This window comes from Pelobates fuscus, chromosome 7, assembly GCF_036172605.1.
Source record: "Pelobates fuscus isolate aPelFus1 chromosome 7, aPelFus1.pri, whole genome shotgun sequence".
Classification (NCBI taxonomy): domain Eukaryota; kingdom Metazoa; phylum Chordata; class Amphibia; order Anura; family Pelobatidae; genus Pelobates; species Pelobates fuscus.
The window spans coordinates 153,606,171-153,849,963 of record NC_086323.1 but is presented as its reverse complement, the minus strand read 5'-3'; the positions used below and the strand labels follow the sequence as shown (position 1 = coordinate 153,849,963).

At 38.6% G+C, this 243,793-nt stretch overlaps 1 protein-coding gene across 1 annotated transcript; it reads right to left on the bottom strand.

Annotated features, from left to right (window-relative positions):
* Positions 1-4,483: 4,483 nt before the first annotated feature.
* On the bottom strand, positions 4,484-225,293 carry ADAMTS9 (ADAM metallopeptidase with thrombospondin type 1 motif 9). The gene is made up of 40 exons (XM_063426827.1): positions 225,113-225,293; positions 224,274-224,647; positions 211,982-212,144; positions 167,964-168,244; positions 166,715-166,798; positions 166,498-166,622; positions 164,619-164,659; positions 163,296-163,401; positions 162,381-162,527; positions 155,843-155,984; positions 151,251-151,358; positions 141,813-141,958; positions 141,409-141,590; positions 141,191-141,327; positions 136,826-136,943; positions 136,197-136,292; positions 109,295-109,461; positions 109,086-109,215; positions 108,382-108,508; positions 106,902-107,112; positions 105,937-106,101; positions 103,488-103,652; positions 98,177-98,296; positions 97,767-97,856; positions 94,028-94,195; positions 91,629-91,916; positions 90,959-91,120; positions 89,068-89,244; positions 61,672-61,839; positions 44,198-44,371; positions 19,813-19,983; positions 18,882-19,076; positions 12,739-12,871; positions 11,030-11,124; positions 10,838-10,929; positions 10,324-10,457; positions 9,537-9,628; positions 8,014-8,118; positions 6,309-6,403; positions 4,484-5,603 (listed from the first exon to the last, which is right to left on the bottom strand). Exons 1-39 carry the CDS (start codon positions 225,216-225,218, stop codon positions 6,314-6,316), a joined length of 5,775 nt encoding a protein of 1,924 aa, XP_063282897.1. The 5' UTR covers positions 225,219-225,293; the 3' UTR covers positions 4,484-5,603; positions 6,309-6,313.
* Positions 225,294-243,793: the final 18,500 nt, after the last annotated feature.

Sequence of the window (243,793 nt, the reverse complement as noted above, 5' to 3'; positions counted from 1 at the left end):
TTATTTATGTTTGGACTTTTGCTGGCCAAAATATTACTTATACCTACATGGCAAACTTTGATCTTGCAAAGAAACTAAAGTTCTTTATGAGATAACTTAAACAAATCAAGATTTCCAGTACCGTAACATTTTAAACAAACTATTAAACTATGGTCTAGTATTGTACTTTGCTGATATTTTTAAGCTGTGCGAGTTAGATCCTTAAGTCGAAAAGGGTAGCACCACTGGACACAGAAAATGTTAATTGCAATGTCACTATGAAGTTAATTATACTAAAAAGTGAAATATCAGAAAAGCCTATAAACATTGGATAATGTCTATTTACCATCAACTTACCAAGAAGATATTTTACTTTAACATCTCAATTCTTAGTAATGCCAGTAATGAATATCATTCCCTGTCAAAAAGTTTTTGTCAAGGATGGGAAATATAAATTAATCATCAGTTATTAAATCTCCAAAAATTATTCCTTGTTAGTATTAACAGTAAGTCTATTTTTGATTTACAAGAGAACAAGCAGTTTTAGTTTAGAATTAATATTAGCATTGGTGTCTGATCTGGACTTGAGTTGGCTGTTTGGCTGAACTTACGGTATGTAAGTATCTATATTAGATGCCACAAGGTCCTTTCTCCTGGAAATCACACCGTGTTAAGTTAGAATGCTCTGTTCATTTACAAGATTATTTACTAACCCTGAACATTGTCATTAGTTCAAATTGAATTTTAACTTTCGGCCATAGTAAATGACCTGGATGTGTAGCTGACTTGTTTGGCTATATTTTACATTTTAATACACTTTAAATCCCATTACAATTCTTACTTTACTAACTAACCCTGCCAGATCTAAACACAACATTATGGAATGCAGATGGAATGATTGTGATTTTAATATGTAGATTTACAGGCAATTGCATTGTTTGTGGATAGGCTTCTCTGGCCTTTGGTTGAGGGACTCAATGTCCACAATTTATGGATTTGCAAAGGATGTCTGCACTTGTTATGTCTGCAATCTACCGATTCGATAGGAGTATTCTATATTTTTTTTTACAATTGAATGTGTTAATATGCAATTGCCAGTGCACATGTTGAAAAAGTCTGAAAACCTGTGTAGAATTAGCAAAACTATGCTAAATGAATGATGTTTAAAAGATAAAATGAGGAGAGTCCAAGGTGATTGCTATTAATGGCTCACCATAATAGCCTGGGTCCATATAAGTTATATATGTATATATAAATGTTGATATTTAACTAGTGAACAATACTTCTTTTTCACTGTATTTTCATTTATTCTATGTGACCTTCCTGTCATTCTGCAGCTATTTGCAATAGAAATTAAAAATCAAAACAGGCGTACCGTTAACCTGGAAACAAACATGATTGCTAATTCTATTGATCTCTTTCTTTTTACATACTGTTTCCTATAGTAATACTTTTCTGACTTTTCTTCTTATAACCTTTTACTTTTGAAGCTGTATAGATGTTCCAAATGTCAGGTTTCTAAGAGAGGAATTGACTGTTTACAATTTGGAACACAGCATTTCCTTAGATGGCATTATGTTCAAAACACAGCAGCAGCGATCTTCAATGTCAAAGTTAACCTTGAATGGCAAGTACACATTGATCCAGTGTTATGTACAGATCAAAATTAATTTTGAATCAAAGAGTGTGAGTGTGTGTATAAAATACACACACACACACACACACACATTAGGCACCTAGCTCTGATATTTCCAATTTGTTTTGAATGTGTGTGAGTATTATACATATAAATACGTACATGCACACTCACTGGCAAAAAGAACTGGGAATTTTTTAAGATGTACCACCGTGTTTCCCCGAAAATAAGACCAGGTCTTTTATTAATTTTTCCCCCGAATGATGCACAAGGGCTTATTTTCGAGGTGTGTCTTATTTTCGGGGGAAAACGGTAACAAGCATGCGTTCGGGGGAATTTCTTCTAAATATACACCAGTTGAATAGTGCATGGAATCTCGCGAATCTATGTTTGGGGAAACTTTCCCGAGCATAGATTTGTTTACTCGCAAATGGAATCCCGCAAATCTATGTTCCCGCTTAACTTCCCGCTAAGCTAGGGCTTTTTCGGGGGATGTCTTATTTTCGGAGAAACACAGTATAACTTAGTTTGATCTTTTGCATTGTTTCTTTTAAATGTGTATAACACATTTCTCAAATTCAGGGCACACAATGTAAATGAGGAGTAGAGTTAGAAACATTGTTTCATTTCTTTTCCTTTCTGTTTGCTTTATCTACTGCATAGCATATTACCAGATGCAAAGGGTATAGAGCAATGACTGACGGGGAGCTAAGATGGAAATTCCAATAAAGTATTAAAATCCTGGGAACGGACAGTTACTTTTTAATCGATTTAATGTATTTGGCAGTCAATTACCATCATTATTATGGTTACCCTGTTTTTTTCTTTACTGATACTTTGATCCATCTTAAAGAAATATTGAACTTGGTAGACAAATTAACAATTTTCTTTTTCAAAGTAATTGAAAAGAGAATCATGTGTAAAAATGAGCTCCTAAAAGGAATAAAAAAATAAAATAAAGGATCTGACTTTTTTTTTTTTTAGATGTAGTTTGATTTTAACACTTATTTTCATAACACCTGATCTAATGACACTGGTACATAGGTACAACATGTAAACCCTTCATTATTACTTTAGACACATCTGTGGGGCTGTTGTGACCTCTTGGGATTAAGTGCTGCATTTTTAGAAATACCCTTCCTATTTACATGTTCTAATTATAGTGTGTTGTGGAATCTAGCCATCAGGGTTGGACAAAAGTTAGATCCCTTGGTGTTGAGAGCAACACTTCCCATAAGGCTTTGCAAAGCCTTAAAGCTGACAGTACGTTCTAGGAACAACTTTTGAGTATCTACCTTTGGCTTTTCCTTTCATGCAATTTAACTTTTCTTTCCATGTTACAGGCACAGTACACTGTCAAAATCATCATAGAACCCTCCTCCATTTTATTTAAGATAACACATAAACCTGTGGAGCCTGTGATAAACCTGCAATGGTTCACATTTCTAGCTGACACATACCTGGATAATAATATGAAATATAGATGTTGGCACACACAAAATAATCCAAGTCAGACATCTGAAAGGAAGAATATCATTCTCTACCTCTTACAGTGAAAAACTATTTACAAAGCACTATGTAATAGCAAACACATAGTAACATGATGGTGCAGCCCACACAAATATATATGTGGGTAACTGTTCTGCTCTAGTTTCCCACAGCCCTTTTACAAACTTCCTGGGAGGGACTGAAAGAGGTCCACACATGCCGTCTCTGGGTCTTATGATAAATCAGAATATCTACATTCACAGTGACATATATGTTTCATGTGACTCTGCTCTAGAACAGACTGAAGGTGCCAAGATACAATGTTACATCATGGTACCCTCCTGTACCCAAGAGATCGCAGAGAAGAGACAACTCTGGCAACTGGGAAACACAACTCCTACACTCATGAAAGGAAACCAGAAGATGGGTGTTTGAGAGCTGCAATTGATACACTAAATTAAGAAGTGTAAGCATATTTTGTAATGCCCAATTTATCACACACCTTTGTACACCTCTCTCTCATTTAGGCTTAGACGTCTCTCAATAAAGGCTTCACCTCATGTAAAAGAGCACATGTTCTTCAAGAAATGCTAAAAATGATCTACATCACCATGACCTTTTAAGTACTGCATATTTCTGAATGTCACTTAAAAAAAATAGTTAAATCTCATGTAATAAATCATTCAATAAATACCCCTAGAAATATCTTGGTTTTTTTTTTTCTTTGATATAAAAAGGCACCATTGTTCACTTTCAGCGTGTAGTGCAATTGATTCCCTTTTTTCTGTATAAAATATTGCATTAAATTATACATACAGATTTCACACTGCTATATAAAAAGTAGCCTGACTGTTGTGCACGAAGTTTGAAAAAAATAATCAAAGAATGTTTGGCATCTTTATAAAACATTCAAAATACATATTAAATATGTCCTAGTTAGTCTCTATTATGCATTGTGAGGTTGTTTGAAATGGGTCTGCAAAATCTATATAAATAAAAAGGCTTGTGGACGTAAAAACCTGGGTCTTACGATAGTTAGCACTGACATGCCCTGAAGAGATAATAGCTTCTCAAAGAAGACAATATAGGCATCAAGTAATCGCCCTATATCAATTCAAATTTGTGGGCATGTGCAAGGGATTTGCCAGCTTTGTCAAGGTCTCTCTGTGCGGTTGGATAAGCTTGTTATGTTTTCAAAGAAATGTTTGTTTTTTGTTCCTTGGTTTTTACATAAGTAAAAGTTTGATGTCAATTTTATCTTGTGCACATCCTAATGCAGTGTGCTGTACATACATATTTTCACATTAGATAATCAACTGTATTCCAGCTGTTAGCCAAGTTTCAGAACTAACTATGCTCCATATATGGGTTATGGTGCAAAGTGCTTTCTTTGCATTTGAATAAGCATAACGGCTGTTAAAATAAATATAAAATGTAAGCTCGGACCCCAGCACAATGACATACATAATGGCTCCTTTGGGAACTTGATTTATGTAGCTAGAAACTGTGGTTCCTTAAAATGTCTGTTTTGGTAGACAAAAATGTCTAAGTGGACGGATTTTAGACAGTGGCCATTTGTTACAAAAGAAAAAGGATGGATTTCTTATTTTCACTTATACCTGTTGATGTAGAGCTTTCATTAAGGATAATTCAGTAGAATAGACATGGCAGGTATCAATAAATTCCCCCTTTATTTTAAAACTAATACAACACACACATGGGACCGCATGGAAGCCTTCATTGTCACTGAGGGCCTGTGTTAAGATATTGTCAAAGTTCTCATTAGAATCACCCTCCCATTCAAAATAACTTTGAATTTTATTTACTATACAGTTGTGGGGAGTTGGTAACTGAATTGCAAAATGTAGGTTAAAATATTGAGTTAAGAGTAAATTTTGCAATTCATTCACTAGTATCTGGACCCCAAAACAATATATAAAAGTATTTATGAGCATGAGTCTCTCCTGTACACTTGTTAATGGTCAACACCAACCAAATGTAGAATTATCAACAATTCAATAATTTCACATTTTGTAGAAATGCCAAACATTTTCGGATACAACAACTAGCATAGCACCAAACCAAGCTAATCAGCTAGTTACAATTGTATACATGATTGGTTAACAGTAAACAAAACAAAACACTTGATAACGAAGTATCACTCGTGTCAACATGCTACATAGGATGTATGGCATGTAAAAGGCAGTGGACGGACTGTAGCGTTTAAAAACATGAAAAGCAGCCAATGGCACTTTGCTGGAGAACGTTCCAGCAATGTAATACACAAACAAAAAAAAAAAAATTAAAACAAATTCAACAGGAGGGCACCATAGACACATTTTACGCACAGAAATATTAAGCAAAAAATAAATAATTACAACCATAAATATTATATTATACAACATTTGGTATTATGTACACATGTACAAATGTTGAAGGTAGAGGTATTGCAACACTGTTCTTCATCCATGTGATCTTTTGATCTTTTTGTTAAAAGCACCTGAAAAAATAAACAATACATAAATATGCCTGTAGTGTAATCATGCAAACAGGTGGTGTCCCTCACGAGGGTTATGGATTGTTGAGGCTAGAATACGAGATGAGTTGAAGATCTTTTTTAATCATTGATTTTTTTTGCCAGTACTGCATTGCTATCTATTAATAATAACTAAGAACCATGATTACTTCAGTTATTTGAAGTGGCCATGGTGCCTGGAGTCTGTGTGTGCATTGTTTCACAATGAAAATGCTGCACATATGGCGTTTAACTTCTTTGCTGCCATAGATGTTACTCCACCTCCGGTATCGTATCCTATCGAGTATGGCACTATTCGCCAGCCCAGGAACAAGAGGCTGGCTAATGTAATTTCTGTGCATATTTCTACACACAAAAGGGGCATTCATTGACTAAGAGTAATCAGTTGATGCTCTCAGCCAAAGAATGAACAGAGGGATCAGCATCCAGCTTCTGCAGTTCTGTAAAAACTGAATGTCATAAACATGTCTATAGAAGAGGTCCACTGTCCAGCCGAATGGCGCCAGGGTATTCCTACCATAATAAACCTGACGGTGGCTGTACTCATTATGATAGTTGGAGTAATTCTTTAAACTGGTCTGGAAACTTTGTAGAACTGGTAGGAGCATATTCTTAACTAACAATACTTATGGCTACACTCAAGACTTATGGATAAGGAAATTGTCTTACCAGTTCTATAAAAGTCGAACACTGAAGCCAGTTGCAGAAGATGGGATACATTTTCCACAGTAGCCACCACATTTTCCGATAACTTTGGTTCCATCCTATAAAAAAAACAAAAACAAAAAAAAACAGTTTTATTGTGATGATGGACCAAAACCACATCCTAAATGATGTGAACATGTAAAATGGCATACCTCATTAACTATTTTTATTCTGAGAAAATAAGTCTTCAGTAATACTTGACCATTATCATGGTTTTGCCCATTTTCAGTGTGTTTGTGTTACAATTAGTTTTTGGCTTACTTTGAAATAACAGCTCCTAAATCATTCTAGCTAGAGATTTATGAAACATGTTATGTACAATTTTATCGTCAGATTTGTTTAAATTTTTGGACAGAAAAATAGATATATAATTCAGGTTTTTTGTTTTAGTTTTTTTTTTAAATATCTGTCTCTCTTAAAAAGTAATACAAAACAAGTGGTAGATCCCCTTAAACCATTTTTCTGATTTTGTTTCAGATCTTCACACATGTATCATTAAAAATATGTAGTTTATATTTATCGTGGTAAAAGTAAAACTATCGTACTGCTAAACTTAATCTTTTCAGTTAGAGCTATATTTTGTCACGTCATCAGCTAACATTTCTTTTATTCTGGCAATGAATAGCATAAACTCAATGTAATTATTCACTCAAAACATTCTATGTTAGTCTAACCTAAAAGGTCGCATTTATAAAGAATTTTCTCAGTGCCTTAAAGAGTATAATGACATTCGGAAAGCTTGAATTGGCCATATACAGTAAAGAGTTTTATCAAACTGGAAACTAATTTCATATGCCAAAATATTTGAAAGAGCTAGCAGGCTGACATTGAAAGTAAATATTGGCTGTAAAATAAGTTGTAGGTACAAACAATCTCATGAAATATCTAAGGACACTTGGGAAAGGAGGTCTGCAGAATGTAGGTCAGTGAATGGGTCTGATTGGGCTAAGGGCTGATTGAAGGGGTTTAACGTGAAAAAAAGTTGACTGCAGGCCAGAAATCTCAGTGAGAGGCAACCTAAAGATGTAAATAGGTGTGCCCTGTGTAAGAAGGGTAATAGGCAATTTTAAGAGAAGGTGTTGTGGTAGGATCTGGAGTTAAGATGAGAAAACAGGAGACTACTTGCAACTCCCATGGGGTATTTGGTAGATGGCAAATAGAAAGATTAAACGGCTAATATCGGAAAGGAAGGTGGATTCTGCATGCAAAAACAATGACTTTGCTTAAAACTGAATGTGGCTGGTTTTCAATAGCAGAGTGGAGGACAGAGTGAAGAATTATATGACCGGTTAACCCAATTCTGGGAGCTATCAAGCTCAGAGGGTTGCTCATAATATAGCTCTGAAATATGTATTTTAAAGGGACACTATATGCCCTTCAGTTTCATTGCTCAGTTCTCTGTCATTCATTTTGTTTACACAGCCCTAGTCGCACCTGCCTACCTGTGATCCTTCCTAAACACTTCCTGCAAAGAGAGATGTAAACTTCCTTTATAGCACATTCTGTTTAATCTAGAGTTTCTTATTTTTTGCTCTGTAAATAGCCTTCTGGACCCCGCAGAGTAGTAGTAACCCTAGGTAGATACTAACCGAGATCATACATGTTATGTCCAGGAATGTATTGCAGATCATTGTAACACAGTATTGAGGAAATTCAATACATTTCTTACTTGTGATTTTATTATTTCAGTCACAGCATAGTTCCCTTGTGATATCCATTTTGTTGCTTCAGAGACTGAGAGACCAGTACCCATTAGATTTATGCTAAACTGACCCTAAAACAAAACAAAAACCAAATAATATTTCTTGTAAAGAAAAAGACAAGTGACAATAGATGTTGACTTCAATAAATAATGTCATTACATAATCCAAATCCCCGTGCATCTCTTCTTCTTAGTTTTTTTTTTAGTTTAAAATATTGTCATTTAAAAGGTTTCTGCACACTTGATGCCATAATAGCAATCTGGTCCTAAACTCTCTAGGCTGTCATTAAGCATCATCCGAGCTGCTAAGGTAAGGCTAGAGAAATTGACCTTTGCTCTGAGCTCTTATGTGTTTTACTCAGAACCTGCGTGCTCACCACTCTGCTTTGTTATTTACAGTTTGATGAGTGATTGGGCCACAAGGGCAGAAGAAAGTCATCAGTTTGTCATATATCCATGAGAAACTGATGACACACTGACACACACTGACTGACAAACACTCACACTGACAGACACACTGTCAGACACACTCGCACACTCTCACAAATATTATTTTTTGAGGCCTACCCAGCCTCCCTACCTATTGTAGTGCTGGAGCGCTGGTGTGGGTCCTCTCCCTAAGGGTCCCATGTGGGGCTGTGCTGCAATCTGTCATTTCCTTACTCCTCACGCGTGTCATATTCTGACTCCCGGCATCACAGAGGGCGCAGAAGGGAGGAGAGAGGAAATGACAGAGGAGCCTCCCTCCCCACCGCCGAATGCCGCCTGCCTCCTCTCCTCCCACCCCCTTGCAGGATCTATCAGCAGAGTAGGCACCCGCCATCCAGGTAAGCAGGTGCCTACTCTGCCTCATTGGGTAGGAGATGATTCGGGGGTGCCCTAAGGTGGTCAGATGGCCACCTCCTTGGCCCCCTGTGAGAGGGCTTTTCTCAGTCCCCGCACCTTCAGCGGCTTACAGTCGCAGGGGTCAGCAGGGCGACCAGGCCCCCTGGAGTGACAAGCCCGGTCGCAGCTGTGACCCCTGCGACCATGGTAGTTCAGCAACTGGTGATAACCCCTACAATAAGCTTCAGTTATTGTAGTGCTTAGACTGCCCCTTTAAGAGGTCTTTTTTACACTAAGTAAATTTGGCTTGATGGACAACCTGTGATTGCACCAGTAATTGTCAGGCATAGTACCCATTTCATATAAGTTATAGTTTATATTGTACTTGGATTATCCCTTTGAAGTTCAACTGGCTGAATAAAAGTTTAGAAGCATGATTAGAGGCAAAATCAAATAAGAAACAAATTGAACAGTGTTAAACAAATAAACTAGTCCTATTATTATCATGGTGTAACGTTAACACACCGAGGTATGATTTCAATCTGCAAGTACATTAACTGTCTTTACAGCAACTATTTCCTCAATTCTATTCCTTGTATTGTAAAAATAATCTAGGCTAACTGGAAACGCATGCATCGTCTACAGAAGAGCTATGCTTTTTTTACCTGTGGGCACTTGGCTGCACTGTAACAGTCCCCAGCTGTGGCAAAGGGTACGGGTCGTCCATCGTGTGTGTGTGCAAACTGCAAATCAGTGGCTGTGTAGAAAAACACACAGGGTAAAAAAGTCAGTATGTTCCATTCTGCTGGAGAAGCTTTAATGGACAACGCAACCATTGTTTCGACCTGTACCCAGGTCTTTATCAAGCTTCATATTTTTTCCTTGATACATGTTCTATGGGGTATGCTGACCAATACTCGGTCAGCAGCATGTGATTTTTATGATTGAGTGCAACCCACTTTTCGCTTTCCGTTCTGCTAGTACAGTTGCAAGAAAAAGTATGTGAACCCTTTGGGATGATATGGATTTCTGCACAAATTGGTCATAAAATGTGATCTGATCATCATCTAAGTCACAACAATAGACAATCACAGTCTGCTTAAACTAATAACACACAAAGAATGAAATGTTGCCATGTTTTTATTGAACACACCATGTAAACATTCACAGTGCAGGTGGAAAAAGTATGTGAACCCTTGGATTTCATAACTGGTTGAACCTCTAAATTGCTAATATCTTTTTTTATTATTTCATTAGTCTTTATGTTTTACTTTGCTTATACAAAATTGAATATTATGTAGAAGAAATGTTTTATTTAAAATAAAATATACACTATTTAACATTAGGCCAATGACCAGTGGATGTATGCTAAAGTGCATAATAAGACACTGTGTAATGTTTTTCAAGGTGACTTAGCTTGACTTCATGCGCCCCAGTATGGTTGCTACTTACTTATAAGTTGCAAAGTCTCCAGATCCAGCCTCACTTTACTGAATGTAGATAACCCAGCTGCCGTATAATCTTTCCTACACTGGCAGTCTTCCCTTCTGCTTCCATTGTAAGGGCATTCAGTAGGATTCTGTAATCTGAAGAAAAAAAAAATATGAATATCACACTAATACTAATTAATGGCTTAAGTTTATCCTTCGCTGATATTTAATCAATTTAATAAATAAATGTCATGACTCCAAAAACTTATTCTGACCATGATTGTTTTCTGTTCTTGGTAGTACCGTAAATATATTTAGAATTTTGGTAAATACATTTGCTAGTTTAAAAATTAATAGTAAATTAAGAACCATTGTTCGGTAGAGGATGCATGGAAAGAGGTGGAATTGGCAAGAGTGGCCAAACCGGGATGATATGTAACGGAGCTATCACATAGTTAGAGATTGTGGTCCTGGTTAAATCTCAGATTTCTATGCATTAAAACATGATTAAATGGTCAGAGTAATTTGAATTCTACCTGTATCCAAATACTTCAGAAAAATTCTCAGCTTCATCCATCAGAGTCACATATTCCTGCGGGTGTTCGGATTTCATTCCAGAGCAAAAAACCTGAAAACGTCGAATGATTATTTGTATTGACAGTCAAGACATGAACACACAGTACAACGAAACATGTCCTTGAGATCCTGTATCACAACTGAACTGTTACCTTTAATATTTTATCTTCAATCATAATATGTTGTTCTCCATCTTCGCTGATACCCTTTAGCCTTTTCGCATCTTGGCAACTCCTTGGTAAGTCACCTACAAATGTGATTAAATAAATTAAAGGCTCAGGTTTTCTTTTTCTAAATAATGGTTTTCTTTTTTTTTTTTATATAATGTATCTCACACCAGGAGGAAGTCTTTTGGATGAAACGTGATATTAAATTATAGAATATATTCTACAAAAGTCAACAGCGAGTCATTAAAATAGATGGTTACCTTATGTATAAGGGGTTTATTAATATTACAGGGGGTACACAGTATGCAGAACAGACATTACGCTAGATGGGTAGTGGCATGTATGTTATCAATTGGCAGACTAGGTGACATGAAATATGCAGAACAAGGAAACACATGAATGAGGTACTGTAAATAATAGACATTTGCATTCAATTTCTCAATTTCATATGAATTGTGATTTGGCTGAATTTTTGGCTATTGGTGATTCATCCAAAACTTAGAACTCCAAAATGCTATATGGTCGAAACAATCTAAACAGACAATGAATTAACGGTTTCACTTGTTTTGTGATTCAGAGTATAATCCATAATGCCAAAAAAATAAAAATAGAATTTTTTTTTTTAACCATGCCTCCTTTTTTTTCCCTCTGTTGGTTATAGTTTCTTACTTGATCTGCGAATGAAATGGCACGTAAATGCACATAAATGCTACGTATATATTTTGCAGTAAATCAGCCAATTTTTCATGACCTGTTGGTTCATCTAAATAGTTCTTACGGGAATTATTAGACTGATTAAATTTATTTCAACTGAAACACAACTTGGATGAAACCTGAATTGCCTGAACACTTTTTTTGAACATACCAAAATTTTCTAACGTGCACAAGTCTAATAAATTATGACACAAGAACAGCAGACTACAGTATGTATGTAAAAGGGAGGTTTATGTTATCTTCAGTTAATAAAAAATAATTTATTAGATTATTTGATTTGATTTATCCATTGACCTTGAAAGGATGAAACACTAGACTGACCATGCCAGGAATTGGAACCTGCAGTTTCAACAACTGCTAGAGATACTGGAGTCCTTGAATTCCTGAATGAGAGAGCATTTACTAGTACTGATCTCATACATTTTGCCTAACTTCTGAAGGGGTTAACAATTAAGGTTTCAGTGTTACCTTAACGTACCAAGTCATCTAATTGAATTATAAGTAAAATCCACTTCTTTTGGAACTCCACCCATAAATGCTTCTTCCAAAAAAGTGCCTATAAATAGGGAAAGGGGTTCATTCTCTATTTATCCTTTCTAGATTATACCTCTTGAGAGATAGAAAAAAATATAAAGGTGTAATTATAATAGTTCCTATTATGACACAGTGTGTCAAATACCCAGGGAATCATGAAGAACCTTGTTTGCCACTTAAACAAATGATAATCATTACATGATGGACATTTAATTCAATATGTACTATTCAGTGTTACTGTGCATAGGCTGAAATTGGCAGCATTTGTGTTGAACCACTATTTCTTAATACATTTGAGAATTCAGGACCAAAATACCAATTGAAGGAGAAAATCTGTTACTGATTATTTTAATAATTGTAAACATCATCTTAGCTTTAATTCAATGGTGCAAAAAAAAGGAAAACTTTTTTTTTACAGGACTACTTTTTTTAAATGTAAAACTTACAGTCATGCGGATTATAACAAGGTCTTCTCTCATCAGGCTTCATGCCCATTGGGCAGAAGCTGCTTGGCATGTCATCGTTGGTTAAACACTGCACAGAACGTTGCATAAATCCTGTTCCACAGGTAACGGAGCACTGGAAAATAAACACTATTGAGTCATTACACATTGCATCTCAATCAAATCAGTTGATATTAGAAAGTCAAAAGGTCATAAATACTGCAAAAATACATTATGACATTTTTAAAATATTCTAGACCACCATATTGACAACCACGTTATCCCGAGACATTTTGGAGACCTAGACAACTTTCACTTTCATGTCTCCACTCACATCTCCTTCTATAAAATGTTACCTGCATGTTGATGACCTAGGCAGCCTCCTGCTTTGTGGTTACAGTCAAGCATGTCCAAGAACTGTCAAGTTACCCAACTATCAAATCTTGCAGCTAAAAGTCAAGCTGAGTGATGTAAAAATATACAAAATCAGTGATCAATAAGAAAAAAGGGTTGGGTGCGTTCTGGCTAGTGCTCAACAATGTTCTTGAGAGTGTACAGGCAGAGTGAAAATGTTTCAAGAACATTGGCATTTTTTGTGCAGGGTTATAGGCTCTCGTCCTAGATGTAAAATACTTTGTCCCTACGTGCAATAATCCAGAAGTATATTAATACCCTCCTTTTTAAAAACTGATACCATTACATGCTTTATACTGTATCTGCTGCTGCAAAGTAAGTTTGCGCCTGAAATGTGACAAAGGGTAGAAATGGTTTGAAACACAATTTGATTATATAGCTGCAAACCCATCTGATATGCTCTTTGAAGTACCATTGGATCTGGTATGGTTTGTCTTGTGGCAGCCTAGTTGGTGCCAAGTACTCTCCTTATATAATATTTCATTTTTTGTGAATGTTTTAAGTACACAGGAAAACAATTAAACAAATGAAAAATTCAAACAATATAGTCAAATTAAGAATTCAACAAATATAATGTATAGCAGGAACACTGGGAATTACAATGTCCTTGGAGGAATGCATGTTTGCAAAGAGTAAATGGGGTAACAAAAAGGAAAAAAAAAGCATTATGAACAATATATAGTATATACAAAGGTAAGAGTAAAAATTGTAATGGAGTGAGAGGGCATAAATAAGTATGGAGTATTTTTCAAAACGCAACAAGGGAACTTTTCTTTTATATATATGTGTTGTATTGCCCCATGATCTGATAAAATGTTTTACTTTGTCCGTCTTGGTTATATCTCACATAGTACTATGGCTAAGTTACGGCATTTTAATGTGATCATCATTGTTGGTTTCTAGTTTGGAGCTTTTTTGTTGTTGATGTTAATAATCTTATTGAGGTCATGTGGTCATTGATAATTTATTTTTCTTTTTTTTTGTTGTCAATCTTTATTTTTCCAAAGCTTTGGTTTACAAAGGTGCTTGAAGTGCCACAACAGCAGGAACAAGCAGATGTGTATATCTCAAAATGAACATTGTCACTTCATTCAATAAAACAGCTCCATTTTTGGTATAATCATATGACAAATAAAGACAAGCTAGGTTAACATATTTGACCATTTTATTTTTTATGTGTATTATTTGGGTTCTTTTTTACAGAGCTAGTTTAAGTGAACCACATTAAATCTTCCCGTGGGTGAGTTATATTCATTTTACTTGCAGGACAAGTCTCATTCAGCCCATTTCTACCCACCACCCCAAAGGAGCACCTAACCATCTTGCTTGCAAGTCGCCCATAAAGATGATGACTTGTACTGATCGCCTGTGGTAGATGGCAGTGATACATCTGCTTTATTGTAAAAAAAAAGTGACCTGCAGCACAACCTTCTGATATGGCAGAGGACGTTCGGATGAGGGTGAGGAATCATCAAACTCTCTTGGACCGGTGCCCCTGTCACAGCCTAGCAAACAAGGCATCAATGTGCTCCTCGCTTCTTGCTTTTCTGACCAATAGTCATCTGTGATTTTGCAAGGTACGATTGGCACTGTTTCAGTGAGAGGGGCTCCCTCTAAACACTTGTTTGCATAGTGTAAATGCTGCTGTAGGGAAATGCAGCCATTCACCCCGACCGCTGGCGCCATACATTACATTTTTACAAGCTGTCAGTATGCAATGTTTCAGTCTTATGCAATATCATCTGGTCTACTGATGCTTAAAACCTTTTATGTTCATTGCCTAACAGCAGGAACTATACAACTAATGGAATATGTTTTTAACAGGTGGCAATGTATTGCTCTGCTGACTTTATAATTTCTTTTTTGGCAGACGCTTCAAATGAGAGCATTAACAAGGTCATCATTTCCATGATGTAAACTTGTTCAGTAAAATATTTTGATTGATGGTGTTAATAAAATGAATTGTGAGGGCAGGGCTGGATTAAAATTGCACAGGGTCCAAGGCAAGGTGTCAGATTGAGGCCTCCAATTAGGGCCCTGGGTTTTGTGTGTGTGTATAGTGGCCCTGTGTTGCATGTGGTGTGTGTTTTTCCCTCCTCCTGTTTACCTTTCCATTGTGGTCCAGTGAAGGGTGTGCAAGATCCTTGGTGGTTTAGAGGAGGAGCATTGTGGTCTGCACCAGTATTGGGTGCTTGAAGTGCCACCATCTCTAATTTATTGACTCTTAAAGTAGTATGCACCCAATTGAGGTGCAGCCCACAATGCAACCTCAATGAAGTGAAGGGTCTCCTCACAACCTGTCATGCCGCCACTTGCCCGTACCCGATCGGCGCAGTAACGAACCCATGCCTGGTTGGCATGACAGCGTGTCCGCGCCGATCAGCACAGACACGCGAAAAATAAAAATAAGCTTACCTCTTGCTGGGTCTCCCTCCACTCTACACGCTACATGGCCAGGAATTGCGCTGGAGTTCCCACGAACGCTGGCCGCTTCCAAAGGCCAAAATTTAAAGGCACTACATCCATTTTTGACACTGGTGACTCAGACGTGCGTCATCATGTCATCGACGTGCACACACATTTTGGCGTCACCAGGTCCCAATAAATTAGAATCTTTCCTAGGCTATTTAAACTCTCTAATCCTTTTGTTTGATGCCCTGTCATGGTTTCCATTTGTTTGGTTTATCCAAGAGCGCGTTCGTATTTCTGGCATTTTGACCTTGGCTTATCCTTGACTATTCTCTTCTCGATTGTCCTTGACCTTTGGCTATTCCTAATGTCTATTCTGTGTTCTGTATCCCTGACCTCGACCTGTCTTGTAACATTCTAGTGGCGTTTAATCCGGCCATTCTAAGGTCCGGTATTACGCTTTAGTATTTGCTGTGTTTGTATTTGCTTGTTGGATCCTATTTGTCTGTGACACAACCTGAGCTGAATGAGAGAATAATGCAGCGCACTCAGACTACAAAAAAATACAAAAAACAAAGAAGGCTACTAAAATGCCTAACTCAGTATAAATATGGGGATTTGGTTCCACCATATGGCCATATGTTGTTAAGCCCACCACTACTTTCAAAGTACCCCATTATCGGTGGGTCCTACACTACACTGTGGGAGACAAAATAATAGTAATCGTGTTATAAATAATATAGTGTTAAATACTAGTAAGAGCATAGTGAGTATACAAACAAAAGTGATGAAAGCAATTAAAAGCAGTGTTAAAGCTAAATAATGAATGTGTTAGTGCTGAAAATGAGTATACTCACTAATGCAGATGACTGTGCTCACTGGAAAAAATAATAAAGGTGACTTGACTACTGATAAACTCCTCCTTAATATACACACCTGTGGCCACCTCTAAAGGAGACTCTGAAGCTGGGTGGGGCCTGGGCGGGGTGCTTAACCCCTAAGGAATCTGGTCTGGACTCCAAATATAGTATAAACAGAGAAAGGATAGGGGGCACTCCCGAGACCTGAATTTTGCATGAAAAGTGCTGCCGAGACTCTGAAGCTGGGGGGGGGCCGCCCAGGCCCTATCCTTTCTCTGTTTATACTATATTTGGAGTCCAGACCAGATTCCTTAGGGGTTAAGCACCCCGCCCAGGCCCCCCCCAGCTTCAGAGTCTCCTTTAGAGGTGGCCACAGGTGTGTATATTAAGGAGGAGTTTATCAGTAGTCAAGTCACCTTTATTATTTTTTCCAGTGAGCACAGTCATCTGCATTAGTGAGTATACTCATTTTCAGCACTAACACATTCATTATTTAGCTTTAACACTGCTTTTAATTGCTTTCATCACTTTTGTTTGTATACTCACTATGCTCTTACTAGTATTTAACACTATATTATTTATAACACGATTACTATTATTTTGTCTCCCACAGTGTAGTGTAGGACCCACCGATAATGGGGTACTTTGAAAGTAGTGGTGGGCTTAACAACATATGGCCATATGGTGGAACCAAATCCCCATATTTATACTGAGTTAGGCATTTTAGTAGCCTTCTTTGTTTTTTGTATTTTTTTGTAGTCTGAGTGCGCTGCATTATTCTCTCATTCATGAAATCTTGGTCACAACCTGAGCTGAGGCACAAGGCAGCCACATAATGAGTAATCCATCTCTTCTGTTGAAGAGAATTTTTCTTATCACCTTGTGAGTTTCCAGGGTTCAGGAAAAGGCTGTGCTAATAAGTCAATATTGCCACCCAAGACTGCTCCTCCTTTTTCCTATGTTAATACTTGAATAAAATTCCCATCTAGCGACTGTCCTGTAGCCAACAATCATTTTGTTCCCCGTTATCTCTTTTTTGGAACCAGTTGCAGCATTCGTTATCATGAATCAAAGCAAACATGCTCACCAATTGAGTGTTTCGGTTTTTGGTTGTGATTCTGCTACAGTCTAGCTCAGGGTTTTGGGAATTTGATTGATCATTCAATTGGCTCAAATTCAGGTGAACTGCACTTTGGAATTAAACTAATCTCCAAGTCTAGAAGCAAACAACTCTCCCAGTTAAGTTATCAAGTGGGTTAGTATAATTCTAGTGACGTCATTACATGTTGTATCTCCTTATGCCTCATCTTCTTCTGTTACTTTTTATAATGGGTTGTTAGGCAACTCCACGTTCTGTGGCCATATCATCCTCTTATCTTGTTTTATTTAGGTATGCTACTGCTTTAATTAAGCTGACTAATTCCACCTGTTGCTAATATGTATAACAAAGCTACTACCATAACTACACTTCTTACATGATTTTACAACCAGGTAAATAAAACATTCTTTGCTCAAGCATTGGAGCTAAGGTGCTGTTTGTTTTGAACTAACTCCTCTTATCCAACGCTTGCTGGATTACTGGGTTTGAGCCTTTACTTGTTACGGTCACTGCTGTTGCTTTATCCTGTCCTCTTGACTCACTATAGTCTTTTACAAAACCTTTGTTTGCTGACTTAGAAATATTTTTCTAGTTTTAGATTGCCATAGTTAACATTTATCTTTTCCTGGAAGCTAACTCCTCGAATGCTGGTTCTGTAAAGCTCATCTGTTCAACATTGCCAAAGTTTACCCCTCTCTTCTCCTGAGAACTAACTCCTTTTAGGGTTTGGAAACCTCTGCTAATCAGGAATGCCATAATCGACCTCTATGTCTCATGGATAACTAACTTCTTGATTGCTGAATTGAATACCTAGTGTTTTAGACTACTACAATTACCCTCGACCGTCTCCTGGGGTTACAAACCTGAAAGCTAAATGTGCTGCCAACAGTAACTGCTTGCTGCTTACAGAAGAGCTGTCATGTTTCTGGAAATTATACTACTGAATAAAATATTGAAAATCGTTTTTTGTTCATGTGATGCTTAAAGTGAACCTGTAATGAAATATTTTAACTTACCTTAAATCGCCCACATATACAATTGAATACATCATATATGAAAAAGATACATGATGTAGTCGTGTGTACATTTTTGAGATACAGTCACCTCACCTTCGTTCCAGGGCTGCCATCATTAGTGGTTTGTAGGTGTTACACTTCATGTAACACCCACCTTCTTCTGCTCTACCTCTGGTCTCATTTAGTTTGCACAGAGCCCCTTTGTTACGTATTAAGTCCAGGACCTACAGTTGGGTTGCCCTTGTCATCAAGATCATTACATGAATTTACATAATTTGTAAGAGTTTTACATTTCGTGTGTATCCTAGAAAAAGATTAGGTATTTTCTTCTTTTAATGTAATACTTACTTTGCCCCAGTTTCCAACTCTCCAAGAAGACGACACAGGACATTCTCCCAGGTAGCAGCTCTGGACATTGAGCGGCTGAGTTCCTGGACAGTTTGCTGCAGCCTGGAATCCATACTCATAATGGTCCTTTGCTGAGTAGACTTCACTGCAGGTTACTAGTCTCTGCTTGTAGCCTTTACCACAGGTGACGGAGCACTGGTAAAAAGAAATTATAAAATGTAAAAACCAGTGTAGAAACAGAAAGTAAGCATGAAAATACAACCTATAAACATAAAAAAGTGTTGCAAGAAAGCTTTTTTTTATTTTTAATTTGACAATTTTTATTGAGTTTTACATGGTAACAGCAAGAAGACTTTTTTTAATTACGTTATATGGAAGAATGAAAACTAGTTAAAATAAAATTGTAAAGGCAAATTATAGCAGAGCTCTGCATTTTTGTATTGAGGAAGTGTCTGATGGAAGATTAAGGGAGATGTAGCCAATGATGAATCTTTTTACAACAGATTTTTTAAAACAAAAGATAGGAAAATCTAATAACACTCTTTAATGATCTGTTGACATTCTGGTACAAACTCTGCCATCCTGGAAGTATGATTGGTAAGTGACATCAATGATCACAGGGTTATCCACTAAAGTGAAAATTTTAAGTGAATTTATATCATGCATTAAGTCCAACCCTAAACACCAATGTGTTCTAGAAATCATATTGTGACTTTAAATATTTGTTTGAATTCAGAGTATTACACAAACCTATATTTATAAACTGGACACTTGCTGTATGAAATAATGCTATATTAACCGTTCATCCACCTGCATTAAACTCCCGCACCCACAGCAATACCTCCATACTGTGCTGTACAATTATAAATATAGCACATGAAAATGGCGCTGTCTCAAATAATAGAATTGAAGATATTTTTCTCTCTCTTACCTCTGACCACTCTCCTGTTATCCAGATATATTCACATGAGTGTAAATTGCAGTTCTCCACATCTGATGGTCTTTTATGTTCATTGCAATGAAAGCTCGGCACTTCTTTTTTCTCATAAGTTAGGCAAACCACTTTTCGATATCTGAACCCACCATCACAACTTTTGCTACACTGTAATTGGGAAAGAGTTAGCTGTTAGCAACCAAATATTTCTCAATTTAATGTCATGGTTTGTGACAGATAGATAGATAGATAGATAGATAGATAGATAGATAGATAGACAGATAGACACATAGTTACATAGGCTGAAAAAAGACATGCGTCCATCAAGTTAAGCCTTTCTCACATCTGCTTTTGCTGTTGATCCATAAGAAGGTAAAAAAAAGTTTGAAACACTCCATTTTTGTAATAAACTAGTAAAACATTCCTTCTTGACCCTAGAATGGCAGTCAGATTGCTCCTTTGATCAATAAGCTATAACCCCACATATTAAAATGTATAGCTCTGAATATTACATTTTTGCAAGTATTTATCCAATTTCTGTTTAAATATCTATATTGACTCTGATGAAACCACCTCTTCAGGCAGATATTTCCACATCCTTATATTTCTTACGGTAAAAAAAAACTTTTTTTTTTTACCTTAGACTAAATCCTCCAGTCTAAATGTGTCACTTAGTTTTCTATGTATACACCTGTTTTTGAAAAGGTTTCCAGACAATGGTTTGTATTGTCCCCGGATATATTTGTTTAATGCCGTCATTTCCCTTCTGAAACGCTGTTTTTCTAAACTAAACAGAATTACCTTTGTTAACCTTTATTCACTACTAAAATGTTCGATTGCTTTTATTAAGTGTTCTGCACTTTTTCTAGTGCCACAATATCCTTCTATAGAACAGGTGCCTAAGATTGCACAGCATATTCAAGGTGTGCTCTTATTTATAAAGAGTCAAAATGATTTGCCCCTTTTTATACATGATACTATCTTACTGGCCTTAGCAACTGCTGATTGACATTGAACATTGTTGCCTAGTTTGTTGGCTATAACAATTTCCAAATCCTTCTTGTGTGTGGTGATCCCTAATTCACTAACTTTTAGAGTATAAATTGCCTGTGCATTCTTTGCCTCGAACTGCATTTATCTCCATTAAATGTCATCTGCCATTTGAATGTGTCTAAATCCCTCGGCAATGAAGTAATATGCAGTGAGGTAAACACTGAAACATGACTTTCAATGCTTATTTTAAGATCATTTATAAACATGTGGAATAGAAGTGGTCCCAGAACAGAACCCCGATGGACACCACTTACCACTTTTATCCAGCTTAAAAATTTGCCATTAATGACAACTCTCTGTACTCTGTCTTTCCGACTATGTTCAACGCAAGAAAAACAATTTTCATCTAGACAGTTTTTATTAGTTTGAACACTATCTATTGTGAGGAACTGTATCAAACGTCTTGGCAACAGCCAAGGAGCTCAAATCCACTACAACACCCTGATTTCTTCTTCTCTCTACTTCTTTGTAGGAGACACCTACTTATAGATTAAACCTTAGAAGAGCTGCCATCCTGTGCCTAAATACCTATTGGTCAAATAATCTCTTCCTTGACAATTTATCATACAGTAGATTTCATTTTGCAATACACAATTAATAGCATCTACCAGTGTTAGGAAAGCAGAAGATTGGCCAGCTAAATACAAGTCTGTACCAATATCAAATAATGTAAAATTTTAACTTTAATAGCACACGTGATATCTGATATCATCGACCCCTTATCATCGCTCGGAATCTAGTCCCTAAAGACCTTCTGCTAGTGTAGAATGTCCTACTTATTTTGAATATGCAGCTCTATACAGTCATGTATATTTTAAATGAGGGAGGTATTCCATTTTGATATGGGATCTGTAAACTTGTATAGAGTGAATACAAAAATAGCAAAAGGAAGGTAAAGCACAGGAAGTTGTAGTGCAGATAGACCCAAAGGGAGCAAACTCTGAAACGGAGGAAGGCCCAACATGATGTTAACAAATAGTACAAACTTGTGGCGCAACACATTGTTTGTACTGTATATGTGTTGCACATTTTAATGGATTTAAAGGATTACACCACCATAAACACATAGTGGTTATGGTGCCAGGAGTGCACTGACGTCCCTCTGTTGTAAGTAGTCAAACCATTTTTGAATGGTTTAACCTTTTACCTGGAACATCACTGAGTGTCGCTTCCCACCTCTACTACTAACATTAGAGAACCAGAAGCTCCCAAGTAGGAATTACTGTTAGCTCTCCTGAGCTAAAGGCTGCTCTTTGCTTATAGCTTAAAAGTCAGCTGTTTGCTCTCAGCCAATGAGCTAAGCCTTGCACTTACTTCAGAAAAGGTCATTGGAGTGCTGGCTTATGAGCTTCTGGCTGTCTGGAGTTAGTAGTGAAGGCAGAGTATAGCACCCAGAGAACCCCAGGCTGGGCACTAAGGCACCCCATGCCTACTACAGCAAACTGTAATTTTGATGCATTAACTGAAAACACGAGTGCAATCTGGGAGTTGTCGATAAAGTATTAGCTATCTACTATTGAAGGTAACAGTTGCTCCTACAAACCTAATAACATCCTTTACATCTGTATAACTGGATCAAAAATGAAAGCACTGCAGATTGGAGGGCGGAGGGGAACAGGGGGGGAATTTGTGAACAAAAGAACATAACTAAAAAAAATGGTTAATATAAAAATAATAAATGTAAAGTATATGCTCTTTGCATGCCTTGTGTGTCATTTCAAAATATATATTTACTTGAAAATTGCTCCCCCCCCCCATGGATGTAGTGACGGTGTACATAAATCATTTTTATGACAGGTGAACTTTAAGTGGTAACTTAACTACAGTGTGTGCAGTGCTGCCATGGGATATAATGCTGTTATTACCATGTAATGAAATAATCACTGACACAGAATATCCCAATGCAAAAAAAAAAGTTCAGATTTAAAAAAAGGCAAGCATGACCTGCGCAGCATTAAAACAATTGTGTAAACGTACTCCTGTGTGGGAGAAGGATTACAATAAGGCTGGACTGATGACAACGGATTTAAACACCCTTCTCCCCAGATCAGTAGATTTGATAGCAATTCAACTGTTAATTACATGCATAGATGTTCTTTAAAGTGTTAAAATAAATCAAACCTCTACAATGTTTCAGATTGAGAGCCAATGCAACAATTCAAATGAATTATAGTCTAAGTAAATTAGTTATTAATTAATATTTCCAACCACCAAGTTGATTTGCATTGCATTTAAACATACATTTTTCCCATAAGCCTGTGCACCTATTACTTTGCCTCAGTGCTGGTTTCACTCTACAGAAAAACAAATTGATTTGCCATTGTGTCACTCTGTAGTGTAAGTAGCAGCACACTCACTGTACTGTGACCTGAGTGAAGGAGGGAGTGTAAGGGTCAGTTGCAAGTTGCAAATTAGTTTGTTTTCCAAATCATACCAACTGCCTGTTTTTGTCAAATGTGTTAATACAGGAGTACTGCTTATCTGATAACATTTCCAATCTGCCTGAAGTATTGTGTGGTAAGGGAGACCATAAAACATTTAAACTATTTTGTCATCCCATTATTTACATAAAAGGTGAACGAGTGAGTAGTTAAAATTATGCAAATGTAAATAATCTTAATTTTTAGATATATCGGGAGAGCAGTTTACACACAACACTGGTGTTTTGTCTTGTGTTTTTTTTAACTGAATTTGTCAAATTTAAGCAAAATAAAAATTATATTTCTCCAAATTATCTATATTCCCAAAACACTTCTATACACAGTATGCACACATAGTTATACACAGTATACATATGACACAATACCACACACAATCAGACACAGTATGCCCACACTGCAACAAACACAGTATACATGCTGACACATACTGCTATAGACACAGACATTCACCTACCGGATACACGCACAGTGCTACACAAAAACAAAGCTGCACGTATAGATAGACATATTCCATACATCACAAGTAGTTTTCTAGTGAATGCTATATAATTAAGTATAAAAATTAGCGTGGCCGGTATTTTTTTTTCCCAGGAAAGGTGGCAACCTCAATGACTAAAGCAAGAAAATCCATTATTTTGCTAGTTATACTGACATCCTCATAGTTAACAGTATCTTTAAAAAATAAGAATTTAGAATGTAATTACATTACAAGTTGAAATGTACTGGTTTATTTAATTTTGTTTTTGTTTCAGCAATTCCAAGATGGCTATTCTACATTTTAGAAATAGACAGAGGTGCAGATATTACTGACAGGTATATCTGCAAAATTATTTATTTGGGAAAAAAATAGTGACTGTGATGTTTTAAAAACCAAAACGTGTATATAATCACATTGATTTAAAAGAGCAGGAATGCGTTTTTGGAATATAAGAAAGAACATCTGTGAATAAACAATGAATTGGCTTTTTTGTAGCACTAGACTACCACGAACAGCAAAAGGTTTGGGGTAAAACAATCCAATGCTTATTGAAGAAAAAACAACCAGGAGGGTTATTCTAGCACCATGTCTAACAGCACAGATGTTCCATTTATCAACTTTTTTTGCAGTATGAAAGACCAGATTAGTCCTATTTGATTCTGTCACTCCATACCTCCCAAGTGTCCCTATTTAGGAGGGACACTTACTCTTTAAAGCCCAAAGCCACCTGTCTCTCTTTTCCAACTAATGTCCCTCTTTTCTAGGAGCTCCATATTGTTGGTGTGTGTGAGTTTATAACAGAGCTCCACAGCAATATTACTCACAGTAATGCATCTTTAAAGGTACACTATAGTAACGAAAGAAAATTTAGCTTACTGAAGCAGTTTTGGTGTATAGATCATGCCCCTGCAGTTTCACAGTTCAATTCTCTGACATTTAGGAGTTAAATCAATTTGATTATACAGCCCTAATCCCACCTCCCTGCATGTGACTTACACAGCCTTCCTAAATACTTCCTGTAAAGAGTCATCTAATGTTAAAACTTCCTTTATTGTACAGTCTGTTCAATGTAGAATCTCCTGCTATGTTAATAGCTTGATAGACCCTGCAGGAGCCTCATGTGTGTGATTAAAGTTCAATTTACAGAGCAGGAGATTCAAGCTTCTCATGCAGGTTTACACCTGATTGTAAATTAAACCGTTTTGTTTTTTTCATGCAGGCTGTCTGAGTAACAGCCAGGAGAGGTGTGGCTAGTTCTGCATGGACACAAACAAAAGTAATTCAACTCCTAAATGGCAGAGGATTCAGCAGTGAGGGTGTAGGGGCATGATCTATACACAAAAACAGTTTAATTAAGCTAACGTTATTTTGGTGACTACAGTGTCCTCATAAACAGCCCTGCCCCTGACCACACTTCCACTCACACCCCTTAAATTAAAGTGTCCCTCTTTGTCAATTTAAAAAGTTGGGAGGTATGCCACCCTGTAAACTACATTGTATAAATGTGTGTGTCTGCAGCATTTTCCATGCATTAATATAAACTACATTATTTAAATCACCAATAAGCACAGAGTGAGTCCAATGGATAAAAAAAATCCTTAATCATTTTCTAGCAAAATGCCAGTGCTTCCGAAGTGATCAATTCCTAGGCAACCCTGAGCTCCTCCTGTAGGCCAATACAGCTGCCAATCAGCTCAGTGAATATTTTTTCCTGCAATAACCTTTTCTGTTATATTTATTTTTTTAATTTGCTTTGTATAAAGATGTTTACACCATTTCTGCAGTGAACACAGAGTGCTTCTCTATAGGACTTTTTATGTAGAGTAATACCCACTAATGACCACTTGAGGTCAGTGTTGCACCTAATTCGGTGATTTAACAGACCTGTTAATAATATTGTAGTAAATGAGCTGCACAGTAAAATAGAATTTACTTACTAATCTTATAGACTAATTGCCAATGCTGACATTTCCCTATTACATTACTGAAATCGCTTCCCATCTAAAAATTCTTATTCACAGTGTAAGGCATGGTGTGTATGATTGCTTTAAACAGATTTTTTTTAAAAAAAGCACTGTGAGCATCAACTACCCTGAACAAGGGCTGTTGGACAGCCTGGAATGCATGTACACAAGGCCAATGTCTCTTTTTAGGAGACTTTCCCATGTCTGAAAGCGGTATCCCCTGAAACGTCACCTGGGATGTGTATGACATCTTGACATGAACCTTGCTATATTCATTTCTCCTAATCACTCTCAGCCATACCTAACCCACTTCTTACCAAGTCTCCAACCTCAATGCACAGTCAACTAATTCAAAATCTCTTAATTCTAAACCACCTCTTATCCACTCTAGTGACAATCTCATAATGTCAAATCGCCTCAATTTAACTGTAATTTTCCTATCCTGAATTGCCAAACCCCACAGTATCCCCACTTAGCAGAGGGATTATATATAATAAATTATATTTTCATAATGTTATCAATATGAAGCTTCTTCAAAGTTTACGTTGTTTTTGTATATGCACACACTTTATTCATGATTGCAAGGTCGCACAGTACAGAGTGCTCTGTCTGTGCTGTATGGCCACACTGTGTGATCACAGAATAAGAGGACATGCCCTTATCTGTATCATATCATGACAGGCTGGTTAAAGCACTGCAAAGCATGATGGCATGGTGGGTCATGTGATCTTTAAGGGGTTAAATGAATACCCTAAACGGGAATGGACGATTGTGTTTGTTTTATTGTATATAAAGTGCACTAAAAAAAAAAATACATTACATAATAACCTAAAAATGAAAAAAAATCCGTATTATGTGCCCACCTCCGACTTTTCTGCTTTTGCTGCAAATTTGAAGTACGTTTTTTATTTACTTTTTTTTTTTTTTTTTGCTGTGTTCTCTCATTCCTTGTCATTCCATTATTTTCACGAAGCTCTGAACTATATATAGATCAGAACTCACTATCTTATATTCATCAGAAAATATGAATGAAACTGTAGCTATAACTAAGAGCAGTGACAAACTTATAAAATACAGGGACTTTGAAACTGTTGCATTTATAAATATCTCAGAGAAGAGTTAAAGGACCACTATAGTGCCAGGAAAACATACTCGTTTTCCTGGCACTATAGTGCCCTGAGGGTGCCCCCACCCTCAGGGACCCACTCACGCCGTGCTCTGGGAGGAGGAAAGGGTTAAACTTACCTCTTTCTCCAGCGCCGGGTGGGGAGCTTTCCTCATCCTCTCCTTCTTCCTTGCGACGTCATCGGCTGAATGCGCATGCGCGTCAGGAGCCGCGCTCGCATTCAGCCGGTCTCATAGGAAAGCATTTACAATGCTTTCCTATGGACGCTTGCGTGCTCTCACTGTGATTTTCACAGTGAGAAGCACGCAAGCGCCTCTAGCGGCTGTCAATGAAACAGCCACTAGAGGTTTTGGAGGCTGGATTAACCCTCAGTATAAACATAGCAGTTTCTCTGAAACTGCTATGTTTATAATAAAAAGGGTTAATCCTAGAGGGACCTGGCACCCAGACCACCTCATTAAGCTGAAGTGGTCGGGGGCCTAGAGTGGTCCTTTAAAGTGACAAGGGAACTCCTTACACCATAACCTAGGACACAAACCATACATTGTGATTTTTGAGGTGTCTCAGTAGCATATCCCTCAGCAGATGACTCTTCCCCTTCATGACCAATGACATTTCAGGACTGTGTAGAGTTGTAGACATTACCTAGTCCTTGTCCTTAAAGGAGCACTATAGGGTCAGGAACATAAACATGTATTCCTGACCCTATAGGGTTAAAACCACCATCTAGCCACCCTGGTCCCCTCATGTATCCCTAAATATAGTAAATCTTATTGGTATTCAAGTCTGCAGCTGCATTCCTTTAGACCTGCATGCTGACATCAGCAGAAGTGGTAGCCTGGTCCAATCACAATGCTTCCCCATAGGATTAGCTGAGACTGATAAAAAGGTAGATCAGGGGCAGAGCCAGCACAATTCAAATACAGCCCTGGCCAATCAGCATCTCCTTATAGAGATGAATTGAATCAGTGAATCTCTATGAGGAAAGTTCTGTGTCTGCATGCAGAGGGAGGAGATACTGAATGTTTGAAAGCATTTTAGGCAGCCATGACTCAGGAATGATCTCTAACAGCCATCTGAGGAGTGGCCAGTGAAGTTATCACTAGGCTGTAATGTAAACACTGCTTTTTCTCTGAAAAGACAGTGTTTACAGCAAAAAGCCTGAAGGTAATGATTCTACTAACCAGAACAAATTCAATAAGCTGTAGTTGTTCTGGTGACTATAGTGTCCCTTTAAGGTGTTAAGTTAAAATTTTCCTAGATTTTAATTTCAGCCATGTTTATTGTATTGATCAATGTGACATAAATAGATTGTGCTTCACTTTTTCTACAGATCAATCAGATAGTCCTTACTAGTTTATCATTAAAATAGTGATTGTTAGAAAATGAGTTACAAAAGATAAAAATATTTCATTGTATGTATTATTTCCAATATCTGTGTCAAAACACTAAGCCTTAAGTGAATACTACTCTAGCAACCTACTTTTCTACCCTACCCTTACCTTTTGTGTCACTTTACCCCAATCACTTTAGCATGTAAGCTCATTGAGCAGTGCAATCAGCCCTCTCTGTTCCTGAGTGTACAACTCAGCTGGTTACAATCACATGTCTGTTAGTCCACTCAGTCTACAGTGCTGCGGAATTTGTTGGCGCTTTATAAATAATAATAATCAAAAGGTTTATTTCCCCCCCCCAAGAGTGGAAGTAATTTTTTACAGGTATGTAGTTCTTGTGTTTGTCCACTTGATGGCATATGCTGTCTTCTAATCAACGTAAAGAAAAAAAAATAAAAGAGTTAAAGGGACACTCCAAGCACCATGACAGCCAATGTTCAATGCATAGGTTATAGTGGTAGGAGTTACTCCTTTCCTGTATCCTTGCAAATAATTGCTTATAGCTAAGTTATAGGCCTGCTTGTTTCCTTCTCATGTCAATGTCAATCATGTCAATAGGCTGTGCTGATTCTCTTAGCCTGTGACTGTTGCCCTGCGTGGTCCTGCTAGGCTGAACAAAGCTTCTACAAATTTTAACCCTTTTAGTGTCGGGATTCGATAGGAAATAACAAGCATTATAGTCCTAAGTACAGCAAAATAAGCCAACAAGATTTTGCTTAAAGGATCACTATAGAGTCAGGAACACAAACATGTATTCCTGACCCCATAGTGTTTAACCCACCATTTAGGTGGCTTGCCTCCTCCTTAGTCCTGCTATAAAAGTTTAAAACTCACCTTCTTTCCAGCGCCGTGCGGGGCCAAATGCCGTTTTGGCCAATCAGGACCTCCTCATAGAGATGCGTTGAATCAATGCACCTCTATGAGGAAAATTCAACGTCTTCAAGCAGAGCGTGGGGACGCTGAACGACAGGGCTGCTTACTGTGCAGCACTGAGCCAGGAAGCCCCTCCAGTGGCCATCTAAGGAATGGCCACTTGGAGATGTCCCTAGGGGCAATGGAAACACTGCCTTTTCTTTGAAACTTGAAAATGCCTGAAGGCAATGATTATACTCACCAGAACAACTACATTAAGCTGTAGTTGTTCTGGTGACTATATCGTGACTTGTATATCTTGCATGACATTCTTAAATGTCACCAGAGCTATTATAGAGGGCTTTAAAAACAAGCATTTCTGTGTTTTTGTAAATATTCACCATTGTTTCTATGAAAACTCTAAACCAGCTCTGGTGTAACCAATTGCCTTCTTACAGGGCTGACTCTCCAGGAAGTTTCTGGGGTACTTGAGTGCCCTTACCTGTTTATAATGAATCTCTTCTCTTATTTGCATTGGGTGAAGTAAGAAGGAATACTCACAGATATCTACAGTTAATACTATACTAGTATTATAGGCAAAAAGCAAATAGAAGGATCAGTGCTGTACAACCAAATAGAAAAGAATAAGTGGCAGCAAACCTAAAAAATGGGGCTCCCTCAAAGACCCAACAGAAATAGAATAATGCAGCAAAACAGGAAAAGGTTTGCGCCAATTATGAAAAAAGATAAATCTACAATACAATAATAACAGAAAAAAACATAGCGTAATACTGTTAAATTAAAAAAGGGGATTCACAATCACAAACCAAAAGAGAGGCTTGAGCCGCATTTCCGGTTGCGTCATAGGGACGCACCCGGAAACATTACGGATGGGAGAACCCGGAAGTGAGCTGCTAATTGGAGGACAGCTTCTGCGCGCCAAAACCGGACCGATTTAATGGACACCAGAATCATATGGACGGTCATGCCTGCACATAGAAGGACTTTTATGCCCCTGAGGAAGTTCAAGGACGTTTGAACGAAACGCGTAGGGCTGACATATAGTGTTTAGAGTTTTTTATTATTTGTTGATAAGGTTTTTATTTTCTGGTTCTGTTGATCCTGTGACCGGTTGATTTTACATGCCTGCTTTCCACTACAACATTGTAAGTGTGCCTTATTATTAAAGTGTTTTTTTATCAAGATACTCTGCACTATTATGCCTTTTTGTTCTCTTCTATGTATACCATGATGTTCCACCGATTCTGAGATATCCATCGCTTTATAAGATATGCCTACAATCAATTTTGGTTTGTGAGTGTGAATATCTACATTTCCACTCCCCTTTTTTAATTTAACAGTATTACGCTATGTTTTTTTCTGTTATTATTGTATTGTAGATTTATCTTTTTTCATATCGTTTTGAGGACCTGGAGGAGTCCTTATCTGCAATACATATAGTTCAAGGGTAATTGTTTAGATTTATAACTATTACCCACTAACAGTGTGTCTTATCCACCAGTGGGTGTATCTGTACTTTCACATTTGGTTATTTGCGCCAATTATGAGCAAATGTGCTTAAAATATTAAAACACTAAAACAAAGAACAAGTACCAAATCTAAAAGTCCAAAGTCAGTGTGTAAACTTGCAAAGGTAGCAGCCAAATCCCACAGAGGAATCTATTCGTCCTTTTCTATAGGGATACTAGATATACAAAATAAAACAAAGAAGAAAGCCAATAGTGCAATATGTTCCAATATTTTGTGGTACGTTAAAAGTGGAAGTCGTATATGGTACTACTCACATTTTATAGAGCTAAGATTAGCTCTAGAATGATGGGCGTACAGCAGTATAATCCCCACTTCTTTGTTTTATTAAGTATATCTATACGGTTCCCAAGAAACTTTGGGAAAATATAGAAAAGGACAAAAAGACTCCTTTATGGGATTTGGCTGCTACCTTTGCAAGTTTGCACGCTGACTTTGGACTTTTATATTTGCTACTTGTTCTTTGTTTATTTGTTTTAGTGTTTTAACAATGTAGCGGAGAGCTGATATTCCACAGCTATCCTCCACTTAAGATCCCAGTGATGCTCAGGAACAAGTATTATAGATCCATAGAGTAGTAATTCCAGCAGGCAAAATAATCCAACAATATCCCAACAGCACTCCCAATAACTGGACGACACACAGCATCAGGAGCAGAACTAACGTTTATTCCCACAGCTTCCTTTTAAGACATTCTCCCATGCAAGGGAGGGATTTGCAATCATTAAGACATTAACCAATACAGCAATAGTTAACTCCCACACATCTCCTCCCCTCAGAGTGACTCATAATCCCCTTAACTGTACTGTACATTTACCCCAAACCTGGATGTACCCCTAAACCAGTAGATAGCATAAATCTTAGGGTACCGCCAGGTAGCCCTGATCTGGGTAAAGAATATATCCAAAATTCACCCAGATCGGACCAGGGGTTCGGGAGTTAGATGGAGGGTGAAGTTTGACCGACCGCACACGAGGTAGTATCCGAAAAGGGTTCCATTTGTTTGGGCCCTGCGGTCGGTCTCCGTTCGGCAGTAAAAACACATAGCCATCCTTGCCATCCATACTTAATTTTACATGCATTAGAGTTCCCTTGTTCGGTACTCTGTTTCTACCGAACGGGAGGTCATTTGGTCCCTCCGTTCGGTAGTTACGGAACTCTGGAGGTCTCAGCGGTGTTCGGTTGTTTGAGTGTCTGATTTGAGTTCCAGACACTCAACGACCAAACACCGCTGAGATATTTATGCGTAAGATGGCCGCCGCGCGTGGTTCGTATACAGAACAGCGGCCACCCAGCCATTAACAATTACACATTAGCTGCGGTTTGTGAGAAGTGTGAACGCTTAACGAGGCGCACACTTCTCACTGGGGTGGTCTGATGGTTCGGTAGTTTCATTCCTATGAGACTAACGAACCCACATACGAAATTATACAGATATACACGAATATAATAAAATGAATGCAGTCTTATATGAAGGTTACAGGACAGGCTTAAAACAATCCGCTTCAAACATTATAACATTTAGCATATTTAGCAAATGTAATTAGTTTTGTTTAATTTAATGTAATTTTATTTTGTTTCATTAGTAGGGAGCTCTTGGTCTTTGAAAGCTGTTGTTGCTCTCTATCATGCTAGCTAGCACAGCAAGGAGGAACCACAAAGGAACAAAATATTGACTGCGCCAAATATAGAACCAGTTATTCTAAAAAGAGGGGAAATACGTTTTAATGTCTAGGTCACTTTTAAACAGGGTATAACAGACCAACATTAATGCAGGCCATCAAATTGCTAAGAAAAGCTACTAGTGATCTTTTCCACGGATTGTTCTTCAAACAAAAAATAAGACAACTTGCTCAATTGCTCTTCCAACACCCTTCATTTCACATCTGATTTTTTTTTAAATAAAGTACATGACAAAGAAAAATAAATAAAATAATAATAATAATAACTAGGCATCATAGATATGCCATATATATTAAAAAAATAAATCTTATAAGCAATGTATGTATTGATGTATAAAGAGAAAAATTTGAAAAATAAAATATTTATAAATGCAAAAACAATTGAAAAAATAAATAAATAAATCTTATATTACATGGACCCGATACTCACCGGGGTTCCCTAAACTGTATGGTTAATTGGAGGCCCAGGAACAGCTTAATTCCAGTGTCCACTCAGAAAGCCATCTATTGGTCGTCGGGCTGAGGAGAGAGGGGACACTGGAATTAGTGCATTTTGCACTGTATTCTGGGACCTCAGTTTTAATCAGTTTATTGTAATTGCAATTAGAATCGCATTTGATACCACAATAAAATGTCAGTGATGGATATGTATATATAATTTCTCAGATAGTAGAAGATTCCTTATATATGGTGTATGGTTTCAAGATAATAGGACATTACTTTTGTATGGTTCTAAGATAATATATTATATAATACAACAATTGTTATGTATGGTACACTTGGAGACTCATTTCAGGCTGAAATGCAATATGGCCAAATATTTAACCAATTGGAGAATTGGCAGACATTTTTATTTCAGAACCACCAAAATCTTGGGGGAGCTGACACATTCAAGCCTGAACATGCTTGTTTCGGTTCTTGATTCACAGTGCCAGTCCTGGCACCAGAGAAAAGAGTGATGGAACAGAGAAAAGGCCGTTTTCATATTTTTTGGGTGGAGGCAAATGCGCAGCTTAGTTTGTCATGATAGAGGTCCGTCCAGAGGTCTGCTGGATATCCTGTCCAATCAAAGGGTACCAAAAATAGAATAAAAATAAATTATGGATTGTGAAAGGACAGCCAGTAGATGTTGATTTTATTCACAGATCAAGTGGCAAATGACCAATAGAGGGGGAAAAAAGGAGAAGTGAATTTTGTATCCTAGGGTCATTGACCCTAATGTGAGACTGTTTGGAGAAAGAAACGTACCACGCACTAGATTTATTCTATTTCATAAATGTTGTGTTTCAAAATGGGTGCTTTTTACTGTCTAGGTTGGAAAACTGCATCTTTTGCCTAAATGGGACTTGCTTGAAGGGTGCAGATTTTCAATTTTTGTTGGCGCATGCAGACTTGGAGAAATGCAACTCTCACTGCTATGCACAAAGCAAATTCAATATTAATATGTCCACACAAAAATGCACAGGTGTTGTTCTGACCATTCATTTGTGAACTTTTGGCACAAAAAAAATATATTACCGTATTTTTCGCTCCATAAGACGCACCTCACCATAAGACGCACCTAGTTTTTAGAGGAAGAAACCCAGAAAAAAAATATTCTGAACAAACTGTCCCATAGTGTTTCTTACTATGGGACAGTTTGTACAGAATATTTTTTTTCTCCCCTGTCCCATAGTGTCCCCCCCTTCCATAGTCTTCACCCACCCCCTCCCCATAGACTTCACCCACCCCCTCCCCATAGACTTCACCCACCCCCTCCCCATAGACTTCATCCACCCCCTCCCCATAGACTTCATCCACCCCCTCCCCATAGACTTCATCCACCCCCTCCCCATAGACTTCATCCACCCCCTCCCCATAGACTTCATCCACCCCCTCCCCATAGACTTCATCCACCCCCTCCCCATAGACTTCATCCACCCCCTCCCCATAGACTTCATCCACCCCCTCCCCATAGTCTTCATCCACCCCCTCCCCATAGTCTTCATCCACCCCCTCCCCATAGTCTTCATCCACCCCCTCCCCATAGACTTCATCCACCCCCTCCCCATAGACTTCATCCACCCCCTCCCCATAGACTTCATCCACCTCCTCCCCATAGTCTTCACCCACCCCTTCCCATAGTCTTCACCCACCCCCTCCCCATAGTCTTCACCCACCCCCTCCCCATAGTCTTCACCCACCCCCTCCCCATAGTCTTCACCCACCCCCTCCCCATAGACTTCATCCCCCCCTCCCCATAGACTTCACCCCCCTCCCCATAGACTTCATCCCCCCCTCCCCATAGACTTCATCCCCCTCCCTCCCCATAGACTTCATCCCCCTCCCTCCCCATAGACTTCATCCCCCTCCCTCCCCATAGACTTCATCCCCCTCCCTCCCCATAGACTTCATCCCCCTCCCTCCCCATAGACTTCATCCCCCTCCCTCCCCATAGACTTCATCCCCCTCCCTCCCCATAGACTTCATCCCCCTCCCTCCCCATAGACTTCATCCCCCTCCCTCCCCATAGACTTCATCCCCCTCCCTCCCCATAGACTTCATCCCTCTCCCTCCCCATAGACTTCATCCCCCTCCCTCCCCATAGACTTCATCCCCCTCCCATACTGTCCCCCTCCCCTTGTCCCATAATTACTTACCTGTCTTGTAGCGTTGGCCGGCAGCACAGGGCGCACCGCGGTAGTGGAACTTGAATTTCATGTGAATTTCATGCACTCAGCTTGTGCACACTTCCTTTCAGTCCCGCCGGAAACCGGAACATGAAATTCAAGTTCCACTACCGCGGTGCGCCCTGTGCTGCCGGCCAACGCGGCAAGACAGGTAAGTAAAGCTTCATATTCGCTCCATAAGACACACAAACATTTCCCCTCACTTTTGAGGGGAAAAAAAGTGCGTCTTATGGAGCGAAAAATACGGTAATTACATTTTCGTGATCACAAGATTTTCTCAATTTGAAAAACCTCATAAAACCTTTCCCCCAACTGTATTTGGACACCATCTTTGGCCCCTTTTGATTGCTCTCCCATGATAATTGCGGTCATTTAGTGCTTTGTGTAGTTCTTGACAGAGGCAATTGTTTTTATGTCTCAATGTCAGTTCACATCCACTTTTATTTTTCTGTTGGATCTTTATAAATGAATGCCTAGTGCAGGCATAGGCAACCTTCGGCACTGCAGATGTTTTGGATTACACCTCCCATGATTCTTTGCCAGCATTATAGGTGTAAGAGCATTATGGGGGATGTAGTCCACAACATCTGGAATGCCCAAGGTTCTGGGCAAAACATTATTAACATTTCTGAATTATGCTAAATATTGTCAACTTTCTGTTAACAATGACCATCTCACCGTTGGCAAAATACACTTTGCCATAATAATTACACACTATAACGTGTCTTGTCGCACCTAATCCATTCTGATTAATCTTCTGTCCTGTACTCTGTTTGAAATCTATGCTGTCAAAAAAGAATGGAATGACATAAACACCGACAGCAAAATGTATGTTCATTTAGAAAGTCACTCGTTTGCTGTTCATGTATCCTGTCTAGAGAATAAAACAAAGCCTTTTTAAAATGGGCACAAATTGAAACAGTATTAAGATGATGAATTATAAAACTGTGATTTATTAGCAAGGATCAAGACACCGTCAAACAAACTGTACCGTTCTTCATTTGCAACTGCTAACAACAAAGAGTAATGTTTGAAATAATATGGCAACCCTTAGTCTTAACTAATTTAGAAATACGTACGCAAGAAATACTTAATAATAATAGGTCCGGAAGTGGTGTTAAAAAATGTATGATATCCATTTGCTGACTAGCGGCCTGGGAGCTGCAATTGTATTGTTTGTTTTGGCATGAGAGTATGTTCTTTATCGATCACAATCATACAGTATTTACCTTGGCATATGTATAAGTACAGAACCGAATATTTGTCTCAAAATACTGTTCTTAAAGGGATACTCCAGACCCCCAAAGAACTTTAGCTTGGAGAAATGCTTTATATGTGAAGAGTGTGTCCTCTTTATTCATTTTACAAAAAGTGCAGATTTCAATAGAAATTGACACCTTCATAAATTAACCTTGTTATAATCCCCCTGGCTGACAGACGATTAGTCCTGTTAATTCCTGGTTGGTTTAGCTCAGTGGAGCTAAACTCAAGAGGCAGGAATTTGAGCACAGCACCTCCCTTGCAAAGACTTCTCATTGAGCTGTTTTGGGAATTCTGTGATTGGACAGCCACAGAAAGTCTGGATGAGGTTAGAAGGGGAGGGCTTGCAAAGGTTTTAGACAAGATAGCTGTAGCTTTTGCAAGCCGATTTTTTTTTTTTTTTTTTTGGTAAAGCAGCTTTTTTCCCCCCATGAGGGACTCCAAACAGGTTTTTGGTTTTAGCTAAAGGTGATTAATATGTCTGATAATAAGTCAAATTCAGAGGTAACAAAATTGTTATAGCTAGACAAAAATGTGCATTTATACAATAATATTTGTTGGCTTTACTGGGTGTTGTTTCTATTGGTGGGCTTGATAGGGAAATTAATCACTAATAAATTAGTAAATGTAGCTTCAAGCATTAATACTTGTAAGTGACCATTCTCATTTCAGAATGTCCAACTCATTCCTGGGGACAGTCATCCTTTGATACATGCATGTAACTCTTTAAAATGTCTCTAAACTTGATGATCCTGGATGCCTAAGTATATTTTACAGAGTTTGCACCAAAAAGGAGAAAAAGAACATTCTTATCGAGCAGTCTTGTTGAGCATTCTTATAGGACTATGCAAGCCTTCTGAAAGTCACCATAGTCACACGAGTGCATGTCATGTCATGTCTGATTAATTTAGTTAGATGTTTTGTGCCTTTAGTTCTGGATAGAGGTATTTGACCACACACTGTTAGTAGTCTTGACTTGTTCTCTTCTTATAAGGAAATACCATTGTCTTGACTTTAACTGTCCCTTTAATTGTCTTCTGCTGTGCACATACTATTAAGTATGTGGAGCATAACATAACCCAAAACTGCCTGGGTCTGTGTCATCCAGTCCAAAATTCCAGATACTTTAACAAATCCCTTTGAGATAAGACACATAAATTCCCTCTCTGTTAAAGTTTAACTACAGTACACTTATGGGTAATGACTTTGAGCCAAGAAACATTAATTTGTCCCTATGTTAAATGCAAACCACTGCTAAGACTTTATCTGGATTCTAGGATATTTAACACAGAACAGTTTGGGGGGAGGTATGTTCTACTGGTAGACAATTTGGCATGAAAGTTCCTTGGCCTTTTGTGGTCCAGATATTCTATTCATGGTAATGAGAATTGCGCCTGGAACAAACTCTACATCATACCTTAAAGCATCTCAAGTGGGTAAACAGTCACACTTACATTCACGATAGCAAATGACCTTTAGCTTAACTTATTTTAGGCAAACTGCCTGGGCTTTATCACTGCACACACACACTGTTAAATATATATGTATGTATGTCTATACACCAATAAATCCTACTGACAGTGATTTATGCTAATACTTATGTGCATATGTAGACCTCAGCTTACTTTAAGACGCCAGTGATGACAACATCCCAGCTAGAAAGGAAAGGGAATAGAAAGGAACCAAATAAAACAAAAATGTGTGAAACAGATCGCTTTGTATGTATGAATATGTACGTTAACCCTTTAGTGTTAAATTTGTGTTTAGTACAATGGAAAGCAATCTATTGCTCAACCCTCATGGACTGAATGAGTTAAATATATGGCTCGAAAAATGTATACAAAAGCACTAAACATGCAAACAGCTACAACATAATAAAGTTAATGTGTTTTGATTTGAAACACCTGCTTATTTTTTTATTTCAAGGCAATGCCTTGGGCTCTTATTTTTGTTAATGATGCCCCTTGCTAAGCTAAATTGCTAAATCTATGTGGATTATTTACTAAGCAGTGAATTGAACAAGCCATCTTTTATTTCAGTTCAGCCCCTTCTTGGTGCTGATTGGCTGCTCTTATTACTTTATATCCATGCAATTCCAAAAACTATGATAAAAAGGTTTCGTCAGCATCACCTGCAAGCACTTTGGATGCATTTCCTACAGTCATTTTTTTTTTTCCACTGTGTAATTTTCATTTTATATCTGCAGCTCAATTTAATGGTTGCAGTCTGTCATAGTATCTATTAACAGGCCTAGTTCTCGCCACGCTCCACGTCATTCAAAGTATCTTAGAAGCAGAAACGGTGCCAGGTGCTACATCACAGTGTCTTTTATTGATATCAGATGCGGACTGCACACATCTCAAATAGCGATAATAGTTACGTACTGGTGCTCCAGACCCACGGGATGACAACTTCAACATGCAAAAAGAGTCCGGGCACGCAGCTTTCTTCGCACACTTTAATTAGGACCAGCATGCCATGACAACCTTTTGGCCAAGTCAAGAGAAAGGCCATTCTTATCAACGTAAACGTTATGACGTGCTTTTTCCAATTAAAGTCTGCATTGTGAAGAAATCTGTGTGCCCGGACTCTTTTTGCATGGTGAAGTTTCTATTATTGATTCAGAACTACTATCCTCACTATCGCTGTGTGCCAGCACGCACGTACATTCTGATAAACTTGTTTTGACGCAATTGATGGCATAATTTTTGTGACCTATTTAAACTCATTATGTGACATTACTGACTCTCGTCCAAGGATTTTGCTCCTGATAGCACATTTTGTTTTTCACCAAATATTCTTTTTTTTTTTCCTGTTCCAATTAATTCTGATTTATTGTGGTTTTGCTTTCAGTTATCCTGAAGAGGCTAGTTAATTAGAGTTCTTGCTCTTCTGGTTGCCCTGCCATAGGATTGCTACAAACTATGCTATTCTCTTAGGACCAGTAATAAGCCTGCTATCATTCAATCCATTTCTTATTTGGTAAAAAAAGAACTGCTTTCTGTGTTCCATACGTATCCTGACATTTTTAAAGTGACTACAGATCCAGCAAGGTGGTAATACAGATACAATTGACTACAGATCCAGCAAGGAGGTAAGCAAGGTAATCATACAGTCTTTTGTAAGGCTCACATGGAAGAGGAAGTATAATTTCCCACAAGCGCTCCTTGAAGTTAGTAACCCAAATGTCTCCTTTACCGGTTTCTGTTTCATTTGAACTCTGGTACTCTAGTGAGTGTTGGTAAAGTTCACTCGGTTTGCTATACATACAGTCACAGACATGTCAAGTGTTCTTGAACAAGGTAACCGTTTATTTCATGTTATCACCACACACATTGCCTGATGGCAGAGCCAAAGTAGGTGACATTATTATCCTACTTGTTGGCAACGCTTTGACAAATCCGCAATAAGAAAAAAAGCCTATCATTTTCAGCTAAAATCAGTTTATGGAAACCTTCGGCAGAGTGTTTTACCCTCTGTGTCATTCCATTTCTGCAGAAACAATTCTCATACTTTAAGCTAGGTACCTATTCTTTAGGAGAGTATGCCACTGAGCGTGAAACCTATCCCTCTGAGAGCTGTTACAATAATGATGCCCTGGTTGCTACCTTCATGAATGGTGACTCTGACAGGATAAGAATATGAAGTAGCAATTTGGCATCTACTTCATAATCTTGAAGAACTATTTCCTCTTTTGATGCCCCAACACCATGTAGAAATTTAAGAAAGCACAATGAGTCCAGAATAATTTCTAACAGAAAACTAAGAAGGTCCAGAAGAAATTCTGATTAGAACTAAGCCCTAAGCATCTAGCCATCTACAATAAACATATTATAGGGTGTATAGGTCAGAGAAAAAGTTTTTTTTAGTAAGTTTAATGTATAAATTAGTCTTAAAAATATATGATATGAATAGTGATGTCCCGAACAGTTCGCCAGGAACCGTTCGCCGGCGAACACGTGTGATGTTCGGTCCGCCCCCTATTGGTCATCATTGAGTAAACTTTGACCCTGTACCTCACAGTCAGCAGACACATTCCAGCCAATCAGCAGCAGACCCTCCCTCCCAGACCCTCCCACCTCCATGATGAATAGGGGGCGGACCGAACATTGCGCGTGTTCGCGACCGCGAACAAGCTATGTTCGCCGGCAAACGGTTCCCGGCGAACTGTTCGGGACATCACTAGATATGAAATGAAAACTGGTTAGAATATCTTGAGATATTCTCTTATTTGTCATGTCTGTCCTAGGACTGTTATTATCATCCAATCTTAGAACCTCGGAAGGTGGAAAAGCTGACCTGAAGCTACTGGGAATAAAACATGTAGAGGTTTTGAAAAAGCGCTGTAGTGTATTACAGTACTTTAACCAAATAATTGAATACACAATGCTTTCTTTCTCTTACTGCCCTCCTGCTCCCTATAGACAGCGAGCACATTGTGCTGCCGTTTTTTTTACCTCTACCGAGTACTTTCTGCAAACATCGGAGGACACTTCATAAACTCCAAGGGTAATATTGCTGGAAGTAATAACAAATAAACCGTGCTTTTAGGCGCTTCGAATATAATGTGGTGAAGAACCTGTTTCTGTTGAGCAGCTCACACACGTGTAGGTACCTCCAAACCTTAACACAATAGCATGCAAAACAGTGGGGTAATGAAAATGAGACAGAAAGGTCACAACAAACAGAACCCAGTGGAGCGCTAATTAAATGAACTAAACTCACCCTTAAATAAAGGGATATGCCAATTGAGAGAATCTAAAAGGAAAAATATAAAATGGGAACAATGGTGCAGTATATCTGGACTGGATGATCTTAACAAAGAGCTGTGTATATAACAAACTCACATGGTATAGAGCCAGGCAAAGATAGGCTCAGGTCATAAAAGCTGGGGTATTTTAAAGCAAATACCAGGCTTCTTCAATAGCTGAATGGTGGTCCTCAGAGAAAAGGAGAGAAAGGGAACAGTGGACCAGAGTCCTAGTGTATTATCCTCACCCAATATGTCAGAAAAACAAATACAAGTACTTGCTCACCTTTCAGAGAGCCAATGTAAACTGGGCTCTCAGTGTGATGTATATTGTGCCTTTAAGAGGGCACTACTCTTCTTTGTTAAGCAGGAAATTAGATGCAGGACGTAGGCTCAGGTAGACAGCATAAAATTTATTGTAGTAAAACACTTACATAAATATAAAATAAAAAGTCCCATAAAATATGGTGAGTCCTCGTCCGAGACGCGTTTCGCCTTATAGAAAGGCTTTTTCAATCGGATTGAAAAAGCCTTTCTATAAGGCGAAACGCGTCTCGGACGAGGACTCACCATATTTTATGGGACTTTTTATTTTATATTTATGTAAGTGTTTTACTACAATAAATTTTATGCTGTCTACCTGAGCCTACGTCCTGCATCTAATTTCCTGCTTAACAAAGAAGAGTAGTGCCCTCTTAAAGGCACAATATACATCACACTGAGAGCCCAGTTTACATTGGCTCTCTGAAAGGTGAGCAAGTACTTGTATTTGTTTTTCTGACATATTGGGTGAGGATAATACACTAGGACTCTGGTCCACTGTTCCCTTTCTCTCCTTTTCTCTGAGGACCACCATTCAGCTATTGAAGAAGCCTGGTATTTGCTTTAAAATACCCCAGCTTTTATGACCTGAGCCTATCTTTGCCTGGCTCTATACCATGTGAGTTTGTTATATACACAGCTCTTTGTTAAGATCATCCAGTCCAGATATACTGCACCATTGTTCCCATTTTATATTTTTCCTTTTAGATTCTCTCAATTGGCATATCCCTTTATTTAAGGGTGAGTTTAGTTCATTTAATTAGCGCTCCACTGGGTTCTGTTTGTTGTGACCTTTCTGTCTCATTTTCATTACCCCACTTTTTTGCATAATATTGCTGGAAACCCATTAAATAACCCGTGTAGTGAAGGTGTTTAATTAATGCCAAGACTGAAAAAATAAATATATGGTGATCGCAATTACATTTAATTGTTATTCTCATATGGAATCCCTATAAATAAATAAATAAAAATCTAGCAAGACTCCCGCCACAGATTTCTGTGAGGCTCTCTTGACAGCAAAAGTGAGAGAAATATGAAAGTGATTCCTAGTCAACTGCTTTGCCAGCTGGCTTGGATGGCATCATGCGATTGGCCAAGGAACCCAACACCTACTATATAGCCTGCCGCTGGATGGCTGCGAATGATTGGCTTAGGCACTCGCTCAGCACTGAGAGTATACTGGCATGTATCTATGTGCATACACGTTCATTCTGCATGGTTCAAACTGTGGCAAACCTAGCCACTGTTGAACTATAATATGGGAAGGTTGTCTGTAGGCTGTAATATGTGCCATGTATATTTGCTGTGTGTTATGTTATGTTGATTCGCATGCTGGCAGCCGTAAGCTACCAGCATACAGGTACTTCGTTCAGCGAACAGCGGCGATCTAAGCCGTTCGCCGAACGAATAAGGGCCCCCCTGGTAGATCACCCACTTATGGTCGTGTGGCACTTGTTAACCGATTGCAACAATGTTGCAATCGGTAATTATAGACTATTCTGGGTGGCCGTCGTTCGACTACCGACCATGCGGCGGTCGGCCATCTTGGATTCGTCTATTTGGCAGCGGTGTTTGGTCGTCGAGTGCCTGGAACTAAAAACGGCTACTCGATGATGCGAACACCGCTGCACTTCCAAGCCATTCGGGAGCCCGGTTTTCGGTAGAATCGTTCCCCTAGATATGTTCGACAGATTGAGGGGAACTTCTATGTGAAGCTATATTTGTGCGGCGTTCGGTCAATTCAGCTGGTATCAGAGCGGTATTCTCACGAAAGGTGCGCTCCGACCCCAGCTATCTACCGAACGTTCGGTCATCTCAAAGTACCGAATATTGTGGAAAATATGTATTTTAAAGTAAATTGTCAGTTCTGCTGCACGAGGGGATAATCCACTTAATCGTCCATTTTAGTGGGAGTATCCTTCTCGTGCAGCAATGCCTGTTGGGAAAAGAACAATGCATGTTGGGAGAAATCCCTGAATTATCTGTAAGGAAACCCCTTGCATGGGGAACTGCTTAAATATGCCAGCTTGTGAATAAACTGAGTTAGTTGACTCCCAAACTGTGTTTCGTCCGGTTATTGGGAGGATTTGGGGACTTGCCTTACTTTTCAGCGCTGACTGTGGATTTACTCGTGGAACCAGCGGAGATCGTGGTCTTTAATACCTGCCCTCCTGCTACACAAACTATATTATTATTTGACCAGTTTGTTATTCGCTAAACAGGAATTGGAAATTATACAACATAGCAGAGCTGAAAATTATCCGAACTTTAATCTTTTTCCAATTCAATTATTCAGGCCTAAACTTTTGAAATTCTTTTGTCAATTCTCCGTCAGATTACTGGGTAACTCCATTTATGAACCATTGTTTCCAGATTCGAAATGCTGAAAATGTTATTGTCGACGATACCCTTTTGATAATCGTCTTTCAAGTTAATGCAAAAGACGGCAAAACTGTTATTGTGAGTATTCACTAAAACATGTATCACTAAAATAACTGCACTTTTAAAACATAACGAAATACAGACACTCAAACGAGAACATACTTTACTTGATTCAGTTACAAATCCTTATTTATCAGCATAACTAGTGTCTTTTTTTTTCTTTTTGGCATGCATGCTAGTGGACTTAAAAAATTACCATCAGTCATCTGATTTGTATCAGGAGCAGACTGAATCCCTGCAGAGTGTAAACTCTGGCCATGTGACAAAAATCTATGAACGTAGTGAAGCCTGTAGCTAACACCTCACAGGAGTAACGTGATCCTTACCATCGTCAGCATGAGCGTCTTACTTGTATGTTTTGAATATTATGGGATCTGCCCGCCCCAAATGTCTTTTACTTACGTCTTGCCATTCTTCTGCTTTCCAAGTGTAAACTGGACAATCTGTTGTTTGGCAGGGCTGCTCGGATGCAGGTCTCCTGGAAAGATTACACACTGATTCTCTGGATGTCTTGTGAGTACCAATTTGGCAGTAGACATTTCTCTGTTGAGTTCCTCTTCCACATGTAACTGAGCACTAACGAGAAGAAGAGATTTGTAAGTTCATTACTTTTCTTAATGAATGGCTATAACCTACTTCTCCGAATATACTTTAGTAATTATTCCTTTATCTTTTGCTTTTTTTTTTTCTACTGGAGTCAATAGAAAATTAATAAATTACACGAGAAGCGATTGTTTCTTTTGCAGAAGAATTCAGTCATTACTGTTGAATTAGAATTAACTATTTGCCAGCTAAACTTAGAAATAAATAAAAAATAAAATCAACTCATCTTCAAATCTGGCATTTAAAATGTTAATATCTGTTCGTCCAAATATATATCATTTTATTAAATACAGAAAGAGTCTAATTTATATTTCATTTATTTAATAGTCATCTTTATAGTAAGACTCCATTCTCGCTAAAGTGTTAAACTTTCAAATATTTAATTCTATTCCAATATTTAGATATTTTGTTTTCTGCCTTCGAATAATCTTTACATTTAAATAAAGACCTTGGCTATTTAATATTATTAGATACTGCATTAAAAATATTGGAAGACATCAAAAAGGCAGCTAAAGAGTTAACCCCCCTGAAATCATTAGGATGCGCGGGAAGCAAAAAATGTTGTTATAAATTACACACATTAATATATACAGAAATAATAAGATATGGTAGAACTCTATAATACTGAATGTTCTTGTTCAAATACTTGAGTCGTTTTTAAAAAAAAGTTTTATTTGACTTTAACAAATCAACATGCTTAACAATTTAGTGTTCAATGACTGATTTGGGCTTTTTTACAGATGTTCTATAATCAGATTTCATGCTTTTTAGTATTTATGTGAGCTAAGCCTATTTTTGCTTGACAAAGAACACATGTTGGAGTGGAGCACGTTGTTTTATAAACTTTACAAAATAGTATTGTGAAATATTTTTTCACCGGAGCTATGATGTGTTTGTAAATCAGAGTTTTCATGAACTTTTCCTAAAGTATTTCAGTGAAAATCCCAAATTTAGAAGTAACTGCTCTCGACAGTAATAATTTTGTTAAGAGAATAATTGAATTGAAGGCTGGAGCTCAGCCCATTGGCACGTAAAGGGTTACCTTCATTCAACCACGTTTCTACTGTTCCAACAAGGAAAAACGTATTTTGATCAGCCTAGAGTAGATGTAGACGTCATTTAAACTGTATAAATTGTAAGGACATAATTTAAAGCCAGAACTTATTACACACTATTAATGTAAGTATTAAATAAAACTCTGTAATTAAAAAAGGAGCATTTTTTTACATAGATATTTTTAAAAATTACTACAGCAAAAACATTTTTTCAACATTAGATACATATAATGAAAAACAACTTTGTGTGGGCATCTATCAAACTGTTAATTTTGGAATTGTGTGATTAAAAAAAATCTAGATAAATCATTTTTTGTAATGGTCTGCCAAGTGGCACACTGATCAGAATATCATCTCGGTCTACTGTCTAGTCTATGTGTTTTCAACATGTTTATTTTAGTTGTGCCACAGGGCCATGCCATCTTTTGTTAGACATATTTTGTAATGTACACACTCAAGTCACGTGGAGCTAGTTGGCATCGATCAAGGGAAAGCTTCATGATACATTAGGAACAAGTGGCACTCAGTACCCTTTATACCATGGGACACGTTATTCCATAGACAATATACAATAAAACATGACAGCTATTAGACCACTGTATAAGACTGAAGACATAACACCATGAAACCAGTTTATACCAGAGAATACCCTTTATCACATACAATGCGTCTGCCATATAAACCACTTTATACAATAGAGGACATTATACAATAAAACTACATTATATCATATAGCACTCTCTATTGTAATATGCATACTATTGAACATGTTATACTATGCAGAGCACTTTATACGATAAGACTACATTATATGTTTGTATTCATTATACAATGGAATATGTTTATATTTAGAACACACACTGTGACATATACTCGGTCTGTGCTATTGGTCACTTTATATCATGGAATACATTAGATAACAGAATTCTTTACACACAATATTTAGGTTTATATTTCTTAAGGGAAAATGAGTGCTATTCTTAGGCAACGTAGTCAATGATGAGAGACAGGTTATTGGTTTCCATGGTGTGTGTTCCTTTTTTTTTTTTTTTTTAGCAATTTGCTCTAGAACAACACTTAATTTTGCCTAAATAAATATGACCCATAATCCACTAGAATACAGTCTAATCAAAACAACATGCTATACAACACTTCAGCCTCGATTCATTCTATCAGCCAAAATCAGTTGATAATGATATATTTTTACTTTTTTTGCCAGCCAAAACTCAAGCAGCCACCCCAAATAAATGAAGCACATTTAACAGCATTTTATCTGACTAATCCTATCTGCCTATTAGGAGTATTACCTCACTTATGCCCCAACCCACTATGGCGCGGGTGGGGGCATGTCAAAAAAATAGTTAACAGCCGGTAGCTTATCAATGGTGAACTGGTGAATGGGAAGCTATTGCTTTATAACATTATACATTTTCAACCATAATGAGTATTGGAGGCAGCAAAGCCTTTATAAGTCCTTTTCACACTTTGCAAGCTCAGTGAGAGCACTCTGATTAGTTAGCTTGTAAGCAAACCAATCAGAGCATTCTGACAGGCAAATCTCAATTTTCTCAAGAGGGGCCTATCAGATGAGCTGAAAAACCAAGATGAAAGAAGACACCTAAATATAAGAATTATTTTTCATTAGTGTATTTTAGATTTATTTGGCACACTCACTATTATTAAGGTGAAGGGGTAAGTATAATTTTTTCAAAATTGGGTATAGCCAAGGGCTTGCTTACACCTAGTCATTAAGTGTGGTAGGGGAGACCAGGCTATAATTTGTCGATGGGTTGTGAACAATAGTATATCCACTCTCCTTTTATATTTTTCAATAGTACCCAACCACCACGCTGAGGGGCTGAGGGGACTTTAGGTGTCATACTTTATTTAATTAATAACCAACGTGTGCGCATGTGTTGACAATAAACACCCCCTGTTTAATTATAACCACCACCTTTTGCCTATTTGTGGGAATTAGGTGGGGCACTAGGTACCCCCTGTTTATTAAACCAATTTACCCCACCTAAACCTGTGAGGCGGAAAGAGGGTCTACAGTACCCCCACCATTCTTGGGAAGCACCCTAGAGGCTGTTTGTAAATTTAAAGCACACAATACCATCTGTAATTGTGTTACACTATATTGTGTTTTATTCTGATACAAGTCTAGCCGGTTCCCCATATATTTGAGATATACAGCCCACCCCACCTGTATTTCGCGGGGAACCACATTAGAATCTCCCCAGTTTTTATTTTTTTATTTTTATTAAATAGTCAGGTTACTTAATGTGCCAGGTCATCAGCTTTGTATTTTATTAGCTGCCCAGTCGTTTACAATGACATTAATTATATTACCTTATCTGATATTTTGAATTTAAAATATAGGTATCATTTTCGGCATGTAAACTGTATCCGCTTCCAGTAAGTCTTTACGTACAGTAATTTAATTAATCCAAACAAAAAAAAAAGGCTTATCTGGGGCACATAACCCTATAAAACGTATCAGTTCTAATTAAATTAATGACTTTATACCTTATATTTTAATTATTTTTCACATCTTTACCCTCTAAATGTGATGTAAGTTTTTTTCCCCCAAAATGCAGGCATGCAGATTTGTCTAAATAAGTCTATGAATTTCCAAATTGATGGATCATTTGGAGTTTGATAAGTGTAAAAATTTCTATTATTTCAATAGATTCTTTTGTTTGGAGACACATTTCAGCTGACACGTCTCTGAAATTCCCTTGAGTTTTAATCTGGAGCTAATCTTGACATGTGCCCCGGAAATTCCTTCAGAGAATAACTAAATCTAAATTGTTATATATTACATCATTCAGACATCAACTAAAAGTGTTATGCAAAACAACATAGTATACAACAGAATGTGTTGCAGAAATACCATATGTAACTCTTTATACCAAATAATCTACAACATGTACTGCATTCAATCAGAAAACACCTTTTTTTTGTCCTTTGCCAGAGAGTGGCATGCCATAGAACATGTAATATGATATAAAATATTATAACTTAAGACAATTTTTACCATTAACCCCATAACGTCAGGAAACTTACACTATACTATGCACACATTAGACGTTTGAACATAATTTAAACCAAACTGTATTTTAAACACGTATCACCTTGTACAATAAAAGATAACATAACATATTATAACACTTCATACCATTTTATAACACAAGCGACACAAACAGAGGATGTTCTCAAAACATCCTATACATTGGCAATTTTGAACCAATTGTTCTATAGAAGACTTTTTAAAATTTAACATGAAGAAATGATGTCAAAGATTATGAGTAGATTGCGCAAAATTTTAATATGAATAAAAAATAAGCAAATTTATATTTATCACTTGAAAAAGCCTATGGGTGAAACATGTTGTGATTGTATAGAAGGACTCTTTTATCATTTTTATCTAGTTTGTGTGGTATATCACAATAATGTGAAAAACATATTTTATGTTGTCCTGCATTTATCCTGATACTTCTACAGAAACCTGTACAGATACTGCTACACTTCTCTCATCTACCTACATATATCCTTGGTGGGGATTATACCACCCATGGTGATATGATTGAGCATATGTTGCTCTTAAAAATATAAGTAGATTTTATTCTGAATTTACAAAACAGTTACCATTTTAAGCGTAGAGTTTTATTCATTTCATATGCCGGTTGCACTGTGAATATCAAAAAGGGACGTCTTCAGACATATGCACGAATGGGGATTATTCGTCTCAAAGACTTATCTGAGAGCTGATTGGAGGCTCTCTCTTTGTGAGTGCATCCTATCTTTATATAATCTAAGACGTTTTATATATTGGATTGCACTATTGGTGTTTTTTTGTGCTTAAATATCATATGAAACATCAATAACAGAACCAGAACCGATTGCCCCCTCATCTTTGTCAAAGATCTGATTGCTCATTCATCAAGGAGGACAACAGATTGACCTCCAAAACACTGTTTGCAGCAGGTTTTATTTTGTTACTATAAAGACTTTCTTTTCGGGACATTTATTAACTATTGATTTGTGTATAAATTGGCAATACTGTATGTCTATGTATACATATCTATAGTTGCTTATTTTGTATTCATATTAATATTTGGTGCAGTCTGTTCCCTTTCTTTCTTGTAGAAAGCTTTATATCACAGAACAATTCATATGCAAAACTCACTGTATCATTGAATACCTGTTTATGCAATAAAAAAACAAGAGAAATAGGCGCTCACTAAATACACTTTTAGGGGGCAGCAGTGAACCGAGCAGGAATTCCCAATGCCTACTCAGAATAGTGAAACAAACAAACAAGAAAAAATAGTGGTAAACCGCGCCCAAACAGTACAAGTAATAATAAAATCGTATACATACAAATAGTCCTATAATAAGGAATGTATGGAACCTTCAATAAAAAATACAAAATAGTAATGGTGCAGTATATCAGGCAAGTAAAAAGTGGTTAAAACTTTATAAAAGACTAACTCACACTTTGCAGAGCTACTCAGAGCTCTGCCGTATAGCGCCTAGACGGTACAATCCCCGTCTCGGGATGTCAAGTGCTGGTGCAGTGCGTGATCCAATCCTCAGTAGTATATGGAAGAAAATATAGAGATAGGATCCAATAGTACAGCATGTATTGCAAACAGTGTTGGTAAAAAAGGAAAAATATCCTACTTACAAATTTTGGAGCAAATATCTTGCTCTGGTATGTACAGCATACGGTGGTATAATCCCCACCAACGGATATAAATCAGGATGCAGGAAAATCAGGAACAGCAGATAAAATAGTAAAAACTATAGCTTTATTTAAAGTATAAAATATAACAAATATATATAAAATCAATAACTTAACGCGTTTCGCCCGGTCTGGGGCTTCTTCAGAAGTATAAAGTCCAAGTTTGGATAAAATCCGCTTATATAGGGGTTCCTGATTGGTAAAATTAAGTCCTGATGTGTTTTGGCTTCCTACTTCCGGGTCGCGCACGTCGCCCGGAAGTGACGTCATCATGTCGTTCCGTGGCATGCTGGGACATGTAGTCTCCCGCCGTTTGTGTTATATGTAACACAGGAAGTGATGCTAGTGTGGCTCCTGGTGCCTTATGGGGCATGTAGTTCACAGTGTCCTCTTTCACAGAAGTGTAGTTTCGTTACCCGGAAGTGACGTATCGCATTGCATGGTATCATGGGATATGCAGTTCGGCAAAATGCCGATATTGAATTGGAATACACAAAGGGAATAATAAGTAAAAAAAGCCAAATGATGTCTCAAAAAACACTTCCATATACTACTGAGGATTGGATCACGCACTGCACCAGCACTTGACATCCCGAGACGGGGATTGTACCGTCTAGGCGCTATACGGCAGAGCTCTGAGTAGCTCTGCAAAGTGTGAGTTAGTCTTTTATAAAGTTTTAACCACTTTTTACTTGCCTGATATACTGCACCATTACTATTTTGTATTTTTTATTGAAGGTTCCATACATTCCTTATTATAGGACTATTTGTATGTATACGATTTTATTATTACTTGTACTGTTTGGGCGCGGTTTACCACTATTTTTTCTTGTCTGTTTATGCAATAGCATGGGCCAGACAGAAGAGGGCCACCAGAGGGCTGACTGATATTAGGAGGTGTGAGGAGCGACAGCAGCCACTTGCTTCCCACAGTGCCACAGATTAGGGGAAGGGAAAGACAGCATAGGTGCTGAGAATAAGATAATATTGCCGGCCAGCCACCTGAAGATTCAAAACTAATTGTTGAAAGTTTGGATGAAGGTGGTCTATTTGAAGGAGCTGGTCTGTACCTGCCACCTCATACACGCTGCAATACTTCAGTGGATGTGTGTATATTTGCCTGTGCGGGGCGGTGTATGTACATGTATGTATGGTTGTCAATGTGTCTAGCAGTGAATCACTGTGCGGGGCTGTGTATGTACATGTATGTATGGTTGTCAATGTGTCTAGCAGTGAATCACTGTGCGGGGCTGTGTATGTACATGCATGTATGGTTGTCAATGTGTCTAGCAGTGAATCACTGTGCGGGGCTGTGTATGTACATGTATGTATGGTTGTCAATGTGTCTAGCAGTGAATCACTGTGCGGGGCTGTGTATGTACATGCATGTATGGTTGTCAATGTGTCTAGCAGTGAATCACTGTGCGTGGCTGTGTATGTACATGTATGTATGGTTGTCAATGTGTCTAGCAGTGAATCACTGTGCGTGGCTGTGTATGTACATGTATGTATGGTTGTCAATGTACAGTAAAGAAAAAGGTTGCGCCACAGATAAAATAAATAAAAAAAATAAAAAATAAAAGTAGGAATAACAATACAAATATAAAAATATAAAAATGAATAAAAATACAAATAGGTATAGTCCAGAATGGTTGGTTAGTTCCAATAGGTGTCTTGAGGTAAAGTAGGTATAGTCACTAATTCCGCTGTGGGGGTAGGTTCTCTTGTTGTAGTAGTTTCTACCGTCTCGTAGTATGGAAGACACAAGGTGAAAGGACTAATCGTGCGGAGTGTATACACTTAATGTGACAGTATAAATAATATATGTTGCACTCACATTTAGTTGAGCTATAGCCAGCTCAGGGTTTGTAGGCATACAGCGGTATAATCCCCGCTTATGGGATATATTGTTGCTTGTCCTCCAAGGGGTACGTCCAACTCTCAGGAGAAGAGGGAAATAAAAACAGCAGATAGTGCTCTCCGATTAAATTAAAAGATGGTGAGTAAAATAAGATAAAATATACTCACAGGTAAAGTGCAGAATCCACTGCACTTTAGAAATAGCGTTAGTGGTATAATCCCCACTTCAGGATATGTAGAATAAAAAATGCCAGGAAAAAATAAAATAATAATGATAATTGTGTATATAAAATGATAGTGGTACAATAGTCTGACCAAAAAATCATTTATTATAAAATAACACAATATAAATAACCATTTAACGCGTTTCACCGCTGGGGCTTTATCAAAAATGGAATAACATATTACCTGGCACATAAAGAATTTATATAGGTACTGGTACTTTAAAAAATGGCGCCAAGATGACATCATTGTTCGGCAGCCAGTTAAAATCATACAATTTGCATTTCACGTAAAATAAATAAAAGCTTTAAATGAGAATATGTATCTTATTCCTTAGTATACCCTATCCTTGTGAGTTAAATTTTGTTCAAAAACGAGGTCTTAAAACATAGATTTTAATAATATTAAAAATTGCGCGTCACGTGACCCGCACAGTATCTTGGGAAATGTAGTGTGCGAGTCACGTGATCGGCGTGAGGTAGCTGTTGAGATAGTGCAGCCGTCCTATTGGTGGGCGGCATGCACTCCTCTGAAGGTGGGGCAAGGATCATCACGTGACCCGCGGCCAATGGGGAAGCCGTGTGCGGGTCACGTGGTCGGCAGATCGGCGAAAGGGCGCTTGGGAAATGTAGTTTAAAGCGCCCTTTCGTCTAAAAATCGGATTTTGTGAAAAGGGATTCTTAATTTCTATACATATAAATAAGCATAAGAATAGACATGATGTTTATATTATTTGGAACACTCTGGTTGGACATATTTTGTATTTCTATATAAGTTAAATTGATTGTGGTGATATAAATTGGGGGGGGAATTAATTAGAGGCATGTGTATGGGAAATCTAATAAATATTTAACAAATATTATTAATATAATTATTAAAATACATATAACAATTTAAAATCTGATAGCACATTTTATGAACCATTTTAAAAGAAATATTTTAAATAAATATTTTTAAAATTAACTTAGGTATAATAAAGCATTTAGAGAGCCATTATATGATAAAATGGTGATAAGTAAAAACATAGGAATGCCACATAAAAAAGTGATTATAGTGGGGATCATATGTACATACTGCAACTGTAATGCATACATTGAATGTGTTTTGACATATATATATATGCTGCAAATAGCAGTGGGGAATGCTGTCAGGTTGGGGGTATCCTAGACCATAATGCCGTAGTGGACAACTATGAATAGGATAGCCCCAAACTATCCTGGCTATCCTATTCATAGTTGTCCACTACGGCATTATTATTATTATTATTATTACACACACACACAGACATACTTGCACACACACACAGACATACTTGCACACACACACAGACATACTTGCACACACACACAGACATACTTGCACACACACACAGACCTACTGACACACACACACAGACCTACTGACACACACACACACAGACCTACTGACACACACACACACAGACCTAATGACACACACACACAGACCTACTGACACACACACACACACACACACAGACACACTGACACACACACACTTTACACTTTTAAAAACAAACAGTTTCCTACCTTTGCTGGTACCTTTCCCGAGGTCCAGTGTGCTGGCTAGGGTGCTTGGGAGTTGGGGTCTAGCTCTTCTTGCTGTGTATGGGCCACCCGGTGGTCCCCCTTAGTGTGTGGGCCCCAGTTCAACCACAGTACCAGTACCGCGGGCCCATGGGGGGCAACAAGGGGCATAACTGGGGACCACTGGGCCCCTGTGCAAGAATTAAAGTAGGGCCCCCTTGTCACTCTACCTGGTGCATATTTTCACTCCTCGTCACTCCCCACTAAGCAATACACATGGTTGACATGTGTGTGGTTTCTTTGTGTGATTGTACTGTTGCTGGGTGAGTGTTACATGTATGTGTGTAGTTGGATGAGTGAGATTGTGTGGGTGTGAGAGCTGGCTGAGTGTGATTGTATTTGTGGCTGTTTGAGAGAGAGACAAAGAAACAGAGAGGGAGATAGGGAGGGAGAGACCGAGACAGAGAGCCAAAGGGAGACAGAGCTACACATGTAAAGAGATGGAGAGACAGAGAGTGACACAAGGAAAGGAGAGCCAGAGACAGCTAGAGAGAGACAAAGAGTGACACAAGGAAAGGAGAGATGGCTAGAAAACCATAGAGAGACAGAGAGTGACACAAGGAAAGGAGAGACTGAGACAGCTAGAAAACCATAGAGAGACAGAGAGTGACACAAGGAAAGGAGAGCCAGAGACAGCTAGAAAACCATAGAGAGACAGAGAGTGACACAAGGAAAGGAGAGCCAGAGACAGCTAGAGAGAGACAAAGAGTGACACAAGGAAAGGAGAGATGGCTAGAAAACCATAGAGAGACAGAGAGTGACACAAGGAAAGGAGAGCCTAAGACAGTTAAAAAAACGAAAGACAGAAAGGAAGTGAGACACACAGAAAGAAGTAGAGCCAGGAAGAGACAGCCTCCTATGTGTGCAGGGAGAGGTGAGGTTGAGTATGTCACTCACCTTGATCCTGTGTGCCACGGCTGCCAACTGGGACAGGGAATCCTGGGGGCCTTAGGTCTGCTGGGCTTGCACTGTGCTCCCCTGTGCTGTCTAAGTGCTGGCATCCTGGGAACTGAGCGAGGAGCCCTGCAGGCAGGATATGGAGGCAGCTCTGCCAGAACTCCGCCCAGGAAGAGGTGAGGGTAGGCATTGAGTTCCAGTGTGCCTCCGCGGCACACACAAACAATGAATGCAGCGGGACCTCCATCTGCACCTCACTCTGCCCCTTACTGAGGTTACTGGCCGATCGGCCAATCAGTGAGGTAAGATAATTTCTATTTAGTATATTGCCGAATTAGCAATATACTAAATAGCAGTTTTGCAAGGGGAGGCAGTCCTGCCAGCAGGGGTCTACAGAGCAGCCAGGCCCCCTGGTGTGATGGGCCTGGACGCAGGTCCGACCCGGTAGTTCAGCCACTGGGGGGAACTTTTTTTTTTATTTCGGATGTGGGCAGCCCGTGATTTAGGGCGGCCTGGGGGGCAATTGCCACCCTGCCCCCCGGCCCAGCCCGCCCCTGTATGTATGGTTGTCAATGTGTCTAGCAGTGAATCACTGTGCGGGGCTGTGTATGCACATGTATGTATGGTTGTCAATGTGTCTTGCAGTGAATCACTGTGTGAGTAAATGTCTGTCTGGCAGTTTGTGTATCACCATAAGTGTCTCTGCAATGTATATATATATGTGTTAGTGTGTATCTATGTGTCTGGAAGCATGTGTGTCAGTATGTGTGAGTTGGTGTGGGTCAGTGACTGTGTTTGTAAGGGGCCATAAGTGTTATGATGGTAGCCCTGCAGGATGGACTGAAAGTCAGGGCAGCAGGTGCTAAGTGATATGCCAGCACCCACTGGCAGCAAACTATGCCACGTGCAGAGGGAAAACAGGAAGATGGCCCCACCACTAGACACCAGGGGCCCTGGCCAGTTTATTATCACATCACTTGCATTTGTTTTTCAGTATGGGTTTCAATGGGGGGGAGAGGGAAGGGGGGGCCGGGGGGCTGGGAGGGGGTCTAAGGCCCTGCAAAGTCTAGAGCTGCCACTGAATGTGGAACACTTGAAACTGTAGAATATGTTTATCCTAGAACATTTCATGTATGGAGTTTATTATACATGTTATATGCAATAGAATACTTTATACCTATAATGCATTACCTTCTATTTACGGAGCTATTAAGAGCATTTTATACCATAAAATACTCCATATCATAGAACATTTTTTTTTTATCATCGGGTAACACTTATATCAAGGAAAATATGGGATAATATGTCATACAAAGAACATTATGCATTAGAAAATGTTATACATGGAAAACTGTAAAGTAGAATATTTTATAGGAGATACTCTTTATATACAGATCATTTTATACCACTGAGCATTTCAAACTTTTGAATCGTTTATACCATATGCTAAATAATAATTCAGTTTTAAAATAGAATGTGATGTCTGTTAATCACTGTGAGTTCAATAATGCATATGGAGACCACTGAAACTACAGATTTGAAGCAAAAAAACTCTGATTTATTCTTGAACTTTAATTTCAGAATTTATACAAAGCTCATTCATAAGGAATAAAACAGAGAGCAGGTCCTACACAGAACATTTACACCATAGTGCCATTTAAATGTAGAACACTGTATAACAAACCCCTTTTCTGTATTACTACATAACACACTTTATAATGGAACGCATTATTGCACAGAATACACATAACCATCAATTTATTGGACTTCGGAATTCAGTTTCACAAAAGATTTGCAATTCAGGTGAAATCCTGAATTCTGAAAAGCTATATAGATGAATAACAACATATAATTGTTTTCATTATATTTTTTACTGCTTTACCACTGCACTAACTATTGTTATTTATTCTCGATTCATCTGTGAATCAAATGGTGTGAAAATGCACTGTACATGCATAACAAATAATGATAATGCAGTGTTTATTGTCTGCATTTTTTTGCACTAACATTAATTTTTTTAATGTATGACATGCTACCTAAAGGGGAGAATCCGCCCAGAATGGGGTAGGTTTTGCCAAGGAAATGAAAGGTCAGCCTGGCATGAATGCTTGACAGCCAGGCTGCTTGCCAATCACCCAGGCCAACCCACTGTTTTGGCACTCTCTACAGGGTCCTAAAGCCTTTGCATAGTGTCGGCATGCCTAGCGATGCACTTGTGCTGTGCTTTTTGGGGACAGTTCCCTGAACTCACTAAAAGCAGGACACCAGGGAACAAAATTGTGACAGGACCCTAAAAACGGGACTGTACAACCAAAGGCAGGGCAATTGGGAGGTCTGCAACTGATTTATCAATCTTCCCATCGCTTCTCTTTTTCAAATTATACATTAAACCACATTTTCCACACATCACAACAAATAAAACATTTGAAAAGCAGGCCATTTTGTATTTGTGCTTTAAGCAAAGTTGAGGTAATTAATTAGTATATAATAACTAGTGTAAAATTCCTTAGGGAATGAATTACTTTAAAATACAAAGTCCTAAATGGCTTCCTGGGAAATCCGAATACTTACAAAATTGTTACACTGTATTTTTTAAATTATTCATTTCATAAAATCTTTAGAAGTCAATGGGCAATCTTGAGCTTGGGTGGGTCATAATAAATCAAGATCCCAAGTTATAGCATCAAAGACATCACGTTATTTCTCCTTCTAGACAAAAAGGGAGAATGACTTCTCTCCAAGCAAAGATACCAAACCAGATGGTGTATCGGAAGATTTAAAAAAGAAAGGGAAAATGGATTCAAAGGTGTATTGGAAATAAATAGTCGAGAAGGCATCTGAGTTGCGTGCACTTTCTTTTCTATATGCAGGGATGATATCAAGTATAACAAAATGAAAAAGTAACAGACATCTAAGTATATTTTAAGGATGCTAGTTACGCCACCCTTAACCCAAATCTCTGCCTCTAATAATGGGGACGATTTATGAAATTGATCTGAAACTTGGCTTTTTTTAAGAGGTTCAAAATATTACTTTCAGATTATGAAACTGTTTTAAAAGTGGTCTTAGAAGTGGAACCTTTTTTCTTTTCACATGGAGATGGGGAAAAGATCCAAAAGGGGCAGATTATTTAGTGGGCATGTTTCTCCAACTAATCCATGGGAGTGGGCTTAACCTGGCCCCTCCCTCTTAATGCTGATCAGCCAGTGGTCCCAACCCTGTCTCAAGACCAATTCCCCCTTCACTAGTCTGCAGCCCCAACCTACAGATCCAAGTACATTAGCAGTCTCTATCCACCCAACATACACAAAGTGAGGTTAGTGCTGAGGGTTGGGGTGAGGGGAAGTTATACCAAACAGTGATTGAACTAGCATAAACCTTCAAACCTTAAAAAGATATATACATCTATATTTAAATACTTGGTGGTAGGGTCTCCAGTAATCAGCAGCAGCCACAAGTTCTATTTTACGTGTTTGTTTTCCTATATGCTGGAAAACAATGAGAGACTCTTGATTTAATAGTTAAGCTTTAGAGAATAATTAGGGTCATTGTTCACATGCAAAACAACCATCTCCATATGGGGGAGGGGGAAGGAGGGTAGTATATCAGCAGAAGATTGGTTGGGTTTAGATATGATAGGGTGCAAGACTCTACCTATGCCCCGGAATGTGACTCTACTTCCTGATTTGATTGGCTCTAGCCCACGTATCTTCATATACTCAACAGCATGCCCTGGTCAATACTATAAACCTGGTAATACATGGAATTGACAAACAACCACCACTAGAGGGGTCTCACTCTATACCCTGATAACCCAATGGTAACTCTAGAAAACTGAACATCACACAGGTGATTTAGGACATTCAGGATCTTTTTAGGACATGCAGGATCTGATGGCCCAAATCAGGGAGGATTGGTGATGTTAGAGCAGACAAAGGGTTTTATACCTACAAGAAGGGGCATTATTAAAAAATGCCTCAAACTTGACACACATGTTACTGGGTCTTTCGTCTGCTTCCCCAGCCATCAAAAAAGTGAGAGGAAATGAAACTACAGAACTAATCATGACATACACAACATTTTTTTTTTTTTTTGCTAATGTAGGTTGAAGAAGATGTCCAAGGAGATTTTAAATTGCCATTGTTTCCCCTGTTTGTGGTACAATTGGAAATAGTTTCAAACTGGTTCTTTTTGCTTCATTTGGATCAATAATGCATCAAACAATCTCTATGTCCCTATACATCAGCCTTCATTGTGGTATATATCTTAAGAAAACAAAGGATTTGTATTCACTTACATGTGATGTGCATAGATTTAAAGACTCTTACTGCATAAAAGGCTTTTACCACACTCCAATGCATCTTCATAGTGGTCATTATAATTGAATACATAAAACGTATATTTAAGGTACGATTTGCCTCCAAATATTAAGCACATATGTCATAAAAAGTCATTTATGATCATTCTTACAGAATACAAAAAAAGTGCATTATCCTTTCTCTCTCATATGTTTTCATTAACTGAGCCCCATCTGTAGCAGTAATCTCTGATTCAATAATTGGCAACAAATGTAATGCCATGATATACTAAATATTTAAATACTTTGGACTCTATATTGGCAAACACATGTGTCTCCTCTTTCCTCTGTGTTTATTATATAAACTGTGAATTAACTAGTAAAACATTCCTCCGTTTATTTCAGCTATCGACTTTTCACCCTCTGACATTTTCTTATAAACTGCTTAATTTTTAAAACTTTAAAGGGTGGGAAGAATCCCCAAAGGGGTATTTAAATCAATTTCCAGCACTTCACTCTGCTAGTGATGAAGTGATTTAGTCAAACAAAGAAGCACATCATGCTATAGCATGAAGAAAGGGCTCTGCAGCGTAATATATAGCCTGAGAATACTTTTTTACGATTGTTAAAAGAAAAAGGATAAGAAAAAGAACAAAAAAAAAAACAAGAAGATTAAACCGAGCCAGATGCAGAGATCTTCTCAGTGATGCTAGGTTTAGTAGCCTTTAAGTGCTAATTTTACTGGAAGTCCTAAGTAATGTATGTCCGGTAACGCATGAATCGGACATACAAGAACTGTGTCAATAGGTAGTCTTAAATTATAGGCTCTTGCATTTAGGTGACAGCTTAAAGCTTCTAGTTATGGGGCCTGTGAAAAACTCCTGTCACAGTTAATTTTCCAGGTCACGTCAAATTAACAACCTCTACTCTTTCACAGCCTTTACCCAAAATATGGGTGCTGAATCAGTTGAGGACTCGCCTCCCAGCTATGTTTAAAACCAAAAAATTTGTAAAACACTTTAACCCCTTAAGGACAAAACTTCTGGAATAAAAGGGAATCATGACATGATGTCACACATGTCATGTGTCCTTAAGGGGTAAAAACTATTTTCATTCGACGGTTCTGTGAGTTTTGTTCTTCTGAACCGTATTACCCTGAATAATGGTTTATGTATATAATTACAGACACACAGATTAAATGGGGTATTTGGTCACAATTTGAGAAATAAGCAGGATCTGTTCTAGGCTATTTGAACACTGAAAATGCATCCGATTCTTTGCACAAAAAATGCTTCGATATCATATGAAATAGCAGTGCACTAATCATGGATTAGAAAAAGGAGCATAAGACCTGTTGACTATACGATCACACCTCTGTTGCTGAGATAATGCGGCAATTTCACTAGAGCATGAGTTGTATAAATTCATCCCTTGCTTTTCCCACAGATTAGTGGTGATTTTTTACTAAAGAAACTCAAAAGGTCCTGGCGTCACATTAAAAAACATCACTCCTGAAAAGCTGATCATTACAACCATTACATTGAATGGGAGAGGTGTGAAAGATGTTCTGACACCTTCCACTCTAAAGATGTCTCATGCAGCTTTACAATGCCATGATAATAATCAGATATTGTATGATGTTTATCAGTAAGAGCCCCTGAAAAAAAATGATGTCCTGGACTGTCTTCAGTCCTATGATTAATGCACTTATGTGTGCCATAGTAAGGTAGATAAAGAGGACAATTTCATTAAAAAGGTTAAGACTACTCCTTAAGTAGACAGAGTAAATGAGCAAGTCTGAAGTTAGAGTCTAGTGGATAACGAAAATTTACTCCTCACACCTAGGGATTGATGCAAAGTTTCCCTTAAAGGGTATTGTATTCTGCAATGCAAACCCTTAGTCAAAAGCCAAGAAGATCTGTACGTATAGGCATGGCCATTCATTTTATGTAGACCCAGACCACAATTTAAGATTAGATAGGTGTCTTGAAATGGTACTCTACTCAAGAACCATGTATGGAAAGTACAACATAGAAACATAGAATGTGACGGCAGATAAGAACCATTTGGCCCATCTAGTCTGCCCAATATTCTAAATACTTTCATTAGTCCCTGGCATTATCTTATAGTTAGTATAGCCTTGTGCCTATCCCATGCATGCTTAAACTCCTTTATTGTGTTAACCTCTACCACTTCAGCTGGAAGGCTATTGCATGCATCCACTACCCTCTCAGTAAAGTAATACTTCCTGATATTATTTTTAAACCTTTGCCCCTCTAATTTAAGACTATGTCCTTAAGCCACAGAAACATGATGTACCATTTCAATCTAATTTCAAAGAGGCTTATTTACTAGAGGGTAAATTGTGAATTCAAAAATAATTTCAAAGTTGAACTGAAATGAAAACATAGTTAACTTGGTGAAGTTTTTGACTACTTTGGTCAAAAAGTTGAAATTGACTTTGAATTTACAACCATTCACACTTTGAAAAACAATCTTATCAAAGTCAACATGAGTCATTTTGTTAAGGAATAATATAAAACATGATTATTTATGTTCAAAGCAACATACAAAATGATTGATCTTACCTTCCCCCACTCGCCACTTTTCCACTTGGGGCACCTCCCCCCTCGACATTTCTTCTGTATGTTTGGCTTGGCAAGATGTTTACAATACTCTTGATCAATTTTAGTTCCATCCTTCATTGAGCAATACACTTCTCTTGTTTTAACACCACGTCCGCAAGAGACAGAACACTGTAATACAATATTGTTATTATTTGATATTTAAAGTGGATTGGTCACATTAAACAAAAAAGTAACACTAATCAGCAAAGCACATAAAAAATCTAAAAGTCTCCATGTGGTGTTTGTGTATTTTTACACACATTTCAGTGGTCCGTCTATCATTTTAATAATAAATTTAAATTTGCACATCTCTTACTAAGAATGTTTTCCTTTCCCAAAGTCTAAGCACCATTAGCACCTTGCATTACTCCAAATTGCATTATGCTTTCAGGACCCTGAGCCCACTATGATCTCTGAAAATGGCTTCTAGTGGCAGCAGGAGGTCCTTCGCTATAGAGCAGTGGTTCCCAAACCAGTCCTCACGACCTACCAACAGCCCAGGTTTTGTCAGTATCTTCATTGGAATAAAAAAGGAAAATACATAAATCCTGGATTGTTGCTGGGCCACGAGGACTGGTTTGCAAACCACTGCTCTAGCGAAAGGTGAACTGTGGACTGAATATGCATGGTCCATGATTCTCCTATTAGCAAACTACAATCTGGTTCACTAAACAGTGAACCAAGATGAGTAGAAAACTGATAGCAGTCATGGTATGACTGCTATAGTTTTATAATGCAGTCCCTATCCTCCTATGTAATAAGTGGTATTAAATGTATGGAATAATTGCATCCAATAAACTTAAGTGTATGAGATAAAAAATATTGGTGCATCTCACCCTGGTGTGGAAGGTGTCTGGCTGCTACTGTAGACAGAATCATTAAACTTTACACTAAGTGACACTTAAGAGGTGACATTTAACTTTTTTTTTTTTCTTTTTTCCCCCCCAAAAAATAAAATACATTATTTATTTATTATGTATTTATTTAACCCATTATAACCCATCATTTAACCCATTATAACCCATTATTTATGGGTTAATTTTTACATAACCAAGCCCTTTAATATTTACCAGCATGAATTCAACTTTTGTTTTCCTGGCTGACAGTATACTACATCTACTAACTTGTATTCAATTGGTGCTGGAATCAGCGGAGGTGGAGACAACTCAAAGTAAATTGGCCCATAGATATCTTCCAAGTCTTTGGGCCAACTAAGTATTCTTAAAGGGACCCTATAGGCACAAAAACCACTTGATCTCATTGAAGTGGTCTGGGTGCACTGTCCCTGTTCCCTTACCCTGCAATGTAAAACATTCCCTAAATAGAGAAACTGAAATATTTATCTTGCAGAGTTAAGACTGCATCTGTATCAAGCTCAACTATTTTAATTCTTCAAAACTAGTACTGATAATAATAGAAACCAATAAAATCTAATTATAAACATTTAAAATAATATGATTTCTTTGGTTGTCTTTCCTCCTTTCAGACACTTATACAGAATTTAAAAAAATGTTTTATATATATATATAGATATCTATATATATATATATATATATATATATATATATAGATATCTATATATATATATAGATATCTATATATATATATATATATATATATATATATAGATAGATAGATAGAGATATATATATATATATATATATATATATATATATATATATATATATACACACACACACATACATACATTCATACACACCACAAATTACGGTCATAGGCTTAGGAGCAAAGTAATATAATTCAACCTTTCAAAACAGGTTCAATGAACATTTTCAATTCTGACCAATTCTGGCATGCAGACATTGAACAAATTTACTTTGATTTCTGATTAGTCTCCTCTAGAAGATTTTGGAATCAAAAGAGTTTTGTATCGTGACAGATATTAAATATGACAGCTTACTTGTAGAAAAGACCTCTTGCTCAGCGTGATACATAACGTTTCAACATAAATTTACAAATTATTACATGAATATATTAAGTAGTGGTTTTTGAAAAATGCATTAGCGACTGCAAATAAAGTCATTATAATAAGATTGCACTAACTTTTTTTCTTTTGTAGTATAAAAAAAAACAAAAAAAAAACACACACCATCAAAGAGAAGAGGTGATAAGGAATTCCCAAAAACCTGCTCCATGCCCTCCCTTCAAGATTGCAAGATAGTTTTACTGATGTGCCTTTATCACTACAAGAATGTAATTTGTTATGGTCAGCAAAGCACATCATTAGATAGGCAAATACAATGTTCCCAAAGATCAAAACTAATTACATATGTCAGAGCAGTCATAGGAACACTGTGCCTGGCCTTTCTAAGTATTCATTAAAAATATTGGCAAGTGACGCGAAAGGGCCAATTAAAAATCGAACCTAATAAGATTTTTTAAAAATTTTTTTTACATTTACTGAAAGTCAGTGGTCACAGCAAGCAGTCCACATTTGTAGTTCGTATGCCATTTTAAAGCAAATCAAAATGATAGAGTGATTTAAATATATGTTACATATGGCAGCTTGCTATAAGTATAACTCCCACCAATCTTGGTAGGATATGCTTGTCCAATATGGTCATACGGTTAAAGGAACCCTAATCTTAACACCAATCATAATTAAAAAAATAAATAAAAAAGTAGAGCATAGGGAAAATAAAGGTATTTTTACATTCTGGAGACATTCATAATATTGTGATGTTTCCATGAACCCTTTATGGTACTAGAATCACATCTAACAGTGGTATCTGTTATTTTTTACATGGTATGGCATGATTTGTGGGACTGGGTCTCCAAATCTCTACTTCTGAAAGATATGTAATGGAGATTAACAAGATTTATCTTCTTCTGTCCATTCTTTGAGTTTCAGGGATAAGTTGAATACCTAGAATTCCTCTTGAAATTAAATAAACTGAAATTGTTTAATGTTTGATTGAGAATAGAAATTCATTTGACCACTGTTAGTCCGCAAAAATATAGCATGTCTCTGTTGATTTTTATTTTATGATATATATGCATATATAGTGACAATGATGCCTACTCATTTTTGGAAACATAAAATATATTTAGTTGTCTCTCCCATTGCAAATTGAACATTTTTAACATAGTTCAGTTTTATGTCATATCTAGAGAGGTTGCCTTTTCCTTCCGCTGCGACAAATATTTAGTAGCACATTTTTTAGTGCATTGGTCCACATTTATTCTTTCGATTAACCCAATCTGTTTCTGCTTTTTACTAATCTGTTACTTCCTTTCTCATCTAGAGCCTGAGCAAATATAAACAGGAATGGAAGTGGACAAGAGTCAGCAGGGGTGCAAATGCCATTCCACACTTTAAATCCAGTAAAGGAAGGAGGCCCGCTGGAGGCATGTTAATGATTTTAAACAGATGGTAAAAGGATAAAGCATGGTACCCTGTCTGTAAGGATGGGAAGAAGGTTCAATCACATGTGAGTCCAAATTATCTCAAATCTCATTGATGAAAAAAAAAAGTTTTATTAAATAAATAAATCAATAACTCAATACAATAATACAGGATATTTAAATAATAAATAATAAATAAATAAAACAATATATGATTTGCAGGCCAACAGAAATATTCTACTATTCTTCAAATGATATACAGAATTGTGAGAGTGCTGACTTTATAACAATAGTTTTATTTCCCTATACTATGACATCACCACATCTTGACCAGAAGTACAGGCAGTTATATACAAAAACAAGTAGATGGCTACATCTTTTTCAAATTGATGTTTTCTGATAATTCTCTATATTTGGGAATGTTGTCTATGGGCACATTTCAAGATGTCTTTTTGTTAATTATTGTCTGTTGCACAGAATGCCAAAAAACACTCATTACATTTTCAACTATATATTATTGGTAAGGGGGTAAAGTTGGTGGAACAGTAAGGTTATTGCCTCACTTACTCTGCCCAAAGGGGGCGGACCCATTTGAAAAGTAGGTAGGTCCATCACTGGAAATTTAGGGAAATTCAGACATTCGGGTACTTCAAAATGTCCGAATAGATGAATTGCCGAATTGTCGAAGTCCCGAAGTTCCGAAATTACCGAATTTCCAAAGTGCCGAAGTTCCAAAGTGCTGAAGTGCCGAAGTTGCCCCAACTAAAGGGGGGACCTATTGCCCCCCCGACCCCCACCCCTGAGCGGTGAGTGGGTGCCCTAAAGTAAAATAATGGGGGAACCTATTGTCCTCCCCCCGACCCCCACCCCTGAGCGGCAGGTGGGGCCCTAAATCATAATAAGGGGGGGGACCTAATGTCCTCCCCCCTGGCCCCCACCCCTCTGCAGCACGGGGGGGACCTATTGTCGTCCCCCCGGCCCCCACCCCTGAGTGGTGGATGGGGGCCCTAAATACTAACAAGGGGGACCTAATGTCCTCCCCCCTGGCCCCCACCCCTGAGCGGTGGATGGGGGCCCTAAATACTAATAAGGGGGGACCTAATGTCCTCCCCCCTGGCCCCCACCCCTGAGCAGTGGGTGGGGCCCTAAATACTAATAAGGGGGGGACCTAATGTCCTCCCCCCGGCCCCCACTCCTGAGCGGTGGGTGGGGGACCTAAATACTAATAAGGGGGGGACTTTATGCCCTCCCCCTGGCCCCCACCCCTGAACGGTGTGTGGGGGCCCTAAATTAGAATAGGGGGGACCTAATGTCCTCCCCCCTGGCCCCCACCCCTGAGCGGTGGGTTGGGTCCCTAAATTAGGACATTAGGTCACCCCCTTTATTATAATTTAGGGCCCCCACCCACCATGCAGGGGTGGGGGCCAGTGGGGAGGGCATTAGGTGTTCACCCTTATTATAATTTAGGGCCCCCACCCACCGCTCAGAGGTGGAGGCCAGGGGGGAGGACAATAGGTCCCCCCCATTATTTTACATTAGGGCTCCCAACCGCCACTCAGGGGTGGGGGCTGGGGGAGGGCAATAGGTCCCCCCTTAGTGTAAAAGCCCCCACTCACGTGTCGTTTTTTTTTTTTTTTTTTTTAACAGTGAGCAGCCACAGGCGGTATAGCGAGTAGGGGCAAAATTTACTAATACTAAGTAATTTTTACTTAGTATTAGTAAATTTGGCTGAAAGACCAATTTAGGTCTTTCAGCCTTTTGGTAGATAACTCCCTAATTCCGTGGGAAGTCCTGAATTTAGGAATGCAGAACCGAACCGAAAATTTTCCCCATGCATATGCCTACTAATCAAGCCACTGAGGGCAGCACTTGCTTGGAGCACTGTTTCAGTGCTCCCTGCAGGCTCCTAGAGTCCTGTGTATAAGGCAAGCATGTATTATGATGTTCTCTTGCTACACGTTTTGGGGACAGTTCCTTGGTGTCCCAAAAAGCAGGATTTCAGGGAACAAAGTCATGACAGGGAGACAGAGCACAAGTCTGGACTGACCCGCTGAATTGAGGATGGTTAGGAGGCATGCTACATGGACTATGATATGATCCATGCTATTATTTCATGTAATAAATGGGTAATAATACATGGATCACCTTCATGCAGTTTGTTGAACAAACTGAGGTATACTTGGAGTTACGCTCCTGAGGATACCAGCCAACCTTTTAATGAAATGCTGACGCCAATGACTAACAAGTTTGTCACTACACATATGAATCCCTGCACTACCTCAGTATGTATACTAACACAAACTTTAACCTTAAAATGCCAAGTAATAAAAAAGATATACTTCCATCATGTGGTTCTCAGCTGTAACATTTATAAACCACTTGACCCTTGATGGTATCAATGCATGGTTCAGTATCTTGTATCCTCTCTCTCTCTGGGACTGGAAATATCCGTTTTCAACAATGTGACAATCAAACACACACCCATGATACAAGTAAATAAATATATTGTAGTGCGACATCGGTATATATAAAGCAACGAAAACAACTTTATTTTTGACCACCTTGTACAGAGCTCTTCACAAAACATAGCAGTTATTCACAGGCTAGGTTGCAAACAGGGTCTATTCAGTTAGACATATTGAAACATGCTAAATGTGTCATGGTCGCTTGTTGACCATCTACAGTACTTGCCTCATAATAACATGGTACATGTAGATGCAATTTATAAAAAAAGAAGAAGAAAAAAGTTTAAGAGTTTATGAGAACACAGACAGGGTTATTGAATATTGTACTTTCTAGTAAATAGCAATTCATTCACTAAACAAATGATTGTGGAGAACTCACAAGACCACTGCAAATTTTAGGCTCCAAAAAAAGGCAACTTTGAAAAATAGTTGATCTTATTTTTTTCATTTTGACTAATTTTCCATAAAAACTACAAATCTTTTCTCACTTCCCCATAATTTCCAGTTTACTGGATATATCTATAGTTAACTATGCCTGTCACAGTACACAGATAGGTTGAGACTGATATTGCTGTCTTATCATGCATAATAACCGGTTATCTGGAGGCTTTGAACTAAAATACACTGTACTGTGTTATATCAGAAGACATGCTAGCAGTTCCCTCTACTTCCTGATTACAATATCTTAAACATCCAACCAGTCAACCCAACAAAATAAACAACCTGACAAAAAAACAGCATTAGCAACACACAATAATATGGGTTTATCGTTTAGTTTCACATTTCCTTTTTTATATTTTTTCCTTTGCTTTTTTTATATGTTTTGAATACAATTTTACCATGATCATAATTATAACAAGTGTGGCTTTGATGATATTATGTTGTATACATTTTGTAAAGTATTGTATACATGCCAATGTGTGGTTTTGGTACACAGTTTCGGTCCCTTTCCTTGGACAATGTCAAATATTTCTATTTTTCTGAAAACACAACTAGAGTAGTCGGTCGGTAGAGGCACTCTTCTCTTAGGATCTTCAGATTTTGAAGGTCTACAAGATCAGTCAAGCACAGCAAGATAACAGTAAATGTGGTTAATGCTTCTCAAAGAGAAGCACTATATTGAGTATTACTTTATAGGAAGTAGACTTGCACATTTCGTTTTGGAAGATTTGCGATTCCTCCAAATATGGGCGATTGTCGATTCATCTAAAATCCCAAGCTCTAAAATGCCATATGGATTTATTATGAAACAGCCAATGGACGTTTCAATTGTTTCATGATTTAGATTTTATAAATATCAACTATTTGCTATTAGTTAAAAAAACAAAACAAAAAAAAAAAGATACACATTGGTGGCGTGGGGTTCACTATGTAACTAGGTCACATAAAAAAAAAAAACTATGGTGGTCAATATGACCCTCACTTTAGTAAGAGGGAGGTAAAAAAACCTAACTAATGGGTAAAAACGTTTTGTTTTTTGGAAGGGGATATCGTAGGGGGGTGGGTAAGGGCTTGGTAACTCTTAGCATTCTGGAAAAGTTTAGGGACACCAAAATTAGCCCTAAGGTTTGAAGAGTGAACAATGACAATTCCCCCATTGTCATTAATGCCACCTGATCTGAAGCCCATAGGTGGAGGGGGTGAGATTGAACTACCGTCCATCCCCTTTGTTTTAATACCCCCATCTAAAGCACAATATCATGTCGACACCTTATCAATGTTTGCATAACTTCCACCCACAGCCATACCCAGCATCAGTTATACCACCTTTATTGTGTAACTATTCAAATCATTCACAACACACATCATATAAGTTAACTATATGTTTACACTAGAAAAATGAATCATACCACATTGATTGACAATATTTTTACGAAGAACAATGAGTCATGTCTAGTACAAATGGCACAGGTGGTGAAGAAACAAAGGTCAGACAATGCAAGGTATGATAAAGTGCAATTAGGTAGTGCACTTTAAAGTGCAAACAGTGATAAAACCAATAATAGAGAAAATATACAGTGCACTATATAATAACAATAACAGTGCACTATAAAGTGTAGAAGTTACAAGTAATGAAGCAAAAAGTGCATAAGTGGAAACAAATGGAATAACAAAGGCTTACAATAATCCTTAATCAATGGAGTTTCTCACTGCCAAAGATGTAAAATCAAGAACTTCTGCACATCTGCATTTATAAACATTTGTGAAAACAATGGGTCATTCTGAAGAGCTCAGTGAATGAAAGCATGGTACAGTGATAGGATGTCACCTCTGTAAAAAGTTAGTTCGAGAAATTTCATCCCGGTTAGATATTCCATGGTTAACTGTAAGTGTATTAGTGGAAAGTGTAAGCATTTAGGAACAGCAGTAACTCAGTCATGGATTGTAAGACCATGTAAAGTTACAGAGCTGCCGAGTCGCATGGTGCAATGCTCAGCTGATTCCATAGCTTAAGAGTTCCAAACTTTAATTAATATCAGCACAAAAACTGTGAGAGAGGAGCTTTGTGGAATGGGTTTCCATGGTCGAGCAGCTGCATGCAAGGCTTACATTACCAAGTACAATGCCAAGCATTGGATCGAGTGGTGAAAAGGACTTGATCCGAACACATTTCCACTGGACTCTGGAGCAGTGGAAATGTGTTCTGCGGAGTGACGAATCATGCTTCTATGTCTGATGGGAGAGTCATGGTTTGGTGGATGCCAGGAGAACATTATCTGCCAGACTGCATTGTGCCAAATGTAAAGTTTGGTGGGGGGTTGATGATGGCATGGAGCTGTTTTCAGGGGCTGGGCTAGGCCCTTCACTTCCAGTGAAGGTAAATATTAATGCTTCAGCATACCAAGACATTCTGGACAATGTTATGCTTCCAACTTTATGGGAAAAGTTTGGGGAAGGTCCTTTTCTATTCCAGCATGATGGTGCCCCGGTGCACAAAGCAATGTCCATATATGGTTGGATGAGTTTGGTGTGGAAGAACTTGACTGGCCCACACAGAGCCCTGGCCTCAACCCACTGAACACCCTTGGCATGAACTGAAAGGAAAATTGCGAGTCAAATTGCGAGTCAGGGCTTCTCATCCAATATCAGTGCCCTGATTTCACAAATGCCCTAGTGGATGAATGGACATAAAAGCCCACAGAAACACTCCATAATCTTGTGGAAAGCCTTCCAGAAGAGTGGAAGCTGGTAGAGCTGCAATGGAGGGAAGGGGGAGGGGGGGCAACATGTCTATATATTTAGAATGTGATTAAAGGCCCTGTTGGTGCAATGATCAGATTCCCTTAATACTTTTGTCCATATAGTGTATTTGTATATTATACATTATATTATCTATTGTAGAATGTATATATACAGTTAGGTCTGGAAATATTTGGACACTGACACATGTTTTGTTATTTAGTCTGTTTATCAGTATAAATTCAAGTTACAGTTAAATAATGAATATGGGCTTAGTGTACATTATTTGAGCTTTAGTTTGAGGGTATTCACATGCAAATTGGAAGGGTTTAGAAATTACAGATAAATAGTCCCCTCTTTTTCAAGGGATCAAAAGTAATTGGACAACTGACTCAAAAGCTGTTTCATGAAAAGGTGCGTGCTATTCCTTTATTATATTATATAGATTTATTTATCAATTAAACAGGTAAATTGTCTGGAGGTGATTCCATGTGTGTAATTCACATTTGGAAGCTGTTGCAGTGAACCCACAGCATGTGGACAATGTTTTTAATGCAAGTGAAAGAGGCCATCTTTAGGCTGCAGAGAGATAGCAGGAACTTTAGGAGTGGCAAAAACAACAGGTTGATACATTTGAGAAGAAAAGAATGCACTAGTTAGCTCTGTAACACAAAAATGTCTGGATGTCCACAGAAGACAACCGTGCTGTATGATCATAGGATCATTTCCATGGTAAAGAAAAACCCCTTCACAACATCCACCCAAGTGAAGAACACTCTCCAGGAGGAAGGCATATCATTATCTATGTCTACCATAAAGAGAAGACTTCACAAGAGAAAATACAGAGGGTTCATCAGAAGGTGCAAACCATTTATAAGCCTCAAGAATAGAAAGGCCAAAAAACATCTAGAAAAGCCAGCCCAGTTCTGGAATAGCATTCTTTGGACAGATAGAACTAATATCAACCTGAATGATGGATAGAAAAAAGTATAGAGATGGCTTGGACCAGCTAATAATTCGAAGCATACCACATCATCAGTAAAACACAGTCGAGGCAGTGTGATGACATGGACATGAATGGCTTCCAATGGCACTGAGTTACTAGTGTTTATTGAGGATGTGACAGAAGACAGAAGGATGGGTGTATTCTGAAGTGTATAAAGATATAAAGCCAAAGACAAATTCATCAAAGTCGATTGGATGGAGCTTCACTTTACAGATGGACAATGACCCCAAATATACTGCAAATGCAAACTAGGAGTTTTTTTAAGGTAAATAAGTTAATTTCAATTGCTGAAGACAACACTTAAGGCAGAATGACCCACGAACAAACGACGACTGAAGACAGCTGCAGTAAAGGCCTGGAAAAGCATTATAAAGGACGAAACCCAGCGTTTGGTGATGTGCATGCATTCCAGACTTAAAGCAGTTATGGCCTGCAAAGGATTCTCGACAAAGTATTACAAATTAACATTTTATTTATGATCGTGTTAATTTTTCAAATTACATTTAAGCCCCTGAAATAAGGGAACTGTGTATGAAAATGGTTACAATTCCTAATGTTTCATACAATATTTTTGTTCAACCCGTTTGACGTTGTGGCAGGCTTATGCAATGTCTGATCGTATACTGTAAGTAAACACCCATTATTTTTTGCCTAGGTGAGTGTTTTTAAATAAAACTAGTACATTATGTGAGATTTTAAATTGCTGTTTAGTGAATAAGTGAGTGCGCTGGATCATATATATATATATATATATATATATATATATATATAATCTGCCAAATGAAGCCAGCATTCAAGGACTTGTAAAAAACAAAAAGGGTTTTAATCCATAGATCTTGCCAACGTTTCAGTTTACATCAGCAAACTTTCATCAGGACATCAATCTATATATATATATCTATATATGTATTTAATATATATATATATATATATATATATATATATATATATATATATATATATATATATATAAATAAATAAACACACACACACACACACACACACCTTTATTTTAACTGTGTTTCCTGCAGTTACTAGACTGTGCTAAAAGGTACCTTCTAGGGCATAATGATTAATTACATAATTTAATGTATAGCAATTCATCTTAGTGGGGAAAAAATAGCATGAAGGGATTTTCTGTGAAAGCTTAAGAACTGCCTGACTTAATAAAATGTCTGCCTGCTATCCAGAATGCCTGCCTCTCTTAAAAAGGAAAATAAAGTGTTTGCATGTGGAATAATAAAAATGCAGCAGTATATCCTTTACATTTTATGCATAAAAGAGTTTATTAAATCTTGATGTTTCAACAAACTGTTAAAGTGAAGCCTGTCAGAAAAAAACAACAAGATTTTGTATCCAACGTGGTGGCTTCTTAAAGAGGAAATTTCAGATCCCAGCATTTTTTTTTTCTATTATGTTTACTTATCCCTATATTTAACATACATATGTTAAAAAAAAACAAAATGTCATTAAAAAAATATATATAAAAATCCACACTGCCAGATTAAGCACTGGTCCTGTAACTGTGTGCTTCCATCGTGGCTCCCTGTGCTAAGTGGCTGCACACAAGAAAAAACAACCAATACCATGGATGATGTTAGGAAAGGCTAGCTGGCAATTAGCTAAATATAAATACATAAATAAATTAAACAAATTACTAAGGTTTCCCCAGGACTCTTATTGAACCAGAGGCAATTCTGTCTGTCTACCAATATCACCCAATCATGTGTAGGAGTCTGATTTCCATTCATTAAACTAGTGTGAGACCCTTCTATTAATCACATCTAGACTTTTTTTAGTCCATCCTGACTATACCTGACCAGGCAGTGTAATTAATTGCAATAGATGGCTTAATGCATAGCATGCTTTCATGTCTTTGTGAACAGACAGTGATTTTTGACAGGTTTACTGCACTTCAACCTGCAAATGACTTACATTTTTCATGCATTACACACACACACACATATATATATATATATATATATATATATATATATATATATATATATATATATATATTTATTTGCTTTAGTCTACAAGTGTATAAGTGTAGCACTGAGTGTGACAGCACATGTATGCGTGAAAGTGAAATTAAATTCTGCTGATTTTATCTCTCCCCCCAAAAAAATATGGATATCAAACAAGGTAAGTACAAATTAAATATGCATATTAGCAAGCAAGTGTTCTATGGAGTAAAATTACCCCCTATATATTTTAACTTATTACGTAGATATGGCATTTAAAAAAAATAATACGAAAATAAATAACAATTCTTAAAAATAATCTACATATGTTGTGTAGGATGAGTGTAACTGCTCTGTAAAGTGACATCAACCATTTCATGCCTGCGATCAGTTAACACACAACCAAGGTGACTGTTTATGCCTGCGAGAAGTGAGAGCTGTACACACCATGTGCAAAAGTTGTACACAATTAATATCAGGCTGCCACAAAAGAGAATTGTGACTGCTTGATTGACAGCTCTGAGGGGCTTTCTTAGCACTGCAGCAATATTTACAAATTGGTACAGGTCTAAGTCACAGCTGAGAGCAATTTCAAGGTGCTGTTTGCACCATCAGTACAGTAAAATTAATTTGATGCTTTGAAGTTTAAGCATTACTATCTAAGGTATTCAGATTCCTTGAGTGCTCATTTGAAGTAAGCTTGTCATAACAGGCTCACTTTAACTCAAACCCTTCATAGGTAATGAACATATAATTTATTATATAGATAAGTACTCTTTTCAGTTGAAACATCATAGATAAAGTACTTACCTTCACACCAGAACTGCCCCTTTAACCCCTTAAGGACCAAACTTCTGGAATAAAAGGGAATCATGACATGTCACACATGGCATGTGTCCTTAAGGGGCTAAAGATATTGTTGTTTTCTAAATGAGACCCCTATCTCTCTGTGCACAAAATCTTACTGAACCAAATCATGGTTTACTTCACTAATTTTAAGAAAAACCAAAACAAAATCTGACTACACTACGCTGTCCCTTTAAATCCTGTAAAGTCATTTTAGGTCACAAGACCCCTTTAAAGGTGAAATCCGGTCACCGACGTTTGAACAGTGATTTTTTTGCTAAATTTTTCCACGAGAAAGAAAATGCAAATATCCCTTTGCTAAGTTCCCACATCATATTTACACAAGCAAATTTGTTCTAACAACAATGTAACAATTACAAATCTCACAGAAGATTGCACAGACTACAGACTGGTGTTTTTGACACAATGAGCTACACACCATTCAGATGTCTCTGGTTTGTCAGGCATTTTTTATAAACTATGAAAATGGATACAATGCAGAGGTGAAATGTTGCCGTTCACACAGTTTATAGTTATGCTGCTAAAACATTTTGCAAGACTTCGAAACTTTGAAGTGAGCAAACTGTACTCATTTGATGTAAAGATGTAAGGCTCGATGATGTAAAGAGGTAACGTCTGCACCTCCAACTATTTCTTTGATCACTCTAACAGATTTTATTTTATTTTTCAGGAAAAATAAGAATAAATGATAAGGCAAATCAGTAAGCCTGTGTAAAAAAAAACGCATTTCGAGGATAATTTAAAAAATGACAGTATGTACATTTAAAATTGTTAATCCATTGCAACTAAAATGCGTGGAGATATGTTATACAGTTTATGTATCTCAATATTTCCATAAGCATCAGGAAAATGAATGAAGATGGGCAACAATACACCTGAGTCCATGCAGTAGGTGTAATTTTTTTTTTAAATTAAAAATAATAATACAGTCAAATTCCTTAATTATGGACATTCTAAATAATCTGCTGTCATCTGTGGGAGTGCAGATTGATAAAATACCAAGAGACTTTAAATTTATATGGACAATGTGGTCTTTAATGTCCACATTGATAAATAACTGGACAATGTGAACTTTAATGTCCACATTGATTAAATACTATCACTTGGCTAAAGGCAGTCATCTGTACATATGGGATTGCAGCCTACACTTAGCTACAAACTGGCTAATGTATTTTGCATACAACTTGTACATAAGTTTTTTAATGTATCAGCATATATATATTATAAATGAAAAGCAAAAAACAAAAAAAAGCAATAAAACAAAAATCAAACCTACAAAGAAACATAGTTGGATCAGTTTAGTCTTTTAAATAATCAAGGGTCTTTCTGTCACTATGAAGGGCTGATCAGTGGAACACGGATCTCTTACAGCAGGTCTCGAAAATGTCACTTGCCTGCAGTGATGGCACACCAAATGGCTATGAACTACATTTCCTCTGATGCTAATAAAATGTAAATTTGACTGAGGGCTAGCCAAAAAGGATTATTATAGGAGTTTACGGGATAAGAAAAAATAAACATAGATAAAAGCCTACTGATTGGTGGAGGCAATTTCTGTTATGGGAGTATTTTGAGAGCTGTTTCACTTTGCAGAATATTAGCACTAAACTTGGGAGGCAAGTATGGTTTTTTACTAATCATTTTTAAAAAAAAAATTAAATATTTTAAAGTACTATTTATACAATGCAAAATTAGGAGGTATCAAATTGAGTTATAGAATTTTTACGTTTTAACGTCAGCTTTTCATGATCTATGTGTAATATGTAATGTAAACAAAAGAAGAACTAAACTAATTTTTTTTAATACAAAGATTCTAAAATGATTAATGTATTTTTTAATCGTCTAGCAGTGTTCTCTTATGTTCTCTAAAGGTGGTGTAGAAGAAAAGACACGCTCTTGTGTCACATGATTTTGTTTTGATGAGACACACTCATCAAAAAAAATTACATTTGGCGATGGGATTTAGGACAATTTATATAAACTGGTGAAACAAAAAGGAGAGTTCAATAAACTGTATCTTTAAGAAATGTAACTACTGTTATAAAATCTATTTTCTTATCAGTGCATCTTCTCATAGGAAAAGTTGTCCCTTTTAGCTACATTTCCCAGCAGTGGAAAAATAAATCTGTGATCATGGTGGAGATGTCCTGAAAGCCTGCACTGTTGGGGGTCCTGAGGATCGACTTTGAAAATTTTTTCTTTAATCAACAGACAGAGAAGAAAACAGAATGCCCCTGTATTCTTTTACATATGTATTGGTCAATCTAGTGAAATGAGGACGACAGGGTGAGTGAATCAAAATGAAGAGAGACAGGACAAGAAAAGAGATGGAGGGCCCAGAAAGGGACAAGCTGAAAAACATCTGAGGGGCTAAAATGATGAGAATGTGAAAATGTCAAGTTGAAAAGAGTGAAATCTTTTGTGACCCTTTTTCCCCTTAATCAGGGGTCTTTCAATAGATCACAATGGTTGGGCTTTATGAAACAGCAATTCTCTCCATGGTGTGATCACCATTCAATGTTATGGGTCATTGCTTGTGAGGCCCAGCAGCAAGTGCAAGTAATTGGTGATGCTACAAATGCACGTAAGGGGTCCACAACTTCCAAAAGCAACTGTACTAATGGTGTTTAATCTAGCAACTAAAACTGAATGAGTCTTGTGCAATTAAATCTCATGCATTTGTTCCCAGAACAGGTAGATAAATCACCTTGTTTATTGTAAGCCGTCAAAGACACCTATATGTTTCACAGTGGCATTGAATGGTAGAACCATGTATTCATCTCTTAGGGTAAAAAATACATTCTGCTGTCCTCTGTTGTTTAACCCTATTCAGAGAGCTATGAAAGTCGACATAATTGTTCATTTCATAGTGCAACTAGCAGTTTAAGGCAGAGTTGTCCAAATTTAAGAGTTGTAGACATAGCCATCTTTTTTTAGTCTGAGGGCCCTCGTTATAATTTCTAACAATCTGAACAAAATATCCAGAGTATTGTCACTCTGCCAAAATAAATCATTTGTAACAAATTGAAACTGCAGAGTACTCTAAAGGATATTATAACACTGAAGGTCAGAGAGATATAATCTATCTTTGAATTAGATGACTTTGCAAGCCAATAAAAAAATAATGAAATTAGAGAACTCTATTTCTGCTTCTGAAGACCAAAAAAAAAATCAAGGTAGGTGCATAATGTGTTTCTTCTACTTATCACTATATGGAACCACACAAAGTCAAAGTACTAAGACATACAGGTGTAAACATGCCAGGACCTTGCATCATTATGTCCTGATCGAGAACACTGCACATTTTCAAAATGTTGATGTACATAATCAGATTGCTCTACTTTTTTAAATTATCATCTGATAGTTGCAAAAAACAATAGTTCTAATGCCAGGACTTCAAAAGAACTACATTTGGCAACAATATTTTTTTGGATGTTATATATTTATAACAGTTTAAAAAAATAAGGATAACGATATAAGTAAATTAGATTTTGTAATGTACATTTGACAGATTTTCCAAATTAACCAGATGGAATGTTCAGTACAGCAAATTAGGACTCGTAATTTTGTATGTCTCAAGATGGACACATCTTTTAAATTGAATTATAATCTAATTTAGTGTAGATTTGAATACATTTTACATATTTATAATACATTTTATAGCAAACAAAACAGACTATTTTTATTTTCTATTTAATGGTGAACAAATTTAGACAAGCAAGCTAAATCAAATGTTGAGTGCATTTTGTACTGACTTGTCAGAAGTGGATATTTGTTCTGTGGCTAAATCATATAACTAGCTCTTACAAAAATATGAGAGGACATATTGAACCTGCTTAATGAAGGTAAGAATTTTGCCCTTATTCTATTATATCTCCCCATATCTTTCAACACAAGTGACCATGGAATTATCATAGGTCATGTAAAAGAAATAGCAGGTATACAAGTTTTAATATGGATCACCTTCGATCTTCCTGACCAACCACATCCAAGTGGTGAACATGGCTGAAGAAACTTTACCAGCCACTAAAGAGAAATTGCTGAAGAGGTTTACATTTTCAACTATACAGTCACAAAAGACGGTACCTTCAATTATCATCAATTAGCCATAAACATGCATAGCCACATGATATGATGACATAAGAACGACAACATTCCTTAGATTCAAGAGATGGAAAAATTGGACACATTTTTATTGAATCATAATAAAAAGCAACATCAACAAACAGTATCACAATATTCAGAAATCAGATAACCAGAGGATGGGATCAGATTAACAGTTTAACTTAAAGGGACACTATAGGCACCTGAACAACGTTAGCTTAATTAAGCAGTTTTGGTGTATAGAACATGCCCCTGCAGCCTCACTGCTCAATCCTCTGCCATTTAGGAGTTAAATCCATTTGTTTATGAACCCTAGTCACACCTCCCTGCATGTGACTTGCACAGCCTTCCATAAACACTTCCTGTAAAGAGAGCCCTATTTAGGCTTTCTTTATTGCAAGTTCTGTTTAATTAAGATTTTCTTATCCCCTACTATGTTAATAGCTTGCTAGACACTGCAAGAGCCTCCTGTATGTGATTAAAGTTCAATTTAGAGATTGAGATACAATTATGTAAGGTAAATTACATCTGTTTGAAAGTGAAACCAGATTTTTTTTCATGCAGGCTCTGTCAATCATAGCCAGGGGAGGTGTGGCTAGGGCTGCATAAACAGAAACAAAGTGATTTAACTCCTAAATGACAGTGAATTGAGCAGTGAAATCGCAGGGGTATGATCTATACACTAAAACTGCTTTATTTGGCTAAAGTAATTTAGGTGACTATAGAGTTCCTTTAATTCCTCACTTATTAGCCCACACACATTTAACACCTTAATGTGACAGCTTACATGGACTTCTCACTAACAAGCAGAAAGACACAAATAGAAGTAATAATAAAATCAGCACTGAGAACTCGGTACACCATAAACTTCATAGATTAGATGCTGACGTTTTTCTATCATTGCTCATAATGTTGGGACAATGCAACATTATGTATGTAAGTGTTTGCCAAACAAACTATCATCATCTGTAATAAACATGCACACATTGTTATAGGTAAATTCATGTTTAAACACCGTCAATTTAATAAAACTACAGCAAACACAGCACATCCATAAAATCTCTCACCATGTTCCACCAAGCAGTCCATCTCATGGGACAATAACACCTAAAGTATTTATTCTGTCTAAACACCTTATGAAAATGCATTAAGATGATGTAGTTCATCATTGGTGATGGCAGAACATGTGTGGAGCTTTCTGCCCAAATAGAGCGGGGAAAAAATGAGGGCAAGCATATCAGTTTAATCATGAGATTGTCATGGTCATGGTCAGACACTTTCTATTATAATTCTATCACTGCCTATAATGTGTGTTGACAATTTTTAAAACTATTTCAGCATTCATCATTATCAAAGAGTTTACACACCCACTTCCTGTTCCATCCACAATGAATGGTTGGATCTACTCGGCAAATCACTGATTCTGATTGGCTGCAGACACTGCATGCTATCAGCATCTATTTTTTTTATTTTTTGTTATCAATAACTTTCAAGGAGGGTTTTAAAATTTAAGATGCAAATATAAGAATTACTTATAGACTTAAAAAATATCATGTCTTCAAGTTGTAAATACACAGGATCGTAAGCCTGGTCATATAAAGTTAATCATAATCATTAGTTAGGAATGTTGTTTTTATGTTTATTCATGTAAAGAGAAACCTGTGACTATTTTATTTTTTCCCCAAATAAGATGTTATCTGAAACAACAAAAAATGGTTCATATGATACCTCTTTAACGCTATGCCAAAATATTTCTCATCTAGTCAGGCGGCAAAAATTAAACATTTTTATGCTTGATAAAATGAATTCGACAAGGTCCGTACCATGGAGAGACTAGCATTATGAACTGTCCATATATGTACACAAATTAGCAGAGGCAGAGGCATTACAATATAATCTGAACTGCTAAATTCTAGCATCATTGTCTGGATCTGATGTCTACTAAGTGGACAGAAGACCTGTAAACTAGTGTAGACCCCTTTCGTGCAACACGGTACAGGCAGAGAGGGAGTCCTAGTGAAACATATCCGATGTTTAGCCCTGGTGACCAGTACTTATGCTTTAGTTGTCACCTGGCCACTAATTTCAAGAAAATTCAAATTTGTAGGAGTGTATTTTACCTATAATGCATTTCTTCACATTTGCAGATCTGTATTGATGTTTACGTCATGTAATCAGTGTTCCAGTACAAAATTATTATGTGTTTGAGACAGCTTGTGACTAGTTCTATATATTTGTGTCAAAGTAAGGCACACATCTGTGAGAGATAGTTCTGCAGTTAAGCATGTGTTTGTCTGAGTGTGGCTGATTTGTTATGTATATGTGAGAGGGTATAGGTAATTTGGGATGACAGAAAGTGTCTTTTTGGGTATGACAGCATGACAGGTAAAGTAAGTTTGTCCTTGTGTGTTATTAATTAGGTAAATTAATGTGTGGCTAAAGTGAATGTGGAGATCTAATTAATTGTGTGTGAGGGAGATCGTGGCTTATTACATGGACAAAACACAATTTTAACAAATTGTAAGTGCAGGTAATTTAGTGTGTGCACAATTACACATGTGTGAATATCGGTAAATAAGTTATCTGTGTGAGGATAGAGTGGGGCTAATTAAACATCAGAGATATCCAACATATGCCCTTGTAGCAATCTTGTGAGGGATATTTTATTTGGTATTTTACAGTTTGTGTGATAATGTGTGGTATATTTCAATAGCAATTCATCAATACTTTGTGGTCAGAAAAAAAGTAAAAAAAAAAAAAAAAAACAGTAGACTTGGATATTTCAGTTATGAATTTTCCATTTTTTTTTTTTTTAATATAACATGGTTTGGATACTTTGAGAATTCTTTGTTTCAGATGTTTTAATAAAAACATAATACATTAAACTGTAACAGTACAAGAAAGAAGATAAAAGGGATACACAAAGTGGAAGCTTATTCAGATAGTGATACATATACAAAACAAGGGCGAGGTCACTGCACCCATAATGTTCCGAATCATTATTATATGAATGGTGTATCAAATAAATGGTGGACACAAGGATTAAAAAATGTGAGGGAACCTTCCAAAGAGGGAGGCCTATGATCTTCTTAGGGAATTGCTAATGAAGAAAGACCCTATATTCATTATAAATTTAATGTAGGCAATGAAAAAAAGGGGAAGTAAAAGGTTTGAACGAGAGGGCGGCTAAGAGCTTATGCAGTCTTAATTACAGGGAAAAAATAAGAAGGTTGAAGAGGAAAACTGAAACGAATGAGTGGTTATTTACGAATTTAAACACAAAACAGCAATTTGCTAAATGACTAAAAAAAAAAATGCAGGGCACAACAACCAAACTGAAAAAAATGCCAAGTCTACTGAACTGATTTACAAAACTGAACCTTGGCTAACAAAGGTTACTCATTCATGTCAAGTACTTTCTAAACTTGTTGGTAATTCAGGAGTTAGCTGAATGTGATTCATTCTAACAATCAGCATAAATTAACAGATTCTAGTTAATTTTTAGTTTGTCTGCCAGGCAAACTGTTAAGTTAATAGTGTGTACACTAACACAACACAGTATGTATCTGAGGATACTAATAATACGAGAGCTCCTATAATTACCCTGACATACAGAAACACGACATAGGAAGCTCTATGTATCATGCAGATGCAGAACCTTTCCTGTAAGTACAAGCATTTGAGAATATTGTGTATAGCTGGTCCCTGGGCCAAACCGAAGACCTATTGAGATAGTTGGCCTGTCAATTTGTACACCTGTAGTACATGTATGATATATTGGCAAGGTGCATTCCACACTGCATTTTGAGATGATTCCTGGTTTGATTTACTGCACATGTGTAAAATGCTATGAAGACATGATTGTTGGCGTCGTCAAAGAATTTGGACAAGACTACTGAAACTGTGATGGTTTGTGAACAACTTACAAAGACAAGCTATAGAGATCATGGATACAGTGTGACAGATTAACAAAGACAGCAATAGGGTATTAAACATTATCAGTGTGGTCAGAAAAGTGGTGCAAAGTTCTAAAAATTAAGACAATCACCATGGAAACCAATGATTCATTAGCTATAATTCATTGAGGATTGCTCCCCATCGCAAAATTACCTCTTTAACAATATATAAGCATGTTCACTGCAAAACATATTTAAAGAAATATTTATTTAACAGCCAAAGAAAAGTTTTCCAGATTAACTCTAGATTTCTTTTTAAATATGGGGAATATAGGGGTTATATAGCACTCAACCTGGTGAACGCAAATAATCTACCCCTGGTAAATATGTAGTGTTCAGCAAATATAAGATTCAACTCTACCAGATGTCTAAATCTATTCTAATTTTTCAACTGTTAATGTAACTTCCATAAGGGTTTACTGTACACTTGACTGTTAGAGATATGTAAGAAAAAAGTGAAAATGGTTATTATGATTATAAATAAGTATATGCCCTAATGTTGTAGGTAAGTACCAGCTATAACAGTTTTTAATTGTTTTAATATGTGTTTCTAAATTGAATTAACTTGTTTTGACCTTAAAGTACTACATTTACAATTGACAACATCATTTTTCTGAAACAAAGAGCGTTTTTATTTCCATTTTTAAAAACATATATATATATATATATATATAAAAAAAATACCCTCAAACACCACTAATGCCTTTCGATAAGACACAGGAAGAACAATTCTTGTAGATTTGCTTATATTTTTCAGGATTTAACTCTTAAAGTGTCAATGCACACAATATTCTTGTAATTACAAGTTTCCACCTAAATTGATCCAAGTTTAGTTTGGAAACTATTATACTAATGGGCCAAAACTGGTCCCTTCAAACTGAGGCTTCCATTGAATATTTGCTAATTAGATTTTCTAATGATCAACTTTTCAAATGATTTACCCACAAAAATCACCATTAAAGTTGATGGAAATATTGGTAGATAAGTATTTAAAAAGCTTTCCAAACATATTTTGATAATCTGAAAAATGTATCCAAAAATAATTAAATTAAGGCCTAAATCCCTGACGAAGTAGATAGATAAGGCCTTGATACTAGTAAACCCACCGGAACACTGATTCTAGTAAACATAGGACTTGTTTAATAGGAAAATAAAAAATATTGGTGAACAATGGAAAAAGCAAAGACTATTCTACTTTGAAAAGGTTAACCCACGTCACAAGCATGTGCTAACTAATGAGATACCTTTCTCTATGTAGTTTTTCTGAAAAATAAAATAAAAAATTCAAAACTATCAATTCACTGATCATATTGATAAGATATTTGAAATTAAAAAGAGAGTAGGTATGGAAGGCAGAATGAAAAATGCTAAGAATTATATTGAAATTAATAAAACATAAGTGGGGGTTTGGCATTTGTAGGCTTCTATTTTTTATTGTATGTGCAACTCTGAATATCACTGGTATTAGATCAAATATAACCAGCACAACACTTTAATAGTGACTCATAGTATGCAAGGAAAAATATAACACATGTTGTAACATTCTACATTTATTTAATGTTTACATGGACATAGAACACTGTAAAAGGTATGAATATTAATATAAACTTAAATTACAATACTGGAAAAATAAATACATTTTATTACATAAATACATACATAAATCTGAGGGACTGAGATGTTTCAGTCTATATTATGCTCTTCTGTGAACAACAAACTGGTCAGTTCAACGTTCTACATCAAATGAACGTGCGAACAGCTGCACTAGCAAAAGGAGAGCAAGTTCCGAAATGTGTGATATATCTGATGTAAGTGTGATCAGACGCATGTCTGTCTTTGAAATCATCAGATAAAAAAAAAAAAATCGAAATCGCCCTGAAAGGCATTTTTGGCTCCCATGATGCTCTGCTAGCCTTCCAGCAGAAAGAGCATCATGGGAGATAAATAGTGATGTCCCGAACAGTTCACTGGGAACCGTTTGCCGGCGAACATAGCGTGTTCGCGCGCGATGTTCGGTCCGCCCCCTATTCGTCATCATTGAGTAAACTTTGACCATGTACCTCACAGTCAGCAGACACATTCCAGCCAATCAGCAGCAGACCCTCCCTCCCAGATCCTCCCACCTCCATGACGAATAGGGGGCGGACCGAAAATCGTGCGTGTTCGCGACCACGAACACGCTATGTTCGCCGGCGAATGGTTCCCGGCGAACTGTTCGGGACATCACTAGAGATAAACAAACAAGCGTATAAAAAAGGCTATATTTCCCTGACCCTGTTTTACAAATTTTCACCAAACGTGTTTTATTTTCTCACTGTCACAACTTGTAGCACGTAGTACAACAAAATGAGGTAGAAACACGCGCATATTTTAAAGTTGCAGCCACTCAAAACTAAGGTTTTGAAAAAAAGCCAATTTAAGTTACGATAAACCTGTTGCATGAAAAAAAAATAATATTAAGCATAAAAACGTGTAATGTTTGTTTTTTCTGAGGATGCTGATAAAAACACTAGTGGTATACTGTCTTGGTTCAGACAGTTAATTACAACATGTACATTGTATCATGATTATTATTTGGCTGCTTGCAAAATCAATAAATTGTTACAGAATAAAAACAAGACATGGTATGTGTGTATTTTTTTAAGTGTACATTAGATTAGAATATCCTTCGATATATCTGTTACTAGGTGACACTACGTAGTTACAGTACAATTGTACAAACTATCTTACTCTAGTTACTGTAGAATTACATTACTGTATTTGTTAGATTGTAGCTCTGTTGATTACTGGCCGATGTTTAACATGAGAGAGTTATCTCCTGTACAAGATAAGGGAGAAACTATTCATGTGACAGCAATGAACATGTATTGTGATTGAGTTATCGTGGCAGATTAGAGTTGGAATGGTGAAGACGTATTCATTTTCATTTCTTTTTAATTCTCTTTTACTTTTCAAATTAGTTTATGGTATGACCCTAGGAATCCTTTGGTTAAATGACATGATATGTGGACAACAAATGTAATAAGACCGTATAAAGAATGCTTGTTATATGTATGGGGAAAAAAAATCATCGACCCCATGCTTTATTTTCATTATCAAAACAAGGGTGATAAGTATATAGATCCCCAGCTGTTCCATGACTGAAGATTTTTAGTCTTGTCTATTGGGAATCTACATTTGTCCAACCCCGATATACAAAAAGCACATAGAATTTATTTTCATCAAGTCTTTTTCCATTTAGTAATTAGCGGCTTTTTTACAATCTTTATTTAAAAAGTATATAAAATCCATCAAATACATTGAAATAAAATATTTACATAGTAGAAAAAGAAAATTTGCAGAGAACAAGAAAATGGGAAATTAAAATTAAAATTAAAATTAGGGGGAGAACCAAGTGAGGTAAAAATGGGAGAGAGAATTGGAGACCTTGGAGGCATGGGAATTGACACTAACCATATATGACTAGAACAGGACAATATGCCTAATCCAACAAGGAGAGTGGCTTATTTTGTGCTTTAGTTTTTATTCATTGTTGGAATGGGAAAATGTATATTATTTAAAACTGTCCATTAGAACCTTTTAATTGTGTATTATTTCCTTCCTCTAGATAAACTTTAGTTTTATTTTAGAGGATAGACAAAATTATAAAAAAAAAAAATGAAATAAAAATAACTACAAGAGCAAGCAAACTGATTTTAGAAAAATCTTGTATAAGGAAGTACATCTTAAAGTACTGCTTCTCCACTGGATTAAGGTAATTGCTTGTGTTGCTGTTCAGAAATCTGGCTACAGTATCCTAGACATTGCACTGTTCTATTTATATAGCAAACTATGTTCCTAATTTATTTGTGTGGAATTCATTCCCTTTTTTTAAAAAAAATTACATAATACTAAAGCAGAATGATCTTTCTCTGCCTAGAGCAGGTCACGAATACATGCTACCACATGACATTTATTTCAACTTGTAAAATATTATAAGCCGTTGATGAAAATAATAAAACGGTTTGTGGATTTAACTTTTTATTCTCCTTCCCTGACTGTAAGAATGCTATCACCCAGTGAAACTTCCTCTACTGTGTGAAAGCTGGGGACGAGCTGACATTTTCAGAGACTACTAGCTTCTGTTTTTCTCTAGAGCAGGGGTTCTCAACCCAGTCCTCAGGACCCAAAACCAGTCCAGGATTTGGGGATTACCTGGGTGTGTCTAAGGTGTTTAGAAAAAGGGGAAAAAAAACACCTTAGACTCTAAGGTGCTTTTTTTTCTTTTTCTAAACACCTTAGACACAACCAGGTAATCCCTAAACCCTGGACTGGTAGGGGGTCCTTGAGGACAAGGTTTAGAACCCCTGCTCTAGAGGCTTGTAATCATAACTATTGAATAAATGAAAGTGAGTAAGGCTTTATGGACTAAATTTTATACTGCAAAAAACATAAAACGTTAATGCTTGTTTTTGGTATTGAAGATGCTAAAGGTGAATTCTGAAAATGTTATTAAATATTAATTCATTTGAAAAGCTTAGCCAAAAATATTAAATTGAAGGGTAAATTGAACACGAACTAATAGATGTTGAGCTATGTTACGCTTATGACTCAAAGATTGTCCAAATGATCATTCACACAAAAGTTGCTTGTACATACTGTGAATTTGTATGATACAAGGTCTTTTTTTTTATTTTATAAAAGTCATCTTTTGGTGCAGTGCCTTCTGGTTCTTGACACATTGAGTGGTTTAGCAAATAAAACTCCTTGCAACATAACCACTACAATAATCTGTGGTGGAAATGGTGAATACAATATTTTTTTTTTTAACATAAAGTAGGACAGAAATGTGCTACAAACACAGCACAACAAAACCAAACGCGTGATTCAAAAATATTTAGTTTGCTTCTACAAAATGGATGCATCAACGTTTACATTTTTTTGTTTTTTTCAGAATTCTGAATTCCATGCGTAAGCAAATGGTAAAGCTTGTTATTAAGTATTCATAAATTGTCAAGAAGCTTATGAAATAACACAATAGCCCCCAACAATTTTGTTCGGAAAAACAACTGCCTTTAAAAAAATAATATACTTACAAATTGATTTAGCACCCATGTTTTCAGGAAGAAAAAAAGAAAAACCTTTACTTAAATGCACAAATAGACCTAGACATCTTGCGATGGTATAGCGCCATGTAACTACAATTGAAATTCATTTCTTTCACAATTAAATATGCACATTAATATTTGAGGTACAATGACAGTAGATACATTACTTAGGGATGTCATCTGAAGCATCTGCAATATAATTTTTTACACCATGCCTAAACAGGAGTCCATTATAATACAAATATTTTTTTATAAAGTGCATCAAAAGGAAACAGTATATATATCTACATATGTATAGATACATAAAAATATATACTATATATGAAAATGGTATATACAGCGATGTTTGCCACAGAACTCTGAGTTAATCAAATTTACATATACTGACATTTATGTACAATCCCAAATCCTACGTAAGCCAATATACCTGCTTATAATTGTATTATAAAAATAGTTGTATACAAATGAAAGTAATTTAGCACCAACATGAAATTGTGAATGCATTGCAATGTATACAGTAAACACACAGAATGGTTAACTGACATACTTAGTCTAGAAGAAAAAAAGTCTATAAAATAAAGGTTGGACATAAGCAACCTAATACTATATTTTCATTAAACTGCTCCTTTTCAATTCAAAGACAAAGAAAAAGCAAAGCTGTAATCATGCAAAAAACAAAACAAAAAAAACAAATAAATCCAAAATCAAACTTAACGTAAAAAAATGCTAGTCTGACATCCTGAAAAACACTGAATTAACAAAAACAGCACCAATTAAAAAAATGAAATATCTAATGTGAAATCCTCATTGTTTTAGCTGATATATATATATATATATATATATATATACATATATATATATATATATATATATATATATAATACTAAAATTGTTTTGTGTACAAATAAGAGGGCAAACAACACATGGTCATTGTTCTATCATACTTTGATAGAATTTAAATTCTGAATATAACCTACAGGTTGAACAAATGAACCCTTGAACCTTGAGTTCCATTACTAAGAGCAAATAATTGCTTTGCCATGATCTGAGCTCTATTATAGCTGTAAAACCACATAGTTTCCTTCATTCAAGTAATACACACAATTAAGTTACTACTATCTACCAAAAACTACTTTTCACCTCAATACATTATTCATAAATTTGAATGGTATTCTATTATGTGTTTTAGAAAAATGGCTTTATATGGACAATATAAAAATAGAGCTTAAACCATTGCTAAGTGCAGTGAACAAAAAAGAGAAAAACTAAAAAACAAAAAAACAAAAACATTTAACACCTTGGTCCTTTTAAAAAAACATTAGTTATTATTATAATAATAGTTAGAATAATTTATGGTCGTACCGAGCTCCAAGGACCAGAGTTCCATCCAGAATCTGGAGGACAGCTATGTACATTGCACTGTTCACGATCCGGAGGTTTTTCAAGTACTTCACAGCTCAGATCATTAAATCTTTCTCCATTTGGCCTCTGACAGACTACTAGTCTAGTCCTGATCCCAGCACCACATTTTTTAGAACACTGAAAAAAAAGCAAAAATTGAGTGATAAATTCAAATACCTAAATAACTAATATCTAATACCACTCAAATACCAATAAGAGATGGATCCAGCTTTATCAACCAATTAATAATGTTTTTTCTGACTTTCAGCTAGTATCAAAACAATCAGAATCAAGATTACACAAGAAACCTTTCTTTCCGCTACGTATGCCACCAAAGTCGAGCTCGGCCTAAACTGTGATTTGATTGTCAATATCGCTAATGGTTTTTAGGCAGTAATTAACATGTCTATAAATATTGACTGTGAGATTGTAATATCCTTTTTAATGTTAGATGGAACATTACTATTACGTAAAAAGATCAGTGGGTGTACCAATGGCATATTTTATTAGTTTTTACTAACAGATTGATTCACTAAACACAGTATTTTGTTTGGGTGGACAAAATCTATTGAAAAATAACAGAATTGCGACGGCAATATCAATTCTCATTTTAACTAAAGCCAATTCTGGTTGGAATTCAGTCGGGTCGAGCACATTTACAGCAATCGTCCGGATGTGTTCAGTGACCAGATTAGAATTGGTAATTCTCACAACAGAATTCTTTACAAAATATAGGATTCGGGAACTTTAAAAGCACTAGTTTAAAGCCAAACAATGACCAGCAGAATGCATATTAACACATTATAATTCACTTCCTTTTTGCAAACGAATGATAATTTTAAATATTATTTGCCCGCTGGCTGCTAGCCACTTGGCAGTGCAAGGCCACATTGTAAAAGTAAAAACAATATTTTATTCAAGTCGGGAGGAGCTAGTGTGGGCTATTAGCCTCAACCATTGGTGGCAGGTGGGGGGCCATAAATATAATATAGGACACTAGATCACTAGGCCCTCCATACTTGAATATTATAATTAGGGCCCCCATGAGCCATGAGCCAGGTTTAATATTAGGTTCCCCTCCTTATGTTATAATAGCTGACCAGAGGAGGTGGACATTAGGGTGCCCTCTTTGCTTTTATTAAATAATAATCTGCCGATCACAGGTAGGGGAAGAAGGGTGGAAAGTGATCTGATCACTCCCCATTATTTATATTAAACACAGCCACCCAAGGGTATTCCCCTGTAATTTAACAGACTCCATGCCCATGTGATGGGGCCTTTATTGTGACTGGTACAGCAATGGTTGTCCAGTTGCATGCTTTAAACATATGATGGATAAGTTCCTACCAGTTACATGCCAGGTGGGGGCATAGTGAGGTTTCAAGCCTCCCATATAGTAATATATGGGTCTTATTTTTATTCTTTTAAACTATTGGCAGCTGGCTAATTGCCCCATAATGAAACCTTGCACTACTGAGGGTGTTTTAACTATTCGTCTGTTTGCTGCAAGCACAGTCAGTGGGCAAATAGTTCATATTTCTTTTTTAAATATTGGCTCAAATTTGAAGCATGCGGATCCGGATTTGAAGCATTAAGTCTGGATTTTAGCTGTGTGGCTGAAATCCAGCAGAAATTTAGGTCCAATCGCAGGGTGAATTGCAAAATCTGGATAGTGCAAGTAATGTCCAGATTTGCAGTTTGAATGGCTTTGTCCCATTTGGTACAGGCCATTTGGACTTTAGTGAATAACCCCATATATGTTTGCTGAATGGACTCTTGTTTTGCGGAGAAGCATTTTAATGATGGTAATATACAGGACTGATTTAATGGAAGGTGTCTGAGAGATACTCACTTCTCCCCACTGACCAAAGGCCCATTGAGGACATGGCCCAGATTCACAGGATTGCTGTTCCATAGGTTTACTTCTCTCTTCACAATTACCAGCTGGAAAACCATTTTGATCCTGGCACACAACAACACGCCGTTGAAATCCTCCAGCACACGTGCTAGAACACTGCAAAACAATACCCAATAAACCTATGTATTAGCCTAAAATTGCAAAGTTCCCCACTTGATATATAATAACTGCAAGGTCAGTTAATTACGAACCAGTGGGAAGTGTAACACTGGTAAACCAATCACACCTCTGTATGGAACTATACAGTTTAATAACAACGAGGCACTGGCTGACACTATGCAGAGAAACTAATGTAAAAAAGTGGTATGTTAGAAGCCTTCTCTTTACTTCCCTTTTGTATATGAAAAAATATCTTAAAACTTTACTATGTCTTTTCTTTACAATACTGCTTATAATAATTATATTTTATTTTGTAAACAGCTTAGTTAACAAAAAATGTCCACAGTTTTTCTTTAGCGAAAACTAACATTTTATTTTAATAGAGGCTGGCTCGCCAATAGAAAATTATCGTATTTCTTAGTACAAGAAATAATTGAGCATATCAATGGCAACGTACAATTTTGTAACTAATTATTTACATAAATAAACAATAAGATGTCCTTACTGCTCCCCAAGGTCCAGATCTCCATTGGTTTCCACCTTGTGAAGGACCATTGTTCCTGTTTAAAATTACAGGGGTAGGATTGGATCGTATTCTTGGGTCCAGGTTTTGGAATGGATGAAGGGGCTTGCTGTAATCATGGTTTACATAATGACATGGGGACATTGAGCATTCTTGGTCAGTTGTAGGAATGTCTTCAGGATCACATTCATTTCGGTCAAGTGCCTGACCATGGAAATCCATGCAAACAACTTGCCGCATAGCCTTTCCTTGTCCGCACGTCACCGAACACTGAAGGGAACATTAGAGCACACAATGTTTTGTTTTGCAACAAAAATGAAAAATTTGAAGCAGAGGCAACTGAAATCAACTACAGAGTTTAACCTACTCAGCACAAGAGAAGTAATGTATTTTATGCAATGTTTTAGTATATTGCATTGCTCATACATCTGGCCCTAAAGCAGTTAAAAAATCTTTAAACATACAAGTACATCTGATAATAAATGTGTTGGTAATCAAAAATACAAAATAGTGCTAAAAATCAAGTAAGTTTTAAACACTTCAAAACCTATTTAAAATAGGTATGGAAACTCAACATGTCTTCTGTACCAAAAGGGGTATTGACTTTCATGGGTGCCTTTTTGTGACTTAGTAGAGTTTAACAATAGACCAAGTCAATAAGTGAATTGAAATTAAATTTGAAATTTTAGGGAAAATGACAAAATAGTTTTTGTATTTTGCCCCCCCAAAAATTTAGATTCACTTTGAATTCCTGACAATAGGCGCTTCAGTGAATAGCTCAGTTGGGACTTTTAAAAAGTCTAACAAACTCCTTGGATTTCTAAAATAAGCAATGTTTTTGCTTTTTTCTAAAACATCTTATTCTAAGCAGATTTCTGCTCAGCAGTAGGTGGTATGCCAGAGCATAAGCCTTGGCTTGCAAAATATTGAATTGCTGTGTCACCTTAGAGTGTTGAACACAGACAGTTACAAACATCACATCAAGAAAAGAGTCAGTGGTACTAATTTAATGGGTAAATGTCAATTTTCTCAAAATTACACCATTAAATCACACATTGAACATCTTCTATAGCTAGTGTTAACCTTCTTTTCATGTGATCCTAAATTTTGTTTTAAATGTAAATTAATAATCTAGCAAATGACATCACAATTCAGTAGAGTTCTGTGAAATTATCCTTTTCTACTTGCTATATAAAAGAAAAGGAACTGAGAGGGAGCCATGATGGTTCGAGTACAGAGCAGAATGGATTGCAACAAAAAAAAGAGATATAAGAACTTTGAGAATGGGCAAAAGATCAGAAACCTCAATAGTTTGCCCTTCAAATAGTGCCTGCTCAGGTTTCGAAAATGGTTTTGCTATTACAGAGAGAATGCATATATTATTTGCATATCAGACTCATCCTACCCACAAGGGAAGCTGAGATCTGAAATGCTGGCAAGTTTAATCTGCACAAAAGACACAGCAACCATGGACAATCATTTTGGCTTTCTATAGCGCTCATCAGTGAGGTGTACCAGAGCATTATTCATTTCTACAATTATTTGAGGATACAACTAGGGATACATAATCATTATTGTAATAAGCATTGGAAGCAAGAGTCCTCCTTTAAATGTATTACATTTAGGAACACTGGGATGCATTTAACAACTCTTGGCAAAAAGCATTCCTAGAAAGAAGGTTCTGGTCTAGAAACTACAGGGGACCTAAATGTTCCAATTGAATGCCTGGAATATGGTCATGTCAGTACAGACAATGGAAAAAGTTACTCTGTGTTTTCCAGAAAAATTGTAGACGAACAAAGTTCAAATCTCATATCAGATTTTTGTTTTCAAGCTTCATGGAATAACATAATTAGAGTTTATTTTGCATAAAGATGACAATTCTTTTGAAAAATCTGTTATTTTGCCCTATATTTCTCCATTATCTTGTATTCACTGTTTAGCGAGTAGACCACATAGTGCATTTCTCCCATTTTCTTTTACTCAATTTTTTCTTTTGATATTTCTATATTTTCTATGATTCTTTATTTAGAATGTATAGACATGTACTTTTACAAAAAGGCTGAAACATTACCCTATTGTTATGCTTTAAGATGCACCTCTATTATTGTAAAACTATTTTACCATATTCAAAGCAATGAACAAGAACATTAGCTCTAATTGTATGTGTTATGTGACTATGTACTTTTTCTACCATTGTTTTTTTGTTTTATACTGAACTGGTTTGTGCTTGTACATTACTTTACGTCAACATTTGACAAAAAAAAACTGACAAAGAAAATATGTTATTTTCAATATTTTCTGACCCTTTCAAAGATAAAATATTTATAAAATGTTATGTTGTTCTGTCTATGAATGGTTTAAACCAATTTTATACTTACAATACTCCACTCAAGAGCTTTCCATTGTCCGCAAGGCCTGACAGTGCACATTTCAGTTGCTGATGGCTTTGGAAGGTGAGAACAGGCAGACTCATCAGCCACCGAGCCTTGCTCGTCACGGCAGCTGACATATCTCATCCTTGTTCCTTTACCACAAGTTGCTGAGCACTGGAAAATATTTATAAAATTTACGATTAGGAAAAAGCTATATCATTTCCCAAGGTACACAAAGCTAACTTTTAAACTTTATAAAGTGGAGATTTTCTCCTATAAAAAGCAAATCTCACTAACAGTTATAAAGACAGCAGTGAAATAAAAACTTGGATTTGCAAATCTATAAAATGATTTTTCTCACATATTATTTGAAGACATTACTGGCCAAATTTATTAAGGTGAAAACAGAGTAATCTGGCGTAAATGGGTAAATATGCAGCAATTACCATAACAATGCTATTTGTTTTCTGCTTTTTTTCTCATAGGGTTTTATCTAAATTCAGCCTTTCCTACATTACATTAGATTACAACAGCAGATCTAAAAGAAGGTTAAAATTGGGGGCATGGTTTCTGTTGGGGTGGAGAAGTGGCATGGCATAGGAGTTCAGAGCTTACACAACCCAAAGCAACAGAATTAAATGCGAATTAGGCACTTCTCTGCCTGAAAAAGTATTGCCTGTGCCGAGAGAGAGATACAGTACAGCATGACCCCCGCAAAAACTCTGAAAAGCCACCATTTTTAAAAGAGGCAAAAAAAGAACGAGTGAAGTCCTCACTGGATGGCAGATTGGCATGCTCACCTGCACGCTCATCTGATGCAGACTCGGAGTTGGAGCAATCTTCCACTCTGGCTGATGACCTGACAGTATTGGAATAATTTTGGAGATGCTACAGTCCCTGTGTATTTGTGGCAAATAACTGAAGATATAGATCGATAGTTAATTGTACTGGACTCCAGGATGGATGTCTTGGAAGCGCATAATGCCAAATTGTGCACCTCACATAATGAAATTGTAATGAAGGTCAAGAAAATGGACGAGGACCAGAAGATTATGGTGACCAAAGTCACTGACCTAAAAGACCGCTATTGGTAGAATAACATTCAAGTAAGAGGTATTCCAAAATCATTGTTGCAGGAGGCCTTGCCGACTTTTAAAAAGCTGTTCCTTGCAATTTTTCTGTCTTTATGGTTGATAGAGTGCATGGGTTCACAAAACCCACAAAGTTCACAGCTGAAGTGCCAAGAGATGTAGTAACATGTTTGCATTGCTATAATGCTAAGGAAGCTATTATGACTGTGACAAGAGAGGTCACAACCATGCCTGAAGCCTTCTTACATATATATTCTTTTGCTGATCTATCCACCAAGAAGAAGAAGAGAGTTCATCAACATGACGAAGATGTTATGAAACCACAGAATCACATATAAATGGGGCTTCCCCACTAAATTATAGATTGGAAAGAGACAGCACTTTGTAACTGGTTTCTTCACTAGAAGAGGGTATACTCAGGGCCATCTTTAACGCGGGGCAAGCGGGGCACCTGCCCCAGGCCCAGTTTCTCTTGAGGGGCCCAAAGCAGTTGCCCCGTGGCCCCCGCTTCCCTCAACTATTTTTTTCCCCCATGGCCCCGCCGAAGCAACCTGCGGCCCGCACACTACGGAGGCCCATCATCTAAGGGTCACCCGGTTGACATTTGCTAGCAGGGGCCCGGTCACATGAGGCACTGTAAGCGCGACTGGGCCCCTTGCTTTTCGGCAGTGCTGGGAGGAAGTGACGGCCGCGAGTCACTTCCTCGCACTAAGAAAAGGAGCCGCGCGGGAGACGGAGGAGGCAGAGAGGAGGAGGGCTGTGCCGGGAGAGGCTGACCCCAACTTCCAACAGGCTCAGCCACCGGACTGGATACCGGGGAAACCACCCTCCAAGGTAGGAAACTGGAGGGTGGATTTAACAAGTGTAAATGTATGTCAGTATGTCTGTGTGTGTATGTCACTATGTCTGTGCCAGTATGTCTGTCAGTGTATGTGTCAGTGTCTGTATGTCTGTCAGTGTATGTGTCTGTCTGTGTCAGTATGTCTGTATGTATCTGTATCGGTATGTCTGTCAGTATGTTTGTCAGTGTGTCTGTCTGTGTCAGTGTGTATTGTATTTATTTATTATTTATTACTAGCATTTATAAAGCACCAACATATTCCGCAGCGCTGGAATGTATGTCAGTGTATGTCAGTATGTCTGTGTAAGTCAGTATTTCTGTCAGTGCATGTGTATGTCAGCATGTCTGTCAGTGTGTGTCAGTATATCTGTTAGGGTGTGTATCAGTATGTCTGTCAGGGTGTGTGTCATTATGTCTGGCAGTGTATATTTCTGTATGTGTCAGCATGTCTGTCAGTGTATGTCTCTGTGTAAGTATCAGTATGTCTGTCAATGTGTGACTATGTCAGTATGTCTGACATTGTATGTGTCTGCATGTGTGTCAGTATGTTGTCAGTTTATGTGTATCAGTATGTCTGTCAGTGTATGTGTGTGTGTGTGTTTGTCAGTATGTCTGTCAGTATATGTCAGTATGTTTGTTAGTGTATGTGTCTGTCTGTGTCAGTATGTCTGTCAGTGTATGTGTCTGTGTGTGTCAGTATGTCTGTCAGTGTATGTGTCTGTGTGTGTCAGTATGTCTGTCAGTGTATGTCTCTTTGTATGTGTGTTAGTATATCTGGCAGGGGCAGGGTCCCGGGGGCCAAGCAAATGGTTGCCCAGGGTCCGGTCATTATTAAAGACGCCCCTGGATATACTGTTATATTCATGGGGCTTGGCTAAACTCACAGGACAGGATCCTCTCATGCTTCTCCTCACAGATGTGACCAAGTATGGACCAAAGCGGGAGAGAAGAAATAAGGATGCAATCGAGTAATGTGACCAAGAGGTCTTTACCAAGACCCTAAGAAAACCCGAATAGTCATTACAATTCCTGAACTTAATCTAGTTTGGCCATGTGTCCAGCACACAACATTTAAGTTGTCAAGCCATTCTTTGACAACTTGGAGCACACATGGCACCATAACGACTACAGTGGGTGCTTGGAATGTTTTTTTTAAATTATGTGCAAATCCATTCTTGATTTTAAATGTTCACATGTCTGATCTATAGCCTGCATCTCCCCAGTCGGCCTGGGCACATGCTTGTGGGGCCCCGGGCAACTGCCCAGCGTGCCTATGGGGAAAGATGGCCCTGAGTATATGCATATTGAGGAAATCAGAACATAAACAGTTATAATAGTTATAACAGAGTTATTCACTAAAGTGAAAATTCGAAGTGAATTAAAATTTTTAGACCAAAGTAGCTGAACTGAAAGCGTAGCTAGCTTAGAGAACATTTCCAATTCAGTTACTTTGTCTAACATTTGAAACACACTTTGAATTCTCACTTTAGTGAATAGCCCTGTAAGAGTGATAGGTTAGCTACTTGATCCAAGGTGAAACCCAATAACAAAAAAAAGTTGGTCATTGTATAAATAATGGTCTGATTTTTAATACATTTTCAGTTGCTCCAGAATTGAAGATTGCATGAATAATGGTCTTATTTTCGATCAATTGCAGTTGCTGATCCAGTACAATCATATATTTATTTGCTTTTTTTTTTTTTTTCGGAGTATAGTAATTTAATAATTCAGTATAGTAATTTTATAAGGATAGAGAAAATATTAGGAATTAGTGAATTGTTAAGTAAGTAGTATGTTACTGAAATAAACGTACAGTTGTCCAAGATCCAAATCTCCACTGGGTCCTGCTGTGCACAATTTGTTTTGTTTCAATAATACCCGGGCAAGCAGCTGTTTCACAGTCCTGTTAAAAAAAAAAGAAAAAAAAAGTGATTTTTAAGCAGTTTCCTTTTCATAAACTTTTTAGACTTGAAGCACGATAGCGTTTACTCCAACAGAATTAGTTGCTCACCTTCTACTTTAATGACAAAAAGCATGTCTTTTTGTTTCTTTTTTATTGAGAAATCAAGATATTTTGAAACGATTATTGCAAAGTTACAATATATATATATATATATATATATATATATATCTAGAAAGACATTATAGCAGGAGTAGTTTCCAGATTTGTATTATATTTACAAGAATTTTGAAAAAAATAATATTAAAAAATCAGATACTTGCCTGGGTATCTGTTGGTCGAGTTGCTGCATTGCATTCACTGTCATCAACCACTGCCCTGTAAGTGCCTACGACGCATTTTACCGCTCGCATTTGATAGCCCGCTCCACATGGTGTCGTACACTAAAGTAGGAAGAAAAACTTGTGTTTAAATATGTTGTGAAAAGCATGCTGGTTACACTTATAAAACAAAAAGTTGCATAATTTAAGTCTTGTATTAGTGAAATTAATATATCTTTCTAAACACTTGACATGTTTACCACATTTGTTGATCTGAAGAACCTGATTGGCTGAAAGCACTAAGCAGCCAATCAGAATACAGTTTGGATGCAAGTCGGGTTCAGAAACTAGAAAATCTAGGCTGCCATCTCTCTGCTGTAATACACATACCGTACTTTATAGGTCAAACAAATGTGAAAACATGCCATGATTGTCACATATATTTTTGAACTATATTACCGTATATACTCGAGTATAAGCCGAGTTTTTCAGCACATTTTTTGTGCTGAAAAAACGGAAATCGGCTTATACTCGAGTCAATAGTCTGTATTATGGCAATTTGCATTGCCATAATACCGACTGGGGGGAGAGGGGGCTGGCAGAGCTGTAACTTACCTGTCCTGCAGCTCCTGTCAGCTCCCTCCTCCTCCGCGCCGTCCGTTCAGCACCTCGGTCAGCTACCAGTGTAAGTCTCGCGAGAGCCGCGGCTCTCGCGAGACTTACAGTGTGAGCTGACAGAAGAGCTGCACGGACGGCGCGGAGGAGGAGGAAGCTGACAGGAGCTGCAGGACAGGTAAGTTACAGCTCTGCCAGCCCCCTCTCCCCCCACTGAACTGCCAATGCTGGACCACCAGGGAAGGAGAGACCCCCTCCCTAGCCAGCTAGCAAGCAGGGGGGGGGGACGAAAATAATACTACAAATATTAATAATAATAATAAAAAAAATTATAAAAGTATTACTAATAATAATAATGAAAAATTATTAAAAAAATAATAAAAAAATAATAATAATTAAAAAAAGTTAATATAACAAAAAAACTATTAGTATTAAAATAATAAAAATGCCCACCCCCACCAAGCCTCTGCATCACACACACACTGCACTCATACACACACACTGCACTCATACACACACACTGCATTCATACACACACACTGCACTCATACACACACACTGCACTCATACACACACACACTGCACTCATACACACACTGCATTCATACACACACACTGCATTCATACACACACACTGCATTCACACACACACTGCATTCACACACACACTGCATTCACACACACTGCACTCATACACACACACTGCACTCATACACACACACTGCACTCACACACACACACTGCATTCACTCATACACACACACACACACACTGCATTCATACACACACACACTGCACTCATACACACACACACACTGCATTCATACACACACACTGCATTCACTCATACACACACACTGTAAATAAATATTCAATTAATATAATTTTTTTAGGATCTAATTTTATTTAGAGATTTACCAGTAGCTGCTGCATTTACCACCCTAGTAAATAAGTTTTCCCATTTTTTGGGGGTAAAATTAGGGGCCTCGGCTTATATTCGGGTCGGCTTATACTCGAGTATATACGGTATATATTCTATTTTATATGAAATGGTTGAAATCGAAACATCAAGGCTTATTAAAGTGGACTTCTGGGTCAACATGTTACATTTCTGAAAAAGATTCTGTGCAAATAATTTTTTTTAGTATGATCAGGATTATCTATTTCTTCATGTATATTTTTTCAACACAGAAAACACAAACAATTTATATGGTTAAATAGAAAGCAGAAGTATATATGAAATCATCTTACCCCAGCTAGAGGAATTTAAAGGAACTCTACAAACACCACAACTTATCTGTTGTCTTTTGCACAACTATAATCTGATTGGAGATTCTGTTAGCTCCACTGAGCAAAACCCTGACATGCAGAGTCAGTTCATTGGCTGGTAACGTTAGAAGAGTGCCCTTAGCCAACAAGTGCAGTGCAGTACCACTGGGTATTGCTCAGAGCAGGAACTTACAATTGGATAGAAGGCATGGCCATGTGTCCAACACACAACATTTAAGTTGTCAAGCCATTCTTTGACAACTTGGAGCACACATGGCACCATAGCCACTACAGTGGGTGCTTGGAATGTTTTTTTTTTTTTTTTAATTATGTGCAAATCCATTCTTGATTTTAAATGTTCACATGTCTGCGCCCCCCCCCCCCCCCCCCCACTCTCTCTGCAATTATACTTGTAGCTATTTTTATAAATTTTCTCCTGATTGTGTAGTTGTTTTACAACATTAAATTCAATAGTGGCTCATCACGTTGTGCAGCACTGACCCAGTAAGCATCTCTGCGTGACAGCCACTAGAGGTTTCCTTAGGGAGTAATGTAAACACTGCTTTTTCTCTCAAAAGGCAGTGTTTACATGAAAATGCCTGCAGGGACATGCTATACACACCAGAACAACTGCAGTAAGCTGTAATTGTTCTGGTGATTATAGTGCCCCTCTAAGAGTTTGTTTAGTTCTTTTGTATGAGATGAGCCTATGCCAACATCAACTGACTCATTCAAGGAGTTTTTATGTGTTTTTTTTTTTTTTAAATGTAGTTCTTTAGTTTAGAGACAAGAAGAAAGTTCACAGTGGACATGCATACGTAGGAGTAAAAAAAGAAAAGAAAATAAATTAAAGGGACACTATGGGCACCTCACGCTTTGCATGAGGACATCCAGCGTCAGCTAAAACCCCATTGGTCACTTCTCATGTTAGCTGTGAATGAAATCAAAATTTAGTTACTTTCCTCCAGTTATCAATAATCTCTTTATTCAAAATGACGAATCAAAACAAACATGCCCGGCCACTGCGTGTTTAGTTTGTTTCATGATTCAGCTACATTTGGGCTCGTAGATTGGGAATTTGAACAATCACATGATCGGTCCAAATTCAGACGACTCCAAATCTAATAGCTACATTCAGCTACAGTTGCAAGAAAAAGTATGTGAACCCTTTGGAATGATATGGATTTCTGCTCAAATTGGTCATAAAATGTTATCTGATCATCATCTACGTCACAACAATAGACAATCACAGTCTGCTTAAACTAATAACACACAAAGAATGAAATGTTGCCATGTTTTTATTGAACACACCATGTAAACATTCCCAGTGCAGGTGGAAAAAGTATGTGAACCCTTGGATTTAATAACTGGTTGAACCTCCTGTGGCAGCAATAACTTCAACCGATCTGTAGTTGCAGATCAGACGTGCACACCGATCAGGAGTAATTCTTGACCGTTCCTCTTTACAGAACTGTTTCAGTTCAGCAATATTCTTGGGATGTCTGGTGTGAATCGCTTTCTTGAGGTCATGCCACAGCATCTCAATCGGGTTGAGGTCAGGACTCTGACTGGGCCACTTCAGAAGGCGTATTTTCTTCTGTTTAAGCCATTCTGTTGTTGATTTACTTCTATGCTTTGGATCATTGTCCTGTTGCAACACACATCTTCTGTTGAGCTTCAGCTGGTAGACAGATGGCCTTAAGCTCTCCTGCAAAATGTCTTGATAAACTTGGGAATTCATTTTTCCTTCGATGATAGCAATCCGTCCAGGCCCTGACGCAGCAAAGCAGCCCCAAACCATGATGCCCTCACCACCATACTTCACAGTTGGAATGAGGTTTTGATGTTGGTGTGCTGTGCCTCTTTTTCACCACACATAGTGTTATGTGTTTCTTCCAAACAACTCAACTTTGGTTTAATCTGTCCACAGAATATTTTGCCAGTACTACTGTGGAACATCCAGGTGCTCTTGGCAAACTGTAAACGTGCAGCAATGTCTTGTTTGGACAGCAGTGGCTTCCTCTGTGGTATCCTCCCATGAAATCCATTCTTGTTTAGTGTTTTACGTATTGTAGATTCACTAACAGGGATGCTAGCATTTGCCAGTGACTTTTGTAAGTCTTTAGCTGACACTCTAGGATTCTTCTTCACCTCATTGAGCAGTCTGCGCTGTGCTCTTGCAGTCATCTTTACAGGACGGCCACTCCTAGGGAGAGTAGCAGCAGTGCTGAACGTTCTCCATTTATAGACAATTTGTCTTACCATGTACTGATGAACAGCAAGGCTTTTGGAGATACTTTTATAACCCTTTCCAGCTTTATGCAAGTCAACAATTCTTAATCGTAGGTCTTCTGAGAGCTCTTTTGTGCGAGGCATCATTCACATCAGGCAATGCTTCTTGTGAAAAGCAAACCCAGAACTGGTGTGTGTTTTTATAGGGCAGGGCAGCAGTAACCAACACCTCCAATCTCATCGATTGGACTCCAGTTGGCTGACATCTCACTCCAATTAGCTCTTGGAGATGTCATTAGTCTAGGGGTTCACATACTTTTTCCACCTGCACTGTGAATGTTTACATGGTGTGTTCAATAAAAACATGGCAACATTTCATTCTTTGTGTGTTATTAGTTTAAGCAGACTGTGATTGTCTATTGTTGTGACTTAGATGATGATCAGATCACATTTATGACCAATTTGTGCAGAAATCCATATCATTCCAAAGGGTTCACATACTTTTTCTTGCAACTGTATATTCTAAATAATTTTAGCACATATGTCAAAAAATTATCTTATATTTTGTCTCTTGATGTGTGACAGGGGGCCTACCTGAAGACAGTATTGCTCTTCTACAATACTGTGCACCACTCGTGGGTCAATATTGGCTTAGGGGTTCCTAACTAGCTGCATCCTAACAATGCCACTCTCCATTCAAGCGTCAATATTGACACAGGATTACCCAGTCACCAACATTATAGTGAGGCCACATGCCCTGAAGTTGTCAATATTGATGAAAGATGTTCACTACTGAACCCACATTTCCATATGGACGAAATATCGAAAGTGTGCTACAGGGTGTTATTGGTTTATCTATTTTTTTTACCTTGACTTTACTTATCTCTACTGTTCTGACCTTGGCTTGTTCTCTTGTGCTGCCATTACACTTTCCTCCTTTGACCTCGGCATGTTATTTGATCATTTTGGATCTGTCCTATACACTAAGCCCAGCTACCTCTAAGAACCAGTTACAGGTGCCTTTTTACCAATGCAGTTAGATTTGCGTGCTGGGACTCTGTACATTCCTGACAATGTGTTCTCATGTGAATTCAGAGCAGGAGCAGGAGCAATCATATTAGCAGTCATTGTTAAATTTACGGAACAAATACTGAAAAAAGAATGTAGCAATTTAGCAACATAGTTACAGTCAATATACCTGCCCCCAAGCACCAACTTCCCACGATGCACACTCCTGCTGCTGACATGTCTGTACTGATACAGGTTTGGTCTCTGCATCACAAAACCTGTCACTTAATCGCTCCTCTCCAAACTGACACCATGTCTGTCGATGCTTGTGTCCCTTTCCACAAGTAACAAGGCACTAAAATAAAAAGTATATAAAAAGATGATTTCATTTCTGAAAGAACAAGATATAAATAACAAGGTGACAGTGAGTTGGAGGACATCGTGAAGGACCAGCTCTCAAAGGATGCTGAGGGTGGTTAGTTAGTTTTACAATTGATAGTCCCAGTGATTTTGTCAGATGCCTAGATATCTAAAGTCCTCAGTACTCTCCACATCAATAATTTCACTGATTGAAATATTTCATATATTTGGCATATAACGTTAAGTAAAATGTAGGTCTTCTATTGTTAAAAATGATTATGATTTTCTATACAGTTTACACATTTACAAAATGTGCTGATTATAAGTATAGGTGATCCATTTGCAATCAATGCTGTGTCCTGATTGGTTAAAAGCAGATAATTAGAATATAGTTGGAATGTAGATCATGGTAAGTGACTAGAAAATCCACAGACTGAAATAAATTATTGCCTGCTATTTTTTATATTATTACTATTATTATTATTATTATTATTATATCAAATAATACTGTTAAATTCCTAAACTATTAAACTAAATATGAATGAATTAAATATTTAACATAAAGGGATGTACACCATTTAAAACAAAGAATGTGACATTACAGATAAGGTCACAACCTATCAATTGATAATTATCAAAATGTTAATGGTTGATAAAAAGTTGTTACGGAGTGCAACTCAATTACATTACCAGGACTCAAAATTTCCGCACTAGCCATTGGCGAGTGAAAGTTTAGCAATGGCAAGTAGTGAGTGTGCCATCTACCCTCCAGGCTTGCAGAGACAAGTAACTTTTAAGGCCTCACCATGGACATTATCAATTTACACTAAAGAGCCATATAGAGTAACCAATCGATCGTAAGCAATCAAAATCTGGCCAAAGATGTGTCATCCTATTAAGAGAACCATTTTATCCAATACACTTGACAGCAAAAGGAATAAGTTAATAGTTTTGCGCATGTCAGATCAAATACCTCCACTGGGTAAACAACGTGTGGAAGCAACATCAGAAACCTTTACAAATGATTCAAAATTAAAACACCACAAATAAATATAAAGGTTAAAGACAAACATCACCTATAATAATCAGTAGTGATCCATTTGGTTTAACCGTGGGATCTTTGAGCAATCTTAAGATAGTGTAAGATTTAGTAAACATTGAAGGTAAAGCCCAGTTTAAATTAATACCAGTTTTAACTTTACTGAAAGAAAATGATTGTGACTCGCAATTCCAAACTACGTTTAGAAAACATTACTGATTGAATGCCAGTGCTGGACTGTGATGATAGCCTAAATTTTGAATTTTTCATCAACCGGAAAAACATCTAAATTCCAAAATAATTAAAACAGCAAAAATTTTGTTTTCCATTCACTGATTATTTCACCACTAGAATAACCGCAAAGTGAAAACGGGAGTTGGAGAAATAAACATTTATTTAAAGGGAGGAAGGGAGGATGGAAGGGAGGATGAGGAAGGGGGGAGAGATATGGAAGTGGGATAGATATGGAAGGGGGGATATGGAAGGGAGAGAGAGATGTGGGGTAGAGATATTAATGGGAGCGAGAGATATCGGGGAGAGATATGGAAGGGAGGGAGAGATGGATGGAAGGCGGGAGAGAGACATGGGGGAGAGACATGGAGGGAAAAAGACATGGATGGAAGGAGGAAGAGAGACATGGAAGGGAGGGGAACTGAGACATGGAGGAAGGGGGAAAGAAGAGACATGGATGAAAGGGGGAAGAAGAGAGTGGAGTGGAGTGTGAAGCCACACATTACTCTGCCTGGAGATTGCAGAGGGACTAGGGAGCGAGCAGAGAGGACAGTGCGGCTACCTACCTGGCTGAGACTGCAGTTTGCAGAGGGACTGAGGGAGCGAGTGGAGTGGACACTTCAGACAGTGGCATTACTACTGAGATAGTAAGTAACTTGAGGTGAAGCTTTTGAGTGAATTATATATATATGTACCTAGGATTATATATTGTCTGCATGAGAATGATACGAGTAATATTAGTTTGTGTTGGTCTACGTCGAACTCTTAAACTGCCACATAAACTTATGCCTTGTATATTTGGCCTGAGTTAGCCTTTAAGTTTGACTTGCTTGTTATAGACTAATGTTCCCTATAAATTATACATGGAAAAAAAAGTGAATATCTACATTACTGATCAAAACAACTCTGTCCATCTTTAATATTTTGTATAGTTTCTAATAATAATAATAAAAAAAAAAAAATATATATATATATATATATATATATGTGTGTGTAGCAAAGAACTTACATCTGACCAATCACCTGTCTTCCATTGGGGACACAGGAAATCACTGCATTTCTGTTCCGTTAACTTTTCATGCTGGCTACATTTGCTGTCGTCCAAGACGTCATGCAGAGAATTTACACAAATCGCTCTTCGGCTTCTGGTACCAGTGCCACAGCTTTTAGAACACTAAAACCGGCAAAAACATAGATTTTCCCCAAAAGAATATGGATTGTTACAGTTTTACACATTGTATTCATATTTATTAACTATAAATAGGCAAAAGTGAATTTTCCCCTGGCAATGTATAAAGTGGACAGTGTTTAGCAATGAAACAATTGCCCAACTGTCTCAATAACCAGGACGCCTTGTCTGGTTTTAAAGTAGATCTGTCCTGTGGTAGTTAGCTTCAGTGCAAATCTTTAAACCTGTCTGTCTATTGATTGATTTGGTTTGTGTTCCAGTTTAAAGCAATGTTTATAGAAATGTAGGGTCTACTCCCCATTACTGTTTTACTGGTATCTCTTCCTGGAATGTTAATAGGCATCTCCTGTTGAGCAACTTGATTGATGGCTGAGGTCACATACAGTGAGTTGTTAGTAAAAGGAGCAGGCCTTAAGTAATTAACACATGGACTGACCCTACATAGCTACATAAAAAGTCCATTAGATAAACTAATCCTTTGCATATACTATATTATCTTGACAACAAATGGAAACATGACAGTGTTACTTTAAGCCTAACCTTAAAATGAAGTCAAAGCACACCAACAAACCAAAAACAGATACGTGACATTCAACACAACATTAATATAAAGGTTAATCTATTACAGTGACTACTACATTCCTATATTTGATAGAAGATAAAAGCCCTTTCACTTGCAGAAATTTGTGTTGATTTTTATTTTCAGTTTGTGTTAGTTTTCAAATGTATCTATAAATGAAACAAATTTATGATTGCGTAAATGTAACTTGTTAGTTAACACTAACCTCCGACCACGCAGAGTATCGCCAGCCACCTGTATTACAGTCCCCCACGCATTTTTCTTTATTGTTTGGCTTTTGTAGTCCAGAGCAGAATCTGTCATCCACTTTCTCAGTTTTTCCTTCGGACCTTAGATATTTGGTACAGTAGATGTCTAAGGTGCGGTACCCGAGTCCACACTGGGCAGTACATTCGCTCTTTCTAGCGATATGCCACCTATATGATAAATTAAAATTATATTGGTCTCCTGGCGGATGGAGCATCTTTATAAACAATAATAAAAACAGGGTCTCACTTCAGCCTTTGGAAATCTGAAAGTGGTGATTCCTAATATTTCTTCCCAACTTTTTCTTTTTTATTATGATAATGTATTTAACAAGCATTTGAATAATAATGAATATAATAACAAGCATAATGAAAGACTAACAAGTATAGTGCATCACTAACAATATGTCAATGCAGTAAGGGGGTCATGCATGACAAGAACAAGATATGAAAAGATATTTCTTATTTACACAAAATTACTCCTGTCCATCAAAGGCAAGCACACATACTCCCAGTTAAAGGACAAATTTGAAACCAACAAAACCTTGAATCCTGATAGGCTGACAGTAAGTTTTATTTTTTCTAGGCAATGGGGGATGGTGGGATAGAAAGAATGGTTAGATAGACAGAATGGTTAGATAGCCCTGGTCACAAACTGGTGTACATATAGTAATATATTATGAGATGCCACACACCACAATGAATGGATCATATCAAAGGTGCCTCTAGACTGGAGATGTGAAACTCTGACAAACCTAAAGGAACATTCCAATGAAAATAGTTGTATTCATTTTTTTCCAACAATTAAGTAGATATACCCCATTGTATTTATTCTATATGTTTTGTTTGGGGTGCCTTTTCAAGCCCTTCACTCTTTCTATAGGAATACACCAGAGGCTTCTCAATGAGAAAACGGTGCTGCAGCTGTGAGCGTGCATGCGCACAATTGTGGCTTTCCTAATCTTTCCAATGAGATGGAGTACATGGAAAAGGAGGCCAGACAGTTATGCTCTAGTTTAGCATGCATTCCACTTCCATTAGGTCTTTGTAGCTAAAGGAACAGGAAGAAAACCTCGCTGACTGTCTGACTGACATCTAGAGAGGTGTTTCTTCCACCAATTATAAAAGTGCCAATTTCTCTTAAAATTGACTCTTTTATAAGCTACCACAAATATGACACTCCGGACATATAAAGCATGTCAGCAAGCTGAAGTGCTTTATGTCCCTGGAGCATTACTTTAACCAAAACCAGCAAAATGTTTGCCTACACAAATACTGTAAAGCAGCAGACCTAATAAGGCTCAAATCAAGCGTTTTGGCTTAACAATAGAAGCCATTAAAGGCCTAAACAAACTGGTGTACAGTCTCAAAGGTCATAGGCCAAAGGTCAGAGATTTAAAATACATGCATAACTCAATAAGTAGTCTTAATATCAATTACCTTAGCTCGCACTCCGTGTTACATGGCTCAGTTATTGGCTCAGGTTGAGGAATTCTATCACATCTTTGGTCAGAGACAACCAACTGGTCAGAGTCCCGAGTACATACAGGTTTTTTCTTTCTTTCCCCTATACAAAAAGAGAAACTTCATACATTTGTTGCTAAAAATAATAGTCTAAAAAGTTTATAAAACATTTGGAGTTGATGAAGCTAACAAAAAGTAAGTTGGCTTTCTTCACCTGAAGTTCAGTCTATCAGCTGTCACTGAGACAATGTGGAATTCAATATTGGTGGACACTTAGCCCATCTCTCTCAGCATATCATCGCCTCGTGGTTTGAGCATGCTCCTCAATAACTTCTTGTTTTATGTTAACGCATGTAATAGTTTGTTTCTAAGGTCTTAACATCTGTACAATTACACTTGTGTACAATTATAGATGCCATACAAATTGAGATGGATAAAGTTGAATATATGCAAGCAAATACATACATAATAAACCAATTTAAAGCAAAATCAAGATGTTTTCACAAGTAATTATTTGTAATTATGGAGCAATAAATGAATTAATGATCCCATTGTGGATATATGCTGCAGCTGAAAACACAGAATATTTTATGTCAATTCCAATAATGACATAAATTGTGAAGAACTACTTTGGTTAAATCAATATTAATTTTAATAATAGAGCCATCATAAATTCCTACCTTGGCAAAGTTTACTGCATGGCTGGAAGGGTCCATAGGGATTCCAGTAGTACTGTTGAGGTTTGTCTTCAATTGGAATATTAAATGTGTATCGTACATCAGGGTTATATAAGTTACCAACTGATAAAATCTGAAAGACAATAGTGAACGATAAGTGATTATCTTTACACTGAAGCAATGAGAATCTTACTGTGTGATATTTCCGGTACCTGAATTACAAGTTCTTGATCGATCCGATCTGTACAATTAATTCTTTCGATAGCGTGGGATGACCCACTGTATTCAATGATTGCGTTTCCAACTCTGATTTCCCTTTTGAACATATTGACAATATAATCGCCGTTTAGAAGGAACTCGCCGCGACTGTTTGACAAAGCTGCAAAACAAGAAACACGAGTAAATGATAAATTGTAATTATTTTATGACAGATGCCAATGTCAGGACGGTCATTTTAAAGAATTTGTGTTGCCCCGAAAAAGTTAATGAGGTACAAAATACAGTACAAAAAAATTAATGTAACTTTCTTTAAAAAAAAAAAAAAAAAAATCTTTAACTTTCCTCCCCCTCAAAAATCTAACTAAAAGAAATAGTAATAATGTGGGTTTTATATATTTATTTAAATTTTCATACATTAGAGTTTGCCTATCATAAGCAATAATGTGAACAGTGGAAAATCACCATGGAAACCAGAGGAATACATTTCCACATCACTCCTCTTTTGGAATTGTTATAACAAAAGTTTCATTAGAGACAACATATTTGTGTAGTAGAATTGCAGAGAAGGCATGTTAAATCTAAACTTCTAAGAAATTACATTTAATACTTTTGCCTTTGAACTAATTAAAGTGTGAGTATGGCATTACAATATCAAGTATAATATGGCTAGGTTATGGCTGGCCACAAGGTAGATATCTAGTTTTACAGAACTACAAATCCCTGGATGCATTGCCAACCTATCTAGGGCAATGAGGTACACATTTAGGGCATTTATACCATTTCTTTTACATTACAAGATCACATTTTACCACAAGCTTCTTCAAAAAATTATTAAAAAACAAATGTTTCATAAAAGCGTAAGGAATTCTAGACAGGTTGTGGTGGTAGGGGACTCTATTATTAAGAGAGTAGATAGGGTAATCTGTCACTCTGATCGACTCAACCGGACAGTTTGCTGTCTCCCGGGTGCTCGGGTCCGGCATGTTGCCGACAGAGTGGAGGGATTATTGGGAGGGGCTGGGGGATGACCCAGCTGTCATGGTCCATATTGGTACCAATGACAAAGTCAGAGGAAAATGGAAGGTTCTAAAGAGTGAGTTCAGGGATCTAGGAAGTAAGCTAAAGAAAAGGACCTCCAAGGTAATTTTTTTAGAAATATTACCTGTGCCGCACACTTGTCAGGGTACCTGAGGCCTCTACCTCTAAGGGAGGTAGAGACTTGGTGGTGTATCCGTCCAGGCGAGCTGTTTCCTCCGTTCCTCGCGGTTCATCCAGTCACTTAAACACCGGCCGCGAGGAATCCACGTCCTTTTCTAGCACGACGCTCAATACGTGACGTCATGACGCTAGCACGAGCAATCTGTCACTCAAGTGTCCGATATCCAATCGGTACTTGTCAGAGGCGTGATTTCCATCCAGAGCCAGGGTATTTAAGCTTACTCCTTACTTCAGCTCATTGCCCTGTCGTGGTTCTAGCTTGTCTAGTCACTCAGTGCTCTGGTATTCTAGTTTGCTCTATTGGTTTTGACTCGGCTCGTTGTACTACCCTGTTTCTCTGTTATCCCTTGACCCGGCTTGTCTCTCGCTTATCTGTCTTCTCGTTCCCTCGACCTCGGCTTGCCTCTGACTATTCTTTACTCTCGGTACGTTAGTCCGGCCATTCTAAGGCCCGGTATACGTACCTTTCCACTCTTTGTACTCTGCGTGTTGGATCCCTGTCCCGATCCTGACATTACGACAGGGCCAATGGATCCTGCAGGTACAAACAGTCAGCTTGGTTCTTCGGATCCCAGGTTTGACGCCATGGAACATAGGATGGATCAGATGGCTTTGGCACTACAGGCACTTTTGTCTCGTGCTAGTAATCCACCTGAGGAGACACGTACTCCTTCTATCTCTCCTGCAGTCTCAGGTCTAGAGGTAGCCACTGTAGGTGCTTCTTCCCGTATTACCCCACCAGTACGTTATGGCGGGTCACCGGAGAAGTGTCGTGGCTTTCTAAACCAAATTAGCATCCATTTCGAACTACAACCCCGCTCTTATCCTACAGATAGAGCAAAGGTTGGATTTATTATTACTCTGCTCATTGAAAAAGCTTTGAGATGGGCCAATCCTTTATGGGAGAATGATAATCCACTCGTCTATAATTATAATGCCTTTGTAGCTGCGTTTAGAAGAACTTTTGACCCTCCTGGCAGAAAGGTCAATGCAGCTAGATTAATGTTGCGCCTTAAACAGGATAATCGAACACTTGTGGATTATGCACTAGAGTTCAGATCCTTGGCGGCAGAAGTTAAGTGGAACGAACAGGCTTATATAGATGTGTTTCTGAATGGGTTATCAGATGTAATTCTTGACGAGGTCGCTACTAGAGAACTCCCTGAAAATTTGGAGGATTTAATTTCTTTTATATCTCGTATTGATGAACGCTTAAGAGAGAGGCAGAACACTCGAGATAGGACCCGTAGACCCTCCTTTAAACTAGCGCCTACCTTTCAAATCTCTGAGTTCGAAGACTTACGTATTCCTGAACCTATGCAGATAGGCAGTACTCATCTCACTGAAAGGGAGAGACAGTACAGGAGAAGGGAGGGTTTATGTATGTATTGTGGAGTCAGGGGTCATTTACGCCTAAATTGTCCCAATCGTTCGGGAAACGCTCGCACCTAAGTTCCTCTAGAGGACAGGCCTTGGGTGTTTCTACTTTGTCCTCTATTCACAACTACAAGGAGCTCAGGCTTGTGTTACCCGTTTCTTTAAAGTGGGAGAAGGGAGTAGTTAAGACTATGGCACTAATCGATTCTGGAGCTGCTGAGAGCTTTATAGATCAGGGTTTTGCTGCCAAGCATGCTATTCCATCCCAGTTAAAAGAGACACCTCTGGCTGTTGAGGCCATCGATGGTAGACCGTTACTTGAGCCTGTTATTTTTCATGAGACCATACCGATTAACTTGACTGTTGGCATCCTGCATAAAGAGGATATATCCTTGATGCTCATTTCTTCTCCGTCTATTCCCATAGTTCTGGGGTACTCCTGGCTGAGGAGACACAACCCTATTATTAATTGGGAATTAGGGGAGATAGTTTCATGGGGAGAGAATTGTCAAGAAAAATGCTTGCGGAAGGTCTTACCTCTTGGATTAACTAATACATCGAATACCTCTGACAATCCTACAGAGACACAAATCCCGCCTCAGTATCTAGATTTAAAGGCAGTATTTGACAAAAAGAAAGCCGATACCTTACCCCCACACAGGTCCTTTGATTGCAAAATTAACCTACTCCCTGGTACCATGCCTCCCAGAGGTCATGTATACCCATTATCTATAAAGGAGAACTCAGTCCTAGAGGAATATATTCACGAGAATTTAGACAAGGGATTCATCAGGAGGTCCTCCTCCCCTGCCGGGGCTGGATTTTTTTTTGTTAAAAAGAAAGATGGTTCTTTAAGACCTTGTATTGATTATCGAGGCTTGAATAAGATAACCATTAAAAATGCCTACCCGATTCCCTTGATCACCGAACTCTTCGATCGTTTGAAGGGCTCTACTATTTTCACCAAGTTAGACCTCAGAGGGGCATATAACTTGGTGAGAATCCAGCAGGGACATGAGTGGATGACGGCATTCAATACTCGATATGGCCACTATGAATATACTGTCATGCCTTTTGGATTATGCAATGCGCCAGCAGTATTCCAAGATCTGATTAATGAGGTTCTTAGGGAATTTCAGCAAGAGTGCGTCATTGTATACCTAGATGATATACTCATTCATTCTAGTGACATTGAGATTCATCACAAACAAGTCAGGAGGGTTTTGCACAAGCTTCTCCAGCATGGCTTGTACTGCAAGTTGGAGAAATGTAGCTTTGATCAAACCCAGGTAACCTTTCTCGGCTATGTGATCTCTGGGGAGGGATTTAAGATGGATCCGGATAAGCTCCAATCCATTCTAGAGTGGCCTTTACCCACAGGTCTTAAAGCCATACAGAGATTTATTGGTTTTTCCAATTATTATAGGCGCTTTATTAAGGGCTATTCTTCCATTATCGCACCTATCACTAACATGACCAAACAGGGGGCTGACACTAAGAATTGGACTACTGAAGCTCTCCTTGCGTTCAAGACTCTCAAGGAGCTTTTCGCTTCCGCTCCAATTTTAGTTCACCCTGACACTTCTCTGCCATTTTTGCTCGAGGTAGACGCATCAGAGACTGGTTTAGGTGCTGTTCTATCTCAAAGGTTGGGTGTTGATAAGCCATTACATCCATGTGGATTTTTCTCTAAAAAATTGACCGGTACTGAAAGCAGGTATGACATTGGTGACAGAGAATTACTAGCGGTTATCAAGGCTTTGAAAGAATGGAGACATTTATTGGAAGGTACATTACATCCTGTTACCATCCTGACAGACCACAAAAACTTGTCCTATATCGGAGAGGCCAAGCGTCTGTCCTCCAGGCAGGCTCGTTGGTCGTTGTTTCTTACCCATTTCAATTACGTTCTGACTTACAGACCTGGATCAAAGAATTCTAAAGCCGATGCGCTATCTCGCCAATATGAACCCTCTGCTTCAGTTGAACCACTTTTGTCTTCCATTGTACCCAAATGCAATATTATTGCTAATACCAGTCTCAAAATTCATTCCCCGCTACTTGACCAGATCTTGAAGTCACAACATCTAGCTCCCGGAAACACTCCTGAGGGAAGAAACTTTGTTCCTCCTGAACTTCAACTGGAGCTCTTACAGTGTTTTCATGAAAGTAAAATAGCTGGTCATCCTGGTATTCGCAAGACGTACTCTCTGATATCCAAGGATTTCTGGTGGCCTTCACTTCGTAAGGATATTGAGGAGTTCGTCGCAGCTTGTGAGACTTGTGCCAAGACTAAACTATCTCATGCATCCCCATGTGGTCTGTTACATCCCTTGGACATTCCTGAGAAACCTTGGTCCTGTTTGTCCATTGACTTTATCGTTGATTTGCCTGCTTCCAAAAGACAGACTGTTATCCTCACGGTGGTGGATAGATTTACTAAGATGGCCCATTTCGTGCCTTTACCTAAACTTCCGACTTCTCCTGAATTGGCGGAGATTTTTGCGAGAGAAGTTTTTCGCCTACATGGGATTCCTTCAGAGATTGTTTCTGATAGAGGTTCTCAATTTGTCTCACGTTTCTGGAGATCCTTTTGTTCTCAAATGGGCATCAAATTGAACTTTTCCTCTGCCTATCACCCTCAGTCTAACGGAGCTGCTGAACGTACTAATCAAAAGATCGAACAGTATCTGCGTTGCTTTGTTTCCGAACACCAGGACGATTGGGTCGGTCTGATTCCTTGGGCGGAGTTCGCACACAATAACCTTGTTTGCGATTCAACTCGCTCTAGCCCTTTCTTCATGAACTATGGCTTTCATCCTTCGATTTTTCCTTCGGTTTCCTCTTCTCAGGGGATACCGTCGGTTGATGATCATGTCGCCAACCTGAAGAAACTATGGGATCAGACTCGACAAATTCTATTACATAGTTCCTCGCTGTTCAAGAAACACGCTGACAAACATAGAAGAGCGGCTCCTGTTTTTGTTCCTGGGGATAGGGTATGGTTAAGTACTAAGAATATTCGCCTGAAAGTTCCGTCCATGAAATTTGCTCCTCGCTACATAGGCCCTTACAGGGTTCTCACTCGTATCAATCCGGTTGCGTATCGCCTTGCTCTGCCACCTGCCTTACGCATTCCTAACTCTTTTCATGTCTCCTTGTTGAAACCCCTCATTTGCAACAAATTCTCCTCTAAGGTCTCCTCGCCTCGTCCTGTTCAGGTGGAGGGTCGGGAGGAGTACGAGGTCAGCTCCATCATTGACTCCAGAATTTCTAGGGGAAAGTTGCAATATCTGGTCAACTGGAAGGGATATGGTCCTGAGGAGAGGAGTTGGGTACCTCAGGAGGACGTCCATGCTTCTCGCCTTCGCAGAGCATTTCACCTTCGCTTCCCATCTCGCCCCGGTTCTTTCCGCCCGGTGGGCGTATCTGAGAGGGGGGGTACTGTCAGGGTACCTGAGGCCTCTACCTCTAAGGGAGGTAGAGACTTGGTGGTGTATCCGTCCAGGCGAGCTGTTTCCTCCGTTCCTCGCGGTTCATCCAGTCACTTAAACACCGGCCGCGAGGAATCCACGTCCTTTTCTAGCACGACGCTCAATACGTGACGTCATGACGCTAGCACGAGCAATCTGTCACTCAAGTGTCCGATATCCAATCGGTACTTGTCAGAGGCGTGATTTCCATCCAGAGCCAGGGTATTTAAGCTTACTCCTTACTTCAGCTCATTGCCCTGTCGTGGTTCTAGCTTGTCTAGTCACTCAGTGCTCTGGTATTCTAGTTTGCTCTATTGGTTTTGACTCGGCTCGTTGTACTACCCTGTTTCTCTGTTATCCCTTGACCCGGCTTGTCTCTCGCTTATCTGTCTTCTCGTTCCCTCGACCTCGGCTTGCCTCTGACTATTCTTTACTCTCGGTACGTTAGTCCGGCCATTCTAAGGCCCGGTATACGTACCTTTCCACTCTTTGTACTCTGCGTGTTGGATCCCTGTCCCGATCCTGACAACACTACAGCAGAAAGGCAGCGGGAGATTAGAGAGGTCAATGCGTGGTTGAAGTCTTGGTGCAGGAAAGAGGGTTTTGGGTTTTTAGAGCACTGGGCCGATTTTGCGCTTGAGTACAACCTGTATAGTCGTGATGGATTGCACCTAAACGGTAGAGGGTCTGCTGTGCTGGGGGATAGGATGGCTAGAAGGTTGGAGGAGATTTTAAACTAGTAGTAGGGGGGAGGGTCAAAGCAATCTAGAATATGGAGATAGGATAGAAATGAGATGGGCTTTAGCTCAGAACAAAGGGGGTGGAGATGGGGGGAGGGGGAAGCTCAGAACAGAGGAGGTATGTAATATTGATAATTCACAAAAAGTACAAATGACTCATGGTAATATTAAATGTATGCTTACTAATGCAAGGAGCCTATATAACAAAATGGGGGAAGTAGAGGCAATAGCATACACTAAACAATACGATATAATAGGCATAACAGAAACATGGTGGGATGAGACACATGACTGGGCAGTTAACTTAAATGGGTACACATTATTTAGGAGGGATAGGATAAACAAGAAGGGTGGTGGGGTATGTTTGTATGTCAGCCATGTCAGAGCGAGCACGGGTGCTGGGGCAGCCCGATCGGGTGCTCCCAGTCTGCCTCTAATACAGAGGCAGACCGGAGCACCATTAACCCCGCGATCGCGGCGATCTGGGGTTAACTTTAGTAAATGACGGAAATTTTCCGTCAACGGTCCTTAACTGAAGGACAAGGTTGACGGAAAATTTCCGTCCGCGGTCGGGAAGGGGTTAATCAACATTCAAGTAGGGGAGCATTTGGGAAATAGTGATCACAATATGGTAACTTTTGAAATAAACTCCAAAAAGCAAAAGCATGTGGGGTATATTAAAACGTATAATTTAAAAAAAGCCAATTTTAATAAGATTAGGGCTGCTCTACAACATATCGACTGGCATAAACTCCTTAGTGATAAAAACACTGAGGAAAAATGGAAACTATTCAAACAAATATTAGAAAGGTACATTTCACAGTATGTACCATTGGGTAATAAATATAAAAGAAACAAGTTAAAACCAATGTGGCTACGTAGAGAAGTAAAACAAGAGTTAAAAAATAAGAAAAGGGCTTTTAAAGCATTTAAATTGAACAAATCAGAGACATCCTATATAAGATATAAGGAAGCCAATAATACTTGCAAAAAAGCAATTAAAGTGGCTAAACTAGAAAATTATAAATTGAAAGCCAAAGAATTCAAAACCAACCCCAAAAAGTTTTTCAAGTACATTCATTCTAAAAAAACAAAAAATGAAAGTGTAGGTACACTGAAAACAGAGATGGGTCTGTTAGTCAATGAAGACCAGGAAAAGGCAGAAATTTTAAATAACTATTTTTCTTCAGTATATATTAATGAGGATCCTATGCCAAGAGATATGCATATGATTGCTGCAACAAACTTGCAGAGAACTTGTGATTGGATAACTCGAGACAAGGTGCTACAGCTATTAAAGAAAATTAATGTAAATAAAGCTCCGGGGCCTGACGGTATCCACCCACGAGTACTTAAGGAGCTAAGTGGGGAGATAAGTGAACCTCTGTATTTAATTTTTCAAGATTCTTTTGTTTCAGGTATTGTATTGGAGGAAGGCAGATGTAGTTCCTATATTTAAAAAGGGTTCAAAATCCTTGCCTGGAAATTATAGACCTGTGAGCCTAACTTCTGTGACTGGGAAATTATTTGAACGGCTATTAAGGGATAATATTCAGGAATTCATTGGGAAGAACTGTGTTATTAGCAATAATCAGCATGGTTTTATGAAATATAGGTCATGTCAAACTAACCTAATTGCATTCTACGAAGAAGTAAGTAGAAATATAGATCAGGGTGTTGCCAAGGCATTTCATACGGTTCCTCACAATAGGTTAGTCTTCAAACTAAAAGAAATTGGTCTAGATGAATACTCTTGTTCTTGGTTAGAACATTGGCTTAAGGATAGAGTACAGCGAGTTGTCATAAATGGTAAATTTTCAAGCTGGACAAAAGTGGTAAGTGGTGCCCCTTAGGGTTCTGTTTTGGGACCGCTTCTATTTAACATATTTATAAATGATCTTGAAATGGGCATTGAAAGCCATGTATCAGTGTTTGCAGATTACACAAAACTTTGTAAAGTAATACAATGTGAGCAGGATATTGCCTTGCTGCAGAGGGATTTGGATAGATTGGGGGACTGGGCACTAAAATGGCAGATGAAATTTAACGTAGCAAAATGCAAAGTTATGCACTTCGGGGTTAAGAATGCACAAGCAATTTACACCCTAAATGGTAGTGAACTAGGGATAACCACACATGAGAAGGATTTGGGAATTGTTATAGACAACAAATTGGGTAGCAATATGCAATGTCAATCTGTCGTTGCTAAGGCCAGTAAGGTTTTGTCATGTATAAATAGGGGCATAAATTCTCGAGATGAAAATATAATTTTGCCTCTTTATAAATCGCTGGTAAGACCACACCTTGAATATGCTGTGCAATTTTGGGCACCTGTTCTAAAGAAAGATATCATGGCACTAGGAAAAGTGCAGAGACGAGCTACAACATTGATAAAAGGAATAGAACATTTTAGTTATGAAGAAATGTTAAAAAATTTAAATCTCTTCAGTTTGGAAAAACGGCGCCTGAGAGGGGATTTGATAACATTATACAAATATATTCGGGGCCAGTACAAACCATTATCTGTAAATCTATTCATAAACAGGGCTATACATAGGACACAAGGTCACACATTTAGGCTTGAAGAAAGGAGATTTCATCTAAGGCAAAGAAAATGTTTTTTTACAGTAAGAGCAATAAGGATATGGAATTCATTGCCTGAAGAGGTGGTTTTGTCAGAGTCTATACAGATGTTTAAACTGCAATTGGATAAATACTTGCAAAAACATAACATACAGGGATATAATTTCTAATTAGTGGGGTAATAGCTGCTTGATCCAAGGAGACATCTGACTGCTATTTTGGGGTCAAGAAGGACTTTTTTCCTAGTTTGTTGCAAAATTGGAAGCGCTTCAGACTGGGTTTTTTTGCCTTCTTTTGGATGAACAGCAAAAGCATATGTGAGGAAGGCTGAACTTGATGGACGCAAGTCTCTTTTCAGCTATGTAACTATGTAACTATTTAATTGAACTGTTAATAGCTCCCGACTGAATCCTCTCTTGCAACTGTCATTAGTCTAATACTATCCTTACCTTTTGTGTCACTTTACCCCACTCCCTCTAGCCCTTAAACCCTCTGTTCCTGTGTGTCCAACTTGTCTGGTTACAACTACGTTTGTTTGTCCACCCACTGTAAAGCACTGCGGAATTTGTTGGCGCTATATAATAAATAACATAATAATAATATATCCTCTACAAATACCATTATGCCTCTAGATGTGAATTAACCCCTTAAGGACCAAACTTCTGGAATAAAAGGGAATCATGACATGTCACACACGTCATGTGTCCTTAAGGGGTTAATTCAATCACACGTAAAAAAAATCGATTTGCAAGCATGGAAAATTGTGTAAATATGGTCACCTTTTCCTTCCTGTGTCATCTTTCCATTAAACACTTAAAATCCAAACATCAATGATTTAGTTTTTTTCAAGTGCATTAAGAAAACCCACAAAACCATCGAAAAACAGGTACAAAATGTAATTTTAAAAAATACTCTTTCAAAGTACATTTGATCTGCTTGTAGCTGTGATCAATTTATATTTTATATATCAACATATACACTTTATGACAAAGTTGCTGCAGCAACTGAAAATTGTCAAAAATATATTTTCTACATTGAAAACAGTTGCTGTTGCTTTCTTACACAATGAAAATTTAGGTTTTCTGAAAATATTACAGAACAATAAAAAAGAGACGATTTGGAATCTGTTGCAGAAGGTATGTGACTGGACTTCAGTTGTTGAAATTATCTTTTCATATCAAATACTTGTGTGTTTTTCTAAAACCGTGTTTGAAGAATAAAGCTTTGTGTATCAAGTCATGGGTCTTAAAGTAGATCTGAAAGAAATGTGGCTGTGTGCTTAACCTTTCCAGTAAACCATGAAGAGCAGAAAAATTAGAGAACAAGATGGGAGAAGAGTTCATTTTCCAAACATGAGAGGACTCTGGGGCACAATCCGGATGTCACAGCGTGCCATGTTCTGCGGAGATGTCTGGCTTTGGCTTCTGTAAAAAGAGTAAAAAGTACTCTTTTTACAATTCTTGTTTAGTTTTCTTGTTTTTTTGGTTTTCTATTATAGGTCTGGTTTTCTTTATGCTGGGATTTCTGGGTTCATTCCTATAATCCATCCCTGGGATTCCCAGTCTCCAGGTGCAGGCAGCTCCTCAAGGCTTCTGCCCTTTCTTGCAGGTAAGTGCTATATAATGTATTTTGGTTGTTTTAGTATACATTAGGCAGTGTAGGACCTGCCAGATATGGGGTACATTGGCGTTGTTGGCAGGCTTATGCAATGTATGATCATATAGTCTGACTAAATCCCCATGATTTCCATATGTAGTGCTTAGTTATTTCTCCTCTTGTTTTGCCTTTGTTATCTTGTCTTGTTTTAGTTTGTATACCCAGTCCATGTACAGTCCTGTCCAGTCATGCCTATGTTATGTTCATGTTTTCCGCATGTCTTGTGTATATGTTCTGGGTTTAGCTTGCTATCTTTCTCTGGTTCTGGGTTCTACTAGTTCTGTCTTGTTTTCATGTTTGGTGCCTGTTCTAGTCATGTCTGCTGCAGAGCCTCCCTATTCAGCTCCTGGGAGGTCTGCTTATTTCCAAGCTCCTGGTTACTGCTGCAGAGCCTCCCTATCCAGTTCCTGTGAGGTCTGCATATTTCCTAGTTCCTGAGATCCGCTGTAGCTGCATCAGGGTTCTGGTATGTGGCCGCGCAAATGCTGGTGCTCAACACCAGAGGGCGTGTGGTTACCCTGCACCAGGCCCTGATAGTCCATTTCCACGCTGAAGACTCCCACTTATAATCAGGCACTCAGGGGTCCCGGTTTCCGTACCACCACCCGTGACACCGGATTAATGTAACTGTTACCTGTGACTCATTGTCACTCTTTCTTTCGTATGATGGTAATAAATGAATAATATAAACCCTTTTAGAAAACATTTTATGCTGTCTTTATTAATGTAAAGTGATACTTAATGAAGGGCACTCAACATCGGGAATAAATGCATTCCGGACATGATGCATTTAAAATATATACACAAAATATATACACAAAATTCAAAAAATGTAAACCATTAAAAAAAAAAAAAAGAAAGAAAGTAGAAACCACCAACAACAAAAATTCTGAAAAGCTTTTTTTTCAGATTTCCATAGTTATCTGTACAGCCATTGGGCCCCAATATCACTTGGTAATGGGCTGGTGTTCCCAGCTTGTCATTAGCCACCTCAAAACCTTCCTCACACTGCGGTGGCCATCATGCTTTCCATTGATCTGGGTTCCCAATTCTCGGAGAGCTATTAAACTACTCTTCCCAAGGGCTGAATGCCCTAAATGCAGTGCAGGAACATTGCTTACTGACAACAATTGTCCTGAATCTGGGGATAACAGGGAACAAACCAGAGCCGGCGGGACTGGATCCCGAGAGCCTGGAAAAAAAAATAAGCTGCTTAGTTTTAGGGTAGGTTTCAAGATGAGTCGGGGAGGTAACATGGGGTGGATCAGATTGGAGTTTATTTACATAATGTTGGACTAAATTCTCCAATGCTCCGGATGAGTTATTGTCAAATTTGGATATTTTGGCCAAATAATTTACATTTTAGCTGTCTACAACTTTAGGTGACTTACTAATAATATATGCAAATAAAATAAATGTAATTTAGAACAAGAACAACGTATCTTATTTACACAGACTGATTTCTAAACACATTTATTGTCGTTTAAAGACACATTACTGGGAGTATTATTGCTGTGGAGCTCTGTTATTCACTTAGACACATAAATAACATGGAGCTTGTAGAAAAGAGGGACATTAGGCTAGAAAAAAGGGATGGAAGAATTTGTGTTCAAAATAGGGACTGTCCCTTGTAAATGGGGACACTTGGGAGGTTTTGTATTGCAATTTATAGATAGGTATGATTGTCATCCAGAGGTATCGTTTTATCATGCTTTATAAAAATCAAGCACTAAAAAAAGAATTGATTTATTCCCTTTTGTCTTTTAACCCAAATCTGGTGGTATGCTCCACACACTGCATTTATCAGCTTGAATTCTTCGTTCGAGAACAATTTCCTGAAAGCAGCAGTCTGCTGCACAAGTTCCCACTAATGCGATTAGGTAGCTAATTTCCTAATTTACCTTCCTCGTCATTTCACCCATCACACAGTAATGGTACAGCAATGGATCTCAAGTGTTACATTTCAAGCAAACTCCAAACCACAAAAGAATAGCTTTAAAAAAGAAAGAGAAGTAAGGAAGAGGGGAAAAATCAATATTGTTCTGAAACAAACAGAAAAGCTTTCTAGAATTCTGAAAACCCTGTTTTAGATATCCAAAGCTTAAGTGACTGACACTTGGCAAAATATCAGGAACAAGTCAACCACCTGGAAGCAAAAAAACTTAGCTAATAGGAATGGAATACAATGAAACAAGAGGACTGTTTAACCTTACTGCTTGAGGAAATACATTTGGAGTAGGGGTAAATAGAAGCGGATTGTATGAATAAATCATGCTCTTACAGTGTTATATATAAAAAGGATTTATAAAAATCCAGTCTAACCAATAATAACATAACCTACACTTTGCAACAACCGCGTCGTGTTTGGTTAGTTTTGCAAGGTGGTTCTTGATTCAATGTCAGAAGCATGGGGCACTTTGCAGGTGGGCAAATCATTTTATGAATTACCCATTGCCTGACATGTTTTCCAGTAATTACATTTTAGGTTCGTATTGAAAACTGGGGCGATCATATATAGTCTCATACAGTTGATATTCTGACATTAATGAGCTAAAGAGGTACACTAAGCGCTATAAATATACTACAAGATTTTGTAGTGGCTGTGGTCCAGAGGTTTTTGGGTAAACTCTAGAGACAAAAATGGTGTCCTCCTGCACTTCTCCCTTTTTTGCAACAAAGAAAATTTTGAAGTTTCGATTCTGGATAATCTGTCATCTATTTTATTGATTGTATCACTCTGCTACTTTTCATTTTTTTTTTAAAATGAAGAATCAGAATTATCCTGCTCTTGCCTCCCCTCTGCTAATGCTTCTTGGGCCAGCCTCCTGTCTTACTTCAGCGTATTCACATACAATTTTAAGTGAAACACATGCACACACAAACACTACAATATATGAGATAATGTGAAAAGGGTGGCACGGTGACATAAATAAATGTGAAGTTTTGCAGAAAATGTTCTCAATGAAGAAAGTTTGAGGAGGTGAGGTAAGGACTTTAAAATAAATCTAATCAGGAACATACGTGCATGTATAAAAATAAATTTAATCATTTTGTGCTTGTTTCTGAATCCTGTATATATATATTAAAGTTATTACCTGTCACTCTACAAAGATAATTTATATGATTACATGCCCCTGTGGGTTAGCTTACATAGGGAGGACCACTAGGACTCTTAAAACTAGGATTCAGGAACATATTAGAAATATTAAAAATGGGTTTTTAAAACACAGTGTATCTTTACATTTTAAAAATTATCACAATAGTAATCCACATCTAATGGAGTTTATGGGAATCCAAAAAGTAATTGGAAATTGGAGAGGCGGGGATCCCATAAAACTAATTGGACAAGCAGAGATGAAATGGATTTTTAATTTGAACACTATGCAACCTTATGGTCTTAATGATGATTTTGAAATATGCCACTTTTTATAAATTCTTTTAATTATATATTTTTTTATATATATATTTTTTATATATATTTAACATAATTATTGGCTACAATTTTTATAACAATATTTTCTTATCTATTTACTATTTTTTAATTTTTATAAAAACTTTTTGTATTCTATTTCTACAAATTGAGGTGGAGAAATCATCATAGTAACCATTATAGAAAGACCCCCCCCCCCCCTTTTTTGCACAGCGTTTTGGGTTGCTTTTTGGTGGAGATGGTATAATGATTTTTAATGTATTTGGGATTGACTAATAATCTGTATCTCTTTATTTATGTGTTTACAATGCTCTAATATGGGCACACCATCCAAATAAAGGGAAGAATATGGACTTTTATGTGGACATTATTAAGGACATTCTTTTGCCAGCACTTTGCCCTCGAACAAAATGGCGAAATCACCCTCTGCATATGTGGAAACCTGAACACGAATCTACATCACAGAAAAGGAAGCTGGATCCCACGGGAGGCATCATCAAATAGTGGGATGGATAGAGACTATTCAGATTCCCGGAAGTGACATCACGCGCTCGTTTTTACGTGCGTGCGCGATGACGTCACCAATAAGGGATAGAGTACTTTCAGCTGAATTTCCTCATACTCCCCCATGAGAACGCCCGTGATTGGCTGGAATGCGGTCCGTTTCCTCCAATCCGGACGGAAGGAGGGATATTTAAATATAACAAACCAGGATGGAAGTCACCAATTGAGAAAGCCGGGTGAGATCGGCGAAACGCATTTTGGACAACTACCAGGATATTGTATGTATTTTAAATGGTTTTAAATGTTCGTATGAATAAATCTTTATTGAGTTAAATGCATCTGGTACATCTTCTATCCTGCTGAAAGGGGGAAGGAGTCATCCCTAAAAAGGACTCACGGGCCAATACACTTAGAGCCAGGTTACGGGCTCTTACTCAGGTGAGAAGAATACCTCCACCTTTATTTCTGATACCAAAAGTTATAAGGATTTCAACACCAGGGCGAATTTCCCCTGATTTCTTTTTGTTCTTTCTTGAGGAACATACAACAAACGGATCGAATACTACCCAGATACCTTACATACCCTTAAGAAATTGCTGGGGAGTAAGTGATTATTACTAAGCGCTACACACTCTCACTATCACATATTGGTTGTGTATATAGTGGATTTATTGTATTGTATTATAATAGGATTGGAGAGTTCCTATTTTTTGTGTGGGAGCTGCTGCACTAAGAGCACCTTATTTTGGAAATTATTTTAAGCGCCTGTTAACATAGATTACTTTGTATACTTGTTATATATATATATATATATATATATATATATATTCCCTAACATTGCATAAAAACATTAACGCAAAAAAAAAAACAGTTTACAGTTTCATTAGTCATAAAAATCCTTTTCTTATGGATTTTAAATCAAATGATTTTGTTTAGCTTATCCAGCTTGCAAATTTCACATTGACTATGCCTGTTTAACATGCTTGTAGAATTTTACAATACAAAAGAAGATGTGTTGAATTGAACTGTATTGTGTTAAAAGAGTGATTCAACAGTTTATGTGGTTTAAAGCAGAGGTGTCCAAAAGGTAGATCCCCAGATGTTGTAGAACTACAGCTCCCATGATGCTTTGCATGACTTTATAATGACAGAGCATCATGGAATCTGTAGTTTTAAAACATCTGGAATCTACCTTTTGGGCAACCCCGGTTTAAAGGCTCTGTTCCCATAACCACTACAGCTTATTGTAGTTAATATGATGTATGTTGTCTATAAATGCATCCCCAGTTTTCTTATATCAAACTGCATTGGAGCAATGTGAAAAACACTGGGATTCTCCCTAGGACACAATGTCCACTTCCTTTTCAGCCACACTGTTAATGCGGATTTGCCTGGATAGAAGCCTCTGAGCTCTCTAACTCAACTTAAACAAGTAGGGAAAAACGTGCACAAGTTGATTATGCATGGTCCAGTCCAATCATCCACCTTCCATGCAAAGTTCACAGTCAGAGATATTAACAAAACGTCACCCGGGTATTACAAATTTCATGCCTAAATTGTCTAACTGTAAATATTCTCCAACTCAGCTTTGTTACTAGCTCAGCTATTCTGGAATAAACTTGCAATGCCTTGGTGAATTCCCAAGAATCCATGGTTAACTGACTAACCCTGACCTGCATTGACTGACGGAAGGCTTTCACGGAGTTTAGCAGTATTTAGTTGGTTAACATACTACACTATGCGTTGCTGAATAATTTAGAACTGATAGGTCTTTAAATGCAAATTTTGCCTGATGGTCATAAGAACAGGAAATCCACTTCCCTCCTTTTACAATAATAATTTAGATTGGTGCCCAGAGAGGCTTTCCAACATTGCTTTACTATGTTCCAAATGCAAATTAGCACTTTACGTGATAGCAATGCTTACTCAGTGCTGACAAGGCACAAAAGTTGGCCATCAAACGCTAATTAGTAAATTTCCCACACTGCAAATACTTATTTATGTATACCTTTGCAGAATAAGCATTCAAGGTGATAATGAGGCGTCTAACACCTAGTGTCTTCTGGATGTTTCTTCTTTTTCTTTTCCTATGGCATCATGCTTAATTTTTTTCTTTTGCACTATGCAACAGTAAACATTTAAAGTTCTACAAAATGTATAACTATTCCAAGCTGTTTTATATCAAAACCTCCCTTGAAGAATAGCAGTTTATATTCTGACTGCCCCATGTCTACATCCAAGCCAAAGTAACTATACCATGGTTTGCACAGAGCAGTAACACTTGGTGAGCTGTGTACTAAATGTATTCAAGCTGATTGCATTTGCATGTTTATATAGGCTGATTATGAATAAATGATCTCAAATTGTAGCCCGCTATGACTAATCTTTATTTATCTAAAAAAAAATATATATATATATTTTTCTGTGCATACGAGTACAAAACAGGCTTGCATTACCACAACAATATGAGCAATCATTTAGAAAACAGATGGGTATAACTTTGCAGTGGTAGAGAGTTACAGCACAGTCTGAAAGTAATATTGAAGTCAGAGAAAAAGAGTATGACAAGATAACATGAGTAGACATCAGTGAGATTATTCTAAGTATTGGTTAACTGTTGAGAGATAAGAGACTGTGCCTGCAGAGGCATTGCTTAAATTCAGGTGGCTCAGCCTACCCCATACTTAGATTCATGGCTCATGTTCTGCATGCCGGCACCCAACCAGCCCCAGTTCTTACCGCACACCAGGGCACCTGAGTCATAAGTCCCATGGCATAGTGTTGATACAACTTGGGGCTTCTTGGCAAGTCTTCTAACATGCTGAGTGTTGTGCTCCCGAAGGTGAGAGAAGCTTTGAGGGGGCTTTTTCAGTCTAGGCCACAGCCTGGAGAGAGGGCAGCCAGTAGTCGAGTCAAATCTTCGGCACTGATGCGCTCGTCTGGGCGCCTGCCTTTGCTTCCTCACCTTCGTAGTCGCATCAGGGTCTTGCACAGAGGTGTGGAGCGTTGCGCGGTCAGATGCGGAATCAGTGCCGGTGGAGCCTTCTCCTGAATGCACTGGCGATAGGAGAGCTTGGCCCAGAAGTTGTCAAACAGGCGATCCAATTTTTTAGAGAGAGAGGGTTGCGAGTCGATGGATGTAGAGTTATACGTGGATTCCGCCATGATAGTCATAGATGGCCTGCTTGTACAGGTAGGTTGGTGTCGGCACTTAGCCTTCATGGCACTGGTAGTACTTGCAGGGATATCCCTCACCGGTGGGGTGGGGGTGTGTGTGCAGGGGAGACCTCCAGGAAAGTATGCTTCAGTCAGCCAAGGGATCGGCAGCTTCCCTTGTGCTGTCCGAGTAGGCTCCTTGTAGCCCACAGGTCTATACCCAGGAAAAGCTGACGATCTCGGTCAAGAACACGATGGGTTTCTACTGCAGTGGGAGCACCCGTCTCTGTCTTATTAATAATATCGGCGATATATGAGCGGTTCAGTACGGAGCTCGCCAGACATGCGATCGGTCAGCACGGCTGCTAGGCTCCGCCCCCCGACTACTCTTTATTTAATTCATTGTTTTATTATTTTCCTTCAGAGACATTTATTTCAAGAAGATGAATAGGTGTTGGTTTAGGTTAGTAAGCCTACTAGGTTGCATTGTACTAGGCTGTCTTATTAAAAATGAGATGTGATGGAACTCAGCACTTAGCATGAGTACCTTCGTCAAGTGTCCCTCTCTTTCAGCACTGGATACCTGCAGTGATTATAGCGGTTATAGCTGTCTTATCCAAACACTAGTTGAGACTTAATGAAAGGTGAATAAGAACTGGTTCATTGAGAACAAGGCACATTCTTATACACAACCATAACAGGGGGTCCATGGGTTGAACAATGCAAATCCCAACAGTATCAGTAACCGCTCAGCTAATTATCCCCCAGACATTGTGTGCTATTACAATATACCCCAAAACATACAAAACTACACATAAAACCCCCACATGACTTATATCCCAGAATAGCTCTCCCTCTTATTCGGTCAAAAGAGTGCTCTTGTCGCACTCATGGTGTTGAATTGTTACCCGGTTAAAGTCTAGTGAACGCTATGAGACTCATGGCTTTTCCTGCGAGACTCTGTCACCGTGTGGGTTGGAGTGAGGACGCTCTTGCCCATGCCTGGTGAGGGACAGGAGGAAAACCAGGGAGTGTGACTTTAGTTCTTAGGTGAGAAATTGGGGTGAACACCTCTGCATAATGGCATTAGTGTGGTTCTGTAGTGTGGTTCTGTAACAGACACATATGTACATTAAAGCTAGCTGCCTCTTTATACAATGTTTCTGATCTAAAGCTAAGGCTTTATTCACAAAGACTTCATAACTTACTCGAGTCAATTCAAAATTCCCAAGGGACAAACTATGCAGTACAAATTTGAGAATCTTCAAACTTCCCTGACTTCAATACCCAAGCAGAGATCCCACGGACGTCATTGGACCTTTAGTTCAAAAGATCAACACAGCGACTAATTATTTGTGCATATTTAATGTTTTAGAATCAAAAGGGTGTAGGTAACAAAGATAAACAAAATCTCCTGATTTGTATTGAAGGCTGTGTGCACTCCTTATGGACTGACATCCCTCAACAACATCAATCCCGTTATTACATGTGTTTCTCAGACAACGCTCAGCAAAAGCATATCATGAAACATGCTAGCATCAGCGGGCATTACTTCCAGTCATGAGTCTTAATACATGCTTCCAGTCGTTAGGCACATGGGCAAACCTAGTGGACAGATTGGCAAACCTGAGTGTCTGCTCAGATCTTCTGCCTATATAAAGAGCAATTATGGGGCAAAGCTATAAAAATCATGGAAACCTACGGAATATTCCAGCCTACTGCTCCATTTTTTTTAAACACTGCCCCGGAATTATAATTAGTTTTAAATAAACCCCAATGTTCCTCAGGAACAAAGATAGTTTTGCATTTTCATAGGAGTTAATCATTGATCATCCCAGATGGGAGTTTGCAGCATTTTGCATTTTTGCAGCATTGTTGCCTTTTGGAAGCAAAGCAACAGAAAGAATCAAATAAATCTCCCAATGCTGGCTTTAACATGTTCAGATATGTACAGGAGATTGAATTGTTGAAACATTTAAAACGAAAATATGGGTATCGTTTCAAAAAGCAAAAAATAACCAATACAGACGTCAGAAATGACAAATTAACCTTAAGACATGAAAAGAAGGATACACCGTGCAAATCATCTGTGATGTATCCATTTAACAGAGAACAGATAGATAAAAAGATAAGCACATAGTAACAGGAGATTTGGCAGTTATTAAAAAATGATATGATAGACATTTATTCACAAATGTGACTATTCCTAACTGATATGGTAGTGATATTAGCATCATTCACAAGTGATATGGCAACTATAAAGCACAGTGTGACATGAATTCTTCACGTGTGAAAAGATGGGGAGAATCATTCTCATAAAATACAGATATGGGGGATTACTTACAGGTGATCCAATAGCCAGATATGGGTTCTTAACAAGTGATTTAATAGATAAATGTCAGGAATAGAATTACCCTCACACACAAACTTAAAGGTAACAGTAAAGGCAAACGTAAACGTAAAGGTAAACCGGTCCTGGTTAGTGTCTGAGACAGATATATGAAATGTCTGCAAACAGACAGAGAATAAACGAGAGACAGGCAGAGGTCAGGATTGCAGAAATACACAAAATCGATAGCCAGGTCAAGATCAGGATAACAGAGAGCAAGAATAGTCAAAAACAGGTCAGAAAACAGGATATCCAATACACAGTATAAACACACTCTCAGGTAACAAAAACCACGACAGGGCAAGGAAACAGGGACAACCAGGAAGTATATATACCCTATACTAGGTAGTGATTGGTCACAGAGGACCGTGATGTCACAAGTCTGTACACATCATCAAAAAGCGACACATGGGCTGACACTATACAAGGAGACTAATGGAAGGGGTCTACATTATATATGATGTATATGATGTCATAATAAGGCATCAGGAAGTTAGGGATAAATGTGTGTGCATCAGAACTCAGAAAATACATAATTTCTGTGATTACACAGTGCTGCGAGGGACAGGTATCGTGACAATAATATAATTATTTACAAGTGTCATGTGTCAAGGTCAAGGATATAACCCAACACGCATAACCTGGACCTATGCTATCCTAATAGTATAAATGGGATAGTGGCGTCCCTAAAGTTGCTCGGCTTTTTGCTATGTCTATATAGTAGGCAAAAATAGCAGTGGAGCAGCGTTCTGCATCACAACTGGCATGAACGTGAAGAAGAGGAGAGAGCTACAGGTAACCTTATGATACAGAGATAAGAATTATACTCAAGTGACATGATAAAATTATGGGGATTATTCAGAAGTGATATAGCGAAATTTGGATCTTTCAATTGTGACACAACAGTACACTTGGGATTAATAAAAAGTGATATAATAATGAGCTGGGGACTACTCACAAATAATATGATAGAACAATGGGGATTGTGCAATAGAGACACATATGATGGAGAGTTTTATTCACATGTGACAAAGAGATGACAATCTGAATCTAATGTGCCAGAGAGCAGAATTGTGTGCAAACCATGTGAAAGAGCTGTGGATTGCTCAAAAAGGGCTGAGTTGGCCCAGGACATAATCTGTGATCCAAATAATGCATGTTTGACACAATTCGCTTAACCTTGGACCGTAATGTGTTACATTCAGAACAGATTGTTGTAACTCAGCTTGATGGAACTTGCCAAGTACTCAGTTCAGGAGAGTGTTCCATGAGATGTCCTTGTGAACCTAGTCTATAATAAAGTAAATTAAGATGAATTTTAAATAAATTGGGTTAAGTCCAGAAAATAGTGAATTCACTGAACACCCAATATAGCCCTGGTGACAAATTATCAGCAGAGAAAGACAGAGAAAGAGAATGACAGTAATTTCAATATGATAGTAAATAGAAGATTGGTGATAAAGGGACACAATTGTCACCATAACAACTACAGCTTAAGTAGTTGTTCTGGTGTCTATAGCCTGCAGGATTTTTTTTATGTAAAAACTGCCTTTTGTTAGGTTCCAGCAGAAACTCCAGTCCAGCAGATATTTATAGGATATTTATTGACCCCTCTCCCCCCGCCACAGCACGCCATAGCACCTTCTTCAGAGTGGAACTGCTAAATAGCTTAATAATAATAAAAATAAATGAGTAATGGCAATTAAAGTGGCTAAACTAGAAAATGAGAAATTGATAGCCAAAGAATGCAAAACCAACCCCAAACATTTTTTCCAAGTACATTAATTCTAAAAAAACAAAAAATGAGAGTGTAGGTACACTGAAAACAGAGATGGGTCTGTTAGCCAATGAAGACCAGGAAAAGGCAGAAATTTTAAATAACTATTCTTCGGTATATATTAATGAGGATCCTATGGCAAGAGATATGCATATGATTGCTGCAACAAACTTGCAGATAACTTGTGATTGGATAACTCGAGACAAGGTGCTACAGCTATTAAAGAAAATTAATGTAAATAAAGCTCCGGGGCCTGACGGTATCCACCCACGAGTACTTAAGGAGCTAAGTGGGGAAATAAGTGAACCTTTGTATTTAATTTTTCAAGATTATTTTGTTTCAGGTATTGTACCGGAGGATTGGAGGAAGGCAGATGTTGTTCCTATATTTAAAAAGGGTTCAAAATCCTTGCCTGGAAATTATAGACCTGTGAGCTTAACTTCTGTTAATGGGAAATTATTTGGCTATTAAGGGATCATTTTCAGGAATTCATTGGGAAGAACTGTGGTATTAGCAATAATCAGCATGGTTTTATGAAACATAGGTCATGTCAAACTAACCTAATTGCATTCTACAAAGAAGTAAGTAGAAATATAGATCCGGGTGTTGCAGTGGATGTGATCTACTTGGATTTTGCCAAGGCATTTGATACGGTTCCTCACAATAGGTTAGTCTTCAAACTAAAAGAAATTGGTCTAGATGAATATTCTTGTTCTTGGGTAGAACATTGGCTTAAGGATAGAGTACAGCGAGTTGCCATAAATGGTAAATTTTCAAGCTGGACAAAAGTGGTAAGTGGTGTCCCTCAGGGTTCTGTTTTGGGACCGCTTCTATTTAACATATTTATAAATGATCTTGAAATGGGCATTGAAAGCCATGTATCAGTGTTTGCAGATGACACAAAACTTTGTAAAGTAATAAAATGTGAGCAGGATATTGCCTTGCTGCAGAGGGATTTGGATAGATTGGGGGACTGGGCACTAAAATGGCAGGTGAAATTTAACGTAGAAAAATGCAAAGTTATGCACTTCGGGGTCAAGAATGCACAAGCAATTTACACCCTAAATGGTAGTGAACTAGGGATAACCACACACGAGAAGGATTTGGGAATTGTTATAGACAACAAATTAGGTAGCAATATGCAATGTCAATCTGCCGTTGCTAAGGCCAGTAAGGTTTTGTCATGTATAAATAGGGGCATAAATTCTCGAGATGAAAATATAATTTTGCCTCTTTATAAATCGCTGGTTAGACCACACCTTGAATATGCTGTGCAATTTTGGGCACCTGTTCTAAAGAAGGATATCATGGCACTAGAAAAAGTGCAGAGACGAGCTACAAAATTGATAAAAGGAATGGAGCATTTTAGTTATGAAGAAAGGTTAAAAAATTTAAATCTCTTCAGTTTGGAAAAACGGCGCCTTAGAGGGGATATGATAACATTATACAAATATATTCGGGGCCAGTACAAACCATTATCTGGAAATCTATTCATAAACAGGGCTATACATAGGACATGAGGTCACACATTTAGGCTTGAAGAAATTAGATTTCATCTAAGGCAAAGAAAAGGTTTTTTTACAGTAAGAGCAATAGGATATGGAATTCATTGTCGGAAGAGGTGGTTTTGTCAGAGTCTATACATATGTTTAAATTGCAATTGGATAAATACTTGCAAAAACATAATATACAGGGATACAATTTCTAATTAGTTGGCTAATAGCTGCTTGATCCAAGGAGACATCTGACTGCTATTTTGGGGTCAAGAAGGATTTTTTTCCTAGTTTGTTGCAAAATTGGAAGCGCTTCAGACTGGGTTTTTTGCCTTCTTTTGGATCAACAGCAAAAGCATATGTGAGGAAGGCTGAACTTGATGGACGCAAGTCTCTTTTCAGCTATGTAACTATGTAACTATGTAACTATGTAACTAAGTAATCAATGTTAAGAATACCTACAGTTCCAGTATGTCGGTCATGTTTAGTTAGACGTTAGTGCTTTTCTTACCTATGATGATACTATATAAATAATTGTAATTGTAATAACAGTCCCAAGTCACAGTTTTGCTATATAAATTAATCATAATAATAAGAAGGTATATAAAAGTCACAATCTTTCTGAGCTAAAATTGACTTTGTATATTTGTATATCCATTTGATTTAACCAGTCTCACAGAACACATATATGATATAGTATATGATATTATTACTATCTTAATTTCATCTACAACACAGGAGAATTTGACCACTCTCTGAGCTGGTCATGCAATTAACAGGGATCTAGGACAATGAAGGGGATTAGGACAATTAAGCAACAGAGGAGCACCTATATATTATAAAATACTGACCCAAACTCGACACAAAAGTATGGGCCAGTGCGTTTGTTAATGGGAAGTAACGGTTGGATTCTGGATATGATCAACTCTGATCAGCGCACAACATTATATTATTATTATAAACGTATTACCATGGTTTGCACTTGTGGAATGACTGGAAAATAGTGCTCTATACACACAACAGAGAAAGACAATGTCCACTCTGCTTGAAATCATCTGATCACATTAGGAAATAGCTGACTGTTATTCCGTGCACAGTTTCTTTACAAAAACAAATGCTCTTGTGTTTTGTGCATCAGTAACACCAATCAAGGTGTCATAGGAACTGCTCCCCAACCTCACGATACAATGTATATGCTGAGGCAGATCCCAGCTTGAAGGTCTTGACTGAGAGAGATGATCTCGGCTGTTGGACAGAACCCAGACTCACATCATTTATAATAACAATTTTAAATTTAGAGAGGTGCCAACAGCATCGCACAAGTCTCCTGAGTACTGGAATAGAAACTGCAAATAACAGGGAACATATTTCTGGCAGAACACATGCATAAACCATCGTGAAACCTTTTATATATATTTATATAGCATGCACACCATCAATGATAATAATGGGGGTATGGGAATTGAGTGGGAAAGCTTTTATCTGTTAATAGATTAACATTAAAAAATAGGTGATTCTGATACAAAGTCATTAGATGAAAAGTGCATATGAAGTTTAATATGTGTTGTGTTTTCATTAAATTTAATTGGAAGATATTCCCAGCATGCATCTGGCTTTCTCTTTATGAATGTCTGTTACAAAACCTTGCAGTGTATTATGTAATTGATGAAAGATTTGGGGTCAGGAGGCGGGTCAGTAACCTTGTAAAAGCCTTGCTGACTTGAAATGTCAATCACTTGATAGAACACTTGATATTATCACAAACTAAACGGAGTATTAAGGCACCTGAGCATGCACCTCTTGCTATTTGCAAATTTCTATGTGAACTGCACCCAGGCAAGTGACATAGATTAATATCAACAGGTGGTCTGGCAAACCTTTTACTCGTATATTTTAATAATGATATATATGATTTATTCATAAACAGCAAACATATGCTACCTTGCATTACAATAGCACAGCCACATAGATGATAGACAGAGTGTTCCTATATTCAAATATACCTGTTGATTAAAAAAACTAAAATAAGGAATACATTCTTTAAAATGTGTATATATATATATATATATATATATATATCTTGATAAAGATGCAGGAGGGCTGAAACGTTGATGTAACTGAATACACCATTGAAAATTCCCAGAGAGTGTATAAATATTATGTGTCAACTTTGCTCAGAAATGCTTTAAACTTGAGAAAGGAAGGTCCTCCCGAAAGCTCAGACATCCCAAGTCTCCCAGTAGGTCCGGGAGACTCCTGTATGTGTAGTGTGTCTCCTTGACACCCTCGTGTCTCACACAACATCCCGGAAATCACACACAATCTGACATACTCTATATATCAGATTGTGTGTGAGTCATTTCCAGGATTTTATATATGCAAAATGCTATGAAATTACGGGCATTTAGCATATAATAATATTATATTAATTCCACCAAATTTTCACTTTACACTAAACTAAGTTCATTCTTTATAGCTGTACCATACATTTGGGATGTACCTATAGTCCAAACTGTAAGTGATTATTTAAGACAAAATGTACATGCACAAATACACACATAGACAAATATGTGGACATCCACCCATAAGAAGATTACTTGCAAGGGATCTGTAAAGAGCAGATGGAGAAGATACTCTTTCTATATATACAAGACACAAGGGATGTATATGTAGAGGATACCTAGGAAAGCTATGCAAACAGCTTAACATTCTGTTATAGAGATTAGATTTGCTTTTAACCACTAGTTCTACTTTCCTTTTCAAGTGAAAAGACAAGATAACATTCCTACAACAGTTAAAAAACCAAAGTAAATATGTGCGCATTAAATACCATCATGCCTTGTCTTCTCAGTTGACAAACATCTATATCCGTAATCACACAGAAATAATTCTTACCAATTATAAAAATTAAGGTGGTACTTGAAGTTTTAGGTAAATATAGTCAAGACAGGCACCTCACATGTATGCAAACTAATTCTCTAATGATGATCGACCAACGATAAGGGTGGCGTGAGTAATTTAGGAAATTTAGTTCACAAACATTTGAGGTGTGAAATTCAGCCATCTCTGATTTAAGCAACATCAACAATTTCTTCTCACCAAGATAATTATCATCTTCTGGTTTCCCTGAGTAGCTGTGCTGACGCACATCAATATTAGTGGCCCCGGCTGGAATCCGAACAACGGTATTGTAGCCTGAAAAATACAGTTGAAAGAATGGATTGCATAATTACTCACTTGCTAGATGATTAATGCAGTGTTTTAATATTGGTTTGCTTTTAGCAAAGATATTTTAGAAATAGTGCACTTTTAAAGAAAATTAGTATGTTCCCTCATGGTGAAACCTCTATGGATAGTTGCTGAAAGAAGACTCTTTATTGCCACATGCAGATAAAGTATAGAAGGATTAATATCCCACAGTCCTATGCAGATTACCGCTTTTGGACATCCCATTCATTCCTAACATAGGGATGATGAATGGGGCCAACAAAATTCAAGTCTAACTTTTGGCCCGAGTCAGCTGCCTATGTCCCATTAAGGTTAATCTTGCTCTGATTTAAAATGTAACTCTGATTTTCGTGTTATATAGCAGTAATAGAGAACATTTCTGAGCCCAAGTGCCTAATCTTCTACAGGAGTCAGGGAGCCATAGAAGGTAAACCTGCAGATGTAATCTTAGTGTATTCTGTGAATTAAATTCCTTCTATAAATCAGATTATGTTTCTTACCATAATGTACTAAGTTATAAGTGTCAGCGATGGTTTTGCAGGATGAATTGTCTCCACCACAGATTCCACACTTATCTCTTCTGGCTTTGGAATTTAGGACATGGTCACACCCTGCTTGCTTTAAAAAGAAATAAAAATGACAAAAAAAACTAATTATATTTTAATAAATATGTAAATGAGCTAGGAAAAACAAGGGGGGGGGGGGTTATAAAACAGGTGCTATTTTGAATGCAAAGTGCTAAATGAGAGACATTCTGGTGAGCACAATATTTTGTAGACTCAAAGTTAATTAATTTTATATCCCTGACTCATTGCCGGCGATCCCCAATCACCCGATGGGTTAAATTAACTCTGCAAACTTAGTTCCCGGGGAGCAACAACTAAAAGAACAACAAAACAACAAATAAAAACCTATTAGGGTTTAAAACCTCACTCAGGGCACCCACTTGCGTTGCATTGTGTTTAGAGGATTTTCTGCTAAGCAGTCACAGGTTTCTCACTGTCATGAAGGACTAGTGACTGGGCAGCTATTGCTCCTAGTCAGAAAAAACAATAATACAGGGACCTGATATGTGTCCCTTATACCCCCAAGTATGGGCTATAAATAACAAAGCTAGTGGGACATGGTGCCCCCTCTGTCCCCCCACAATGCGGCTGTAAATAAATAATAAAGCAGGAGGACTATTTAGTGTTCCTTTACGAGACAAAGGATAGTGTACAGTTTCATATCCCAGTGTCCTCTGTCTGCAATAAAGTTTATTAGTTAGGAAGCAGCCATAACAGATATGTCTCAGCAAAAGTAAAGACTTGATGCATTTGAGATCAACTGGCATAGAGGAGGTTACAGAACCTAGTCACACCTTCATTCCCTGCTAACTTATTATTACAACAGTATTTTTTGATAAAAATATGTGTTTCATGACTGAAACTATGCAGAAGGGAGATTACAGAGTCAAATGATAAAATAACCCCCCCCCCCACACCCCCCCAAAAAAGCAACAAATTAGTGAGAAATCTCCTATGAAGAGAATTGAAGATTATGAATTTACAAAGACTGTTTTCTCTCCAAAAACCCGAATGCTCACTCAACCCTGAAACAATGCATCATCCATTACCTGTGTTTTCATTCATCTCCACCTGTTTAAACAAAGTAAATTATATCCAAAGTGAGGCTGGCAAAGACTTCAAGCAAATTTAACTGAGAAGAAAGGATTCTTTTCCTTTCACAGTCAATTCGGTTACATTACATTGTTATATTCACTCTTAGAATAGGGATGATAAACAGCAGACTTGTTCACGCTGAGAAAATGTTACTCAGTTGAACCATTTTGAAACGAAAATAGAAAATACTTTAGGTTGCTGAATTTCGTCCATATGTCGTTCCTCGTTCATTGCACGGCCCGTTTGGTTCAAGATTCGGACAAATAACAGTTCGGACCAAAACAAATGTCCAAGTCTAGTGAACAGAGCCAAAGATGCTTCTTAATTGTGCTTGGGTCCTTATCTAACCCCTGGGCCCTAGGTGGCTGCCTTCCGGTTAATTCAGCTGTGCTTTTCAGTTACAGACAGGGAAGAATCTAATAACAATTAACTATCAAAATAGAAAACACATTTAGCCACCTCCCATATGCTATTTCCTCAAAAAGGTATTAGAAAATTACAAAAAAATAGATTTAGAAGAAGCAGCCAGTTAAACAAGTGTCTATTGCAGGGCTGTCCAACCTGCGGCCCCCCAGATGATGCTGAACTACAACTCCCATGATTCCCTGGCTATCTGTTTCATTGAAATAATCATGGGAGTTGTAGTTCGGCAACATCTGGGGGGACGCAGATTGGACAGGCCTGGTCTACTGCATGCAGGGAAGCAGGAAGTTCCAAATGCACATGCATTTTATAAATTGCTAACATCCCATGTAGTTTTTTTTTTTCTTCTCTATTGATTAATGAAACATTGTTTTAGTTTTTCAAATTCTGAATGAATGACAGTAAATGTGGTTTATAAGTAATGCATAAATGGGAGTTAAATGAACAATGTATTGACCTTTTTGACTGTGGAGAATATTTTTTCTTAAGTTTTCAATCAAAAAATAAAAGACGACACCAACGTGAATTTGTAACTTGCTCATAGGTCAAAATAAAAATGCACATATTTTCATCTGTAAGAAATGAGAAGCTCGCCCTTTTGGCTGTAGACAATAGCTCTTTTGAGTGTGGCTTGCAGCAAAAGTGACAACAAAAGGAAAGATCTTTTCAAAAGTCATAAAACAATGAGCAAATATGTGACATTTATGCATTTTTTTTTCCGGTGCTTGCACAAAGCATGATTATGATTAATGTATGTATTCACAAACATTACTGTGTACTTTTTTATAATACAGAGATAAATATTAGACTTTTTCGTATCAACTGAATTTTGTCTATTTGTCCATTCATTTTCAAATGAAATTTGGGGATTATTTTAGTTTTAGAATTTCATTCAGATGAATAAAATTCGGATTCATGTCACAGCCGTGGCTGCATCTTGCAGCTGTTCCGTAGATAACTCCTTAAATTGGTACCATTGTGGGGTTGCCATAGTTAAGGGCACCAAATTAGGGAGCTGTTTAGCAGATAGCTCCTTTTTGGTATCCTTATGGCAATTCAAGGATTACGGTGCTATCTACCAAAAAGCTGAAAGACCAAATTTATGAAAAGTCCTTCTTTATCATAAGTTTGGTCTTTCAGACAACGTTACTAATACGAAGTAAAAAATACTTTACGTTAAATTCTCCATGCTGCCCGTCCCTGCCGTGCTGTGAGCAGTGGAATGTATACTAAACAGTCATAAGAAAACAATAGCAACTGAGCAGCTATGGCTCAGGTCCTCCATGCCCCCATGGTGGGGCAGCTAATAAATTAAATTTACGGTGCCACACGAGTGAGGGCTATTAAACTAAATGGGGGGATCTAATGCCCTCTCCATCGGTGAGATAGGCTATTAAATTATTTGAAGGGGGTACATAGTGTTCCTCCAACCCGCAATAATAAACTGGGTGTGGACCTATTGTCCCCCAAAACCCCACCCATAGGTGGCAGGTGGGGGCCCTAAATAATAACGGTGGGGTGGACCTATAATCCCCCCTAAACCCCACTCGTTGGCAAAGAGTGGGAGCCCTAATAATAATATGGGGTGGACCCAACAATACATCTTCAACCGTCGAGGTTGAGCTTGCAGAGTTGGGAAAACCTTATAAAACTTTCCCATGCCATGCAATTAGATTCGGAGCACTATATTTGGTAGGTTTAAGCCAACCAAAATGATCTGACAGGTAAATCCTGAGACTTAGCGATCAGACTCAAGAATTACCTATCGGAGTCAAATTGTAATGGGAAAGGGTTATAAGGCTTTCTCCACCATGCAAGCTCAGTCTGCGCGGAGCCCTCACCGATTAAAAATTTATTATTTTTTCATCTAAATTTTTTTTTCTGTGTGGTTTTTAAAAGTTCAATGACAATATGGATTTTTATTTGATCTTTTTGGGGGCTGAACTATTATTTTTTTTATTTTACAGGTATTTAGTTTATTGCCTGCCCCTCACTATTACTAGGGTGAATGGGGTCGGCACACATTTTTAAATTGGGGGTGGATAGGGGCTTGGGGACCCCTTGTCATGGGGGGAGGAAATTATTATTATTATTAGCTGCCACGCATCCCCAATGGGTGGGATGGACAATAGGTCTACCACCGAATATTATTTAGGGCCCTCATCTGCCACTAATTGGTGAGAATTGGTGGAGGAACAAAAGGTTGACCTCCATTATTATTTATGTCTAGCACCTGCTGCCAATGGGTAGAGGCTGGGGGACACTATTTCACCTTGTTCAATTTATTAAATAACCCCCATGGGTGGGGATGGGAATGGACACTAGGGCCCTCCCTGTTACTATTTTATTAGGTGTCCCACCAGGGGGGCATGGGGGACCTGTGCCAGGGGGGGTTTCGGGGACCTGTGCCATTAATGGACTAGCGATTGGGCAGCAATAGCTCCCTAGTCGCAAGTCTTTTCTTATGACCGCAAGCAACCACTGGCTGCTTAGTGATGCTTTAAATGGTCTCCCAGTAAAGCCTTTAGGGAATAACAAAGTCGAGGAGTTAATGAAATATCGTCATAGGCAAAACAATACAAAAAAACAAAAACAAAATATGAACTGACTGACAAAATGGGCAAATTGGAAAAACACAAAGTATAAAGCACACTAAAAAAAATAATGACTCATAACTATTTTTAACCCTTCCAAGGTAACACTAGTTGAAACCCCAGTGCATTTTAAGTGACCAAAGGTTGAAATAAATAAATATATATGAATATATATGAAAGGGCTTACCCGACACAGTCCTTGCACACAGATATCATTTGTGTCTGGCCCACAGGATGTTCCGTCAAGTACCCGGTCCCTGAGCTGGTAATAGGCAGTGCTTCCTGCAACTCGACAAAATAACTTACAGCGATCCTTCATTAAAACTGTGAAAGTGATAGAAATACTTGATCAATAATGGGGAAATGCGATTTTATAGAATAAGATCATCATAAAGCATTACTTACTTCCACTATATTTAGGTACCCAACGCACATTCGGAGGTAGTCCGTTAATATTAAAATGTTTCCCATCAAACTCAGCACATTGTTCTTCTCTAAAGTCTTTCTTTTGTTTTGGACATGGCTCAGTATTACATGATTTAAATTTCATTCGACGCCCAACGCAGTATTTACCACCATTTTTTGGTCTGGGAAAATAAAACGCAATTTTTTTGCCATGATTAAAGTCCCTGCCATATAGTTTTACAATAAATATATATACAAGGCAACACATATGTTTACAAGGTAAATATAATTCAGATTTAATAGTACAATCTATTTATTTCTTTTTAATGGAGTTGAGGTGAATGGAGGTGATATGGAAGTCAAAATAAGAGTCAATTAAAAGAATTAACAAAGCATGAACTCACTCTGGTTTGTTGCATTCCCTCATGGAAGTTTTTATGCCCCCGCCACAAGATCTAGAACATGGGCCGAATGGACTCCAGGAACCCCATGAACCATCAGTTACTGCCATATTGCGTTCTTTGGGAATACACACGCCATACTTACAGTGCTGTTGTGAACAGATATAAAAATGATTCCAAGGCAACATACAATATTGATTTAAAAAAACTATTAAAAGCAAAAATCTGATTGAAGGTATCAGCATGGTAAAAATTTATTTTTGTGCATGAATTGACCCAACCGCCCTATTTTTAATTTTTCAATATATACTGTATCGACAAAATGACAAAAAATAAAAAATTGCACCTGTAAAGTTAAAATAATAAAAACCCAACTTTTTATGACCTATACCCTGTGACTCTTTACTTAAAAATTTTGTAAGTGAACAAGTTGTCAAAGAGAGACTTTTATTCACAGGTGAAATCCAATGGAATGTTTTTATGAGCATTAATTAATTACTATTTTTTATCACCAATTTATTCATACAGTGCTTTACAATTTTACAAAGGGTATGTCAGATATGTAATGAAATATAACTGAAAAGCAAAAAAATTTTGACAGAAAACGGTGAGGAAGGCTCTGCTCAAATGAGCTTACATATACGCAAACCTGCTGATGTAAGTAGCCAGTGTCAAAGGTCAGTACTATGCATTTTTATTTATTTAATTTGTTAAAGAATTGAGACATAGTTGAGCTATGTCACTGAATTTAAAAAAAAGTTAATTAATGATATACATGATTTAATTAATGATATTCATGGAGATATCAACCTCACTCTTTAGAAAAGTTTAATTTCACCCCAGACAGAATCAAATTCCAGAGATATAAGTGTCACTGATCCCTTACAAACAGGAGTATTGTGTTTGATTAATGGGCCCCTAGGACTCCATTACTTGCTGAATATCTAATGTTCTGCAATAATTTACAGGAAGAGAGTGACAGGAAGAGTTGAGTCTGGAAGATTGCCTTGCTAATGTTCCAATTATGGATAGATATGCAAATCCTGGGGCAGTGATAGTGAACCTTGCCAAAGCAAATGTTTCTGAACCATATTTCCCATGACAATCAACCAGTCTTAAACAGTCTGCAAGCACGTAAGCAGCACTCTGCATAGTGGACAATGTTGAGAGGGCTGGCCAGTATGGTCGCAGATCAGTTCGAAGAGCCACCTGACATGCCAGCTTTGGGTTACTGACATGACCTCTCCAGCACAGCTTTTTTTAATACCCCCTGTACGAAGAGGTATATCATTGAGTTAATTTAGAAGAATTACCAAAATATCTTAAATTCACAAAAGTGCTTTCTATTAAAGGTCACCTTTAGATACACCATTGGGTGCAATGTGTAGGTTGGCTATTCTGGGTGAGTTTTGTATTTTTGTTGGGGTTTTTTGGTTCCATAAGCCCACATCTTCTGTGCCGCCATTTTCAATCTGCAGAGTTTATGTACTATGCCAGTTAAAGTGAGCTAAGTTACATCCTAGTTTATTGAGAGTTCACTGCCGACGCATGATGAAAATTTGCAGCAAATGCAGAAACCTTTTATCTTTTTAGTATATGTACTTTACTTTTTAGGTTATTATTGCGTACTTGTTTTAAAGCATTAACTATACAATGCATTAAAACATATTCAGCCTAGAATGTTGACTTGTTATAAAGCAGATGCTAAACAAAGATACCCAAGTTTGGACATGGAAGGCCACTAAAATTCAAATTTAGCATTGTATCTTACAAGTCAAGTAATATGCAGCACTAAATACAAATTCCATATACACCTGGCTGGTGTGTTCAATACTGAATACAACTAGCTTGTAGGGGTAAGTATTGATATAGAAGTACATTTAAAGTTGCCATAATGTCCATATTTCATATTCCAGCTGCAATTTAATTATGTGATTGACCAGTGTAGATTTTATATGTTGCAGAGGAATAACTAGAATTGATTCTTATATGTTCAGCAGCATATTAATTCTACATACTCCACAGACAGCATCTTTATATGCCACGTGACAGCACTATACTGCACAGCAAAGGACAGTAGACCATGGTAACACTACTTGATTACCTTACAACATCTGCAGATGCAACAAAATAATAACTAAAAGAAACACTCAATTGAAAATTTAGTAGATATATCCCCTAAAAAACGTGCATGCTTTTTTTCCCTGAATGTTTTCTTTGGGGTTATATAAAAAAAAATGCTTTACTCTGTGGTGCTTGTAAACCACATTATAAAAGTGCTGATTTCTATTCAAATAGGCATTTTTTTTAATAAACGGTCATAAATATGAGAAAATATGACAAATGGTGGGCAAGTAAAGCACTTCAGGAAGGTGAATTCTTTATGTGTGTGGAGTGTTCCTTTAAACCAGGGGCGCCCAATAGGTAGATCCCCAGTGTTATAGAACTACAACTCCCATGATGCTTTGCATGCCTTTAGAATGCATTAGAATGACAAAGCATCATGGAAGCTGTGGTTTCAAAACATCTGGGGGTCTACTTTTTAGCCCCCCCGCCTTAAACACTTTCTTTTTTTTTTTTTATAAGTAAACTCCACAGAGAGGAACGTTTGTACAGTAAACAAATTAAGAATTCTTTAATAAAGGATTCCAATTACTTTCAAGTGGAGAAATATGTCTTGAGAGAACAATCTACAAAGTGAAATGTTAAAATTTGATGCAAAACTTTTAGCGACTTTATTTTCGTTTGAAAAAGCATTACTCGTTCAATGTTATGAAATCTCATTCAAGAGCCAGCTTATTAAGTTTCCCACACTTTAAGCTCCCTTAACCAAATCTTCCCCACCTGAGGGTTAAGAGAGGAGAGACAAAAACTCTCAGCAACACAGGTAACTCAATCCGTTCTCACATGGAACATGAATGGAAATTCTGTTTCACTAGGAGAATGAAATTCCTCCCTTATCAACAAGTAGCATTTCTAGATTTATGGCAATAATTACTACCAAGGACATTCAACTCCTTATTGACCAGTGGTAGTCGCCTCTTTCAGCTGGGTATATTTTATCTTGAATTTCTGTCTTAATAGGTTGCTATTACCTCGTTACAAAACAGTCTCTAGAATAGGCGATCTTATAATGGCTATTGGTCATAGTGGAGCCTGACGTGGAGAATGTAGGTCCTGTTACACATTTTGCTGAATTTCTTGCCGTAAAGGCATATTAACTAGATTTTAAAAGCAAAAGAAGCACTAAAAAAAAAGTATTGTTTAAAAGTTTAAACTTAGAGTTCAACTTGCAATCCTAGATTTCATACACAAACATTCACACACTATTCTCAAGATAAACTCACTGTAGATAGAATTCACACACTGCACACTACATTACATTCCAACACATTGTGCACAGCATATACACACTCTCTAGTGGATTCACTTCATAGAAACCCAGATGGCTCTCACCATGCTGCACCCGAGCTAAACTGTAGTCAACAGCATATTGCAAGCACATTAAATTACAGCTCTATGAAGACTCCAGCAAATGGACATCGGGTGGTTAAAAGTAAGAGCAAAATGTACTTTATTGTAGCAAATCCAAGCTTCGTATCCGAAGACCAAACATAGTGTGATATGGATACCACCACACACGAAGGAGGTGGCGGTTTCCGTGCCACGCTATGTTTGGCGTTCTCATATTAAGCTTGAATTTTCTACAATAAAGTAAGTTTTTCTACTTTTACCCATACTACTGTCTATTTGCTGTGGAGTCTCCAAGAGATATAATGTATTCACACAACACACACACAAAGAAATACATGTATATTGGTGCATTCACACACCACACATGTAGAAATATACAATGTATTCACACAGAACAGTATTAATTTTAATTATTTCTAGAAATGTTTTCTAAAACATTCTTAAATTAAGTTGAGTTTTTTGGCTTTGAGGTTGGAGTTTTTTTTAGAAGGACAACTAATCAGCGCTGGATTAAAAGCCTATTGGGCATAGTGCTGACCACTATGATGGGCCTAAATACAGAAAAATTACTGATAGAAGGCACTATAACAGCCATATCTTCCAAGTGTATTGTATCTGATGGAGGTGGTGTCAGAGGGACACATGCAGCATTTTTAGAATACACATTAACTATGTCAATCTTTTGTTTCCATCTCTCAACCATGTCTCTATGTCTTTCTTACAAGCCACTCAGCTCTTATGGACAGCAAGAGCATTTGCACAGTGTACGAATGCATCTTTACTTAGATTATTTGACAAATTTTTGTTCCCTTGCTTTTACCTAATTTCCAAATGCTAAGTTCCCTCTGCACAATATCATAGAGCTAGGGCATATGAGGAGTAGTGCAGCCATATTTTTATTTATTTATTTATTTCATAAATGATCAGTGGGCTTTTTCCGTGGACATGAGCTTGGAGCTTCAGCTCCATTAGCCCCTATGTTGCTCCAGCCCTGCAACTGAGAATACCGTGCATATAGCATATACATCTAAGATGTAAAAATGGATGAATGTCACAATCAGAGTGTCATATTATTAAAATGAGTTAAGATTATGATATGCCTCCTTTGTCATCTCTAGTCCCATTCTGCTGTTCAGTAATTGTATACTAGCACATCTCTTTTATAATCAAAGCATTGCTGATGCACTATAATGTCAGGCAATCTGCAACTTGGATGAAGGGTTGAACAATGTGGTTTTCTAAAGTCTTTGTAATGATGAAACTTTGACATAACATATTGAAAGCGGAAGAAGGGGAAATTTTTAACACACTAAATAGGTTATTTAATGTACTGTGCAACATGTGGCAATTATTAAAATCATGCTAGCTTTATGTAACTGGTAATGTGTTTTGCTTTAAAGATGTAGAAACTCTATTGGGTATTGTCTGTGATCAAGAGACAAGGTGATGCCATTTGCTCTGTTATGTGTGTTAGCGATGAAAGCAGACGCTCTTCTGTCATAACATGAAAATGTGCTTCTCAAAGATCTGTAGTGTCAAGTTTACGTATTACTGGAGATGTGTTTTCTTTAAGACAATCAGTTATATTTAAAAGAAGGATATAAGCACCATAATTATGTATGCTCCAAGTATAGGTTATATTTTATCACCACTGCCTCCCTATGTACAACACATTAGAACTGCAGGGAATAGCTAAAATCACTGCAATTTTAAACTTACCCTCTCACTCACTATGTAAGCTACGCATCCCCTACCATCTTTGACAGGCCCTGTGACAAAATTCCCCTATTTTGTGAGTACCAATGCCCTTTTCGTATGCTGTTCGAGCATTTGACACTATTCCCTTCTTTATTTCGTTCTGCCGACCTAATCACCAAACACTGACCACCCTCCTGGCTTGTTAACCTGGAACAAACCACAAGAATGCAGTGTTCTCTTTGTGTGGCCGCCGTTCGTATAGCCGAACGCCACGTGGTTTAAAAAACGGTGGCCATCTTGTCGCACAAATGCAGGCAGCGGGACTTGGTCGTCGAGCACATGGAACTCTGAGGCGGCTACTCGACGACCCGAACACCGGTCAAAACACACGAACGCCTGCTTCTGGCTGCGGCAAGCTAGGAGAACCTGGTTCAACGGTTTGTTCGACTGAAACTACCGAACCAGTACTGTAACATGAGCAAAGGGGTTCATTCACCTTTTTGTTGATTTCTCCACTTTCCATTCATATGAAAACATACGAACTAGACTGACCCTTATAGCTAAAAGCATGGAATTAATTCTGGACAAACTTATGCAGAAGGGTCGGTGAAATCTTTTAACCCCATGGCGATTCAACTGTGTTCGTGGGATCTGAGAGTTTTTCAGATATATTGAGCGCTCAGCTCCAAGCTATCTGGGGATATGTCGACTATGGGGGTTCGGTTATGTGAAAGATGATTTTATGTATTTTAAAGTGTTTTGTGAAGTTTATAATAGAGGAGATAACTACGTTAACTACGGCCACTAAACACAAATATCTCCAGGATAGAGAGGAGGGATTTTACTGTTTATGTGGGAGTGTTTTATATTGTAACTGTATGTTGATTGGTTACTGTAATTGTGTCCCTGTTCCCCACAAGGTCCCTGTGGGGGTATACCTTGCTGGGGAACTTGCATTAAGGCCAAGCTGTGGCCACCATTAAACAGATCGTTTAACCCCTTCATGAAGTCTGGGCTCATGTTTGGGGGATTGGGAGCTATAATTCACTACACCTTCTGCTACACTTGGATTTTGGGAGATTCTGCCCGGATACACTCAACTACAGTATAGGGGATCCGTTACAGGCCCTTTCATAGGACTCATTGCATTCCCGACGATAATGTTTTTCGTCTCCTAATAAGCCTTTTATCGGTTTGATAAGATTACATTACCACCATTTAAGGTTTATCAGGAGTCGATAAATATTGCTTTGAATAATATTGATTTTTGAAGACCAGTCAAAAAAATTGAGATTATACTTAGTCTTGAAAATAACAGATTTGACAATTCAATGTGATTTATTGAAAAATAATCCTCAATAAGTAAATTGAAGATGAAAACAGCAAAAAACACAAATTCATGTAATTTGTCTTTTTTTTTTTAAATGTTTTTTAAAGTCCAGTATTTTTTTAAAGTTTATTAGGTAGTGACTACAATGCATGGGTTGAAATATCTGAAAAACAACAAACTCGCTTAAAAAAACAACATTATGGCAAACTGTAAGTTACCTTTTTGGAGAAAGTCCTTTTTAACACTTTCACCTTGACAGACAACATGTCAGAAACATCTTGATAAATTGTGATAGCTAATCTCTAGTCAGAAGACTAGAAGTTAAAAAAAAAAATACAATAATGGCAAGTCATCTTATATTGCATATTTACATTATAGACAAATACTGTCATATTGCTGGGTAAGTTGGCATTTACTGCCAGCTAATGTTCACAGTTTGTTTCTTCAGCTATTTATTTAATTGTGGACATAGCAATTTTAAAGAATCGTTCTAGCTAAAAGGAACAGCAGGAACGTTTCAGCACAATGCGTTGCAGAGATGTGCTCCCCCGGCCTGTAATTCTGGGTCAGCCATGTGAAACTGTGGGAAAAGTTATGGGATACAGGAATCCACATGCTCATTGTGCAAAAGAAAAAACAATATTGCTGCTTCCTGTGTAGGACGACATCAGCATCTTCAAGATAGTGCTTTAAGGAGCGAAGTATAAAACTAAGTACCTTTGTTAAATTAAACCCTGCTTGACCTCTGAGAGAGCACCTGTGGCTTAATCTCTGAGGGATAATAAAATGGAAGAGAATGACATCTTAGATGTGGTCAAGCAAGAGCCTTGAGCAGATATTGCAGGTTGAGAGGTTAAAATATATTTTTAGAAATGTATTTCAATATATTTAAAAATTGGTAACATAATCCAATATGGCCATCACACTGCATATTATATAGGATATATATATATATATATATATATATATATATAGATGGCTGAGCACACCATATATTTTAATCACAGTGCTAACTTTCAAGTCTTTCAAGTTTTCTGACATGCATTTTGATTTTGCAGCTATTTGAATAATACTTTTAAACATTTCTGACAACTGCAAAATGGCTGTCAAATCACATGACTGATTGACGAACAGAGGGTACAAAACACAGGACCATGGATACAGCACATACATAGACATTGTATGTTGAAAAGTAAATAATAAAGATGTCCGATTTAAAATGACTGCTGTTTTTTGTGACTTTTGATCCCTATGTTATGTTTAACTATGTTTATGTTCATGTCTACTATTGGATAATTATATATTTAAAAAACAAAAATTCAGTAGTGAAATAAATGCATATGTATACATTTCTCTAACTCACTGAAAGTAATTGGCTCATGGCGGCCATCTTGATTTTGATATTGAATCCTGTAAATAATTATTACAAATGTCCTAGCTGTGGACATGTGTGCCAAATTTTGCATTGATCCAACAAATGGTATTTAGGGAACAAAGACTTTTGGAGAATGTTGTGAAATCCAATACGGCCCCAAACCATTGACCTATTCTCTTGTTTTCACAAATTTGAATCTAGGTCCCAACATAACTTGACACATCAAGTTGCAAATCTGTAGCATATGCAGTTGTGGAGAATAATATTTTTTTAATATTGTACGAAAACGGTCTAAAAAAAAAAACAAATAGTGGCCAACTATGTTTCCTATCAAGCCAATCACAAAAACATAGACATAGCACATGAGGAGATAATGTAGATATTATAGGTGTAGCAAATTGTAAATAGTTAATCAGTGCAATAAATGCAAATGTATGCAATTCTAGGACATCTTGAATGAAAAACTTGCTTACAGACATTAATATTTTAATATCCAATTGCTTTTAACAGTCATGACAGAGGAGCTAAGTGTGGAGATATGAGTTAAGTTTTGCATTAAGTTTCTGACAATCAGTTCAAGAGAAGAAAACGATATTTAAAGAATGTCATGCTATCCAACATGGCTGCCGAACCGTGTGACCAATCGACTTATCTTGAACCATTTTTAATCTAGATCACAGTACAACATCACATAACTTGTAGATTAAGTAAACATTGAAAAGTAGACAAATAACAATATTGCTGCCAGACAAGGTTACCAATGTCCTATATATTATAAAGGCTATAGTGCACCACAGTTCTCAAACACTAAACCAGCTTTCAAGAGTATTTGACTGGCAGTGTGGTTTTTATAGGCATATTAAAAACAAAGTGGTTGAATATTAATAATAATAATCTTAACAAAAACATCAGTTTGTCCAGCGACCCAAAGAACACAAAGGAACATATTTCTTGAGTTAATATTTAACAACAAATTTTGAGAAATGGCAATGTTTATTTGTGTTTCAAACCATGCCTACAGGAGCTCTTAGACTGATAAGACACTTGAGGTTCTTCCTCTTCCAGATCTTCAAAAAGATCTTAATAGGTCCCCTAGCACTGGTAAATATTGAATGTTGAACTATTTTCTGAGCAGTTTAATACTAACTTAATAGACACAAGTCTCTTTCAGCCTATGTTAACTAGGTATCTTAGTGCTTGACCGCTCACAGCCTGGGTCCCACTGGAAGTATCGCTAAGGCAGAGATACTGGGAACATTTTTACACATTGATAATTAATACTTAAATTATGCAACTCTAAAATTATACCAAACAAATTATGCCTTCCCAGCTGTTGCTGATGTAGAACCTCTACAGTCCTTTTCTACAAAATATCTAAAGCAGATAATTGTGGTTGTAATCCAAACATAACTCTGCTATTGCAATTTGACATTATTGCTAAAATATTAATATATAAAAGACATTCAGCACATATAGTTTTTATGCCCTATTACTTAAAATAAAATTGGTCGATTTAAAATAGAGGTACAGTGCTTGGGAAAACAGCAGTAGACACATGGCTCACCTTTCCGGGCTCACATTCAGTGCCGTCTGCCCATGGTGTATGTTGAGTGCGACAGCTCTTGTGCGGTCCCTCCATATTGATACACCAAAGTCGCCGGCATTGCATTTGCTGCAGGACAAGCGCAAAAAGAAAGCGCATAAATAATAATTATTGTGCAGTTTAATTTATAGAACATAATCATGTATCTAGTTGAAACAGGTAAAAGCATTTTTCAGTGCAATTGTAGAGAGAAAAATGACAAATTCAAATATAAAGAGACACTCTAAGCACATTAACTACTACAATGAACAAAGTGGTTACGGTGCCAGGAGATCCCTGACAATGTCTGATGGTGACCTCTCAAGATGTTTAAGAATTATTTAATACTTACCTTGATGTGTCTGGCACATACTGTTGTGATTTCCAATGAAAATGTTATGGTGCATACTTTTGCATTAATATACCAACTCAAAACCAGGTCTGAACAGCATTTATTTGCTGAGAGTATTAGCGAATACTGTTGAAACCTATTATGACTTGACATGATAATGCTGAAGTATGAATGAATGCAGGCGCAGACACAGAGTGGTACTTGTCAAAACAGTTCAGAAGATCTGACAGATTACTATTCCTGTGACCATAATTACTACATCATGCAGCAATGGCTATGGTACTTAGCATGCCCCTTTTATATACTGTAGCATCATTTTTTATGTGTTCTTTAACACATTTAAAAAAAAAATATTTTAAAAGATATCCAAAAGAAAGCATAAAATTAACAAAATATTCATAGAAACAAATGTACATTTTTAAGCACTTTTTGGTTTATATGTGATCTCTATTTACATCAAAGCAGACTAAAGGGTCCACCACTAGGAAAAATTGTTGAAAACTCAACTAAATTCAAAGTGATTTTCAAATCTGAGGTCAAAGTAGCTGACTAGAAGATTTTTTTGCGGTCTTGGAATTTAATATTTACTTTCAAATTCCCAACAATTCAAGCTTTTGTAAATTACTTTGTCAAGGTTACAGTTATGCCACTTCATCCTACAGCTCATGTCTCTTCATACAAATAACGTCCCTGCTCTTGTGAAAAGTAGCACATATTTCTCAGAGGCAGAATATTAGTTACTGGGTTTATTCCTTAAAGAGAAACGCCAGGCATCAAAACACCTTCATTTGAATTAAGTTGTTATGGTGCCAGGAGGCCCTGGAGCCACTCTTACCTCAAGGGGTTAAACCGTTCTCAGACAGTTTAGCCCCAAAGTTGCCTCCAGTGGCGATGTCAACTCCTCCCTAAGCGGCATCGTCTTTAGAATTTTCAGATTCAGGAAGCGCATAGTGCCGCCACTGACTGGCTGGGAGTTTGGGAACACCAGGAAACTGTCCTCAATAAGCCATGTATGGGGGGATAATTAGACATGATCACGCTATGTCCAGGGGATTATTACCCTACAGAGAGCACTGAAACAGTACTCCCTGCAGGGTCTGCTAATATCATGATGTGAAAAGATTTAATTCCAGATGGTCAGCACCAAATATATCAAAGCACCATAGCCACTATAATATTCTATACTGGCTATATTGCTTGTAGCATCCTCATATGACTGTATGGTTTAAGATTTAAGGGAGAAGGGGGAAAAAAGTTGTCTATCTGCTCCACATGGAAAATCTGAAATATAAAGCCTACTTTTAGCAAAATTATTTAGGTGAAATATTCCTGTGAATAACAAATATCTTTTGAGAGAAACTGCATTTTGTATGCTCTCAAAGGTTAAAGACAGGTTGCTTAAATAGAGTGTCTGGATCAATCACTATATTGTGACTTGTTAGGATTAAAAATGGATTTCCTGTTTTTGATCAAAATCTTTAGAGCAAAATAGCTAAATTTTAAACAAACATGACATCAGCTTGTCTAGCCTAAAACAGAATGGCCCATTCTCACATTAAATAAAAATAAAAATAAAAATTCCTAAAAAACAATCTCTAGAATATATACAAAAGAACCCCTTATCTTATAACTGATACACACAACAGCACGCGAAACAATCCAGTGTTGCATCCTAATGACATAATGAATGCTACTTAAAAAACAGTGTTGCATTTTTGCCTGATTAGGACTTTATAGTGTTTACTAGTGTGCGGGAATATGGAAAGAGATGCTTGCTCTCTAATTAAAGCACAGAAAAAAAGGCGGCCATGTGCATTAGCACTGCCAAGGAAACTAGACTGCTGTAATATGTTAGAATCAATTGTATCAACATCTGTTTAATCAAGCTGTCATCCTACAAAAAATAAATAAGCTGAGAAAATAAAATGTTACAGAGTATTTCTTTTATACTGACACACTTCACCAATATGTGCTGTAATAATGTTCAGATTGTTGACTAGATCCATCTTTTGTACAATTCCAATCTTTTAAGATCTCTTGGGGCTTTGTTTACTAACTGTCGAATTGTAGTCAATTCTCAGCCACACTAATATTTAGGCTAAATTTGACAAGATGCTATTAAAGTTAAGTAAAATGACTTTCCCAAATCAGCAATTTTTGATTATATTTTCTAATTAGGGATTTATTCATTAAACACCAAATTGTAGTGAATTAAACTCGAAATAAAGTCTACATTTTATTGTGTCATGCATTTTGGATCAACCTGTGAACTCTATCTATTCTATTGACCTGTAACTTGTTTTGACCTCAAATCACATGACACAGCTGGGGGATGCATTTCATAAATACACTCCTAGGAAGAGAAGCTCATACGGTAAAGTAACCCTATGTTTAAATAACTTCACAATAATAGGACACATCGGCAAAGGAACATGAATAGAGAAGAAGAGGTGTTTCTTGCAGGCAAAATGAAAACAAAACAACAAAAAACAAACTTGACGGATTACCTTTAACCCCTTAAGGACACATGACATGTGTGACATGTCATGATTCCCTTTTATTCCAGAAGTTTGGTCCTTAAGGGGTTAAAGAAGAAGAACACTAAGCACCATAACCGTTAAAGGGACACTATAGTCACCTGAACAACTTTAGCTTAATAAAGCAGTTTTGGTGTATATAACATGCCCCTGCAGCCTCACTGCTCAATCCTCTGCCATTTAGGAGTTAAATCCCTTTGTTTATGAACCCTAGTCACACCTCCCTGCGTGTGACTTGCACAGCCTTCCATAAACACTTCCTGTAAAGAGAGCCCTATTTAGGCTTTCTTTATTGCAAGTTCTGTTTAATTAAGATTTTCTTATCCCCTGCTATGTTAATAGCTTGCTAGACCCTGCAAGAGCCTCCTGTATGTGATTAAAGTTCAATTTAGAGATTGAGATACAATTATTTAAGGTAAATTACATCTGTTTGAAAGTGATACCAGTTTTTTTTTTTCATGCAGGCTCTGTCAATCATAGCCAGGAGAGGTGTGGCTAGGGCTGCATAAACAGAAACAAAGTGATTTAACTCCTAAATGACAGTGAATTGAGCAGTGAAATTGCAGGGGAATGATCTATACACTAAAACTGCTTTATTTAGCTAAAGTAATTTAGGTGACTATAGTGTTCCTTTAAAGCCTGCTGTGTAATTTCAGGAGTGCCATGACATTGTCCCATGGTAACTAGTCAAACCATTTTAGTACAGTTTGACAACTTACCTGGATTCCCCTGCAAGAGAAGCCAAATGTTTCTATTGACAAAAAGCATGACTAGCTCAAAATAGCACTCACTGGTGCTCAGTGACCACTTTCATGGTCCTGTATGACTCTGCTTCGCTCTGTAAAGCTAACTACATTTTCCTACAGGAGAAGACTGGAAGGGGCTACAGCTGTGGGTACCAAATGGGAACCAGGTAAGTTGTCAAACTGTACTAGAAATGGTTTGACTACTCACCATGGGATAGGACCATGGCACTGTAATTATTACAGCGGGTATTAGTGGTTACGATGCGTGAACTGCTGCTATTGCTGAGAAAGATCCTTCATGAAAAATGAAAATAATACCACACCTGTGTTCAGGTATGAATAGTATAAAAATCAGGGCTCAGTAATATCACTCTGCCCATCAGTCAGTGTTGCCAAAACTATCACTTAAACATGTCCATGTCCTCTCCATTTTAAGTTACCAGACCTATCATGGTTTCCTGGATACACGTATTCAGTCGTGATTGGTGGAAAAATGCTGTTCAGTCATATGTAGCATTAATATGATGCAGGAAAGGAATAAACTGATATCCCAAAGACAATGCCTCAATAATATAAATTCCTTCCTGCAGTTTATTAAGGCTACATACACACAGCCCAAATTTTTCATTTAATGGCTATCTGCATGTAGAAGTGATTATTGTCACTCAGTACTCAGCATTTCACATGCTGCAGAAGATAATCAAGTTATCAAAGCATTCCCTAGAGATAATTGAGTGATTTGTTTCAGTTCTCCAGCATATGAATTATACATACAACAGGGCATCACTTTACATGCACTACCTAACAGCGTGTTGAATGAACATTTTTCGAGACAAACATTGTGGATTTGGTTAGTAAATAAATTACCATTGCAGCAAACAGTGTGTATAAAGCACAGTAATAACATTAAGACATTTAGGATATAAAAGTACTACTAACCATATACGGGCACACCTGCGATCCCGGCCCAAATATAAACTCACATTGCTTATTGACATTATACATAACACCAGGAAGTTGCTGGGGCAAAGAGTATGTCCTTGATACTGGCTCGTCAAGCAAACATTCTCCATATCCAGTACTAGAACAGAAAGAACAACGTGTAAGCAGGGATAATTTTATCATTTCATTCTCTGCTAGCTGGATTTACAGGGATATATTACCAGAAGTATAAGTTGCTCATCAGTTGAAAGGAAATCATCAGGTCTCCTGTAATTACACCATTGAGAATCACCTTCCTTTCATTTGATGATTCATTTTTATCTTAAAGGGACACTCCAGATACCCAGACCACTTCTGCCCATTGGAGTGGTCTGGGTGCCAACTCCCATCACCCTTAACCCCGCAAGTGTAATTATTGCAGCTTTTATAAACTGCAATAATTACCTTGCAGGGTTAACTCCTCCTCTAGTGGCTGTATATCAGACAGCCACTAGAGGGACACGAAAAGTGTTTTAAACGACGCTGGACATCATCACGCTATGCATGAGGACCTCCAGCGTCGCAGAAATCCCTATAGGAAAACATTAAATAATGCTTTCCTATGGGGAGGTCTAATGCGCATGCAGCCATTGACGTCAGCTGGCGGGAGAGGAGCATGGGCAGAGCCTGACCCATCGGCGGGGAGGAGCGTGGGCGAAACATGACCCAGCACCTAGGGACATCGGCGCTGGATTCAGGTAAGTCACTGAAGGGGTTTTAACCCCTTCAGCAGCATGGGATCAGGGGTGGGAGGGGGCACTGCAGGGTCCTGCAGTGCCAGGAAAATTGATTTGTTTTCCTGGCACTGGAGAGTCCCTTAAAAAGGAAAATTAAATATTTAGCAATTGACATCACATTCCATTCCGTTCAGTTCTGCTATAGCCAGTGCACACATTGCATAGGATAAAAACATTGGGGGATAATATATAACAATTGCTGCATTCACATTTTCACCAGTTTTGTGCCCATGCACCATTTTCTTATGTATAAAAATGTAACTCTACATTTATGAGTAGATTACTTTTTTCTGCCTTTTCTTTTACGTGACAAAATAATGTCTCTCTGCTACTTTTTAATTCTGCTTTTGGATTGCTTGCAATTTTGTTCCCTTCTGATTTTACCATTGATTACATTCACGAAATAAGACAAATAAGAAATATTACTAGGGGGAAAAAGATGCATTTGTAATCTGAAGGATTTCCTTTTTTTTTTTTTTTATCTTTTTTTTGCAGTGCTTATAGAGAATTACAAATAATGCCCCAACGGTCAAGGCAGGCACAACAACAGTATAGACACGTGGCATTGTGAGAATACAGCACTCGTTTTATGATTTAGTATATTCAGGCTAGGCACATATGCCAAAGGTAAGTTCAGCTAAGTGAGATTATTAGTAAGATTTTCTAGACATAAACATTGCTGGCATATATAAACTAATGTGAAGGATTTCTTATTCACAAAAATCTGCCACTCTGGCAGGGCCATAAAAAGTTATCACAAAATAAAAGGAACACTTTAGCACCTCTTTCTATTGTTTGCACACTGGGAGTGACATTTGTGTACCAAAAAAAAAAAAAAAAATCCAAATGGAACAAGAAAATTAAGTGACTGACGTGGTGCAATACTTTAGTGCAAGAAAGGGCATACATATATAGATGGAAATTGGAAAAATGCTAGAAAGAGTTCTAAAAAGTGATCAAAACCTTTTATACATTGCTATTTCTATTCCACTGGCAGCACTGAAAATAATGACTGACAAGATGGAAACATCAAATTCCAAGATAGAGATGTGTGCATATCTGCATATTTTTCGCATCTTACAAATACACATTTGTTAAATATAGTTGATAAGTAAACATTAATACATCCTGGGCAGTGCCCGTTCTCCTTTAAAGAATAATAAAGTTGGGCTGAATTTATCATGTTGGATCATAATTCCTAAAACGTGACTCAATAAATTAAAATTATGCATAGGTTCATCACTTTTAATCCCTACCAACTGATAAAAGTAAAACCTATATTCCAACTATACTTTTGGAGAGTTAGCAAAACCATTCCTTACATTGTATGAAGATCTTGAGCAATTGGCTTAAATTACAGCAAAGTGTTTGTACAAAAAATACTCCATATAATATCCATAGAAAACAGTGTTCATATAAAAACTAGAATCATTAAAAAAAAACAAAAAAACAGCCAACCTAATTATAGCCTAATATGTGCCTGCTGTGCCCCTTAAAGTGCATTTTTAATTGATTACTGAATATCCTTTATGCGCACCAGTTGATTTGCAACGAGTAGGCCAGCTGCTGACATGGTCCCAACATGCTCCCCAAAAAAACTTTTTGTGTTAAATCATCTACTAATGAAATAGTTAGGTAACTTTGTAAGAACCTCATCGTGAGATTTAACTTCAATGCCTTTTTTAAGTGGTTGTCAAATATGGCACCCCGGTTCTTGCTAAACTACAACTCCCATAACCCTTTTCTGTCGTCTGCATTTTTTTTTCTAATTGGACGAGCAGTCAAGGCTTTTACGATGGCTACATGCAGACAGAAAATTAATTTTGCCAGGGGTGACTTCATAAGCTGTATACAGCAGGACTTTGTTAAAAAAAAAAATCAATGGCAACCTGCATGATTCATCTAATTATATAGATAGTACATTAAACTTTATTTTGGTTGGGGTTGCTGAATCATTTTAGGGATGAAATACTGTAGACTGTAATAAAAGCATTGAAAGAGTTAATGTTAAATGCTTGTGCAAAATGTACCTTGAAGAACTACTGTGCTTCTGTGGCACAGCTGGTTAATTAAGTTCTACATTAGCCACGCACTCAGCCATCAGGCACTGAAATGCCCCCGGGCTTTGAAGAGTTCTAGATTTCTCTCGTACCCAGGTATTCCCTTGTACTGTCATACCAGAACAGAATGTCCAATTAGAAAATCTTAGGCCAGCATGAGACCGCTGGTTGCTGTGGTAACACGGTTTCTAAGGAGAAGGAATGCTAAGCAAAAGTAGCCAAAAGCCAGAGATTACTTTTTTGGTATTAATACAAAAATCAGTGTGTGTAATCTATTAGTTCAGGAGTGCTGTCTACATACATAATGCTCAAAGAATTCTAGGGAGTACGCCACAGTTTGTCAAGTAGCCACGTCACCTGAAAATGAATGTCGCAACGTGGAACGGTTATAAACATCACAGGATTTGCAGATGTCTTAGAAAACTGATCCTTTTTTTTATGCTAGACAGGATGACGTCTATTGCAAATAGGGTACTGTTCTGGAAAAGGCCAAGAGGTGTCCATTGGTCATAAAGGGAAATGTATTGCCCAGTTGGTGGCAAAGGGGTGGCAAAAGTTCAAACATTCTCAATTAAGGAGTTACATCGTTTTGTTTTACCAATTTAATATATAAATGAATTACTCTCTTCAGACCCACTGTGCTAACCATACCTTGTTCATCTTTCTGCTCGCTTTTTCAATTTTCCTTCACAGTACTCAGGTTCTCCTGGCTTCCTTGCCCTTTCTTCACTATATAGTCATTACATTGTATTTTCTTCATGCCAATCCTACTGTTTCCCTTGCCTTTCCCCCTCCGCCTAAAATCATCTCAAAGCATTAATTGAATTTTGCCCTTACGTCATGTCAGTGCTTTTTGCTTCCTTCTACCGAAATCCCTTTCAGTGTATTTTTGATACATCATATCACCACTCCTTGCATTTTTCACTCCTCCACCTAATTTCCTGTCTTCTTTTGACTTGACTATATTTTACTTCTTGTCATTTGTTTTTATCAACCTAATCCCCTCTTTAAGCCTTCTCTTCCCTACATCCTATAATCTAATCCAATCAACCTCCTCTGCTTGCCTTGCTTTCAACCTCCACTCTTCTTACTCTAAATTTTCTTCTTACCTTTGACTTTCTTAAATCTACATAATTACCATGTCCCATTCACTTATGGTATGTGCCATGGCACCTGGCCCCTTTCTTGTGAAATACTTTCTCATTGTTTTCCTTGGTAACCCAAGTTATCACATTTTTGTCCCTTCACCTGATTTTGTCATTATGCTTTCCTTCCCCTCTAATGCACCTCCTCTTTATGGTCTTTCTTTATTCTTCACAACATCTCCTATATTAGCTTTTCTATTTATGTTGTCTTTTTCTTGTTCTCCTTTCCAACTTGCATAATCTCCTTGCCTTTCCTCTCATCTACATTTTACCCTCTCTCACCTACGCCTTTCTCATCTATTGTCTTACTTTTCCATCCACTTTACTTCCTTCCAGGGCTATGCTCTCCTCTTTATCCCGCAAACAGTGGTGATTTTCTTTCCTCTCACCCAACATTTTTTTGCACATTTCTTGTCCCTTCACACTACCACCTCTACTTGCCTTCTTTCTCTATTATACCTCTTTTCTAAACCTTTTGCCCCACCGACCCTACTACTCACAAAGGGCCTTTCTTCCTGCATTCTCTCCCTGTCTTCATCATTTCTTCTTTTTCCTCAAGTCTGTTCCCATATATTTCACCTCTCTCCAGCGTTTCCCAAATTGGTGTTCCGCGGTACACTAATTTGGGTTCCGCCGAAAAAATGTGAAAAAAAAAATGTCCACGGGCGGCGAGGGAGCAGTGCGCGCACAGCAATGATGCCGGAGCCGGAATATGATGTCACCCCGGCATCACTCCAACCGAGGGAGCTGAGCAGAGAGATCAGAGCTCCCTCGCCGCCCGCCTCCACCGCTCATCTGTCTGTCCCTCGCCGCCCGCCAAGCTGCAGCCATCCCCACTGGACCACAGGGACTTCATGCCAGCAGCCCCACTGGACCCCAGGGACTCCATGCCAGCACTCCTAAAGGTAGGGGGGGCTGGATGGAGTAAAATGTAAAAAAAAAATGTATGTGTGTCTGTTAGGGAGTTTGTATGTGTTTGTCAGTGAAAGTGAATGTGCGCTTGTCAGTGAAAATGTATCTGTTCTTGTCAATGAGAGTTTATATGTGTATATGTTGTATATGTGTCTGTAAAAGAGTGTGTTTGTCAGTGAGAGTATGTGTGCATGTCAAAGAGTGTGTGTGTCTGTCAAAGAGTGTGTGTCAGCGTGTATCTGTTTCAAGGTTTGTGTATGTGTCACTGTGTGCATCTAAGTGTGTGTGTGTGTATGTGCCAGTATGTATCAGTGTGTTTGTATGTGTGTGTGTGTGTGTGTGTGTGTATCTGAGTGTGTCAGTGTGTATCTGTGGGTGCACGTGTGTGTATGTCACTGTGTGTATCTGAGTGTGTGCATTTGTGAGTCAAGGTGTGTGTATATCTGTGTGTCAGATACATATACACACTGACACAGAGATACACACACTGACGCATACAAACACAGATGTACAAATCTTGATACACACCGGCACATGCAAACACAGATACACACACCTTGACACACACATAGATACATACATACACAGATACATACATACATACACAGATACACCGTGTGTTAAGGTGTGTGTATCTGTGTGCCACTATCTGCCAGTGTGTATCTGTGTGTCAGATTCATACACACTGGCACATACAAATACACACACCTTGATACACAGACACATACAAACACAGATACACAGACTTTGAAACAGACGCACACACCTTGACACACAGATAGAACCATACACACACACACATACACACTGTGTGTCAAGGTGTGTGTATCTGTCAGTGTGTGTATCTGTGTGCCACTATCTGCCAGTGTGTGTATCTGTGTGTCAGATTCATACACCCTGCACATACAAATACACACACCTTGACACACAGATACACACACACACACTGTGTGTGTATCTGAGTGTCAGATATACAACTGGCACATACAAGCACAGATATACACACCTTGACACACACATTTAAAAAAAAAAAAAAAACGGCGGGGGGGGGGGGTTCCACGATGTTGATACACTATGTCAAAGGGCTTCACTGGAAAAATTAATTGGGAAACCCTGCTCTACTCTGTTATCTATCAACCTCCACCTTGAAACCTACCATCATTCTCTACTCTTCTCTCTGCATTTAAGTCTCAATCAATCTTTAAACTTGGCTTTCTCCCTTACAGTATAGATCATTACAGCACTGACCAAGGACATGACATAGTATATACTACCAATGTCTTTCTTAAAAAAACATTGTCTAAGAAAATTGGCAGCCTAACACTTATTGTATCCAAGTCAAATGTTGTTTGCTTGACTTAATGTGGAAAGTACTATTTCATTTATCGTTTGCAAAGTCTATTTCTACAGATAAAGGAGACTGTTCCCTTAGAAGCCTTTCCAAAACACTGCTGAATTTATTTCCTTCCAAAATAAACTGTCACAGCACTAACATTGCTTTCGGCATTAACCATTTAAGTGCCAAAATGGTTAGAAAATAATTGCTTTGACATTAATTGTTCACTGGATGCCCAATTTGTGATCCAAGAAGTTAAGTCAACCATGCAAAAAAATACAAACAAATAAATAAAACATCACTCACTCTAAAAACTGTGTGATGTACTTCTGACTGCATTTTGACCACATCCAAGGATTGGTGTCAAAATTTAGAGTTGGTGCCATAACATTGTGCTGATTTTTGATTCCGTCCTCTCTGCATTTATTGCTGCCATCGTGAGGCATGTTGAATCTAAGAAAAGAGCAAGATACAAGTTATGGACTGAAACATTGATGTCTTTTGATGTTTATTTACCAAACACCAAAATGAAGTGAATTTTTTTTACAAACCATTCTAGTTACAGTTTAGCTCATTCAGCTTGAATTCCAGTTTTGAAATCACTATAATTTGGTGTTTAGACAATAAACTCAGTGTTTGATTACCTAATAAATCGTCAGCTTCTGTTACATAATGATATATGTTAGATATATGTGCTTCAAACAACAAAAAGAGGACCTAGGGACTCACGCTATTGGAGATAAAGCACGTTAAAACAACGGACGATTTGTTATCATTCATTTACGCTGCAAAAGTAAGAAGAACGATTTTTTTCTTTGCTAACAAAATAAAAATAAAAAAGAACCTGCAAAAAAACTACAAAAAAACGTTCTTAGCTAAACATGCATTGTCTGTTAAGCTGTTTACTCCCAGCAACCTACTCTAATTAGTGGGAAAACCCTCCAATAGCTGCCAAAAACTTTATCCCGATGTGCACTTAGCGGAGGTCTAATCATAGCATAAACCTCAAAATTCGAATGAACTGTGCTTGAATAAGAAAACAAGTCAGAAAAATTACATTATTTTATTGTATTAAATCTTCTCTTACATATGTATATATGTATTTATAGGTACTAGTTGCACTTTAATCCATAAACAATTTACTTGGTGCAGTTACACAGTGACCTATATTGTAAGCAATTAGGTTTATGTTTAAGACAAAGTTATTTACATGAAACATACACATGTCCAAGCTCATGTGCTATGGTGAAAGCCGTACTCAGCCCATTGTCTTCACTTATTGAACAACTTCGATACGGATCGCACACAGTACCAAGCTCAGCCAATCCTACAATGGGAGAGCAAAAAAAAAAAAAAAAAAAGACAGCACATTTAATTCATGATAGTTTCGTTTTGATAGACAGTAAACTGGGGTACTCTAGGTGGTTTGATTACTAAACAGTGATCTGTGATGAGTTACCCATTAATTTGCAACTTTTCTGGCCAAAAAAAAGAGTTTGAAGAAAAATAGAATAAAAATTGGCCTGATTTTTACAACTCAAGTTGTCATGTCAACACAACTCAGTATTTAGTGACCACACTCCAAGACGATATGGAATACATATCCCAGCAACCTGAAACAGCTGACGAGTGAGGTCGCTTGTATTTGAAGTTCAAAAACAAGTCATTTATTGGCAACAGTGTGGGATTTACAATCATTGATAAACCAAGTTCATCAGAGTTGAAACACAGCTTTTCTAAGGTCTTATGTATAACATAAATGATTCTTACATACTATAAACAAAAGTGACTTGCAGGCCCCAGCCAGTTTTTATTTTGACTCTGTCACTCAATGGCATGTCAATCCTGAGCTTATCCAGGCCGGAATTCCTATTTCCCAGTAAAGATGCATTGTCATTTAAGTAACTTGGGGCCCATGTGTCCCAGAGCTTAAAGTTAAAAAATAAACATTTTTCAGAAAATGTTCCAGATGAATCTATGGGAATGCATAAATCTGCATGTGTGCATTCTGGCACATTACAAGTGGTTTCTTTCCTATCTGTAATGGGGATTTATATATTGATCCATAAAAGGGAATATTCCATACAAAGTTTCAGCTTAAAAATATAGAGCATAATATAGATTATAAAACACAACAACATTTTTGGGAGATTATTTTAGCTTGCCCTATGCTTTTCAAGTTAGTTGTTAAATCTCCACAACTCACTGTTTAGCGACTAGAGCCATTAAATAAAAGAGCAGAGTATAAATCAGTCTGTGACATTATTTCTATCCAATATCTCATCATTAAAGGACACTTTCACTTCTCTGGACTTTACACCATTGAAAACCACCACTTTGTTTGTGCAGTTGTTTTAATGTGATGCTCTGTATTCCTTTACATTCATATTAAAGATTTAGAAAATAATCCAGTTCAGATAAGGCAAAGCCAGGGCAAAGATTGAAAACGAGGAGATATAAAAATATTGTTTAATTTTTGTTCGTTTTCCTTTTTTAATAAATTATTACCAGCATTAGATTATAATGAAAGCAAACTGTACTCACCTAATGTATCACATTTTTCTTGGGCTCTACATATATCTTGTCTGAAAAACAAAACCAAATGTGCTTTTTAGTGAATGTGGAGGTGGGTGTCTCAAATAAAAATCCACAGATATTTTTTTTTTGGCAAAATATAGGCTTTCAAATGAATACTAGAAATGTTAAATCATTCAGTTTTCTGGAAGAGAGACCTATAAAGGTTTAGATTGATTCCTGTTTTCCTCGTTTAGGGAAAAATAAAAGTGAAGCACCATATGGCATTTAGATTGAATACATTGAATACACAGAACATTTGTTTGTAGACTAGACTTTAATTCAGTGTATGAGCGAGCACACATAGTTCAAAGAATGAGTGCTGGCAACACAACTGACCAATTGTATTAGCGAGAAGTTACCAGAAGACTAAGGCAAATTAAATATTTGCTCATGACATTGTATAAACTTACCATCCACCCATCATGATATCAAGTTCTATACCCAGCAAAAAAAAAATGTTTTGTTTTTTTTAAATCATACGATGTAATAATTATTGAAACATTTTTGGCTAGTCAATGAGTACGCAGATTTCAAACACTGGTTTCCCATTTAAAAGCTCTCGGATCTGGAGCAAAATAATAGCCTGTGTTCCGTCACAACACACCATATTAAGGAAGTCTATATGAAGCAGTTATTTGGCAAAATTACTTTTATTATAGAAAGTCACATGGTCATATCATTATATTTTTCTGAACAAGGTTCATATAGAGGACTAAGCACAGGATATGGTTGAAAAATAGGTTTATATGGCACACGGCCAGTAGAAAAACCATAATCTTTTTAATAGTTTTGAGATTTTATATATAAATACAGAAGCACTTTATTTCAATATTAGAAATGGAGAAATATTAGCGATATTAGTGCCAACCTTAATGCGGTCTCAATGTGCCATAAATATGGTATTCTTTTGATTATCTCTAACACAGATTTCTTGAATGTGAATGAGCTAAGTTAGGAACATGCAACCAGTAGTCCTTCAACTATTGATAAACTATAACACCAGCTATCATTAGCCACCATCATCAGTCAGTCACCATTGTGGCATACGAGCTGGCTAAAGGTTATGGGATTTATAGTTCACAACAGAAATGTATTTAGCACAACTTCACAAAACCAGCCAGTTAGATGAAGCTTGTGTAAAACACGGCACAGAGAAAGAATGTTCTTAGAGGAAACGGGTGATAAACTAGAGAGGAAAGAATGGATTTAGAAGGGACTGAATATATTTGTGTGCTCCTTGGGGGTTCCTTCTTCACCTTTTCTCCTGGCTGCTATTAAGCAGCACTGTACATATTGAACCCTGAAAGCTCTTCTGTAGTACATGCTGGGGTGACATGATTTACAGCCCCTCTGTGTGAAGAAGAAGAAGAAAGACATAGCTTCTTCAAAATTGTATCCCTGTTGGGTGAGGACCAGTACAGGACCAGAAAGGACAATTCAAAGCAAAAAGAAAATGAACATTTGTTTGACACATTATTTGTAGAAAAGAGTATACATTTAAAATCACTGTGTTTTACCATTCTACAAACACTTTCAATCTAGCCACTTCCCTTTCGTTTACTAAGGTAATCAATTTCCTCATTTGACCCAAATTCTGAGAGTGGCATGAGCTTAACAGGAGTCACATAAGTCTACTGCAGCTGCCATGCATGTTGCCAGGTACCCAGCTCTGTACAGAATGAATGACACAATGGCTTACATGTCATCATTTTGATATAATTTGCTCAGATTTGCTCCATAAATGAACATTCTGTAAGAGTTAATTCATGAGTACGCCGAGAGTCAATTAAATTTTTAAATAGAGAACCAGAAATAAAAAGTATTAAAAGAATGACAAATTATGAACCTGGTTATTAGCACCGCAGTATCGTGATGTGAGTGGTGATTGTCATCAGGGGAATTCTGTGACTGCTGCCAAATACAGAAATTCTTTAAAGTGTTTTGGGCATTGGCTGAGATGGAAGGACCTTCCTAATGAGAGAAAATTTAAACATAGAGCAATGTTAACATTGAGATATAACTTACATTATACACTAGGAATCAAAAATGAACCATTAATGTACCTGCTCATTGTGGATTACGGCTAGTTTCACAATAACAATATTAATTAGGTTTCCGATGCTTGGATCCTTATAAATAGACGCAACCTGTATGATAAGAGAAAGATCATCAGTACGTGTTCATTCTAAATACATTTCTGATGTTACTAAATCATGGATTTGTGTTGATATTTTCCATGTCAAGTGTGTTTGGCTGCACAGTTTCCAGAATATATATTGAATATTGTGTACAGGTTTAAGTAGTATACTGCATTTTTTTACTAGATATTACACAGATATACCAAATCATATGTAAATCCCACTGACCCATATAAATTTTTTTTTTTTTAAATCCAATAGGATCTCTCCTTATATTCTCGGTCAAGATACACATGGGCCCATACATATATATATATATATTTATATTGCAGCTTCCAACCAATCACAGATGAGGGATTGAAAACAGCCCTCTATGGACTAAAATATTGGCTAAAATGTTTTTCTGTATTTACTGAACATGAGTGCCTTAAAAACTCAACTTTTTTTAGATTAAAAGACAGTTGCAACAAGCAACTTCACTTTAAAAATTTTGAGTTTAGCATGTCGACAGAAAAAAGAGAACACTATTACAGTGATTTTATAATGTCCCTGCATTAGCATAATGGACATACATTTTTTTTAAAGAGGAGCTTATTCCTAAAAGCTTCTGTGCCCTAATTTAGTATCAAACATGACAACAACTTTAAACATTTGGGGTATTTTTACCCTATTACTAAATAACCCCAAACAAACATCTCTCCCAACCTTACCCTAGCCACCGCCACTCTAAAACTAGCATTACATGACAGAGTCACCATGGTTAACAATCTTATGAACAAGCAACATTACAGCATCAACCAAATTACAGACAACACTCAGTTGTGATTGTAAATTCATGTCATGCTATGTTTTCACAGTAATAAATAACCATTTTCCTTTTTCTTTATTATCTTAAAGAGCATTAGTTGTGGTGTCTGAAACGTGTGTGTATGTGTGTGTATATACATATATACAATACAGCCTCTTACACACGTTTTTTTAAATAAAGGAGAACTATTTTTGAAATAATTTAATTGATTACATGGTTTATTGTGAGATAAAAAAAAAAAAAAATCAAGATGAGAAAAGGCACAGCTCTTCAAAACAACAACCTGCATCTGACAAGACCTGCATACATGGCGTGATACTCTAAAGGAAGTCATCTACATAGGTTAACGTTTATCTATATACTTACTATGGACATTAGTGTTAAAACATAATGCTGTAGATTTGCTCCGTGATATTGCACCATCCTGCTATCAGCGACCACCATCACTTCTACATACCGCGGGTAGGACAAAAAGCGTTTTGTTCTTTGGTGGGATTCTGTTTCATTGATGTTATCAGTTTTGTTATTATAAGAGGGAGCCTGGCTTCCTAAAAGTCCCTTTCTTAAGATATCTACATCTGAAGGCAAGCTGTTTTGTAACTGTTGAGTTCCTCTATTCTTGTGTTTGACCCGGTAGTTTTTTTGTCCTGTTAAAAGATTTAGAAATGTTAATATGAGAAATTGGCACAATTCTTTTGTAACTTTTGTTTCTTAACCGTTCATTCTTTTTATAAATCTATGTCAAGAGAGAATTATGTGCATTATCTTTCTAATAAAATGGGGAAAAGTGTCTTATGTTCCACCAAGAAAGACATTGATGTACTGAGTGAGTACTGCAAGTGAAGTTCTCATGCAACTACAAAAATCCATTAAGTAAAGTAATTATTTACATTGACTTTCTGTGCACTTTCCCTTGTGTCTAAGCAGTGGTACACAGGAATAAAAAAAAATTACAAATGTTTCCGAACAATTCCAGAAGTAAGTTGAGAAGAATGGTAGGAGATCTTTTGGACACAGAAGATCTTTTGGACACAGGAATGTTTACATTTCAATCCATATTAATACCGTATTTATCGGCGTATAACACGCACTTTTTTCCCCTGAAAATAGGGGGAAAATCGTGGGTGCGTGTTATACGCCGATATCCCATAATTACTTACCTGTCTTGAAGCGTGGGCCGGCTTCACAGCTTGCACCGCGGTACAGGAACTTTAATTTCATGTTCCGGTTTCCGGCGGGACTGAAAGGAAGTGTGCACAATAGTCCTTTCAGTCCCGCCGGAAACCGGAACATGAAATTAAAGTTCCTGTACCGCGGTGCAAGCTGTGAAGTACACTATGGGTGGGGAGGGGAGGGGGGGAAGTACACTATGGGAGGGGGGAGAATACTATGGGAGGGGAGGGGAGAATGGGAGGGGAGGGGGAGAATACTATGGGAGGGGAGGGGGAAAATACTATGGGAGGGGGGAGAATACTATGGGAGGGGAGGGGGGGAGAATACTATGGGAGGGGAGGGGGGGAATACTATGGGAGGGGAGGGGGAGAATACTATGGGAGGGGAGGGGGGGAGAATACTATGGGAGAGGAGGGGGGGAGAATACTATGGGAGAGGAGGGGGGGAGAATACTATGGGAGAGGAGGGGGGGAGAATACTATGGGAGGGGAGGGGGGGAGAATACTATGGGAGGGGAGGGGGAGAATACTATGGCAGGGGAGGGGGAGAATACTATGGGAGGGGAGGGGGGAGAATACTATGGGAGGGGAGGGGGGGAGAATACTATGGGAGGGGAGGGGGGGAGAATACTATGGGAGGGGGGAATACTATGGAAAGGGGGGGACACTATGGGATGAGGGGGGAATACTATGGGATGAGGGGGGGGGAATACTATGGGAGGGGGGGAAATTTCCTGGAATTTCTTTCTAAAAATGAGGTGCGTCTTATACGCCGGTGCGTGTTATACGCCGATAAATACGGTACTTATTTCCTGTTTAGTAAACAGTTCAACAACTTTATGGATTCACTTGCCCATGGAGGCTCGTCTGCCATCACAAAGCACGTAAACTACCTTTACTGTATGCTATAACATGCACTTAAATTACCCACCTTTGGATCAACTGAGATATATGCATCCAAAGGTCACAAGACACAATCCAGAATCACAAGACACAACACAACAAATACAAACGTAAAGTGATTAACAATAATCAATATATAAAATGTAATGAGTTATATATCCCATGAATTGGACCACCAATGAACAAGCAGAAATATGCCTCACAAATGTATGTGATCCAGCAGAGCAGGGGTGCCCAAAAGGTAGATCCCCAGATGTTTTAAAAATGTCAGCTTCCATGATGCTCTGGCATTCTAAAGGGAATTCTATGGGCATGCAAAGCATCATGGGAGTTGTAGTTCTACACCACCTGTAGATCTATCTTTTGGTCACCCCTGCAGTAGAGCAATCCTTGTACGGAAACCATGCTCCACTGTCCTCAGACAATTCTCCGGAGTTCCAACTAAACATGCTCATCAAACAAATGTCCTGCAAGCTTAATACGACACATTACTAGCATACCTATTGAGCGAGCATTTGTACAGCACACTCTGCATGTGCTCATGATTCAGTGAAAGTGAATGGGTTTACCCACTCAACACACTTGCGCACCATGCTGAAACAACTCCTCTTTACTATAAATGCCTGTCCATGTCATCTAGCGTCCTCCATCCATGGCAGCATTCTAAATAACCATTTCCAAGAATTAGGAACTATGCAAAAACTAAATATTGCTCGTACTTAGAATTTATGTTTAATGCATATTTATTCATCAAGAACTTATTTTTAAATTACCTACATCTTGCCTTATTCTTCAGAATTCACCTGAGACTAGACAGTATACACATCATTCTACAGTCCAATTAGAAACCAATGGGTCACATTTCACGTACTAATAACACTTTTAAAGCTACATATAGTTAATGATTGACTGAGACCTAGCCTAGAGGGACATGCTGTCTGTCAGGTCTAAGAAATAGAGGAATATGGTTTGCATTTAAAGAAGGCTGGGGTAGATGGGTTAATTGGTTTATGTCTAGGTGTCAAACTTGATACTCTAAGGCTAACACACCGCCAGAGTTTAATTTAAACTAACACTGTGCACCACAGATTGATTTGATTTCTACTGCTTATCTTTTAGTGAAACATACATCTAAGACATCAAGTGATAACAGGCTGGAAGTAGTGATGTACCGAACTGTCCGCCGGCGAACACTTCCTGGCGAAATTAGCGTGTTCGCGTTCGCCGCGGCGGGCGGACACATGCACAGTTCGATCCGCCCCCTATTCGTCATCATTGGGCAAACTTTGACCCTCTGCCTCTCGGTCAGCAGACACATTACAGCCAATCAGCAGCACTCCCTCCCTTCCACACCCTCCAACCTCCCTCCCAGCATCCATTTTCGATTCATTCGGAAGATGCATGCTTAGTGAGAGGAGGGAAAGTTTAGCTGCTGCTGATTACATAGGGAAATTGATAGCTAGGCTAGGGTATTCAGTGTCCACTACAATCCTGAAGGACTCATTTGATCTCTGCTGTAAGGACAGCACCCCAAAAAGCCCTTTTTAGGGCTATAACATCAGGCTGCTTTTTTTTTTTTTTTTCCTGTGTAATGTAATTGCAGGTGCCTGCCTGCCAGCTTCTGTGTGAGGTTCACATTGGATACTGTGCCTATTTGCCCAGTGCCACCACTCATATCTGATTTAACAATAGGTTGAGCTTTACATTTAAAATAAATATTTTTTTTTCACTGTAATAGAAGAGCAGTTGCCTGCCTGCCAGCTTCTGTGTGAGGTTCACATTGGATACTGTGCCTATTTGCCCAGTGCCACCACTCATATCTGTTTTAACAATAGGTTAAGCTTTACATTTAAAATAAATATTTTTTTTTCACTGTAATAGAAGAGCAGTTAGTTGTCTGCAAACGTCTGTGTTTCAGTCCTACTTCAGCGTGTGCTCTGCAGACCTGTGCCAGCGTGCTTTGACAGTTGCCAATCATATCTGGTGTCTCTATAGCGTGCTTTTACAACCGAAATTTTGTTTCCACTGTAATAGAAGAGCAGTTGCCTGCCTGCCAGCTTCTGTGTGAGGTTCACATTGGATACTGTGCCTATTTGCCCAGTGCCACCACTCATATCTGTTTTAACAATTGGTTAAGCTTTCGATTTAAAAGAAATAATTTTTTTTCACTGTAATAGAAGAGCAGTTAGTGGTCTGCAAGCGTCTGTGTTTCAGGCCTACTTCAGCGTGTGCTCTGCAGACCTGTGCCAGCGTGCTTTGACAGTTGCCAATCATATCTGGTGTCTCTTTAGCGTGCTTTTACAACCAAAATTTTGTTTCCACTGTAATAGAAGAGCAGTTGCCTGCCTGCCAGCTTCTGTGTGAGGTTCACATTGGATACTGTGCCTATTTGCCCAGTGCCACCACTCATATCTGTTTTAACAATTGGTTAAGCTTTCGATTTAAAAGAAATTATTTTTTTTCACTGTAATAGAAGAGCAGTTAGTTGTCTGCAAGCGTCTGTGTTTCAGGCCTACTTCAGCGTGTGCTCTGCAGACCTGTGCCAGCGTGCTTTGACAGTTGCCAATCATATCTGGTGTCTCTATAGCGTGCTTTTACAACCAAAATTTTGTTTCCACTGTAATAGAAGAGCAGTTGCCTGCCTGCCAGCTTCTGTGTGAGGTTCACATTGGATACTGTGCCTATTTGCCCAGTGCCACCACTCATATCTGTTTTAACAATTGGTTAAGCTTTAGATTTAAAAGAAATAATTTTTTTTCACTGTAATAGAAGATCAGTTAGTTGTCTGCAGCATCTTGGTGTCAGGCCTACTTCAGCGTGTGCTCTGCAGACCTGTGCCAGCGTGCTTTGACAGTTGCCACTCATATCTTGTGTCTCTATAGCGTGCTTTTACAACCAAAATTTGTTTTTCACTGTTATAGATTGAATAGCAGTTACTTGTCTTCAAGCGGGTGTCTCAGGCCTACAGTGTGTGCTCTGCAGCACTGTTCCAGTGCACATTGCCAATCATATCTGGTGTCTCTATAGCGTGCTTTTAAAAACAAAATTTGTTTTTCACTGTTATAGATTGAATAGCAGTTACTTGTCTTCAAGCGGGTGTCTCAGGCCTACAGTGTGTGCTCTGCAGAACTGTTCCAGTGCACATTGCCAATCATATCTGGTCTCACAGTAGCTTGCACGCATAGTACCACAAATCCCCCCAAAAATGACAGGCAGAGGCAGGCCACCCCGCAGGGGCCGTCGTGGTCGTGGTGCTGTGATTCCCTTTTGCCCTAGAATAATGCCCAGTTTTCAGAAGCCACGTACCCTGAACTTTAAAAGTTCTGAGGACTTAGTTGACTGGCTAACACAGGACACCCAATCTTGTACAGCCTCCGCTCGGAACCTTGACGCACCATCCTCCTCCAGCTTAGCTTCAGGCACCTCTCAAGATAGCACTCACCCGCCTGCCGCCACCACCAAAACTAGCACCACAGCCGCTTTACTTGGTATGTCAGAGGAGTTATTCACACACCCGTTTGAAGAAATGAGTGATGCGCAACCATTATTGCTAGAGGATGTAGATAACAGGAATATGTCTCAGGCAGGCAGCATTAAACACATGGAGGTACGGTGTGATGATGATGATGTTGTACCCGCTGCTGCTTCCTTTTCTGAGTTGTCAGATACAAGCGAAGCGGTTGATGATGACGATGCGTCCATGGATGTCACGTGGGTGCCCGCTAGAAGAGAAGAAGAACAGGGCGAAAGTTCAGATGGGGAGACAGAGAGGAGGAGGAGGAGACCAGTTGGAAGCAGGGGGGGGTCGTCGCAAGGAGCTAGTGGCACAGTCAGACAGCATGCATCGGCACCCGGGGTCAGCCCGACAGCACGCCAATAAACGCATGCTGTGTCCACCACCAGAATGCCGTCATTGCAGAGCTCAGCAGTGTGGCATTTTTTTTGTGTGTCTGCCTCTGACAACAGCGATGCCATTTGCAACCTGTGCCAAAGGAAACTGAGTCGTGGGAGGTCCAACACCCACCTAGGTACAACTGCTTTGCGTAGGCACATGATCTCACATCACAAACGCCTATGGGATCAACACATGAGTACAAGCAGCACGCCTACTCTAAGCCGCCATCCTCCTCCTGGTCCAGCATCTTCAGCCACGTCAACCACTGCTGTCCTTCTTGCCCCCTCTCAACCATCCGCCACTCCGTCTCCCGCCTTGAGCAGTTCCCGCTCATCTGCCCACAGTCATGTGTCTGTCAAGGACATGTTTGAGTGTAAGAGGCCAATGTCACCAAGTCACCCCCTTGCCCAGCGTCTGACCGCTGGCTTGTCCGAACTATTAGCCCGCCAGCTTTTACCATACAATCTGGTTGAGTCTGAGGCGTTCAAAAAATTTGTAGCTATTGGGACACCGCAGTGGAAGGTACCCGGACGGAATTTCTTTTCACAAAAGGCAATCCCCAACTTGTACTCGATTGTGCAAAAGGAAGTCATGGCATGTCTGGCACACAGTGTTGGGGCAAGGGTCCATCTGACCACTGATACCTGGTCTGCAAAGCATGGTCAGGGCAGGTATATCACCTACACTGCGCATTGGGTAAACCTGCTGACGGCTGACAAGCAAGGAATGCGTGGCATTGCAGAGGAGTTGGTGACACCGCCACGAATTGCAGGCAGTCCTGCTGCCACCTCCTCTACTCCTCCTACTCCATCCTCTTCCATAACCTCCTCGGCTGAGTCCTCTTGTGCCGCTGCTTCTTGCTCCACATCAACGGCACCCCCCCAGCTCCCCAGGTACTACTCCACATCCCGGATACGGCAGTGTCACGCCGTCTTGGGTTTGACTTGCTTGAAAGCAGAGAGTCACACCGGACAAGCACTCCTGTCCGCCCTGAACGCACAGGTGGAAAAGTGGCTGACTCCGCAGCAACTGGATATCGGCAAAGTGGTGTGTGACAACGGAAAAAATTTGATAGCAGCATTGAAGTTGGGCAAGTTGACACATGTGCCGTGCATGGCACATGTGTGTAATCTGATCGTACAACGCTTTGTGCATAAGTACACAGGCTTACAGGACGTCCTGAAGCAGGCCAGGAAGGTGTGTGGCCATTTCAGGCGTTCCTACACGGCCATGGCTCACTTTGCCGATATCCAGCGGCGAAACAACATGCCAGTGAGGCGCTTGATTTGCGACAGCCCTACACGTTGGAATTCAACACTCCTAATGTTCGACCGCCTGCTCCAACAAGAAAAAGCTGTTAATGAATATTTGTATGACCGGGGTGCTAGGACAGCCTCTGGGGAGCTGGGAATTTTTTTGCCACGTTACTGGACGCTCATGCGCAATGCCTGTAGGCTCATGCGTCCTTTTGAGGAGGTGACAAACCTAGTCAGTCGCAACGAAGGCACCATCAGTGACATCATACCATTTGTTTTCTTCATGGAGCGTGCCCTGCGAAGAGTGCTGGGTCAGGCTGTAGATGAGCGTGAAGAGGAAGAGGAAGAGTTGTGGTCACCATCACCACCAGAAACAGCCTTATCAGCATCGCTTGCTGGACCTGCGGCAACGCTGGAAGAGGATTGTGAGGAAGAGGAGTCAGAGGAGGATTGTAGCTTTGAGGAGGAGGAGGAGGAGCAAGACCAAACACAACAGGCATCCCAGGGTGCTCGTTGTCACCTATCTGGTACCCGTGGTGTTGTACGTGGCTGGGAGGAAGAACATACCTTCAATGACATCAGTGAGGAGGAGGAACGGGAAATGAGTAGCTCGGCATCCAACCTTGTGCAAATGGGGTCTTTCATGCTGTCCTGCCTGTTGAGGGACCCTCGTATAAAAAGGCTGAAGGAGAACGACCTGTACTGGGTGTCCACGCTACTAGACCCCCGGTATAAGCAGAAAGTGGCGGAAATGTTACCGAATTACAACAAGTCGGAAAGGATGCAGCATTTGCAAAATAAATTAAAAAGTATGCTTTACACAGCGTATAAGGGTGATGTCACAGCACAACGGGAATCTAACAGGGGGAGAGGTGGAAGTCATCCTCCTCCTCCCACGACCACGCCGGCAAGGACAGGACGCTTTAAAGACGTGTTGTTGATGGAGGACATGCGGACCTTTTTAAGTCCTATGCATCGCCACAGCCCTTCGGGATCCACCCTCAGAGAGCGACTCGACCGACAGGTAGCAGACTACCTCGCCTTAACTGCAGATATCGACACTCTGAGGAGCGATGAACCCCTTGACTACTGGGTGTGCAGGCTTGACCTGTGGCCTGAGCTATCCCAATTTGCGATAGAACTTCTGGCCTGCCCCGCTTCAAGTGTCCTGTCAGAAAGGACCTTCAGTGCAGCAGGAGGTATTGTCACTGAGAAGAGAAGTCGCCTAGGTCAAAAAAGTCTAGATTACCTCACCTTTATTAAGATGAATGAGGGATGGATCCCGAAGGGACTGACACTGGGCGATACATTCGCTTAAAAAAGGCCTGATGAGATGAGCTGCCTTGGGCTAAAAATGGTCCACTGCTGTATTTTAGCTCTGAATGACGTTTGACTTGCGTGACTTATCCGCCACCAACTAGGGTTCAAGCCGCCATGTTTTAGGGCACTTTCTGCCTGTGAAACAAACGTCAATTTTTCTGGCCGCTGCTACAGCAGCGGCTGCAACAATACCAAATTTTTCAGGCATGTGTACATGCCTAATTTTTAGCCCCACTGGTGCAAGTGGACTGATTACAATTACAGGGCCTCTAAAGAGTCCTGTATTGTTATTTGTCGTCACTACCCAAAGGCCTAAGGCTGGCCCTGCGCATGGGTCAGTGGCTCTGCACCAGACTTCCCTCCAATTAATCAAAGTTAAAGGATTTCAAGTGGACTGATTACAATTACAGGGCCTCTAAAGAGTCCTGTATTGTTATTTGTCGTCACTACCTTCCCGCGTCGGGAGTGGGTCATTTGCGCCCTGCTGCCTTCCTTGCATGTGGTAGCTGTTTGTCAGGGATTTGTCAATCCATATCTGCCAAGTGAGGGTCAACAGTCTCTGTAGGGGGAACAGTCTCTGTAGGGGGAACAGTCTCTATTCTGCTCTGTGTCAGTGTGTATCAGGGATCATTAGGATAGGTGTCAATCCATATCTGCCAAGTGACCCTATGTAGGGGGAACAGTCTCTATTCTGCTCTGTGTCAGTGTGTATCAGGGATCATTAGGATAGGTGTCAATCCATATCTGCCAAGTGACCCTATGTAGGAGGAACAGTCCCTATTCTGCTCTGTGTCACTGTGTATCAGGGATCATTAGGATAGGTGTCAATCCATATCTGCCAAGTGACCCTATGTAGGGGTAACAGTCCCTATTCTGCTCTGTGTCAGTGTGTATCAGGGGTTTTGAGGACAGGTGTCAATCCATATCTGCCAAGTGACCCTATGTAGGGGAAACAGTCTCTATTCTGCTCTGTGTCAGTGTGTATTAGGGGTTTTGAGGACAGGTGTCAATCCATATCTGCCAAGTGACCCTATGTAGGGGGAACAGTCTCTATTCTGCTCTGTGTCAGTGTGTATCAGGGATCATTAGGATAGGTGTCAATCCATATCTGCCAAGTGACCCTATGTAGAGGGAACAGTCCCTATTCTGCTCTGTGTCAGTGTGTATCAGGGGTTTTGAGGACAGGTGTCAATCCATATCTGCCAAGTGACCCTATGTAGGGGGAACAGTCCCTATTCTGCTCTGTGTCAGTGTGTATCAGGGGTTTTGAGGACAGGTGTCAATCCATATCTGCCAAGTGACCCTATGTAGGGGGAACAGTCTCTATTCTGCTCTGTGTCAGTGTGTATCAGGGGTTTTGAGGACAGGTGTCAATCCATATCTGCCAAGTGACCCTATGTAGGGGGAACAGTCTCTATTCTGCTCTGTGTCAGTGTGTATCAGGGATCATTAGGATAGGTGTCAATCCATATCTGCCAAGTGACCCTATGTAGGGGGAACAGTCCCTATTCTGCTCTGTGTCAGTGTGTATCAGGGGTTTTGAGGACAGGTGTCAATCCATATCTGCCAAGTGACCCTATGTAGGGGGAACAGTCTCTATTCTGCTCTGTGTCAGTGTGTATCAGGGGTTTTGAGGACAGGTGTCAATCCATATCTGCCAAGTGACCCTATGTAGGGGGAACAGTCCCTATTCTGCTCTGTGTCAGTGTGTATCAGTGGTTTTGAGGACAGGTGTCAATCCATATCTGCCAAGTGACCCTATGTAGGGGGAACAGTCTCTATTCTGCTCTGTGTCAGTGTGTATCAGGGCTGGGCTTTGAGGACAGGTGTCAATGTTAGGTGATTTCTGCCCTTTATGGATTAAAAGCAGACTCTGCATCAACTGTGCAATTTTCCATGGGAGTTTTGCCATGGATCCCCCTCTGGCATGCCACAGTCCAGGTGTTAGTCCCCTTGAAACAACTTTTCCATCACTATTGTGGCCAGAAAGAGTCCCTGTTGTTTTTAAAATCCGCCTGCCCATTGAAGTCAATGGCGGTTCGTGCGGTTCGCGAACATTTGCGGAAGTTCGCATTCGCCGTTCGCGAACCGAAAATTCCGGGTTCGCGACAACACTAGCTGGAAGGGACATTCTATCCACTATAACACGACAGCCCATTGAAGAGATTATGGATGTAATTAGGTGTTTGCTTTGGATTTGTATCATACGATTGTTATTTTGAGACGGTCAGTATATCGTGGCCGCATTCCACACGCACTATTATGCTAATGAGAAAGCTAGCCAAGCCAAATCAATCTCATCCATATTTGCGTGTCACTGATTGGCGGAACTGGTCTGCAAAACAGAACTGGAGGGAGGCACAAGTAGCCTGCTAGAGGTATAATCACTACAAACTGAAGTGGCTGTGGTGATTGGAGTGCCCCCTTTAATGATACCTCGATGAAATAACTTGAGAAATCAAGAGAATAACTGTTTCAATTCACAAGGTATGTTAGCAATGCAAGTTTATAGAACGTTTACTAGGGTTATTCATAGAAATGTGAAATATCAGGAATTTAGTGTAAAAACAAAACTAATTTCAAATTTAGAAATATAAAAAAAATCCAAGGTTGATTTGTTTTGTAAAATTCACGTTGAATGCCTTACTTTAAGTTAACTTTGAATTCTTCACAATTCACATTTTAGTGAATAACAAAATAAGCCTTGATCACAATCGGCTGCCAAATATTTGCCTGATGAGCAACTTACATTGTCAACATGATCACAATCTCACAATTCTCAAGCATTTCAAGAGCACTTTTACCATTATCAGTTCAGTTTAACAGGACACTATGCCTTAAGAGATCGTAAGCCTTCCGAAGAAGTTATTACTCATTATTAGAACCAATGACACTTGGCTAAATCAAAAGCAGAACAGACTTGCTCAACTACAGAAAACGTTTCAATCAATCAACCAATACGCTAACAAATGTCTAAATGTTTTCACATGTGCAGATCAAAACACCAGAAATGCCTCTCCTGAGTTGATACATAATACAGATTAAGTTACAGAGAACCCATACAAATATATTTTTATATAATACATTTGCAAGCAATATTATCTAACTTATAAAAACAAAACCCTGGTCGATCAGTTACAATAAACAAAGTACAAATAAACACTGTTACACTAATACAATGTTTTGGAATCAAAAACACAACACAACACATACAAACGTACAGTGATAATGTCTGATTAGAATATACTTTAAGAAACATGCATGCACATCAAAGTGGATGTGGAACAAAACAGAATAATGACACACATCACCTATTAAGATCAGCTATTCACTATAGAAGTAAACTACCCTACCCTCATTTACATGTAATAATAATAATATTATTAAGCAGAGAGAATTAACACTGAAGTGTATGAAAAAGCACATAAAAAAACTCCATCAAAATCCATTCAAAGTCAGTTACTTGGTGAACGTAACAAAATTACAAGCATATTAATAGGCATATCATTAAATTGCCAAAAAAAATCACTAACACATGCCCAAGACTCATGTTCACAATCTGACATCAATGGCATAATTCATATAAAACAGTGGAGTGCCCGCATAAAACAAAATTCAAGGGGATGGGTAATGATTCAGTGTTCAATAACATACCTCAATTAAAGATAATTAACATAATATAATTAAAAAACTATTAACCATTATGTAATAATAAATTACAAAAAAAGACTTCCATAGGACTATAGACAACATGTATATTGCCTAGTGTACTACAAGTCAAATGATGCTTTATCAACCATAAGCTTGTAGAGCAAAATAGGTGCAGTGGTTCAGTAACAGTTGGAGATCTATCTTTGTGCCACTACTACCCTAGTCAGAAGCAATCACTTAAAGGAACAGTATAGGCACCAGAACCACTACATCTTAAAGGACAACTGTCATCAAGTATTAAAATTAAATATATTTTTTATTTTATATTTTTGCAGTGCATGAGATAGATACATACAAGCCTGAGGTACCACAACGGCAGTCCTCATGTGTCCACGTGGTGGGATAGCTTGGCAGCGAACAGGTGATCAAGCCTTTCAGAGAGAGAGAGGGAAGTGGAGAGCTGGATGCGGGGCTGCACGTGGCGTCAGCCATGTTTGTTTTTGCTGGTTTGGTGGTGCAGGTAGGGCACTGCTGATGCTTTGCTTCTGGGTTCGGGCTGTGTTTGCCGGGATTTCCCTCACCGGCAGGGGAGGGGGGATGTGGGAGGAGTATGTCTGGGAGACCTCCAGGTGGGTGAGCCACAGTCGGCTAAGGGATTGGCCGCCTCCCCTGCACCTTCTGAGCAGGCCCCTCGCAGGCCTTAGGTAAATCCCCGGGTAGGAGACGCCAATTTCGGTCGCGAGACCTGTTGCTTGTAGCCGTAGCGTTGAAACCCCGTCCCTGGGAGGCTTGTAAACTGTCGAGATTTAGGGCTTTAGCTTGGATTTCGGCTATATATGCTCAGTTTAGCTCGGAGCTCACTTGATGTGCGACCGCTCGGTGTGGCTGCCAGGCTACGCCCCTCGATATATATTTATTTTTAAATGAAGTAAATGTAAAAACTAATCCCTTCAGTATACGACAGGTTCCACCAGCCATATACATACACCTTTGATTAGACAATGTTTAAAACCAACAGTTAGTCTCTGTAGGAATGATGGCAGAGAAGACCATAGAGACTAGCTTTCAGAGCTCAAACACTGTCCTACCACAGGTGTATGAATATGTCTGAAGGATCCAGTCATATACTAAATGGTAGAGATTAGATTTTCTTTAAAAAAAATTTTTTTTTTACATATACTCCATTTTAAAAAAAAAAAAATCTTTATTTTTAATGCTTGATAAAAGGAGTATTATATTAACTATATTTTTACGATAACAGTTCTTTAATGTAGTGGTTCCTGGCATTAGAGACAGATGGTGCAGAATCAGCAATGTAAATGCATTTTCTGAGAAAAGACTGCCTAATGCCACCTCTAGTGACTGTCACTCTGACAGTAACTAGATGACTTTTCCTGGGCTCAGTCCTGCAAATATTACAGGACCAACATTCTGCATGGAGATGCTGAACATTCTGATTTGCTGCACACATACACTATCCTTCCATTGCTTCACAATAAGGAGGTAAAAATGGCATGCCAGGGGAGTAAATGTGTAAATTATTGGGTGCTAGGAATATATGTCCGTTATGCTAACACTACAGTGTTCATTTAACATGCTCTCTGCCAATCAGTTAGTGGCAGGATCAGCATCTGTCTTCAACTGCTCTGTCTTAAATTTTGCCTTCAAAGAAGAGCAGGAACCTATGGGATCCAGGTAAAAGGGCAAACCATTACAAAATGGCTTGCCCAATTTAAGGGTCCAAGGTACTCCTACCATCATAACCATTACAGTAGGCTGTAGTGGCTATCATGATTGGATTAATCCCCTATGTAGACACCTTTCAAGTAATGAAACACATCCCTTAATAACCAAAGGTCAATAAGAAAAAGCAGAAGGGGGAAAAGGTAGCTTATCCCTGCTGTCATATCCCTTTCCCAAAGGTGTGCAGATAAATATTTGGCTGTATTAAACCATATAAGAACAATAGAGAATGCAAGTATAATGCATGGTTAACACAGGACAAAGCTCACAGACAGAAAGAATGCCACTCAGTCAAAGAGCATGGTCGTGCATGGCCATGCTTAGTTCAGTAGAGCTAACCAGATTTTCCTATTAAAGAAAACCAGAAGCAGGCCAATTATTGTGCTTTCAGTTTTCCTTTAAAGTACCGTTGGTACTGAAGAAGCATTAAGATGTGATACATTTATCCAAAAGAACAAATAATAATATTGTGAGATTTTACTGTGCCACGCTGGATGGTATGTTTGCAGACCTCCTAACTAATCCAAATCAGTGACATCAGGACAGTACAGATTTCAGATTCCGTCCCCTGTCTGTTCCTTGGGGTCCTGCGGAGAGCGTAATGTAAGGACATTATTAGACACGATCTTGCTATGCTTTAGGCATGAATCATGCACAGCATGCTGTAACACTACTCTGTACATGTTCAGCTTTTTAATAGGACTGACCAGTGTGATTGCCGGTCAGCCTGGCATGCAATCATGGCAGACTGACATACCCCTTTTTCAGGTAGACCCACTCCCATTCATACTTTTTGGTGGTGTCAATAATGCAGATTGTGTCACTTGCTCACAGTTAGTCTTTAATCTCACCCACCAGTCTCCTGATTCACATAACTCCCTACATTGGGAGGTGTGTATTTCAGTCTAATTGGTTTCAATATAGTTGCTACAAAGTAAACTTATTTATTTTCAGCCCTTAACGTAGAACTTAAATAGAACATATCTGTAATATTAAATTGAAGGATACATGTGCACACTCCTTTCTATTATGATATTTGATTTTAAACAAATGTTACTTGGGCTACAACAAAGGTTGACAGATTGCTACTAGACTAGATGATGGATCATGACCGCTGACCCCTGAACACACCAGTACCCTTTTCCCAAATAACCAGACAGCCATTATTATGTGGATAAGGGCAATTGACACAGCTTTATTTAAACTTCACAACAATGTCAGCATGAATATTTACAAACTACCTGCCAGCTGTTGGGGTGTTCACCCAACAGGCAGTTCTTCCATGCTGCTTCCATCAGTCCAACACAGTCTGCCTAATGCCATCAATGCCTAATACCAAGCCAATTGGCATATTGGCAGAGCACTTTTTTTAATGTGCTGGCAAGGAATACCACCTGCTGTAACACAAAATAAAATAAAACAAGAACACATAAAATATGAATCCCTAAAATATGGGTGGGAGTTAAAGCAAATGCAAGTAAGGTTCTCTCAACTGCTTTCTGGCTGACTGGTAAGTCCCCATCGCATCCCACTTAATAAAAAACCTAGTTCCCATCTTGCAACAATGTATCCCTTCTTGTCCGGTCCTTAAGTTTGTAGGCAGCGATTATACTTCCCCTCTCCTAGATGTCCAGGGGAATTCTGTGAATTATATCGCTGGCAATCCAAGTATGATGGCAGGATATAAAAGTTAGCATTACAGTAACAGAATATATAATCAAAACCAATAAAAAAAAACAAAAAAAAAGGGGGAATTTGTAGATAGAAACCCCAAAACAATGTCACTAAAAATAAATAAATTCTTTCCTAAGCAATTGCAAATTCTATTAAGGCATTTCCCTATTTAAAAATTCCCTTTGGAAATACATTTTCAAAAGTTACCAGGGACAACAAAAAAGAAATACACTATTGGTCCGATGTTCCAATAATATAATTTACTTTAGGGCTTAAAGTAAAGTAGTAATCAAAATAAAGTTACTTCACAAATCCAACTTACTTGCATAATTTAGACCAAGCAGCCAAGTTTTGGAAAACAAACACCTACTTTAAATCCAAAATAGCATGGCCATTATTTTTAGCAAATTTTCTAAGTAATAGAGAGAGAACAGGTAAATGTAGACAAGTCAAGGTCAGAGCGGGCAAAAATCAAGGATATCAAGTAAACTAAGGTGCGTGAGGGGAAATGGATAACAGGAACTCAATATGGCAAGCCAAAATCAGAATGAGTGCAGGTAAGGACCACAAACTGGCAATGGACCACCGGATGGACGGGTCTTATTAGGGCTGAGGCATATTACTTCATATGATAGCAAAGAAAACCATAACTAACTGCGCAAAAACTAATTGATATAAATGAGTGTACTTGCGTTAATAAGACACCTCACAAGCACGAACTTCTGTTTTAAATTGCATAAATTTACCTACCACTCAAAAGGAAACAAAGACGGTAGGAGTTGAGCTCCATCACCTTTCTTTCCCTTTGAGTGGTAGAAAATTATACACAATTCAATGATTTGGGGTTATACTGGGGATCTTTCTTGTTATACTTTTAAATACCAAACTGTTTTAACATTGCATGACATAACAGACCAGAAGGACAACAGACACCTGAGAGAGTCAAGCAAGTGTGAAAAATTCTAAATCCCTTCTGCACCCTAACCAGGGGCTGCATCGGAAGATTATGTTCATCACAACCACACAGCGCACTGTTCTAATCATTTACACAAGTAAATTGCATTGACGTTTTTATTAGGGTGAGGAGTGCTGTAAAGGTGGATATAACACTATATATGAAACATTTTTAATGCAAGGCACAGTAATAATGTTTATCATTTTATACAAGCGCACACATTCCCATGATTCCTACCATGAGTCATAGGCCTCATTGAATAACTGTGTTTTGCATAGTATGCCAGGACATTATAATATAAACTGTTCATTTATTATATACCAGTTTATGTAATATTAAAAAGATTTAAAAAAAACAGGAATAACGATTCATGTTGGTTTTTTGATTGTTGTTTTTTTTCAATAAAACAATCATAGCAAACTCAAATCAGGAGCAATTTAGTCTTTAAAATTTCTAATTACTATACTTTGCATGGTATTTAAACATTTCCAAGGATACTTTGTTAGCAGACACCTAATTGCTCTAAATCAAATTTGTGCATTTAAAGTGAGGTTATTTCCCAATGTGCATTAAATTACCCTTACTAAATAGCTGAATTGCAAATTTGGCTCAGATTTCCTAACATGCATTTAGTTACCTTAGTAAATAGTTGAATTGCAGTTTCGGGTTGAATACAGAGATTATGCACAATTTTAGCAATTTCATAGGGACACACAGTGCCAAGCAAATAACCCTGCTAATGTTACTGCAGGTATTGATACGTCTGTAAACATCATAAGCCGTTGTATGCATAAAATAGAAAGTGGCTAAACATTCCTCATTAACAGTAAAATATGTTTTAAAGGGTTACTCAAACCACCATGACCTTGCCAGTGATTTGAAGTGGTCATAGTGGTAGGAATCAGTATCGGCGGTGTTTCTGCTTAAGTAATTGGCAATCACTGAGAAACTGGCAGTTGTGTGCCAGATGCAAGTTGCATCCCCAGTACACCTGACAGCCAGATCTCTGTTCCAGGCTGCCTAAGGTCAATTCTGTGCATAAATAAAGTTTGCTGTCAGCGTGCGCTGCATGCTGATAACGTTGAACAAAAGGTAAAAACTCAAGTGTTAACAAACACCGCTATTGATTCCACACATGGAGCGCTTAACAAAAAGCAAAAAGTCTCAAAACTTACCCCTAAGAGTTAAGTCCAACAAATCTAGACTACGAAAAAAATTGACAAATATAGTGCATTACATATATATAACTATGTGGGATATAAATGCAAGATGGGCACACTCACATGGATCAGAGCCTATTAGGATATGCTCAAATCACAGTAGCTTCTGTGTTCTCAGGTGACACAAGGACCCCTTCTTAACTTCCAGTTGGAGTTCCCTCATAAAAGAAAAACCAAAGGGGGAGCGGGGGGGGGGGGGGGGGGGGGGGGTAGAGACAGAGACAAAAAAGATTCCTAGTGCAGTACTGGAAGTTAAGAAGGGGTCCTTGTGTCACCTGAGTACACAGAAGCTACTGTGATTTAAACCTATCCGAATAGGCTCTGATCCATGTGAGTGTGCCCATCTTTCATTTATATCCCACATAGTTATATTAATGTAATGCACTATATTTGTCTATTTTTTTTTGTAGTCTAGACTTGCTGGACCTTATCCTTAGGGGTAAGTGTTGAGACTATATTAAGCGTTCCACGTGTGGAATCAACAGCGGTGTTTGTTAACACTTGAGTTTTTACCTTTTGTTCAATCTATTATTTTGTAAGACTGGAGAGTTCTTACATATGTGTAGTAGTTGCTTTAATATTATTGTATTTTTTTATATTGCACTAGAAGTACCTTAACAACACATAACACACTCTTTTCCCTTTTGACGCCTACAGGGGGAAGGCTGCAATCCTCTCCCTCCATCCCACCCACATTGCACTCACCTCCCTCCATTGCCCTAAGCGTTTTTCTTGCTTTTTTTTTTTTTTTTTTTAATATGAGTGCTCCTTCCCCCTTCACTCTCTCCCTCCCTCTTTCCTCCCTGGCTCAGGGTATGAGCAGAGCACTAAACCAGCAATACAGACCAATCACAGGCCATGAGAAGTCTGTGATTGGTCCACGAGTGGTCCCTATGATGTCAGAGGGGAGCACGGAACTAAGTGCCAGGAGAATCACCCGGCTTTGGAATCCATGTAAATAAAACTTTTTTTTTTTTACCGGTTTAGAGAGGGGACCTTCTCCATTTAGTTTATAACTAAAAAAAAAAGGGAAACAAATGGAAAAAACAAACAAAAAAAGGCTTTGTATTTAAAAATATATTCGATTAATGCATTATCCTAGTTTTGGGTTTTGGAAATGCATAATATTCTCAAGCTTTGCATTATATGGGGTGTATTAGTGCTTCAAATATTATACAAATATAGATGTCAATTCAAATAATTGTTGTGCTTGTGAAGCTATAAGCCCATGTGTGCTAGCCTCCTTCTTTCCTCTTTGATTTTTGTAATATCATTTTGGTGCAGTTTGGTAGAAAAACTTTTTTCTGGAACCTATATTGATGATGTAGATTTGACCAGAAAACAAAATATCTGATGGAAATATTCTTCCACAAACTCAATTTTTTCCAGCTTGGCTATTTTAGTCTGAATTTTGCAACACACGGTCAATTCCCAACAATTTAAATTTTTTGTTTTATTTTGGGTTATTTTTTTTTTTTTAAATCCTTTTGAAGTACTGTCTGACAGTCATTTCGTTTCCTCTCTTACGTATCAAGGACCATTTTACTGTATTCAGTCACAACTCCCTTAAGACTGAAGTCTACTTAGCTCTGAAACCTTCTAAAAATAATAAGGGCAAATCTAAACATATACCCACCAATTCACCCAAACAAACCACTTACGTACAAAGACACAAAACACGTTATTTTTAGACAAGATTGCAATATAAGATCCATTCCTCTAAAACAAAACATGCTAAAAAAAAATGCCTGTCTGTTTTACATAAAGGAAATAAAGCTTTTTAGAGAGTCCTTGTCCAAACACTGACAATCTGCAATCTCATCAGCCAGAATACAAAGTTTAATGACAGTGACTAAACCAGACCTTTATACAGACTGACTTTAACCAGAAGACATGAAAAGAAACATCTGACATTAACTGGCACACATTTTAAAACACAAAAGGGAAATCCTCCTGTGGGAGTGTAGTATATTTCTTGGATAACATCACTTGTTAGAAAGAACACATGATATTGTTTATAACCAGGGTACAATGTTAAAAGTTTATTCAAACACCATAACTACTCAAGTGATTTGAAGTGGTCATGGTGCATGAGGCCTGTATATACAGTGTTTCACTGTGAAATCCTTCACATACTGAGTTTTAACCTCCGTCAGCATTACTGGGGTGTCATTAGCCAGCCCGGAACACAGAGGGCATGCAATGGCTGAAAGCGATCAGTTGACGCTCTTCACCATAGAATGAGCACAAGGATCGGCCTTCAGTTTTTGCAGCTCTGTGGTGGATGGATGTCCTAACCCTTTATCAGAGGAGACCCTGGGCCAGGCAGAGACTCAGGTAACAGGACACACTATTAATGATGTCATAATGTCCAACCATCTTGCATTTAGGGGACATTCCCATTGTTGGAGTCCTGTACTTCATTTGGTCCCTGGTGTCCCACTTCTAGAGACAATGGAGACCAAGTCTCCTGAAATATCCCTTGTGCTGCTCCGGTTGGATGGGCTTTCTGGTGTGAGGTTGTTCAGGTCTGCCCGTGGTGGGTGCATGCACAATAGACTGCCATGCCCCTTTTCAGGGGTAGGTCTGTACCCTTATAGTATTACTCCTGCCTACCCCAGATTCTGCATTAAAACCTCCAAATTTAAAGATGTATTAGATATGTCCCATCTTTATCCCAGATTCTTTTCATCAGTACACCCAGAAGTGGAACATTAGGAAAAAAACAAGATCAGCAGGACAGGGCTAAAAATCAGGACTAACTCAGCAGAATTGGGTCTGTTGGCAGGCAATCATCTATCTTGTAAAAATATATAAATAATAGGCGCTCACTATAGTTACAGGCGAAACGCGTCAACTGGACTTTCCTTCAACCTATTTTATCTTTTTTTAAAGGTTTTTACTATTATTTTGCCAAATAAAAGCTTGCGTTTTATAGCTTTTTGCTTTTTATTTAATCCTTATTATTTTACTATTTTGCTTCCTGGAATCTACATATTCTTAGGTGGGGATTATACCACCCAAGCTGTTCATACTAGAGCAAGTCTTGCTCTAGTAAATGTCCAAAGTATCATACCATCCGAAGTTATATGTACGTATAAGTCCTTGGGCGTGGTATACGCCATTTTTTCTGTTTGCTTAATCATATCTCTTGATTGTAAGAAAACTGTAGTCATTTTCTCTGTTAACATAAACTACATGACAAAACTTGACAAAGTAGAAGCAAATCAAACTGTACCAATAACAATAGAAATCAATACAAACTAATGTAAAAATGTCATCCCTCTGTTTAAAGGGGAAATGTCACTCATTTGGAAATCACACCATTGAATAAAACTTAGAAAATCATTTATAATTTGTGTTAAACTTATTTTCACGCAATGTTCTTTTTTTTTCTTTTAAATTTCCATTTAAAAAAATTGCCAGATTACATTAAAATCTATGCACCCAGTTGCAGAATAAAGGTGTTGATTTGTACATTTAATTTCAATTTTCAAAACTCACACAACACGTATTTGGATAAATAGGTAGAATAAGTAACTCAAACATTAGAAATTCTGGGAAGTCACAGCTTTCCTTTAAAACAAACCTTTTCATCGTTCGTATGAAACTAGAGGAAAGGAACAGGCTTTTTACAACTTACATTCTCTGTTTATATTACCTTGTCATATACTTTGTTATATAAGAAGTTCATATACCAGAAGAAAAATGAACACAATGTCCATCTTCAAAGAAAAGAAGCGTCTCTATGAAATGCATTCTGAGATAAATAAACAGCATGATTGATAGGACTGTAGTCGTCGTGAAATTTTTATGGTGAAAACGATACTCAATGTTTTTAGCTGCTGTTAAACATTTCAGAAGTGATTACATGCTGTTTTATAGTGCTTTATCTCTAAAATTGGATAGATTTATGTATCTAAACTAAAACATTCTAAAGGGACAAGGTTATGGCTGTGCGTGGCCCAGTAATCAATAAACTGTTTATTTAAGGATCTGTACCAGAAAAGTGTTGTCTTTTATAGAAATTGGTATTTGGGTCTGTGGTATTGTTTTCTCTTCTATTAGATGAAGACAGATTTTAACTGCATGTTTAAGTGTCACTACATTGTGTCACTAAATCATTTCATTAATCATGGACAATTTAAAAAAAACAAAATGCATGCTACAAGGCTATGCTGGGTCAAAATAAAACTAGAAGCTGTTTACTGTAGGGATTACTAACCATCAAAACTGGAAATAGTTGAATAACAAATGGCGGGCACCATGCACACTGGAACCTCAGAGTTGGTAAGTTATCTAGCCCTTTGAAAGGACCTGGTGACCAACAAGGGAAGAAGAGAGTGATCATCTGAGAATCATGGCTCATCCTTGCCAGGTCCCTTTCAGTGTACTCTGATTTACTATATGATGTAATGTCCCAGCACCCTTTTTGTCTTTTGTACATCACGGGAAGGTCCACAAATAAGCGAGAGTTGTGCCACCAGAATGACATCTCTACCTCCCTTTTCTTTCAAGCTAGACTACGAGGGAAAAACTGAGGACACATAGGGTTCCTGTTTGTTGTTTTAATACCTAGAAGTCTTTCAGGCAGTCTTATCCAAGCTCTTCTATTGTGGAAAAATAGGCCTTACATATGTGCAGAAAAGGGGCTTCATGCTAAGAAACTTCCCATGTCTAAAATAATGACTACGCCCCAGAGAAAACGGTCAAATTCTCAGGGACCACTTGCAGGCAGCTTTCTGACTGAGAAAATGCATTGGAAGTGTGACAAACGCCCTGTGGTCTGGTCATTTGCAATGAGCTCCTGGAGGAGCCTGCTTGCTAGCCTCCTGCCTCAGGACTATGGGCCCTGCAATATATCTTGCTCAATGCACTTTAAAAGGCTCCGTTCATGTGATTTATGTACTTTTGTACTCCAGAAAGAGAGACCGACCGTTAGCCCTGATTCCCTGGAACTGTTTTGGGCATGGGACCATGTGCACGGTCGCTTAAATAATTGACGTCCATGCAAATCCCAAACCCCTGAACCGATCTGGGTGATTTTTGGATATGTTGGTCACCCAGATCCAGGGGATGTAATCTTTGTCAGGATTTTATGTATTTTGAAGGTATTTCTGGGGTTTTGTAAATTTAATACAGTGCTTGACTCAATTATCTCCCAGGCACATGGGATGTATTTACCTATTTTGTATGGGAGTGTCCTAGAGAGCCAATATAATTGTGTGTATGTTTTTACTGAAGTCTACTCTTAGGTCCAGGGGGAAGTGCCGCTTGCATGTGGACCTGCATATAAGGCCAGTTGTGGCTGTCATTAAAGGGATTCATTTTACCCTTCATGAAGTCTAGGCTCATGTTTGGGGGATTGAAGAGCTATATTCACTCTGGGGATTGCTATAATTACTATACTCCCTTGGATCACAATGATTGCTCTTGTAAGAGCAGCCTGCTTCGCTCTTCGGACAGAGAGAGGTCTACCCAAAGGATCCTGGTCTTGGTTCCAGGGTGGGTGGAGGACAGCGAAACCCTAACCAAGCTGCAGCGGTTTGTGGGGTCTTCGGTGGTTATGGTGTCCAGTGCGGTGCTTATGGTACTCAAGGATTACTAGGAAGCAGCGATTGACGGAGGTACCCGGTCGGGGTCCAAGGCGGTCCATCACATGCATAGGATGCATCCAGGATAGAGTTAAAACTTTTACATTTCGGTTTTTACTACAATGCCATATTTAGTCTGTAAACCAGGTTTCTCCAAACTGTGGCACTCTAGATGTTGCTGAACTACAACTCCTACGATACTCTGGCTATCTATTTAATTCAAAGAATCATGGGAGTTGTATTTCAGCAACATCTGGAGAGATAGAGTTTGGAGAACCCTGGTTTACAGACTAAATATGGCATTGTAGTGAAACCGAAATTGAAAAGTTTATGCAAAAACAACAAAGCTGTCATTTAGAGAATTTCCCCAAATCTTCTATTTTTTATTCATTTTTGCAATTCGGGTTTTAATTCACTGCAATGTGTGTTTCATAAATCTATTCATAATTAATAGCCCAGAAGGATGCATCTTTGATAAGTAAAAGGGTTTTAGTAAATAATTTACACACACAATTATTACTGTATACAACGTATAAACTCCATGTTACTATACATTCTATGTGTGTGTTATACATACATGAGTGAAAAAAAGAGCACAACATATTACACATAAAGAGGCATGTGAGACCCATATAGACTCATGTGATGGAAAGAAGCAGTAAGGCTAAAAAAAAAAAGTTAAAAAAGTTAATTATTGCACAAATACATAAAGTATATCAAATGTTAACTTAACACTTAACCCCATCATTCACTCAGATGTCAGCATTGTATATTGAATAAACATGCTGTGGGTCTGCCTGGAAGGGAAGGGATGGGGTTAATTCCGTGAGCGCTTGACCTCAGTAAAGGTTAACCAAAGTATAAATGCAATGTGCCAGCCAGTTTTTGTTTCACAGGATTCCTATTACCCATCTGTGCTAAGTGCACTGGCATAGCAACATTATATCCATTCAAATAAAAAAAACGTGCATTTTAATGACTAACAATACGTAGTCAGAAAACAATTACAGTTTTTGTTCTTATAGAGAAATGTAAAAATTTATTTTTTAGGCTGCATGTTTTCTAAAATTATAGTGAAACAGTGACATGTAAAACATGTATAACCCAATAATTCAGTCAGCTATGAATTGTGATTTTTTAAAATTTTAATACTAAAGGATTTCAATTTGCATTTAATGTATATTTTATATACACTGCCTTCACTTTCTATTACTGCCTTCACATTACACACCCCTTTGTAGCCCCAATTGCAATAGCAGCACTTGAGACTGTAACTCCCAAGTTGGGGGAGTGGCTTCAGCAGATTCCATGTGGGGGTATCAGCTACACTTCACTGACGAGGCCCAAAAGAAGGTCGCAACGATCTTCTGGGGTTGCTGTATCTCTCGTGCAGAGGGAACTTGCTGGCATTTCGGATCTGGACTGCCCGTATGGGTGGGACCAGTCTGATATGCTTCAGAATATGTTCTCACCGTAATGGCACAAGTGAGCAATAACTATTTTGAGACCTGAGCAGGGATGTACTGAAGGGCAAGCTATTGAGTCCCTCTAGGCTTTTGTCCATTCTCGGAGTACTCATTCTTTCTTTTTGCATCGGAGATCGCTGTCCAGAACAGCGCAGATACTGCGCAGAACCCTCCGAATCCCAGGCCTCCAGCAGATGACCCACAAATCAGGGGTGGGAGAGGAAGGGGATAGTCAAATTATTTTTATATTATATATATATTAAAGATTTGTATGTTATATATAAATTTATATCAATGTATTTATCTAGCTGTCGGAGTAGGACTGAATTGAAATTTTATACGTTGAGCCAGTTGAAAATCATTACGTAACTGCCAAGTAGATGACAGGAAGTAAAGCCTGCAGCTTTCCTGTGATACACAATTAACAAGATGTTCTGCCCTGGGGTCTATAAATATAATGCGTAACATGTGGGGTGTATGGACTCAGTTTCAGGAAATAAATAATGAACAGATCTCGAGCACGACTATCTGGTAGGGATGAATTTACTGACAACTCTGGAAAGATTTTCAGTGAGAGAATTTTCAGTGAGGCCTTTCAAGAGAAACTAAGAGGAAATAAATTGCACAAACAACGTATAATGATATGAGAAGCTGAAAGGTCTGAAACAAAGATACAGAAAGGGGAAAAGAAAAGGGTACAGAATAAAGCGGTTCTGAAGATCCTTGGCCTGCACACTGCTGATAGTGTAACGCACTTTCAAGGTGCGTTGAAAGTTGTGTTATAAATGCTAAGGCATGACCTTGACTTCTAGCCAAGGAACAATATAAAGAGCAGTTCATTTTCATAGGGGAAGACTTTTTTTCTCAGTCTGTGTGTAGGTGTACAAAGACCTACTTCTGATGGGTGATCACGCATTCTACAAATGTTCTCTTTCACGTCTGTTGTATTGTGGAGAAAACAGCTGCTGCTGAGTTTATTGCAGAAAGTTGATATTTGGGATTACTATGTGGATTAGTAGTGGGATAACTTAAAACAGTTTAACTAAAGTTAAAAAAAAATCCTGATTTCATAACCATGCGCTAAAATGTGTTATATTTTTATATATATATATATATATATATATATATTTTTTTTTTTTAATCTATCTGATGTCATGTCTGTCCAATTACATTGTTGTTTACTCCTAATAGCTAGGAGGTGACCAAATCTTCCATAAAGTAAAACATATACTGAGTGGCTGTAAAACATTAAAGCAGATGAAGTGATTTAATCTCTAAACAGAGTAGGAAACTGGTGAGCAACAACAAAAATGTGGGAGCTCTTCAACGGTCCGCAGATCATACTTAGGTTTGGAGTCCTGAGAAAGATTTGAACCTGGTGGCTCATTCCCTTGTTACCTAATAAAGTGGCCATGCAACTAATTTATGCCGATAGCTGCCCATTTAATGCATGGTGGGATGGCATTGTCCCTATGGTTTTCCCTATCACTCCCCATTACAATAAAGTTTGCACACCTTTGGGGCAAGCTATTCTATGGAGTCCGACATTTTCATCCAGGTATGATAGAGGACGGGGCTGTGACAGTCTTGAATTCAATTTACTGTAGGCAGTAAATACGGTTGACTATAGATCAATCAGAAATACTTTTGTTACAAAGAGAATGCAGGATACATTTTTGTTTGAATCAACAAAAGGACAGCATTACTTAAAGGGACACTATAGTCACCAGAACAACAACAGCTTAATGTTACATTACTACCGAGGGACACCTCAAACTGCTCTGCTCTTAACTTTCCCCATAAGGATGCTCTGATTCAATGCATCTCTATGAGGAGATGCTGATTGGCGCAGGATGGCGTTTTGCCTCACAATGCTTTCCTGTGGGAAAGGATTGGATTGTCTGAGCTTGGCAATTCTGATGATCTCAGCCAATGAGGCGGACTGGAAGAGGGGCAGTCACACTAGTTAATTTAACACTGTAGGGTCAGGAATACATGTTCCTGACCCTATAGTGCTCCTTTAACTATAACTTGATATTTTATAAAAAAAAAAAAAAAAAACATATTTAGACATGTTCAAATAGATGTAAAGGCATTTAATTTGCATATTTCACAATTTGTTTGCCCCAGGAACGTTGTTTTTATAATAGACTGTGAGCTAAATTTAGAGTTCTGTTCTGTTTTGGTATTTTGGATTTTTAACCAATGCATTTTCTGATCATTGAGGAAGATTTGCAGTCTGTCTGTACTCTGGCTGGATATCAAACGGTCTTATTTTTTCTATTCTTTCTTTGCTGTTTGCATAATCAGTTTTCTCTAAAAGTAACAATTCCTTGTGAAGTAACAGCCAAAACAGGTAAGTGTCTTAAAATTGTAAAACTATACGTGATACATATTCATTGACCTTTTAGATAGATTTATTAACTCTGCACAAGTGAAACGTGTGGCTCTGGTACTAATATGGTTAAATGGATGTAGTATGATACTGAAAATGTATTTATTAATTTTGAAAATAAAATTTAAGGAACACATTTTCATGTTAACTGGCTCAAACCATGGGTTTTTATTTATTTATTTTATTTTTTAACTAACTTTTGTATTGATTTTGTGCCATTGTTTTGCTGTTGCCACCACAGTTAGGAGACAGTGTAATACATTTATTTATGACTCATTCACGACCAACACAATATTCATAGCAAGAGATTTGTCCAGCTCTGGTTCTGAAGGAGTTAAAGCATACACCGACTTTCTAGAACTCGGACTGGCAGAGAATAAAAATCAATATGGTTTTATGGTACGTCTTCCACTACATTAAACAGGGATTACACTCGGTTGACCGTGGGGCAAATGTGATCGGATTGCATAAATATTCTGCAAATCCACACACATTTTATTTATCAGCTTTTATTTCACATAGTCATGTCTGAATGCAAGTCACATCTAGTTTATACATTCAAGCACTGAGTGATTTTACCCTATACTAAAGAGGCCCGTTTAATTTCTTTAAACTAGTACCAGAGCAGAGTTTAGAAAGGCTTCTAGCCAGTAAAACTAATTGTAGCAATCACAAAAGGGTTAAACTTCAAGAAAATCATCTCCCCACTTCAGAAACGTGGTCACAGTGTCTTTATTGAGGTTTAATTGGGACAAGGCTTTCACAATGTCAGTGTTCCGAGACGTTCTGCTTCAGGATAGAGTTGTAACTGTGCACTGAAGGAAGTCTACTTTTATAGGAAAATAGGCAAGCTAAGGGAAATATAGGCCAAAACACCACCACGTGTGGCCTATAGTTATATAACAATATAAATTAACAGGGGTTTGTTAAGTAAACCCAATTTTCAGTAACATGAAAAACATTTTTTTAAAAACCTATAAAATCCAAACTAAAGCCAAGCTGAAGAATTGCTGGATAAGCATTTACTATGTACGGGAGATAGCTCAGCAGTTAGTACAACAACAATATACCTCCCTATATGGGAAGTATGTGATTTGGGGCAAAGGAGTGTACAGGTCAGGGGGCTGAGAAAAGTGGTGGATCCACACAGGAAATAAGTGGGCCAGACAAAAAAATTGGCCTTTTTGCAACATTTCCCTGTTGTCCCTTATTGTGGAAAACCAGGGAACAAACCTGAGACAGAGATACTGACCCTGACCATGAATTCAGAGCATTCCAAGTCAGAACGTATTGGAAAGTACTTCTATAGTCTTCACAGACTGCATTCTTGCCACGGTCACCTCAGCATTTCATCCTTCTGAATACCATTAAGACCTTGATCACAATCTATTGTTTGATAATTACTAACACGTTAATGGCTACAGACAACAAACTAATAATATCAGAGCAATCACACTCATACCTTTCCAATACTTTATGACAGCATTCTTGCCATTAGCAGTCCATTATCTGCATGTACCTTATCTTAAGCAGTCACAACCACTCCAAAGATAATTTATTGACACATTACCAAAGCCATTTAATAGCCAACATGACTTAATAAACCCACTGTCAACACTTTTCAGCTAATTAACCAATACCCTGACACTGAGAAGAGCATTTTTCACAGGAGAGGAACAAACACTACATACACCTCCCATGAGTTATTGACATTGGAAAGCAATGCCACCAAAGGAACACCATACCTAGTACAGTGCACCCTCCCAAGGTAAGTAGTTAATCTTTTGTAAATGGTTGACCACTTATTAGTAGTCTGCCGGATCTACTTTAGGAGAAAAAGCTTTCTTCGCTGAGCTGGCCCAGTATTTTGTCCGCTCAGCTGACGATCTCGAGCCAATGAGCCAGCCTTGCACTGCAGAGCTATAGAAGCTAATGGAGGCTCTGTGCAGGGTCTACTGGCTCTCACGGAGGCTGTGACTTGACAGACCCCAAGTTAGTTACTTACTCGGAGAGGACGTCAGAATACTTTTGGCTCTAAGCCAGCATACTCCTGGTACCATAGCAATTACAGTGTTGCTGAAGTAAAATAAACATGTTTAACTAAACATTATTTATAAACAAAGATGGACCAATAAGAAACTAAAATAAATGTAAGTGTATATTTACATGGTATTACTGACACTACAAAAAGAGAGGTAATATTGATTGAGACAAATGGAAAGTGGTTTTCTTTTGGTTAAAAATAGAAGTATCAAAATATATCTGTTACGGGTATAACAATGAACATTTAGATCTAGTAATTATATCCTACGGCTTACTTCCTCTAATTGTCTTAGGATCTTATGATAGACACACAGTCTAAAGACTAAAATGCTTAGCTATTGAAGTAATGCTATATTTAAACTATATATTAAGGGGGCATAGATATAAATAATTCATGCTTACACTGATAGTTGATTCATACTTGCCCAATACTTTGCTTCCTCCTCATCAATTTTAGGATTCATTTTTGCAGTTTAGTTAAAAGAAAAGCAATTTACTATATATAAAATCATATAACAATAGGTCGAACCTAGGCTATCTATAAAAAATGCCTTATTGGGACAGATGACATTGATTAACTAAGGGGGCTGGGCTAACATTCCCTTCCCACTCTTAGTCCTCACATCTCTTAGTCGATTAGTGTTATCCATGTTGGATGAAACAGATATTGACGTGGGTGTGTGAATTTTGCATTAGCAATGCCAAGGAAATAATGGTGGCCTCAGGACTAAGAAGAGGCACTGTTTATATAGAAACATTCCTAAATGATTTGATATTAAACCAAAGAGTGGCATGGGGGATTTTAAATTGACACTCCAGTATAAAAAAATAAATATTAATAATTCTATATCACTTTTTAGTAGATATGCTACAAATGACATCATGCATGAGTTTAATTACTCCTTTTTCTTAGTTGTCATATATCTATAAACAGCTTGCAAAACCTGCAGATGTCTTGTCTGAAGCCTTGACAAGCCCTCCCCTTCTTACCCAGCCCAGACGTTCTGTAGCTGTCCAATCACAGACTTCCCAATGTACCTCAGTAAGAAGTCTTTGTAAGGCAGGTGCTCTGAGCAATTGCCCGCCCCTTGAGTTGAGCTCCACTGAGCTAACAAACTAAGAAGTAACAGGACCTGTTGTCTGATTGACAATAAGGGGGTTGTAACAAGATTAATTTATGAAAGTGCCAATTACTATTGAAATCTGCACTTTTTATAAAATGAAAAAAAAAAAAAAGAGGATACATTCTTCACACATACACTTTAGGATGTTGAGTGTCCCAATATAACCACGTTAACAAGTTGTAGTGGTTATGGCGATCAGTGTCCCTTTAAGTTGTACTCACAGAAAACTAAACATAAAAAAATTAACAGAGTTTAAGGATATATGTAAATGATATTTTTATACAATTTGCAATGCATACACTTTAAGATTTACTAAAAATTCGCAAAAATTAACAAGGAAATGGCAAACGCCATCGCCAAAATAGCTGAATTGCAAACAATTTCAATTCTGCCAATTTTACAACAATTACCAAATCGATTAAATCTGTTTTATCAGACAAGAGATTTGAAAGAAGCCCTATGCATGTGCCCTGTATTTCATAAAGACATGTAAGTTGAAGAAAGAAAATGGAACCTATCCATGAAGCTCTGATTTGCAATTCAATTTACAATTAGATTGTATAGCACTGGAAATAAAATAAAGAGTATGTTTCAATATTTTGTAAGGCAGACACTGACTTGCTAACTATCCAGTCAATGTCCCTCGCTCTGCCATTCCATGGACATTATATTGACATTAGACAAGTGTCTTGTGGTGTAGTAACTAAGGTTCCTGTGAGTGTACGGTCCGTTAATGAGATTACCACAGCATTCAAGAGTTAGAGCAGTAGCAAACGCATTCATGTCAATTGTTGCAATCTTGAATTAAATTTCACATTTACATCCTTGAATGCAGACACTTATAAGGCTGCTGGAAGACATTGGCACATACGAGTCTGTATCCACATTCTACATGATGGCTTCAGCAGTTTATAACCGCAAAGATTAACGTTGGTTCTTTAAAGAAAGACAATTCCTTGTTTCCTCACCCCAGGAAATGCGATTGAAGCATTTACCGGAGTGAATTATACAATATTTAGGACAACTTTGCCTCCCTAAGATGTCTTGGATGCGATCATGCATGTTTGGCATTCCTTCAGTAGTGCCGTATCAGCATATTGACAGGACACTCCAAACCCTAGAAGCACTATATTGTAGTGTATATCACTGTAGTGGTTAGGAGTCATCCTGATTCCATCTTCACTAAGAAGTGAAAACATTTTTAAATGTATAGATGTTACCTGGTTCCATGGGAAGATCACAGCACCTCTCCTACTGTTAAAGCGGAAGTTCACTTTTCACTTTAGTACTTTCAATTTGCCCAATTTTTACATTTTTCTTTGGTTCAGCAAGTCCGCTGATGATGTCCATGGTTGGACAGAACTAATATTCCTAAATGGGACCCATAGCAGAAGTATGCATTAGCCTGATGAATCCCTACTGTGGTGGTTATAGTGCTTAGAGAGCCCCTTTAATCATTAGGGCATAAAGTAATCCCCATTTCTGACTCATGGCATATGCCTGAAAAAAAGAGAGCAACCAGAGAAGCAATATTTTGGTTAAAGTGCCATAATTCTTGAATTATTATATGGGGATGCTACACAACCTCATCCTTGCATTCATCCATACACCTACATAAACAGAAATGCTGTGGTATAGATTATGCAGCTTTTACAGACTACATTGACATCCCGAAACATACAATGCATCCTTTTACATGACTGTATTGGCAATTCTCGTAATTACTAAAGCCAAATCCGGTTGGAATTCTGGTCGGAATGATGCAATCACCTGGATGCATTCAGCATCTAGATTAAAATCAGTGGTTTCCCCTCTGAACCCTATGAGAAGTATAGGATTTGGAAGATTCACAAAACACTGGTTTTAACCCCATTTCTATGAGGGAGGTTTTTAATGGCAGGTGGGGGTATATCTACTAAATATTTAGAACTAGCGACTTGCAGTCGTTGCTGCCCAATATCTCTAAAAGTAATAATAATGGGGGGGGGGGGGGGACACACTGGGTAAATACTGGGTATTTGGTGGATGAGTTTAAATTAAATAATGTTGGGATGGAAAGATCACTGTCCACCCCATTCCCCCCAACCATGGCCATAGGGTGGGGGTATTAAATTAAAAAACAAACCAATAAAAAGAACATTTCATGCCACTACTGATGTTCACTGCTAAGGGCTCCTAATCTTACACCTAATGTCCCCAACTCAGCTGCTATCCATTGGAGGTGAGTGGTGGCTATTATAATATACAGAGGGATATTAGAGTACTCTGGCAAGTCTCACTTCTCTTGAAACGTGCGTGGGAACATGACAGCAGCTGAGAGGCTTGTTCGGAGCCTGCTCTGCAAAATTCAGACATTTTTAAATGGCCCCATACAGCAGCAGATGGCTTTGTCCCATTCAGTACGGGGCCCATCTAGATTTTAGTGAATAACCATGATAATGTGTTAGTGTGGATTAAATAGGGGGGAAAAAACTGAACATTTACAATGTGGCTCCCTTGACTCATTTCAAAGCATAGATCGGAACTGCTACTAACGTAACTCCTATGTTAATCTAGCACGGATATTACCTAGCTCTCTGTTTTAAGCATTTTGCCAGCCCTGCATAGTCAATTACAGTTTTTGCTATCTAGAATATGATTGATTTCCTTAAAAGGCACTTGTTATGCCCCAAACAATTTATGGTCAATAGAATGAGCACAAGATTTGATCTATACTTTGTGCCATCACCTTTGTTAACAAATATATAGATTTAAAAATAGATTTGTTTGTTCCCAGCTGTCGGTCACTCTGTTCCGATACTGGCACATTGGCAATGAAGCCAGTGTGCCAATGTCACTGATGAGATTTGCCCTGCTTGGGGATGTGTTCCAAGAAGGACAAGTCACAGAAGAGACCAGGAGGAGCGGAGGTGGAATGGAGGACTGTCCAATGTGGTGGGTATTACACAATGAGTAACACCAAAGAAGCACTGCTGGATCGGAGGAGAAGTGGGTCAATTTCTATATTTTACATTGAATGCACCATGTATCTTTTAAGGTAAGTTAAAATGTCCATTACAGATTCACTTCAACAATTTATAGTAAACAGCTCAATCCTAAAACATATGTTCTGACGAGTCAACAAGGCTCCAACGATAAATTCTATGATTGGAATTCGGAAGGAGATAAAAAGGTTTTTGGTTTGTGGGAACAGATAGCAGATCATCTGATAACAATTAAGATAACAGAGCTATAACTTTAAATTCAGCACAGAAATAACTTTTCTTATATTTAAAAGGGACACTCCACTGCCCAAATGCAAACAAACAAAAAAAACACACTATTAGAACATACGGTATATCCATAATGAAAACATTCATGTATTTAATAGTTTTTTTATTGGTGGTATATATAAAAACCAGCTTGCAAAAGGTGTAGCTCTTGTCTATAGCCTTTGAAAGTCCTCACTTCTTCGCCAGCCGATATTTTCTGTAACTGTCCAATCACAGCCTTCCCAACGCAGTTCAATGAGAAGTTTTTGCAAGGCAGATGCTCTTGGCAATTGTCTGCCTCTTGAGTTTAGCTCCCCTGAGCTAAAAAAACAAACAAACCAGGAAGTAACATGACCTGTTGTCTAATTGACAGCCGGAGGGGTGTAACCAGTATAATTTATAAAAGTGTCAAGTTCTATTGAAATCTGCACTTTTTTTGAAACAAAAAAAGTGGGAACATGTAGATCATATGGTTTTAAGAATCAATGCTGTCCTACAAATCTTTATTGAATTATTACTATACCACATGCTATCATCTGCTGAGGTTATACCATTAACTCTCTATGCCATCTCATACAAATTCCTCTGCTACCTTTTGTCTCATCTCCACAGTTTAACCTTTAGATTGTAAACTCACGGGCAGGGCTCTCTACCTGTTGTATCGGTCTGTTCTTATTGTATTGTCTTTTTCCCAATTGTACAGCGCTGCTGAATATGTTTGGCCCTTTATAAATACCAATAATAATAATAATAATAATAATCTCAAAAGTAAACTGTTTATTATTTGGCAACTGTGCTAATTTCATAAATTTTACAATATATCGTTGCTCATTTTACACCAACGTTCACAAATCACATGTTTTGTGCAGTAACATGATATCTGTCTGTTGTATGTGGTTTCCTGACAGGTTTTGCTCTAGTGGCTTTAAACAAACAGGTAATAGATTATTTTTTTTTTAGCATAGGGGTTTCTGCCACAGTCTGAATAGCTCAATAAAATACTTGGAAACTCCATGACTCATACCTAAATCCTTTGTGGCAGTGACTTCTCAAGATAAGAAATTCCGATTAACTCCTACCAGATTTGACCAGTACATGACAATTCATTTGTGGATAAATTTAAACCCATATAGATGGTGGCAGCTTAATTTATTATTTGGACGACCACATGAATTTCATTGTCTAAAACTATCCAGCAATTTTACAAACTCTTTGACAATACAGTACTCTTAATAAAATGTTTGGCCATCAGGATAAGATATTGGGTTTTGAGAAAAAAGAAAGAACGTTTTTGAGTAGCGCACTAAACGTCTATAACCCCCTTGTTTATAAACTGTCATTAGGTCCAACTTTGAATTATTAGTGCTTGCTGTGACGTTTTTTAAATTTTTGCAGTTATATTTTGTCTTATTCATAGTTTGAGGCTTTAGAAATTAAAGAGACACTATAGGCACACATACCACTGAAATGGTCTGGCTGCAGTTTTTGAGAAAGCAGCACTAAGACAGCCTGTAGTGGCTGTCTACCAGACAACCACAAGAAGCGCTTCTAGGAGTTTACCAGACTATGTCATGTAAATGATGCTGGACGTCTCATGTTGGGGAAAATGTTATTGTGAATCACCTGGCCTGGTCTACAACAGCCATAGGCAACCTTCAGCACTCCAGATGTTTTGGACTACACCTCCCATGATGTTTTGCCAGCATTATGGGTGTAAGAGCATTATGGGGGATGTAGTCCACAACATCTGGGGTTCCGAAGGTTGCCTATCCCTGGTCTACAATGTTATGGCATTTTCTCGGCTAGTTGTTTCACAACGGTAGTTCAAATAGGAATCTCATATAAAATACAGTAATAAAGTCTCAAAACATTAATAATAACATTTTTACAGGCCTCTGAAGTTTTGAGAAAACATCTTGCCCTTTTTTAGATACAACACTGACTTTGTCTGGGTAAATCCAAATGTGCAACTTTATCGGATCAACTATAAACTAGGTAAGGAGGACTTTATGTAACGGAGCTTATTCTCAAAATTCCAGTTGTAGTTTAATAACTAATGACAAAGGTTGTTTTTAAAAGTTGCTTCAATAAAGATTAGTTGGGAATCACAGAGTTAAACCATGGGGAATTATGCTAATTATTTTTTGGAGAACACTATGATCAATTGTTTTCAAAGGGCCCCAGGGACAAGACCATTTTTCAGTTCCACGGCACAGTCATAATTAGACTTTCCCAAAGAACATTTTCAATTCATTCATTTTGCACCTCTCTGAAAGAGTAGTGTGAGGTACTGCATGATGCTCTAATACAGTTAGATAACCACTAAAGACACCCAGGCTACTTTATCTCAATGAAGTGGTCAAGGTACAGTTTTAAAGAAACTGCAATGTTTACATTGCCGGGTTAAATCCTCCTCTAGTGGCTGTCGTACTGACAGCCACCAAAGGTGTTTCCACAGCACTGACCAGGTAACACTCGGTTAAGTGACCCTTTACCATGGGGCAGATTGGATGCATGTGCGCCACTGAAAAATCATTTATTTTATTATTTTCTATGGCAAATACACATTTTTAAATGGGGACACTAAAGCATTAGGAATACAGGTTTGTATTCCTAACACTATAGAGTTCCATTAAATATACAATGTATAAATTATCTTTACTAATAAATCCTCTGCAGGAGTTCTTTCTACAAACCTAACCGGTTCAACGACACTAGTTAAAATATATTTCCATACTTGGCTAATATACCAGCAGCATTCACCCACGAAACAGGGCTTTCCTGGTTCCTCCTCATTAACCCCGATGCAGGCATGGCTTAAGGTGATTGCAATCTAGCTCTGTTCATGCCTTTGTATAAGATTACAATGATCTTCAAAGATCTTAGTGTCTTGTTTAATTAACTCCTCCAGTGCTTCAGAAGCAAGTTCTAGCATTCCCAGAATTGTAAGTTCCCAGCATCAGAAGGAATGTTCACAGATTCACATTATTTTAAAGGGATAGAGCCTTCCTTACATACATACAGAGTAGAAGATAGCACAGCACTCGGAACACAATGGACAACTCAACAAGGCTCAACATCTCAAGTAGCCCAGTAGCTCTGCAATCCCTGCAACACTCTCAAGCATTCTAGCGTGGGGGGATGGCAGGAATAAGGTTCAGTGAACCCTGCGCAGTGCCTTCTAATTTAGATTCAGGACATTTGGATATGGCTGCAAATACCAAAGCTTTCAAATGCTTTCCCCGACAGGCATGCAACTTGAAAGATGGGGAGTTTTCTTCAGCAGAGGTGGGTTCATGAACAAAGCTCCTCTGCAAAATGGCGCAACCATTTATTGAAATATACAGCCAAAAATTAGTCGGCACAAATGCTAGCAACATGTATTTTTTTCTCAGACTGAAAGGTTGTGATCAGTATCAATGAACCAGCCTCAATGAAATAATCAGAAACAAGGTGAGTTTTTTTCTGAACTTTATAAGCCAGACCTTAATCACAAACAATTACATCACCAAATATACAGCAGTTGTAGTAGTATATGTAAAATGCTCAACACTCCCGTGTGGGATCCCCTTTACCCACACCTTATATGTTATACCAAGAAAACAATATACAATGGCGTGTATATAGTTTTCTTGGTAAGACCTGAATCAGAACCGAATTCTGGATAAAATTATATATAGAGTAAATAAGAGTGCTAAAAGGCATTCAAAAGGGTTATAAAAATTGGGAACAAACCCTTTTAACCCCTTAAGGACACATGACGTGTGACATGTCATGATTCCCTTTTATTCCAGAAGTTTGGTCCTTAAGGGGTTAAATTATCACACTATAGAAAAAGGATAACATTAGATTAAGTTTTGTAAAAGATATATAAATAGGCAGCTACACACTTAAGTGCCTAACACCATGTAAGGGGGAAAAAAAAACTATAACACACAATTAGTTAAAAGTGTATATAAAGTGGAGCGCAAAAAAATATAGAGTACACTCTTATCTTGTCTGTTTATTCCACTTGGATGAAGGCAAAATCTCTAGCACCCCAGCTTGTGTACACCATAGATCTTTGGTGTAAACAAGAACCTAAATCTGCTGCTGTTTCACCATAAATGTCATGGTCCCATAGAACCCAACACGTAGAACTTACGGCACTGACTAAAGTACAAAAAGAGAGAAATATAGGCTTTTTACCAGTTTTTAGAGTTGGCCGGGCTTAAAGGACCACTATAGGCACTCAGACTACTTCAGCTTAATGAAGTGGTCTGGGTGCCAGGCCCCTCTAGGGTTAACCCCGCAGCTGTAAACATAGCAGTTGAAGAGAAACTGCTATGTTTACAAATGGGTTAATCCAGCCTCTAGTGGCTGTCTCACTGACAGCCGCTAGAGGCGCTTCACACTGTGAAAATCACAGTGAGAAGACGCTGCCGTCAATAGGAAAGCATTCAGAAATGCTTTCCTATCGACTGATTGAATGCGCGTGTGGCTCTTGCCGCGTATGCGCATTCAGCGCTGACGTCGGAAGAGGGAGGTGACTCCAAGGGAGCCCAGCGCTGGAGAAAGGTGAGTGATTAACCCCTTCCTCCCCCTTCAGCCCGGCGGGAGTGGGACCCTGAGGGAGGGGGGACCTAAAGACCCTATAGTGCCAGGAAAACAAGTTTGTTTTCCTGGCACTATAGTGATCCTTTAACGCTAAACAGAATAGTACAACAATTACAGAAAGGATAATGGAGTGGTGAATAGTCAAAGTACTAGCTAGGGTCAAGAAGCCAATTGTCAGTGAGAACAATAAAGCACTCTCAGATCACCACAAGGAAAAACAATTACAGGCCACTAGAGCAAGTGTAATAGGCCAGCATCATACCCGCAACACCAAACATTACATGTGTTGGGTCACAAATGATACAGGCACATCCACTTCAAAACTGACAGAAGAGTGTCTGGAGTCACAAAATGACACGGGTTTGCAGCGACCAGCCCAGTGGAATGCTCGGATGTGTGCCACACAGGTACTGTGACAATAAAACAGCAACATATCCACTAAAACCATCACCTTTCAAAATGGAGAAAAATCCTTCTTGTTACTAAGATACCGTCAGATTTAGATAATCAACATTCTGAGGCATTTTCTGGAACAGATCTAAATACTTTTCATGTTAATTTATATAGCTTAACATTACAGAATGATGGACTAATTTCATATTCTATCTAGTCCTTCAGAAACTGATCACTTTGCTTTTATTTCTACAGTGCTTGATCTTCCTTTTACTCTTTTATACATTATTCACCAAGCTGTCATAGTACTTTAATGTCAATTAATTTATCCCCATACCTCTGCGTGAGGGCCATAAATGGCCAAATCTGTCTGTATCATCACAAAAAGGGCTACAGTTTTGTACTGTACTTTACTTTATTAATCACCCCAGTAAATGTTTCAGTAATGTTAACTGGGGTCAGGGAATGAGGAAGTGTCAGTTTCAGAGAAGTGACGATCCTTAAAATTGTGAAAAATCGACAAAGAGATTGCAAATTTGGAGAGATTTTCAAATTCCAATTTGTCTATCCTGCCTTAGAACTGAAATCCCTTTATCACAATATTTGGTTTAGTGAACAAACTTTAAAGTCTTCATGTAAATATATTTTTTAAAGCTTTATACCTTCAGATCTATATGTTCAAAGGATATAAACAAACTCAGCTGTCTCTCACAGTATAAGTCACAAACGTCTGGCAAGCAATGAATTTTATTTCCCGGCATTTTTTTTACCCAACTTTGACACATTTACCTCGTTTGACCCTTGAATATATTTTACCTAGATTACATTCAGTTACAGAACAGATAAAATAAATCTTCAATTATCATGCAAATGATCATACAAATGTAAATTTGCCAACGTCCTGACTTTTCACAAACTTCAAATTGAATCGGAGTTATTTTACGCTTCTGCCTAGCAAATAAAATGGAAACTCATTTGAAAAGCAGATATACCTGCATTAGTCACTTCCCTGAAAACCAAATAAATGACAAATCATGGTATGTAAAAGCAATAGAGAAGAGAAGAAATGTGTTTTTTAGATGATCTTTAAGACTTAGACACTGTACTGCCAATGGATTCCTGCACTTATTTCCTCAAATTACAATGAAGTCATTTTCCCTCTGCTGTAAGAAAAGTGATTTCTATTGGCAGAGAAGAATAATATCTTTTACATATGATTACCCGTCGGTAGCATGCGTGCAGAAGAATGTCAAGATGAAATCTCAGTAAATTGAGCTAATTCAGTCTAAAATATGTCTAGATTACCTCATTATTTAAATTTAGAGTGCATTTTACAGAGTTTGTGCCAAAAAACAAACAGTAAAACACATAGACTTGTACAATAGAAAATAAAGCACACAGTATGTTGCAAAAAAATATACACACATACATAACTGTTCAAAAGTTTTAGGATGTTGTTAAAAAATTATGCAAAGTAAGAATCCTTTAACATAAGCGATGCTAATAGTTTGTTTTATCAATTAACAAACTGCAAGATGAGTGAACAGAAAAAAAGCCTAAATTGAATATTTGGTGTGACCTCTCTTTGCCTTCAACAGCATCAAATCTTCTATGTACACTTGCACAGCCCAGGGTTTTGTAGATATATTGTCATGTGCATGAATTATGATTAAACAGTTATACCAAGCAGGTGCTAATGATCATCAATTTAATATGTAGGTTGAAACACAATCATTATATGAAACATTAACAGCTGCGCAGAAGAAATAAAACTGGGTGATGAACAGACAATCTCTGCAAACAAAGTAAGGCTGCTGAAGACTGTTGATGTCACAAGTCATAGACCATGACAAGGCTGAGCACAGCATCAAGACACAAGGCAGTACTACATCAGCAAAGTTTTGTCCAGACAGAATTTTCAAGACAGACAAGGGTTTCCAGATGTGCTGTCCAAGCTCTTCTGAAGAAGCACAAAGAAACAGCCAATGTTGAATACCGTAGTTGCAATGGCTGGCCAAGGAAACTTCGTACAGCAGATGAAAAACACATAATTGTTTTTCAGCTCAGAATTGGTAGAAATCAGTAAGATCCTGTTACATTCATCTAGTGTCCAGAAAAGTCTGGTTAGAAGTGGTCTTTATGGAAGATTTCGGGCCAAAAACCTATACTTCCAACATGGAAACAAGACCAAGTGACTCAACTATGCACAAAACTAGGCACACAGAAACTGGGGTACAGAAAATGGCAACAAGTGCCCTGGATTTGTGATTCAAAATATGAAATATTTGGCTGTAGCAGAAGAAGTTAATTCTAAATAAAGAAAAATTGCGGTACAAGAATGGGTTTCTTTACGCAAAAATGAAATATGGTGATATGGTGGAGGTTCCTTGCAAGTATGGGACTTCATTTTGCTATACTATCGGGGAAGTGCTTGATTTGCCTCAAATGCATATTCTGAAGCTTGACAATGACCCCAAACTTACAGTCAAAGTAAAAAAACCTAAAAACTATCTTCTGCATAAAGAAGAACAATAAGTCCTGAAAAACTATATTATGGCCCCTACAGCGGCCTGATCTCAGCATCATCGAGTCTGTCTGGGATTACAGGAATGGACACAAACAATGTAGTTGCCTAAATCCAAAGAAGAATTGTGGTTAATTCCCCAAGATGATTGTAACAACCTACCTGCCTACCTACCAAAATTCTTACAAGACTGATTGCAAGTGCACCTAGAAAAACTGATTCTATTTCACGGCAAAGGGAGGTCACATCAAATATTTATTTGGCAGAGTTTTCTACTGTCTACTCACTTTCCATCTGCGAATTGATAAAAATAAGCTTCTGACATTTCAATTTTTCAAAGTATGTTTTACACCTGGAAAATAATGGTTTAAATCATGGGTCTCAAACTTTGCCTCTTCCTCGCCACCATGTTGATTGTCTAAAACTTACATGGCCAGATAATGGGAGTTGTAGTTTATCAAAAGGTGGGGGAGGGCGGGGCAGAGTTTCAGATGCCTGGTTTAAGTCAGAAAAAAAAAACCTCTATGTTGGTGTTCATTTGCTGTTGAACAGTGTCACTTGTATGATGATAAATAAAAGCAAGAGAGTGGTTTGAATTAAGAAATTAGCGCAGGTAGGAACAGATTGTCAAATCACAAACTAGCTGTAGCTATTGAGACCACTTTTTCTCCCCAAACAACTTTCATTTTGCTATATGGATACTTGTGGTCGGTTAATATCGTATATAGAAAACCCTTGTGATTGGAATTAAGTCGGTGTGGTGTGCCGGAACCGACGTAGGGGGTAGGCCTGTAAAAGAGGGCCTCCCCGAATTAATTGTATAAGAGGGAGAGGTGGGTGGGGTGAACAGCGTGCGTACGGCAAGGTAGGAAGGGGGGGGGAGGGAGTGGCATTTATATAGGAACGCTAACTCCTCCCACAAATACAGGCCTTACGTCCTTAAACTTGTTTTTTTTTTTCTCAGAGTTAACTTTTGGGTCAATTGGGATTATTACGATTATTGTTTTTTGGAAGGTGGTAAAAGTGGTACTATGGCCCTGACAGGTCTTTTGAGGTCTTTCGCTCTTTCCATTTAAAAAGTTAGGCCAAACCCTCCAACATTGTATGCTACTTCAATGTTCTGTATCTTATTTTCTTCTGTTTGTAATTGCCTCATTATTACTCAAAATGGAACACAACACCATATTTTGAATGTATTATATACATTACGTATCAAACGATGCAAAAAAAAAATGTGAAGAAAAAAAAATGAAAGTTTTCTGTAGGTGAACAGTTTATGTAACTGTACAAAAGGAGAGAAATCTGTCCTTAGATTAAAAAACAATATTAGAATATAAGTATCAAAAGGAACTTCCTAGGTAAATATTAGTGTCAAAACTAACATTCCTGAGGTGTACCGTCACTAGCGGAAAAGTATCGTGTACTATAGAATAAGAAGTAAAAAGTAAGTGTCAATGCTTTAATATATCAAAAAGACGTACCTAACGTAAACTGTCACCAATTCATAGGTACAGTATATGCTGGCTGATTATTGACTAGCAGTCAGAATAGCTGACACAAGAATAGAGAGGCGTATACGTACGGGGTAAGGGGGGAGAGGAGGGATGAAAAAACAACATAGAACGTAAACATTAGTTGTTTACTTGTTTATCCGTTGGTCTATTATATCATAAGGTACCCGGGGTGGGAGAATCCTGTCAAAAAATCCTGTCAAAAAATCCCCAGGGTCCAAATGGTATCGCTACTGTTCTCCAATATTCAAATTGACCTTGTAGATCTTTAGAGGGATAGGTTTGTATGATCGCAAACTCAGTTTATGTAACTGACTGCAGTGGCCAGCAGTGGTTTTTGAGATAAGCAGTTCATCTTTTAATGGATGAGAGGAACTGGAAACAAAGTAAAAAGATGTTCACTTTGTAAACGGAGATAGCTGCAGCTGATAAAAGTTTACACACAGCCTGGTTCACTGTTAAAGGGACACTAAAGTCACCTGAACAACTTTAGCTTAATGAAGCAGTTTTGGTGTATAGAACATGCCCCTGCAGCCTCATTGCTCAATCCTCTGCCATCTAGGAGTTAAATCCCTTTGTTTATGAACCCTAGTCACACCTCCCTGCATGTGACTTGCACAGTCTTCCATAAACACTTCCTGTAAAGAGAGCCCTATTTAGGCTCTTTATTGCAAGTTCTGTTTAATTAAGATTTTCTTATCCCCTGCTATGTTAATAGCTTGCTAGACCCTGCAAGAGCCTCCTGTATGTGATTAAAGTTCAGATTAGAGATTGAGATACAATTATTTAAGGTAAATTACATCTGTTTAAAAGTGAAACCAGTTTTTTTTTTTCCATGCAGGCTCTGTCAATCATAGCCAGGGGAGGTGTGGCTAGGGTTGCATAAACAGAAACAAAGTGATTTAACTCCTAAATGACGTGAATTGAGCAGTGAAATTGCAGGGGAATGATCTATACACTAAAACTGCTTTATTTAGCTAAAGTAATTTAGGTGACTATAGTGTTCCTTTAAGTGAAGCGGACTGTGTGAGCATTTCTCAGTTTGGCTATCTGTCCAAGGAGGAAAGAGAGGGTTCAGCCGGAATTATGCAGCTGGCACTACATACACAACAAGGGGAAACATATTTAAATTGGGCAGCTGGAACTGTGAGTTCCGGGTGCTTGATTTATAGTTTAGATTCTAGATTAGAGCTGCAGCAATTTTTAGAAATATTAGCAGTTCTAAAACTCTCTCAAAACTACGAGTTTAAAGAGGGTACTCTCTTCATCGTCAATTTTGCAATATTTTAATGGTGCTTATATAGATCCTTTAAAAAAAAAGATGGTAAAAAAAAAAAAAAAAAACAGTAGGCAGTAACCAGCATGTGAATAGGAAAGAAAGATGGCATGTTACAGAATGGACATTATAGTAAGGCAAGAGAAAAGAACAGAAGGATGTAAAGAAAATGGAATTAAAAAGATCAAGGGAGGGATATCAGAGTGTAAATAAGAGAGAATGCCAGAGAGAAGGTTGTAGACGGCATATTCATAGGTTAGAGTGAAAAACATATCAGATAGCTCAATAGGTTATCGAATGATCAAGGGAATTGCAGTCTACCATCAAACAGGGTGGTACAAGCACCTCAGCAGAAAAAACATGTTTATTTTTCACATTCCTTATGCAAACAGTAGAGTTAAATACTGTTTTTTTTTTTTTACCTTTGGTGTCACATGTCTGATTTCCGCTTTGTTTGTTTTTCTGAGGTGCGCTGTGTTTGTATACAACATGAGGCTTATTGTGATCTTCTTCATAATCGCTTCCATCAACTGACAGTAGAGGCTCCACAAAATAGTCGCCATCCTGAGACTTAAATGTGCCAAACTATGAAAGAAAAAAAAAAGAAATAGATTTTAACTACATACAGATAAACTCATTCTCTGGAATGTACACCACTGAATAAAACACGAAAAAAATCACATACATAGTGTGTTCATTTTTTTTTTTTCATGCAATGCTCCATTTTCTTTTAAAAATATATTAATGATTTAGCAGTTGACATCTAGTTGCAATCTAGTTCAGTCCTGGCATGGTCAAGGCACACATTGCATTGGAAGAGGAGAAACAAATGTGAAGTTATGGTTCCATATTAAAAGAGAAAGGACAAAAATACAATTTTCATAAAAAATAAATAAAAAAAAGTATGTTATTGTTTATATGGGCTGTATCAACAGCTCTGTACAAATGGAGTGTTAGAAAAATAAAACCCATCGCAATGCAAGTGCATAATTAGATGCGCACATTGTACATGCTGCTCTCTGGGCATTCAGCCTGTGCAAGAAAGCTTCACCTATGCTCAGTATGACTGTCAGAGCGGTTGACAGTCAGCCCCTAACACCCTTTTTTTCCCCCAAGTTTGCCCTTAATTAGGTCATGGCATACCTATCCCCCGGATCCTGAGCTGCATTCCAAGTTGATACCACTCAATGGCCTTGAATCATTTGGAAAGCTTATTAAATCAATACTATAAAAAAAATAATATAAAAAAACAACAACTTTACTAATTATTTATCTAGAAAAAATCCCCATAGACCAGGGGTCCTCAAACTCCGGCCTCCCAGATGTTGCTGAACTACAACTCCCACGATTCTCTGGCTATCTATGTAATTCAAAGAATCATGGGAGTTGTAGTTCAGCAACATCTGGGGGGGCGGGGTTTGAGGACCCCTGCCATAGACCTTTAAAGGTGATATTTGAAGATAAATAATTTGGAAAATTATATTTAGAGTATTTGATTATTTGGAAAGCTTATTAAATCGAGGCCAATGTTGGGAGGTATGCTATGCACAAATCATCAAAGATTCTACTTACAAAGGGTGCTTATCGTGTGACCTTATATATGCACCTTGCCATTGTGTTGATTTCTTACTTGGGCTTGCTAAGCAGGTGGAAACTTGCCCACTTGGCCATGGATGACATAGATAGTATTTTTTTTTTTTTAACAAAAATAGCCATTGCATGCAGGAGACAGATGGCAATCAATTTAGATATTATCCAGAAGGCAAATCAACAACAAATTTCTTCCTGTTATGCTGACCTTTGGAGAACATATATGGCTTCAAAACACAGCGCATACTAAAAGAATAACAGGATGCACAGATATTAATTACGGTAACTAAATGTATGTTGCTTGTTTTTAAGGAAGTCACAATAATCTAACCAAAAATACTAGTCCCCAAAATGGATTAAGAAAAAGGCAGCACTAATATCTAGTAGTTTAAAGCTGATTTTTAATCTTGCAATACAATATTTAAAGTTCCTAAAAAAATTTAAACAATTTCCAAAGAAACTCATTTTAGGTAGAAATTCTCTGAAATTCTAACAACATTGGATCCTTGTGTCACTGAAGTGAACCGGCAGTCTAAGCACCATAACGACTACATGCAGTTGTAGTGGGTATGGTACGAGTAGACTGCAAGCACTGTCCCTTTCCACTCCCATAATATCAGCTTCATGCACATTGGGATAACATTGATTGGCTGAGTGTGACAAGTTGTATATTAGACACTCAGGATTTCATGTTGCCCTGATTTGCCCTTGGATTAGGAAGTTTGGGAGTTGAATCACTTTGGTTTCTGGTTGTGCAGCCTTGCTACACCTCTTCTGACTTTGACTCATACTGCCTGCTTGAAAAAAAATGGTTTCATTTTTAATCTGATGTTAACATAATTTAGAAGTTTTTATCTCTTGCTCTGTAAATTATACTTTAATCACACACAGAAGACTCCTGCAAGGTCTAGCAGGCTATTAACAGTGGAAGAGATAAGAAATCATTAAACTGAAAGTGCAATAAAGGAAGTTCAAACATTAGATCTTACTTTACAGCTCAGAAGAATGTGTAAGTCACAAGCGAGGTGTGACTAGGGATGTATAAACAAAGAGATTTAACTCCTGAATGGCAGAAAATTAAACAGTGAGGCTGCAGGGGCATGACCTATACACCAAAATGTCTTCATTAAAGGGACAGTGTAGGCACCCAGACCACGTCAGCTAATTGTTTACATTGCAGCTCTAAGTCTGCCCTCAATGGCTATCTACCAGACAGCCACTAGAGGGCTTCCGGAATCCAAAATGGACCTTTGGTCTGTTATCCCCATTGGAAGTCATAATGCGAGCGCAGCCATTGCCATACATGCGCGTTAGGTCTCCCCCGCCTACGTCAGCCGGCGGGGGAGGAGCATGGATTCACGTAAGTGATTGAAGAGGTTTTAACCCCTTACAGCCCGCGGGAGGGGGGCGTGAAGGATGGGGGTTCCTTAGAAACCTATAGTGCCAGGAAAGCGTCTGTTTTCCTGGCACTATAGGATCCCTTTAAACTAAAGTTGCTATAGTGTCCCTTTAAACATATGGGACCTTTTTGTCGCTACATTTGCATACCTTATTGTCTTTGTAGATATACCCAAATAGCCTACCGGGACTGGAAGATTCACAACCTTTGTCCACAGAATTGGTCCATTACAGGTCCAATAGCACTTGGTAACCTTATAATGAGCTCCGTTTCATCCAAGACCTCCTAAATATATTTAATCTTCCCGGATTGCAATATTGTAAATATTTACAGATCTAACATTGTCTACAAGTGACCTACCCTCTCTTAGTGAGGCTGATGTGCCCTTGTCACCCATGCATGATTCCGTCTCCCTCCTTTCTTACTATTCCCTTCTCTAACCTGTCAAATAAGGAATCAGCACCTCTATTCTTACCACTCAGCCAATTATTTGCCCACCTTGAATGCCCACATTACTTGCTGTGAAATATGATAAGCAGGTGTCTCGTCTTTCATTTTTTTTGGCTTTATGATTGCCTCTTGCGTCTGGGATTGAAAGGATGACAGTTTAAAGAGGAGTATCATAACTTATTCCATTCTGAAAGTTCTTAACTGTCATTCTTATCACCCCTCTTATCAAGGTGTTTGAAGAAATGTGTATTGCATAAATTACTTTCTAATAAAAATGATAAAAAGTCTGGAGTCTCTTTCTAGCTCAGCCATTAATAAATTGTATTGGGAGTTCAAGCTCTAAATTCAAAGCATCAAACAGAACATTGTTTATTGGCAGCCATGGTCCGTATGGAAATTTCATTGAACTATTACCTTTACTATTTTTTTTATTTATTTATTTAAATCCAAAGATGTTTAATACAATATTTATTTACCAATTAAACGTTTAGCTCTTGTAAATATTGTATTGTAAAGTTTTGGACATATTTTTATTCTTTATTTAAAAAAAAAAATAAAAATAAAAAATAAAAATATATATATATTGGTATTCTGTGTGCTGAAAGCTTCATAAGAAGTTGGAATTCTTGTGGAACTCTCTCTGGATCATACAACAATTAAAAAAAAAACAAAAAAAAAAAAAACACATCTTGCTTTCCCAACAGCTGCCTCTGGTATTGTGCATAATGGTGATTTTTACTATGTAATCCCCATTGAAAAGGAGCACATTCTAAAACCATGACCATCACTAGGCACCTTAGGAGTCCGGTCACATGATCTCATAACATTTCTTATGCTAGAGCAAATGCTTCCCTACAGCTGTGTAAGGCTGGGGCCTCTCTACAGAGCAAAACCAAACGCTGTGTCCGTGTGCATTAATCTACCTACAATTCAATTATCTCATATTCAGAACAACACTTTAATACTAGAAGGAATATTTGTATGTATGGTTTTAGGGGGCAGTACACCAATTTTATATAAGATTTACCTAGTCGAGAATCTTCATAAAATATGTTTTAAAGGTGCAGTACACTCATTTTTTATTTTACAGTTTTGTTTCATTTATTTTTTTGACAGTCTTTTTCATGTATTTTTTTCCCCATGAGTAAGTGAGCACACAAATACATGAAAGAGTTCATCTAATCACCATAACCACTTCAGTGATTTGAAGTGGTCATGGTGGTAAGAGTCGGTATGTGCAGCGTTTCTGCTTGAAATGCCGGGCATACAGAGAAATCAGCACTTTTGTGCCGGGTTCTAGTTGCACACCCCAGCACACATGACATCCATTCTGTGCAAAAAGGACACCTGTCGTCAGTGTGTAGGTGACAGACATAATGAGCTTCTCCCTTGCAGACACTTCTTTAAGGTTAAGCCTTGCTCTCCCCTCCAAGTGCTCCCTCCCACCTATGTTTATTGCTGAAATAGTTTTTGTTTTAAATCCCATCCATCTCTTCCACCCTCTCCTTGACGGCTCAGAGTGTGCGCATGCACTGTGCGCCAGTGAAATTGCCTAATCCAATGCACCTCTTTGAGAAGCATTTAACTGGACATTGCAATGACTGATGGCATCACACAGGAGAGCTGCACTGGGTAAGTTTAATGTGTTTTTTGGGGGGCTTTTAAAGGAGTGGGACCCAGTTGAGTCCACTATGGCATTTTAAGATTAAAAAAAAAAAAGAGATTAGGGTGGTAGATGGATAAACACATATATAGAAGGGTTTATTTTTTTTAAAGTGAGAATTCCCTTTACAGTTTCTTAAAGGGAACCTTTAGTGCCAAGAAAACAAACTTGTTTTCCTAAAACACTATAGCTTCCCCCTCCATTAAAAAAACCCTTCTTTCACTTACATGGGTTCAGCATCGATGTCCCTCGGCACTGGCCCAGGTCCACCCTCACTCCTCCCACACCAACTTCAGCCGGCGGGGGAGACCTAATGCGCATGCATGGCAATAGCCGCGTTCGCATAAGCATTTCTTATGCGGATTCTGGCGACACTGGAAGTCCTCATGCCTAGCGTGAGGACATCCAGTGTAATTTAGGCAACCAAAGGTCACCTAGACACGAAAGTCCTTTCTGGAACTCTGAAGTTGGAAGTCTGGTAGACAGCCACTAGAGGAGGAGTTAACCCCAGCAGGTAATTATTGCAGTTTATTGCAATTACTGCAATAATAACATGCTCAGGGTTAAGGGTGATGGGACACTGTACCCAGACCACTTCAATGAGCTGAAGTGGTCTGGGTATGTATAGTGTTCCTTTAAACTTAAGCCTGAATTATAACTTAAATAACCCTGAGCGTCTATTTTCTGGTCTCCCCTAGACATGACCACAGCATGGAAGTCTCAAATAAGTATTGTTTTGAGCAACCCGTATACTTATACTACTCAAGTGTCCCTCTTTATGGAGATCAGTCATCTGTCAGGCCCTTCTTTTTATAGTAATCTTGCTATTTTCCAGGTTGTGACTATTGCTAAGTGTGTGTATAAGAAAATGTAAAGGGTGACCCTAAGCACCATGACCAATTCACTCATTTGAGTTACTCAGTTTGAAACACTGTACATGTAGACAAAATGTACTCTGGAGTAGCACCTCCAACAGTGTCATAAGCTGGCCAGGGACAAAAGTTCTAGACTAGGTAATGTCTGTTTTGTGCATATTGCCATCTGTCGTCAGAACGCATTGCATGCTGAGAGGTGACGATATATGGCCCAAGTATTACCCTCAGCCCATCCTCCCTGATATTCTGCCCCTTAAAGTTTGTTTCAAATGAATAAATAAGGTACCACCTTAACACCTAAAATGTTGTGATATAGCTTCACCCCTGATCGCACCTCCAGTCGCAGCCCATAAAATGAAAGTGTCCCTCTTTTGCAATTTAAAAAGGAGCTATGTATGTATCAAAGACTTATAAGCTCACCCAACAAAGTTCGGTAAACAGTCTTTCAGAAAATGGTTAAAAATAGAATTTAAAATGTACGTATTTAAATAACTGTCTCGTACTATACAATTAATGAATAGAGTAAGCATTTTATTGGCACACTATTCTTTTGTACACATAATATTCATTCATGTGGCTTATTTTGGAGCAATTATGTAGCTTTAGGGAGTCATTCTATCAATTAATTTACTTGAGGTCCCATGATGCTAAATGCTGGCAAAGTGCCATTTTAATTGTAGTTTTTCATAATATGGAGAGTCAAAGAGTGCCCATCAGAGAAGAGTTGGCCACATGATGTAAATCTACCATTTTCATGGTATTTTGCCAGTACAACATGTAAATTTTATTAATGGACGGTGTCAGAGAAAAATGGATAACAGATAACAAGATAAGTTCTGGTAAGAATACACATAGTCTGTTGACTCTGATCTCTTATAGATCACTTTTATATTCACTCCGAACATTGGAATTCCCCCTAACAATTAATAAAAATTATATATACCAGTAGTTTTTTCTACTTTACTCAAAGCACAACTTTAAATTTAACCAAACCAGCAGAAAATAAATAGATAGAGAGTCTGTTCTGCACTTTGTTACCTTTAAAATACCTCTATCATAGGGATTTAGTGTGTGTATTTCATAAAGATAGACTCATTAAGAAATACTCACGATGACTGTGTTGGAATTTCATTAAAAAACCAACATAAAGAAATAGTAGGGACTACCTTGTCTTAAGGTCATGTCCCAAAGTAACAAAACTTGCAAAAGACGGAGCTTCTATCATAAGGTTTTGGCAGTTTCCATAGCCATGGAAATAGAGTGACTTCTAGCAAATTGTTAGTTAGTCTATAGTAGGCCCTGTGGTCTTGTGGGATCCTGCATAGACCTTAATTTTGTACACTTTCACATGCACAAGAGTACAGCAGAGAAGTGGGCACATGGTGGAATGAGATGCCAAGAGCTGAAGAGAGAAGATGGCATCTATTGTAAAGGATAGATTCAGCTAAGTATATCTACCATCACCAGCAACCCTGGTGGGCGCTGCACACCAAGCAGGCATGCCATCTTCAGGGATGACAGAGCTGTTTTATGTTTGTAAAAGCATTACTATCAGAGCGGTTAGCAAGAAGGCTTTCTGTATACCTTTTTTGAAAATGTCACAAACATCCCAAGACTGATGAGTCAAAGTTACAGTTAACTCCAGCCCCTGCTTCCTTATAAAAGAGGTCAATAAAAAAGTTCTCCCGTAAGCTATTAACTATCCCTCGTGCCCATCCACTCCATTTCAACGCTGCCCTACTTAACCTGTCTACTGCCTATTTCCTCTATAACACCTTTCCTAGATGAATTTATCTTACCTAACCCTTCATTCATTAATTTATTCATAGTGAGATGCTCAAGTCAAGATTAAGCTCACACAGGGCCCTCGGCATGTGAGTAACTTTGATTAGGTGTGTGTCGTGGCACAAAACACGTTAGAGTTAGTTTAATCTTTCTTCATCCACCCCTATGGTGAATTCCCTATACAAATATGAAGTCTTATGAATCGCTAGACTGGTGTTTTAGATCTCAAGCCAGTTTAGGTTTTTGGTTAAGTCCATCTTTTTAATTAGCTGTGATGAATGGGGCCAGCTTGGCAAAGTATCTTCATGACCAGTGTCAGGCTACCAGGTAACAGAGTATCCCCAACAGCGGGTGTGAGCAAATGGACAGAAAAAAGTGTTGCCGGACCTTAGAGTGGCTGGGCTAAACATGAAGAAAGACAAGGCATGAGATAACTAACTAGCAAAACCAGAAAATAAGCAGGTCAGTATTCCAGAAAGCAGGTACGTCACACTAGCCAAGGTCAGACCAGGCATGGTCACTGAGCAAGACAGGTAAAAAAAAAAAACTTAATACAGGAACACTAAAACATGCCAAATTCAGAATCAGACATCTGCAATGGTAAGGACCAGGAACTGCCAGACCATTATGCAAGTATTTTTCATGTCAAATGACGCAGAAAAGATGCCACCTTGCATAGAATCGAGGCCATAGAGTATTCAGCATCGCATTTGCTAATGGTACAAAGACATGGCATCAAAAAAAGGATGCAAGGTTGCATAAAAAAATTACAGCAAGAGAGAGAGAAACGTCCTGTGAGAGCCAGGCTTATGATGCAAGGATGATGTTGGATGCAAAGTATACCTGACAGCCAGGCCCTTTTCTAAAGCTTGGGCCATAGGTCGCCGGTAGGGTGCCCAGCAGTGTATTCACCGCCAGGCTAACAAGGCATTTGCCTTGGGCGGCAGTGCCTTGTTAGCCTCGTGTCCTGGGGGGCCCAATAGCTGGCCACCTTTGGACACCCCACAAGGCGGGCGGCAGCTTCTATGTGGGCTTGCGGAGTGCTTTAGCCTGAGCTCTTATTGCTCAGCTCCTTTGCGTGCTGCTTAGTGATGCCGGGAGCCGGAATATGACGTCAGACCGGATCCTGGCATCACTAAGCAGCGCTTGAGGGAGCTGAGCAGTAAGATCAGAGTGCCCTCGCGCCTACTCTGCCAGTCCGCCCCCTGCATGCCTGTCCAGCAGCACAAGCAGTCCCTGCAGCCCCACTGGACCCCAGGTGAGGAATCCACTCCAGTTCTCCCACTGAGGCTGGGTGGAGTTATATTAAAATAAAAAATAATAGTAATTTGTGAGTGTTGGTGGAAATGTGTAGGAGTGTGTGTCTGTCAGTTAATGTGTGTGTTTGTATGTCTGTGTGTGTGTGTGTGTCTGTCAGTCACTCTGTATATGGCTGTCAGTGTTTTTGTGTCTGTCAGTAAATGTGTGTGTATGTCTGTGAGTGTGTGTGTATATATGTGAGCGTCTGTGTATCTGTGAGTATGTGTGTGTCAGTGTGTGTATCTGTGAGTTTCAGTTTGTATAATTGCTGTGTTTAATTGCTGTGTTGGCACTTTGAGGAAAAAAATTAGTTTGTGTTGCGGTTTGGGCACTCAGGCTCAAAAATGTTGGCCATCACTGCCATAGAGTATTCAGCATCGTGTTTGCTTATGGCATAAAGACATGGCATCAAAAAATGGATGCAAGCTTGCGTAAAAAATTACAGTGAGAGAGAGAGAGAGAGAAACGTCCAGTAAGAGCCAGGCTTATGATGCAAGGATGACGTTGGATGCAAAGTATACCGGACAGCCAGGCCCTTTTCTAAAACTTAGGCTATAGTTGGTATATTTTAGGTGTACTATAGTTAGCCTGGCTATGCCACCAGTTACTCAATCCCCAGTCATGTTTAAAGTCCTACCCCTCTACCAGCAAAACCCACTACAAACCATCATTCTCAGTCCAGAATCAGTCTCAGTCAATCCACATTCTTATGCCCATGCCTTATGCCTATGATCCTGCCTCTTAAATACTTCCCATAGTGCACTTGGAATTCATTACCTTGCATCAAATTTTAGGCCCAAATTATCATAACTGGGAGAGTTCTCCAATTCAGTCCTGTTTCGAGCTTGACTATTTTGCCTAAAATTTCCCTTGTCAATTTCCCACAATTCCTGGTTTAGCGAATCCAACATTCCAGCTTGAATTGAATGTGATTATTTCCCAAAGTCCAGATAAATATCCCTTGAGATACACATTCAAAGTTTAGTAAGTAGGTTTCCAACTGATGGATTTCAGTAGGAACTGTTCTGCAAGTGCAACCAGTTTTTTTTTTTAGAAAAAGTTGCTTAACTCTGCAGATTAATACACGCAATGGGTCATTTATAAATAGTATTTGAACTAAACGTAATTTGATTTAATATGGAATAACCTTAGTTGCCTTAGTACATCCCAGAACCCCTCCACAAATATTTGAATGGGTTGGCTGTACAAATCCTTGTTCAAGCATTTGTCTCCTGCTTATCGACTTTTTACAGATATCATATTCTATCAAAAGGAAGGTTTTTTTTTTCTTTTTTTATACTTTATCACCAAATTCTTCACCAAACAAACTGCATTATAGTTTTTATTTAAAGCATAATAATCAAATGAAGAAATGCCAGTTTATGCAGAGAATGCTGGGAAATGTAGTCTCGATGACCAAAAAAATGGATAATCCTAGTTTACGACCGAACTTAAGGAATCTTGGCAAATTTTCAAGTGTAAACCTTCACATATAGAGTTAAATCATGACAAAATGAAGTAAATAGATATTCCACTTGTTTTTCTTCCCATTAAAAAAAAGGTTTGGCCTCCTACTGGAGTATTTAAGGTAGTACTTCGCAAAGTAACTTTACTTCTAAATAAAAGACGATTTACACTTAAATAATGTGTTAGATATTAAAGCACACTCTTCCCTATGAAAGGTTCTAGATCATAACACTGAAACCATTATCACGTTTTATTATTTTATTTTATTTTTTTTAATTAAAGTTTCTTGCTGATCCTTAAATCTGTCTCTCATTATAGACCAGGCTCCTCCTTTCAAACAAATGACATGTTTGGCCCCAGACTGTATTGTATGCTGCGTAGCTCTGGGTCACATTAGACTGGAAGCAGGTTTTTGTTGGGAAAACTATATTTTAAGGAAACTATGGTTTTGTATCAATATTGTGAGTTTTCCTGATGTTCATATGGTTTCTGTTATGCTTTTATTGCAATGACCACTTTATGGACAGAAGAATAAAGGATCTGTGGATCATGGACCACCTACTGCTACCGGGTAGGTAGATTTATTTAAAATGCCAAAATAACTTCCAAGAGCAGAGTAACCTGAATGGTAGCAAGAGCCGAGGGAGTGGTTATAGTTTACCTGGTGAGCTTGCAATGACTGCTACCGAAATTGCTACAATAATATTCAGTAAGTGCATATGGGCTTTACACAAAGCTACAGTGTAATATGCTAATATGGAATAATCATTAGTCTGCATTTACTCTGATTTCAAGAGCCAGAATGGATTGTTAATATCTTTGACCCTCACATTACACAAAATTGCTGAGATACTGTTAGCCTACTATATAACTATGTTACACGTAAAATGTACATGGATAGGTAAGATTAATGTAGACTTCGTTAAATTATAACCAAAAATCATCTTAACCTATTACAGTGTGATAAATGAAATAAAAACTCAAATGATTCAGTAAGTGTTTTGATTTTTTTTTATCAACTATTTGTAAAGTGATGCTAATTGGAGCACTAACATGATTATTATTTTATTTTAGGGCACCAACATATTCCGCAGCGCATCTGCATGACCCTAATAAAATGCCCACAGAAACATTACATCTAAAATGTATGTTTTTACCAAATAAATTAATTTAAGTAAATAAAACAAACTTATCCAGTCAAATAGTTGACATATTCATTTTGTTTTGTGTGTGTGCTTTATATATATATATATATATATATATATATATATATATATATATATATATATAAATAAATAAAATAGAAATTTCCCTTTATTATTTTATTATTTATATAGCACCATCAGATTCCGTAGCGCTGTACAATGGTTAACCCTTTTCAAAGTTTTAATATCGTGTTAACTACAACAGACAGGTAAATACTAATATGTAAATTATACTAAAAAAAAAAGACTTTAAAAAGAAAAAGTTTGGAACCCCCCTTACCAGCAGCACAGCACCTAAAATTCAACATTAGCTGGAAGTCAGCAAGCTCTACCCTGATGTTCCCAAAGTCTATCACACCAGCACCTCCCCCCACCCCCCTCCCATGGGCTCAGCCTCCTCTCCTGGTTTCCTGTGTTAATGTCAGCATCACGTCAGCTCCCACTATTATGCCCGAGAGGGCACCAATCTTTGGCCAGCACTGTGTGAACGTACATACCGCCAGTGACACTAGTAGCAGCAGACCTCTCCTGCCCCCCTACTCTGCCTCCTCTTTTAATTATACTCAGGAGAAGAGACACAACCAGGACTCTTGTGATTTTTTTTTTCCATTATCCCTACAGTAATAATCATATGGGGGTCATATTATTTTATTATTATCTACCATCTATTATTTTTCAAATATAATGGGGGTGCATTAGGGAAAAATTAAAGGAAGAGTGTCTCTTAAGCACTAAAAAATGATAATCCCATTATTACATGCTAAGCATGGCTATATAAGAATCTAGCAGACCTGCCTCTCTGTTATGGGACCAGCTTCAGATGTAACATTACTGTCAGTACTGTAGTAGACTCAGTTGCACAGATACAGTGAAGCTATGTCATCTGGTGGTTACTGGGTGCAATGAATAGAATGACATTTTAATGGCTGTCTTTAACAGGAACACTATATAAAAAAAAACAGTGTTAAAAAGTGGACTTACCATGCCTGAACAAAGGCTGATGACTGCAGTGTTCTCTGTTCTGGTATTAACATGTCCAGTGTAAAAGCAGTGTTCAATGTCAGAATCCTGGTTATAAATGTCAATTTGATCCTTACTGGGTTTCCCCAAAAAGGTGACTGTAAAAACTGGGGCAATAAACCCAGAATTGGCACTTAGGTTGAATAAAAATCGTTGGCCAAAGGCTGAAAGTCTATAGTGGGTTCTTGAGGAGGCCCAGGGGTCAGTCCCAGAATGGGGGGGCAAACTTCTTTTCTTTCTCTTGAAGTGCATATTGCTAGGAAAAGCTTCTCCAAACTCGTTGACTCTTGTGGGTGTCACAATTTCATATTCCCCCAATGTCTCCAGAAGTTTGGCTGCAACAGTAAGACACACAGGTACAGTTATTTGAACTCTGACATATTGTTGTAGTGGTAATATTAGGTATACAATCAGATAGATGCAGTGACACTCTGCAAAATAATTTATGTTATATATTTATAGTGAGCATTAATAAAAGAAATTAAAAAAAAATTAAAAATAAAAATTAAATTCAAATTAAATCCAAGAAGAGTTATGGATCAGATGACAATCTGGTTAAAAGTTCTTAAAAGTTTAAAAATCACCATGGAAACCAATGGAATGTTCCTGCTGATTTCTAAACTTTGAGAACTTTGCCCCAGAATTGTGCTTCTGGGGTGGCAACCAAGGGGTTAACACCAAGTGAATCCTTATGTCATTTGTGCATGTGATTGATGGTTGACCACACATGGGAAGATGCCTAAGTTGTGTCTTTTTTTTTTTTTTTTAATAATTAAGAGAGGTGATTGAGAATCGTTTACCTTGCCTTGGGTGCAGTTTAGCTTGTCTCTCTGCTGTTGCTTCTGCTACTTTGAAGACGTCTTGCAGAATTAAAATGAATCCCAGTAGCCAAAAGGCAAGATGCATGTTTGTCTGTGAGAAAGCAGTCTTTGCTGTCCTCCCTCTTGCACTGCACAGAAATCCCAAAATTCCTTTTCCCAGCTCCTATACTTGGCAATCCAAAGGACTGGCCCCTGAGTCTGCTCTAGCATTTACCATAAGGAGAGGAGTCCTCAGAATTGGCCCATGTCGTGTCAGGCAATCCAGCATAGTGCATTAGGGAGGGAGAGGCGCTTTCTATTTTTTTTCCCCCGAGTTAGTATAATGGTTGATAGGAGTACAGGAGAAGGGTGGGGATAGCTGTGGGAACGCCCAGAGGGAGGGGCCTATTACCAATTTTAGCCCTGTGCTCGCTTGCTTTGCAGTCAGTTTGTAACTGTACCAAGCAAAGAATATTTTCTCAATGAATGCTGCTCCTCACAGACTGTTCTCATGCAAAGGGCTGAATGGGTGGGATGCACTCTGTTATATTCTAATCTGCCAATTAATGCTCACTGAGGGCTGCCTGTGCACAGAGAAATTTATTCATAACAGATAACATGTATTATTATTATTATTTTATTATTATTGTATATGTTTGAGTTGGAAACATAATGTAGACAGGGAGAGCAGAGAGGCAGCAATCACATGAACATGCAATTGTAAACATTATAAGGGTGCTGCTGGGAAACATTGATACCATATGCCAAATACAGCATGGTTCATCCTTAACAAGCTTTAATGAGAATGTGGGGAATACTGGCATGGTCACATACAATTTAAACGGACCGGCTCATTCACTAAAATTAGAATTAGAAGTGAATTTCAAACTTGAGGCCAGATTAGCTAAACTGAAAGCATAGATGACTTAGAGAATTATTCCAATTCGGCTATTTTGACCTTCAATTTGAAATTCACTTTGAATTGTCACTTTAGTGCATAATCTTATTAGAATTTTAGAGCGTTAAATCCAAATTGCGAAACGTAGGCTATTTTAGAGTTAAAAAACAGAGAAAGTGGGGTAGAGAATCCACCTGCATAACATAGCAGTCTCTATACTGAGATTGTTTTAGGGGATCTTTACAGTGATTATCTCAAGATTTATACTATTTACTTACCTCTATCTCGTACTCCGTCAAAGTACTTTGTAGGTCTAGTTCGCTCAAGTTTTTATCGGTGTTGGTTTCTACTTTATCACGATTTATACACACTATTTTGGTGTATTTAATATTTTTTTCTAATAAAGGTTTACTTACCCTATTTATGTGACGTTTGATTTTAGGAGGTATAGTTCAGTGGATTCTCTACCCCACTTTCTCTGTTTTTTACTATTAATATCTGGGGTTAAGCCCCTTATACCTCCTGTAACCTTTTAGGGTAGCGGTGGTGGTTCTCTTCCACCACCTATCTCCCATTTTTCTTATTTTCTCTTCCTATTTTATAGTTTTTTCTTTTTTCATTTTTGCCCCTGTTCTGTCTTTTTGATTGATTTTTTTGCTTAAGTTGACAGTTTAGTGAGTTAACTATGGGGGAGGGGGTTATTTAATTTTTTAAAATAATTTTATTTCGGAAGCTGCTACAGTATTGATGTACTGTGTTTTCGAAGGTCCTATTTTTGCATTTATATTATACATTAGCTTAAAGGAACACTGTAGGCACTTTAACAACTTCATTTAGTGCTGGCTACTCTGTCCTACCCCTAAAACATAATATGAAACTAATTTGAAGGCTTGGAAGCACTGCTTTAAGCCATGTCTCCAAGCTCTTTGGAAAGACAGCCGGGAATATTACTTTCTGATTCTCATATCTTAACATACTGTGATGTCACGTGCAGTGCTGTCACAGTCGCCATAGAGAATCATTGCGTACAATGATTCTTTATAGAGGAATTGTAGGCGCATCCTTAATGACGAGCATTGGATTGGCCCGTCATAATGGAGGTACGCCCCCAGGATGATATAATGAGAGGAGGACGGCTATGTTTACATTGCAGGGTTAATCCAGCCTGTAGTGGCTGTTTTCCTGAAAGCCGCTAGAGGCGCTTCTGAGATGCTCAATGCGAAAATCGCATTGAGCACGCAGAACATCGCTTTCCTATGGGCATTTTTAAGGCGCGCGCGCGGTTCTTGCCGCGCATGCGCATTCGGCTCCAATTGAGAACTGATGTCAGAGGGGGAGGAGAGGTCACCAGCGCAGAGGGAGCGGGGCACTGGATAAAGGTAACCCCTTCAGCCCAGCGGGAGGGGGGCCCTGATGGTGGGGGGACCCTAAGGATTATATAGTGTCAGGAAAACAAGTTTATTTTCCTGACACTATAGTGATCCTTTAAGTACATATCCATTATAGTTTACTGCAGTGGTTATGGTGCAATTAATCTTTTGGGAATCATTCAGATAACAGGAAGGTACATTTCCACGTAATCTGTGAAAACCTTGGACAACGATTGGATGAAAGCACTGCCATGGTCTACCTCCAGCATATTTTCAGTCTATTACTGCTTTCCAAGGTTGGTAGAGTTACACTTCATGGGCAAGTAAATAAATATAGATAGCACGAGGTAACACTGTAACACTGTTATTCCATAAACAAGTTTTGGCCAAAAATGTTTCATTCACTTGGCATATACTTTTTAATTTCCAACAATTTAGATTTTAATAATTAACCTGAAGTAATCTAGAAGGGTCCCAAAAAAGGGAAGGAATGCTGCCTAAAATTGACAGCCAATTTTTCCATACATCTCCGCCTGGTGGCTGTAAGCAGAACTGCTTGCTGTCAACCAAACCTTTTCATTAAGTGCAACTACATGACAGTTACTTCCCTGCCCCTCAAATCCAGACATCCTCAGGTATATAATTTTGTTCTTATAGCATTTGATACTCTTGTGATGATTACACACTTTGGAAATCATATCCAGCTTTAATTTGACCATCTACTATGTTGTCGAGAACTGTTATGTTGTAGTAAAATACTTGGTATTTTTCCAAAGTAAACATTGACTCATCTTGTATCATTCTATTTCACTGATGCAGATGCCTAGAGTTGAAGGCGATATTGCAGATGGCCTGCTCATAGTAATCATATTATCCCCCATCACCTAGAGTCAGCTCAAGCCACCTGCTACTTTCACCTCCTACATTCTCTGAACTTTACTTGTTAATTAATTATACTCCTGACAGCGAGGAAGATAGACAATCCTAACCTGAATCACTGTCAGGAGAAAGTACTCCCCTATTGAACAAGAGTTGAAAGATGTTTCTATTTTCAGATTACAGGTTTTGATTGTCTGTTTCATACATATCGTTGCTTGGTAATCTCATACTATATCCGCATACACGGGTTGTTTGCCTCTAAACTTAAAGGGACACTCCAGGCACCCAGACCACTTCTGCTCACCCCACTACTCTTAACCCTGCAAGTGTAATCATTGCAGTTTTTTTTATAAACTGCAATAATTACCTTGCAGGGTTAACTCCTCCTCTAGTGGCTGTCTACTAGACAGCCACTAGAGGTCACTTCCTGATTTATAGCAAAGATTTTCTTTGCTAGAGCGTCGCTGGACGTCCTCACGCTGTGTGAGGACCTCCAGCGTCGCTCATTTCCTCATAGGAAAGCATTGAAAATATTTTTCGATGCTTTCCTATGGGGAGTGCTAATGCGCATGTGCGGCATTGCAGCGCATTCGCATTAGGTCTCCTCGACCGGTGGGCGGGATCAGTCTCACCCACCGGCCGACGGAGACAGTAGGAGGAGCGTCGCTGCCTTAGGTAAGTGACTGTAGGGGTTTTTACCCCTTCAGTAACCGGGGATTGGGGGGTGGGAGGGAGAGGGTACCTCCAGTGCCAGGAAAACAGATTGTTTTCCTGGCACTGGAGTTTTCCTTTAACCCCTTAAGGACACATGACGTGCCTGACACGTCATGATTCCCTTTTATTCCAGAAGTTTGGTCCTTAAGGGGTTAAAGAAACACTCCAAGCACCATAATTACTACAGCTGGTGCACTCCATAGTGGTTATAGTGCAAGAAATGTCCTGACACCTTCCATTGGACAGTTTGACGTGTTACACCTGGGGTGCACCAGGTGCAGCGACCCACTTACTCTACTGCTGACAGAGTACTGGAAGCTCTCTCTAAGTTAAAGGGACACTGCACCCAGACCACTTCATCTCATTAAAGTGGCCTGGGTGCAATGTCCCTGTCCCACTTAGTACTGCAATGTAAATTATTGCCGTTTTTGAACTCGCAACGCTTGTTGCACATGCGCATTAGGTCCCCTGTAGGGTGGTTTTAGAGGAAGTGGAGCACCGACCAAGGGACATCAGTGCAGGAATCAGGTTAGTGAATAAAATCTTATTTTTACCCTTTATGTGCTGCAAGGGGGGGTCGTGAGTGTGGCGAACACTAGTGTTGGGAATACAGATTTGTTTTCCTAACACTATAGAATCCCTTTAAGCCTGGTGTTGTAGGACTTAACTCATTGACTGAGAGCTATAATGCTGATGCTTTCAGCCAATAAGCTAGTCGTACATTGCACCTACGCAGGAATATTCAGCTCTCTGTCAGAAGTAGTGGAGGCAGGGAAGTGGAGCACAGCAGTCCCCATGTAAAAAGTCATTTGGTTCTAAACCAATTCGAATACTTACAAGAGGGAGGGTGGGGGGATGCCAGGCCAGGCCAGGCCAGGCCAGGCCAGGCCAGGCCAGGCCAGGCCAGGCCAGGCCAGGCCGCTCCTGGAAGTGGATTTCCCATTTGAAGTTTTATGTTAATGAGAGACAATGATGCCAGCTGCAGTCGTTCTGGAATCAGTTCTCATTGTCATAATGCTGCAGCGAAAGGGAAAATAGTTGTAGGAGTTGGGAGTAAATGTAGGAGTTGGGAGTAAATGGAATCCCATGGGATTCCATGGGAGATTGAGATCGATTTGTGATATTTTTTATTTATCTTTACGTACCACCAAGGAATCATGTGTTTTTGAGTGCTAAAAGAGATCTGGGTGAATCTGTCTTGGAGTCCCTCCCTATATGACAGATTGTGAGCATTACAACAGGCAGTATAAACAAAGCCTTAGAGCAGACTTTATAAACAAAGTTCAAGCCCTGTTAGAGTGACTAAAGTCTGCCCTAGAGAGCAATCTTTTTGATTAGTCAGACACTTTCCTCTCAGTGGCAAAATAAGTCTCAAGTGGGCCATAAAGTTATTTGACCCCCCAGGGCAGTTTTATTTTTTTTTTACCTTGATGTTTGTCTATATGTTATTAATACATGCTTTTTCAGGGGATGAACTTTTCTAATTTATCTTTTTTTTTTTTTTTTGTAAATTTAGACTTTACAACCTGGCTTCTGGGTTAAACAACCCCCCTGCTGCAAATGTCTCATTAACAGTGGCCAAATAGGGCCATAAATAGCTGGAGAGAATAGTTATATGTTTAACCAGGAAGGACTCTGGTCCCCTGAGAGTAATTTAGCAGAGTATTCTCCTATGTAAACAATATAATTAGATAAGGACTTGGGACAAAACCGGGACACAGCATCACGTGACCATGCTACTATATAAATATTTATATTATTATTATTATTATTATTATTATTATTATTATTATTTATAAAGCACCAAAAATTCTGTAGCGCTGTACAATGACGTTTATAGAGGTGCTAACATATTCTGCGATACTGTGACTAAATTCCTCTGTCTGTCTGTCTGTCTGTCTGTCTATCATAGAAGTTGTGCTGTAGATACAGGATTAAAGCCCCATATGCGGGTTACTCTTTTCCTTTTGTATCAATAGTGATCATTTATTTTTCCACTTTAATCTAATTCTATAGTCCCCTGTCCATGTCTTTTTGCTTATTGTTTTATGAATGTATCCTGAAACATTAATATTATACCTCAATACATCATTCAGTAATATGTATCTTTTTACGTTACATGTGTTTATTTTGTGTTTTTTTTTTAGGCCTAGTGTTCCGTTAATCAAAAATCAAACCGTTTATGTCACTGCCTGCCTGAGACTGGTGCAAGTTATACTCCCAGGCAGAAGCAGTGATTTTCTACCATCATTAATTTAGCCCCTCTCCAGTTGGTGAAGGACGTGGAGACAGAAAATGCAATCAACACTGAGAGACCCAGTACCGAACGGGTAATGCCAGATTAAGAGCCAAATGGGCCTGGTACTGACAATTATCATGGGCCTAATTATAAAATCATACCAAAAGAAAAAAACTAAAAGTCATACCTCCCAAGCATCTCTGGATGGAGGGAAACTCACAGGATTTAGCTATCAGAAAACACGTAACCTATGCTAATCTCTCGCATTCATCTTTCAAGTAAATGCATACCCCCTAACAGCAGGTCAGGTGAAGCAGAATGACGGTGGGCAGGGTAAAAAGGTGGGCCACTGATGTGAATGACGTAACCAGAATTGCCCAAAGGGGTCAAACATGCCCAAAAAGGGGACATGTGTGCCCGAAAAATTAGAAGGTCAGCCTGGTGTAAATGCATGACAGGCTGCCTGCCAATCATGCATGCTGGCCAACCAAGGGTATACCATGCAGACAGCACCCTGGGCTTGGCATAGATGCGTCTAATATTTCACTCGCTCCACGCTTTCTAAGGACTGTCCCCAAGCACTCACTTGTCCACTCCTCTCCTTACCTTTTTACAAGCAGGCAGAAACTTCTGTTATACAGTTCGGGATAGAGGGAAGGTGTATGTAGTGAGTGTAGAAGAAAGGGAACATTGCACAGTGTTAGAGAGACTGAAGCAGCAAGAGCATTTGCATAGTGCACAAAGTCAGCTTTACTTTAACTAATTTCATGGTCAGCCAGGCCAGTCCACACAAGTTTTGTTCCCCTACATCCCTCTTAAGTTTCCATACTGAAGCAAGGACATGTGAAGAGTAGTTAAAAATAAATAAATAAATAAAAAGCTCCATCAGCCCCTATGTTAATCCGGCCCTGTGAACTGGGAAAAACCTATTGCTGTACCAGAATCATTCAGAATGTAAAATTTGGACATTGTTCACTAGACTTGTGCACACAGCGATTTTCCCGTTCTTCTGTACAAAATTATCTGAATTGAAAATTTTGTTCGGGGGCTCGGACATTTGCCAATGTGTCGGCCCTGTTAGTCCTAAATTCAGCTGAACCTAACAACTCAGCAGCAAGAGGGCCAGCACACCGGCCAGCACATTAAATAACTAAAAAGATTTAAGCCTTCAGCGACATGACCCCCACATTAGTGCAAAGGATGTTTTGTATCTCTCCTATGCCATTGTCATGGGCATAAAACCCCCCAAAAATCTGGGGGGGATAGCATTTTTACTCGCCGGGTATATTCTTATTCCGTAAACTAGGAGTTGTTTATCCCATTGTACAGCGCTACGGAATTTGCAGTCGCTATATAAATGATTAAATAATAACATTAAAGGGTCACTACAGGGAAGGGGTTTTACTTACCCGGATACAGCGCCGGGATCCTCCTGATTAGAACCACCCCTACCCTTCCCATGAATATTAGAACCACCCCTACCCCTTCCATGCACTAAAGAACCCCACCTACCCCTTCCACGCATATTAACCCTCTACCCTTTCCATGCATATTAGTACCCCCCTAACCACTTCCATGCATATTAGTACCCCCTAACCCCTTCCATGCATATTAGTACCCCCTAACCCCTTCCATGCATATTAGAACCCACCCTACCTCTTCCATTCATATTAGTACTCTCCTAACCGCTTCCAATAATTTTTCTACCTCCCCCCTCCTCCCATCCATATTAGTAGCCCCCCTAAACACTTCCAATTATTTTTCTACCTACCCCTCTCCCTCTATTCTTATTAGTAGCCCCCCTAACCCTTTCCAATTATTTTTCTGCCATGTTAACTAACGCCAGTGCTGGAGTGCCGCCGTGTTTACATTAAAAGGCCTGCAGGGACAGGCTATAGACACCATATAACCACTATATCAAGCTGCAGTGGTTCTGGGGACTATAGTGTTTCTTTAATGTGAGGTAAATTAGAGATTAGTGCCACGAATAATATGCTAGATTGCCTACTTAAAACCAGATGAGGATGATGATGGGCTCTAGCTGCAGTCTGGCTCCACTGGTCTGGTGTAGAACAGGCTCTCTGGAGGCTGTTTGTAACTGTGGTCACAAAAATCAATGTTCTGGGAGAACGGGAAGCAGCTCCATTTTTGGGGGGCCCTTTACACAGCTAAAGGTCTAGGTCCCAGGGTCCACCTTCATGTTCCACCAATGAGTTTGTTCACAGGGGGTGGAGTGTGTAGGGGATGTCCTGATATGTGTGTAAGGAATGCATGTGTGAATCTGTGTTTGTATGTGTAAGGGCTGCAAGATGTGTTTCTGTGTATGTACGGGATGCAGTGTGTGCGTCTGTAAGGGGTGCCTTGAGTGTGTGTACGGGGTGCATTGAGTGTGTGTAAGGAATGCATTGTGTGTTTCTGTGTGTGTAAGGGTTGCATGATTGTGTGATTGTGTGTGTGTGTGTGAGATGGATGTCAATCTCTCTCCCTCCCTTGTCACTCTCTTTCTCCCCCTCCCTACCTCCCTTGTCACTCTCTTTCTCCCCCTCCCTCTCTTGTCACTTTCTTTCTCTCCCTCCCTCCCTTGTCACACTTTCTCCCCCTCCCTCCCTCCCTTGTCACTCTTTCTCCCCCTCCGTCCCCCCCTTGTCACTCTCTTTCTCCCTCCCTTGTCACTCTCTTTCTCCCCCTCCCTCCCTCTCTCCCTTGTCACTCTCTTTCTCCCCCTCCCTCCCTCCCTCGTCACTCTCTTTCTCCCCCTCCCTCCCTCCCTTGTCACTCTCTTTCTCCCCCACCCTCTCTACCTTGTCACTCTTTCTCCCCCTCCCTCCCTTGTCACTCTTCCCCCCACTCCCTCCCTCCCTTGTCACTCTTTATCCCCCTCCCTCCCTTGTCACTCTTTCTCTTTCTTCCCCTCCCTTGTCACTCTTTCTCCCCCTCCCTTGTCACTCTTTCTCCCCCTCTCTTGTCACTCTTTCTCCCCCTCCCTCCCTCGTCACTCTCTTTCTCCCCCTCCGTCCCCCCTTGTCACTCTCTTTCTCCCCCTCCCTCCCTTGTCACTCTTTCTCCCTCCCTTGTCACTCTCTTTCTCCCCCTCCCTCCCTTGTCACTCTCTTTCTCCCCCTCCCTCCCTCCCTCCCTCGTCACTCTCTTTCTCCCCTCCCTCCCTCCCTCCCTCCCGTGTCACTCTCTTTCTACCCCTCCCTCCCTCCTTTGTCACTCTTTCTCCCCCTCCCTCCCTCCCTCCCTCCCTTGTCACTCTCTTTCTCCCCCTTCCTCCCTCCCTCCTTTGTCACTCTTTCTCCCCCTCCCTCCCTCGTCACTCTTTATCCCCTCCCTACCTTGTCACTCTCTTTCTCCCCCTCCCTCCCTCCCTTGTCACTCTTTCTCCCCCTCCCTCCCTTGTCACTCTTTCTCCCCCTCCCTCCCTCCCTCCCTCCCTTGTCACTCTTTCTCCCCCTCCCTCCTTCCCTCCCTCCCTTGTCACTCTTTCTCTTTCTCCCCCTCCCTCCCTTGTCACTCTTTCTCTTTCTCCCCCTCCTTTGTCACTCTTTCTCCCCCTCCCTCTCTCCCTTGTCACTCTCTTTCTTCCCCTCCGTCCCCCCTTGTCACTCTCTTTCTCCCCCTCCCTCCCTTGTCACTCTTTCTCCCTCCCTTGTCACTCTCTTTCTCCCCCTCCCTCCCTCCCTTGTCACTCTCTTTCTCCCCCTCCCTCCCTCCCTTGTCACTCTCTTTCTCCCCCTCCCTCCCTCCTTTGTCACTCTTTCTCCCCCTCCCTCCCTCCTTTGTCACTCTTTCTCCCCCTCCCTCCCTCCTTTGTCACTCTTTCTCCCCCACCCTCTCTACCTTGTCACTCTTTCTCCCCCTCCCTCCCTCCCTTGTCACTCTTCCCCCCACTCCCTCCCTCCCTTGTCACTCTTTATCCCCCTCCCTCCCTTGTCACTCTTTCTCTTTCTTCCCCTCCCTTGTCACTCTTTCTCCCCCTCCCTTGTCACTCTTTCTCCCCCTCTCTTGTCACTCTTTCTCCCCCTCCCTCCCTCGTCACTCTCTTTCTCCCCCTCCGTCCCCCCTTGTCACTCTCTTTCTCCCCCTCCCTCCCTTGTCACTCTTTCTCCCTCCCTTGTCACTCTCTTTCTCCCCCTCCCTCCCTTGTCACTCTCTTTCTCCCCCTCCCTCCCTCCCTCCCTCCCTCGTCACTCTCTTTCTCCCCTCCCTCCCTCCCTCCCTCCCTCCCTCCCGTGTCACTCTCTTTCTCCCCCTCCCTCCCTCCCTCCCTCCCTCCTTTGTCACTCTTTCTCCCCCTCCCTCCCTCCCTCCCTTGTCACTCTCTTTCTCCCCCTTCCTCCCTCCCTCCTTTGTCACTCTTTCTCCCCCTCCCTCCCTCGTCACTCTTTATCCCCTCCCTACCTTGTCACTCTCTTTCTCCCCCTCTCTCCCTCCCTTGTCACTCTTTCTCCCCCTCCCTCCCTTGTCACTCTTTCTCCCCCTCCCTCCCTCCCTCCCTCCCTTGTCACTCTTTCTCCCCCTCCCTCCTTCCCTCCCTCCCTTGTCACTCTTTCTCTTTCTCCCCCTCCCTCCCTTGTCACTCTTTCTCTTTCTCCCCCTCCTTTGTCACTCTTTCTCCCCCTCCCTCTCTCCCTTGTCACTCTCTTTCTTCCCCTCCGTCCCCCCTTGTCACTCTCTTTCTCCCCCTCCCTCCCTTGTCACTCTTTCTCCCTCCCTTGTCACTCTCTTTCTCCCCCTCCCTCCCTCCCTTGTCACTCTCTTTCTCCCCCTCCCTCCCTCCCTCCCTCCCTCCCTTGTCACTCTCTTTCTCCCCCTCCCTCCCTTGTCACTCTCTTTCTCCCCCTCCCTCCCTCCTTTGTCACTCTTTCTCCCCCTCCCTCCCTCCTTTGTCACTCTTTCTCCCCCTCCCTCCCTTGTCACTCTTTCTCCCCCTCCCTCCCCCGTCACTCTTTCTCCCCCTCCCTTGTCACTCTTTCTCCCCCTCCCTTGTCACTCTTTCTCCCCCTCCCTTGTCACTCTTTCTCCCCCTCCCTCCCTTGTCACTCTCTTTTTTTCTCCCCCTCCCTCCCTTGCCACTCTCTTTTTTTTTTCTCCCCCTCCCTCCCTTGCCACTCTCTTTTTTCTCCCCCCTCCCTCCCTTGTCATTCTCTTCCTCCCCCTTCCCCTACCTATGTTGTAGCGTGGCCGAGCCCTGTATGGTCCGCGGGTACAGGGAGATTTTGTTTCCTGTACCCGGCCAGACTAAAAGGAAGTGCACACTCAGTGTGCACTTCCTGTTAGTCCGGCCGGGTACAGGAGACAGATTCCCTGTACCTGCGGACCATACAGGGCTCGGCCACGCTACAGTGAGGGAGTGACAGGAGGGAGCGCTGAGCGCTTCCTTCCTGTCAGCCCCTCTCCTCATGCTGCCCCCTGGGCGGTGCGCCCTCATGGACGCACCAGCCCAGGCAAAGCTGCAGCCACCTGAGGCTCCCTGCAGAGCGCTTGGGCGGCTGCAGCATGAGGGGGGGCGGTGGAGCTGCGGGGGATTTCCCCATAATCTGTCCCCCCCGCATGATTTGCTGGGGGGGATGCGTCCCTCCCAACCCCCCCGGTTCCTACGCCCATGGCTATTGTCTGCTCACTGTAGTAAAAGACAGCAGCTACAGCTTCCCAGTCACTAGTAGCCTAAACTCCCTGTCTCCACCTATAAAGGCTTCAATTTAAAGAATGGGGGGGGGGGGTGAGAAGATGAATGTCCACCCGAAGATTAGGCTGCTATATGAATTAAGGTGTAGAATATTGTCCCTTTCCGTGTCCCTGTCCATGGCAGCAGGTGGGGGTTATTATTAAAAACAGTGTCCCTGCAGCCCCCACCCATGGTCAGTGGGTGGGGATCTAATAAATCAGGGCAGACCTAAGGTTACCATGGTTGGCAGGTGGAAGATCTAATATTAATGAGAGGGAGACCTAATGTCCTCCCCAACCCCTACTCATTGGTGCCAGGTGGGGGCTCTAATATAGATATATTAGGGTGAGATGTAATATCCCCCCCCCTGGCCATGACCAGTGCAATCCCCCCACCCCACCATTTTCCCCATTCATGGGATTCGGGTGAGGGTATTAAATGTGATTAAAAGGGGGTGGACATGCCATTGTCCTCCTGTCACTATTTTTAGGTTGAATGGAGGTTGGCTAGGGGTTTCAGGATCACTAACTACCCGGGGAAGAGATTTAAGGATAGTTTTTAAGGATAATAGGATTACCACACCCTGGTATATTTAATAAGAGCTCCCACCTTACACCCATGAGCGTGGGGCTGGGGTCAACATTTAGTCCCCCTCCCATTTATTTTAACTAGTAGCTCCCACCCAATGACCAGGTCCTTCTGCTATTTTTATTTTACACTTTTTTAATGCAAGCACAGGCCGGGTGCCATCACATGACTAAGCCCTGCGCAGTCAAGTTTTTTTTTAATAGTACTTGAAATTATTCTTCTCTTTCAAAAAGCAAGTAAATAATATTTGGTCAACGTGCATCCTGCTGGTTGCCTTTAATCTGTAGTCATTGTAAAAACAGTGCTTTGTACATTTTTTAAATCCTAAACTTTGTATAAGGTTTGGATGCAAAACAGCACTAATCTTCATCCAGACACCAAATAGGTCCACTCGACTGGTGCAATTAACTTTAGTAAATATGGAAATTGCCATTCTAGTTGAAATTCGGCCATTTACAAATAATTTTTCACATCCGGACAAAATCTGGTGTTTAGAGAATTACCCTGTCTGAATATACCATTATCAGGAGATTGCTGAATTAATGGTGACCACTTTAAATAGTAACTGTTGCACGCAATCATAGGCGTGCGCACGGGGTGTGCCGGGTGTGCCTGGGCACACCCTAATCCCCGTGGCACGCCTATGGATTGAGTCCTGCAGGAACGGAGTTCCTGCACTTTTTTTGAGCAGGAACGCCGTTCCTGCAGGCACTCAGCGCCCCAAATGCCCCCCTTCCTCCCCCTGTCATGGAGGGGAGGGGGGGCAAGAGGTGATGGACCCCAACACCCCCCCGGTCGGGCGGCTCTCTCCATACAACAAGCGGCGAGGGAGCTGTGTGCTCTCTGCTCCCTCTCGCCGCGCGCTGCTTGCTGATGCTGGGAGCCGGAATATGACGTCATATTCCGGCTCCCAGCTACAGCAGACAGCCCGCGCGGCGAGAGGAAGCAGAGAGCACACAGCTCCCTCGCCGCTTGTTGTATGGAGAGAGCCGCCCGACCCACTGGACCCCAGGGACAAGTCCACGTCAGCACTCCAGGTAGGGAGGCTGGGTGGACATTTTTTAATTAAAAAAAATAATAATGTGTGTATGTGTGTGTGTCTGTGACTGTGTTTGTGAATGTGTGTCTGTGAATGTGTGTGTGTGTCTGTGAACATGTGTGTGTGTGTGTGTGTGTCTGTGACTGTGTTTGTGTATGTGAATGTGTGTCTGTGAATGTGTGTGTGTGTGTCTGTGAATGTGTCTGTGACTGTGTGTGTGTGAGTGTATCTGTGTATGTGTGTCTGTGAATGTGTATGTGTGTCAGTGTATGTGAATATGTGTGTCTGTGAATGTGTGTGTGTCTATGAATGTATGAGTGTGCGTGTGTCTGTGAGTGTATGTGTGTGTGTTTGAGTATGCGTGTCAGTGTGTGTGTGTGTGTGTGTGTGTATATAATATATATATATATATATATATATATATATATACACACACACACACACACACACACACACACACACATATACATACACACACTGGAGTGTATATTATTTTTTTTGGGTGGTGGGAATCTTGGTTCCCACACTTTATTCCCCAGGACTTTATTCTCCCCTTTCGGCTCACGCAGAACCAGCGCTGAGTGTCGGCTCTGCTCTAAGCCTCCATGGGCCGGCGGGGAGATCAAAGATCTACCTCACCGGCCCACAGCAGCATGAAGGGAGGCAGGAGAGGACCCGGGGAGCTCTAGACAGCAGCTCCGCCAGGTTCCTCTCGCGAGATCTGAGCATTGCCGCGGCTAGTCTAGCCTAGCCCCCGCAGGCTAGAGTTCACTCTCCCCTGGACCACCAGGGATGGCACATGGCAGCAAGGATCCCCCCTCCCTACATAAGGTAAGAAGGGAGGGGGGGTATTTAGTAATCTGCCCCCACCTCCACAATCTGTCCAAACATACAGCACACACACACATACAGCACCCACACACAAAAAGCACCTACAGACATACAGCACTCTCACACAAAAAGCACAAACACAGCACCCTCACACACACAGCACCAAAACAGCACCCACACACATACAGTACACATACAGCACCCTCACACACACAGTACACTAACCGCACCCTCACAAACACACACAGCACCTTTACAAACACACAGCACACTAACAACACCCTCAGAAATACACGACACCCACACACATCACACAAACAGCACCCTCACACACACAGCACCATCACACACACATCACACAAACAGCACCCTCACACACACAGCACACTAACAGGACCCTAACAAACACACACACAAACACCCTCACACACAAACAGCACCCTCACAAACACCCTCACCCACATAGCACACTACCAGCACCCTCACACATACACACACACAGCAGCACCCTTACATACACCACCCTCACACAGCACACTAACAGCACACACACACACACACACACAGCAGTGTATGTATGTGTGTGTGTATGTATATATTTATATATATATACATACATACATATACATGCGGCGTGTGTTTGTGCTTTAGGGTGCACACCCTAATGCAATAGGCTGCGCACGCCTATGCACGCAATTCATATTTAGAACTATATAAGCAATTCATATTTAGAACTATATAAAAGTTTTATTAATTTTATTTTTCCGAATCTAACTATGCAACTTCAATATGGCCAGATTCTTTAAAATGATGAATGTAGTTTGTAGCCAGAAACAGCAGGGTATTCGGGCTTATAAGCATGCACATTGGGTGGTGGAGGTCGAGTTTATTTATTATGTGCTATCCCACAAGCTGTGCCATTTAATTTATTTCAGAACATTAACAAACTCAACCTTGTAATAATCACATTCATTTTCGAATGGGGTTACATTTTATGTATCTTTTTCAAAACCACAAATTTTATTTGTATGGGGTTTATAATAATTAAACATTTAGTAGACTTGTGTTTTCAGTTTTAGACAAATCATGATTTGTGCAAATGTTTGATCAGCAATTTAATGGCTATATATTGCTTTTAATCATAGCCACAATAGGTTAACTGCTCTTAATACAATACATTCCTTTTTTATGTAGCTGTTAAGGATATTAGACTGCTGCATTAGATATATTGTATTTAACACAGTTTACCCATAATAGTGGCATACATTTATAGGACTGTATATTGCCTTTTATTATAGCCACAAGAAGTTAGCTGTAGCTGATACATAAGATCCCTTTAGGCTCATTTACTTCCACCCCTATAATCACTTATCAACATCCCATCCAGTCCACCATAGAGTCTTCCTCTCCCCCTTCTTGGTCATAACATAGAGCATTTTTTTGTCAATAGCTCTTTTTAATGGGTTTATGTTATATGTCTTCTTTCCAGGGATTTAATAAAATTCATTTTATTGCATGTAATCTTTAATATTATATTACTCTATATTCTCCAAGGAACCTTTTTATGTCCATTTGACTTCTTCTTATGGACATCTAAGTATTTCTTCTTTACTGATCAGCAATTTATTTGAATTACGCAACTCTGAAACATCATATAGGCGCATCCGGAAACAGACAAAATGGGCAATGAACAAGACATTTAATTTGTTTTGTGATTCAGAGTATGTTCTTGCTGTGCTGTGAGGGTTAACTTATGCTAGCCAGACCCTACATTAAAATTGAAAAAAAATAAAAAAAATAAAGAAGCCTATGGAAGTCAATAAAATCCTCCATATTAGTATAAGTGAGGTATAATTTGTTATGGCAGGTGGGCGCATCTTGGACTCTTTCGATTGCATTGTTCATAACATTAGTTGATGTTTGAGGGACTTGTGCATGAATTTCTGCACAGATATTTTCCTTGAGATGCTCAAGTGTGCGCATTTTGTTCACGTACACCCGCTCATTTAGATATCCCCACAGGAAGTAATCGGGAGCTGAAAGGTCGGGCGAACATGACGCCCAATTAATTACATAATCATGAAATTATCTGCTCACCTAACAGTTGTCTCAAGAGGTCCATTGAGGTCCTGGCTGTATGGGCAGTAGCCTTATCCTGTTGAAACCACATTTCAGTACAATTTTCCACTACAGGACATAAACAAATTTCAATCATATCCCTATATCTTACACCAATAAAATTCTACTATTTTTACGCATTGTTCTTTCATGAAATTACTCATGATGAATCTCCCAAGACTCAGTTATAATATATGCCTGCAACAAAAACATTTAACTACTAACAAACAAGTTATTTACCTGTCAAATCCTACTCTGAATTTTGATCCACCCTGTGTGTGTGTGTGTGTGTGTGTGTGTGTATATGTGTATGTGTGTATATATATATATATATATATATATATATATATATATATATATATATATAATGTGTGTGTATGTATGTATGTATGCGTATATATGTCCCTTAACCTCCTAACTAATTACCATCTAACTTTTAGCCAACCAAACTCTGTCAGGGGTAGGCAACTTTCTGCACAGCAGATGTTGTGGACTACAATTCCACTGATGTTTTGCCAGTATTATGGGAGATGTAATTCACAACATCTGGAGTGCCGAAAGTTGCCTACCCCTGCGCTAAGCCATTGGTTCAAATCCCTATGGCTTTTGTCAGTTTCCCATTGGGACATAATTGAGAAACTCCTAATCACTGAGATGTTGGTGTGTCGTGAGGACTGGTTTGGGAACCAATGTAGAGGAAGTTTTTGTTCACAAGAGCTTACAGTTTAAAAATACATTGGATTGAGAATACACCAATGTGTAAGAGAAGGAAGCATTGCTTTATACAAGATATTATTTTATTTCCGATATAAATCAGATAACTACTAGGTTATAAAGGAAAAATACTCAAGTTTTCGTTTTATCACATTTGGTGCATATTGGCAGCCTTCGTGTTTTTATAATTTTATCTTCATGTTCTGTATAAATAGTAAAGTTCATGAAACAGTGTGTGTGTTGGGGAAGTGTGCTGCTACAATAGCACAACATTTTGTTCTAACATATTGGATTTCCAATATCCTGCTTTGTTTTAATTAAAATTGTGGTTTTATGAGTCACACAAACATGTTCTTGTATTTTTATAGTATTATTTATGTCCGACAAATCTGAGCTTATTTGGATAAATTAAAGGGCAATGTCAGGCTGAAGGTGACCTTAATTTTTTTTTTTTTTTCAAGCATTCTATTAATAAGCTACATTATATAATAACCTATTTGTTCATGACTTTAGTGCTCTATTTTTTTTTTTTTACTATTAGATTATTTGCCCCAGCCTTTTTGAATCCCCTTTTGTCATCGGACAAATGTAACCCATGACTGTTTCTCAAAAATGGCAATGCTTAAATTTGTCAGACTGAGGGCATGGTCTCTTTGCAGGCAAAACTACTGCACTAAAAATTAAGATATAGTAGTTTTGGTGGTTAGTGTCCCTTTAAGCACATGACATTATTTTTATCATGTAGAACACATAGAATTATAGCCTAAGCTGATAGCAGCTCTACAATCATCGAAAGCAATTATAATAAGAAACTACTGGGCGTACCACCCTTGCAGTTCAAGATTGGATAACTGTGTAAGATAATGCACAAGTAAATCTTCACATAATCTGTGCTTTAGGTGCTGGGGAGGGGTCTGTTCTTTGTTGAGCCGCTCTAAAACAGAGAGACAGCCTCCAATCACCATAACTACTATGATGAGCTTTGAGAGAGAGAGAGAGAGAGAGAGAGAGTGTGTGTGTGAGAGAGCAAGAGAGAGTGTGTGTTTGTGAGTGTTAACTTAATAGTAAATATTATTAAGATTTAATCCATCAGAGAAAACGACAACATAAAATAAACACTATCTAGCACACTATGCATTACAAAAATAATGCTGATTTTCTAGATATTAGAATATAGTTTTATTTTAGTTTTATTTAGTTTGATTTATTTTGATCAAGGTTATTTTGCTTAGAAGTGATCTGGAGACTGTTTAAGTGTATTATTATTATTTTATTATTTATATAGCGCCATCAGACTCCATAGCGCTGTACAATGGGGGTATATTGTTCATATACTGCCATTTGCCGTAAAACTTCAGCCACTGTTGTCCCATACACCTAGGTCTAAAGGCTATATTTATCCATACCACAGATGGACAGCCTTGCTCTACATGAGATTTCTTATTCTTCTGTTCTGTGAGTCAAAATGGTGATTTCTTCCCTGAATGCTTATTTGTGTATAGAAAGGGTTAATCTCCTCCTTGCTGGTTTATGTGACAGAAGGGATTAATCATTTCTCTGCAGACATCTTCCGAGGGAACTGGTTAATCTCTAGTCTTCATGTTATGTAGTAAGAAAGAG

What these genes read in the sequence shown, in the direction of transcription:
- ADAMTS9 (XM_063426827.1), bottom strand. Translation starts at nt 225,218, where the DNA reads ATGCATCTTGCCTTTTGGCTACTGGGATTCATTTTAATTCTGCAAGAC. An exon ending in AACACGGAGTGCGAGCTAAG is followed by an intron (nt 107,113 to 108,381) that starts GTAATTGATATT and finishes TTTATCATATAG; the next exon opens with GTGGCATATCGCTAGAAAGA. An exon ending in GGAGACTTTGCAACTTATAA is followed by an intron (nt 9,629 to 10,323) that starts GTAAGTAGCAAC and finishes TTTTCTACACAG; the next exon opens with CCACTGATTTGCAGTTTGCA.